The sequence below is a fragment of the Macaca nemestrina genome, chromosome 11 (assembly GCF_043159975.1).
Source record: "Macaca nemestrina isolate mMacNem1 chromosome 11, mMacNem.hap1, whole genome shotgun sequence".
Classification (NCBI taxonomy): Eukaryota; Metazoa; Chordata; class Mammalia; order Primates; family Cercopithecidae; genus Macaca; species Macaca nemestrina.
Window position 1 is genome coordinate 17,110,721 of NC_092135.1, and position 243,793 is coordinate 17,354,513.

At 40.7% G+C, this 243,793-nt stretch overlaps 1 protein-coding gene, 1 long non-coding RNA gene and 2 other non-coding genes across 4 annotated transcripts; 3 read left to right on the forward strand and 1 right to left on the reverse strand.

Annotated features, from left to right (window-relative positions):
* The first annotated feature begins 66,475 nt into the window (after nt 1-66,475).
* Nucleotides 66,476-66,691, forward strand: LOC112428601 (small nucleolar RNA U3). The gene has a single exon (XR_003020641.1). It is a non-coding gene; the product is annotated as a small nucleolar RNA U3 (small nucleolar RNA).
* Nucleotides 66,692-116,023: 49,332 nt separating this feature from the next.
* Nucleotides 116,024-188,851, reverse strand: LOC105492525 (actin related protein 3). Its single transcript, XM_011759715.3, has 12 exons — nt 188,616-188,851; nt 164,889-164,944; nt 160,781-160,905; nt 150,634-150,744; nt 146,703-146,798; nt 143,922-144,029; nt 138,580-138,723; nt 136,348-136,521; nt 123,092-123,184; nt 122,796-122,921; nt 118,940-119,023; nt 116,024-117,261 (listed from the first exon to the last, which is right to left on the reverse strand). Exons 1-12 carry the CDS (start codon nt 188,657-188,659, stop codon nt 117,166-117,168), a joined length of 1,257 nt encoding a protein of 418 aa, XP_011758017.1. The 5' UTR covers nt 188,660-188,851; the 3' UTR covers nt 116,024-117,165.
* On the forward strand, nt 188,721-243,130 carry LOC139357077 (uncharacterized). The gene is made up of 7 exons (XR_011609693.1): nt 188,721-188,858; nt 189,245-190,228; nt 213,204-213,486; nt 232,460-236,099; nt 238,787-238,880; nt 241,622-241,754; nt 242,325-243,130. It is a non-coding gene; the product is annotated as an uncharacterized lncRNA (long non-coding RNA).
* LOC112424957 (small nucleolar RNA U13) lies at nt 233,866-233,969 on the forward strand. The gene has a single exon (XR_003015919.1). It is a non-coding gene; the product is annotated as a small nucleolar RNA U13 (small nucleolar RNA).
* Nucleotides 243,131-243,793: the final 663 nt, after the last annotated feature.

The window sequence follows — 243,793 nt, forward strand, 5'->3', positions numbered from 1 at the left end:
TGAGCATGTGATACCTTTTGTGATGAGAAAACAATATTTATGGAGCCTATGCAAAGAAAGAGGATTTATTTTTTTTCTGGCTATGGCTAGAATACTACAGCTGTAAATGGAATGCTTACATTGAGAAGGCAGTGAAACCTGAAAGTACAGACCTGACCTACCTGCTAGAGCTGAGCTTACAGCAGCGAAGGAGCTCTCAAGGAAAAAAAGAAAAGAAAAGATAACACGAAGTGTTAAAGAGGGAACATTTCTAAGGGTCAGGGAGAGGTGTGTGAAGGAGAAAGAGTTTGTTTCAGCTCAGCAAATACCTATTTATCACCTGCTCTATACTAAGCATTGAGCTTCACAGCAAGATAGAGAATAAGAACATGCATGGACCTACCCCTGGATGAAAGGAGAGAGGAGAAATGAGAATGTTGATGCCGTGGGAGAAGCACATCATGAAGGTGGCACCAAACTAGTTTCCATGAAATCCCAGAGAGGCCTGCGAGGGAGGATGTGAGGGTGGGTTCCTCAGAAAGATGGGTATGGAAGGACAAGTAAAACTAAACAAGGGGAAAAAAAGAGAGAACCTTTGAGGCAGAGGGAATGACATTCACAAAGGCACAGTCAGTAAACAGCAAGGTATGTTTGCAGAGCAACACGGAGGGCTGGATATGAGGTATGTGAACATCGCCAGAGTGACAAGCAGAGCAGAGAATGCTGATGAGTTTGGGAAGTCAGACTCCTGGACATCAGACAAGGCAGGTTAGAATTTAACTTGTAGGGGTGGAAATCCATATATAGATTTATGGATTTATGTGGGTTGACAATGTTGAGCCCTGTGCTCCCAGAAAACAGTGATGGTTAAGAAAACCCCCATCATTTTGTGTTCCTGAAATGGCTTACCATAAAAAAAGCATCCTCTTCCATGTGACTTAAGCAAGACTTGCCATCTACTCTTTCTCAAGACTCTCAAAAGACTTGTGGGTGCCTCTTTTATTTACCTATGACAAGGCTGAACAGTCCTCTGCCCCTTTGCTTGACCCTGTTGCTAAGGCCAGAAACAGACTGTACTAGTTTCTTAGAGTTGCTGCAACAAAGCACCACGAATGGGTGGTTTTAAGTCAACTGAAGCTTATTATCTTCCAATTCTGAAGGCTTGAAGTCTGAAAGGACCACGTTTTTTTCCAGGGTCTAGGGGAGAATCTATTTCATGCTTTCCTCTGGCTTCTGGTGTCAACAGCAATCTTTGACATCCCTTGACTTGTAACTGTAACTCTAGTCTCTGCCTCTGTTATCACACGGCATTCTTCTCCCTGTGCAACTCTACCTTCTCCTTATCTTATATGGACCTATAGTATTGGATTTGTACCCATCCTAATGACCTCATCTTTTTCTTTTCTTTTATTTTTTTTTCTTTTTTGTTTTCTTTTTTTTTTTTTTTTTTTTTTTTTTTTTGTGGAGACGGAGTCTCACTCTGTCACTCAGGCTAGAATGCAGTGGCACAATCTTGGCTCACAACCTCTGCGTCCTGGATTCAAGCAATTCTCTTGCCTAAGCCTCCCTAGTAGCTAAGATTACAGGCATACGCCACCACACTGGGCTAATTTTTGTATTTTAGTAGAGAAGGGGTTTCACTATGTTGGCCAGGCTAATCTCAAATTCCTGACCTCGTGATCTACCCACCTCGGCCTCCCAAAGTGCTGGGATTACAGGCATGAGCCACCGCACCTGGCCCATGACCTCATCTTAACTTGATTACATCTACAAAGACCCTATTTCCAAATAAGGTCACATACACAGGTACTGGGAGTTAGAATTTCAACATATATATTGGGAAACACAATTGACTTATAACACAGAACCACCCAACTTCACATTCCTTATCTCATGAGTTATTAGCTGAGATTAGACCTGTTTGTGCCTCTGAGACTAGCCAACCGTAGGGGGGAAAAAAATCCTGCCCAGATAACTGAGACCTTTCCTGTTTGCAAAACAATCCCAGCTATAAACCATCCCTCTTGCAATATGCTTACCCCTCCTCATAAAAGTCTAAGGCAAAACACCTTGCTCAAACACTTTAATCTTTGGATCTCGGTGCTCTCCCTATTGCAATAACCTGAATAAAATCAGTCTCCTTGCTTGTTCAGTTACCTTCTTTGACAGGGTAGGGTGTCAAAGCCAGATGCTCCCATGTAGTTTGAGTAACAATCCAGAGGTGGGCAGTGAGGGCTAATAGTAGATGCTGGCTGGCATATGCTGTAGTAAATACCGAGGTGCTCAGTCCAGAACGCCCCAGAGGACCACCAAACTCACACCCTGCCAGTGCTGAGAATGTCAGCTGCTGATGGCTCACAGCTACATCCCTCAGGGGAAAGTGCCTCTGTTTACTCACTGTTAGTGCTCTAAGGACTAGACAGATGTGACAGAATGATATATGTGTGGCTTATCACTTTTAACTGTAGGTATTCCTCCCACCCCACCCCCACCCCCACCTTCAGAAATGCAAAAAGGAATTCAAGCCTGATGTCAACTTTTCTTGTGTGCTTTGGGTTGCAGGGATCAAAAGCTGATGTGCACTCAGGAGGTAACACTTCCCCCATGAAGGCTTCTGTAGCCAAGACCCACGGCTCCTGAAAGCAATGAGACTGAATGGTCCTAGAGCAATGGAGTTGGGTTAGGCAGTGCAAATGGAAGCAGCCACATCAGGAGCAGCTGTCATCTTTTTAAGAGAATCTGAAAAGCAGACTATGTTTTTGGCCCCTTAAAGTGCTAGAAGAGGTGCTAGAGTTAGCTCAGGGGTGCTGGGAGATTACACATCAAGAGAGGTGCCCTTGGGAACAGCAGCCAAAGATGCCACGCTAATGCTCGACGGGAAAGCAGTGAAACCAACCACCTCCAAATGGACCACATAAGTTTGAACCACGAGAATCTTAACCATCACAATGATGCCCTACAGACCAGAGGCCCTTCTGCCATTCCCACTCCCCTGATCCTTGTGTGCCTGCGTGGAAATGGAATGGTCTTCCAAAAAAAAGGCTGAGATCTAATTTCTCACCCACTGGAGAATTAAAGTCAGGACAAATTTGATTTATAAAACTAAGGCACTTCTTACCACCCCCCGCCCACCCCCCCAAGAGTGCAGATCAAATGTTTAACTTCTATAGAGGCAAACGCAAGCCAGGCATACAGAAGTACATAAACAAGACAGCTATTGATTGCTGATTTGAGCACTGTGTGTCTCCCCAAGCTCCAGCTTAGTGATCATAATTAACGCCCTCAGGAAATCCATTCATAAGGGAATTTAGGTGGATCATCCTTCTCAATGCCCTGCAAACAAGAATACCTCCCTGTCTCCTACTCGTTCTTCATTTGCTTTGTAAACTGAAAATTAAACTGCCACGTCTGGGTCCAAACTGATTTAAATCAATTTGGATACAAGCAGATACTTGGTACAAATCCCTGGAACGTGATACACAAAGGCAGGATCAGCAGGTCTTTCCCACCCTCATGGTGACTGGAAGAAAAAGGAATAGAGTGTCCCTCCTCCCAAAAATCCCCCTCATCTGGGTGTCTGTTTCCAAACAGCTGCTGGATAATATCATGAGAAGGCAGACTCTCAAACCCACCTGGCCCAACAAACCCAACCGGCACAGTCAGGGAGAGATGCTGGCTGGCTACAGGGAATGCTCAGGATAGGAGGAAGAAAAGCCGTAGGAATTGAAATGGAGTCACTTGTGCCAAGACTTTAAAAAAATGGAATCGGGAGGAAGGGTTATTGTGCAGAGAATGAGCCCCTCCCAGGGAATCTGCTTGAGTTGTAGAATGTTCCTTTGTGTTCATTTGCTTGAATCTCCTGTTGCTGCTCATTCCCTCAAGAATGTGGAGGTCCTAGCTCAAGTCCTCTGCAGTGGGACACAGTTTTCCTCTCAGCCTTGTTCCCCACCATCCTCTCCCCTTCCACCGGGTGGAGTCAGGGAGGTTCCTGAACACTTCGGGCCCACCCTATCCCGTTCTCCCTGCTGCTCCTCCCTCTCCCCAGACTCGCCTTCCTAGTCTCCTCGTGTGTCTGTAACTGTTTACTGGCCCTTGTTGGGTGCCAGGGAAACACCCTTTGGTGGAACTCTGCAGCCTCTCCCTTCCACGCCCCTTGACATCTTAGGACCACAGCTGTCCAGGGTCTCTCAGGCATAAGAAAAGTCCCATCTGAATCGTTCAGACTCACCTTTCAGGAACTGAAAAGTCCAGACCAGTATCAATTAAAATCAAACCTCACCTTCAATGCAAAGGCTTTCTCATTCCCCTAGTCCATGCCTGACTTATACAGAGGCAAAAGGCCTGGTCTGGCTCTTCACTCTTCCTCCACCTCCATCTCTCTCCACCTGCTTCCGCTTCCTCTCAAGATCAGGAGCCCAGGAGGAGGTGAGAGAAGGTCATGACACTTTGCCTAACTGGTGTCATTCTCCTTCACCCAGCAACCCCTTGGCGTGACAAGTATTCCACTTTGGGGCTACATGTGAATTTTTGGGGAGATCCTGGGGGACTCCATGCTACTGTCAACCTAAAACAACAACAGAGAGAGATTTGCCAAAGATAATGAGTTTATTCCAGAATGGAGAGAGGGATTGCAATCCAGGAATATGTGTGCCATGGCAGCCCATGGGGGACCATGGCTGCACCCAGAGAGGCAAGGGAAGGAAAGGATTTTTAAAGGCAAAATGAAGAAGGTTACATAAGTTGTTTTGAAATAATTATTCTTGGCTACAAGGATCAATAGCAAGGGTGGCACCAGGCCAAGATCGAACAGGCAGTTGCTGGGGCAGACGTCCTCTCAGAGGCATTTTCTGTGTAAGGCTGTGGTGGCCTTTCTTCAAGGTGATGGTTTTCAGAAAGTCCTTGTAATCGTTGTTACCATAGGCATGTGTGCATGAGAGCCCCTCCTTTATGGCTTCCCGACTCCATTTTTTTAAGGCTTGGCACAAGTGACTCCATTTAAATTCCTATGGCTTATACACAACACAATACCTGGACAAAGAGGAGAAACCCCTCATGACTTCCTGTCTTCTCCCTCCCCTCACCTCTCACCCCTTTATACATCCATAGCTTTTGGTGGCTGAGTCCTCGCCTGTCGGACCACCCTCTTCAGTCTGCCCCCATGACGGCCCAGGACGACCTGTGTGCCACATCATCCAGGTGGTCCCCAGGAAACTGACCAATCCCTGGCAGTTCAAGTGGTGGGAATGCAGGCAGTCTCATAGCCCTGACATCACAGGCTGCTCCCACTAGCACCCACCTTCAGAATTACCCCTGCAAGAAGCAGGCACCAGTCTTTATGCTCATAATGCCGTCTCACTTCCAGGGGTTTGTACAAAGTTCACACAAGAACCCTCTCATTATGTTCTCTTTGGGGGGCAACTTTGGACCAGGCCTACATTTCAATTGCTTAGCAAGCATCAGGCCCAGGAGGAGACTGTGGGGCTCTTCTCTGTCTTGTCTTGGGGGAGGAGCATGTCCCCTCCCTCTTTCAGATGGAAGGGAGAGGACGTGCCCCACCACTTTCACTAGGCAGACAGCATACTAAAACTCCCAGCAAGGGCCTCTTCTTGCAGCCTTCATGATCTTCTGCCTTTATAAAGAGGTGGGAGGACATAGGGAGTACAGAAGTGGGGAGTGGGCAGTGAGGATCACAGGATGTCCTGGCCACCTCTAAGGAAGCCCTGTCTATGTCTGACAGCTCCTTGGTGAGCCCTTTAGACTGCAGGAATAATTAGGTCATGTTGTTCTCAGCTTTAAGACTTCTGGAGAGAATCTGAAACAACAGAAAAGTTTTGCGTGTGATCTTGCTACATCTTCCAACGCTCCCAATCCTTCAAAGCCCCACATCAGCCCTGGCCTCTCCAAGAAACCTTTCTGTTCTGACAACTCAGGCTCTCACTGAGAACTCCTTTCTGGAACATCCAATGCACTTGATGTCAGCACAACACATTCTGATGAGTAAATATATTCTGTCTCATGTTGGTCTCTTGCTGTTTCTCCATGTTGGTCCCAATAGCACAGCAGACTTTTTGAAGCTGGAGACTGTGCTTTATGCTTATTTTGTATCCCCTATGGCTTTTACCACTTTACTGTCAACATAAAGGTGCTCAATACATTTTGAAGTGAGTTGAATGGAATTTTCAATCAGACACATGCTGGATGGAGAGAGAGCCTCGGTGTGGTTAGGGCTGGAATACATGAAGCAGAAAAGACAGATTGCACATGAAGTTTCTTTCCGAAATTTAGGCATTGCAAAATGGAACAGAGACTTTGTAAAGACAACATATGCTGCCATTCCTGGGAGTTGGATCATGTTGTTTACATATTTTCGGGAATAATAACCTGGCGTCAGGATCCAATGTGTTAGGTTCATTTGTGTAGACAGCCCCCGGGCACTAAGACAGAGAGGTGAAGGAAGGAGAGAACTAGGACGTGGGCTTCTTCCATATCCCAGCCCAAGCCCCTGGCCACCAAGAAGTTATAGTGATGAGACAGGAGTGGCCAACACTCAAATATGGTGGGAAATCCCTGTGGTGCTGTAGGTTTGATGGGCATGACCCCTTCTCCTCTCCTGTTCTCCCTCTCCTTTCTCACACCCAAGCACACAAGGACATGCACATACAATGCACCAGGAGAAAGTTTTTTGCCAAAATGCAAGTGAACAATACTGGCTGAGCCAGTTCTCTTCATTTACCTTTTCCCACCTTCTCCACCAGTGGAGAATTTTTTTCAGGAAAGACTGTAATACTGTTCAGTCCCATCAAGGTGCACTTTAATCTATTTAACTTTGAGATAATACTTTGGATAAATAAAAGAGGAGCCTGCAATCTAATGCGTTCAGAAATACTTCAATTAACATCAACACCCAAAGCAGTATAACTGCATCCCCATAAGCCAGAGCAAGAAATCCAGCCTTAATGCATTCCCCACCTCCCCCACCCCACATGGTTACCTATATAGTTATGGAAACCCTGAGGCATGTACTATCACTTCATTCCAAAGCTGATGGAGTTAGAGGTCCTCAGCCTCAGGCCCTGATAGATGTACAGATGTCCCACGTCTTCCTTTGAATCAGGGAGGCAGCACAAAGACCCTCATATGCTGTTACACCTGCTCCTCCTCCACTCTTCCACACTCTGCAAAGGGGCAGTGGCCATACTTTCCTGGACCCACTGGAACAGGAGGTCCCTCTTCTATGCCAATCAGGTGTTTTCTTTCCCTGAACACCCTCCCAAACTTCTCCCAGGGCTCAAAGGTTACTTTGGAATAACGATTATGGTCATAAGATATAATGATATAGGTCATAAGAGTGAAACTGATTTAGAAGCAGTTGTGGATCATTTATACTTGACCTGTCCTTCTTGGGCCACAGCCAAAAAACAAAAAGTAGGGCTAAAGAGAAGACACTGGGAGCTCTTCTCCTCACCCTCTGCATCCAGTTAGCATCCTCCAGTCCTGCAAAAAAAGGCTCTAAGGGTTAAATATTAACCTGAGGGAGTGGAAGCACCTGGGTCGCATGAGTTGTATCTCTGCTTGGTCCTATGGCTGATGGCATCATATTCTCCAATGTAATGATTCTTTTTATGTGACAGGGAGTTGAAGAAAGGGATGCTGAGCGAAGGAGTCCATATATTCTCCATAACTCGAATTACTACAATGAATTGCTCCATTACTCACCTTTGCACTGGACATTAATCACAAAAACAAAAAACTGCAGAGCCAGGAAGTTAGTGAGGATGTGCTATTTCAACCCTGCACCCTGTGCCAAGTGGATGCAGCTGCAATGAGGAATCTGCAGTGCTCCCCTTTCCCATCTGTTTTTTAAACCATTAGTGCAGAAGTTTGTGGGAGAAACTCACAGCCGTGACTGGGATAGAGCTGGACTCTTGGGAAAGGCTTGCTGAAATTCAAATCACTTGCGAGTCACCTGCCCACAAAGGACATACTAGGTCCACCTCTGGCTCCTAGTGTTTCCCATTCGCCCTGCCTGCACAGGCTCAGGCCTGATTATACCAAACTGCTTGAAAATCTGAAATATTAAAAACATCCATACTAAAGAATATTATGGAACCACCAAAAAAATAAATTAAAAGTATTTGATATCACATAAAGAGATAAATTATTAATGTAAAAAGCAAGTTACCAGAAACTATGTAAATGTAATCTCACTTGTCTGTATGTGTGTGTATATATATATTTTATTACATAAATGTTATACACATGTTATATATGTGTGTATATATATATTTTATATTTTATGTTAAGATATCTATATATCTTAACAAAATATATACCATTCTATTTCCCACAAACCTATGGGAGACAGGCTCAAATTTGAATCTAAGTATGCATACAGAAAATAAATACACAAATAATATGAAAGTTGATCTTTTTACTAAAAATGAAAAATATCTTCTTTCTCTGTCTATTGGAATATTCAGCCAAGTGAGTATTCTGTTATTTTTTCAAAGCTTGACTGAAGCATTGTTTAGGAATAAGTGACCAGGAGGAGTAAAACAAATCTACAGGCACAATAGAAAATCATAGAAGATTGTCTGAAAATTTTAAACCGAGAAAAAGTTTTCAGAAATTATAGCAATCTTTATATGTTTATTGCAGCCATGAAAGAATATGAATTTGAGGATGTTTTTTGTTTTGGGAGTTTCTTTCCTCAAACTTTGCTGTTTCAAAAGCACCAGGAGTAATGCCGATCACCACCGTCATTGCCCAGCAAACTCAGAGTTTGTCACACACCAGGCACTGTTCAAAGTCCTTAACATATTAGCTTAATCCCCCAAATAACATTAAGAGATAGTTATTTAAATTCGCATTATTTTAATGTTTAAACAATTATAATCACTGTCCTTTTCCAAGCAGATCTTGGTCTTCAGCACTGTCGGGGTGGACAGCACCCTCTTCCCTGTCGCTTTCTCTCCCACTACTTCCCCATCCTGGTATACATCTACCCCTTTGCAGTCAATTCCTGAAGTCCTCTGCCTGCCTCTACCCTGAAATCTGATTACTCTTTTCTAATTGGAAAGCAGAGAGAAGATGGAGAAGAAGAAGGAGACCAACGGGAGAGAGAAGACATGATACAGGGGTGAAGGTTGCCGGATAGCTGCCCCTACATGGCCTCTCTGACTGGGACTGAGGCTCTTTCTGTTGGAGGGTGAAGCCCAATTGCTGGAGAACCAATTTTGAAAGGAACCTTTCTGGGACTGTGACATCAACAGGATAGAAAATCCATAGCCCACCCTCAGGGGAAGCTTTTCTCTCACCATCTGCTCACACAGCCCAGTCCTGCCCCCAGACCACTAGAGACCACTGCTTCAGAAACATCAGGAAGAAGCACCCTTACCAGGGTCACCAGTGTTCTTAAAATAGGCACCATCAGCGGCATCTTTAGGTGAGCTGGTGGAGGAAATTGATCAGTAGGAATCAGGGTAAGAGAAAAAGAGCTCAGTGCCTGTGTCACCGAGGCTTCCAGATGTAGCGAATTGTGAATACATCAGTATATTCATACGGTACAAAAGAAACACCTTAAACATACAGAAAGGAAGATTCTGTTTGAATAGGAAGAGAATATTGTGGACATGGCTACCCTAAACCGGCCAGTAAAGATGCTGTTTGGACAACATTTACTGTCCTTGCCTTTAGTTCTACTTCATGTATTAAGCAGGATGTCGAAAGCCAAAGTATGTCCACGGAGTGGTGACCAAGCTGAGAGAATACCCCGGTAAGGAGTGATCAAAGTTCTCTACACCTTCAACCTTAAAAACGAGAAGACATGGTAACTCTGTTAATATTTAAAGGGCTGTCAGATGGAAAATTAATTGCACTTTTTCACCAGTACCCAGGGAAGAACTTGAGTCTGTGGAAGAGTTTATGGAGAGTTTTCAGCACAGGATGAAGAGGTTCTGATCATTCCCAGTCTGACAAAGGAGTGGGCTGTCCATTCCTGGAAGGGGAGAAACCATAAAAAATGGCTCTGTGTCTGTGATGGCTGGGATGTGATATGCACATTGCCTAGGAGATTGGATTGGATGACTTCTCAGGTGCTTCCAATGCTGAGATTTAAAACCCAAATATCTCAGAAACATTATTTCCAATTCTTAAGGAATCTGATTCAGGCTTTGGAGTTTTCCTATCTATAGAAGTCATTGATTACATTAAAATGCCTTCACATAAATTGAGCATAATGAATAGGGTGTTATCATGAAGACAGCACTGAAATAGGCAATTAACAAGCCTGGTTCTGCTCCAGAATGCTCTGCATAGTCACTTGAAAAAGAAATCACTTAGGGTCTCTGAGTATCAATTTCTTCATCTGTAAAATGGATACTATTGGTAAGAAGAAAAACTCACTGGCAATAGATCAAACGAATCCCCAGCCACTGGAGCATTCTGGGTGCTCCCCAAAAGTCAGCACTGGCCCATCACAAATCCAGGAGGCAGGCAAAAAGCCCCCTTGGTGCTTCCGCTTGTCCCTTTTCACAGGCATTTCCTCACTTCAACTACATCCTTCCCCTCAGAATCTTGCACCCACTGCTTCCAGTTCTCCCCTGTCACAGAGGAAAGGAATCTGGAAAATTATTTCAAATAAAGGCATTAGAGACTTTAATATGCTCAACCTTACAGACAAGTTGGTTTTTAAGAACAAGCATCCACCAGGCAGAGGCAACGCAGAACCCAGTGAGTGGGACTGCAAACTCCATGGCACCCAAAGGTGGGGCTTTACATTCAGAGAGAAATCTTCCTGCCATGCCTCCGAGAGGCAGGTGGCTTAAAAATTTCTTAAATGTGGACCCCAGAGAATTTTTTCTCCCTTACTAAAGGGACTCATCTTCGAATTGAAGAGTAATTGAATGGAGCAGCATCAAGCATCACCTCCTAATAAATGCAGCTTCAGAGACAGCTAAGCAATGTGAATTTCCAGCCTGTTTGGCCAAAGCTGTTATCATCTAAGATATCACTTAGGTGAAACACATTCTCTCTTAAAACAATAATCAATATTAGACACCTGCAGCCTTCTCATTCAAATCCTGTGTGATATGCAGAGATGTGCTAGTTGATGAAATCTGGAGAATAAGGCTTTCTGGGCTTGTTTCATCACCACATGGGCCAACTACAGGAGCCTGGGTCAAGAGCAAGGGAAAAGATGGTCACTAGTAAGGTCAGCTGTGAGGCAGGAAAGGGTTCATGCCCTTCTTTCCCTGCCACCTCCACCGTGTGTGTGTGTGTGTGTATGTGTGTGTGCGCACGTGCTTGTGTATGGCTATTAGCATAATAATTCCTCAAAATTATGCCGCATGGGACACATTATTAACACAATTAAGTGTTGTTATTGAGATGGTCCATCTGAGACATTTGAAAGACCAATATTGATCACAGAAGAACTGATCTCCACCCTCAACCACCTCTGGGGCAATGGACAATGGCCTTCAGCTTTGAGCACTTGGAGTAATTTGGCATAATAAAGTCAGTAAGAATGGAGGGTATAGAGGGAAGGAGGCAGAGAGCCCAAGGAAGAAGGAGTTCTGACACCCCTGTGAACCCCTCCTCTAACTGTGACTGCCTCCTGGTAAGACAGCGTTCACCTAGTCACTGGGAATATCTGCCCTACAGGCAGCGGGACTTAATACAGGGTCACCCTCCCTGCCAGGGAAAACAAGTCCTTGGACTCAGAACACTAAACTAGGTTTCAACATCAAGTGCACCATTTTCTCTAACAGCTCTATGACCCTTAGAAAGTTCCATCATTTGTGGGAACCTCTTTTTTTCTCATCTGTAAAACAGAAATAACATTTTCTCAGAGTTAAAACCCCAGGTCATTGGTTGAACACTTACCAAATTCAAGCAACAAATTTGTATTGCTTAGTGATCGTGGTTGGTATCTGGCATGCTTAATCTCTGCTCTATATTTGTGCCCAAAATGTGGTATTTTGTTGGTGAAATACCAAAAACTTTAATTTAAAAAATTTTGAAAATTGTAATGCAAAATTATCTGAAAAGTTTTATAGAGCGTTAACATTTTAATTTGAACGATTCAGAAAACATACTTCTCTTCCCCCCATAAGTGGAAAAAATGACAAGGAACAACACAAGAATTATTGTAAGAGTATTTCCCATTCCGGATCAAAGACTCTGTGTAAATAGAATATATACAGTGTGATGGTGTTAAAATTGATACGGGTCCTCTGAGGAGGAATCTCCATCTATACATAAGAAAACAAAGACAGACCAGAGTACCTTTCTTTGAAACAAAACTAGAGCTAAGTAAAAATAAAACACAATGCATTTCCTAAAAAAGAAAAGTTCAGAAAGATCTCAACATGTTTACAAAAAGGAAGAAATTGGCCGGGCGCGGTGGCTCAAGCCTGTAATCCCAGCACTTTGGGAGGCCGAGATGGGTGGATCACGAGGTCAGGAGATCGAGACCATCCTGGCTAACACGGTGAAACCCCGTCTCTATTAAAAAAATACAAAAAAATAGCCGGGCGAGGTGGTGGGCGCCTGTAGTCCCAGCTACTCGGGAGGCTGAGGCAGGAGAATGGCGTGAACCCGGGAGGCGGAGCTTGCAGTGAGCTGAGATCCGGCCACTGCACTCCAGCCTGGGCGACAGAGCGAGACTCCGTCTCAAAAAAAAAAAAAAAAAAAAAAAAGGAAGAAATTATTTGAAATTGAAGGAATCAGAAGAAAATATCTGAAGTTAACTTGTAACTGTCTCCTCTCCACATCTTTATCTAGTATGGGGTCCAAAAAGGGTCATTTCATCAGGTGGAAAATTTTGCACAAACCTCACTTGTCATTGACTCAGTGATGACCCTATTAATACACTTCGCTGATGTTTTTAAGTTGTTACTTTCTAAAAATATTTTAATCACCTAATTTTTTATTTTAAAATAAATTTTCTTGCATTTCGTGTAATTCATGTAATAATTCCTTTCTTATCCTACTTTATTGCATTAGTTTTGTCTGCTAATAATTTAAAGTAGAATGGACATATGTTTATCATTTACATTTTATTATATTTTTACTTTGTGTTTTATAATATATTTACACATTTTCATATTTGAAATTAGTTACGTGTTTGGTTTAAATGTTATTCTGTGTTTCTTAAATTCATTTTAATGTAACATGATGTTAAAGATACCTAAGAATTGCATTAAATAAACACTTAAGCACCATAATGCTGCTGTTGATGTTTTGCCTTGGTGTTGTAATCACTTTTATTAACTGCCTTTATGTGCCAGTCACCATATAAATGAGAGAACAATAATGAACAGGATTCTTAAAAAGCTTACAGTCAGTTTCTTCTATTCTTTCTTTTTTTTTTTTTTTTTTTTTCAGATGGAGTTTTTCTCTTTCCTCCCAGGCTGGAGTGCAATGGTGACATCTCAGCTCGCTGCAACCTCGCAAACTCCGCCTCCTGGATTCAAGCAATTCTGCTACCTCAGCCTCCCAAGTAGTTGGGATGACAGGTGCCCACCACCACACCGGGCTAATTTTTTTTTTTTTTTTTTTTTTTTTTTTGCATATTTACTAGAGTCGGGATTTTGTCATGTTGACCAGGGTAGTCTCAAACTCCTGACCTGAGATGATCCACCCACCTCGGCCTCCCAAAGTTCTGGGATTACAGGCGTGAGTCACAGCCCCCAGCCTCTCATACTTTCAAATATGTGTGTGTCAGTCTGTGTGTTTGTGTGTGTGTGTGTTTGTGTATAAATTACCGTCAGACTGAGACAAAAGAAACATAAAAATTATTTCAGTGGTTTTCAAACTATGCCACAGGCAGCATTTAGAGCATGTAGGTCCTTGGGTCCCCTTGTTCCCCATTGCAACATCCATATTCAATGTCTTTGGAGGGGTTGTTGGAAAAGCACGGGGTTCTTCCAAAGTTGTCTCTATTTTTGTTTTTAATTATGGATGTGTAGCTAGAATTGGACCAGTTAGAAAAATCTTAAGACATCTTAATATTTAAAAGATTTTCTTGATAAAGTTCATAGAAAAAGTCATGCTAGCAATAACATGATTAGCAATGGAGGGAGACATGCTGAATCACCTTGCAATCAGAATCAAGGGTGACCAGCAGGAAGGCTGTTTTCCAAGCATTTGAAATTGATTTTTTTCTCTCTTTCAAGTCTTATTTTTTATTTATTTATAAAACATAGAGATGAGATCCCACGGTGATGCCCAGGCTGGTCTTTGAACTCCTGGAATCAAGTGATTCTCCCACTTTGGCCTCCCATAGTGCTGGGACAACAGGCATTGTAAGAGGCCCTTGAACCAGGATGACTCCAAAGGGTAGGGTAAAATGAGGCTGAGCCCTGCTGGGCTGCATTCCCAAGAGGTCAGGCATTCTTAGTCACAGGATGAGATAAGAGATTGCAGGACCGGTATCATAAGATACAAGTCAGAAAGACCCTGCTAATAAAACAGGATATGATAAAGAAGCCAGCCAAAACCCACCAAATCCAAGACAGTGACGAAAGCAACATGGGCATCCTCATTGCTCATTATATGCTAATTATGACACATTCGCATGCTAAAAAGACACTCCCACCAGTACTATGACAGTTTACGAATGCCATGGCAATATCCAAAAGTTACCCTATACAGTCTAAAAGGAAGAGGAATCCTCAGTTCCAAGAAACGCCAGAAAACTCATGAATAATCCACCCCATATTTAGCGCGTAATCAAGAAACAACCATAAAAATAGCCAACCACCAGCCCTCAGTGCTGCTCTGTTTATGGAGTAGCCAATCTTTTGTTTCTTTACTTCTCTAGTAAACTTTCTTTCACTTTTCTCTATAGACTCATCCCAAACTCTTGTTCACAGGACATCCAAGAACCCTCCGTTGAGGTCCTGATGGGGACCCCTTTTAGGTATTAGAGTGAGCCACTGTGTCTGGCCAAACTGTATTTTTTCCCCCTGGAAAGAATGACTTGGGCATGGAGCAGAAGAGTCTGGGTCATTCTAGAGAAAGGAGAAAGGAGAAGGCAGCAGGAAGCAGTGAGTGTGGATGAAACGAGGGGAAGTTTGAAGGGGAAAACAATCAGGGCCAAGTTGAAAGGAATCTTGAAATTGTTTAACCAAAGCTCCTGATTATTTTTCCCTGTGTGTATCCAATGCAAAAATAAAAGAAAAAAAAACCAGTATTAACAAAAAGCATGCCACAGCCCACCATCAAATGCCTCAGCTCATCCCAACACTGCAGGCTGGCATCTCCCTGTCCCCATGCAACATTAAGGTCGGTGAAACAACAAGAAAACCAAGAACTAGTTATAGAATGATTTGTCTTGACTAAGAAAAAATGTAAATTAAAAAAATTTTAATACATTTCTCTTTCTTTCCAACATCAGCAAAAACATCCAAGAGGCCTACATAGTGCTTCCCAGGTTATTTACCAAAGACAGTTGCAAAATTTGCTTTAGTTAATAAAAGAGAATTATTTTTAATCAACACATCAAAGTGGAGATACAAGTAAGTGTCTCTAGAACATTTACTTTTCTTAACAGCTTGAACATTAATCTCTTTATAATGTATAATTCTACATTATTTATCTTAGACACTTGTTATTTTTAGGGGAAAAATATAAGCATCTCAAAATATCATCAATTCTAAATTTCCAGAGGTCCAAATTCGTGAAACCAATATGAGGAACACCCTTTACTAAATGTAGTACCATGTGACAAGCCCTTCTTGAGGTCTACATTCTACCTGGAGAAACAGAAAATTAAAAGTTAGAGCTTAAATATACAGTATATCAAATGGCAATAAATTCTAAGGAAAAAGTAAAAAAGGAAAGGGGTATTATGAATATGAGTGTTAGGGGACGGTCTTCATTTTTAGTAGGATGGTTGGGGGAGGGAGGTTTTATTCAAAAACAGCATTTAAGCAGAGGCCTGAGTTGATGAGGGAGCAAGACATATGAAAAGTACCTAGTGGAAGAACATTTCCGCAAGTGCAAAGGCCCTGGGGCAGAGTGACCTGGATTTGCTTGAGGAAGCCAACCACGCAGTGGGCATGGCCGTGCACTGCCCAGGATGGTCAGCTACAGTATCTACTGGTCAGGTCCTTCAAGGGATGTCTCAGCTGCAGAGAGCTGCCTCATGCCACTTCCCACTGTTTTCAGGACATCACTCATCCCATGGCTGACGAGAGGGTGAAAAGGTGTAACTTTGGGCCTGACGAATGACAACCCTGAGAGGCCATATATGCACCCATACTCGTTGCAGAGCTGCCTCCAGATTTATTGGACTGACTTCACAGTTCACATCCCCTCTTCCCCATCCTGCCTTACCCCACTTCTGCAAACAGGTATTGATCTTCAATAAATACCCAGCGCAACGAACTGCCTCTCAGCGTGTGCCATACAAAGAGCAAGTGAGGGAGCAGTTGGAGATGAGTTCAGAAAGGCATGTGCACCCTTGACTTTGGCTCTCTTTTTTTTTTTTTTTTTTGAGAGTCTCACTCTCTGGGCCAGGCTTGAGTGCAGTGGTGCAATCTCGGCTCACTGCAACCTCCATCTCCTCCAAGCAATTCTCCTGCCTCAGCCTCCTGAGTAGCTGGGATTATAGGCACCCGCCACCACACCTGGCTAATTTTTGTATTTTTAGTAGAGACGGGGTTTCACCATGTTGGCCAGGATAGTCTCAAACTCCTGACCTCAGGTGATTCATCCACCTCAGCCTCCCAAAGTGCTGGGATTACAGGCATGAGCCACCTCACCCAGCCCTGACTTTGGCTTTGACTCTGACAGAGGGCTGTAGATGGTTAGGAGCAGAGAGCTGGCTTGATCTGATTTACACTTGAAAGGATTCTCCAGCTGCTCTATTGGGAATAGAAGGGAGGAGGACAAAGGTGAAAGCAGGCAGGGGACAGCACTAATCCAGGTAAGAGGATGGATCGGACCAAGCAGTGGTGATGGGGAGGGGGTGGTGAGAATTAGGGGGACTCTGGGGATATTTTGAAGGAATATATCAGCACTTGCTGATGAATTGGATGTAGAAGAAGAAGGAAGAGACATGTCAAGGATGACTTCTTGGTTTTAGACTCTGTGACAGGAGGAGCAGGGTGGCCCTTTCCTGAGGTGGAGAAGATGTGGAGGAAGTGAGTTTGCTGGAGAAGAGTGAGAGTTTGATTTCCGACTTGTGACAATTGAGATACCTTTTGGGCAGTCAAGTAGAGATGTCAAGACAGTAGAATATATGAGTCTAGACTTCTGCGAGAGGTCTGAGATTGAGATATAAATTTAAAGTCATCAGCATATGAATGAATAGTATATAAAGCCATGAGTTGCTGGGAAGAGTGAGTATAAAAAGAAGAGAAAAGATGTCCAAGGACAAAACCTTGGCGCTTTCATTGCAACAATGCGCTGTCCCCTTGTGGTCATGGTACCGCTTTCTTAATGATGACAACCATACTCTGTGATAAGCAGGGGTGTTATCAGAAGAGACAGGTGGGTTAGACGACCAGTGAGGACTTCACCTCAATTTGAGATGCTTGCTCTCAAAAAACCTCACATTCTCTTTCTCTTAGACTGTCAGCATTAAAAGTATATTATTTCTACTCGGAACCAGCCTTTACTAGACACCCTGGTCCTTTTGACGTCCAGGATTGACAGATCAACCCAATGCCCAAACTATGTTAACAAGCATGTTAGCTGGGGAAGGTAAAGAAGAAATATACCAAGACAGAAGGGACTGAGATCATCATCCTGTTTACTAAACAAGGCATTTCAGGTTTACAAAGCACTTCAGGCTACAACAGTACCTCATGCTGGGAAACAAAGAACAGCAATATTAATCAACCAAGCTTTGACCCTGGACCCAAGGTACTCTTCCTTAAAACATCATGCCCAGAATAGATCCCCTAATCTTCATTGAAACAACCTTTGTCAATCAAGTCACAGTTTAATTTTCGTTGTCACTAAAAAGAAACTTAAGCTGTAGATCACCTGAAAATGACATGGCTTCTACTTTCAATGAACAAACAATTCACATTAAGAAAAGTGACCGTAGAGCTCTGCAAATCCATTCCAGTTAAAATACAAAGGCAGGAATCACACATGTACATACGAGTTCTTAATAGAAATCTTTATTTTTCTGTGTATGCCTGCATTAGAAAAGAAAAACCAGATGCAAAGGCATGTGCAAAAATAGGAAAAGAGTTTTTTTAACTCAATGTTTCTCAAACTTAAGGTGTAGATGAATTTTATGAAATCTTGTTAAATGCAGATTCTGATTCAATAAGATCTGGAGTAGGATATGGATTTCTGAATTTTTATCAAGCTCCCAGGTGTGCTAATGTTGCTGGTTCACAACCTCCGGTAACAACACTTTAGTTAACATTATCTGATAAGAGAGTAAATTGACCATGTGACAGAGAAAAAAGCCCTGCAGACACTTAAGCTCACTGGAAGATCTTGAACATATGTGCACATTTACAGAGCAGGAAGATGTTTCACTATAAGCAGAAAGATTCTAAGTGTATAATACCTGTTCAAAACTGAGGAAATCAGAGAGAAAAAACACAAAATTTTAGAGAAGAAAAGGTCAAACAATAATTGAAAAACGTAGACCATTCCATTAAATTGGTACCTAATTATACAAAGGTCTTTCTATTTCTTTGAATTTTACAATCTTACCTAATTTATACATCCTATTTAAAGGTAATGCATATGCTGGGTTTTAATAGCTCACTTCAATGCTTTGGGGTTTTTTAAAAAAAGATTAATTCTGTGGGGATGGTTTTTATATTTTCTTTGATTTCATTGTCTAAATGGTTCACAATCCTGGCTGCACATTATAACCCGGAGAGTTTTAAAAGTACGGATTCCTAGTCCCACCCCTAGAGAATATGATTTTATTACTCTAATGATGGGTTCTGAGCCTCTGTAAAATTTAAGCCTCCCCAGGTGATTCTAATATGCAGCCCAGGGTGAGAACCGATGAACTTAACCAAACCTAAGAGATCTTGTGGGCTCCATGAGCCTATAACCCAGGAAACATCATCCACGTAGTGGTAGGGTAGCAGCAGGAAATGACTTGTGGAGACTAATCTTGTAAACCCAAACTTATAAAGTTATAGCAAACATCATAAAGGATTAACCAAATCCTTTGATCTCAAAACTTTCTAAAAACCTAGTCACTTATCTTTCCCCTTTCCACTTTTCTAAATCAAAGGTTTCAGACAGATTATCTGTAAGCAGGTTTCAAAAGACTCCCACTGAAATTGAAATGTTGGTCCCAACAGATATCAGAATGAAACTGATATCAAGAACTGATATGAAGTGTCAGAGTTACCTATTGATCCTATAGTGCTTTAAAATATACAGAAAGGAAGGAAGGGAAGAAGGAAGGGAAGGAAGGAAAGAAGGGAAGGAAGGAAGGAAGGAAGGAAGGAAGGAAGGAAGGAAGGAAGGAAGGAAGGAAGGAAGGAAGGAAGGAAGGGGAGGGAGGGAAGAAAGAAGGGAAAGAAGGAAGAAGGGAAGGAAGGAAGGAATGAAGGAAGGAAGGAAGGAAGGAAGGAAGGGAAAGGAAAGGAAGGAAAGGAAGGAAGGAAGGAAGGGAGGAAGGGAGGGAGGAAGGGAGGAAAGTGAAGGAAGGAAGGAAGGAAAGAAGGAAGGAAGGAAAGGAAGGAAAGAAGGAAGGAAGAAAGGAAGGAAGGAAACGAAGGAAGGAAGGAAACGAAGGGAAGGAAGGGAAGGAAGGAAAGGAAAGACAGGAAGGAAGGAAGGAAAGGAAGGAAATAAAGGAAGAAAAGGAAGGCAAGGAAAGAAGGAAGGAAAGAAGGAAGAAGGAAGGAAGGAAAGGAAAGAAGGAAGGAAGGAAGGAAGGAAGGAAGGAAGGAAGGAAGGAAGGAAAGAAAGAAAGGAAGGAAAGGAAGGAAGGAGAGGAAGGAAAGGAAAGGAAGGAGAGGAAGGAAAGGAAAGGAAAAAGGGGAGGGGGGAGGGAGGGATGAAGGAAGGAAGGAAGGAATGAAGGAGAAGGGAAGGGAAGGAAGGAAGGTAGGAAACAAGGGAAGGAAGGAAATAAGGAAGGGAGAAAGGGAGGAAGGAAGGAAAGAAGGAAGGAAGGGGAAAAGGGATGGAGGGAGGGAAGGAGGGAGGTAGGGAAGGAGGGAGGGAGGGAGGACAGTAAGCTCCTTTGAAATAATACTGTACTTTTTTTCTGTAAGCTGATTTTGAGCAGAAATAGTCCAAAAGAGTAGTTTTTATGCACACCAATGTCTAAATCTGTGTCTAAAGGTGAAAGGACAAATTAGTATAACATGAATTTTTTTTCCTTCAGATTTCACAGTCCACATGGAACAGGCACTATAAGGATAAGACACTAGGAGAAAGCCTTATGGGTTAGCCTAATTTACTGAAAGCTAACAACAATAAGATAAAGGTGAATAAGATCTCCATGTAACTCAGCTCATTTCCGTCTATTCTCCAGTCACAGACAGCACTCCTGAATCCAACCAGCCATTTAAGAAAATGTGCTCATCTAAACAACAGGGAAATTTAGCGAGAATCAGTAAATGGCTCAGGGCAGATCTATCCCACTAACCGAAAAAATGAATCACCTTTATATATGAAGAATGGCACAGTTCCATAGCATTATCTTTGGTTCTTCCATCTGTTAGTGAGAAAAACAAGAATTTGCCTTTCTACAATGGAAAGTCCAATGAGAATCTAAGATGCAACCCACTTCTTCTTTCTCTTTGACTTTGTTTGGGTTTTCACAGACAGTCAAAGTGTGGTATGACAAAGACTGTCCAAAAACAATCCTTGGAGTTCACATGGGGTTTCCCAGACAAGGAGCCAGTATACACCGAGGGCTCCTCCCTTCTCACAGTGGGGGACCTGCACCCACATTCAGCTTCCCACAACAATGGTGCCCCTGGCAGAAGGGGCAGCAAGCTCCCATGGGCCTGAGGTCACCAGGTGCTTGGCAGCCGACTTTCTAGAATAGTTCCTAAAAGAAAATCTGGCACCTATTTCTGGACTAGCTAGCATCCAAATAGACTACTTTTCCCTTCCCTGACAAAGTGATTATCCCAGTTACTTATAAAAAGAGGATAAAACGGGGGGCCAATGTCCCTCTCCTGTAACACAAACATGCGCCCAGCAAGCCTCTCTATGAAAGGAAAGAAGTATCCAAGGATCTCTGTCTTCTCTCACTGACGCCAGTTCATCTCAGCTAGGCTTCCTCAGATGTCTAAGGTCAGCTTGCAGCTGGGCGAGTTAGCATGACTCACCACGAGTCTGGCAGCTGGCTGGCTTTTGACTAGGGTACCTCAATTCTCTTCTACTGACATCTCATCCTCCACTAAGCTGGTGCCTCGGCCTGCTGCAGCTCTCACAAAAAAGTACCAGACACTGAGTGGCTTAAACAATAGAAATTGCATTCCTTACAGTTCTGAAGACTAGAAGTCCAAGATCCAGGTGTCATAAAGATTTTTCCTCTGAGGGCCTCTCTCCTCCACTTGCAGATGCCATCTTCTCCCTGTGTCCTCACAGGATCTTTCCTCAACATGTGTTTGTGTCCCAATCTACTCTTCTTATAAAGACACCATTCATATTGGCTTAGGACCCATCTTCGTGAGTTCACTTAACATGAATTACCCCTTTAAAGACCCTATCTCCAAATGCAGTCACATCCTAACATACTGGAGGTTAAGATTTAAATGTATGAATGTGTAGAGGACATGATTCATCCCATAGCAGTTTGCCATGGGCTCATTTACCTGTGTTCCAGGCACATCAAGAGAAAAAGTTCGAATACTTCTGCTTGTATTTCAGTTGCTTAATTTCCATTGGCCAAAGCTAGTCTCAAGGCCAGAGTCAATGTGGGGTAACACTACCAAGGGATGTGGATGGAAGGAGGGGGATAATTTGCAGCCTTTTTTGTAGTCTACTACATGTTGTGATAGAAATATATAAGAATTTACCTGTTCTTGCTCTTGAAGAATTTCTTCTGAGTAGAGGTTAAGTTCAGATACCTCTTGCCAGAAACAGAACTTCCCAGTATAATGCAGTTCATATTAATGGACTATGGCTTGTTACAATGTCAATATGAACAAGTCTTGCAATCTTCTTACAAAAAAGGAAAAGTAATCCTCATCCTTCCTTTTCTCACACAGACCTTATGAGATCAGAGTGAAAATTCTTTGGAAGAAATATGATCTCAGTCTTTCAGCGGCATATGTATTAGACTGGCCAAATTTGAGTTATCTGAGCTCAAATAATGTGAATATTTTGAATCAATGCAAAGTCATTTAATAGAGATATGCTGCCTTGGGTGTTGGCCTCTCTCTGAAGTTTCCCCAAACATTGCCTTTTAACAAGACATTTCAAGATGCAGCCTAAGCCTTTCAAGTGACATTCCTGACTCACTGCTAAGCCTCTGTCAAGCTTAGCTCCTATCCAGTGGTCAGTAAATAGCATAAGATTTGCACAGTTCATTTGCTCCATCTCAATTTGACTGGTGTCAGAATCTTCAGAGCTTCCAAGAACCAATGAGCACAGAAAATGAGTTTTTGTCATAAATACTTCATAGGAAAGAACAAGGTCAGACGTCTATCTGCGTCCAGCCCAGGCTTTTAAAACACAGCTCAAGCCCTTCCTAGTCCATGGTACTTTCTCTGATTATCCTCACTCACAAGTACTTGAACATTTTGGCTGGTTATTGTCCCTCCTCCTTTGAACTTCAATAATGCTTTATTGACTAAACCAGACTTAATTGGGAACAAGTGAAAACTAGCTTTATTTTTCATCACTTTTCCCCATAAGTTTGATCAACACAGTTATTCTTTACCACCTCTTTGATGAAATTTTGCTGTATATTCCCATTGCTTTGGTCACTTGCAGATATAAAAATGTCCAACGAAAAGTAATAAGAGCAGAATATGAGCCAGATCTAATTGTATAATCACACAAATTCAATATAGGTCCATACAATGTAGCAACTCTTATTTAACAAAGCCCTTTCCTCTCCCTCATCTGGCACCTTCCTCAAGCTTGGAAGCCTGCCATGGAGAAGAGGCAGTGGTTAACTCTACCTTTCCTCTTTTCTCTGCTCCACCTCCTCTTCTACTCACCAGCTGCTGTCATAGTTGAGATCTGGAGATAGTACCCTTCGGCCACTGCAGGTGTCTGAAGTGGACTCTTCCTTTCCTGATGTGCTTTGCTGTTTTCTAGAGATTTTCTTCTTTTGACTCCAGTTTTGTTGCCTCATGCAATGCCTTTCTGCTTTGAACTTCCACTTCTGCTTCCAGGGACTCATCTCTCAGTTAGGTCATATCAACCTTCCAGGTGACCTTCTTAGGTGACCAAAAGGATTCATCTAAGCCATCTCCCCCATAAGACTCACTTTCCCAGACAATGTATTTCTTTATCCCCCTATTGGCAGAATTTCAGCTCACTCTCACTTCAGCTGTCTCTTTCTAGATTTCGCTGAATCTGGACTGCTGACCAGACACAGCCCCAGCCACCTGCCTGTATTCATTTTGGATGAGAATAAGATGTCAATCTCTAAGTATACCAAATTAGAAGGAATGTGGCTGGCCTTTCTGAGTAATTTCCTTGAATCCCTTCTTCATTGGCTTAAAATCAGTGGAAAGTACTAATAAGGGTGGAAGAAATGCACAGAACCCTCTCAACTCTCTCCAAAGAAATTCTCTTTCCACTCTTCTTCCATCTCTGTCTCCTACAATTGCTGGAAGTGGGTGGTAGGTCAGTGAGCACAGAACCAACTTCACAGCCTCCTTGCACAATCTGCTCAGGTGGTCTCGTCTAGCACACTGTCTTATGAGTGTGCATACTTGGCAGTAGATGGTTTGTTCTCAGCCTTTGGAATCTTCACTGAAAATCTGAGATGAGGGTAAGAATAACATTTAACAACTTGTTACTCTTCTACATGTATCATCCTTAACAAAATTGCCTTATTTTGCAGAGTGCCACTATATGACCAGCCATATTTAGACCTTGGGAAGATGAGAGTTTAGAGAGAATTAAACAAATGAGAAAGAGAATACAGTTTGTATTCTTGAGGTTAAGACAACCTAGTGGAGACTATAGCAGAAACTTTTTAAAATTATCGATCTGTCCCAATTGTCTAATGCCCCATCTCTTCGGAAACTCACGCTCCACTTTTCAGAGGGTCCTCAACAGCTACCTTTGCATGATAATGCCACTCACTAGCCACAGCCCACTGGACCTATGCCTGACATATTCCTCAAGATAGGCCAGTTCTATTACTCTTCTGGGAATCAAGAATTGGACTGAAAATCCTATCAAATGCTGTAGCTGGAAAGGTGGGCATATTGAATAGAGGAGCAGAGAAAATCATTCTGCAGAGAAAGAGTGAGAATGGGGTAAATACAAAGACACGGACAGAGAGTGATTCTGTAAACTTTCTGCTTCCTGGTTATCTTCCAATTGACTGACTGCATCCCTGCCCTTGGGGCTTATGACATGCTCTATATCCATACACAAATTATCTGTTCCCTTAGATTAACTAAAGTTAGTTTCTGTTCTGCAATCCAAAATATCCTAAACAACACAGAAACAATACATAAAAGGGAGTTGAGAACACAGCAACAGCATATGGGCAAATATAGTTGATTACTGAAGGCATCACAGAGACTCATTATCTGGTGTAGGCCTCAGAAGATGAGTAGAATTTTTATGAAACAAAATTGAAAATATTCCAGCTAGAGAAAATAGTATAAGCAATAGCAAGGGGGTAGAGAACATTCAACCTTTAGCTGAGAGGCCTAATGTGTCAAGAGAAGTCACCGGAAAGAAAATTAGATAAATAGATAAAGGAAAAATTTTAGAGAATCATGAAAACCATTCAAAAGAAGTAAAGAAATTCTTAAATTTCAGCTGAGGGTAACAGGATAGAATCTGTGCTATAGATGCTAATTATTAAACTAGTACTTAGGACAAAAATCAAAGAGTAAGGGGACTGGAGACACGGGCAGCAGATAGAAAGCAACTGCAATAACCCAAGAAAGGAGTACTGAGGGATCCATCTAGGACAGTGGTAATTGGAATAGGAGGGGAAAAGGCCAGTTTGACATTTTGGTGCTGAAATCAGAGTAGGGAGTGAGTGATAGTCCCAGGGCAGAAATAATCTCAGATCTAAATGGTGCTAAACGTGGCCATGTCTGAGACGATTTAATGAGCTGCTTTCCTGGTAGGCTAGGCTACTGGACAAGTTGGATGGATGCTGTAGCAGACAGGTGCTGTTTCCCAACTAGCAGCATCTTTCCCCTTCTTTGGGTAGCATCACTGCAATTTATTTCGAGGAATTGGATAAGGAATATCTCCTAAACTTACAAGATCCATCTCACCTCAGAACTTTAGACATGACACAAATATCAGTATCTCTGTAATGTCTCTGTCATGGAAAGAGACAAGTGAAGCAGTATCAGACTCTGCAGCTCTCAACCCTAGAAGTAAAGAGTCAGGTTTACAAAAACCTCACCCTGAACTCACCTGTTGTGTGATTCCCACTCCAAGTCAGACATCCTTGGTGAGGAAGGTGCTCTGTGGGCATCAAACAACTGTCATACAATTAATCTTCCAAGGCCCCCTCTTGCTACATTTTGCACCGCAGAGTCTATAATGTTAGAATTTTGACTCTCCCATTTGCCAACTGTGCAACCTTGGCCAAGATAATTAACTTCGTTTTGATTCATCATCTTCATCCGTAAAATGGGAATGACAGTCATGACCTACCAGATAGGTATTATGAAGATTAACCTAAGACCCACAAGGTGCTTAGGACACTGCCTGGTACATGTAGAAGGCTCAAATAAGAAGCTAATAGTATCAGAAGTACTTGAACGTTTTGGCTGGTTATTGTCCAAAAAGCAGCTCAGCTTCTCATTGCGCAAGGGCTCAGGTAGTTGCATTTGGCACATTATATCCAATTTCTCATACACAAGCCTGCCCATAAAGTAATTTCATGGTCTACTTAAGAGTGCGCTTCATGGAAAACTCATCCTAGTGGGCCTATTCCAATGATGCAGCTAAATTTGAAGTCAGAAGTTTCACGGAGATTATTCTAATATCCTTCTTTGGTGAGTGAAGTGTTTGGATGGTAATGTGTGCCCTCCACTTTTTCAAAACAAATAATACAGACCTTGGAGTCTAAACCATATACCTTTGCCAATGATTTTTACATCTGCTGTATTTTTTCTTTTAACAGAAAGGTTTCTGTCTCTGGTTTGACTAATACATGGCCCACATGCCAGCACTGCTTTTCCCCAAGCATCTATCACCAAGCATCTCTGCCAAGTTCACGTGCAACCTCAGACCTATCTCAGCCCAGAGGAAGACAGCCTCCCTGGGCCTTTTAAAACTAGATGATGTAAGACCCATTTGCCATGTAGGGTAACTTTTGTCAGGGTGAGGACCGAAAACTTATGTTTTCAACAGAATGGTGAGCTTGTCTCTCCAATCACTTTTTAAATTTGTTTAATTATTTTATTTTATTTTTTGAGACAGAGTCTTGCTCTGTTACCCAGCTTGAAGAGCAGTGCTACAATCATAGCTCATCACAGCTTTGAACTCCTGGGCTCAAGGTATCCTCCTGCCTCAGCCTCCCAAGTAGCTGGGACTACAGGTCTGTGTCACCATGACTGGTTTTTTGTTTGTTTGTTTGTTTGGTAGAGACAAGGTCTCACTATGTTGCCAAGGCTGGTCTTTGAACTCCTGGTCCCAAGTGCTCCTCCCACCCTGGCCTCCCAGAGCACTGAGATTATAGGTGTGAGCCACCACACCTGGCCTCCCTAATCACTTTAATCAACACTGCAGAATTTTCATAATACTAAGAATCAGTGCTGTAGACATTTGCTAGATAATTTGATTGTCAATAGACTGAATATTGAGAGAGCCACTGTAATAGACAACCAACCACATGATTTCCTAGGACCTTTAGGCTGTCTTCTTATTAGGTCATCAGAAAGCCAGAGATTTGGACCTTACATACATAGGGCAAGGGGTTCAGGTTAGGAGCCCTGGCTCCAAGTCCCAGACCTACCACTTATTTGTCATGAGACATAAAGACATTAATACATGTGCTGTTGACCTCCAAAGGGTTCTTATCATGAACCAGGGTGATCACGTGTGTGTGCACATGCTAACACCCTCGCACGCTTGCTCTCCAACTTGTTACCATAACATAAACCTCCAAATATCTGTGGAAACATCTTTGGTAAGGTATGCCTCAGGGATAGGCCTGATGCAACGTGCTGTCATTCATATTTAAAGACATTGCTCACTAATGACTAAATGCTCCTTTTAAAGCAACTTGTGGGTAAATTCCACCTTGAGTTTAGTCCCAGGGAACATTTATTATTTATCAAAATTTTTGAAGGATTTCTTTTATCTGACAAGGAAAATTATGTAATTTTAGTTCACTTTTTGGTTTTGATGTAGAAAGCTTGAAGCCAAGATCAATGAAAAACTGTTAAATTAGCACATTCTAGGTGCCTGGGAACATCTATTCCTGTTGTTCCTTTTAAAGCATGAGTTCTACTGCTATTTTTAACCCAACTCTTCTACATTATATTGAATTTTATATGAAAGCTCACATTCTTTCACAAGGAGGAGTACAAATTAAGGCGAAATCAAAGATGAGTAACTGAGGAAAACTGCACCATCATTCACCGTGAAGATCTTCCAGAAGGAAACAGACACCTGCCCAGCAGGCCAGACAGTCATCTACCCGGAGGTACCTTCTAGGGGCCTCTTTCAACTCGGAGATTCCTTCACTCCATCTGCACCCATGGCATTGTGGCAACAGTAAGATTATTTAGGACAAAGACAATCAACTCAAGAAGCCTACCTTGATCCCCAGTCCACCAATAACCCTTCTCCAGGTCCCAGCAAGTTCCCCACTGGAACCTAGCGAGAAAGGCCCAAGGTGGCTCCTCTCCCAGTCCCTTGGGCTGAGGACAACAGAGGCAGAAAATCCCAGGGCATACACAAGCATCCTCTTTTTCTCTTGGTGTATTTCCAGAGAATTACTCTAACGTTACTTTGTGATAAAGTTAGCAAACATGTGCGTTTTACCCACTATGTGCCAGCAACACATCACAGGGAATAATATAAGAAGCAATTCCTAATCCCAGGGAGACCAAGTGTTGTGGTGGAAAAGAGGCCAGTGATGATACAACCACAGTAGAGGACAGAGTAGCTGCTACACAAAAAACATAAATCAGTTCTGAGACAGTGTGACAAGAAACAGAGAGGTGGAGCGATCAACAGCCTGGACTCCGAAGCCAGACACTATCTTGGCTCAAATTCCTCCACTGCTGTTCACCAAATCCGCGGCCATGAGCAAGTCATTTAATCTCTCTGTGCCTCAGTTTCCTCTAGGGTCAGGATAATAAGAGTGTCTACATCTTGGGTTGTTATGATGACTAAATGAGTTGATCTATGGAACACACTCAAAATAGTACTAGACATATAATACATGATGTATTGGGGAGAAGGAGTGACCCAAGGGAGGATCAAAGAGATGTAAAAGAAGGCAGTGACCAGTCCAATCTCCTCGTTAAACAGACCCCATGGTCAATAGTCTATGATCCTTGCCAAAAGGGAGACCCCTAGAGCCAGATTGCTCTTGCCTCCTGACAAACTGGCTCCTTTGATCATATTGTCTAAGATACTCCATGGTCACTGGGGCGATGACTCTGCATTAAATACTGAGTGTCAACAACACTTTCTTGTGCCATTAAAATAAATCTAAATAATTTTAAAGCATTAAATTAAATCACTGAGTGTCCCTTTCACTGATTTTGTTCAATAATGGTAAGTTTCTCTCCATTTACTGTTGGGATTCAGCTTCCATTTAAAACTTTTCACCTTTTAGTGATTAGTCTCACTTAGTAACCTTAATTTCATCTCAAATATAAGAAATAAAGGGCATCCTAGTGTCCCCAAATAGCACTTGGGGAAGAGAAGAGTTGGAAAGAGAGAGTAAATGCAACAAATGTTGCTCCTTCAAACTGCCCATAACCAGCCCCTTCCCTACGTGCAGGGAGGAGGGATCAGATTCCACAAGCGTAACGTAGAGCGTATGTTAGGAGTACTCTGCCCTCACCTTAAAAGAGACCTCAAGCTCCATAAATGTGTGAGCATAGCCAGCTAGTTATCATAAATAATAAAGTGAGATGAAGTTTGGATAGATAGATGGATGGTTGGATGGATGGACAGATATGTGTGTTTTTAAATATCAAGAAAGCTTTTACGTTCTCGAATATTTTCCCCAATCTAAGATTTACTGTGCCTGAAATTCCACTGTTAACTCGTTTTTCATTAAGCCTCGCTCTTTGCAGACATTATTTAATACATTCGAATAGTTTCAAAATGGGTAGCTCGCTATGTCTCCGATACCTTGGCATGAGCCGTCATCAGATTGCCCTCCGCCTAACTGGAAGAACAAGGATGGTGGGAGATGAAACCTGCAGAGAGTTCTTGAAAGGCCAGCAGCAGAGCAAAAAGGTAGTCAGTGCCCAAGACAAACTTTCTGCTCTCAGTGTTTTGCTGAGAGCTAGTCTTAGATCCCTGCCTTGTCCAATATCATTATCTAACTTAATAAAAAGGTCAGAAAAAGATTTGTCCTTCAGTCTTTGCTGTTGCCTTGTAACTGGAGCTTCAGGAAAGTGACGGTTGGACATGCCTCAGTTGGTATGTCAGTCGTGACTTGGTTAGCACACTTTTTAATTGCCAGATAAAATAAATAGTTGAATTATAATCAGTGATGACATTGCTCTGAACTGCTTGGGCTGCAAGAAGAGAAGTAAGTGGGAGTGAAGATGCTGAAAGAACAGCATCGTCATGGGTATTTCAAACCCAATCCAGTCAGCCAAATCAATCAGGGTAAAAAAAACTGGCTAAAGGCCACCCTCTAGTCAATCCAGGAAGAGAAAACTGTAGCAACATATGTTCCCTTAAAAATGGAAAATTGCAATTCATTTCCAAAGTAATCATTTCTAATGCCTGCCCCAACTTTTTATGCCTCTCTAAAGAGCCCAAAAACTTTCTTCCTGTGTGTGTGTTCACGCTGTGTTTTATTTGCATTGCAGAATATCACTGTAGCCCTCCCAGTCCTTATAAATTAAGTTTATTTTGAGATGAGAGAAATGGAACAGAAGTAGTCCCTGCTGTGACTTAATGTTGTAAGAGTTTATTTCTTTGTTTTCCTTGGGAAACAATATTGATGGGACAGGAGGGGAGAAAAAGATAAAATCCCCTTCCTCCTACTCCATGTCTGTTTTCATTCTCATTTTTAAAAAGCAAATGTATTCAAATAATCTCTTTCCAGATGTACTCAGATCAAATGGGGACACTGAATAATTGAGAAACAAGATTTCCATCTGCTCTATCCATTGAAAAGCAAAAAGTGGGAAGGCCAAAAAAAAATTGAATCAATTCATTCTTGCCCATGAGCACTATGAATTGATGGTTGATCCAAATGCTCGCGGGGCTGAGCCTCGCTGAGATCCCTGAGTGACTGACAACTGCAGCTCCTCCTCAACCATGCTGAGTGCCTGCATTCTCCAAGGCTTTGACTCAGAAACAGGCAATGCCCCCCCCGGCGTCCCATCCCTTTGGTTGTCATGTGTCTCATGCCTCACCCCCATTGGCTGCTACAGTTTCTTTCCCCATCCCCATTGGCTATCATACATGCATTTATTCACCTATTGAACCAATATTTTGGAGGCCCTTACCACCTCACTTTTCCTCACTAATTTAGGATTTCACCACCGCCCTACGAAATGCAGATGGACACCCACTTTGTTTTCCTAAAGTATTGTTAACTCCCACACTGTATTAATCTTTTCAGATATGTATATTTTGTTTTTCAAGCTATATTGGAAGCTTTCCAATAGCGGGAAGCTTGCTTTTCACACTTCACATTCTCCATATTTCCTTCTAGCAAAAAGCCTTGTAGATAACAACCAGAAGTACAATAAATCCAAATGGAAAAAAAAAAAAAAAAAAAGGTTGATTTTATTTCATCTCAAAAAAGGAAATGGTAACTATGTGAGGTGATGTATATGTTAACTAACTTGGTTCTGGTAATCATTTAACAATGTGTGCATATATCAAAACATCAAGGCCAGCCATGGTGACTCATGCCTGTAATCTAAGCACTTTGAGAGGCTGAGGCAGGAGGATTGCTTGAGGCCAGGAAGTCGAGGTCACAGTGAGGAGCTATGATCATTACACTGCACTCAGCTGGGTGATAGCGAGACCCTGTCCCAAAAAATTAGGTTTTACACCTTATATATATACAATTTATATTTGTCAATAATAGCTGGAGAAAAAATAGCCTCAATAAAACTGGAGAATAAAATAGACCAGGTGTGATGGCTCACGTCTATAATCCCAGCACTTTGGGAGGCCAAGGCAGGCAGATCACCTGAGGTCAAGAGTTTGAGACCAGCCTGGCCAACATGGTGAAACCCCATCTCTACTAAAAATACAAAAATTAGCCAGGCATGTGGTGGTCACCTGTAATCCCAGCTACTCGGGAGGCTGAGGCAGGAGAATCATTTGAACCTGGGACGCAGAGTTTGCAGTGAGCTGAGATTGTGCCACTGCACTCCAGTCTGGGCAACAGAGAGAGACGCCACCTCAAAAAAAAAAAAAAAAAAAAAGGAAAAGAAAAAGGAAAAAAAGAAAGAACTATAATGGTATGCCCAGCAAAGCAGAACTTCATCACATATGAATTTATGCTTTTAATTAGTAGTGAGGAACTGACTTTCTCGAGTCTCAGCCCTTCCTATCACAAGCAGCAAAAAAATCCATTTTGGAGCAGATCATTGTTTTGAGAAGAAGCATTTCAGTGGTCTCTCTAAATTATTCAGGTTAAGGCAAGGGCCCATTCATTCTGGAAGAAGAGTATAACTGGATGTTTTTGTCTTAGCAAGGAGCAGAACTTTGCTATGACAGGTAGAAGTCTGTCTGTGCCCTTTCCTGGTGTTTATATTTCCCTCTGCTAATTTAACCCAGGGCCCAGAAGTCTTCTGGTAGACAGGGGAGTAGGGCCCAGTCCCCTGCCTGTTGCATTTAAAGTTATTGAACATGTCCATGGACTACGGTAGCAGCTGTTGAGAAAGAACAATGGTAGCAGCTGTTGAGGCTTCCGAGGAGAAATGTGTCATCACTGGGGAACATTAATCAGCTTAGGTCCTGCCCCTCATTGAGGAGGGCTGGGGCTGGCCCTGGTGGATTCCCTCCAGATCTGCCTCCATCACTGAGAAAGACACTTGTGGAAAATGGCCACATGCATGTTGTCATGGACTGAATTATGCCCTCCCAAAATTTTTATGTTGAAGCCTTAACTCCACAGTGTGACTGTATAAGGAGACAGGGGCATTAAAAAGGTAACAAAGATTAAATGACATCATAGGATGGGGCCCTAACCTGGTAGGAGAGTTCTTTCCTTCTCTCTCTGCCATGTGAGGACACGGAAAGAAGGTGGTCATCTGCAAACCAGGAAGAGATCGTACCAGAAACGGACTCTGCTGGATCATGATCTGAGACTTCTAGCCTCCAGAACTGTGGGAAAATAGATCTCTGTTGTTTAAGCCACTCAGTCTATGGTATTTTATTATGGAAATATGAGCTGCCTAATACAACTATTATCATTCTTATTTGGTGGGTAAAAAAACTGGACTCAGGAAGATTAAACAACTTGCTCAAGATCATACAGCCAGTACGCAGTAGAGTCACTCTTTTCATTTTGCCATTCTTGGAATTCTCATGGAAAGCCACATTCATGTTGATCGATGCTGTTACTTAAAGGGAGGTAGGCTGTTTATCACATAATAATGAGAAATGTATAAACCATTGTAATAGCTTCAGGTGGCCTGAAATAATAGAAAACAGCAAGGTCTACCAAAAACCCTTGCTGAGTGAGTTAATGGATGGATAAATGAAGTCTTCCAGGCTGGAGCTAGCAAGTCTTATGGAAGAGGTGACAATTAGGAAGCTGGCATTCTTTCTTCAACACCTTGGACCTTCCCTTAGTGAACATATTCCTCACTGTCACATTCTCTGAACATTGATCTGTCTCTAGTCACACACCACTGAGAGACCTGGGCTTTGCAGACCTAATCTTCTCTGCTTATCCCTACAACATCTTGCACGGAAATGACAATTAACAAATACATGCTGGTTGGTTGCTGGCAACCTCTTCTGCTCTCATTTTTCTGTGTTTGTACTTTTCCTGCCATCCAGGTAGAAGCTTCATATCTTGATATGAATTTTATGGTTTTGTCCCTATATCTGTGCACATGTCTTTTCTCCTGGCCTCCACTTTGCCTGAGATATACGGTTGTTGTATAGAGAGAATGAATGTCTATAAATTTTACTGCTAAAACAGCAGGAGATCTGAGATAAGAAGGCCTAAAACAAGTATATTGTGGTATTATGTACCACCACTGGATTGGACTGAGAATAGAGAGAAAAGAAGACCACCCTGCTCCAACTCATTCTATCCTCAAGGAGACAAGAAGAGGGTCACCAGGAGGGAGGGCCATAAGGTTTGACTTCAAAGACTCTCCGCCACTTGCATGAGTCTGGAAAGAAACAACATTTATACAACATGTCAGGCAAAGCAACAACACATCAGGCAAAGCAAATTTACTACTCACGGACAGGCACCAATGATAAACAAAAGCCTAGGATCCACGGAACCAGTACCCAAGAGCTCAGGAAAGCTGCCCGGGGTGGATAGGGTCTCTTCCATGCTCATCCACATTATATAGCAATTGAGGCACCCCAAAAGTGCTCCCCCCTGAATTTTATACTCTGGGAATAACTGGAATTGCTGAGCTCAAGCACCACAGGACATCCTGTTCTGGGAGGAATGAGGATATAGCCTGAGCTGTTTTCGACACTTCTTCCTTGTCTCAGGACATTGCATTCTAAGTGCATTCTACAGTTATTCTGAGAACTATAAGCAGGAGGTTGTGGGGAGCTGCAAAGGTCAGGGCCATTCAGGGATCCATCCTCTTACAGAAATCTTAAAAGAGATCAGGAGGAGATATACAGGTTCTAGTCTGGGAACCAGGGTGAGAGGAGGTGCAGCTCCAGAGTCAGGCCCCAGATGGCTGGTACCAGGGAGTGGCAGGGGAGCCTCGCCAGAGGGTAAAAGCCAAACCAGCAGCTAGAGTCGCGAATTACCACATAATGTGCCATGCTGTCCACATGAGAAGCCCCATTCGGTGTTTATCGCGTGGTGCTGTTGGAGCCTTCCACCCTCAGCAGCCTGTGCTCTGCCTGTGTTCAACACCAGCTGAACCCCACCCTCATTGTCTTGTGTGGATTTTGTTTGTATTCAACATTAAGATACTAGTTAACCATAGAGCTTACTGTGTTGTGTGTGTGCATGTATGTTTATATTAATTTATTTATTAAATCCTCAAAACAACCCTCAGCAGTAAGTGCAGTCATCCCTTGGTATCCTTGGAGGGTTGGTTCCAGGACCCCCACCCCATACCAAAATCCACAGATGCTCAAGTTTCTTATATCAAATGATGCAGTATTTGCATGTAACCTACGCCCACCTTCCCGTATACTTAAAAAAATCATCTCTAGATTACTTATAATACCTAATACAATGTAAATGTTATGTAAATAATTGTTTACTATATTTTTAAATTTGTATTTTTATTGTTTTATTGTTATTTTGTATTGCTTTTTTTCCCCAAATATTTTTGATCCATGCTTGGTTGAATCCATGGATAAGGAATACCACGGGTGTGAAGAGCCAGTTTTACTCTTGTATCATCTTCAGTGGGCCGATGAGGAAACCATGGCACAAAGACGTTAAATAACCTGTAAATAAATAAAGAACAGGAGCTGAGCTTCAAACTGAGGCAGTCTGGCTTCAGGTCCCTGGTTTCTACCACTGTATAACACTGCCTCTCATTACCCAGGATGCACCTAAGACTCCTAGAAATGGGGACAGGGGGACCAAAGCAGCAGTGGTAGGAAGTGGAAGGAGCAAGCCAGCAGGCTACTTCAGTGGCACTAGACAGTGGAGATGCCACCCCCATTACACGTGGGTCCACTCTCTACCTTGCATGGACTCTCTCTCTCATCATGGGCTTAAACTCTTCCAGAGCCAGAGCTCTGCCTTAGTTATCTTGATACATCCAAAGCCCAAGGATGATGTCTCGTGCATACAAAGAGCTGAGTGAACACTAGATATATTGACTTGCTAGAAATTACTAATAAAAGCTTTATGGTTGCGCATGGTTTTTGTCTTGAAGCACTGTGAAGGATGCATTTCTCAAAGAGGCACGTAATGACACCAGGAATGGAGCTGTTTAGGTCACAGTGCTCTTCCGCTGGGACCAACACCAGTCTCGTTCTCTCGACAGTCTAGAGAGAATAACTTGTTTTTAACAGTGCTTTGCACTTTTCACAATGTTTTTGAAAATACATCACCTAAGTTAATTTTCACCAACCCCAAATGAAAGGTAGTTAAAGATGATATTACACCTATTATACCTACTGCACGGGTTCATAAACTGAGGAGTTAGAGAGGCAGAATGATGGATCCAAGATTATGTAGCTAGTCAGTAGCAAAGCGAGGACAATACAATACCTGCTCCCCAGTGTCTGCCTTGGCATTCTTTCCTCTACATATAGATGTAGCCCTCAGTCAGTGAGTGTATTTCTCACCCTGAGATTCCATGAGCTTTATTCCACAAGTACCCTTTCACTGGGCTACAGACCTGCTGGGGAAGGTGTTATGTAGGGCAATTGGCATAGAGCCTTGCTAGTTAAACTACCCATTGCTCCTGCCACAGACAAGCTGCACAGCATCGCCTGGGAGCTTGCTAGAAATGCAAACTCTTGGACCCCTCTGGGACATATTGAATTGAATCCACATTTTTAACAAGATCCTCAGGTGATTTGTGTGCACATAGAGGTTCACAAACCACCCTTCCTGAAGATGTGCCCGTAAGGACTGTCATCAACAAATATAAAATAGTTGAATGCTCTCAGGTGTGTTCTGTGAAAGTTAAATGGGTATTTATATATTTGACTATGTTCCGATATTGACTTGGTAAGCATCACCTGGGACTCACACACGACCAGAATGAAAAGGGTATCAGTACGTGCCTTGGACTGGGACCAGGGAGAAGCTTCAGGCAGCATATGCCAGGGAATGCACAGATAAGTCTGTGTGCCTGGCAGTCTCTCCCACATTGGAAACCTGGGGGAGGGAACACCCGGCCTAAAGAGATCTATGTGTGGCTTTTCTGCTCATAAACAGAGTATTGGCAGCCACTATTGTCTTACTACATGCTCTCAGATGCCGCACTGGGGCACCGTGGGGCTCAGTGTTCTGAACACAAAGGCCCAGCTCTGTTTAGCATAAGCCAAAAAGGTGACTGTTTCCATTACAGAAGCTGCTGTGCCCTGAACTGATTGCTTGGAGGTCTGTCACCTTGTCAGCAGACAGGTGGCGGGCTGAATTGGAAGCCTCCTCTGCCCACCCCGCCGCTCCTTGCCAGCTCTCATGCGAGACAAAGTCTGAACCAAACACTGTTTTTGACTTTTTGTAAATTATCTCTACAGAATGGTGTTCAGGCTATCACAGGCAGAGTGTTTTACAGAACCAGCTTTTAAAGTGTGTCTAAAAAATTTAAACATCTTGGTAGGTTTTTCTTAACAGGAGAAGTAATTGCTGAATCAATATGAATTTGTTGATTAACCTTAATGGTGCTATAGGGGGTTGAATAACGTCCCCCTGGAATTCATGTCCACCCAGAACCTCAGAATATGACCTACTCAGAAATAGGCTCTTTACAGATATAATTATTTAAGATGAGATTGTACTGGACAAAGGATAGGCCCTCAGGCTAATAGCTGGGGTCCTTATAAGGGCAGGGAGGTCATGGAGCTACGCAGATACACACAGGTGAGAAAACCACGTGAAGATAGAGGTATAAGTGGGAGGGATGCAGCTACCAGTCAAGGGTTGCCAAGGATTGACAGTCACCAGCAGAGCTAGGAAGAGTCAGGAAGGAGCTTTCAGAGGGAGCGTGTCCCCACCAACACCTTGATGTTGAACTTTTAGCCTCCAGAACTATGAGAAAATAAATTTCTATTATTTTAAGCCTCCCAACTTGTGGTACAGTTTTAAGCAGCCCTAAGAAACTAAAACGGTATCTAAGAACTAATGCCACTACCATTATTTTGAGGACTTGCAATGTGGAAGGCTCTGCTCTGAGCACTTCACATGTATTTACCAAAAACAACTTCCGCAAAAGGTACAGTTATTCTCATCTTACATGAGGAAATTAGCGTGAAAAACAATACTGAGTCACTTGCCCACACGTTGTCCACTAGACAGGTGTCAGAGTAGGCTCTACCCCAGCTGTACAGGCCCCACACAGACTCTCCAACCTCGAGCTCTGAGAGTTGGGAGACGAACACATGGGCAAGAGATTGTGTGAACACACAGCATGCCCCATTGCTGCGCCCCCTCCATCCCACTGATGGAGCAGGAACGAGTCCCTGGGGACAGGCCCCACAGGAATCGGTAGGAAAATCAGGAAGCTTGGCCACCCAGCAGTAGGAATTAATGCCATTTGGTTTCTAGGAAATGGAGTCATTAGCTAGCGCTTTCAAAAAGGAAAGAAAGAAAAACCCTCTAGTGTAATAAGCTAAGCTTAAGAGAATTTAGGGCTCTGTAACCAACATGCCCAGGACTATCAGCAGGACGGAAGTTTCAAAGAATACTGAGAGTTCAACGAAGACTCATTTTCACTCCTAGACTCTACAGTGAGTGCACTTACAGCAGCAGTTGGGAGGGGGATTACTAAATAAAGAGCAACATTGCTGAGTTCAGATGTTAAATTCTTTGAATAAATTTTCCTTAAGTCTGTTACAGCGTGTACTAAAAAGTATTTCTAAAATTACCGTACTAACGTACAGATCGAGTTGGTTGAAAAGGTAGGCTGGTAGCTAGAGTCTTTCAAATACCCACTTTCAAAGAAGGCCCCACGGATGGACCACAGACTAGAAAGAGCTAGATGCCATGTGGTAGCAGACAGTTCTCACTGTAAACACAATGCCTGAAGCCTTAAAAAGGTGTGTGGAATGAGTGTATCCAACAAAGTCTAGAGCAGGGATTCTCAGCTTCGTCACTTGATATGCTAAGCTGGATGATTCTTTGTTTGGGGGCCATCCCCCACATGACAGGGTGTTCAGAATCATTCTTGGCCTCTACCCACTACATGCCAATAGCACCACTGCCCAATCTGTGAAAACCAAAAATGTATCATCCAGGGGGACAAAATCACACCTCCCCCCCAATAGAGAACCACTAGTCTATACAGAGAAACAGAAATATGACATCACCAACTTGGGAAAACTTTGTGTTTACAGACTAATTAAATGGTTCAAGGCAGGAATAGGACAGCACTCCCTGTATGTCAGCTCTATTCACACACTCTTAGCCCAGAATTGGCCACAGCCCCTAAAGTCTTATTTGCTGTATTTTTGTTTGCCTTCCATTGTTTCTCTAGCGTCTCTCTCTCCTTTGTTTCATTTCTGGCCCTTTCCATTCTCCTTTGTGACTGTTTTTCCTTTACTTGCTCCTAACTTTGGTGTTCTACAAAGCTTTACCCTTAACCCTCCATTCTGCCTTTCTAAGTTTAAATTTCACTTATCAGGCTGGGCATAGTGGCTCATGCCTGTAAACCTAGGACTTCGGGAAACCAACGTGGGAGGATCACTTGAGGCCAACAATTCAAGACCAGCCTGGGCAACATAGTGAGACCCCATCTCTACAAAATAAAATAAAAATAAAAATAAAAATAAAATAATTAGCTGAACATGGTAGCATGCACCTGTAGTCCCAGCTACTCAAGAAGCTAAGGCGAGGGAATTACTTGAGCTCAGTAGTTGGAGGTTACAGTGAGCTATTATTGCACCACTGCACTCCAGCCTGGGCAACGGAGCAAGACGCTGCCTCAAAAAAAGTTGTGCTTATCCTGTGACCTCATTTCTCACCTATATGTTGATGACTGATTTCTAAATCCATATCTTTAGCCCTGACCCCTGCACTAAGCTTTAATTAAAACGTATAATTAAGTAGAAAAAAAACTATTTAAGTATAAAAAAGTACTAAACTAGTATTCTATTATTCCCAACTAGATATCTGTATATATTTCACAGATATCTTAAAACAAAATATCTAAAACTATAAAAAAGTTGTTATAAAAATTTTAGGCAGCTTAGTCTCCTATCACCATCCATCTGTTCAAAATCTTATCAAAATTATGAGACACATCTCTCCTGCAAGGCCCCTCAGTCAACAGGTCACCAGGCCTTGTTGCAGATTCACAGGTCTGGGCTCTCCTCTCCACTTCTGCTGCTGTCACCAAGGCCCAGACACTTTTTGGAACTACAAAGCTGGCCTCCACATCTCCAGGCTTTCTCCCACTGCTGCCTGAGGCTCCTTCCAAAACACAGTTAGCATCCAATCCACCTCTCCTCCCTGTGCTTTTACCACAATGACAGACTCGGTGATCCAGCCAGCTACCCAAACCAGAAACCTGAACCCCACTATTGACTCCTCTCACCCACGAGGCAGCACAGTCAGGATCTACCCACCTGTGATCCATCCACTCCTCTCTTTCTACCTCTCCTACCTTAACTTAAGAAGCTGTTATTTCCCTTCTATTCAACACAGTACTGGAAGTTCTAGACAGAGTAATCAGACAAGAGAAATAAAGGGCATACAAATTAGTAAAGAGAAAGTCAAACTGTCTCTGTTTGCTGATGACATGATCGTACACCTAGGAAATCCTAAAGAGTCGTTCAAAAAGCTCCTAGAATTGATAAACGAATTCAGTAAAGTCTCAGGATGCAGAATCAATGTACACAAATCAGTAGCACTGCTACACACCAACAGCAACCAAGCTGAGAATCAAATCAAGAACTTAACCCCTTTTACAATAGCTGCAAAAAAATAAAAATAAAATACTTAGGAATATATCTAACAAAGGACATGAAAGCTTTTACAAGGAAAACTACAAAAACATTTCTGAAAGAAATCATAGATGACACAAACAAATGGAAACACATCCCATGCTCGTGGATGGATAGAATCAATATTGTAAAAGTGACCATACCACTAAAAGCAATCTAGAAATTCAGTGCAATTTCCATCAAAATACCATCATCATTCTTTACAGAACTAGAAAAAAATCCTAAAATTCATATGGAACGAAAAAAAGAGCCTACATAGCCAAAGCAAGACTAAGCAAAAAGAACAAATCTGGAGGCATTACATTACCCAGCTTCAAATTATACTATAAGGTCATAGCAAAACAGCATGGTACTGGTATAAAAACAGGCATATAGACCAATGGAACAGAATAGAGAAGCCAGAAATAAAACCAAACACTTACAGTCAACTGATCTCCAACAAAGCAAACAAAAACATAAAGTAGGAAAAGGAGACCCCATTCAACAAATGGTGCTGGGATAATTGGCAAGCCACATGTAGAAGAATGAAACTGGATCCTCATCTCTCACCTTATACAAAAATCAACTCAAGATGGATCAAAGATTTAAACCTAAGACCTGAAACCATAAAAATTCTAGAAATAACATTGGAAAAACCCTTCTAGGCATTGGCTTAGGCAAAGACTTTATGACCAAGAACCCAAAAGCAAATGCAAAACAAAACAAAACAAAACAAACAAAGATAAATAGATGGACTTAAACTAAAAAGTGTCTGCACAATGAAATAAATAATCAGCAGAGTAAGCAGGCAACCCTTTGTCTGTTTACTCAGAGTGGGAGAAAATCTTCTCCATCTATACATCCAACAAGGACTAATATCCAAGATCTATAAGGAACGCAAACAAACAATTCCATCAAAAAGTGGGCTAAGGACATGAATAGACAGTTCTCAAAAGAAGATATACAAATGGCCAACAAACATATGGACAAATGCTCAACATCACTAATGATCAGGGAAATGCAAATCAAAACCACAATGTGATACCATCTTACTCCTGCAAGAATGGCCATAATCAAAAAATTTTTTTTAAAAAGTAGATGTTGGTATGGACATGGTGAAAAGGGAACACTTTTACACTGTTGGTGGGAATGTAAACTAATACAACTACTATGGAAAATAGTGTGGAGATTCCTTAAAGAACTAAAAGTAGCCCAGATGTGGTGGCTCATGCCTGTAATCCCAGCACTTTGGGGGACCAAGGTGGGCGAATCACTTAAGGTCAGGAGTTCAAGACCAGCCTAGCCAACATGGTGAAACCCTATCTCTACTAAAAGTACAAAAATTAACCAGGCGTCGTGGCCCACGCCTGTAGTCCCAGCTACTGGGAAGGCTAAGGCAGGAGAATCACTTGAACCCGGGAAACAGAGGTTACAGTGAGCTGAGACTGTACCACTGCACTTCAGCCTGGGCAACAACAATAAAAAGAACTAAAAATAGATCTACCTTTTGATCCAGCAATCCCACTCCTGGGTATCTATCCAGGGGAAAAGAAGTCATTACACAAAAAGATACTTGCACGTGCATGTTTATAGCAGAACAATTCACAATTGCAAAAATATGAAACCAACCCAAATGCCCATCAATCAAAGAGTGGATAAAGAAAATGTGGTGTATATATATCCCATGGACTACTATTCAGCCATTAAAAGGAACAAAATAAAAGCATTTGCAGCAATCTGGATGGAACTGGAGACCATTATTCTAACTGAAGTAACGTAGGAATGGAAAACCAAATATCGTATGTTCTCACTCATAAGTGGGAGCTAAGCTATGAGGATGCAAAGGCATAAGAATGACACAATGGACTTTGGGGACTCGGGAGAAAGGGTGGGAGGGGGGTGAGGGATAAAAGACTATACACTGGGTACAGTGTATACTGTTCAGGTGATGGGTACACCAAAATCTCAGAAATCACCACTAAAGAACTTATTCATATAACCAAACACCACCTGTTCCCCAAAAACCTACTGAAGTAAAAAAAAATAAAATAAAAACAATAAAAAAGAAGCTGTTAATTTTTGCCTGAACTCTTCAATCAAGTCTCCCTACCTCCAACGTTTGCCCCATCCCATTTATTTTATACCCAGTCGCTAGAATGATCTTTAAAAATGAAAATCTGCCATATGATCTGGCAATTCTACTTCTGGGTATTTATCCAAAAGAATCAGAAGCAGGGTCTGAAAGAGATATTTGCAAACTCACATTCACTGCAGCATTATTCACAATAGCCAAGACATGGAAGCAACTCAAGTGTCCATTTATGGATGAATAAAGGAAATTAGGTGTACACATACAAAGGAATGTTATTCAGCCTTAAAAAGAAAGGAAATGCTGTCGCATGTTACAAGTTGGACACTATGTTAAGTGAAATGAGCTAATCGCAAAAAGACAACTGTGTGATTCCACTTATATGAGGTAACTTACATGAGGTAACTAGAGCAGTAAAACCCATAAACACTGAAAGCAGAATAGTGTTCCCAGGGGCTGGAGGGTTGAGCGAAGGAGAATTTGTTTTTCAATGAGTACAGAGTTTCAGTTTTGCGAAATGAAAAGGTTCTAGAGATCTGCTGTACCAACAGCTTGAATATACTTAAGACTACTGAACTGTGCACTTAAAATGGTAAAGATGGTAAATTTGATGTTACATAATGTTTACCACAATTTTTAAAAATTTAATTAAAATCTGTCTGTATAATTGCCTTGTGTAAACCCTTCCCCTCCCCTTTATCTCTTGCCTTTGCACAATCTGTCAGCTCTGCTTGGAACCAGCTTCAAAATACCTCCCTTCCCGCTTATGCTGCTCCAGGCAAATGCCTCCGGGTTCTAGGGGATGACTTCTCTGTCAATGCCTCCTGGCAGAGATGCTCACGTAGCCCCTCAATGTACCCCAGGGGGTACTCACACTAAGGAAGGGAAGCCCATTCTCCATGTATGCCTACCCTAAAAACCTATGACATCCTAACATAGCCACTTCAGCAATTTTTATCTGTGTCCCTGTGCTCCCGAACAAAACTGAGGGCCGGGCTGCTATTTCTTGTGGCCCAATAATAAGATGCAGATGAACTGGGGAGGAAGAGAGCTTTTTTACTTCTGTAACCAGTTACGAGGAGAAGGCCGGGAAAATATCGCCAGACCAACTCAAAATTACAAAGTTTTCCAGAGCTTATCTACCTTCTAAGCTACATGTCTACACGGAAGTGTGCATTCATCTAAAGACATAAGTGATAACTTCTTTTAATCTACTGTAACTAAGGTGTGAGTCTTGAAGACCTTCCCCTGGAGCCTCAGTAAATTTACTTAATCTAAATGGGTCCAGGTGCTGGGGTGATTGCCCTTATCCTAGAGGTTTAGGGAGTTCCTTCAGACCCCCGATAAACTTGTTTGTGGGGATCTGGGGAGTTTCTTCAGACCCCCCAGTAAAACTTGTTTAATCTTAAACAGGTCCTGTTAAGAATTTTTTCATTATCTTTTCATGCTTTAAGGCCCAGGAAAGGCCTGGGCAGAACTCTGGGTGGGCTTTTGTTCTATTCCAGCCTTTGTATAAGGGCACTAGCTCCTTCAACTTTTAATACTTAACTGTTCAGTCAGTACTAAAACAGTTGTTATGGAGGCCTGCGTTAGTGAGGCCTGGCCTGCCAGGGAACGAACCCATGGCCCAGCTCATTTGTCAAGGCATTCATCAGAACCCCGTGCTCTGCCTAAAAGGAATCTGTTGAATCATATATTTGCTCCACCTCATTCCACCTGCAACAAGTGCTTCTCTTTTTCCCCCAAGTGCCCCCTTCTGCGTAGTCTCTCTTCCCGTTGAACGTCCCATACTGCCTGGCCTGCCTTATCTTCCATCAGCCTTTTGGAGTTTATTTTCCTTATGCTTCTCTCCTGGAGCAGCTGGATTCCCAAGCTTTTCATCAATATATCCTTCTCCTCAGACAGCAGGCAGGATGACCCACTGAGCCATAAAAGTCTCATTTTAACCGAGACCAAATACGACACAGCAGTGGCCAGCTGGGATTATTTATATGCAGTTTAAGGGATAATCCTTCAATCCAATACTGTGAGCCATTGGAGAGCAGATTCGTGAAATCTTTTCCACCTCCCTGTTTTGAAACAACAGCTTTATTATTCCATTCTAGTGAGACAAAGAGATTAGGAGATGATTGCAATGGAAAAGATAATTTATTACTCACAGTTCCTAAGAGACAGTTTATTACTCGCAGTTCCTAAGACAAGGGGCATGCCACACCACAGGGGGTGAGGGCAACAGCGTATGCCCCAGTTCAGTCCAGAGGCTGGGGGGCAAGCAGAAAGTATGGGTGAGAGACTTAGGTTTTTGAGGGAAGGAATGGGCAAGGCAGGGTATCCAAGTTCCGAAGGTTTAGGACTGGCTAGTTTGCATAGTTTCAGTGGGCTCTGGGGCCTAGGGGCTGTCTTGAGTTGTCTGAGTTGTACCCGGCCCTGGGCTGATTGGGTCAGAGGGAAATTTGCCTCATAAAGGAGGTGTTCGGGGAATATGGGCTTTGGATTCATTGGTTTGCATATGGAAGTTGTTCTCACAGGGGAGTCATTTGCTATCTCTAGGAATTAGCTAGCCCCAGGAGGGCAGTCTCTCCCTAGTCAGCAAAGCCCCAAGATATCAAAGCATCATAAGATACATGGAATTAAAAGCATGATTAATACATTCTCCGACACCAGAATCAGAACATGGGGTATTCAGTATGGCTGCAGAGAGGACAAAGAAGGGGGAAAAAATAACGATAATTCCGCTAATAACATTGTGGGTACCCAGGCTACAGCAGCTGTTGACTCTTATCAATTTGATAAGAAAAATTCTCCCTGCTATAGATTAAAAATATCCATCCAATTTCTGAGAAGTCAGCTACTAAAACATTTGCTTTGGATTTCTTTTTATATGAAGTGATAAATACACATTTTCCCCCATGAAGAATATTTATGAAAACTTTTCTGGGAAACGTCTTTCTGCTATATATAGGGTCTCTAGAGACAGCTTGGGAAAGCAGCCTCCTGAATGTGCTGTCAGTTGTGACCTGCCAGTCTGAATTACCATATTTTTACATTGTAACTCACTTCCTTTAATGATATATATATTCTACTAATGGTGTGAAAGGGATGGAAACTGGCAGTTTTAATAGTGTGTGATGTATGTGCTCCCTCAGCGTTAAATGGGAGGTTTTGCCTGAAACAAGAATCGGCTTTGGTTGGTCTTCACTGGAGCACGGACTTGAGCGTGACACTCAGCAGAGGTGACTTTGGTGGTGACATGGAGTGTGAATCCCATTTCCTCAGTGCACAGTAATGATGATGGCCGGTTTGGCAACTTCTGAGCCTTTTACGCTCCCCTTTCTTCCTCCCTCCCTCCCACTTTGGTCCCTTTTTCCTGGCTCTCTCCTTTTTCTCTGTCTCTCTTTTCCTGGATAAGGCTTCTAGCCCTCTCAGCACTTACTGGAACTGATTGTGAATTCAAATGACTCCACCGTGGGGTCATCCTGCTGGAGGAGAGGTGTGACTGTTATGCATCTGCCTTTCAGAGATCGGGACATTTAAAAAGAACACAGGCTTATGCTGCAGGACCATCAGCCATTGCATGCCTTCATTACTGCCCACACATCTTTCCAGATGCCCCAGTTCCACAAACCCATCCAGTGAGGGCAAATACGTATCTAGAGCACTGGATGTACGTCCTCCCCGTGTTTCGCTCTGTTCCCCTTTGCCTGTCATCACAACCCTGACTTACCCAATCCCTCATCACACTTTGAACGCCCATCTGTTTGCAGATAGAAGAGGATGTCCTATTCACTGTTTACACTTCAATCTAAGGCTCCTCTCTCCCAGACATTTTACCCCTCATTTCTGACTGTGGAGTAAAATATGTAGGTTCTTCTCAAAAAAATTTCAGATGTGATCCAGTAGGGAGAAGTGGAATAATTTGACAGGCTAGGAAGCGGCCCTTTCCTGGAGCCCTGACATCCCATGATGTGAGCAGCCTACAGGCCCCTCCGCCCAATAGAGGGCATCAGTGCCTTCTCACTGTTTGGATGGCAGCAGGACAGGGCCCAGGCTTCCAAGCTTGTCAAGAATTTCCGGATGGGGCATGTCTGTTGCGATCATTTTCTATAACATACTTTGTTGACCCCAACAGAGATATGGATTGCACATGCGTCTTGAACCCCATGAGTATAATCTGAGACAACTGTTGTTGTTTCAGCTTCTACCAGCTCTGCTCCCTCCCTTCCTCTTTTTTTTGTTTGTTTGTTGGTTGGTTGTTTCAGACAGGATCTCGCTCTGTCACCCAGGGTGAGTGCAGTGGCACAATCATGGCTCACTGCAGCCTCAATCTCCCGGGCTCAAGCAATCCTCCCATCTCAGCCTCCTGAGTAGCTGGGACTACAGGCATGCACCACCACGCTCAGCTAATTTTTTATTTTTATTTTTATTTTCCTGTAGAGATAGGGGTTTCGCTTTTTTGCCCAGGGTGGTCTTGAACTCCTGGATGCAAGCAATCCTCCCATCTTGGCCTTCCAAAGTGCTGGGATTACAGGTGTAAGCCACCGCTCCTGGCCTCCTCTTCTTTCTTAAGAATGAAATCTGCAAACTCTCCTTCCCCAGCCCCATCAACTCTAACTGTTGTTTGGCTTCTGAACATCAAGTATATCAAAAAAATTTTAAGACAAAAATTTATACAGGTGTTTTGAATAAAATGCAAAAAAAAAAAGAAGGAAGGAAGTAATAAAGAAAGAACTGAAAGGATTATTCAAGAGAAACCTGACTGCATGAACATCAATCAAAAGACTATCATGCATAAGCCTAGTCCAGTATCTGTCTGTTACAGGTAGTAGTCCTTAAGAAGTGAAGAAACCTTGGTTTTTAAATCAAGCATGTAGACACAGGTAGAGAGTACTACATATTAAAGCATTCTTTACAAGCTTAAATAATTGAGGAGATACACAATGCATCTGTGTTTGCAAATTAAATCTTGCAAAGTCCTCGCAAGATGAATTTCAAGCTTTAAGACAATCTCCATCATATTCTCAAATTTTTTCTTCAAACATAGTATATATTAATTCTAAAGTTCACCTAAGAGAAAAAAAACAGGTAAGCATAGTAAAAAAAATAAAAAAATAAAAAACCTTAAAAAAGACTACTTAATTTATATAAAAGATACAGCCTAGAATTAGATTGTATTACAAAATAAGAATTTAACATAATACATATAAAAAGGCATAGACCAATAAACATAAAGGTAGAAATACTCAATAATATTCATTTTGCTGATTAGCATTAGGGGAAGAATGACTTTAGACACAATTAATATAACATATAAATTTTTCATGAATTAAGAAGTTCCATGTAAAGCTCCAATCATGAAAATACAAACACAGACACTCATATAATTGACAGTTTAGTACGTCTGGAAAGTTTGGAGGAGAAAAGACTTTCTAAGTACTATATATGTGATAAAATAAATTAGAAAGAACAATGAACAATTTGATAGAAAAATTAAAATGCCTACACTACAAGGAAAATTTTTAACAAAAGAAAAAATAGATCAGACAAATACAATATAGAAGTGATTGATATTTTTGAGGCATAAGGGTTAATGCTTTGATTGTTTTCAGAATTCTTGGTGAAAAAACAAGTTAATGCAATTTGGAATAAATGCTAAGACCTGAATAAATAAAGCAGAAGACAATAAGATAATAAAACTTATAAACACAAAAGAAAACATTGTCAATTATAAAAATAATGCAAATTAAACATTAAGGTACACGTTGTACCTATTAAATTAACAAAATAAAAGTCTAATGGTAATTTATATTGCCAGTAATTGTATATCAAAAATATTGTCATCTACATTGCTTGTAGCATTATAAATTGACATAATCCTTTTGGAAAATTATGTAGCAATATATTTCAGGAACCATATGAAAGATTATATCATTTGATTTACTAATTCTACTTTCATACAAAATGTGGGAAAAGCTATATACATGAAGATGTTTATCACATTATTTTTAATAGCAGAAAAAAAGTAAACAAATGCCCAATGAAAAGGGAACACCAAAACTAGTTATGGAACTGTGGCAATTTTAAAATATCTGCAAACTCTTCCTTCCTTCTACCACTGAGACATATTCCCTCCCTTTGTCAAGGCTGACCTTGATTACTAGTTAGCCAGTAGGGTACAGCCAAAATGGTGCTATGTGAAGGCCACAGAAGACAAAGTACCATCTGCCTGGCTTGCTAGAATATTTGTGCTGGAGCCCTGAGCCACCACATAAGATGTCCCAGCATCCTGAGGCTGCCGTGTTGTAAGGAAGCCCAAATTGGCCCATATGGAAGTACACACCGAGATGCTCTCAGACCACATAAAAAGACAGGAGGTCCCCCAGTCTCCAGCTGCCCAGGTCTAGTCACTCTATGACAGCAACTCTGTGAGCTCAAACCACCCAGCCAAGTTCTTCCTAATCCCCTGACACACACAAACCAAGAGAGATAATACAATGATTGGTGTGGCTTTAAATTGCTAAGTTCTGAGTGGCTTGTTGTATGTCAATAGATGCCTAGAACACAGATCTCTACTGAATAGAACAAAGTACAGCCGTTCACTCACTCAATTTAAAAGACTATGGAAAACCATAGGTTCTTTTTCATAATATTTAGTTTAAAAATACATAAAATGCTGTGTATATTATGATTGTAGCCATTAAAAATCAATATTAAAAAGGACTTGATTCATCACAGTGGTTCTTCCATGACCTGACAGTGACGTTAGTAACACTGATGTTACTAACAATGGTGTTAGGTCATGGAAGAACCATTGTGATGGCATTATTTTTGGTTATTATTGATGGCATTATCAATAATGCCATATTAATGGTACTATTTTTCTAATGTCTACACTTACTAAAATATAATTCTAATGATTGTATAATTAATTAATGAGAATTACCTGTCCCTCAAAGGAGAAAAAGTAAGAGTCAAGAAATTTTATCTTAAAATATTGCATGAGAAAAATGAAAAAATCTACAACTTTAGAAGCACAAAAGCAGTATGACCAAATTCACCTCTTTCCCAAGACTGATTATAGATTGAGAAGGAGCCCCTGAGGTTTGTGTGTTAAAATGTAAAAGTTGTATCCTCTGTGTTTCGAGAGTTTGAAGGGAGCCCATGAACATTGCCCACGGTCCAATATGCACTGCGTATTGGGGATCAGTTAATCTTATTGCTCTTATTTTCTTAAGACAAGTTAGACAGGTGTTGTGTATACAATGCACACAACATAGAAATGTTTGAAATGTCTGAAGAAACTGTGGATTTAGAGTCTTCTCTCTCAGGACTGGCTCACAGACATCCACTCACAGCATGTCTCCTCATGCCCGGGATCTCCAGAGATACTCAGTCCCTTCCATCAGGAACACATGTGGCTGCCCTTACTCAGTGGCCTATCAACTACAGGACACACACACATACACTCAATGTGCAATGATGGAATAAGACTCAATAACAGCAAATAAGACTATTGTCAGTAACAGAGAGGCTCGGGAAGCACATAGCAGTCACTGGCCATTGTAGTTCCTCAAATTCCACAGGGCATGGATTGAGAAGGCCCCTCCTAGCCTGTGGAATAAGTTGCTTGGTGGCCCACCAGTCACCATGTGTGTCACACTGGAAGAGTGGGGAAGGCCTTGGAGAGTGTACTTTCCTTGGAGGCTGCCAGCTTGCATAGCCTACTTTCTGCTGATGCAGGTTGGGGATCAGGGGCATTGCTGGAAGGATGGAACAATTACAGGCTTTTGCAGGGAAGATAGTGATTGCTTATAGCAATACAATTCCCTCAAACATTTGCTAAACTTCTTACTTATGTATTTGCCTACAGTCAGTCACTCTGTGTGCAAGATCCTATCTAGACCTAATATTTATGCCTAAGACCCTAGTCTAGAGGTTGGCAAATACTTCCTGTAAAGAACCAAACAGTAAATATTTTAGGCTTTCTGGGCCAAAAGGCAAAATCAAGGATATTATGGAAGTACTTATGTAATAAGAGAGAAAACAAATGTACATAGATTTTTTTTTCATCATTTGTTAACTCAGGGCCACACCAAAACAAGTGGCAAGCTAAATTTGCTCAGTAGATTTGCCTGGGTTGCCATCCCCACTCTGGTCTGTTACTCACCAGCCCCTGCATGCCATACCCTTCTCTTTCATCTTCATACTGGCCACCATGAGGCCATCTGAACTGTAGGCTGGAGAGGAAAGACAGCACCCAATCTCATCTGTGCTGCCTTTTGTCTTTTTTTTTTTTTTTTTTTTTTTTTTTTGAGACGGAGTCTCGCTCGTCACCCAGGCTAGAGTGCAGTGGCATGATCTCGGCTCACTGCAACCTCAGCCTCCCAGGTTCAAGCAATTCTTCTGCCTCAGCCTCCCAAATAGCTGGGAATACAGGCTCCTGCCACCACACCCAGCTAATTTCTTGTATTTTTAGTAGAGACGGGGTTTCGCCGTGTTAGCCAGGATGGTCTCGATCTCCTGACCTCGTGACCCCCTCGCCTCAGCCTCCCAAAGTCCTGGGATTACAGGTGTGAGCCACCGCGCCCAGCTGTCTTCTGCCTTTTTACTTTGCCGATGGTGGTGTTTGCCAGACAACTCTCAATAGAAGATGCTTGAGAAAAACCTGCAACCATAAACTTATCTCCTGGTCAAGCTGCCCCCTCAGTCATGAGCCACTGCTTCAGTTTGCACTACAAATGGAACGGGGGCTTTCCACTCTGCCAGGTCCCCAGTTATTAGACTCTCAGTTGACTTAGATTGTCAGACGTCGCCAGCTGTGGCCAGAGTTCATCTGTGTTATGTCAAGTGTCAAGATCCAGCCAACAAGCACGGCATGCCAACATTTCCCCACCAGTCTCCTAATGCTGTAGACCCAATCTGTCCTGGTCTGCTCCCCACACACTCAAGGAACAGTTTTTACCAAATGTTTTGCCACCACCTAGCAAGGTTCACCAGCTGGCTGGCCTGCAATATCTGTGGTTTTTTAACTTTTCTGTTAAGTTCAGAGGTACATGTGCAGGTTTGTTCCATAGGTAAATGTGTGTCATAGGGGTTCATCGCACAGATTATTTAATTGGCAAGGTATTAAGTCTAGTACCCACTAGTAATTGCTCCTAATCCTCTCCCTCCTCCCACCCTCTATCCTCTGACAGGCCCCAGTGTGTGTTGTTCCCTTCTATGTGTCCATGTGTTCTCATCATTTATTTAGGTTGGTCCAAAAGTAATTGAGGTTTTTTGCCATTACTTTTAATAGCAAAAAACACAATTACTTTTGCACCAACCTGTAGCTCCCACTTATACGTGAGAACATGCAGTAATTGGTTTTCTATTCCTGTGTTAGTTTACTAAAGCTAATGGCCTCCAGCTCCATCCATGTCCCTGCAAAGGACATGATCTTGTTCTTTTTTATTAGCCTGCAATGTCCGTATCTTCACACCCACTGCCTGGCCACTTCAACTAATCCTATGTCACAAGCTAAGGTTCTGTGACTTACAGCCTCCACTTCAGGGATCAGATTCTATTTTGTAGCTCTTGTATTCTTGGCCTTGATTTCATAATCTGAGATTATTGTATCCGCTTCCACAGAGGATAGAGGAAGAGACAAAGTCAAAAAGAAAAAAAAGGGCAAGTTCAAGATGCCTTTTAATGAAGGATCTTATGAGTTGCTAAATGTTGCTTTTGCTCACAGATCATCGGCCAGAAGGTATAGACATGGCCCCATATCTAACTAAAAGAGGGGCTAAGAAATGTAGTCTCCATCCCGAACAGCCATATGCCTAGTCAAAAAATGGGGTTCTATCAACTGTGTAAGTGAGAGCAGTAAGTAGGGCTGACCAGCAGTCTCTGCCATAGAAAGATACCAGTATAATTCCCATCTTGAAGATGACAACACTGAGGCTTAGAGAGGCTAAGTGCTGCTTGAGAGTATGTGATAAAGCCGATTCCCGCCGGTGCCACCTGAGAAGTCTGTTCTTAACAAAGGGCCAACTGGCTTGTATGTAGTCTTCACACAAACAGCTTGGGGGTGCTCTTCCAACCTACGGATAAGGCCGATGCTGGTAAAGGAAACAGCTGTGGGTTTCGTGTCTCATGGCTTTTGAAAGGTTGACACTCCTAGCAGAGTTCTCAGACTAAGTTTGAGAAAATAGGGGTGGGGGGAAGAAAGCTATGGTTCATCAATGGAAAAACAAAATATGCTATATCCATAAAATAGAGTATGATTTGGCCATAAACGGGAATTAAATATTGGTGAGTATTACAACACGGATGAACATGAATAATATGCTAAGTGAAAGAAGCCAGTGACAAAGAAACACATACAGTAAGATTTCATTTCTATGAAAGGTCCAGGGTAGGAAAAGCCAGACATGGAAGGTAGATCGGCGGTTGCTTGGGGTCAGGGAATGAGGAAAGGAGAGTGACTGCTAAGGGTTTTTTTGGGGGGAGATGAAAATATTCTAGAATTGATTGTGGTGATAGTTACAAAGCTCTGGGAATATACTAACAGCCATTGTATTATACCCTTCAAATGGGTGAGTTATGAGATATGTAAATTTTGTCTCAACACAGCTGTCACCAAAATTAAAAGTCCAGGGAGACACTGAAACAGTAAAGTTACCTCAATGTAGTAGCTTGATGTACATGTGAGTATTTCATGTCCTTACAGAAATATTTTGTAACAGTTCATGAAAAATTATGCAGTAGGGGAACATGTTACAGTAAAGCCAGCCCATGTTAGGAATCACAAGTTGTAGTTGCCATGAAAAAGATTAAACGAAAGGAGAAGGAAAGAAAGAAGGAAGAAAAGGAAGCTATGACAATGGCGAAGAGCAGGATGAATGAAATTTCCCTTAAAACTGTTAAAATGTTTTTTGCTTGTTATAGACTGATAAACCATCCTTAACATGTTTCATGACTCAATATAAGACCAAACATTCTGCATTTGCACTGAAAAATCATGTTAGAAAAAGGAACTTTCTTTAGCAGCATTGACTTGTTCTGGCAACACAGATGGTGTCAAGCACTCTCCTCCACTTAAGGCCTGGAAAGAATTACTCAAAATTTCACCTATTACCAAAACCAGACACCTCAGAGGTCACCTTCTCAGTAATTAGCCTCAGAAATTAATCCCTGCTTATTTTACAGGTTAAGCAACTAAATAATCTTTGTGTTCAGTGATTTTTCCAAGGTGATGAATCCAATAGGAGCGGATCTTCTGATCCCCCAACCCCTGGCCAATATATAATCCTTTAATCCATACCAAGCTCAATCCCAAAATAGCACTGAAGAAACTCAGTGAAAAGCTTCAAAGTTAAGAAACCTTTGTTTAGTGTAAGCATTCTCAATAACTGTAGCTCATAGGAATGAAAATATTACTGTAAAACAAGAACAACAAAGGAGCATGTGTAACCATTCACTGTGGCCTCTAAGAAGAAAGAATTCCTTCAAGCCAGGTCAGCTTCTGGGCTGTCCTGCAAGTTTAGAGATTCCGAATAGGACAAAAGGGAGAAGAGAGAGAAAAAATTACACTTTCAGGTGATAGTTTTTAGGGATAAGGAAGTGAGAGTAGAAGACAAAGGCTTTCCAAGAGACATCTGCTACCCTAGAAAAGGACATTAAAAAGAGAAATGATGGGGAAAGTATGTTCAAGATGGTGACTGTGTAATAAGAATGAACTAGCCTTGCCGGGCGCGGTGGCTCAAGCCTGTAATCCCAGCACTTTGGGACGCCGAGATGGGAAGATCACAAGGTCAGGAGATCAAGACCATCCTGGCTAACACGGTGAAACCCCGTCTCTACTAAAAAATACAAAAAACTAGCCGGGCGAGGTGGCGGGTGCCTGTAGTCCCAGCTACTCGGGAGGCTGAGGCAGGAGAATGGCATAAACCCGGGAGGCGGAGCTTGCAGTGAGCTGAGATCCGGCCACTGCACTCCAGCCTGGGAGACAGAGCGAGACTCCGCCTCAAAAAAAAAAAAAAAAAATGAACTAGCCTCACATATACACTATGTGAGGAATACTATGCAGTCATAAACAAGAGTAAGTCTGTGTCCTTTGCAGGGACACGGATGAAGCTGGAAACCATCATCCTCAGCAAACTAACATGGGAACAGAAAACCAAACACTGCATGTTCTCACTCACTAGTGGGAGCTGAAAAATGAGAACATATGGACACAGGGAGGGGAACATCACACACCAGGACCTGTTGAAGGATGGCAGAAAGGGGAGGGAGAGCATTAGGTCAAATACCTAATGCATACGGGGCTTAAAACCTAGATGATAGGTTGATGGGTGCAGCAAACCACCATGACACATGTATACCTATGTAAAAAACCTGCATGTTCAGCACATGTATCCCAGAACTTAAAATAAAATAAAATAAAGAACTAGCCTCTTTTCCATTTCAATAAAAAATCAAGTAAAAAAGTGAAATATTTATAATCACCTCTTGGCCACTTTATTAGATATGCCTAACATTCTGTAATGGAATTACCAATGTGAATATCCTACCTTGAGTTTTAATAATGTTGCAAGGCAGGGCAGTGGAAAGAGCTTTGGTTTTAGAGTCTGGGTTCCTAGGGGGATGTGGACCCTCTCAGCCTCTACTTGCTCGTCTGTTGGATGGAGGTCATCATTTCTGCCTGTATTAGTCAGGGCTCTCCAGAGAAACTGAGCCAATGGGATATATACACGGAGAACTATTTATGTTAAGGAATTGGCTCAAGGGGTTGTGGCCGCTGGCATGCCTGAAATTTGTAGGGCGGATCAGCAGGCTAGAAATTCAAGTCAAAGTTGATGTCTTGAGTACAAATTCTGCAGGGCAGCAGGTTGGAAGCTCAGGCAGGGTTACTATATTACAGTGGTAAGGAAAATTCCTTGTTAGTCTTTGGGAAACCTCAGTCTTTGTTTGGGCCTTCAACTGATTGGATGAGGCCCAGTCTCATGGTAATGGGTAATCTGCTTTGCTAAAGTCAGCTGATTGCAAATGTTAATCACATCTTTAAAAATATCTTCATATAACATCTAGACTAGCGTTTGACCAAACAATTGGTCATCATAGTTCGACCAAGTTGACACATAAAGTTAATCATCACACTGCCCTCCTGCCTCATGAGTCATTAGTAATGCATCATTCTTACACATTTTGTTTACTGATTTCTCTTAAGCACCTATTTAGTACCTGGCACACAATAGTCACAGCATAAATACTTAGTGGATATATGGTATGATAACACTTGGAAATTACGAACAAATATATATGCTAGGCTTGACCAGTGTGGTTTGGGGGAATATGTATATTTTTGAGCATACACACTGAAGTCTCACCCATTCATGCCTTAAATTCACCATTAAACTAATACACCAGCCCAGCTCTTCTACTTCCAGAAATTATTTCTACAGATATACTCACACAAATGTAAATTGGCTTAGAAACAAGATTATTTATTGCAACACGGTTTGTAAAACAAAGGTTCAAAATGACCTAAATGTCCATCAATGTGAAATTTGGCTAAATGAACTCAACAGAATTTGAAGGGCTGAAGAAGCTTTTTACATACTGCTGTGGAAACATCTATGAGATAGATATACTGTTATGCAAAAACAACATGGAGCATAACAACAAGGAGAGAATGATACTAGTTATATAAAAGAGTAAAGAAGGACTATATAAAAAATATAAATGTATCCTTTATGCATAATAGATATTCCTAAATGTACATAATAAATTAATCATATTGGAGAGAGGCACTGGGTATCTGGGAGAAGGGGGTGGGACTGAGACACTTTACTAAATGTCCACTTACATCTTTGTAATTTTGAACCACATGAGTATACTGCTGATTAAAAAATTAAATTTAAACAAGGAAAGAAAATGAGTTCATTTAGTACTTGATTTAAAAATAAACAAGCAAATAAATTGGTTATTTTTTTCCTAAGCTTACTTATACCTACTTTTGAACTTTATGCTATCTCTTCTGGGGTCTGAGAATGACTATCTCATGGGATGGGAGGTATTGAGAAGACTAACGTAGGCTCAATTTCAGTAGGGGGAAGACTTAAATTTTAGATTTGGTGATTGATGTTTGACTTGTAACAGATCCTCCTCTTGAGGAAGGAAAGAAAGAGAGAGAACAAAGAGTTAGCTCAGAGGAATATTCCAGGAAATCGATCTGAGTCAGAAGCAGCAAGAAAAGTTTTTTAAGAAAGCAGGTGAAGGCCGGGCGCGGTGGCTCAAGCCTGTAATCCCAGCACTTTGGGAGGCTGAGACGGGCGGATCACGAGCTCAGCAGATCGAGACCATCCTGGCTAACACGGTGAAACCCCGTCTCTACTAAAAAATACAAAAAACTAGCCGGGCGAGGTGGTGGGCGCCTGTAGTCCCAGCTACTCGGGAGGCTGAGGCAGGAGAATGGCGTAAACCCGGGAGGTGGAGCTTGCAGTGAGCTGAGATCCAGCCACTGCAGTCCAGCCTGGGGGACAGAGCGAGACTCTGTCTCAAAAAAAAAAAAAAAAAAAAAAAAAAAAAAAAAAAAAAAGAAAGCAGGTGAAACACATTGGCCCAAACATAGCAACAGTGTAAAAAGAAATCCTAAATTATTTAGTTTAAAGACAAGATTCCAATGTCTTTACTGCATGCAGCCCATCAGAACTAAAACAAGCAAATCAGGAGAAGACTTTAGAAGATATTGTAAAAGGTGTATCCTTAGAAAACTAAGCTTGCAAACTTGCAACTCTCAGTTGGCCAGAGGTCGGCAGTTCAATCTGTGAATCCAAACTGATTTTTCATCTCTTTCAGGTCCCTGCTCTCTGCTTTCTAACATTTCAGCAACTCTCTCAAGCCTGAGAGGGAGCAGATAAAGAAAATCTGAATAGTTTATCCAGGAATTTGGATTACGAGAGTTTTTTTCTAATTCCTCTTCCAGTAAACTGATACTTCTCTAGATCACAATCTCTACTATTTGTCAACTGTGTGGTCCATTTCTTGCTGTATCCATCAGGATATGCTGGGTTATACTGCAGTAACAAACATCCCCCAAGTCTCAGAAACTTTAAAAAAACAATGGTTTATTTCTCAGTCATGCAAAAGTATAACCTAAGTTTTTGCACCTTCCAGACACTGTCTTCACTGTAGCACTACCATATCACCATCTACTTGCACGGTCACTGCAGGAGGGAAGAGAACCACACACCAGGACCAGCTCTCAAATACTTCCAACTAGAAGAGACCTGCCCCTCCTCCACTCACATTCCACTGACCGGAAAAATCACATAGAATGTCCATCTTCAGAGGGGAGAAGTACAATCTTACTGTGGCTAAAGGAGGACAGGAGGAAACACTGTCTTTCTCACTCTCTGCTCCTAAATATAAGAAGCCTTGCTATTATTGGGGTTTTTGTTGTTGTTGTTGTTGTTGTTGTATTTTTTTGAGGTGGAGTCTCACTCTATCACCTAGGCTGGCATGTAGTGGCGTGATTTTGGCTCACTACAACCTCCACTTCCCAGGTTCAAGGGATTCTCCTGCCTCAGCCCCCCAAGAAGCTGGGATTACAGGCATGTACCACCACACCCAGCTAATTTTTGTATTTTAGTAAAGATGGGGTTTCATCAGGTTGGTCAGGCTGGTCTCGAACTCCTGACTTCAAGTGATCCACCTCCCTCGGCCTCTCAAAGTGCTAGGATTACCGGCATGAGCCACTTCACCTGGCCTTGGGTTTTATTTTAATTTTTGAAACTTGTGTTATAGAGTTTTTTCCTGATGCTTGAAGATAAGAGTGCCTGAATGAATTAACTTGTGAGACACAAGTTTGGCCACTCCTGGCCTGCTTCTTCCCTGACATAAACTACCATTTGAAAGTTCTTTTCATACACCAAGGCAACCCTAAAGGCTCTATTAGTAGTAGTTATTCCATAGGTTTCCATTTTTGTGAGCCATTCTCATTCCTTTTGTCACTCTTCCTTGTCATTAATGACAAAAATTTGTGAAATTAGAGAATTCTGTTATCTTGGAACCAAGTTTCAGAAAGTCTAAACTGACAAGGCCCTTAGGAAATGCTTCCAACTCACCAACTTCCCACTGCACACTACAGAGGGGAAACCTGAAGTCCAGAAATGGAAACGACTTGCCAGAAATTACAAAGCAAATACATGGGCATTGTTTGAAACCACTAAATACGTAGTAATTTGTAATAAAGCAATAGAAAACTCATGCAAAGTTGTGATCTTTCAAGAGTACTTTTATTTTAACTAGGCCCATATTAAGACCGAAAGCACCAATAGACACTAAAAGTTATCAAAAGATCTTGGCATTCCACAGTTGCTTCTGTGTGTAACTCAAAATATAATGTTATTTTTTTGAAATTAATAGCTTACACCGGCCGGGCGCGGTGGCTCACGCCTGTAATCCCAGCACTTTGGGAGGCCGAGACGGGCGGATCACGAGGTCAGGAGATCGAGACCATCCTGGCTAGCACGGTGAAACCCCATCTCTACTAAAAAATACAAAAAAAAAAAAACTAGCCGGGCGAGGTGGCGGGCGCCTGTAGTCCCAGCTACTCGGGAGGCTGAGGCAGGAGAATGGCATAAACCTGGGAGGCGGAGCTTGCAGTGAGCTGAGATCTGGCCACTGCACTCCAGCCTGGGCGACAGAGCGAGACTCCGTCTCAAAAAAAAAAAAAAAAAGAAATTAATAGCTTACATGTATGGTGTAAAATAAAAAGTTCCTTATAGATTTTCTGATTACAAAAGTCTGAATCTTCTCATTAAAATAAAACTTTTCTCCTTTCTTTCATTTCACTGGCTAATCCACCATTGATTTTTAAGACAAAGAGCCTTAAATGAAAATGTCCAATTATAACATTTCAAAAATCAGGATAGGAATGGATGGTAGGGAGAGAGACCCTCCTGGGGTCTGGAAGTCACATTAGTCTCAGTTATCCTCCCAGTCAACAGCCCGACTTCGTGGCAGCAGGGCATTGGCAAATGGTACTTGTACTCCCGACTGGGTTCTCTCGCTTCTGACGTGCTTCTGACAGATGCTTCTACTGCCATCCCCTCCAGCCATGCCAGTGAATTTAACAATCCACAATGAAATTACCGGATGCTATTCAAGCCACAGGCAAAGCTACTTTCAGGTTGCCACTGAGGGGAGAAAAATCAGTGAGGCTGATGGACTGTCCCAGGGACCAGGGCTGCCAAGGTCAGCTGAGCAGCCTGCCAGTGCTCCACTACAAGAGCGGGAGTCCCCCTCGTCTGCGGTTTCTGTTACCCACAGTCAACCAAAAACATTAAGTGAAAAATCCCAGGAATAAGCAGTTCGTAAGTTTAAAATTGCATGACCTTCTGAGTAGCACGACGAAATCTCAGGCTGTCTTCCCCCATCCTGCCAGGGATGGGAATCCTTTTTTGGCCCAGCATTTCCACACTGTCTGTGCCACCTGCTCCTTAGTCATTTAATAGCTGTCTTCAATTATCAAATTGACTGTCCAAGTATCACAGTGGTTGTGTTCAAGTGATCCTTATTTTACTTAATTATGGCCTTAAGCACAAGAATGGTGATGCTGGCTTATTATTATAATTGTTCTATTATGTTATTATTGTTGTTAATCTCTTACTGTGCCTAATTTATAAATTAATCTTTATCATAGACATGTATGTATAGGAAAAAAGAGGGTATATATAGGGTTCGGTGCTATCTGCAATTTCAGGCATCCACTGACAGTCTTGGGAAAGATCCCCTGTGAATAAAAGAAAGCTATTGTAAGCCAAAAGCTCCAAAAGCAACTTCCCCTTTCAGGGTAGCCATTGCTATTCCCTTTATTCGATTATAAAGGGGTGATTGAGGAAGAGGCAGGGAGAGAGAATGTAAAAGAGGAGGTGCTCACACCTGAGTAAAAGAGCAGATTTCAGGTCACTAAGAAATAGAAACTCAATTCTACACACCTTGAACATCTACAGAAGCCATGCTGGCAGCCCTTAAAGCAGTCCTGTACAGGCTGAGTGATGGCTTTGACTGCCTGCCTCCAAATCTTTCCACCCCCTTTGCTACCTGGTACCCTGGGCCGGGCACTTGACTTCTCTAAGCTTTCTTTTCCTCACCTGTAAAATGGGGCTAAGAGCAGATTCCTCATGATATTGCTTTATGCATTGAATGAATTAAAATATATAAAGTCATTGGCTCTGTTGTCTGGCAGATAGAAAGTGCTCAAAATTCTATTACCAAGGCACTCTGTTTCTGTTTTCTGTTTGTTTGTTTGTTTGTTTGTTTGTTTTTAGAGACAGATTTTCGCTGTGTCACCCAAGCTGGAGTGCAGTGGCATAATCATAGCTCACTACAGCCTAGATCTCCTGGGTTCAAGCAATCCTCCCAGCTCAGCCTTCTGAGTAGCTGGAACTACAAGTGCATAGCACCTCACCCAGCTATTTTTGTGGGTTTTTTTTTTTTTTTTTTTAAGACAGGATGTCACTCTGTTGCCTTCACTGGAGTGAGGTGGCATCATTTCAGCTCACCAGACCCTCAACCTCCCCAGGCTCAGGTGATCTTCCCACCTCAGCTTCCCAAGTAGCTGAGACTACAGGCACATGGCACGCCACCACACCTGGCTAATTTTTGTATTTTTAACAGAGACAGAGTTTCTCCATGTTGCCTAGGCTGGTCTCAAACTCCTGAGTTCAAGTGATCTGCCCATCTCAGCTTCCCAATGTGCTGGGGTTACATGCGTAAGCCACCATGCCTGGCCTAATCTTTTTATTTTTAGTAGAGATGAGATCTCACTATGTCGCCCAGGCTGGTCTCAAACTTCTGGCCTCAAGCAATCATCTCATCTCAGCCTTCTCTTTCTAATCATTAGTAGGCTTGCTGTCACCATGGAAGAAAAAAGACAACCGTTCTCCACTTCCCTTCCCACACCCAGCAAGAGCCTTGGTCTTGTTTAAGAGAATCCACTTCCCTTGCTTACAAGATAAAGGCTGGTAGCACAGCTGTAGTTTTCTCTGTGTTTGGAGGAAGCGGCCCTACTTCAACCATTAGTTATCATCTCGCCCCCACTGAGCTGCCTGCCTTCCATGCAGCAGGCCATTCATGTGGGCAATTTATTTATTTATTTATTTCTTCATTTGGGGCTAGAGGCAAGTAGCTTTCTCTAAGCAATGGAATCATGGCTCTGCTATTTCTCAGTTGAGAGGAGGTCTGGACTTAGCGTGAGGAGAAGCTGTGTCTCTTGCCCATTCCAAGTTTCCCAGAGAATGAATCACCTCTGCTTGAAGGTAAATACGGATGGCCAGCCCAATCCAGCACACATGTGCAGCCTCTGCATGCTGGTGCCCATCTGGAGAGGGGAAACCACAGATCATGCCTTGCCCAAGGCATTTAGCAGAATGCAGGCCAGCTCTCAGAGCAACAATAAAAACCAATGAGAAGAAACAGAAGCAAAAAAGATTATGGCTTTAAGCTATGTGGTCTTTATTTGAAGAGGAGTCAAGGAAGCAGCTTTGAACCCAATATGAAGGGGACAATGTAGGAGGCTGGTGGAGCCACAAACTCAACCAACGTTTGAAGCCAACTCGCAAAGCTGCATCATACTGGAAAGAAATTACCCGGAGGGCCTTTAAACTCACAGTTCAAAAATGACATTCCTTTGGTCAACTTTCCAGCTTAGCCTTTGGAGGGCCTTTCTCCTCTGAGCCCTGGTGCTCAGGATACGATGAAAACACAAATAAGGGCCGGGCGCGGTGGCTCAAGCCTGTAATCCCAGCACTTTGGGAGGCCGAGACGGGAGGATCACGAGGTCAGGAGATCGAGACCATCCTGGCTAACACGGTGAAACCCCGTCTCTATTAAGAAATACAAAAAAAAAAAAACTAGCTGGGTGAGGTGGCGGGCGCCTGTAGTCCCAGCTACTCGGGAGGCTGAGGCAGGAGAATGACGTAAACCCGGGAGGCGGAGCTTGCAGTGAGCTGAGATCCGGCCACTGCACTCCAGCCCGGGCGACAGAGCGAGACTCCGTCTCAAAAAAAAAAAAAAAAAAAAAAGAAAACACAAATAAGAGATTCCAGTGAAGTCTTTGGTCCCCACAGGGCTGGTCTACTTGGCCCACATGAGCTCCAACATCTCTGAGAAAAGTTGTCTGTCACTCAGATTCACAGCTGGAAAACTCAGATTCCAAAAGCCCCACGGAGGAGACACAACAGCAGATACATTATCAGAGCAACAGTGAAGGGATGTTTTCCTATTTTCCGTGTAGAATCATTATCTCATGGTCTAAACATCCTGGTTAGAACATGGGGAGTCATTTATTCTGAAATGTGCCTGTTTCATTTGTCCACGAAGTGGATTGTAATGGACTCTTTCCCAAAGGGAGCAAGAGCAAGAACGGAAATGTAATTTATTTTTTATTGCTGAGTTGGGCCTTTTCAAATGATTTTTGCAGACATATCTTTAATAGATTTTCAGACATATTTTATTTGTTGAAAAATTTCCATGCCCTTGCATAATTTCAATTATTCAATGGAAACCACAGTTTGGGGAATTGTTCCAGTCATTTATTCAGCCCTTGGAATAAGCCATATTTATTACTTAAATTGATTACTTTGTCCATTTGGAGATTAGCTCAGATGAATGGGGATTAAGAGAGAACGTGTTTGAGACCCCTTCCCCCTGCAGTCACCCAGGGGCCTTTTGCTTTTTGGAGTAGCTCATGAGCAGCTTCAAATCTGGCCTTTCTCATTGGTGTGGTCTTGGTGAAGGGGTTCAGGAGAGCGGGGAGTCTTTGAGGGCGTGGTTTCACTGAAGATGGTGCATTCAGCTGCAAGCCACAGAAAGCCTGACTGCAGAGCATTCCCAGGCAGGAGTCTGTTCATTCACAAAACAACAACTCTGCAGCTAGACAGTCACTGCCCTTTGTTCAGAGGTTCAGCTTTGAACCCAATATGAAGAGACGATGTCTCTACATGTGTTTTAGCCAAAAATGGCTGCTGCAAGTCAGAGCGTCATGGCCATGAAGAAGAGGAAAGGCAGAAGGGCCACTTCAGCATGGCCTGTCTCTTTTTATTAGGAAATCAAAACCTTTTCGAGAAGCCTCCAGCTGATGTCTGCTTACCTCCACTACCACCCTTGGTCCGAGGTGCCATCATATGACCCAGTGCCTAGGATGGCTCCCACCTTCTTCCCTTCCCCATTCTGTCTGTTCTCAATACAGCAACCACAGTGAGCACATTGAAGGAGAAGTGGGGCCGTGCCAGTCCTCCGCTCCAAACCCTCCAACAGCTTCCCAGCACACTCAAGAGTAAAGTCCAGGCTCCTCAGTGGGGCTTAGGAGGACTGTGTGATCTGGCCAGCCCATCTCTGCGCTGACTTCACCCCTACTGCACATTCCTGTCTCTTCCTACTGCACATTCCAGCCTGGGCTCCCACTGCTCTGTCACAGGCCAGGCACTCTCCCTGACTAGGCTTTTGCACTTGCTGTTCCCTCCGTCTGGCATGATGTCCGCCTCTAACCTCCCAGTTTACCCCCTCGCCTCCTTCAGCCTTTGCTCACATTTCAGCTTTGCAGTGAGACCTTCCCTGACCATCCTATTCATCATTCCAGCTTCCCTTCCCCCATCCTTTCCATGCTTTACTTTTCATAGCATTATCTAATGCATATATAGTCATGTGTCACTTAGCAGGGATACATTCTGAGAAATGTGTTGTTAGCCAATTTCATCATTATGTGGACACCTTACATTTTACTTACACTAACCTAGATGGTATAGCCTAGCATGCACACCCCTAGGCTATATGGTATGACCTATCGCTCCTGGGCTACAGACCTGTTCAGCAGGCTATTGTACTGAATACTATAGGCAACTGTAACACAATGATAAGTGTTTCTGTATCTAAACATATTCAAACATAGAAAATGTACAGTAAAAATATGGGCTTCTAATCTTATGGGATCACCATCATATATGCCAACTGTCATTGTCCAAAACATCTTCATGTGGAGCATGACTGTACCTATTTCTCTTTTCTGCCTGTCTCCTCTGTGACCAAAATGGTGCCTGGCACATATTGAATGTCCTCATACCCTCTGTTGAGCGCTGCATAGAAGCATGAGAGAATGGATGGGGCAGAACTGACTTGCATGGCCTTTACAAGCAAGTGTTTGGTGCTCTGGCCTCTGAGCAAGAGGCCCGGAGGGGAAAGGAGATTGGGAATGACTTTAAAGTTGTCAAGAAATAGTGTGTGCCTGAAGTCAGGAGATCGAGACCATCCTGGCTAACACGGTGAAACCCCGCCTCTACTGAAAATACAAAAAAAGTAGCCGGCCCAGGTGGCGGGCGCCTGTAGTCCTAGCTACGCGGGAGGCTGAGACAGGAGAATGGTGTGAACCCAGGAGGCGGAGGTTGCAGTGAGCCGACATGGCGCCACAGCACTCCAGCCTGTGACAGAGCCAGAACTCCGTCTCAAAAAAGAAAAGAAATGGTGTGTGCCATGTAGATCCACCCACACTTCTCCATGAAGGCGAATTCCCAAACTGAAACCACTTGCAAATGTTCATAGCAAAGCTGCTCAGATTAATTTTGCTTTTTCTCATTAAGTGAGACTCCAAAAGGTTAGTTAGAGTATTAGGTGTAGGGAAAGGATTAATAAAAAATAAGTGGGTCAGAAACATTGATAGACGCCTAGACCCCTCATGTGTTATTTTATTCTTTAAATGCAGAAGACAGCCCTGTGAGATGGGTTTAGCAATCTGCATGTCACAGAGGAGGAGCACGAGGTTCAGAGATGCTGAGTAATGTGCCCACAGACTCTCAGCTAGCATAGAAAGCTGGGGGTTTAGCCTCCAGGTTCTGTGTTCTCAACACTGTCCCAGGTGTTCTCCTGACAGATACACTGACGTCCTAATGTTTGTATCTGCAGCTGAAAACTTGTCTTCTAGAAACCCAGAGACCGTGGCATCCTCACTGCTGCCTGGAAAACAGTAAGATTGAAATCCTGGGCAAATTGTAAGTGTGAGTGCAGGAAGTCTAGGAAGACCCACTTGCCCTCAGCTCAAAATATGCCTCACCTATGTCCAAGCTGCTGCCTGACACTCCTCCAGCCAAGGATAAAGCTTTTATGAATTTAAATGCTAACTGATTGTATCTAGGCTCACTCACAAATTACTCCTGAAGCTATTTTGATTTTTGTTTGTTTGTTTGTTTGCTATTTCACTGCTTGTTCGCCTATCACAGGCTTTTGCATGTCATCCTAGAGCGTAAGCTGTTGAGGAGAGAACCATGTCCTGCACACCTGGCATAGCATTCTTCCCCACCTGTCAGTCTTAAACACTTGTTGACTGATTATTGTATAAAGTACAAGACACACATCTCTGGGATCTATGTGTTTGCAGAAGTGTACTGTGGAGAAAGCAGGGGCCTTGGGAAGCACAGTCACCTCAGCTTCCATCCTAATTTGGCTACTTATCACTTATTGGATCTTCCACCAGTGTCTTCATCTCCTGAGCCCCCATTTTCTTTTTTTATTATTATTATTTAAAATTTTTGATCTCCATAGGTTTTTGGGGGAACAGGTAGCATTTGGTTACATGAGTAAGTTCTTTGGTGGTGATATGTGAGATTTTGGTGCACCCATCACCCAAGCAATATACACTGAACCCAATTAGTAGTCTTTTATCTCTCACCCTCTGCCCACCCTTTCCCCCTGAGTCCCCAAAGTCCATTGTGTCATTCTTATTCTCATAGCTTAGCTCCCACTTATGAGTGAGAACATACGATATTTGGTTTTTCATTCCTAGGTTACTTCACTTAGAATAATAGTCTCCAATCCCATCCAGGTTGCTGCAAATGCCATTAATTCGTTCCTTTTTATGGCTGAGTAGTATTCCATTGGATGGATATATATACATATATATATATATCAGAGTTTCTTTATCCACTCGTTGATTGATGGGCATTTGTGTTGGTTCCACATTTTTGCAATTGCGTGCTGCTCTAAACATGTGTGATCAAGTATCTTTTTTGTACAATGACTTCTTTTCCTCTGGGTAGATACCAAGTAGTGGGATTGCTGGATCAAACGGTAGTTCTACTTTTAGTTCTTTAAGGAATCCCCACGGTCTTTTCCACAGTGGCTGTACTAGCTTACATTCCCACCAGCAGTGTAGACATGTTCCCCTTTTTACGGCATCCACACCAACAGCTATTAACTTTTTTAGTTTTTAATTATGGCCATTCTTGCAGGAGTAAGCTGGTATCACATTGTGGTTTTCACATCTGTAAAATGGGGCCACAATACCTGTCCACTGGTTTATTAAGAGGAATGAATTGCAAGACTGTACTTTCAGGGATTATTTCTATAGTTTGCTGCTAGAGAAGTTTCTCTGAACAGGTAGAGCCCCGGAAACCACCGGATGGAGGCGCAGGATCCTCTCCTAAGCTGAAGCCGGCTGTTGGTGTTGCTTCACTGCAACTACCTTTTGCCATGGATGATCGTCCTTCTCCTCCTCTGGCAGAGGGAGAGGGAGAGGATGTAAGTCTGAGTGGTAGCTCAAAAAAAAAAAGTGGGGAGATAAGTTGGGAATGTTTGTAAAAAGCCTGGCACAGTGTCTCACCTTTCTGGTCAGAGTCAGAATCAGAATGAGCGCCCCTTGATTATGGCCACTGCTCTATGGCCACTGCTTTAGCTGACTGGGACAGCCTATTGGAAAGAGCTCTCAAGAGCAGTTCCTTCTTTTCCTGAAGTGCCAGAGGCTCCACTGTGGCATCATCTCAGAGAAGCATTGGAGCTCTAGGAGCAAGAGAAAAACAGGCAGGAGGACAGGGTCACTCCAAGCCTGCCCCGAAGGAAGACAGAAGATAGTCACCCTTCAGCGAACAGAAGCCACAAGGCTTGGCTCCATCCTGGGCTCAGAACACATTCAGAATAGATTCACTGGGCTAGAACAAGAAGCCAGAAACACTGCGCCTCTGGACGCAACAGTCTCTCAGCCAATCACCGGTGAGAGGGAAGGTGAGTGATGCAGGATGAGAGAGCACCAAGGTTTCTCTCTGAGCCCATTTCTAAGCACCAAGCTTGCCCTCTCAACTGTTTCCAGGAGTGGCGACCCACCTTCCCACCACACCCATCTATTCCTTGGGACCGGTAGCAGAAGCTTCTCAAATCTCTTCTCTACCCCTCCAGATGTGACTCTCCCACCCTTCCCTGCAGTGCAGTAGATTACCTCTTTCCCTGACCCACCCCTCAGCTTCTACAGCAAACGCGGTTGTCACCCACTCCACTCCTCAGCTTCCATCCTGATTTGGCTACTTATCGCTTATTGGATCTTCCACCGGTGCCTTCATCTCCTGAGCCCCCATTTTCTTTTTTTTTTGTTATTATTATTTAAAATTTTTTATCTCCATAGGTTTTTGGGGAACAGGTGGCATTTGGTTACATGAGTAAGTCTTTGGTGCACTGTGGTTGACAACTGCAATCATCTCAGATGTGTGGCTCCTGAGTGTGTGAATCATGGCTAGTCCGAATTCAGATGTTCTCTAAGGGCAAAATGCACACCGGATTCTGATAACTTAGTGTATTCGTCCATTTTGCGTTGCTGTAAAGGAATACTGGATGCTGGGTTATTCACAAAAAAGGAGATTTACTTGGCTGTCACTTCTGAAGCCTATACAAGAAGCATTGTGCCAGCATCTGCTTCCGGTGAGGCCTCAGGAAGCTTCCAATCATGGTGGAAAGTGAAGGGGGAGCAGGTATGTTACATGGACAGACAAGGAGCAACAGAAAAGAGGAGGTTCCAGGCTCTTTCCACAGTCAGATCTGGTGGGAACTAATAAAGCAAGAACTCACTCATTAGCATGAGAAGGGCACGGTGCCATGCATGAGGGATCTGCCCCCATAACCCAAATACCTGCCGCCAGACCCCACCTCCAACAGTGGGGGTCACATTTCAGCGAGAGATTTGGAGGGGAATCTATCTATCACTTAGCATTTTTTAAAATGCAAAATATCTCACTAATGCCTTTTTAGATCGATTACGAATTGAAAGGATAATTTTGACTACAGTGGATTAAAATAAAATATACTGTTAAAATTAATTTCACATGGGGTTTGTTGCTGTTTTACATTTTTAAACATGGGAACTAGAAAATTCTAAATTACATTGGAGGCTAGAATCCATGGCTCACATAATGCTGCTGTACAATGCTGGTGTGAACTATCACGACACTGTTATACTATTATCATTTGTTTTATCTCTGCCTCACTCACTAGACAGGGAACTTAAGGAGAATAGGAAGAGTGTCTTCCACGGCTATGAGAGATGCTTAATACATGACAAATATTCCATAAATACTTGTTGAGGGAATGAAGCTATGATGAAAAAAAACTAAAAATATTCAATGATTCTGAAATATTTTAAAAATCACTCAAAATCATGTACTGTATTGACTTGCCCACAACACTTGTCTCCTTGGTGTAAAGATAGCATTCAATTCGTGTGCTTGGTATATGCTAGAGTTTGGTTTGTTTGACCCCTCCAAATCTCACTTTAAAATGTGATTCCCAATGTTGGAGGTGGGACCCGGTGGGAGATGTTTGGGTTATGAGAGAAGATTGATGAATGGCTTGCTGTCATCCTCAAGGTAATAAGTGAATTCTTATCCTATTCATTCCTGAAAAAAAAGCCTGGCACCTCCTTCCCCACCTCTCTCTCTCTCTCTCTCTCTCTCTCTCTCTCTCTCTCACACACACACACACACACACACACAAACACACACACACACACACACACACACACAATGTGATCTCTGCACATTGGCTCCCTTTGCCTTCCACCATGAGTGGAAGCAGCCTGAGGCCTCACCAGATGTAGGTGCTGGTGCCATGCTTCTTGTATAGTCTACATATCTGTGAGCCAAATAAGTCTTTTCTCTATTAAACTACCCAGCCTCAAGTATTTCTTCATAGCAACACAAACAGACGAAGACAGTATGCATGCTCATATATTTCCACAGGTGTAAAAGAAATGAATCTTCCAACACTACACTGGACCTCATGCACGTAAACTCAAGCGTGACTGTTGCCCTGGCTCAGAATTTGACTGACAGTTGGCTGCCCCATTTACTTCCTTGTGGCCCTATGGGCAGTCCTCGAAACAGTAGCATGAGCACCACCAGGGAGCTTGTTAGAAATGCAGAGCTTCCAACTACACTCCAGACCTATTGAATCAGATCAGAAGCTTCTCTATAACCAGATCTCTGGTTAATTGTAGGTTAATTGTAAGCCCTTAACATTTGAGAAGCCTGAACCATGTGTTTTTGTTTTTCAGCTCTAAGGAAGAGAGTCACCTGGAAACTTGGCTATTATTCCTTTTTATTCTCCACACATTTTTTGCTAAAAAACATCGTGAGCATTCACTTTGCGTAAGGTGTTATGAACCAGACACATGGCTCTTGGTTGTGTGACTTGTGTCACCCATTACTGATGAGCTCTTACTGTTCGTGGAGGCAGCTGGACACCCTGGATGCTGAATGCCAGACAGCTCTTCAGGAGGGCTCTGAAGAAGCCAGAAATGGTACAAAATGGCCCTATGCCTGCAGAGAATCTATACACAGCACTTTTATGAGTCTTGCATTCTGAGGGCGTCCAGAGGAAAGAAAGCAGCCAACACTGCCTTTCTCCCAAGAAGGAAATTTTGCCAGAATCTGTTCGTCTCCATGGAGACCCCAAGAATCTGCAAAGCCTCCATCAGCGTCCTGGTCCCCAGGCTCAAGTTCAAGCAAGCTTAATTCCCCTTTGTCTGGGTCTCTGGAGTAGCATGAATTTTGTTACTTTGGGGGAATGCAGATTTTTTTAGTCACATCTGTGTGTTCCTGGAGAGTAAAAGCAACTCAAACTGGACCTGCAGCAGTCTTCAGACACTCTGTGGCTGGGGAATTGCCGTGAAGCTTCAAGGAACTCTCACCTGAAAAATCAGAAGATGCAGTGACCAGAATTCTTTCCCTCCATTTCTATAGTTACAACTGCATTCACCTGGTCAGTTAAATGTATTGAACACCTGTGGTGTTTACCATAAAGCATACAGAGATCATCCTGTCCAAGCAAGAAAAACTGATGTGTCAACAAGCAACAGCTTGAAACACTGGCACAGCCAGGCACGGTGGCTCACCTTGTAATCCAGCACTTTGGGAGGCTGAGCCAAGCAGATCACTTGAGCTCAGGAGTTCAAGACCAGCCTGGACAACATGGTGAAACCCCATCTCTACCAAAAAATACAAAAATGAGCAGGGCATTGTGGTGCATGCCTGTAATCCCAGTTACTCAGGAGGCTGAGATGGGAGATTCACTTGAGCCTGGGAGGTCAAGGCTACAGTGAACCAAGATGGCACCACTGCAACCCAGCCCGGTGATGGAGCAAGACCCTGTCTCACCGAACACAAACAAAAACAAAACACAACAGAGGAAACAGCACTGTCTTCCCCACCAGCACCTGTCTGGCTTTCATTGCTTCACATCTGGTAAATAAGCCAACAAACTCTTGACCCACTAGGCTCTGGGTTCCAGACAGGCTCTGGTCCATCTCACCACCTCCCTGCTCTCTGCACTCCAGCACTACTGGCTGCTTCCTCCCTAACAGCCTTTATCTGGACACCTCCTTTCCCCCTCTTCTTACCTAGTTCAGCCTTTATCTCTCAGCTCTGGGATCGCTTCCTCTGGGAACCTTCCAGATGTCCAACAGCCTGTGTGAGCAAGGCCCCTGCCCTGTGCTCCTGGAACCCCTACCTTTCTCCTTCCTATGTTCTCTTCAGTCATTTCTGCAGAGATCCTGAGTGACAGCCTTCATTCCATAGGCTATGGAATCTGAAAATGTTTGAGCAAGGGAGAGATAAGATTAAAGTTTGGGAAAGATGAGTTTGGCAGCTGTCAAGAGAGTATGTTCAACAAGAGAAGAGACTGCAGGCTCAGAAAGGAAACTGGAATGATTATCTTTTAAATGCCAGACCTGGGGCTGTTTTTTGAAATATTTTCTTATTTGTTTTTCAAGATGTATCTGCGAGTAAGGCATTATTGTCCCCATTTTTTAGTTGAAGAAATTGAGACTGAGAGGGGTTTAGTGACTCGCTCAAGGCCACACAGCTGGAACTTCCGGGCCTGCCTGGTTTCCTAACTCTGCCTCCCAGAGAAGCTGTTGGAAAAATTCCTTATGGGAAATAATAGAAAGGAGAGGACTGACCTGGTAGATGTCATAGGGAAGAATCAACAGAACGCATAGAAGATGGTATGTGGGGCTGGAGCGTTGGAAGTCAGGAACTCATCCAAGATGACTGAAGTTCTCACCAGGCCACTTCCTTCCAGAACCTTCCCCAACAACTCTCCCACATGTTTCCTCAGCACTCTGTGTTTTCCCCATCAGAGCACTTTTCGAGGTGTTTTATAATTCCTGGTCTGTTTGGCTGTCTTCCCCACCAGCACCTGTCTGTGGTGTTTACTGTTGTAGCCCCACAGGGAAGCAGCGAGCCTCTAAGAGCTCAGTGAAGTCTTGCTAAATGAATGACGGAACCAAGGACTGGGTGATGGAGAGTGAGGACACCTGTGGTGGATTTATAGCGAGAAGTGCTTGGAGCCAAACACGGCATCAGCCAGCCAGAGCTAGTGGGGCAGCTCTCTGGGGTGCACCTGGAGCATTCACCTGTGAGGACCTCTGTGCCTTCTTTTCACTAAAGAACAGGATTCTTCCAGGTGAGAGTGAGGTGACTGGACAGGGCAGGGCTGCAGCATGCTGCCTCAGAGGAGACCCGGCTCAGTGCAGCCAAGGCTAGGTACAAAATCGATAATTCCACAATTGCAGATCTCAGAGAATCCTCTCAGTGATTTATTGGTCACTGCATTTGGCACTTGAAGAACAATTTATGTCATAACTTGTAAAACTTTAACAACATGAAGCACTGGTTTCCCTCGAGAGTTTGCAAGGATGCTCTGCAGAGAGGGAGAATCCTTGTCTTGGCACTTAAAATGGCATCTACCTCAAACTTTCTCTGTCCCACATCTGGGGAAGGCTCAAAGAGCCCTGCAGATCTGTGATCACCACTTTCTCCTCTCTGGAAGCTGTAAAAAGTCCTCCTCACGCTCTAGGGGTGTCTTAATATCTCCCCCACATCTCTCTGCCAGCTCTAATCAATGTATCATCATCACCTCCTGAACAAACTGTGCACTCACCTCCTTCTAGTCAGCTTCCAATATTTCTTCCATCCTCACCCGTGCCTCCATATTATTAGTAGATTAGTTTTTCTAAAAACTGGTCAGAACTAAGAGTTAAAAGCACAACTCCTTAAGCTGGCATGCATCACCCTCCATCCTCTGGGCTGTACTGTCTCTCTCTGGACTGACCTTCCACTGTGCTTCTGCACATTCACCATCCACAGCCAAGCTAACTCCCAACGCCTCCTATCGCTCATCCTCTGCCTTCCAGCCATGTTGGCACTCCCAGCCTAGCATGCCTTCTCTCCAAGTTCTCCTGTCTAAATCCCTACTGGCCTTCTGGAATGTGTTCAAATGCTATGTCCTCTCTAAAGTTGATCCCAGTTCCCTCAGTGAGAATTAACTTCTCTCTTTATATGTTCCCGCAGTGCCCTCTTTTTATCTGTCATAGAATTTTCCAGTAGATTGTCTGGTATTGGAGTTAACTCCATGAAAGTTTGCAAAGGCAGTCCCACTGCATTACAGTCTCATTTTGTATGTCACGGGTAAGTTCTGTTGATAAATAGCAACCCACCCATAATCAACACATCAGCAGGCTATTCCTATGTTCTTTGCAACCCAAGGGTTTCTGTATTTAATGACTCTAATTAAAACTCTTAGCATATCAAAGGAATTTTTTAGAAAAACAGCAATAATTAGCTTTGGAAATTTCCACAATTTGTTACTTTGTCAAGCTCAGTAAGCACTGGTTTTGTCGTTGGTGTTTTTTTGTTGTTTTTTTTTTTTTTCTGCTTGCAAATGTTCAAAAGAAAGCTTTGAAATCCTGAACCTTACCATCTAGCGAGAAGCAATAGCAAGGGAGACCATTTTGAAACCTTTCTTTCTTTATTTCCCTCTCCTCTCTCAAGTGAAAGAGACACTGTATATAGTTTTTAGGGAGAACCAACTCAAAGACTTATTAATTGTTTCCTGTCTTCTGGATGATTCTTATCAACTTTCAAAAATATACCAGAATCTTCATATTTAGAAACCTTTTCTTAACCTAGTTTCTCACTCCAGTAATGGCACCAGCAAAACTTCTTAGAAGAGATTGTCTCTACTCCCTACACTTACTGCCTCACTGCTTGTTCTCTAATTATTAATTTGTTTATATTTACATTGCATTAGAAATATAGATCCATTGTGCAAAATTAGAAAATACAAATAAGCTAAGTGGAAACTTAAAGTACCCGTGTGGCAAAACAGTTAAACCCATGGCAAATGATACTTCCCAGCTTCCCTTACCATTGGGGTGAACACTTGCATTTCACTGGTGAGTGAAACACATTATTTCTACCCCCTTGTAACATACAAGTGATAGTGATGTGTCCTACTTTCCGGCAAGGTCAATAAAATCCCCCATGGACACCCCTCTGTACTCTTTCTTCTTCCTGCAAAATCGAATAGTAAAGACTACAGCAAGCTTGGAAACCATGTTTTTAAAGTGGCATAGTCAATATTAGTCTTGGTCTGTAAATGACCTCTGGAAATGGACTTGAGTTTACCCTAAGCCAATGAAGAAACATCTACTCAAGAAAATATATAAAAATTCCATACAAAATGTGAAGGTCTGTGGTATTTGAATCAAGACTCCTTTTATCTCCCTCCCCACAGTTCAGCAACGTGGAAACTGCCCTCCAGACTACCATAGCCAAGAACATAGGGCAAGACTGTCACATTTCTTATTCTGCCCTTAGCACCTTGTTGCCAAGGCCAAGTCTTGGGTGACTGCAGTCAAGATGTAGGGTGCTCTCTGTTTTCTTCCAATTCCCAGCCATGAAATGAAGGCTTCATTTTAGATGTGGCACACTGAGAATACTGGGGCCTGATAGCCCTTGCCTTCATTCATGAGACAGTGGCTCCACACCAGGACTGGGAAGCTGAGAGAACCCTAGGCTGCAGCCCACCCGCTAAGCTTCTGGAGTACCAGTGTCACTCAAAAACAGGCTTGGCACTGTCCCTACCCCCAGCTCCAGAGTCCTGACTCAGAGATTTTTGCCTAGAAGGGAAAACTGGCCATAAAACAAATAGCTTCTAAACTCTTCCCAAAGGAACTGACTTTATTTGCAACAGAGTAAGCCTAAGAGCACTCTCAAGAACATTGGAGATTGTAGTGGGAAGAGATTCATGGATCTAATGAAGATATAGCCTAGACTGTAGACTGGCTAGTTTACAGGAGAGGAGTGGGGAATAAGCAGCTCGGGGGAGCCCTAATGTTAGAACAAATATTAAACACTGACCTCAGAAACTATTTCTACAAAGAGTGACATCAGCAAGGTGGTAGACTAGGAAGTCCCAACCCACATCCCACCACAAATGCAATGAATGATTTAACAACTAGCACACACAGAAATAATCCAGGAAATCTCCAAAGCACAGTGAAGAAGCTGCAGCAACCCAGTAGAGAAGAAAAACTGAGAGTGACCACGTAGAAAAACATAGGAAGCATTTTACCTGCATCACCCCATCACGCAATCTGGCACAGATCGGCAGTGCCACCACAATTTTTATCACCAGGGACCCCCACAGTCTTTGTCAAAGCTGCACTAGTGACAGAGCTGCCCAGAGTCCACACTGCTCCCCCTCCCCTGAGCAAAAGCTGCTACTGCACCATCCCTAGTGCCAGAGTTGCCACATCCCACATGCCAGCCCTGACACCACCTCACACACACCTACACTCTGGAACCCCAATGCTGTCATCACATACTACACTCTCACCCCCAAATCCTGTTGCCAAGGAGGATCCCCTCAGCCATCACTTCCCTTTGCAGGGGAAAAGGAGAACAGGAATTCACTTCACAGCCAAAGAAGTGTGACAATGGTTTCATGTTCATGAAATTCACTGGTCTTACCATGTTTCTCGTCATTTTGAAGCAGCTGGCTTGCTAAAATTGTGGAATGTCATTTTGAAGTCACAGATGCAGCACAGCTAGGTGACAATATTTTGTAGGGCTGGAACAGATTTCTCCAGACTGCTAAATATGCTCTGAATCAGTATCCAATATATGCTACTCTTTCTCTCATTTCAGCATTCATGGGTCCAGGAATCAAGGAGGGGAAATAGAAAGGCCACCACTCACCATTATCCCTAGTGACCCACTAGCAAACTTTTTGCTTCCTATTCCCACAACTTTATGCTCTGCCAGCCTAGAAGTTAGTTCCAGAAGGAAGAATGCTTCCATCAGGCGACACAACAATGACTCCATTCAACTGAAGGTTAAAATGCCACCCAGCCACATTGGGATTTTCATGTCTCTGAGTCAACAGGCTAAGAAGGGAATTACAGTGTTGGCTGGCATGATTGATCCAAACTACCACTGGGAAATTGGACTACTATTCCACAGTGGAGGAAGGAAGAGTATGTCTGGAATAGAGGAGGTCCCTTAGGGTATCTCTTCATATAACTATGCCCTGTGATTAAGGTCAGTAGAAAAATACAACAATCCAACCCATTAAGGACTACAAATGAAATGAAGGTTTGGGTCACTCCACTAGGTGAGAAAACCATCACCAGCTAAGGTGCTTGTTGAAGACAATGGGAATACAGAATGGATAGTACAAAAAGGTGATTATCAATACCAGCTATGACCATGTGACCAGTTATAGAAATAAAGACTGTAACTGTCATGAGTATTTTTCTCTATTTTGCTTAAAAATATGTTTGTGTGAACTGTCACAAGGACAGAAAATCAAACACCGCATGTTCTCACTCATAGGTGGGAATTGAACAATGAGAACACTTGGACACAGGGCGGGGAACATCCCACACCGGGGCCTGTCATGGGGTAAGGGGATGGGGGAGGGATAGCATTAGGAGAAATACCTAATGTAAATGATGAGTTGAGGGGTTCAGCAAACCAACATGGCACAAGTATACATATGTAACAAACCTGCACATTGTGCACATGTACCCTAGAACTTAAAGTATTAAAAAAAAGTTTATGTATATATATACATATATTAAGCAAATATCTTTGCTTTATTTCCTCTCCTATTCCTTTATCATGTAAGATAAGATGTATTAATTTTATATCAGTATTTAAGTATTGCTAATTTTATGTCATAGTATTTAAATTATGGACTATCAGGAGAAGAGTAAATATCCCTCAAGGACTTTACCTCCTCTTCTCAGGAAGGGTTTGGTGCATTTTCAGGTGTATCATGTTAGGTTGAACTATGACCTTGTTATTGTCTTCATCTGAAGATTAAGTATGGCTTAAGGAGATACATGTGGATGCCAAGTTGACAAACAGCGAACTTGTAATGGTTAATGTTAGGTGTCAACTTGACTGGGTTAAGGGATATCTAGATGGCTGACAAAGCATTATTTCTGAGTCTGTCTGTGAGGTTGTTTCCAGAATAGGTTAGTATTTGAACTAGTGGACTCAATAAGGAAGATCTACCCTCACCCAGATATGAGCAGGCACCATCCGATCAACTGAGGGCCCTAATAGAACAAAAATGCAAAGGAAAGAATTTGCTCACACCCTCTCTCTCTCTCTTCTAGAGCTGGGAAACCCATCTTCTCCTGCCCTTGGATATAAAAACTCCAGACTCTCTGGCCTTCAGGCTCTGTGACTTTCATCAGTGCTCCACAACTCAGTTCTCAGGCCATCTGCTTTGGACTAAGAGTTACACCATCAGCTCCCCTGGTTCTCAGGTCTTCAAAGTTGGATGGAGTCATGCTACTGACTTTCCTGTTCTCCAACTTGCATATAACACATTGTAGGACTTCTTACCCTCCATAATTACATGAGCCAGTTCTTCTGACAAATTTCCTTTCATATGCCTATATCAGACAGATAGATGATAGGTAGGTAGATAGATAGATAGATAGATAGATAGATAGATAGATAGATAGATAGATATGCATACATACATATTTATTCTATTGGTTCTGTTTCTCTGGAGAACCCTAATACCGATTACGGATGGTTAAAATAAAAAAGTCATATAACAAGTGTCGATGAGGATGTGAAAAAATCAGAATCCTCATATGCAGTGGAAATTTTGAATAATACAGCCACTTTGGAAAACAATCTGGCAATTCCCCACACTATCAAATATACAGTTACAATATGACCCTCCTAAGTACATGTATTCTACTCCTAGGTATACACCCAAGAGAAATGAAAACATATGTCTTCACAAAATCCTGCACATAAGGCTTCATAGCAGCATTGTAGAGCCAATAGGTGGGGGAAAAAACAATGTCCATCAACTGATGAATGGATAAACAAAATATGGTGTATTCATACAATGGAATATTACTCAGTCATAAAAAGTAATGAAGTCCTGATACACGCTGCAAAATTAATGAAATTGAAAATATTATGCTGAGTGAAAGAAGTCAGTCACAAAAGATCACTGCTATGGTTTTAATATCTCCTCTGAAACTCGTGCTGAAACTTGATTCTCAGTGTGGCAGAGTTGAGAGGTGGGGACTTTAAGAGGTGACTGGATGATGAAGGCTCTGCCCTCATCAATGGACCTACCCATTCATGGATTGACAGATTATATGGGTTATCATGGTTGGCCTTTTAAAAGAAGAAAGAGATATGTGAGCTAGCACATGAGAGCACCTTAACACAGTCAGCCCCTTGGCATGCCAGAGTTCCCAACAGCAAGAAGACTCTCACCAGATGTGGCCCCTTGAACTTGGACTTCTCAGCCTCCATATTTACAAGAAATAAATGACTTTTCTTTACAAATTACCCACTTTCAGGTATTCTGATAAGCAACAGAAATGGAACAAAGATAACCAGATATTATATGATTTCATATATGTAAAATATCCAGAATAGAGAAATCTGCAGAGACAGAAGTAGGTCCAGTGGTTGCTTAGGGTTGGGAGGGTGGTAATGCGGGGGTTAGAGGAATGATAACTAAAGGGTACAGAATTTCTTTTTGAGGAGGTCAAAATGTTCCAAAATTGACTATGGTGATTATTGTACATTTCTGTTAATTTACTGGAAAACACTGAATTGTACACTTTAAGTAGGGTAATTGTATGGCATATGAATTATATCTCAATAGAGTTGTTGGAAAACAGTTTGAACTCATTAAATATTGGGGTCTATTTGTTATAAGACTTCAGCCTACCCTAAATAATATAACCCATAATATCACAATCCAATGATAAGCTTATTTTGATGTATATATTCTATGGTTTGTTTTGCTTGGATATAACTTTTTAAAATTAGCAAACCAGCTAATATTCTGTAAACTGTACTTTTTAGCTTAAATGATTGTAACTACCTTTCTATGTCAATAAATATGCTTTTTTCATTTCATTTAATACCCAACACTAAAAATTTTCTATTTTATAGTAGCTTAACATTTTGATTTTGACAAACTACTAAACTTTATCTTTCATTTTTATTTTATCAAAGCAATGTCAATTTTTTAATTTTTCTTTTCTTTTTCCATCTCTTTTTGTTCTTGTTATGTTTTACATTCTGGAAGATTTCCTCAACTTTCTGTGCCAATTATTCTATCATATTTTAAAATTCCAATCCTCTATCTTTTTCTCTGGTCCTTTTTAATAGTACCCTCTTCTTTTCCTATGTATGTAAAATCCCCTCTTATGTCTCTGAAAATATTAATTATGGTGTTTTGAAGTGTTTGATCTCTACATTGTCTGTTTTCTCTGGGTTTTTTTCTCCTGTTTGTCAGGTTCAGTCTCTGTATTTCACAGTAGAGGATGCTTCAAATGTATGTTCTTCACTGGGTTTCGGTACATGTTTTAAAGTAAGACATGGGAATGCAACCAGAAGGCATGGGTGTGGGAGTGCAATATACTGACTGGTGTGCCTCATTGTACAGTCACGGGGTGGGTATCTGGCCCCTTTGTTTTGGTTCCTCAGATGTCAGTATCTGGAGTTCTTTTGTCTTCACTAGACAGTTGCTCCAGACAAAAGTCCCCCAGACTCCTGCCTTGCACACATAGGGATGGCTGCCAGTATCGTGACTGCTGAGAAAGCCGAGGGCGCTGGAGGTTGCCCTGCTCAGTACATCGAGTTTCCCTTGGTCTCTTTTTCACCTCCTTGCCTTGCTTCTCGTCTTAGCTGTGTGACTGACCCAGGCCCAGAGTTTCTTCATCTCAGTTTTCCCCCAGAGCGCTATTCTCTCCTCAGCCCACTGTACTCAGTTTTCCATCATGATTTCTGACATGAAGACCCTCTTGCCCAAGTCCTCAAAGGCTTCCACCCTGCTGAACCCAGAGGATGATTTTCTGCCCTCATCTTACTTGGCCTTTCAGAAGAATTCAGCATGGTTTTAGTGTTCTCATATTCTAAAAATTCCTTATTGATTTCATAACAGGCAATTTCCTGGCTAAACTTGGGATCCATTTCCCACAAACTTTTGTAAATGTAAAACAGTCATGTCACTCTCTGGCTTAAAACACACTAAAGCTTCTCATTGCCCTTTGAATGTATCCGGTTTTCCTTGCTGTGACCCACAGACTCCGCATCATCTTTCCCCACCTGCCTCCAGCTCATCTCCAACCTCCCTCTGTGTGATCAAAAAAAAAAAGTGTGATCAAAATGCCCCACTGGCCCTCTTTCTGTGGCTCAAACATACCCAACTTAGTCCTCTTCAGGGGTTCTGCATTTACAGTCTTCTCCACTAAGTAGCATTTCCTCAGATCTTCCCAAGGCTGGCTACTTCTTAATTATTATTCAATTCTCAACTCAAACATTAACTCCTCAACCAATCCAATGATATATCCTCCTACCACTTCCCTGGTCACACCTATTAGATCGATATGTTCTATTGCCACCATGACATTTACAATCGTGTAATACCATCTTGATTTCTTTTTTTTATTCTGAGCCCTCTACAAGAACGAAAGCCCCGCATGGACAGAGGTGCTGTCTGTTTTGCTCCCAAGTGTCATCAAACAGTGCCCAACACATAGCAGATCCTTGATAAGTGTTTACGGCATGGATGAATGAAGTGGGTAAGCAGTCATATGCTCAGCCCTGCATGGGAATCACCGCAATACTACTGAGTGAAGGATCCATTGTCAGCTCAGACTACCACCTAGATGGACCTCTTCCCACCAGAATAGATTTGAAGTACTCCTCAACCACCGTGGTACCCAAAAGTACTCATCACCTCAGGGAGCACAGAAGTTCTACCTAGAAAGGCAGAAGACAGACCTCACCGTGCCATTTTTCATCTGCAGAAAAGCAGGCGACTAGCAAGCAATAAAATCTTCCAACGAAAACACTTAAGAAAAATTCAGTACATTAAGACAGAACATTGAACAACTGAGCAACTAAATACTAAGAATTTAGCACAAATAAGTGCAGCATGTGGAAAACAGAAAAATATCTAAAATAGCCTTTACGAGAGATTATTCTCTTGGCCCCACCAGTTATGGATTCTAGTCACTTCTTTGATGTAAAATAACTAAAAGTTGCCATCAGAATTTGCTCTAAATATTTTAGTATTCATGTTACATAAATATGCATAGTGAGCTGCATACAGGTCTCAATAAAATGGTAATGGATTAGTCAATAACCTAATTCAACAATTACCTAAGTTAACAAAGTCTAATTTAAAGATTATCTCTCAGTATTGCATATATATAACATACAAACAAGTGAATACTAACGACGCTTTCTTAAAAATGTGAATACTTTTTGATTCTGCAATTCTACTTTAAAGAAGTTAACTTAAGCAACTAATTAAGAATACGAATTAATTTGTGGCTATAAAGATAGTCCTTACGATATTATTTATAATAGCAACCTAAATATCCAACAATAAGAGATTGGTTATAGCCATTTTAAAAATTATTCTATGGATATTTATTGGCATAGACTGTGTTCATTAGATTGAAAAAGCAGGTTACAGAGCAATGCAATCCCGTTTATTTATTATACACACGTGAATGTGTAAATATATGTGGGAATATGTAAATGTGGAAGAGACAGAATAAAAGAGCAAGGAAGGGCATACACGAAACAGATTTAGTTAGGTTGGTGCAAAAGTAATTGTGGTTTTTGCCATTGAAGGTGATAGCAAAAGCCACAATTACTTTTGCAACAACCTAATAAAAGCAGTTTCACTGAATAGTAGTATTAGGAAATATATTTCTTTTACATATTTTTGATTTTTCTTTATCCTAATCTAATATTTTTCTATAATAAATAGTTGTCACCACTGTAATATGAAAAAAACTAAATTTTTAATCAAAACTATGTTGGTGATCAGAATGGGTGTTTGTTAATTCATTTATTCCACCTGAAAGTGCCACATATAATACACACATGGACAACACCACAAAACTTTAAGCACAAAATAGACCTATGAGCCCAATGGACACCCAAAATCTGTATCTTTTATTCACACAGTTCAACTGTCATTTCTCTTTACACCAGCCTAATTACTTCACCTCCATGGAGCTATTATGCCCTGCTTCTCCCCTTAGCCTGCTTGTTACTTTTTTTTGTTTGTTTGTTTTTGAGACAGAGTTTTGCTCTTGTTGCCCAGGCTGGAGTGCAATGGCACAATCTTGGCTCACTGCAAACTCTGCCTCCAGAGTTCAAGCGATTCTCCTGCCTCAGCTTCCCGAGTAGCTGGGATTACAGGAACCCACCACCATGCTCAGCTAATTTTTTGTATTTTTAGTAGAGACGGGGTTTCACTATGTTGGCCAGGCTGGTCTCAAACTCCTGACCTCAGGCGATCCACCCACCTCAGCCTCCCAAAGTGCTGGGATTACAGGCATGAGCTACCGCCCCTGACCTTGTTAGTCTTTTTATTCTTTTTTACAGGCTTCTTGTTTCAGTCAATTTGGGCTACTATAATGAAACACCATAGACTGGGCAGATTAAACAGCAGAAATTGTTTCCCACAGTTCTGGAAGCTGAGAAGTCCAAGACCAAGGTGCCAGCTGGTTTGGTTCCTGGTGAGGGCTCTCTTGCTGGCTTGCAGACAGCTGCCTTCTTGCTATGTCCTCATATTCCTTTTCTCAGTTTATGCACATGAAGAGAGAATGAGACTTCTCCCTCTTCCTTCTTATAAGGCCACTAATCCCATCAGAAAGGCCCCATCCTCATGGCTTTATCTAACCCTAGTCACCTCTCAAATCCCCATCTCAAAATACCGTCAAACTAGAAGTTAGGGCTTGAACATATGGATTCGAGGGGAACACAAACCTTCAAAGTCCACAGCACTTCTCTTCCTCTGATTAAATATGAATGTTTCACAGGGCTCTGTCCTGATGTTCTACACATCCTCCACCCTTCACACACACTGATGGTTTTCACCACATCTTTTTAAAATCTCAAGTATGTACTACTATCCCAGGGAGACCCAAACTTCAACTCCAGACCTAAATCTCTCTGGGGTCCCACAAACAGCTCAAGCAAACACACCCTAAAGTTTCTTCCCTTATTGAATCCTATCTCTTCTTTGTGTTTACCATGGGGGTGAATGAATGGCACAACCATGTACACATTCACCTGAACCAGCAGCCTGGGAGACCACCTACACTCTTCCCTTTATGATACAAAGCTTTGTATCATAAGCTTTGGCCAGTCCTACCCAGAGAAAGATCACAAAATAGATAAGAAGTGTTCAGGTCCAGAATCATATGGAGAGAAAAGAGAAATTGCTCAATCCAGAACTTTAAGACCCAGAATTCAGACTTTAGTGTGAGGAGTGTGACCTGCCTTGCATGGAACTATCAGTGGTTCTAGGTGCTAATGTAACCAAGCTCATAAAACTCACAGTTCTTAGCCTCTCTGGCCTGGTGGACATGTCACTTACGTGGATTACCAACATCTGCAAAATATGGGAAACCTCTAGAAACAAGAAGGGCAGTGGGAGGCCTTTGTTCTGATCCCACAAATGGCATTAGTTTGCTGATTTGAGGTTTTGTAAGCAAACCAAAGTAAATGCAACCTTGAACAGAGGTGAAGTCGTACTTCTCACTAGATTTGGCTTGCCTCACATTGATCCTATAGATTTCTCAAATACATCTCAAATTTCCTTTTTCCATTTCCTTTATTAGCTCATGTTCTAGCCATTTCTCTCCAAGATGAGGGCTCAGCTCCTAGTTTTCGCCCTCACTGAAATCTTCTCCGACTCTTACCTATTCTCCACACTGCCCCAGGAGCCATCTTTCTAGCATGTTGCCCATTGAAAATCCTGGAATGGCTTCCCATCTCCCCCTGAAATAGAAGTCCTCTCCCGCAGGCTCCTGCTGGCCTGTCCACACCTTTGCACCTGCATCCTCCACACTGTGGCTGCACTTGCCATTCCCAAGCACTCTACTCTCTGTCTCCTCCACTCAGTGCAGGTGCCTTCACTCACCCTGGCTCTCCCCCTGCCCAACCTCCCAACTCCTCTCCCATTGAGAACTTCCCTGGGAACACTCCCCAACACCAACCCCCAGAGGTTTCAGAGCTCCTTCCTACTTGCTCCCATCATTCTTCCAGGGCATAGCCTCCAGGGTAGCCAGATCTCGCTATATTTTATAGCAGGTGTTTCTTGACCTCTCTCCACCACACTGAAGGCACTTAGATAGGCATGGAGGCTTTTCACCTTTCTTCTGACATGTAATTTGGGGCTTGGACATAAATATTCAAGAAGTATTTCTGAATAAATGGTTTAAATAAAATGAACAAACCAAAGAATGACTGAATGGCGCTGATGATAATAGGTATTCACCTCTAGGAATCCTTGCCTTTAGAACACTGAAATTGGATAGTGATGTTAGCCTTGTGAAGCTATTTGGGTTATGTGGAAATCAGGGGAGTCAGGATAATCCAAAGAGGAAAAGGCATAAGAGACCGGCCTGGAGAGATTTTCAAGTTTCTGCCATATTAGGGTTTTTCCAATAGCCGCAAGAAGATATTGCAGCGCAAATCCACCTTTTCTTAGCAAATAAGCTCCAAAAGATGATCCAGAGAAAACAAATTCCATTGAAAGCAATGTTCCATTAATCAGGGGCTCTGAGATGTGACCTGCCCAGGCAGCTGTTGGCCTCTTCTGCCATTTTATATTTCCTCTTTAATCAAATCCCTGGATGTTACAGTTCTCAACTTGCAGAGATTTAAAAGGCACTTTGATTAATGGACTTGATCAGTGTCCGCTCTTGTTTAACCATGGTGCTCTCCTCTGCGTTTCACACCCACATCACACCATCCCCTTTTATTACAGGAACTGAAGAATGTGATGGCCTGCCAGACAGCAGAGTAATTTATGAAAAATATATTTTTAAAGGGAGAGTGTATTAAAGCTTGAAAAGAACTCAGAGCCTGTTGCTATTTTAATTTTAAATAGGCTATGCAAATAATTAAATGTCAGGTCATATTGACACCATCAAATTTAGGAGAGTATAGATGGTATACAACCCCAGAGTCCTAGAGAATATTAAATCAGATCTGTCAGGGCACTGCATCATATCCTGCTTTTGACATGAAACAACAGTATCTATTGGGTTAAAAATGAGCCAATTTTCCAAAACCTCTACCTGCTACAAACGTTTTCACATATACCACAGCTCTTTAAAAAGAGATAAAGAGAAATTGAGACGAATTCATAAATATATTTAAGCACTAAATCCCTCTTTGGTTTTTTTATTTTTCTTAAGCCTCTCCTGCCTCACAAAAGCCTATTTCAAATATTGACTTCAAGGAGAAGATGGATAAGAACAGCCAATATTCAGGGCTAAGGTAATGGATGCTGCTCACCCTACTTTAGAACAGTTTAATTTGGATATTTACCTGAACTCTGCTCATGACTTTGTACACCTGAGTCTCAATCAGGCACACCAACGTGTACTGTGTACCGTGAGCTATATACTGTGTTCTGTGGTGCAGCTCTTTCAGATTAGCAGGAAAGTTTTTAAAAAATCCTCTTAAAATGACATTGAGAAAGCACAAATTGTCAGTGAACAAATATTTATTGTGCACCTACTATGTGCTAAGAATTCTGCAACATTGTAGAAGTGTCATGACGAATAAGACAATGAGGAGAAGAGATAGCAGAAAACATGCCTTTCTTCTTTTCAGTTGCCTAACTAGTGATTCTGGGAATTCTTCCTTCCAGAGTACCTAATAACTGGTTATCCCACAATGGCCCAGCATCAAATTGAATGTCAAAAGGAAACCAGTCTTGCATCTGGGATTGGTTGGTTGCCCAATAAACACCAGTGACAAAAGCTTTGCATTGACCCTGGTAATTTGTCTCTCCATTGCCCATGGCAGACATCACTAATCAATTACAGCATTTGGCCATCTACTCCACAATTATTTATTGAGTGATTCCTACATGTCAGCACTCTAACAAACACAGCAGATCCTGCAGTGGACAAGATAAACAAAGTCCTTGCCCTCTTGGAACTTACATTCTCGTGGGGAAAAAAGGCAATAGACAAGAAAAATAATTTTAGATAATGAGTGGTGATAGGATACAATTAGGCAAGGAAATACAATTAGGCAAGGAAAGGGGATAGTGTGTGCCTGAGGGAATGGGGGAGAGAGAACACTTTTTAGCTAGGGTGGTCAAAGTTATCTCAGTAGAGGTCACATTTGGAGAGAAACCATGAGATCTATTCCACTGGCTCCTCCTCAGGACAGCACTCCAGGCAGCCATTACCAGTCAACTGCTGATCAGACATTTATTTGCTATGAACAAGCCCTGAGTAAGGCATAGTAGGGGATGGAGAAGAATCCAAAGTAAAAAGCATTCAGTGTAGCTATGGGATACATATTTAACAAAATCAAACATTACAAGATTGAAAGAAGACTTGAAATACTTGGATTCTGGTCTTATTTTAACCTTTTAGACTCTCAGTTTCCTCATTAATGAAATAAGAAGGTTGGATGAAATAATCTATACAATTCCTTTCAGATCCTATGGTCAATAATTCTAAGAAGTAAAGTGGGGTTTTAGACAACTGGAGAGAGAGGGTAGATTAAGTAGAGAAGTATTTTTGTAAAAGAGGTCATTTGAACAGTCAGAGGAGAAATGAGACGTAGCTATGACTTCCTGGAGGCTTCTGGATGACCAGCAGAGCCACCGTCAGCTTCTGGTTTTGCAAACAGTGTCAACTACTACCATCCAAAGCAGTTTTCACCTTGAATTCTACATATAGGCCCATTGGTGTGGTCTTCTCAGCCAGATGCACATTCAAAATCTCCAGTATCCCAGTCGTCATCTGCTCATCTCCGAAAACAAAGATCTACACAAAGGCAAATCATCATGTTGTGAGACAAAGAAGAAAGGGTTATTAGAGATTCGTCGGAAAGAATCTGCCTTTCACTGCTGACTGCGACAGGGGAGTCAGCACTTCAGAAGTGCCACAGGAGAGAATTACAGGTTTGCACAGTCATGATGGGTCTGGATCAAGAATCAGGTATTTATTTTGTAAATTCTTGATTTTGCTCCACAATAGCATTAAAAACAGGACCCAAGTGCATAAAAATGTCCTCTTTTTATGCAGGTAGTACTTCAAGTTTGGGTCCTTAGCCATAACCCAGATACTTATATGTTACTACGATACTGTGAGTGTGGATGATAAATGACTCAAATTTATTTTGTGGGTACAAAGTGCTTCATAAATACTTAATCTCCACAGTGATTTCAACTTAGAATTTCTGACTCTATTTGGACTTCTCTTTATCCAAGTCACACCGGGTCCTTGTTCTATTTGTAAATATGCAATGTTCTGCACCACTCCCCCTGCTGCTGATGGATGCTGACTTGGGTCCTGCATCCAGGCAGCCTGAGAGATGCAAGAGAAGCCAGGAATGGCCTTTTGAGTAGCCTATGATCCCAGAACAGCCCCACTGATTTACTGTATCTCCCATTTTCCATGCTCTGGAGCAAAGACGGAACCATCTTTGTGACCTCTGCCAGACCACAGGGTTGGATATTTTCATGAGAGGATACTCTCTCCAGAGAAAAGCACATGATAGCAATCCAGTATTCTGGACCCACCAATTGTTCATCCATCAAATCACAGTCCCCACCCTTCTGCCAGGAGTGAAACAGAAAGGTGATGAGGGACTTGCTTTCTCTGGGAACATACTAGAAATGGCAGTACAGACATCATCTCTTCTATTTCCCTCCTAAAATAGCACTCCTGAAGACACTCGGCATGGCTTTGGCCTACACTCCAGAGACCCTTGAGGATCAGGCTGGAGTCTACTGGCCTGAAAATGCGTGGTTAGTTACAGAGCACAGCAGCAAAACGACTTAATCTCTCTGGTCTTCAGTCTTCCCATTTATAAAATGAATGTTTAGGTCTGTCTCTTAGGCATTAACCTCATGGTAGCCTATTTGATGAATTAGCCTGGTTTGAAATCCCATCTGGCACTTACTGCTTGTGCTGCCTGGCCTCAATTTACTTGTCTGTATAATGGAAATAATACTCACTTCAAAGAGTAACTGTAAGAAAGAGATTAGTTAAGCACATGACACAATTGTTAAACTGCAGTGAGCTGTCTCACCTTATTTCTGTAGGCAGAGTCCTCTTACCTTACCATCCAACGGAGTTCTCTTTCCCACGGAGGTGCTCACTAAACCTGAGCACCTCCAAATCCAATTTGACAACAAAATTGCAGTGCAGCCCAAACCCTGTTTGAATGAAGAGCTTATCTGGATCGTTTCTGTTGAAGATGAATATCCCAGGCTCATCACACCTCCCAACTTGCGAAATCGGTGAGAACAACCAGGCATGCAACACAAAATGGGGAAAGGAAAAGCAGGCCCCCAGGAGAGAGTGTTAAGGGCATATATATCTGCTCTATTATCTTAGTGACTTAGGACAACAACCATTTTAGCTTATCTCGTGATCTTGCGGGTCAGTTTCAGGGACAGTTTAGCTGGGTGATGGTATCAGCTGAGGTCAGTCTGTGGTATTTAGATGTTGAGTGGGCTGGACTGGAGGGTCCAAAACAGTTTCACCCATGGTTTGGGGGTGGGAATGGCTGGAGGGCTGGGCTCAGCTGGATCCGTCTACCGGAGCATCCACCCATAACTGTGCCAACATGGCGGTCTCAGGGCGTCAGACTTCTTACACGGTAAGCTGACACTTAGAGAGAGTGTTTCAGGAGACCAAGGCAGGAACTTCAAGGCTTCTTCTGATCTAACCTTGGAAGTCATGCACCATCACTTCTACCACATTGTAATAAGCAAGTCCTCAAGGCTGGTCCAGACCCTAGGAGGGGAATAAGACTTCACAGCTCAATGGGACAAGCAGCACAGAATTGGCAGCCATCTTTAATCAACCTCAATACCTGAGCCTCAGTTCTGCTCTGTAGAACGGGCTGTGGTTAGACGTCTCCCATCTTTGCATCCATTCCAGTGTCACTGCCAACGTCTTTAATACCTAATGAGGAAGCCAAACGCGAGAGGTCACAGGGCAACAAAAGACCTCCAACAAGTAGGACCTAGAGGCTCCCCTGACTTGCCACCATCTCAAAATGTCTGCTGTGTTCAGCTGCCTTTCATCAGCCTGGAACCCGGATAGCCAAAAACTCCTCACAATTTCTGCTTCACAGAGACCTGTACTGTGGATGGGAGGCTGTCTGGAGGCTGGCGCCCCCCGGAAGCTCTCTGTCAACTACTGTTTTCCTGATGTGAAGCCTGCTGACATGTGGAGGGGAACTCCATTTTCTCAGGAAGGACAGGGAAACTGAGTGCCTGAAATGGGCTGTGTGCTTTTGCAGCTGATAGCTATTGTGCAAGAAGAACTCAGGCCCTGTTAGGGTTCCCAGGGTCCCCAAGCCCTCCCCATGAATTGAGAGCATCCAAGGGCTCGCAACAACAAAAGGTTAATTTTTCATATGTTGCCTTCACCGTGAGTCAGTTATGGCTTTGTTCTGCATCATCTTTACTCCAGGACCAGGACTGAGAAAGCAGTTTCTGTCTGGGACAGTGCCAGTTGCTGTTACAGAGGGAAAGGTAAACACAGTGATTCTTAATCCTTCTGCTCAGAGGCTACACCTGTCACTTACATGCATGTGTCATTGGTTACACCTGTCACTTACATGCGTGTGTCATTGGTTACAGCAAGTCAAATGGTCACACTGCATTCAACAGAGCAAGGACGTAGAATCCTCCCGCTGCAGGGAGAAGCCCTGCAGAGGAGGGTGACACAGTATTTGGTGAACATTCGTATGATCCTCCACAGTCTGTTCTCTGGTTACCAAATACACAGTTCTCTCCCCTCTTCTCACAGTAGATCACACTTACTGCTCCCCAAGGGACACAACCCAAAGCTCCCCTCCAGGCACTGCTCAGAGCTGAAAGTCCAGGATCTGTGCCAAAGCACAAGCCTGTCTAGAGCAGGTTTGGACACGCCTCCTTTAGATGGGGACACCAAAGAAATAACAAGGCAAGTCACCTGCTCCCACACACAATCCCAGTATGCAGCTGGGGACAGGGACACAATAAACACTCTCATTTGGAAAGAGAAGCGTGGGAGGCACACAGGAGTCACTGACCCGTGTCATTTTAAAGTCCCCCCAGGGGACAATTGTGAGCAGCCCTTTTCCTAAAGGTGGGGAATATTCCTTGACCAGCCCCACTGATTGTTTTCCCTGGGAGAAACTTTCTGCCCCATTTTTCTCTCTGGCCCCAGGCTCTGCCCACTGGGAGGGCCTCTCAATTTCCTACCTGCCTGAGCTGTAGCTGAAAAGGACCTTAAAGAATGTGCACTCCCTGGGATGCCAAGCTGGCCTTCAGCCTGCTTCCTACCTACAGATGTTGGAGTCCACAGGCTGTTTTAAGCCTCAGACAGGCACAGTCTCTTCACTCCAGCCACTGGCTCCTTTGCCTGTGCAATTCTCTTACAACGTAAATTGGTTTCTTCTATGTTTGAGTGTAGTCTGTATCTAGAACCATGAAAGATAATAATAAAATGAGGCTGGGCGCCGTGGCTCACGCCTGTAATCCCAGCACTTTGGGAGGCTAAGGCGGCCAGATCACGAGACCATCCTGGCCAACATGGTGAAACCCCATTTCTACTAAAAATACAAAAATTAGCCGGGCATGGTGGCGCACGCCTGCAGTCCCGGCTACTCGGGAGGCTGAGGCAGGAGAATCGCTTGAATCCGGGAGGTGGAGGTTGCCCTGAGCCAAGATCTCGGCACTGCACTCCAGCCTGGGTGACAGAGCGAGACTCCGTCTCGAAAAAATAAATAAATAAAATGATTACTTTCGCTCCAAGACCCTTACTTTTAGGTTAGCTTGTTATGCAGCTCTAGATAACAGAAGAACATTGTTTAAAAAATACAGATACCCAGGCCCACTCAAGGCCGCTTCAATCAGAGTCCCTGGCAGAGAAGCCTCCGCAGCACTGATTCATTTCTCCAGGTGCTTCCATTGTGGTTGAGGGTTGAGAAGCTGCTGATCTTCCATAGGCGATGCCGGTGAAGAAACCCAGGGATCTAGGCAAAAAGTCATCTTTGGCTTCTCCTTACCAGAAACTACTTTTTAAATTTTTTCTCCCACTGCGTTCACTTAGTGAACACAGCCTGCTACAATTCGGTTAGTATATATTACCAATGGTAAGTAAAGTTCTGGAAACTACATCATATGAGGAAAGTGTGGTAAAAAAAAAAAATGGGGAGACACATAATCCTGAGAAGAAAAGATAAGGGAATGCAACATTTACTTATTTTCACATATTTAAGTAGTGTATGGAAAGCTTTTTTCTGCTCACTAGAAAGCAATGGTTAACCACTAGATAGAAATAACAAGGAAAAAGATTATGCTTAATATGAATTTCTTTTTTTTTTCTTTTGCCTTCACCCCCACCCTTACCTCTAATTTTTGTTTTTAATCAGATGGAGAAATCACTTTTTCCTAACAGCAGTTATGGAAATATCTCTAACCGTGGTGGTGATTTGGGCTGTTTACAGGTAACCTAGTGCTCACTCCTCCTGAGCACAGGTAGGACTTCATTTCCCCACCCCTTCCAGGTTAGGAATGGCCTCCTGGATAGCCTTGGTCAAAGACATGCGATGGGAAGTGCTGTGGATTCCTCCACCCGAAAAACTTCAAGAGCCGTTGTGCAAATTACCACATCCCCTTTCTCTCTTCTCGGATATTGACATGTGGAGGCACCGTTAGCCTGAGTCCTGAATGGAGGCACCGTTAGCCTGAGTCCTGAGTGAAGACATAGAGCAGACCTCTCAGCAAGATTGTCAGCTCAAACCCAGGATGTCCAGTTACATCTGACTAATTTTAGGAAAAAGTAATAATTTTTAGTATGCAATATTTGAGATATACCTATACTAAAAAATTCGCCAATCATCTGAAATTCAGATTTGAATGTCATGTATTTTTCTTTGCTAAATCTGGCAACCCTATCCTTAAGTGATTCACGGTCGTCGTGAAACCTCAGGAGGAAATAAACCTTGTTATTTTAAGCCACAGAGATTGGGGATTGTTACTGTCATCCGCGTCCATGTGAAGAGACCACCAAACAGGCTTTGTGTGAGCAATAAAGCTTTTTAATCACCTGGGTGCAGGCAGGCTGAGTCTGAAAATAGAGTCAGCGAAGGGAGATAGGAGTGGGGCCGTTTTATAGAATTTGGGTAGGTAAAGGAAAATTATAGTCAAAGGGGGTTATTCTCTGGCGGGCAGGGGTTGGGGGGGTCATAAGGTGCTCAATGGGGGAGGTTTTGAGCCAGGATGAGCCAGGAAAAGGAATTTCACAAGGTAACGTCATCGGTTAAGGCAGGAACAGGCTATTTTCACTTCTTTTGTGGTGGAATGTCATCAGTTAAGGCAGGAACCGGCCATCTGGATGTGTACGTGCAGGTCACAGGGGATATGATGGCTTAGCTTTGGCTCAGAGACCTGACAGTTACTGCCAAATAACTTAGCCTATCCTGACTTAACTACTTCCCATCTCTGATGAGGGAATATGTTGAAGAGGCCTAAATGTAGCCTCAATATTTGAAAGGAAGAAGACAGTTTCTGTACATAATAAAAGAGAAACTTGGGAGCTCTGGGACATAATTTGAGAAGGAAGGACGGGTATAAAATTGGTATAACACAGCCTCAGCCATCGGAGAACTTCATGGCTACCTGGAAAATAAAAATTAAAAAAAATAATAATAATAATGGTAGAGAAAATTCCTGAAAATAAAGAGGCCATGTGGGTTTGGAGCAGGCATGGAAGGACTTCATGGGGAAAGGAGGTTTGCCTGGCCAGGAGATAACCAAGTAAGTAGGACTGGGGTTGTAGAAGGGCTGAGAGCAGCCATTCCCCAGGGAAATGAGTAATCATGGTTTGTCTGTGAGATTATTGTCCAGAATTGCCAGAGTCTACAAGACCAGCTGTCCCTGCAGGGCTGGAGATACAGTGCGAGGTGGTGTGGAAGTTGTAAGAATCAAAACGGAGTTACTAACGTCTTTTCTTAAAAAAAAAGCAAAAACAAACAAAACCCAAAAAAACTCAACAGGCTGTGTGCAGTGGCTCACACCTGTAATCCCAGCACTTTGGGAGGCTGAGGTGGGCAGATCACCTGAGGTCAGGAGTTCGAGACCAGCCTGGCCAACATGGTGAAACCCCATCACTACTAAAAATATAAAAATTAGCTGGGCGTGGTGGTGGGCACCTGTAATCCCAGCTACTCAGGAGGCTGAGGAGGGAGAATCGCTTGAACCCGGGAGGTGAAGGTTGCAGTGAGCCAAGATCAGGCCACTGCACTCTAGCCTGGGGGACAGAGCAAGACTCTATCTGGGGGTGGGGGGAAACTTGACAAATAGAGCTAGGGAAGGCCAAGAAGAAAGGGCTCCTAAATTTGTATGCCAGATAACAAAAACCAACACAAAAGACTCTGCAAAACCACAACCTTGCACAAAGGCCATCACAGCCTTCCACATTAAAAAAAATAAAAATAAAAAACCTCCGCAAGGACATCCGCCCAGCAACTGCCCGTCTAACCTTGGACTGGCAACCCCTTTGTTATTGATCTTTGTAACCAAGGATAACCATTTCAAAACAAGTATGAAATCTTCCTCACTTTTTATGTGAAAACCTTTCTCTTCCTTTCTTCCTTTGCCTCCTTGAATATGCACATAGTTTACTGTGGCATGCATATTACCATTGCAATGCTCTGCTCCTGCATAAATGCCTTTCTTTACAGAGCCTCTCACTGTGTGGTTATGTAGGTTGACAGGGGCCAGCTGGACCCAAGTTTACTGCCTCTGGCAGGCAGTGGTGATAAGAGGGAGTAAAAGCACCTTGTTGGGGAGTTGAAGGGAAAGACCTTTCAACGCACAAACCCAGGAACTTTCACTACCTTTTGTTTGAAGCATCGGTGTTATAAGAAAATTCCTTGGCAGCAAGGGCCTGGCTCTCTTCTTCTCCATGTGTCCGCATGCCACATGGGTCCCATGCTTAGCCCACGGCGAGTGTTCAAAAAGCATAGAATGTATGGCGGGATAGGGCGCACTGTGTATACACTGTGACGCCCTTTTAGCCGCGACAGTAACTCCCCGTGGCCACCAGGGGGAAGCAAGGTGCCTCAAACTATAAACGGCTCCGGGCTTCAGAATCCGGGCGGGAACAGTTAGTGATTCGCAAAAGCCAGTTGGTGCCTGGATGCCAGTCTCTGCCAGCATTTTCATGGGATCACGGCTAAGGGGGGTAGAAAACAGCAAAACAGTCATTCTCTTCTTCCATAAAGCTATGTGCATCTAATGTAAAGGATTATCCTACTTGGAGATTGTCGTTTTCACTTTTCTGTCATTCAAACATCCTTTCTTTTGTGAATGGTGGTGACTATACGTGGTAGAGTTTGTTTATTGTTAATATTCTTATGTAAGTAAATAAATAGTGGGAACCTTTTTGCATTCCAGAATGTTTTTAGAAAACTACTTTTTAGTCTTGTAAAATCAAAACAGAGACCCATTAGCGTGGAATGTGGGGATCAGCTCAGCATCGCGGGGCTGGGGGCAGCGACCCCCACCCTGGCTCCCCAGCCTTCTCTCCTGCCACCCAGGCGTCCCTCCTTTCTGCTTACTCCTCTCCTGATCGACAGGTCAGCTCAGGGTCCTGCTTCCAACCTCCTCCTCCTAGTTGAAGCTGGTTCTCGGGAAAGAACCTGCCATCCGCAGCTTACACCTCGGGGAGAATTTAAATCACTCTTTTCCCGTCCCAGGAAACTTTGCCTTTCCAGTCTTATCTCTGATTCCAGAATGCAGGTCTGTGTGGCCGTTTCAAGGAATTTCAAGCATCAGCAGGCAGAGGAGAATACCAGAGTGGAAGGCAGCCCACAAGGTGTTGAAAGCACGCCACCCAGGGAGCCTGCAAATCCCACCCCTTCTGTTAGAGAGTTTGGTGGGGAGCACTTCCAATGCAGGGAACAGAGTCACTGCAACCTCCACCTCCTGGGTTCAAGTGATTCTCCTGCCGCAGCCTCCCAAGTAGTCGGGATTACAGGCGCGTGCCACCATGCCAGGCTAATTTTTGTATTTTTAGTGGAGAGGGAGTTTCACTATTCTCTTTTCTCTCCCCAAGCCGGGCAAGTTGTATCTATTTACCACATGTTCTCCCACATCTATTCGGTTTTACCTCTGTAATACCTGAACTCAAAAGCCAAGAAAAAACCTCTTTCTCTATAACTTTACCTTTTCTGACATATGCCTCCCTGGCAAAATGAAGCAGGGAGATCTGGTAAGCAAATGCCAAGAATAAAATGATTAATAATGTGAAGATATTCAAATTGCCCAGCTCACTGAACCTGCGTGAGGATCCAGCATTGTCCCTAGTGTGTACAGCTCAGTGCACCGAGATAACCAACCGCCTGGGTTTGCTTTACTGTCAGTGCTAAAGGCAGGAAGGCACCTGCCAAACCAGGACAAGGGGGTCACCCCATGGTGAACATCAGTTACCCTCCCCAGCCCACACAGGCAGACAACCTGGGGAGACGACGGCTCAGGGCTTAGAACCCAAAGGCCTGAACAAATGAGGAAGTTTCTCCAACAAAGGCCTTCTTTGACAGGGTAACCAGTCATCATTTCTGAGCATTCCAGGACTGCTGTGCAGACTCACAGGTACTTGGCAACCAGTGGGATAAAACAAAGATGCCATTGAGGATATTTACAACCAACCCCTCTCAGGAGATAACCTCAAGGTCTTTCCCTTGCACGCGGCCTTTCCATGACTCATCCACAGCAGCTCCCTCCCTCCACCACACAAAGACCCTGCAAATTCTCTTTCGTATTCCTGAGAATAAAAACACTGTGGGTCATCCCCTGGAATTGGTTCTCACCCATTTTCTTTCCTTTGACCGTAGCCAGGGCAGGCATCTGATTCTATAGCTTGTCCGTAGAGTGGAAAAACAATTTGGATTTTCACAACCTGAAACCTAATTTCTGGTAGGAAGGTACCATCTGGTGGATATTTGTGAAACTGCTCACGTCCTGTGTTTGAAAACGAGCATCTGGGGGCAGCGCGCCTCTCCGAATGTCAATGGGAACGTTGCTCCAAGAGGAGGAGAGTGCCACACTCAATGTGGCTGATCTTCTTAACTATGTGATGCTGTGTATGTGACGATGTGGGAAGCAGTGTCATCCCTGTTTACAGTTTGCCCAGTTCACAATGAATTCAAATAGCTACTCATTGTCTCTTCCTCTCAAGCATACTCCTTGCTCCTCTGTGACAGGCACATTGATCTATGAGAGTCGTCTCTTGAGAAATCTAGTCATATCGCATGCAAACATTGTCTAATTGGTGCACCTACCCCACTGTGGGCATGTTCACACCGTGTCATGGGCCCTTTGTGGAGGGCCGTCCCCTTTGTTCACCACAGTCTGCACCCCCTGTAGGAGGTCAGGGGATGTCTGCCACGTTTGTGGGACTAGCCCCCTAACAGCAGGGTGAGCAGGGTTGACCACTCGCTCAAGCTGGGCAGTCAGATTTTCACTCTCTTGAGATCTGGAAGCAGTATTCAGAAACCACGAACAAGTGCGGCTGGATCTGCGGTGGGGTGGATCCCGGCACTCAGGGGCCATGCTGCCGCTACCATGTGCACAAAGCAGCAGCCCTGCCTGGCCTGCAGCGTGAGTACCAGCCCAGAGCAGAGAGAGCTGGAGAGACCCTTCTGCCTATGCCCTGAGGCAGTCCACATCGCTGGGCTGCATTCTGGCCCTTGAACTTCATGGGTTATTCTATTAAAACAATGAATTCCCCTTGACTACCGAAGCAAGCTCTGGTGGTTACTTACATTTAGACACACACACACACACACACAGACACACACACACACACACACAACACACACCCCTGCTGACAAAGGTCTATCAGCAGATCCTGAAGCCTGACCCAGTGGGTCTCACAGAAATTTTTTTTAAAAAGCTTCAATCAAAAAAAAAGGTCAAAGGATTCCATGTTCCGTATACATCTGCAGTCAACGGGGAGATAAAGCAACCTGCCCCCAGCCTGTTTGAAGGCTTCAGCAAGGGGGGCCATTAAGCCTCTGCCCCAGCTGAAGAGCAGGCTGTCTCCACAGGAAAGATCATCGCCCGTGACGTAAACGGTTTGTGGAGGAAGCGCACGGTGCAGGAGGAAGGAGGCACTCCCTAACCAAAAGAAGGAAGTTGGAGTTTTGGTGTGGAGGGATGAGGCGGCCAGAGAGCGTCTCTGTGATGCTGCCTGGGCTCCCCGGAAGCCGACTCTGAGCAGAGTTCAGTGGCCAGGAGGTTTATTAAGGAGTGTTCTCGGATCCACACCTGTGGAAGGAAGGGAGACAAGGCAGGAGTGGGTAGAGGGAGGAGCTGAGCTGTGAGAGGGCACAGCAGCAGCCTCGGCCCACCCTACAGGGAGCTTTGGAGTTTTAATGGCCTGTCAGGCTTACCCATGTTGGGCTAAAATGGCCTGGCCTTGTCCTTCTGTGTCAGTCAGTCGCTGGATGTGGGTTGCTCCATGAAGGCTGCGACCTTGGACGAGGAGGGTCTCTACAGCCTATAGCTGTCTGCTATCTGCTAATGGGGTCCTATCAGTGTCTGCTGTATGCTGATGGGGTCCTAGCACTGGGGTGGCAAGTCCTTCCCTGTGGGAGTTCCTGATCTGTGGACCCCAGCTGGGTTCCTCATGAGAGCTCTACTACCTTGTTAAGGCCTCGTGCTCACTAGGAGATGGCATCGTTCCCGTTCTGTTCCTTCAATGAGAAATTGACAGAAATGGAGAGTTTAAACTATAGCCAAAAGGCCAGGGACTAGGTGAGGAAATACTGTGAAGTCATCATCAATCTTGTTCCATTTCTACTTTTGCTCCTTTGCCCCTTCCCTTTACATACTATTCCTCCTCTCCTTTTTGTTTTCTCCCCTCTCTCCATTCCTTCCTTCAGTTGTTTTTCTCTTCCCACAGGATAAGCAACAGGACGGGCTAGTTCATCCCGTGGAGTAAATGACTGCTGACTAACCATTCCAGTCCAGCGCCATCTTCTCCAGTCCTGCTGCAGTCCAGATGTGCATCATAACTGAATTTCATTCATGTCCTACCTGGTCTCCCTTCTCCATTTCTTCTCTAGTCTACCTTGACCACTGAAGCCATACGAAGCATCACTAAATGCCACCTTCATCGGGTCACTCCCTTGTTTAGGAGAGTACAGTGTCTCCCCAGTCCCTTCCAGGCCCGGTTCAAGGACAAGCAGCACTGGCCCAGGAATCAGAGGCCAAGGGGCCATGTACCCCAGAAGTTCGGAGCACAGGCCCTGGAGCCCAACCGCTGGGCAAGTCTCATTTCCAACATTTAGCAGCCCCATGACTTTGGGCAAGGTACTTACCCTCTTCTGTCTCAGTTTCTTCATCTGTCAAGCGAAAAGAAGCTGGTGTGAGGATGTGATTAATCTAGTGAGTACATCTAAAGCACTTAGAATAGGTGCTTCATCATCTTAGCCACTGGTTGTATTATTTGTACTATTAAATCACTGAGTATCAAGCACCTGAGTGACCCTGACCTCGGACAAGTCACTTCACCTTGCTGGGGAGGGATCTCAGTTTCCTCGTGCTTAAATTGAGGGGATTGCTTAGATCATCCCTAGGGTCCTGGCCAGCCCCAGGACTCAGTTTCTCTCATTCTTACCATGTCATTCAAGGCTCACCCATCCACACACATTTTCACACTATAGCTGTAATTTTGGGCTCACTCTTGTATCAGCCTTTGTTCCTACTCCTGTTCAGCCTAGCATTGTCACTGCTCCCTTCAGTGTGTTGTCAGTCTTACCAGATTATAGGACAGAATAGGTCTCTTTTATCTTTGTGTGCACACGCGGGGTCTGAATAGCTTCTTCTACATAGGTTTTCAGGCAATATTTATTAACCAAATTGATGCGGAGCACGGATTGCTTTTGGCCACTTTCCAGCTATTCATCTTGCCTGACTCTACCCCTCTGGAACCACTCCTCTAGCAGAAGCCCTGGAAACACTCTTTTTCAATTGCCAGTTTAATTTGCCACCATCTGTCACAGAGTATGAGTTCCTGGAGGCCTAGAGCACATCCTCTCCCAGAGGTTTAGCACAGTGCCCCATCCAACCCCAGGCAGAGGTAATTTATACGCAAAAAAAGGCCAGGGTCATTGTGGGAGAGGGGAAGGAAGGCTGAATTTGGAAGGAGACAAACCATTGCAGCCTTTAGTTTCTGAATTATTCCCACTCAGTTTGCATTGATAGAATTTTAGGAATTCATTTCTAAATGTTTAGAAAATGTTGTGTCTTTGAGTACAGTAATCTTCCAGAAAGAAGAGATCATCCCAGCTGTATTGTTTATTCTTTTGTATATTAACACCTGTGGCACCCACTGTAAGTTGTTTGGGGTTAGACCATGATAAGAGAAGAAACTGACAAAAATTCTTAAGATCCACAGGAGTGGGAAAAGGAGGTGGGAAGTGACACTTTCTTCCAGAGGTATCAGTGATAAAATCTGTAATACAGAATAAAGAAGCCACCACTACATGAGTGAGTGGGGCAGCTTTGGACCTGTGCCTTCTCCCTAGAAGGTCAACAAATACATTCCTATATGTTTAATAGATGTATATTTGGGCCTGTTGCACTGGGCGTACTGAGAACACTCACTAGAATTTCCAAGAACTGTAACATTCCTTTACAGAGTAGCCAGATTTCTAGCAACCACAGCCCTCCAGCACATAGCCAGGACTGTGGAGGTCAGGTAGAAAACACCACAGCATCACTGCTCCCCTGTACCACCAACGGATGTGCATTCAAGAAGCACAGAACAATTCAAGCCTGAGCAAACCGTGTGCTTGCAAGCATCATGTTAATTGTGAAGCCAATTCAATCTGCTGGGCGTCCCTTTTGTGCTGCAGATATAATTCTGAAAACGAGTGCAAACAAGTGCTTCTGAATCCAAGGTCTGGTATTTCCCACTTTCGCCTTGCCAACCTACCCAGCCAATGCTAATCTCCATTGTTAATGCTGTGTAGTTTGGCCTCTGATTAATCTGATCAAAGGACATGTGCCCAGTGTCTCTTATTAACGCTTCATAGTAAGGTTCCTAACCTTGGGCTTGCTGCCCTTTGCTATGAACACAATAGAGTGGTTACAGAATGACGTTTGGGGGATGATCTCTACTCTACCATCTTGCCTGTAACTGTTGGAAAAGGCCTCCTCTATATGTGCTGCTTCAAAATCCTGCCTCCTGGTCCTTAAAGGTCACATTTTATAAATCTCATGTATTCAGAGTAAATATAGCAAACAAAAAAAAAACCTCTTGAGGGGTTGTGGTCATGCTGGAGACAACCAGAGCTGGGACTGCTCCCTCCTCACCCTGGAATGTATCACCCATCCTCTTCTCCACTGCTTTCCAAGAAGAGGACTGACCCCTCACACTCTTTTCCAGGATTAACCTACTTTTCTCTCACTTTCCATCCCACCATCTCTTACCTCTTCTGGAAGCTTGAGTCAAACCCATCCCTTCTCACTTCTGCCTCCTTAGCCTCAGTGCACAGGTATGCTTGAGGCTTCCAGGTGAACGAACCCAAGCAACCTGTTTCCAACCTATCCTCCTGCCCTTTGAGCTTTTTAAGTGCATATTTCTTGAAAAAAAAAATAATAACAAAAGTTGTTTCCAATGATTGGAGCCGTCTCATTATTCTTACTCCGGGGCTCCTTGCAATCCTCGTCAATTCCCATTTCCCTTCTGAAGTTGATCCCTCAAAGTCCACCAGTGATCTTCCAATTGGGAAATGTAATGACCTTTTATTCAGTCTTTATCTTTGTCATCTCTCTGCAGGCTTTGGCGTTTCTGCCAGCTGTTTCTTTCATGTCCTTTGCTCTCCTGGTTCCCAGGACACCCTGCCCCCACGCACACTAACACTGTGGCTACCCCCTCCTTCCTTCTTTGACTCCTCTTTTTCCTTGGGTCTCCTGCATGTCATTCCCCAAAGCCCTGTTCTTATTTCCCTCCTTTACCTTTCCTTTCTCAAGGTTTCAGCATTCACCTCTTCATGCATTACCCTTCATCTTCACTTGCAGTTCTGAAGATGCTACTGAGCTGGCGGTCTGTTTCTAGATCATGGAAATTATCTCCCATATACCCCTCAAAATCAACAGGTACCAAACTGCACTCACCATTTTCCCTCCTAAATATGCTCCTCTTATTTTAGATACTGTACCAACCGCCATCCTTACCTCTATCCCAGGCACCTCGGTCACCTCCCAGGCTAAACAACTCAGCATTGGCCTTCCGCCACTGCCTTTCCCCAGGTCTAATTATGTCCTAAACCCCATCAATGCCACCACTGTACTAGCCTTCTCATAGCCCCCCTCCTCCCTGTTCCCATGCTCCACCCTAATCCAGGTCTTCACAGTCTCTTCTCTGGATAATTATGTGGCAGGCCAATTGCCTGAGATACTAACTTGTGTCTTTTGTGCTGCCTTTTCCCTTATCTATTCCACGAAAAAATGAGCACCCTGTGCATCCTTGTCTTTAGGTGAAGGCTTCCTGGCTTTTATTGAAGAAAGCACATTTAGTGTTTTTGAGGACAAGAGGAGAGGGAAAGACTTAAAGATAAAAGAAGTGGAATACTACTCAGCAACAAAAAAGAAATACTAAACAACAAAATGGTATGAACTATTGATTTCTACAATATGGGTAAGTCTCACACATACAATGTTGGGTAAAAGGAGCAGGACGCTACAGAGCGTATCCTGCATGATTCTATTTATATGAATTTCTAGAACAGGCAAATTAGTCTATGAGGATAAAATTTAGAAGAGTGACTGCTTTCAGGCGGGGAGAGGATGGACTGGAAGGAAGCGCAGGAGAATTTCTAGAGTGATAAGAATGTTCTGTATCTTGATTGGGGTGTGCTTACGTAAGTATTCATCAGAGCACATCAAACTATAAAATAAGGTCTATAAATTTCACTGAATATAGTTTACAAAGGTCAGAGACTGAGAGGGTGAAGGGAGCGACCTCCCAAGCCATACTGATGGCAGCACCCTGAAGAGGCAGCGCTACTTCAGAGGACATGGCTGTGTGGCCTGGTCCCTAGAGACCAAGCTCCTATGCCCCAAGCCACAGGAGGTCTCCCAGCTTCAAAGATGTCCGTGGCAACCACGATGGGATGGAAATTAGGAATCCTTCCCAGGACTCCCAGACTCCTAGTCATCTTTCCAGATTCGGGAACATACTTGGGAAAGCAGGGATACCAAATCATGATCCAGACTGAATTTTCTACAAGCCCAGCAGAATGGAACCTGAAACACAACCTGAAGAAAATAAGGAAATGGGCATTTCTTGCACAACAGACTCAGGTGACTGAGAGTCATACTCCCTACAAAAGTAAACACCTCAAATTTTTCTCTCAATTCTTCTCATCCACTTCTGACAAATTAATCTTCCTAATTATAGCTTGGGTGATGTCTTTCTCCGGATAACACTTTCAATGATTCCATATTCCTTAAGGAAGATAAAAATCTATATCCTTTAACCTAACATTCAAGGGCCTCTTCTCTCTCTCTACCTTTCCAACCTCATTAGCCACCACTCCCCAGTAGGGGAGAAAGAGAGGGGGACACTATGTTAAAAAGATTATTAATACCAGACAGAAGGAAATAAGTTTTAAATGCTTGTGGTCCTGTTATTAGAAAGCCACACTCTATAAGACCATAACTGGTTCCACACACCATTTGGCCCATGTTCAGAGAAAGTGAACAAATTTTAATATTTATCTAACCCAAATATAATCTTAAGTGTAAACTGCTCAAAATCTGGGGTTTATTACAACCACATTTTTCATAATAGCCAAACATAGTAAGCCCCCATATGCGTGTGACTTAGGGAACGAGAGACAAACGCAGGTTTGAGATGAGACACTGGGGTTTGAATCCCCACTCTACTGTGTTTGTAGCAGACAATGCTAGTGTGTATCCAACAATGAACATGTACATTCCCCATGTCTTCCAGAGAGAACTGGTTTTGTTCTAGTAGGACACACCCTTTCACTTGGTGTCTCACTAAGCCTGTCTTTGAAATCTATTCAACCTAGACACATGGTGCAGTTCCGACCATTAAGACATAAAGAACTCTTCTGGAAGACTTATAGGAAAATTTTCTTTCTCTTGCGAAGGGCCACCCAGGAAGAAATCTCTCTTCTTCACATGGATTTGATTATGTCCGGGCCTGAAACAGCAACCACCGTCTTGTCAACAAAGGGAGGAGGCAACCTAAGGACACAACCTCCACACTGAGAATGACAGAACAAAAGATGGGAAAATACTGGGTCCTTGATGATGCTGGTGGGCCACTAAATCAATCAGTCCTGGAGCCACCTACCTATAGACTGCTTTGAGGTGAGATGCCATTCTTATTTAATAATTGGAATTGGATTTTTCTGTTACTTGGATCCAAAAGGGTCTAGGCAATACTCTGTGTAACCTTGGTCAAGTCCTTTATCCTTATGAAGTGTCAATTTGCTCCTCTGTAAATGGAGTTAGCAATGCTAATTCATGAAATGGCTGCAGGATCAAATGCAAAACATCTAAAACATTGCCTGCCAGAGTAGGTGCTTGATAGTAATTTTATCTTTACCTACTTGGCAGCTTTGTTTTCCAGATGTACTTCTTTAGGTACTTTCTCTTATTAATCATTTTTTTTTTTTTTTTTGAGACGGAGTCTCGCTCTGTCACCCAGGCTGGAGTGCAGTGGCTGGATCTCAGCTCACTGCAAGCTCTGCCTCCCGGGTTCACGCCATTCTCCTGCCTCAGCCTCCTGAGTAGCTGGGACTACAGGCGCCCGCCACCTCACCTGGCTAGTTTTTTTTTTTTTGTATTTTTTAGTAGAGACGGGGTTTCACTGTGTTAGCCAGGATGGTCTCGATCTCCTGACCTCGTGATCCGCCCGTCTCGGCCTCCCAAAGTGCTGGGATTACAGGCTTGAGCCACCGTGCCCGGCCTATTAATCATTTCTAAACCCAATTTATCTTAAATAATTTAACTTAAATAATCTTTCATGGAAAAATGATCAAAACCAGACTTAAGATCATGACTGAGAAGCTTATTTTTAATTTAACACAGTGCATTCAGGGTTTGCTGACGCATGTAGACTGTTGCAGTCCAATGTGAGAAGAGGAGCTCGACACAGGCCTGACACTCTCTGGCAATGCATCTGGTCCTGAACACTAGACCCATCTCCCAGAGAAGGACTGGGGCAGGCAGGCCTTGGCAGAAGGTGGAGAAAGAGACCCAGTCAGGAAGAAAACCATCCTGGAGACCTGGAGACGTTCTGTTTGGCATCAGGAAACTCCATCAGCAGACACATAAGACAGTGATGTATAAAACAGTGGTTCCCAACTGGGGCAATAAAGACAGCTGCAGAGGGAGAGAGCGTTACCACCTCACAATAATTTTTTTCTCAAGAATGGTTCTCTCCCCTTCCCATGGTCCAAGGGAGAAATTCAGTTTGTCCCCCAACTCCCACCCACCCAAGAGAACATTTCCTGGTATTTGGAAATGTCTACGTTTTACCCACCAGTTGGAGGTCTGGCCAGCCTCAGAATTGAGAACCGAGGTTCACGGGTTTGCAGGCTTGTGGGGCTGCCACAGCGGAAGGGAGCTGTGTGTGCTTCAGCTGTGGCTGCCTCTCCTGGGAGGCTCATCACTGTCAGAGGAACTCGGGATGGCTCCGTTGTCCGGTCTTTCACCATCCAGCCTTAATAAATCTATAGCATTAGGAGTCAGATTGGCAGCAACAACTCATCACAGAGAAGAGAGCAAACTTCCCAACCTCTCACCCTTAATAGAACAGGAGTAGGGAACCGGGGAGAGAAGTCAGACCCTGGGCCTCAGCCTCGAGTTGCTGGAGCAGTCCCACCTAAGTCAGCTTGTAGTAAAGGATAGGAGCTCTGAAATGACTTCAGACTGCAATTGTAATATACTCATTAGAACACAAGAGTGGACTGCAATGGATTTAACAGAAGAGACTGGGGTTCACTCCCTCCTGTTTCCTTCAATGAGTTGGGCAGGGGAGGGGCAATAAAACTGTTACAGGCCGTTCTTGGCATGTATATATCTCTTGAGGTACTCTCGCTTCATTAAACCAGTTGGAGTCTAGAAGGATGTAGGAACAGGGACAAAGATAAGTCCCTTATCACTAGCTCAAAATATAATATAGTGGCACTTGTTAGGGAACAGATACCAGACAACAAAGCTTCAGAACTTCACATCAAGCAAGAACTGAGCAGACATACTATCTGGTAAGAGAACAGGCTAACTTAGAATGTTAACTTTATCAAATCCTTTTTGGCTACTCAAAAGCCTTTTTCTATTATTAATTCCCCACTTTTGCAGATTCTGAGTAGGTGAGGTCACTGCATACCCAAGTTTCAAGTAAGGAAAAGTGTCACTGTCAGTAGATCAATGACATAGATCCACTTCTAGCCATAGAGAGGCAGAGATTTCTGTTCTCCACTAATCCTCTACCTAAAGGGCATGGTCTGCCTTGAAGGCACATCCAGTAAACTGAAGCTGCTTTTTCTACGCTACTATATTCAGATCTATTGACTTCTTCAGTGGTATACTGAGCTACTTTTAATTTATGGTTTATTTTGCTATGCCATGACTAAGGTAGTGGGTGAACAAATGTAAACATGCAAAGCTTTGAAAAACAAATTAGATTGTGGTGAAGAACTGTCCATTTACTTCTGTACATTTTCAGGTGCAAATGACATTCTGTATTTCCTTACAGTAAAACCTGACAGCTTATGACCTCTTAGTTCCTATGCATCTATTTCATCTCTAACGACACTACTAACAAGGGTTATTTGCACTTATCACACATTATGACAAACACATCTATCCATTGACTTTTAGGTGACTGCAGACAAATGGAGCTATAAAAGGCTTCAATTGCACAGCGCCTCATTGCTTAAGAGTAATTTGTGCTTTATTAGGCAGAGGTGAAACTATGATGAAGAGGATGTCACTGATGATCTATTAGGTTTCAAACTTCGGGAAAGTTTCAAGGAAATTGCTAAGATGGGAAACTTCTTTGATTCAATGTGGAAAGCATTTACTAAATATTTACTGTGTATCCAATGCTGGCCAAGGCAATTTTAAAAATCAGGTGGAACTGGCTGAGCATGGTGGCTCATGCCTGTAATTCAGCACTTGGGAGACATAGTTGGGCAGAGCCCTTAAGGTCAGGAGTTCGAGACAAGCCTGGCCAATATGGTGAAACCCCGTCTCTAAAGTACAATTAGCTCGGTGTGGTGGTGCATGCCTGTAATTCCAGCTACTCAGGAGACTGAGGCACAAGAATCACTTGAACCCAGGAGGCAGAGGTTGCAGTGGGCTGAGATCGTGCCACTGCACTCAAGCCTGGGTGATAGAGCAAGACTCTGTCTCAAAAAAAGAAAAAAAAAAAAAAAAGAAAAATACACACAAAACCATTAAAAGTGGAAAACACAGGATAAAGGGATATATGTTACATATTATGTAAATACACATACATAATGCTAAATTGAGAATTACTGAAATAAAAAAAAATCAATACAGTTTTCTTGGTCTCATGTCTGCAGTATCAAATACTGTTAAAAACAGTGACAACAGCCAGGTGCAGTGGCTCTTACCTGTAATCCCAGCTTCTCAGGAGGCTGAGGTAAGAGGATCATTTGAGCCCAACAGTTCAAGATCAGATTGGGCAACAAAGCGAGACCCGGTCTCAAAAAAAAAAAAAAAAAAAAAAAAAGTGACAATAAATACTATGAATACAACTGCTTTCTTAAAGTGTTCCTGAACACTCAGTTAAAATCAATTTCTCTATCCTTTTATACTTTTCACTTGGAACGTACTTCTATCTAGCACCATCAGCCCAAAGCCTCTATGAACCAACTTATAGTCTGACAAACATGACCCATTATCATGAAGGAAACTATGCACAGAGTAACCACGGAAATTAAGGTTTAGGGGAGGGGTAAAATTCAAATGAATCAGCATTTCCATAGGCTCAGAACAAAGCAGGGCTGTGTCTAAAGGGATCAGGTGTGCAAGTGGGCCTAGCATCCTGTATCCGTGGAAACTGTAGTTTAGATGTAGAATGTGTATCCAAGAAGTCCTTATCTGGAGTTCTGCATTTCCTTTGGGAATGAAGGCTGCTTCTCTGTGTTAAAGTGAATTACATAAAAGTGGGATGTTTCATTCTTACTGAAAGAATTTTCAACAGTAAAATTTCTGATAGTCTATGATTTTAGAGAACAAAGTTTCTCAGTGAGTAAGAAGGCAATAGTCACTCGAAGGGAGTTAAGACAGGTTACAGCTGCAGCAGGTCCTTGGGAGAAATATTGTCTCCTGCCTTTATCTGTGTGTGATGAAGGACAAGGCAGATTTATACTTTCTCAGTCTGAGTTAATTTTTACTTACCCACTTCCATTACAACATTAAACACACACTGTCCTGCATTTTGTTAGTAATACTCAGGGCGTCTCCCTGGTAGGCTATAAATACAAAGTGCACTGTATTCCCACCAAGGTCTAGCACAGTGTCTCTCATATGGTACATACTTGGAAAAAAATTTTGGACTGAACCTGATTACCAAGAAGAGGCAGTATTTCAAGTTCATCAACCTAAAGAGGTTAGGTCAAGTGGCAGGTTAGGGAGCTCTTCTATAATTAGAAGAGCTTCCCACTTGCAAAACTGAAGGCAAGCCACTCCTCAGCTGGAAAAAAACATTATTTTAACAGTATTTCACTAGGAATCCATTCAACAAAGTTGATCCTACAAAGGGAACTTTTCAAAGGAAACAGCTATGCACACAGGACAGCCTGTGTAAATGCTGTTTACATAAATATACTTTCAAACCTGCACCTTTTAGATGTTGCTCTTTTTATGCATGATGACAACGAGCCTTTTCCGTCTTATCTTACCCTAGGCATACATTAACTGCTTAAAAAGGCATAGCCTATCGAGTTATTACTCAAATAATGTATGTTCAATCATCTCAGCTCAAATATATCGTTACTAAACAATCACACCCATTATAGAGAACATAATGACACCATTTGGAGTGGAAAGCTGTTCTCAACCCCGCGGTAAAGGGCTTTTGTGTCATAGGAACACTTTCCACTTCATCTCATCATGAAATGTTAATACACTGCAAGGAGTTGTTTGTAAATTAGTCTAGTGGGTGTAAACCAGAGAACAGACAGTACAAAAAGCTGTTGTTCAGAAGAGTGAAAGACATGAAACTAGAACTTCTCTGTGTTTAATAATTCTAGGGTAAACTCACTGGGATTTAGTGAACATGAGACGAAACTTCCCATCTGATAAAGCAGTTCAGCTCTGCACCAAAATATAATCAAGTTCATCAATGTTTAATTACTTAATTAAAACTAGACTAATACATGAAAACCATTCCTAAAGAGAAGTCCTTACCAAGTATTCAACCATGTCCTGTTGATCAGCAACCATGTCCTGTTGATCAGCCACATGTACTAGAACTGGCCCTTATCTCAGAGATGACACATAAGGTACACATTCAAAGGCAGCAGTGAGGACAAGTGTCAGGAAGGCCTCTCCATGTGAGACTGCTTTGTTTTTACTCTAAGTGTGGAGTCCCCTCTTGAGGTCAGGAGCGACATCACACATGCATTACTACAGCGGCTACTTAGAGTCAGATGTGTATGAGACATCTTAGAGCAGGAGTCCTACCTGGCACAATGAGATGCAGAGGGAAAGCTCCCCCACTCTAAAATAACTCAAGGCTACCTAAAAGACTTGTGTACTGTCAGAACACATATTTATTCTATTTTTCAAAATACTGACAAGCTTTCATTTGTATCTAACCTCAGGCAGCTTTTATCTCAATCTGAAGTGCTATCCCCAACATTCACAAACTGGGATGAGGATCTTCTTTATAAGTGTTAGCTTTAAGCTATCAATTTTGAGTCCATTTTGCAGGTTTGTAAGGATACTGTAAAAGAATCTGGCAGCACATGGAGGAAAGAAAGCTGCTTGCTTTCTTGATAAAGTATAGCTTCAGCTGGTTTACTACTTAAGCTAAAATGGCCTGCATCCACTTTCTTAAGGAACTTTACTTCCTTCTATAGTTGCTCATTTGTAAGTTTATAATAAGCCCAAAGAGGCCAGCTGCTTTGGAAAGGGTAATGATCTAGCCAAGGATAAAGTGACCCCGAGCACGTAATGCCTGGACCTCAGAACACCACACAATTTCAGTTAGTTCTTAACATAATTTTATAACTTTGAGCATTTTTAAGTTATTGAAATTTTCTGTGGAAAATAGCCAACTTAAATTGTTAGGATACAGAGGAGAGTATACCTTGAGTAAATATGTTTTGGGATATAAAATCAAAATCACAATCTTCTTTCATGGTAAAGTTCACCTTAGGAAAAAGTATCTTGGGAGTGGCATACCAATGTCAGTTCTGTGCTAAAATAATAAAGAGCAACTGGTTAAACCAATCCGTGCTATCACTTAGGATTCAGATTGAAACATGAAAAACACACCACTTATGCAGTTCTAGATCACATGTTGCAAATATGGAAATAGTTTCTCAACTTTCTTTTCCAGGGAAGAAACCTTCATGTATAGTACATACATTCTCAACGGACACATGTTGAGCCAGTTTATGAGCGCCTCAAATCTCCACGATGAATTAAAGCCAGTTATCATGTATGTGTAATGTAATATTAAGGGATAAAAATGTCTTACATGTTTCAGTAGACTATGCAATTAACTTCTCATCTTTTCAACTGCAGAAACTGTACAAAGTCTAACCTTAAAAGAAATGTAGAGAACACTAGCAAGTACTGTAATTTTAAGGGCAGAAAAAAACAAAAAAGAATCTTAGAATGTTACTCAATCCTTTACCTCTCCTGGATTTCATTAATGCAAGAATGTACACAATCTTATTTCTGATTTTGAAATTTTAACATTACTTTGTTGTAACCTGAATATACTTTTAAAGTTCCAGAATGCAAAACTCATGTGTTTCATTCACCACTACCCGCAGCACCTTGAAGAGTGCTTAGCACACAGAATGTTCCAAATCAATACTGCTGATAAATAAATCCCACTGCAAATTACTGTCACAGCCTAAAGAACATCTTTAGTTTTACTGAAGTCATGGGTATATGACTGAAAATGGCGTGCTTTAAATGGGAAAACGAAACGCATTATTTCTATGGTCCAGATTCAATTTGCTTTTAATAGTAAGCCTTACTGAAATATATTCACTTATAGATAAGGGCAGAAAAGAGAGACATCTAGTGGGTGGAGGGAAGGAGTAAGCTCAGAAGCCACATCTGCCATTCCTTCCATCTCTTGGCTAAATGTCTGAAAAAGCCATTTGTCAACTTTGTGAAACAGGTCAAAGGGATGTTGCTACTTCAATTTCAGAAAGAATACTAGAATACTAATGATTGAATGAAAAATCTTCCACTTGGGGTTTAAGAAGTCATTTCTCCTTGAGGGGAAAATACATAAAAGCATTTCATTCATTGTTCTAATACCCTGAGGAATATTGCCCCCAGAGTTGCAACCTTCCACTTTTTAAAGGTGTAGATAGATAAATAGAAAAAGATAGTACTGCCCAAACCAAATAATGCTATTTCTTTTGAGATATACCAGTGGCAGGGGACTCCAGAGACATTTAACTCAGATGTTATCTAAAGGCGATCACTAGCAGATCTTTGAGCTTGAGGTCATTAAAACATATATACACATATAAGGGCTGATCCATTTTTTCAGTGGACCATCTTAAAAGGAAGGTAACGGCCGGGCACGGTGGCTCAAGCCTGTAATCCCAGCACTTTGGGAGGCCGAGACGGGCGGATCACGAGGTCAGGAGATCGAGACCATCCTGGCTAACACGGTGAAACCCCGTCTCTACTAAAAAAAATACAAAAAACTAGCCGGGCGAGGTGGCGGGCGCCTGTAGTCCCAGCTACTCGAGAGGCTGAGGCAGGAGAATGGCCTGAACCCAGGAGGCAGAGCTTGCAGTGAGCTGAGATCCGGCCACTGTGCTCCAGCCTGGGCGACAGAGCGAGACTCTGTCTCAAAAAAAAAAAAAAAAAAAAAAAACAGGAAGATAACTTTATTCACCAAATGTTTAAGCATCTGCCACATGCCAAGCATTGTATTTTATAACATCATCACAAACTTCCCTTTTACTTGTAGCCTAAAAATGTTTTACTAGTCTTTGTAAGTCAAGTGAGGTACTATTTCATAAAAGATCCAGTTATGTCACTGGCAAGTTGAACTTTCAGTATTAGTGAGATCAGAAACGAGGTACACAAATTTAGCACCAACGTGGAGATACATAGCCAAAATGTGAAAGACCTCAAGTATGCTCCGTGGCAGAGCTAGATTAGGCGGTGTGAAATCCCCATGGTTTTTCTGTATATGGAATGTCATTTTTCTTTTAAGAGCTCATTGCCTATTCATAAAGTCCAATCCAATCTCAAATAGAGTGCTGAGTTTTAGGTTCCTGCATTAGTTCCGCACATTAGCCTGGTAACTGTAGTATCAAACATGACTTGGTCATCTGATACCTCCCTCTAGTAGTCTAGCACAGTAATGTTGCTATCAGCTTTCCCAATAGAATTAGTCAGAGAAAGTAAGAAATGTTGCCAAATTAATTTTGAAAAAACATTTAATAAACCATATGTTATTCAGTAAAATATCAAAAGAATTATAACCAATAAGTTCTATTCTGCCACTACTTGTGTGGTCTTTGCAGTCACTTTTTCCACAATGCTATTTATGTCAATCATGTCTGTGATTTCACCCTGAACTGCATCAACTTTTTCAGCCAATGTTTGTATTCAAGGGTGTGTTTGAAGGTGTCAGATATCCTTCAATCTTCCCTCCCACTCTTCTCCTAATTTAACTTCTCCTAATCACAATATTCTATTCCCTTCCCCAATTGCTGTAACTCAAGTTGCTTCTGCCATATCTAAAACATTGTCCCCACCTACTCTCCATCTACTAAAACATTCATCTTTCAAGGTCTGGGGTAAGAAAAATCAGTCTACTGCAGTAGAAACTACCCCACTAGTGCTTTAGTCATCTCATGAATATATACATTATTCCAACTAATCATTATGGCATTAAAAACAAGTCTCAGATTTTCTTGTTGTTCACGAATTTATTTGGGAAAGATCCCATGTACCCCCAATAAGAAAAAGACGTATGGTTCCAATTCCGGTATCAATTTTCTAAAATAATTCCAAATAAGATTAACAATCTACTGCAACCTTGAATCTTATTCATCAAAAATGGAGGAAGTTTAGAATTAAGCCATCTCTAAATCAAGTGGTTTAACATGGGCTCTGGACAATAAAAGAGAGTCAAAATTGATCAATAAAAGCCAGAGGTAGAAATTAGTCATGTTTCTACTGCTCATGTTGAATGTTACAAGACATTTCAGGACATTTCAATTATCCTTGTACAACGATCTGATTTAGAGCCCAAGATCATTTACACTACAGAGATTTGGAAATGACCGAAGACTTAGACAATTATTTAAGACCTACTTCAGAAAAGTTATGATCACTTAGTAATCCCCCACTATTTTACGCAGAATTTCACTTTTAAGGTAGAAACCAGTGAACAGAAAAAAAGTCGTAACTCGGTCATATTTGACAAATATGGGTATTATGAAGGAACAAAAGCTGTATACTCATGTAATTCAGTTTTAATTTTAACATGAAAAATAATTTTTATTCATTCATTCATCAAACACATCTACTGAGACAACTACTATATGCCAAGCAATACGTAACGCACTGAAAATATGAAATGAATAAAGAAGATGCTACTGTAGAATTACTTTCTTCATCTGTTGTTAGATGAAACATTTAGGTAAAAATTTTAGGAGCAAAGTACTCATTTTTAAACCATAGATCCACTTTTACAAGCCCCGCTTTCACCTTACACAGCTGGATTTCTCCCTCTAAACAACTATCACTACCATTTTTAGAAAGAGAAATTTCACACTTACTGTCTCTCAGATCTTATCTAGGCAAAATATTTGTCCCTCCTCTAAGAGTGCCTTTACTATTAGACTAGCCTCTAAGCCAAGGACAGAATATTAATTCATCTTTACACACAGTACTTGAACCACAGTAGACAGTCAATAAATGTTCTGGGATTGAAGGCCCAAAACTTGATGCAATATATAGGTAATATAAGTGAATGCTGGTGCTTGAATAAAAGGGAAACTTTAATTCAGCATCTTAGTTTTAATGTAATTATAAAGGTCACCAAAAATTGACAGAACACTAGAAAACAATTGCTAAATCAAAATAGACTATCATATACTTTTAATTTTTCATCTTTTTCTTTCATGTTTTTTAGTTGCCTTCTTTCCTAGATCATGTATTTCTATCGTTTCTTTTTTAATGTTCCTGTGACCACTGGAGCACTAGTAATAAATCCTTAACTCAAATAGGTTATATTTAATTTCAGCACCCAAGCTCCAAATGCATCAGCTAAAGTGGGTTATAGCATGGAGAATACCTCAGATGACCACATATTTTAATTTATTTTTGTTAAGAGTCTATCAAGACCAAGGCAAATTATAATAAAAGTTCTCATATAATAGAAAACAAATTATATGGAAAAGGATAAACATTTATACAGTATTGAAGCATTATCAACAATGAGTAGCAGAAATTCTTTTTCACTGAAGTCCAAAAGCCATGCCAGCCCTCCAGCAGATCCAAAGATTCTTGCTAAAGGTCAATTCAGGATATAGACCTAATATAGGAACCAAGCATTTACTGTCAAGATTTGCTATGAAAGTCCCACATAACTTGTAATAACTCTGTCTTTGGCCAACTATATATACAAGGTGCTGTCACAATGAAATATATTTTAAGGCACAGGATTCCAAACTGAGTAGAGCATTTTGCTCCCAGAGTTTGCATAGATTTTGGATTATTTATACCAGCTAATAGAATTAGTACCAATTAACCTGAGTTGGAAATCTGGGTGCTAACAGAGAGACTTCAGAGGGCTATCCAAGGTGCTCATGCCTAGTGACTATGAACTACGGAAGTTCAGAAAGAATGGGTCACAGGAATCAAGGTTGAGCTGGTAAGAGAAGGGGGAAAAGACTGGACTTCACTACTGACAGATTAGCCCAGAATGAAGGGAACAAAAACATTCTTTATGGTACAAATAAGTCTTTTACAACACAAATAATCTCCTCAATAATTTTATAAACATTCTAGTATCTGAAAGAAGTTTCTATAAATATATTCTCCAGTATTTTTCTGTAGAAATTAAGAATAAAGATCATAATTGGCCTATTATCCCTGTATTTCATATTATTTCTAAATATATTCCTAGAAATATCTGCAAGAATAGTTATTTTGATCTTTAAGTAGCTGTGAATATAAAGCAAAAAATTGTATTGGGGGGTCTGAATAACCACTTTATCTCTTACAGAAAAGAAGATAGGTAAGAGGGTGAGTACTTATAGTAGGTGCCATGAATTAATGTCTAAGGGTTAAGACGTGAAAATTGCTCACTTTTTGAAAAGCAGGCATCAAGTTAAGATAATGACCATTGATTTTATTTGTCCATTACTATTTCCCACTTGATCAAAGCACTGCCTATTAAAAAGGATAAATCAGATAACACCTTTAACTACTACAAATGAATCAACAGAAAAGGCTAGGTTTTGCAGTCAGAATCTACTGCACTACTAATATTGCTATTATTAAGCTACATTATATTCTAACAACTCAAAGAAATTGCAGGATAATCCAGCATAATGCCTTTACCTGATATATAAATGGAATTAAGGTCCAGAGAGTTCAAATACTTTGTCCAAAATAATAAAAATATATTTTCCAAGTTTTAACAAAAAACAAATTTCGAGGAGCTATATCATCAATTATCGGAAACAGAATTAAAAATTCAATCACTGGCTTCAGTTGGTGCTTTTCCAATGTACCGTGCTCATGTTGCTTGATATCTAATCAGTGTTACAGACTTTTTAGTTCACCTTGGTCAACCTCTACATATTTCCAACTGAAGTTGCTTTAAGTTGGAAAAACGATATACAATCACAGGAGAGAGATATAAAGAAACAAGAATGCTGTTACCATCCTATTAGGGTTCACTCCTCCAAAAGTAGAGCAAAAGGGGTATCAGGAAATACACAAGAAAGGCTGGAGTTTTGTCTCCCCAAATAAGTGTAAGCTTAAAGAAAGTTTTTGACCTTCACGTTTTTGTAGCAAACAGTTAAGAACATCTCTGTATTAATATGCCTGAGATTGTCATCAAACAGCTTTATACACATGTCTTCCTAGCTTATTCACTTACTACCCAACCATCGCCGGTGGAAAAGACATTTATGACGATGCTAACAATATTTTATTGGGCCAGCAGCAAGACATCTTTACTGCTTATCAATATAGTTCTTTATCAAAAGATCTTTAATAAAGCAAAGTGCAGAACAGTATATACAGTAAGTTCCTATTTGTGTAAAATAAGAAAGCTACATTTATTTCTATCTACACAGAAAATTACAATACAAGGACATCTAAGACATTCCAAATAGTCTGTGTAATGATGTAAAAATGAGACAGGCTAGGGAAAAAAAACTTACTTTTGCTAATCTACTCTTTGGTACTGTTTGAATAGTATTTTTATAATGTTTGTGGAATACTTTTTCCAGTTAAAAAAAAAAGGGGGACCTTTGATACTGACGATGATACTACTATAGGATATATAGTTTGTCTTTTACAATTCCATACTCAAAGAAGGAAGATTCACAAAAATGATTATAGGATTTTAAATATTCAGATCCACTCTAAACAAAAACTGAAGTTTACTCCCCAATTCTATCTTCATAGTAAAAACAAAAAACTAAACACTTTATATTATTTCACTTTTGAATAGAAGTATTCTAATCCTAACGTGTTATTTTCATGAATAATGGAGTTCAAGTGTTCACTGACAATTGCTAGTAAAAAGCCTATGAAACATTTCCCATTTTATCTTTCTATAAATAACTGGTAAAATTTTAAGGTCACAAGAAATTTTCCACCATACACATTACAGAGATTTCAATAACTCCCAAATCTCAACAGAAACAGATATCATATCACATACATAAAAACAAAGTAGAATTACATTACTTTAAAAAAAAAAAAAACATTAGAAAAGGTAATTCAGTTTTAATTTATTTTCATCACTTTTTCTTCATAATCCAGATATTTTAAAATGCAAAGAAAATTAATTTTCAATGGTATGTTCAGGGACTGGCACTAAAAAAAATTTTCAGACTGCAAATGAGTTATACAAATGAAAATATCAAATGGAGATCCAGTTATCAAAATGAAAGCACTCAACATATTAAAAGTTCACAAGTATTTGTATTGAGCACATTAAAAAAGTCAGCTTGCTAACAACTGTTGTGATTTTAAAGAACTATTGCAGAAGTTTGAAGAAAATAGATTTATTAGTTAACTTATAAAGAGATTAAAGAGCCTGAAACAAGTATTAAAAAGAAATTTGTGCCTTTATTAGAATGTTGTTAGGCTTTAAATATGCCAATTTTGATAAATTATTGTTGTTTTGTTTTTTATAAGAAACAACACTACAGAACTGCAATACTGGTCCAACACTCTTGTCTTTACTCTTCTTTTAAAGCAAGAAACAGAATGCAAGTAATCAGAAAGCACTAGCAGGCATCAGTTAATCCAAGATACTAGCTCTTAGTTCCAAAAGCACTTGCAAAGAAAACCTTTTTGGGGGAAGGGGTGGAGAGGGATGGAAGCACTCCATAATAACTGGAATCCCATGAGTGTGTATGCCAAGTCTCATGAGGCTATTTTTTGAATTTATCCTTTACTTGGTCATGGTTTTTTCCCTCAAATACAATTTTTCTTTGACTTTTTTTCCTCAAAGTATAAAAAGTATGAAATATAAACAAGCTCTTGCACTGCACACTTAGAAGTGTACAATTCAAGCATTATAGAGCTATCTACACACTGATAAATCCCATCAAATCTTGGATAATTCATTAATATACAAAATATCAGGGCACAGAAAGAACTAAAACCCACTTCTTTTTGTTACACATAAGATTCAAATATTCAATCTAAAGAAAAACACAATCACTTTCGCTCTCTTCTACATCTGCATGTTGATACACTTATTAAAATATTCCTGTATAATCATGTTTGGTGTTACTATTTCAAGTCAGGTTTAAAACCTCAAAACCAGCCATCCAGACAAAACAGGTAATCAGAAAGATTATCTCTTCCCCACCTCCCTAACCCCAATAACTATGAAGTCAATTTTACGACATGACTCCAAACACTGGATTGTGACGACAAATGCTAGGTCCAATTTCTTCATAGTCCTTTTTGGTGTGGCATACTTGGTAGAACTCAGGCTGAAAACAAAAAATGTGTATTTTTATAAAGGTCAAAAATCTACCATCTTCAAAGTATACTGAAATAAATTTTAAGAGTGATGCTTTAAAATAGATGTTAAGTCTAAAATGTTTATTATTAGTCCATTCATGGCATGAAAGCTTAGAAATTCTAGCAGCCATGACTTACAACCAGCTATAAATCTTTATCAGAACTCCAAAAGAGCAATTAACTCCTGTCCCCCTATCCTTGTCTCACACACCTGCCGCGAGGATTCTGAAATTTTGAAGAATGGAAGGTTCTCAAATGCCTAGTCTCTTCTGTTGAGACTTTCCCACACTTTCATTGCACCAATAATGTAAAGCAGCAGCATTCGCCTAACTACAGATAAACTACTCCTAGTCATGCTATGATCATTTTTCGTCTAGTTCTAAGAAACGTCTAGATCATTTGCCTTCCTCACTCAAGGTCTGGAAAAGATAGACTGTTCCATGCTGTGTTACCTCATTTCTCAAGGCAAAGTCACAAACTCAACTAGGTTATAAGGCCCAACTGAAGAAGACTAAAATTGAGGAAGAAAATAACTTTCACCTCCTATTTTGGAAATGGTTATAAATCCAAAGTTGTACAGTTATTCAATAATTCAGATAAAAGCTCCTTCATTTTAATATTCCATGCACTACCAGAACAAAACACCAATACTTCCTAGGTTAATGGTATTAGAACACTAGAATACCTTTTAAGGGGGCTTTAAAGACATTTTAATTTGGGGACAGGATTTAGAATAATTCCCTTTACTCAGTGGAGAACATCATACTTTCTATGCAATGAAACTTAACTTTTACCTTAATGTTTTTAAATACTTAAACAGAACAAACAAGGACCTTCTGATGACTAAATTACCAGCTTTAATAGAACTTTCCCTACAGATAAACTTTAAAACATAGTATAAAATGGTCACTCTAAAACAATGGCTAGCAAGCTTAAAAAAAAAAAAAAATTAAAATGACTTCCAATTAAATTTAAATTACTTCCAATTTTTAAAATACTACAAATACATATAGACAAAGTTTCCTATTATTTTTAGATAAAATTTAAAGGAATTTGCTTTGTTCTTCACTAAGTACAGATAGACTCTTCTATCTTAAAAAGTATTTATAAATTTAAACATAAGCTTCAGCCAGGCGCAGCAGCTCACACCTATAAACTCAGCGCTCTTTGGGAGGTTGAGGTGGGACGATCACTTGAGCCCAGGAGTTTGAGACCAGCCTGGGCACATAGTAAGACCTCATCTCAATAAAAAATAATAATAAAGGCCGGGAGCAGTGGCTCACGCCTGTAATCCCAATGATTTGGGAGGCCGAGATGGGTGGATCACCCAAGGTCAGGAGTTCGAGAGTAACCTAGCCAACATGGTGAAACCCAGTTTCTACTAAAAATGCAAAATTAGCCAGGTGTGGTGGCACACGCCTGTAGTCCCAGCTACTTGGGAGGCTGAGACAGGACAATCACTTGAACCCAGGAGGCGGAGGTTGCAGTGGGCCAAGATCATGCCATTGCACTCCAGCCTGGGTGACAAGAGCGAAACTCCATCTCAAAAATAAATAAATAAATAAATAAATAAATAAATAAATAAATAAATAAAATAAGAAAACAGTAATGATAAAATAAAATAAAAGTAAGCTTCATCACACTCACCGTGGAAGCCAACATTGATCCTCCAAACCAAACTGCGTATCGCTGCATGTGGTGTGTAATGACTTGTACATCAATAGGTTTTGGCTAAGAAAGACATAGTAAGATCATCTTCATAGTAAATTGAAATAACAATTTCTGTGTCATTTAACCTTAAATGTACATATACAAAAATACTATTTGTACTAAATTCGAGTGGTATCTTACAAACCAGAAACAACTGAGACTGGCTGTCTCAGAGAGAAGGGGTTGGGAACACTGTGGAAGAGACTGGGAGGGAACAGAGCAGAATAAATGGAAGGAAAACATCAATGAGTACACGTTTTATACAGTTCTGACTTGAAGAACCTAAACGTTAGTGTTTTACATATTTAAAAATAATATCTTAAAAGAAGGGGAGGCTGGGGCAAAACAAAGTACAGCAAAAGCAAATTACACTAATTGTACTTTTTTCAAACATAAGCATACTAAGGTGAGGAAAGGGACTAACTCAAGCAACTTGTGAACACAGTATTTTGCATCTTATAAGCCTTCAGGCTAAAGATAAAATATAAGCAAATACTGAACTCTAGTTTTGGGTCTATTTTTCACAGTATGGATTAACAATTCTGAAACTATTATATACATATTCTGGGATTAAGCAAAAACATAAATATACTATATAGATAACAGGAGCCAGGCTTCTCACTGTCACAGAAGGGCATTGCAATACTGAAGGGCAGAAAACTAGAGTGAACCCTCTACAACTGGAGACATCCGCAAAAATTCATGGTTTTTAATTTACGTAGAGAATTAGATGTAGAGACACACCCCTAACTCTAATCACTGAGAAGTCCTAGACTCCATGATACCCCAGTAGTAATGAGCACAAAGCTTGGTTTCTTAGCAATGTTCTCCACTAGAAGGAACAAGACAAAGATGTCTTGAAGAAAGAAAAGGGGGGAAAAAGGCTGATTCCAGGGCCAGAAAGAGAAAGTACAAGATCAGCCTGAAACACCTTGCTATGCCAGGAAGTACAGAGGTAGGCAAAAAAAGATGTGGCTACATCCAAAAAAAAAAAAAAAAATCTAAGAGCCATTTGAATAACTCCCACTGGTCAAATCTGGGGGAAAAAAAAAAAAAAGTGGCATTAAAATTAATGATGAGTGGTATTACTGGTATTATGATATCACAGTGATATTAAAGATACAGACCACAAAATGAGAAATCAGGAGTTCATATAGATATTACTAAAAGAATAAATGAATGTGGGAGAAGGGAAAACTCTTCCTTATAGTAAAACAAGACTTAAAAACATACAAGGAATGATGGAATTTGCAAAATGCCATTTAGCGACTACCACAGCAATAACTGTTTTAGGAAAGAATCACAATGGATGCTAAAAACTAGTGATTGAAACTTTAATGAGCAACAGGATAGTCTGAAGGTGTCTCCTCATAAGATTCTTATTAAATATAAAGGAAAACAAAATAACTTTATAGTGAAGAAATCTGGCAGACACAACTTCAAACAAATGCTCAAAATCCACACACAGGACAAATTCTATCATGTGTCTACTGATACAATGCACTAAAAATGATACAACTTCGATTCTGTGGCATCACTACCAAAACTACATAATCTGAACCTAGTCAAGAAGAAATATTAAACAAACCCAAGCTGAAGGATATGCTACAAAATAAATTACTGTACTCTTCAAAAATGTTACATTCATTCAAGAAAGACAAAAAACATTGAGTATGTAACAGACTGAAGCAACACAGTAAGTAAATGAAACATGCAATCCTTGACTGGATCCTGGATAAGGGGAAAAAAAAGGTATTTGGTTTTCCTTTTGTTATAAGGGACATTAGTGAAACAACTGGTAAAATTAGAATCAGTTCTGTAACTAGATAACACTGGATGATCAAGGTTATGTTCATGATTTTGACAACTGTAATATGTTCCTGATTTTAGAAATATACTAAAATGACTGGGGATAATGAACCATCATATCTACAATTCAGTGTGTTTGTGTGTGTGTGTGTGTGTGTGTGTGTGTGTGTACACACACATATTTATAGTAACAGAATGATATGGCTTTTTTCAAAGCTGTTTGGTTGCCATTAAAAATTACAGACTGAAGGAGAATGAAGCCAGAGATAGATAGATATATAAACACATGCTATTAAGACCTATAAAAGTTACTAGCAAGAAAAATTAAGGTGAAGAAGGCAGTCCTCCAGAACACAAGGTTTTTCATATACATGATGAGCATCCCAAATCTGAAAATCCAAAATGCTCCAAGATCCAAAAACTTTTTGAGCACCAATATGATGCTCAAAGGAAATGCTCCCGATTTCAGATTTTTGGATTAAGGATATGGAACCAGTATATAATGCAAATACTCCAAAATCCAGAAAAACTCAAAACCTGAAACACTTCTGGTACAAAGCAATTCAAAAAAGGGATACCCAACCTGTTTCTTTCGATATGTGGATACAGTACTGATCACTGGGTAAATTTATTTCTTATTTACAAGTGTAAAAAGAGTTTAAAAATGTTAAACGATCTTACTTTATTAAAATACTGTACTCAAAAACATACAGCATTGTTTTTTACTTATATATCTGTAATGAGTTATTAAAAGCTAAATGGCTACTTAATACATCCATAACCACACCATTAGGACAATCAATGTCAATCTCTTAAGCATTCTAACAAAAAAACCGGAATATGCACTACGTTCATTCACATAATCAATGTGATTAGTAGGATTCTCAGTACAGAGAATTTAAAATTATACTTGCAAAACCCAATGACTTCTTTTTTAGGTAGGAGGTAGGGTAGATAGGTATGTGGATAAGGAGAGTAGATGGATGGACAGATGAATGGATGAATGGGTGGGTGGGCTGGTGGTTTGGTTGGTTGGGAAGGGGATGCAAAAGCAAAGGCAACATTTTAAAAGTTTACTGAGTAGACTTCCTTAAGTATGAAGTCATGACGTTATAGAGACAGAGTTCAATATTTTGCCTTCTACCCAAAACACACACTTTTTACTGCATTCCTATGGCTAGGTTTACTCAAGATAATCAAAATATAGGTGCTGAAAAGAGTCAGCCATCATGCAATTTCTCAACAATCAGCAAACCCTACAGAGTTGTGCTTTACTTTTAAGTAATTCTGAATGATTGTGGAAGTCTCAGATAAAGTGCTCATTCTTGGTAATTTTCCAAGCAGAAGGTATTTTATTTAGCAACTTATCCTCTAAATCAATGTTCTGCTTCAATATTTAACAAGGATGAAAAAAAATGAAAAATCTATCTCTAAATATAGAAAGCAGACATCTGAGAATTTTAAATTAATTTTGATTTTTTTTACCTCAAGCCTAAAGGTCCAGGACATGTAATACAAAAGTTACTTTGCTAAACCACCAATTTGATTGCACACTTTGAGGTTGCTATGTGGTAGCTAAAGTCAGTTTTTGAGAGCAGGCTTGACTACTCAACAATGGTGTCAATCTCAACTCAGCTTCGTTGTCCTTCTATAGTACATAAAATTTTGTGGATCCAAAATTAATTTTATTGTTGGTGTATCCAAAGAAATCTACTATATTAATTATCTATGAGAGAGGTATAGAAAAAAAAGGTCTTTCCACAGATATTACTAAGAATTATTTTCCAGAAATACAGACAATATCCTAAAAGAATCAAATGATCCAGAATATCATAGACATAAATCTATAACATTAACCATTTCCATTAGAATACCTGACAGGTTCCTCTTATTTTCCTAAATCAGAGGGAATGTTGGCAAATATTTCTCATCCCAATCAAGGAAGGCACCCTCAACCTTCTCACCAATAATCAAAAAAACCAACCTTCAATCTACCGCCACTCAATTCCTCACTTAATTTCAGCCGGGCATCTACAGTTCTTTTTAAATCTCTTTGCAAGCGACGTCCAAAGTCCCTGAACATGGTTGAACCTCCAGAGAGGACAATATTCTAGTGGAGAGAAAATAAATATAAATATTTAAAAAGAAAAGTTTAAAGGTATACAGTACTGAAATGCTATTATATCCTTTTTATGAGAGGTGTTTAATATCAAAAAATGGACAGACTACATCAAAGTTTTTTTTAAGTTAGACCTTGAATAACAATTTTGCTATAAATACCTTGTAGAGAGGACGCCTGACATCAATAGGACAATTCTGAATTACTTCATCTACAACTTCTGAGATAGGCTGTGTAAAGTCTGGATTAGCAAACTGAAAAATAAGTTGGATATATAATAGAGATCATATCACTACTGACAAATATCACAATAAAAGGTTAAAGTCTTCAGTTCAAAAACAAAAGGCCTTTTAGAAACTATTAATACTAGTCTCTAACAGATTCAAATTGAAGACACTGAAATCAGAAAACTCAAAATTATGATGATAGATACCATTTTATAACTATCAGAATAGCAAACATGTAAAGTCATACATATACTATGAGCTGGCAAAAATCTGGGTAAATGGAAACTTTCATATAATGCTTGTGAGAGTATACACTGATGTAACCACTCTGGAGAATAATTTGGCAACAATAAAATAGTGACATGGTCTGGCTGTGTGTCCCCACCCAAATCTCATCTTTAATTGTACTCCCATAATTTCCATGTGTTGTGGGAGGGACCTGGTGGGAGATAACTGAATCTTGAGGGTGGTTTCCCCCATATTATTCTTGTGGAGTGAATAAGTTGCACAAGATATGATGGTTTCATCAGGGGCTTCTGCTTTTGCGTCTTCCTCATTCTCTCTTTGCCTGCTGCCATCATGTAAGACAGGACTTGCTCCTCCTTGCTTTCTGCCATGATTGTGCGGTTTACCCAGCCACTGGAACCGTAAGTCCAATTAAACCTCTTTCTTTTATAAATTGCCCAGTCTCAGGTATGTCTTTATCAGCAGTATGAAAACAGACTAATACAAATAGCTAACAAAATTATAAATGCACATACTAGTAACTCCACTTCTTAGGACAAACCCTGAAGAAACTCCTCAAACATGTATGCTGTCACATATGCATATTTACTATAGCCTTGTTTCTAAGAGGAAAAACCTGTAAGTCCATCAACAGGGGATGAAATAAATAAACGTAGTCTAAACTCATTATTCATGATTCCGTTTTTGTGAATTTACCTGCTCGCTAAAACATATTTATAACCCCCAAATCAAAATATGGTTATTCATGGACATGCACATGTGCAGAGCAACAAAAATTTGAGTCCACTGATGTGCACATTCCCAGTTGAGGTTGAACAAGATGATACTCTGCTTTCTAGTTTCAGCTCTCATACTATAAACAAGTATCCTTTTCACAGTTCTATTTAGTGACACAGTTTTCATATTTTTGTTAGTGGTTTCATTATTTAAAATGGCCCCCAAGCATACTGCTGAAGTGCTGGCTACTAAACACAAGGAAGCTGTGACGTGTCTTACAGAGAAAAAGCCAAGTTAGATAGCTTTGCTCAGACATGTGTTCTAGTGCTATTGAATATAAATGAATATACTAAAATAATATACTAAATGCAGTGCCTTTAAAAAGAAACATACATGAAACAAGGGTATACATTAATGGGATAACAAAAATGTTACCAGAGGCTCAAAGAAACCTAACACTGTATTTCCCCTAGGAGCAACAGCTTAGTGTTCACTAATTCAGTGCTCTCAAGAACTTTTTGGCACATCTACTTTGAATAACATCAGCTGTATATTCAAACGATGATATACCACAGTCAAAATAAACTTACTATTTCCAAACAGCTGGCACTAAAGAAAGACACACTTTTTTAAAAACTTAAAAAAAACAACAATAACTTGATGCTGGACATGGAGACTCACACCTATAATCCCAGTGCTTTGGGAGGTCAAGGTAGGACGATTGCTTGAGGCCCAGAGTTTGACACTAGCCTGGGCAACATAGTGAAACTGTCTCTACAAAAAAAATTAAAAACTAGCTAGGCACGGTGGCACACACCTGTAGTTCCAGCTACTTGAGAGGCTGAGGAAGGAGGACTGCTTGACCTACGAGTTCAAGGTTACACCGAGTTATCATCACACCACTGCACTCCAGCCTGGGGGACAGAGAGAGACTCTGTCTCTAAATAAATAATCAAAATCTAGCTCTAATTAGTCAAAAACAAACAAGTACTGTTTATCTCCTCAGCTACTCATTTTTATAATTAGGTTGTACTAATTGAGAGACAATATTCCTTTATTTATTAAACTGAGTCTGTAACTATTGATAATTAGTAGGCATGTGTCAATTTTTTTCCAGGTTTTTTTTTTTTGAAACTGAGTCTCGCTCTGTCACCCAGGCTGGAGAGCAGCGGCGCAATCTTTGCTCACTGCAACCTCTGCCTCCTGGGTTCAAGCAATTCTCCTACCTCAGCCTCCCAAATAGCTGGGATTACAGGCGCCCGCCACCATGCCCGGCTAATTTTTGTATTTTTAGTAGAGACAGAGTTTCGCCATGTTGGCCAGGCTGATCTTGAACTCCTGACCTCAACTGATCCGCCTGTCTCGGCCTCCCCAAGTTCTGGGATTATAGGTGTGAGCCACCATGCCCAGCCTTTTTCCAGTTTTTAAGATTAGTTTTAAATTATTTACAGGTTGTGCATACAATGAAAAGAGATTTAATGTTATCGAAGTGACACATACTAATACAAAATCTTTTAATTTAGATCATGTAAAACATCACTAAGAAAGATTCTACTGACCTTTATTATAATAAAAGAAAAGAACCTGGCAGTCAAAATCTATCTTTTTGAAGCATGCTGAGGAGTGTACATAAGGAACTCTAAGAGGAATACACACTGGGTATGAAAATGTGGCTCATATTGAGCCTTTAGAACCCAACCTACAGACTAGGGTAAACTTTATCTGTCAAGGAAAACAGAATAGAGCTCAACTCAGCTGGCTCTATAAGTAATTTAAAGACAAGCTCATGTGCTGGCAGAAAATGACTTAGTTACTGATTAAGTATAGTGAGCAGCAGAATCAGAATCCTAAAAATTTTATTTTCCATGAACACGTCCATGATCTTCAACAACCATTTTCAGTTTCAGACTGTGAAATCTTCTAAAGAGCCTTCAGTTCTCAAAACACTGTATTTTTATGATCCCAAAGTGACACTTTAACCTGAGAACCTATCATTTGCTCTAACTATAAAGAAAAGATTTACTTCTCCAAAATCTGTACAGAGAATATTAACGACCTGACAAAAATGTGTTCCATAATACTCATTTTTAAAAGTGTTATCAAATTGCTAACACAGAACTTGTAAATTTTTACATCGTCCTTTGTCGGCTGTACTCTTCAGTATTTGCCTAAAACAGTAACACACACACACGTTAACCTTCCCATAGTCCTTTTCCTACCTGTAAGATAGTTTATCTGCTATACCATGCTCAATTAAAAGGAAAAAATAAGATTATTCAGTACTGTGCTATATCTCTGTGCCCCCCTCCCTTTTTTTTTCTTTTTTTTGTTTAAGATGGAGTCTCGCTCTGTCACCCAGGTTGGAGAGCAGTGGCACCATCTCGGCTCACTGCAACCTCCGCCTCCCATGTTCAAGCGATTCTCCTGCCTCAGTTTCCTGACTACCTGGGATTATAGGTGCCCGCCATCATGTCCAACTAATTTTTGTATTTTTAGTAGAGATGGGATTTTACCATTTTGGCCAGGCTGATCTCGATCTCCTGACCTCGTGATCCACCCACCTCAGCCTCCCAAAGTGCTGGGATTACAGGCGTGAGCCGCCGCGCCAGGCCCTGTGCCCTTTTTATAGTAGTTTTTAATCAAGAACGCACAGAAGAGGCCAGGCGCAGTAATCCCAGCTACTTGGGACGCTTAGGCAGGAGAATCACTTGAACCCAGGAGGCGGAGGTTGCAGTGAGCCAAGATCGCGCCACTCCACTCCAGCTGGGTAACAGAGCAAGACTCCATCTCAAACAAACAAAAAAAGAATGCACAGAAGAAAAATACAGAACCTTTAAATATTAACATACCCTAGATCCACATACAGAAATGCTAATTTATTTTTTTAAAAAATGAAGTCTGACTTGAGTATATATTTGAAAAAAGTATAGGAACTACTGGACAACAGAACCCCAAGTGAGAACTGGTAAAATATAGAGTAAAGTAGTAAGCGATGACTATTTAGTACATAAATGAAGAAGAAAAAGAATTAACAAATTTAAAAAGTGATAATAAATTGTTAAGAGTATTCAATGCTTTAATACTAACAGATTCAACCTAGGGTCTCTCATACTATTTTTCAGGCCTTTTCTTTTACTGTCAGCAAAATAGTCAGTTCTGCCTCTAACTGCTCCCTGGTCAAGTCTTAAGACTACTGATGCTGAGAAAATTAGAAGAGACTATCAAGGAAAGAATATCTTTACCCTTCTCCAAAAAATACAGGAAGTAGCAAATATACCCAAATAAACACAGTAGTCCAAATATTTCCTATACCTGGAAACTTATTACACAAGTTTTAAAACCTTAGGATGATTTTCTTAAAAAAAAAAACAAAAAATTTCCTTTTAAAAACAAAATCCAAATGCCAAACCCACTTCTTCTAAAAACAGCTATTTCTAGTATTTGTGATGAACTTACAGAACTACAAAAATAAATTTCCGTATTCTTTCATACATTTTATCCTCAGCGCTGAAGTACTGGACAGTTCAGATGCCTACACTTTCATCTAGTTGAAACAAAAAACCAAGTGAATCCTTCAAATGACAGAGGAACTAGGACACAGAAGTATCCATCTAAAATCACCAAAAAAAAAAAAAAAAGTATGTATGACACACTTTATAAAATACAAAAATCAGGTCTATTTTGAGAAAACATGGTGAATAAACATATGTATCTAATTTTGTTCTCTTCCAAAACACTACTCTACACTATCAGTAAAGAGAATTTTTTTCTTTTTCTTTTTTTGAGACGGAGTCTCACTCTGTCACCAGGCTGGAGTTCAGCGGCACCATCTCCGCTCACTGCAATCACCGCCTCCTGGATTCAAGCGATTCTCCTGCCTCAGCCTCCTGAGCAGCTGGGAATACAGGCACATGCCACCACGCCCGGCTAATTTTTTTTTTTTTTTTTTTTTGTATTTTTAGTAGAGACAGGGTTTCACCATGTTGGTCAGGCTGGTCTTGAACTCCTGAGCTCATGATTCACCCGTCTCGGCCTCCCAAACTGCTGGGATTACAGGCGTGAGCCACCGCACCTGGCCTGAGAATTTTTTAAAGGAAAAATAAAAGTATTGAGAGCAAAGCAAAACCAGCAACAAATTTGGTAAGCTGGAAAGCAGATGGACAAGACGTTGCAAACACTCCAAAACAATAAGTCATCAGTAAAAAACAAGAACCAAGCTATTTTATACCAAAAATTCCCTCTCCACATTCCCCAAAGAACTGGCTGACCTGGGTAGCTTTGAATTGAGGTGGAAGGAGGCCAGGAAGAAGGACGGGTTGAAAGTCTCTCTAAGAAGCTGTTAAAGCTCTAGATCCTCTCCAAAGAAGCAACAAATGCCGCCTCCTCATCCAAAGAAAAAAGTGATGAATCCTATTCTTTACACTGAAGAAAAGAGTTTCCAGGACTGTAATACACAGCAGAAAGTACTAAAAGGGGAGTTTTACGTGAAGGTAGGCAACCTGCAAAGTCTCTTCCCACTTGGCTGCCAGCCGTTACCAGCAGCCAGGAGTCTTCTCCGGAAAGTAGCTAAAAAGACCTAAAGTAACACATATGTGGCATTCCCCCAAAGAAAAGGCCACAGTCAACAAGCCCTTTTTTTTCTGAAGTGGAGTTTCGTTCTTGTTGCCCAGGCTGGAGAGCAATGGCGCGATCCAGGTTCAAGCGATTCTTCTGCCTCAGCCTCCTGAGTAGCTGGAATTACAAGCGTCCACCACCACGCCCAACTAATTTTTTGTATTTTTAGTAGAGACGGCATTTTGCCATATTGGCCAGGCTGGTCTCTAACTGGCCAGGCTGGTCTCTAACTCCTGACCTCAAGTGATTCACCCACCCAAAGTGCTGGGATTACAGGCGTGAGCCACTGCGCACAGCCTAGTGTCCCCTTCTTAAATGACTAGTCTGCAAAAGTCTCTAGCAGGAAAAACATAGCAATCGAAACAGAGAAAAACCAACTCGAAACAGACTAAGCAACTTGGAAGAGACTATAGAAAGAAGAAAACTAAAAAACAAAAACAAAACAAAAAATAACCCTATGATTAATATCCTTAAAGAGTTAGAAGATAGACAACAATGAAATAGGAAAACGGTAGCATTTAAAAAAGAATATTCAAAAGTAGGGGTGGGGGAAGCTCTTGAGAATTAAAAATGTTGCCAGAAATTTTAAAACTCCAATAGAAAACTCAGTAGGTAAAGTTGAAGAAATAACCTACAGATTAAAACAAAAAGACAAAAACAAACAAACAAACAAAAAACCAGAAATGCTAGGGAACAAAGGGAAGATCCTATAAGCATCTGTACAGGATGAAAAAACAAAAAAACAGGTCCTATACATATAAATCAGCTTTTATTAACTTCATGTTATAATGGAAAGCAATTAAGCAACGGCTTCAAAATGCTGAAGGAAAATTATTTCCAATCTAGAATTCTAGAACCAAACTATCAACAAGCATGAAGATAAAATGAATACACTTCAGACACATAAGGTCTCGACATTTTCCTCTCTCATATACCCTAAAAGGGACTGTATTGGCAGATGATCACCAAAATAAAGAACTGGACAGTAGGAGTGAAAAAGACATAGGATACAGGAAAAAGAGATCCAACACGGGAGAGGGAAAGGGAATCTCTAGAATGATATTAAAGGAATACAGCCACTCTATACTGAGTACAGAAAGAAGCAAGTTCAGACTGGGATGTAACAGACACTTCAGAAAATTAAACTGATGAATAAACTCTATACATCTGAATATCCTGAGAAGAGATTTATATAACTAATGAAGAGGATCTGGAGGTGAATGAATGGTATTATTTTAGCACTAAGCAAACAGTTTATTAATAACTTCATGGAAAACAGTTACTTATAGGAAGGGAAAAGATTTCATGGTTAACTACATGGCTCAGATATGAACAAAATTTGTGGTCACAAAAACATAAGCACTGAATTTCAACCTACTTGAAATTATAATGTAACAAATGAGATGAAAAGGGAATAGAAAGGTTCTGTCTGTGATGATAGAAGGAGGATTAAAAAAAAAAATCTTCCTCTTCCATAGCTGGAATTAGACAGACAACGCCTAACACAGGGCTGGGCACAGTGACTCCTTCCTAAAATCCCAGCGCTTCGGGAGGCCAAGGTGGTGAATTGCTCCAGCCCAGGAGTTCCAGACCAGCCTGGGCAACATGGTAAAACCCTGTTTTTACGAAAAACACAAAAATTAGCTGGAAGTGGTGGCACATAGCTGTAGTCCCAGCTACTTGGGAGTCTAAGGTGGGAGGATCACCTGAGCCTGCGGAGGCTGCAGTGAGCCATGACTGAGCCACTGCACTGAGTGACAGAGCAAGACCCTGTTCCCAAAAGAAAACAAAAAAAGCGCCTAACACTGAAAAAAAATTTGAAGTTGCAATATAACCAAGCAATACATAGCTAAGGAGGCAACCAGCAAAAGAAGCAACTAAGAAGAGTTTGAAGTTGTTATCTCTAGAAATAGAAAACGGGGAAAGAAACATGCAGGGTACTCCTAGTTTTTGTTAGGATCTGTAGACCAAGACTTTTAAACCATGTGCATATATATAACTGAATTTTAAAAACAGCCTTTAAAAAAAGAGAAAACAAAACAGGTTTTTTAAAAAGAAACAGGTTTCTCATAGGAAGAAATTACTTATAAGGAACATAAAGCTATACACAATAGAAAATGTTTTAAAGTTAAAAAATTAACAAAAATTGGTGTATCAAACAATAAAGGTTATTCAAATTAATAGAAAAAATGATACATGAAACATTAGCAGCAAGACACATTTTCATCCAGCCAACTATATCTTTCCTAAGCAATATGAAACACATTTCATTTACATATCTAAAGCTTCAGGGTTACGTATTTATGAGACAGGGTCTTGCTCTGTTGCCCAGACTGGAGTACAATGGTACAATGCCAGCTCATTGCAGCCTCAACCTCCTGGGCTCAAGCAATACTCTCATCTCAGCCTCCCAAGTAGCTGGGACTACAGGCACACACCACATGCCTGGCTAATTTTTTGTGTTTTTTGGTAGAGATGGGCTCTTGCCATGTTGCCCAAGCTGGTCTTAAACTCCTGGGCTTGAGTGATTCGCCCACCTTGGCTTCCCAGAGTGCTGGGATTACAGGCGTGAGCCACCACAACCAGCCTACTTCAAGGTTTTTAAGAAACCAAGGCATCAGCTAAGCTCATTTGTCAAGCACATTCCATTCAAATGCTCATCTCCTATATCCCATGCTATTATCCATCTTGTGGTCATAATCCTATTTATGCAGGATATTTGTTCAGGATCTTCTGCAATTTTCTAATTCCTGTCCTCAACTTGGAGCTTTAATATTTTTCTCTAAGATTTCAATTTCATATTAATTGACGTGCCTTAACTGAAATGAGGTCTCACACACTTCTATTAATCTACTCACATATAAACAGTCCATACAAATATCTGTCCTAACTTCCAGCTATGTGTGGTTATCTCTCCAGTCTCTTGGAGAGACTAAACTGTCTCCACTAAAATGACAGCAAGAGAATTAAAAGGAAAGGTAAATGACCAAGGATGAAACGGGGGCAAAAAAACAATGAATAAAAGATTTCAATCCTGTTTGGAGGGCAAAAAGAGATACTAAAAGGGCATATTGGTAAGAAGTCAATCAAGAACCTTCTAAAGTCCCAGGAATTGAAGGTGTAACAAACCATATAAGTAAAGGTGAAACAAGGCTTGAAAAAAAAGAAAGAAACTGCTAAAATCCTCTAAATAGAATGAGACCCACCCTCCTCGGTTCCCTTCCAGACCTTGTATAACAAGAAAGTTAATTCGAACCCCAATAAATAAATGAAGGAATGAATGAACAAAATGAAGTAAATTATACCATTCTGGACATGGGTACAGGCAAAGATTCCATGATCAAGATGGCAAAAGCAAAAAATGACAAATGGGATCTAATTAAACTAAACAGCTTCTGCACAGCAAAAGAAACTATCAGCAGAGTAAACAGACAACCTACAGAATGGGAGAACATTTTTGCAAATTACACACCTGACAAAGGTCTAATATACAGCATCTATAATGAACTTAAATAAATTTACAAGGAAAAAAACAACCCCATTAAAAAGTGGGCAGAGGACCCGAACAATTTTCAAAAGACGACATACATGTGGCCAATAATCATATGAAAAAACTCTCAACATCACTGATCATTAGAAAAATGCAAATCAAAACCACAATGAGATACCATCTCATACCGGTCAGAATGGCTATTAAAAAGTCAAAAAATATTCTCACAACATCCCTCCTAAAAAATGAAGGAAAGAGAAAATATTTTTTAAAAATAAATAAAATTTAAAAAAAAAAGGTGCTGGCAAGGTTGGAAAGAAAAAGAAACGCTTATACTCTGTTGGTGGAAGTGTAAATTAGTTCAACCATTGTGGAAAACAGTGTGGCAATTCCTCAAGAACCTAAAACATAAATATTCAACCCAGCAATCCCGCATACCCAAAGGAGTATACATTGTTCTATCATAAACACACATGCATACATATGTTCACTGCAGCACTTCACAAAAGTAAAGACATGGAATCAACCCAAATGCCCATCAATGGTAGACTGGATAAAGAAAATGTGGTACATATACACCATGAAATACCATTCAGCTAAAAAAAAGAATGAGGTCATGTTCTTTGCAGGAACATGGATGGAGCTGGTGGCCGTTAGCAAACCAATGCAAGAACAGAAAACCAATTACTGCATGTTCTCACTTTTAAATAGCTAACAGATACTAGACTTAATGCTTGGGGACAAAATAATCTGTACTACACCTCCATGACAAAAGTTTACCTATATAACAAACCTGTACCTGTACCCCTGAACTTAAAGTTAAAAAAAAAAAAAAAAGAAAGAAAATGAAGCAAATGAATAAACAAGGTGAAAGTTTTGGAAAAGCTGAATTTTAAGGGAAAAGAATCACATTACTTGCCTCAAAAGTGAACAACAGTCTCAGGTATAATACTATAAATATCACAATACTAATGATTTACCTAATACCAATAACCTCACACGTGGGCAGGCTGGAGAAATAACTAATCTAAAAGGGGGCTAGCACTGAAACCACTAACAGTGACATATCAAGAAACAGCTCCATCCATGTTCCTGTAATACCACCACAGTATTTAGAAACCTGGGGGTTAATACCAAAAGCAGTAACTAACAGCTAAAGGATGCTCTATAGAACACAATGGCAGCAGGAGGGTGAAGAGCTGCTAATTTTAAGTCTGTCCGTGTTTTCTGACCTTTAAAGCTGTGTGTATACATCCTTTTTATTTTTTGAAAAACTGCAAACAAAATGTACCACCAAAAACCTTCACATTCCAGTATACTAGTCTGACCACAATTCCTTATCCTTCTCATGCTCACTCCTCTGCTACCAATTCACAATTATTATGTGTCGATTTATCATGATCTCCAATCCCTGTGTCCCTCACTATCCCTAGGTAATTCGGCTTTCAGGATTTGCTCTCTCCTCTATGCTGCAATACTTTAATCTCTGCTTTGTCAAAACCTTTTGCTCCTTTCCCACACCTGTCTGGGGGAGGGGACACTATTGTACAACTAAAAGTTTTGGGTATCTAATCTGCTACCTTGAGTAGACCACTCACTAGTCACCCTCTCAATTCCCCTCAACAGTAAATATGAAGTCATTATGCTTCACAAGCCCTCAATTTTACATCCAATCCCTTCTCCTAGAACATAAGCTTAATTCTACCTCACAAAAAAATTAAAACTATGAACTATGACGATGAACTTCTTCAACTACCTACCTGTGCCTCTGCCCTTCCTAGTTCATTTTCCTGTACCTATTCTTAATTCCTTCCCTCCTGTCACGGGAGTAAGCCCTCTTAAAAATTCAAACTATCGCCGGGCGCGGTGGCTCAAGCCTGTAATCCCAGCACTTTGGGAGACCGAGACGGGCGGATCACGAGGTCAGGAGATCGAGACCATCCTGGCTAACACAGTGAAACCCCGTCTCTACTAAAAAATACAAAAAACTAGCCGGGCGAGGTGGCGGGCGTCTGTAGTCCCAGCTACTCGGGAGGCTGAGGCAGGAGAATGGCGTAAACCCGGGAGGCGGAGCTTGAAGTGAGCTGAGATCCGGCCACTGCACTCCAGCGCGGGCGACAGACCGAGACTCCGTCTCAAAAAAAAAAAAAAAAAAAATTGAAACTATCTTGAGCCTTATTCTCGTAACTGAATTCTTACTAGTCCACTGTCTTTTTCTTTCATAGCCATCTCTCAGAATGTCCACACTACTGATTTCCAAACCTTCACCTCTCATTGAGGCAACAAGCTGCTCTAATGTATCACTCCATTGAAACTGTTCCCCTATGATCACTGACAACCTAGATGCTGAAAAACTCCAAGTACTTCTAAGGTTTCCTCTAATGTTACTTCACTGCAGCAACTGGCACTATTTACCTTTCCTTCTTGAAACATTCACTTCTCTCAATTTTATGACCATAATCCTTTAGCTTGGCTTCTACCTCTCTGTCATCTTCAGGATTCTTTGCAGGTTCCACTTAATCAGCCATAATGTGTCTGTGTTGACGAATGCCCTATTCTTCATCTTTCTATTCCACAGTCTCTTCTCAGCCAACCTCTTCCTTTGTGCCCCACATATGGTGATGACTTTACAACACCCAAGTGTTTGTTTCTGAACCTTTTAAAAGATGCATATAATAAACTCATCTGTGTCTATTTCACCTACTCCTCCCCTTCAGTATTACAAATCTCAATGGATGGCACATTGGGCTGCCCAAGTTACAAACCTGGGAATTATCACAGATTCCTCATATTCTTACTCCCCTCATATCTAAGCAATTACTAATTATGTTGATCCTATTTTTCTCTCACCTCCTTCCTCATTCCCACTGACCCACAAATACTATTCATCCTTCATCTAAAATACTGTAGTAAAATCATCTGTTTCCAACACAATTCACACCTCTGTTCCAACCCGTCCAAACCAATGCTGTGAGAGTAACCTTTCTAATACGGTAAATAATATTTTCTATGCTTAAAATTTTTGCATGACTACAGAATCCAGCTAATTCCCTTGCATAGCATACCTACCCTTCAAGACTTTGTCCATGAATACCTATCTGGATCCCTCTCCTACTAATCTGTCCTTTATACTTTTCTTATGTAGCACTCTCATGTCTAAGACCTCTGCCTAGCTAACCTTCTGACAAAAATACATATGCTCCCCTACCACACAACTGACAAACACCCATTCATCCTTTAAGTCTCAGTTCAACCATTATCTCCTCTGAGATGTTCTCCCAAGCAGACTTAGATGCTCTTTGTTCCTGTGCCCTCACCAGATACATGCACTCATTAAAGCATCTGTAACCCTACCTGTTTATTCATCTCTTTTATTCTTTGAGCTCAATAAGAGCAAGATAAAATGATTTTTCATCTTTGAATACCCAGTGCTTAATTTAAGCTGGGATCATGAAAATCCAAACCATTTAACATTTGCTGAGTGAATAAACAAAATTTTAAAAATAACTATTATTAACATTAAATAAGCAAAGTTCATATTAGTAATTCTATTAACAAAGTTACAATTCTGATACTAAGTTACCAGAAGAATTTTCCATTATTAAAAGCATGTACTTCTTAATTTAATAAAGCCTTTATGTTGCTAAAACTTCACAGAGAGAAGACTATTTTGCTACTAGTTCTATGTTTTAATGGTCAATTGAAGGTTCCTTGTAAAATGGTCATTTTACACAAATGGGGAGGGGGGAGCTTTCTATAACCTTTCCCAAAATATTTTATTTAAATGATTACAAAACTTTACCTGAGTCCACGACTGAGGGAAGGAAAAAAAAGTTTAAGGGCTCCCCTCTTCCCATGACCCCCCACATAAGCCTCCATATTTAAAAAAAAAAAAAAAAAGCTTTTTCTAAATCTACAAAAAATAGCAACAATTTCACTTGTTTAAAGAAAAGCAAAATTTTTCTTTAAAAATTTCATAAAACTTTTAAATAAAACTTTTCATAAAAATTCAAACAGTTTTTAGTATACTAATAAAAGTTTTTGAGATCAATTCTCTCTGAATATCCATTAATTGATATTTGCTGCTGAATATTTTTAAACAATTCCGTTAAAAAAAACTTACCTCTGGATGAAAAAATATTTCAGGTCCCAAAAATCTCTCATAACCAACATCGATAGAAAATTCTTTCTTTGAGATAGCATTGATTCCAGTATACTGTTTAATCCATTTTGACCCATCTGTATCATACTTGTTAAATTCTTTTACTAAATCTGGGCAGACATAACTATAACGCTCCTGAAAAACAAATAAACAAAAGTAACTTTTTTTGCCTATTATAGGAACAGTAAAAAAGAACGGCATGTTTTCAGTAAACTAGAATCAAATAAAAAAAAAAAAACTTCTTCAGAAAATAAAATTAGGAAATTAAGCTGGGAGTAAAATTTATGTTAGGATGTTATCATATGTGTAGTACAAATAAACATACTCATCTCCTACACATATTTTCTGACTTTAAATATAAATAATATTTGAGAGATTTGAGAGCTGATTTCTACTACTTCAGTGTTATTTCCTGAAAATGTTCATTAATGTCATTCAACATTTTCTGTCTCAGTAATAATGAATCTCGTGCTCTACGTAAGGAGAATAAATAAAATATAGAACTGAAGAATAAGTAATAATTATGATAACCACACAAATTAATTAGATCCTTAATATCTGAAACAAAACTGATTACAGTCTGAGTAAATAAATGAGCAAAGAAAGAACGCTAAAAATATAAATTACTCCATTTTGTTGCATATTTGGTTATATGACACCTAAGTAAAAGTTTTATCAAAAACATTGAAAAATATATTATAGATTATAACATCATATTTGTAATTTATAAACTCCCAACTGCCAGCCTATATATATATATTTTTAAAAAGCCTTCCTTTTCCAGTATTTTTATACATCACAGGCTCCATCCGAGATAGTTGCAAAAATTACTAGTAATAATCAAAATACACAAAGAGAAAAAATACTGGAAACGAATGACATTTGATTCACTATTTGAGGTCTTCTCCAAACCTTGGAAGTGGGAATGACAAGAAATGATACTCCTTTAAAGACATTCAGACTGACCATCAATCTTCTCTGGAATAGATTTAAATCTCTGGTGTTTTCTCATTTTGCTTTAATTTTACAGATTTCCCAAAGATGTTGAATCAGTAGTATTCACATTAACTTTTTATATATTTAATTCTTATGCCACCAACTTGGGGTAACTTTTGGCAGTCCTTTACTAATTTACTACCTAGGAAGTAGTTGATAAATTTTCATTCTTAAGCTCTGACGAGCAAGGAAAATCCCATAAACATGCAAAGAGGCCCAGGCATGGTGGCTCACAGCCAGCACTTTGAGATTCTGAGGCAGGAGGATTGCTTAAGGTCAGGAGTTCACGAACAGCCTGGGCAACATAACAAGACCTCCATCTCTACAAAAACTTAGCCAGACATGGTGATATGCACCTGCAGTTCTAGCTACTCAGGAGGCTGAGGCAGGAGGATCACGTGAGCCCAGAAGTTTGAGGCTGCAGTGAGCCATGATTGTGCCACTGCACTCTAGCTTGGGTAGCAGAACAAGATCCCATCTCTATAAAAAAGAAATCAATAAAAATAAGAAATAAAAAATTTAAAAATGTATAAGTGAAAAAAAAAACCATGCAAAGAGAGACAAATAAGTAAAAGTTACTTTTGCCAGGGCAGTTTTACTTTTCAAAACATGTGAGACCCACTGAAATTTTTTGGTTATGTGGCAAATAGTAAGTTTGAAAGATGATGTTAAAGTATTTTGATAGTTTGCATGAAGCATTGATATAATACTTACATGGCAGAAAAAATTTAAAAAATACTTTAGATAGCCTTAATGTTTTTCTATGTGCCCTATCACTTGAGTTAACACTGCCTCTATACTATAGCACAATGAATCAATTATATCAAATAATTTTTATGACAAAAGCTTTTAAAATTAAAATAAAGAATTCAGTGAAGAAATTGAGATGCAAGCACTTTACAGTGAAATAATTATTTTTAATAAAGAGAATCACAAAAATTTATGGAGAGGTCATTTGGTAAAATGTTCTTATATATTACTCCTCTCAAATATAAAATATGAAGAAAATAGACAAACTGTTGTAATAATAATTTTCTTGCAAGAAATACAGAGAAAATGTAAATATACTTAAGAGTAATAATTTATAACTGGTTAAGATTATTTTAAGTACTGTTCTTCAATTAAAAATTTCTCATGTTAATGTTATAAATGTGATTTTAATTTTTAACTAAATTACACTTCTATCTCACTTTTTACCTTTACTGCCTTAGCAGTTTCCAAGGATTGTTCTGGAGGGATTCCTACTTCTCGGTCTCTCAGCAGTTGCTGAATAAAATATGTTATATCTCGTCCTGCGATTGGAATGTGTTTAATACAGCTGCCAATCACATACCCTTCAGCCTAGAGGGGGGAAAAAGATTTCAAATTTACTTTCAATGCTTTGAAAATTAATATAACCTAAAAATATGAACCATTAAAGACCAATTTATCAAGTTAGTGTATTCATATTCTCAAGTACTGTTTTATCCCAGAATTCACCTTTATTCATCAGAAACGATAACTAAGAATGGCCAGCAACTTGAGATTTATTTTCCCATTGACAATTTATAACTATGACTAAAATAACAACACAGAAACAGTAAATTTCAAAATAGAAATATCAAATGGTTTAGATAGCAGACTTTATATCAGATAGTACTATTTTAAAATCATTTATAATTTCAGTAATTATAATTTAGAATGTGTCATAAGAAATTTGACAAAGTGCCTATCATTTTTCTAATGAAGTATGTATCCATTTCACAAACCTGAAGCTTTCCACACACCACCATAATGTCAAATAACTAAATTCTGTAGAACTGATTCACAAATTCACTGATGTGTCAGAAGTATAACAAATAGTGTGGCAAAATTAAATTTCATTAGGAAAGAATATTAAGGATGCCTTCAGCAGCCATGACAGAATATTAGGGACTGAACTCACCCTCTCAACTTAAATAAAGGACACTTTATAAGAAATAAAGGTTTTCAGACATTTGACAATTGGCAGAGTAGGGCAGAGATACTTTCTAAGAAAAGGGAAACAAATAAAGTGAACGTTACAAACACTCTATCCTACTGCCTAGGGAAAGTTACTAGGCCACAACAACGGGAAAGAGAACTAAAACAGAACTGGTCTCATTAAGTTAGGGATATAGAATTTAAAGGTCAGAAAGGCAAAAGTGGCTAAAGTTTGTAGGCCAAATTATTGGAGGGGAAGGAGTTGCACCAACGGAGAGCTGGCAAGATGTGAAGAGAGTATCTCCTTAACTGAATACTGATCAGCACACTCCTGTGAGGAAACCATCAAGGTGAGAGAAAGAACCTCTAGAAAAAAGTAGACAGAACAACCAACAGAGCTCACACATGGCCAGAAATAGTTCCTGATCCCACTAGCCAAAGTTGAAAGATGTTTTCAAATACAAGACAACAAGTAGAGTCCTCAGAGAAATATTGCCTCAAGAATGGGGACAAACCAGTCCTGGACAAAAACCTGTTATGGACCTGCTTAATAACATTTAAAAGAGCCCCTGAGAGGATCAAACCAATTCCTGGTATCTTAACTATGTCCCAGGGAAAAAAATCCTAAATACTTACAAAGAACTTCAAAAATACAGCACACAACAGTGGATAGCATACCAAATCAAAAATTATAAGCATGCAAGGAAGCAGAAAAACACAACACTTGACAAGAAGAAAAATCAATACAGAGGAATGACAAGGACATTAAAACAGCAACCATATACTCCATATAATGAAGAAGGTCAACAATAAGCATGAGGAAGAGAGAAGTGGAAGACATAAAAAGACCCAAATGGAACTTCTAAAGAAAAAAACATAGTATCTGAAATTTAAAAATCTACCAGATGACAAAAAAACACTAGATGACATTACAGTAGACTACACAATGAAGAAAAAATAGTAAATTTGAAGAGTAATAAAAACTATCCAAAAAAATAAAGAAAAAGATTATTAAAAAAATAAATGAACAGAGCATCAGTGACCTTTGAGACACTGTGAAGCAGCCTAATACACATGTGATCAGAGTACCAAAAGGAGAGAAAGGGGAAGAGAAAAAATATGTAATCAATAACAGACAAAATCTTTCCAAATATGATGAAAATTACAAATCTACATATACAAGAAGCTCAATGAACCCTACGGAGAAGAGACAAAGAAAACTTTACTTAGGTACGTCACAATCAAATTGCTAAAAACTGATGAACCAGGAATAAAATCTAGAAGACAGCCACCCAAATAAATATTACATTCAAAGAAACACACACAGGAATAACAGCTGACTTATTTTCAGAAACAAGGTAAACCAGAAGACAGTGGAGTGCCATCTACAGGAGAAAATTGTCAACCTTCTATACCAAGCAAAAATCATCTTTCAAAACTAAAAGAAAATAAAGACTTTTTCAAAGGATGTACAAAAGTTGAAAGAATTCAGAGCCAATGGATCAGCACTACAAGACATGTTAAAGGATGTCATTTTGACAGAAGGAAAACGATACCAGGTGGAAATGTGGACCTTCACAAAGGAATAGAGAGCACTAGATATGGTATGTGAATTAAAGAACTCTATTTCAAGGCCGGGCACAGTGGCTCACACCTGTAATCCCAGGACTTTTGGGAGGCCAAGGCAGGTGGATGGCTTGAAGCCAGGAGTTTGAGACCAGCCTGGGCAACATGGTGAAACCCCATCTCTACTAAAAAAAACAAAAAAAATTAGCCAGGCCTGGTGACACACATCTATAATCCAGCTACTCGGGAGGCTGAGGCACAAGAATCGCTTAAACCCAGGAGGCAGAGGTTGAAGTGAGCTGAGATCGCACCACTGCACTCCAGCCTGGGCGACAGAGCAAGACTGTCTCCAAAAAGTTATCTTTTAAAGATAAGTTTTTGTTACTGGCTTAAAATTGTGTTTTTCCTCCCTACCAAATTCCCATGTTGAAGTCCTAACCTCTATCTCAGAATATGACTATTTTTTGGAGATAAGGTATTCAAAGTAGTATCTAGTTAAAATGAACTCATTAATCCAACGTAAGTGGTATCCTTAAGAGGAGATTCAGACACAGACATGTATGGGGAGGACTATGTGAAGACATATAAAGAAGATGGACAGCTAGAAGCCAAGAAGAGTCTTCAAAAGAAACCAACTCTGTCAAAATCCTGATCTTTGACATCTAACCTCCAGACCTGTGAGAAAATAAATTATTCTTTAGTTACCCAATCTGTAGTACTTTATTATGGCAGTTCTAGCAAACTAACACACCACTCAAAATGAAACAAGTTAATAATGTATTATTGAGTGCACAACATATAAAAGTAAAATGAATGACAATAAAGGAACAAAGACTACAAGGTCAAAGCTGTTGTATAATTAGTTATGAAGTAGCAGAATGTTATTTGTAATTAGACAGTGATAAGTTAAAGATGTTTACTACAACCCATACAACAACCACGACCAAAAACAAACAACAGATATAGCATAGCTAATAAGCCAATTAAGAAGAGAAAATGGAATAATAAAAAATACTCCACTAATTCTAAAGAAGGAAGGAAAAGTAAACAATAAACAGGAATACCCACCCACCCCCCACCACTTTTTTTTTTTTTTTTTTGGAGACAGGGTCTCACTCTGCTGCACAAGCTAGAGAAGCTAGAGTGCAGTGGTGAGATCATGGCTCACTGCAGCCTCAACCTCTCCGGGCTCAGGTTATCTTTCCTCCTCAGCTTTCAGAGTAGCTGGGACTACAGGCATGCACCACCATGTTCAACTAATTTTTGCATTTTTTTTAGAGACAGGGTTTCACCATGTTGCCCATGCTGGTCTTGAACTCCTAGGCTCAAGCGATCTGCCCACCTCGGCCTCCCAAAGTGCTGGGATTACAGGCATGAGCCACCATACCAGCCAGAATACCCATTCTTAATGTCCTTACTAAAACTCATTCTGTTCCATGTTGCTAACTTCTATTCTGAAAATTACCTATTCTAATTATCAAGATACTGATAGTACTGCTCAGACGTGTAGGTGTTAAGAAAAGACTGAAGAAAGGCAGAACCAGGTCAAATCCTAGCCTCACTACCTATTATTTGGTGACCTTAAGCAAGACAATTATTTGCATTTTTATTAATGAATAAACTAAGGTACTCAAAGAGAAATATAATATTCATCACAGACTGATTTTCATATTTAAATGAGAATTTTAAGATGAACAATTATTTTATGTACCACTAAGAAAGAACAATAAACTGCCAAGCAAACCAGAAAAAGCTATCAAATGCTGAACACGTCCTAATTTCCAAGCTTACTAAAATACCTCCCAAGGGCTACATAAAATCTCATATATCCACACAACGAAATATTATTTGGCAATAAAAAGAAATGAAATACTATACATGCTATAACATGGATGAATCTTGAAAATGTTCAAAGTGAAAGCACCCAGTCACAAAAGACCACAGTGTTTAACTCTATTTATATAAAATGGCCAGGACGGCAAATCTAACACAGACAAAAAGTAGATTCATGGTTGCCGGGGCTAAAGGTATCAAGGGGAAATGGGTGGTGACTGTGAATAGATACAGGGTTCCTTTTCAGGGTGATGAAAATGTTCTAAAATTGTAGAGATGGATGGACTTTGTGAATATACTAAAAATCAACGAACTGTACACTCTAAACAAGTGAATTGTATGGTATATAAATTTTATCTTAATAAAGTTATCATTAAACAATGGCAGTTATTACTAAAACTATTATGACACATCATGAGGGTGAAAGTGGAGGAGGACCAGGAGTCTAATCCAAAGGTAGTCACCCTGAGGATGTAATCTTCAACAGACATTGCCTCATGCATTAAACACTGGAGTGAGAATAATTAAAAAATAAAAGTTCAAAATAATGTAATTCCTTAAATGATATTATAATATAAAAATTACTTTAAAAGATAAACCTTTCTATATATACCCATTTAATAATAATCAGTATGAATTCTAGTAGTCATTTTGAATTCATTAGGCATAATTTTTTAAAAACCTGATTTATCATTAAGAATTGAAGCACAAAGGCCTTGGAAGAAAAATGTTATTTGTGGCAAAAAATCTAATTTGATGCATTTTTCTTAATATGCTTTATTAAATACAACCCATAAAGTATCTACTAAAGTTCATGTACTTACAACTAACTGTTACACAGTTACCCTGTATACCAGTCTGAAATCTGTTAATTATGAATAAAAGAGGTCATCAAATGGTTAGCACATATCCAACTGGAAAACAGAATGAAAGCCATTAATATACTTCCATTCCAGATACTGCAATTCATAATTTTCTTAATTGCAGTACAAACCTACAGTAAAAGAAACATTTTGAAATGTTTATAAAATTTTTAAAAGGTAAGCAAAATATAGCTATAACTGAACAAAAGACCAAATTATAGCAAAATTTTAAAGTGTCATATTTAAAGTTTTTTAAAACTAATATTAATTCATATAATTTAACTTTGCCAGATGTGTTATTTCATGTTCTGTTCAGTAACTGTAAAATAGCCTTACCACAGGAATGACATGAGTGACACCATCTCCACTGTCTATTACTGTACCGGTCAACGTCCGTTCTCCTACTTGTCTTGAGGTCCAAGATGCAGCTAAGGCAAGAACAGCCTTGAGCACAAAGAAAGAAGGCAAAAAAACAAAAAAACAAAAAAACAAAGAGTTAATCGAAAAAAAAAAAAACTAGTTTCCTGGAGTACTTTATTCAATTTTAAATGTAGTTATCTGTGGAAAGAAAATACATAAAATTAATTTTGTATTATGCAATAAAATAGCTCACTCCCTACATTTTACTAAGACAAACTTACAGGTTTGTATTTGCTTTTAGGAGCATGTTTTATAAGATTTACATATTTTATAAAGGCTATTTCTGTCCTAAAGCTAAAAATGTGGAAGATTGCATTAAATAGTATAGAACTAACTTGCCAGAACTATGTCCACGTGGGCTGGCCTGTTACAAACTGCAATGTAAGGCGAAAAGTACACAATCACCCAACCTCCAGTTATTCAATACATATATGGCTATGAACAACTATTACCAAAAGATTACCTTCAAATTTTTTTTATTTTTATTTTTTGAGACAGGGTTTCTTTCTGTCACCCAGGGCTGGAGTGCAGTGGAGCAATCTCGGCTCACTGCAACTTCCGCCTCTTGGGTTCAAGCAATTCTCTGCCTCAGCCTCCAGAGTAGCTGGGATTACAGGTGCCCACCACCATGCCCGGCTAATTTTTTTATTTTCAGTAGAGACGGGGTTTCATCATCTCGGCCAGGCTGATCTTGAACTCCTGACCTTGTGATCCACCCGCCTCAGCCTCCCAAAGTGCTGGGATTATAGGGCATGAGCCACTGTGCCAAGCCTAACTTCAAATTTTTTTAAGGCAACATGTGTTTAGGACTATATGACATAGAGAAAATGCCATCGCACACTTCCAAATACTACTCTAATTTAATTACAGAGCAAAGTTGACAAAATTTTTCCATGAAAAACCTTGGCACAGACAATACAACACAATTCTTTTAAGTGTGAGAATTAAGAAATTAACATAGCTCATTTTTTAAAAACTAAATTTCTTATAATCCAAGACTCAAACAAAGTATATGACTAATAATTAAAAACAACTAAACTTATACTGGCCTTATTTTACCTACCTGAACTATAATAGCTAAAAGGGACCTAGAAAGCTATCTAGGTCACCCTCCTATCTGAACACAAGATCATATTAACACAATCACCACAGAATCACCATAGGCTAACAGAACTAAACATTATTTTTTGACAACCTTACAATGAAAAATTCCATCCTAATACTAGTTGTGTGTATATATATATATATATATACACATATACACACACACACACACACACACACACACAGTGTTTAGACTTCATTATGAGATATCCCTCCTTTATAAGTAAATTCAAAACTATCTATAACCAAGAATTACCTCTGATCACTTTTACAAGTCTTTTGTAAACAGTTAAGGTCCCAAAGTAGAATAGATATGCATCGGCACATCATGTTACAGAAATGTTATCGACTACTGAACATCAATAAAACAGAACAGAGATTAAATAATGAAATTAAGAGCACTCAGAGGCCACTAAGGAAATCACTGAAATACCAAATTACAACTCCAGAGGAATGAAACAAAGCTCATGATGCCAGTGTTTTAAAGTAAGCTATACCTGACAATATGGTTAAACATAAGTTTATTATATTTAATATAACATGAGAAGCAAAAACTCCCAAGTGAAAGATGATTCCTCCCAACTCCTCACTTTATTCAGATTCTAAGAACTAAAAAAGGGCCTCCCACTCAAGACTGAATTCTTCTATAAAGATCATGACAGGTGTATGTGACTCCTTAAATATTTTTAGCAACAGAGAACTAAAAAGGCAGTTCACTAAATTTATGGATTGCATTAAACATTAAAAAGTTCTTTGCTATCCAAGTTAAAATATTCATCCATAATTATCATTTATTGATTCTGTGTACCCTGGAGTTACAAAAACCAGTGTGATCCCAACAAAGAGCAAAGTCAGACAGACCTCAGCTGCCTGGTATCACAGCTAACCATTTAACTCTGAATAAGGTGCCTTCCAACTTTAGTTTTCTTCCTCCACAAAAAAACAGAAACAAAAATATCTACATTTAATAGAAATAATGAATTAATACACATATAAAGCATTTGTGTTATGTCAGGTATTGCCTTTGCTACAAGGAAAAAAAAATGAGGTAAGCTCTGATCCTAAGGGATGGGAGAGAAGCTGTTCCATACAGATAAATGTACAAATTAAGAGAAGTGAAATATTAGGGTATCAAATATACCTAAAGATAAGTCAATCAAAAAGACTGTAACAAAGGAAAAAAAGATGCATAAGGATAAATGATAAAGGATTATTTACAAGGATAAATAAATATATATACAATGTTCCTGTCATGGAGTAAGCATTCAATAAATATTAGTTCCTTTATTTCTGTCCTATGAAAGTCCTTGAAATACCCAAACACCATTAACTTACTTTTTTTTTTTTTTTTTTTTTTTTTTTTTTTTTTTTTGAGACGGAGTCTCGCTCTGTCGCCCTTCTCTTTTCCTGACTAAATATCTCCACTTCCCATAATATTACTTCTAAATTAACAATTCAGGAGAGAAGTATAACATGCTTTGACATTACATTTAAACCTTTGTGGAAAAAAAAAAAAAAGTACGTAATTTAGGCAGCAAATTAAACTAGGTTAAAATTTAAGAATCAAACTTAGATAAATATGAACTTGCTTACCTGCACAGCAATGTACAAGCCTGGAACATTGAAAGACTCAAACATTATTTCAGCAGTATATTCCCTGTTTTCTGGAGTATTCAATGGAGGTTCAGTCTATTGAAATAAATAACATTTTAAATAGATAATATCAAGTTATTTTGATAACTTTCTTGACAATTTTAAAACGAGAAGTAATTTATTTCAAACATTTTATTTAAAATGCATTAAATTTACAAGTAGAAAGACACAGAGATCAAAGGAAAACTATAGAGAATTCAAACATATCCATAAATATCTGAAAACAATATGGTAATTCACATTAAAAAAAAAAAAGCCCTGAATGCCTGTATCATACCACTCATACAGATTAAACATTAAAAAGAAATGAAGCAGGGAGAGAGAGGGTTGAAGGTAGGGAAAAGGTGGTCCAGTCAAATCATCCTTTAAATACAGTAATGACAAACCTCCAGAAAAAACATCGATAGTATTTGCCACAGGAGAGCCCTCATCTAAGTAACACTTTTAGAAGAATGTCCCCGAACTATATAGGATTACAGTAAACAAGCCGAGATTCTACAGATCGAATGGTATAGCTTTCTGAAAAACGTTATATTAATTTACCTGTTAAGAGCATAGAATCAAGATGTTTGCAGAGCACTCTTCTGTTTAAGTTATGTGACTGCATACATCACTTAGAAATCTCATAGGTTAAGTCTGGGACAGAAGGCACTCTAAAGAGGCAAGAAAGGACTCAGAGATCTGGCAGCGTCGGACTTCATATTTCACCTATGCCTCATGATCACTTAAATCGTTTTAATTTTTAAAGATTGACACTGGGTAAGACCTCTGATTCTTGTGAGTCTGACTGACAATCTAATCCTCTGTGGTATCTCGAATATTTAAATGTAAAAGAAAAATTTTTTAATTTAAAAGATACAGAATTCTCTTTTTGACCTTAAAGAAAGAAATAATTCCTTAAATTTGTGAAGCACAAATCACAAAGGGAAAAAGTGATAAAACTTGAATCCATTAAAAATTATATCTTTTTAAAATTATTATTTCAAAAGAAATACAAAGTAAAACAACTAAGTACACTGTTACCTTACATAAAACCTTTATAAGCTAAACTCCCTGCGGCGTTTAAACTTATTTAGAAGAGTTCTGGAGCTATGTTTAAAAGTCTGGAGATAATTTACTGATGAATACATACAACATTAAGTAAACTAAAAACCAAGGCAGTTAAATTATAAACTCCAAGAAAAAAAAATCTACATAAAAGATAATCAGAGGATTCACAAAGGAAAATATACAAATAGCTAATAATAATAATCGTACATGAAAGACTGCTCAACATAATCAGTTATCAGAAAATGAAAATTAAAATTAAAAGCAAATGAAAAATCTTTACACACCCACCAGAATGGCTAAAATTTAAAAGACTGACAAGCCAGCAGCGCAGTGGCTCACACCTATAATTTCAGCACTCTGGGAGGCTGAGGTGGGCAGATTACTTGAGGCTAGGAGTTCAAGACCAGCCTGGCCAACATGGCAAAATCCTATCTCTATTAAAATTACAAAAGTTAGCCGGGTGTGGTGGTGCCTGCCTGTAATCCCAGCTACTGAGGAGGCTGAGGCACAAGAATAACTTCAACTTGGGAGGCAGGGAGGTTTCAGTAAGCCAAGGTCACACCACTGCACTCCAGCCTCGGTGACAGAGCAAGATGCTGTCTCAAAAAAAAAAAAGTATAAAACATTGACAAGCCAAATCTTGAATAGGGCAACCAGATTACTAATGCATCACTGGGGGGTGTGCAAAAAGGTTTAACACCTTGGGAAAAGTTCCCTCGAGTTTCCCTTAAAAAAAAAAAAAAATCATGTACCTACCCTATGACGCTGCAATTCCATACCTACGTTATTTAGACAAGAGAAATGAAAACGTATGTCCACAAAAAGTTTTGTAGAAGAAGGTTCACAATGGTCAAACTATTTTATTATAATCAAAAACAGAATTAAGCCAGGCATGGTGGCAGCACTTTAAGAGGCCATGGAGGGAGGATCCCTTGGAGCCCAGGAATTCAAGACCAGCCTGGGTGACAAAGTGAGACTCCATCTCTAAACCAGAACACATTACCCAGGTGTGGTGGCCCGGGCCTGTGTGTCCTAGATACTCAGGAATCTGAGCTGGGAGAACTGTTTGAGCTGGGAGGTCAACACTGCAGTGAGCCATGATTGGTCCACTGTATTCCAGCCTGAGCAACAGAGCAAAACCCTGTCTTAAAAAAAAAGGAAAAAAAAAAGAAAAACTAGAAATAGCCCAGGTGTTCGTCAACAGGAAAATGGATAAAGTGAGGCAAATTTATTCAATGGAATACTACCCAGCAACAAAAAGCAACAAATCACTAGTATATGCAATAACACGAATCAATCTCCAGATTATGCTAAGTAAAAGTGTTTCACCAAAACGCACATATTGCATGATTCCATTATTTGACACTCAAACATGGGCAAAACTAATCTCAGATGAAAAAGAAACAAAACAGTGGTTGTCACTAGGGCATGGGGGCAGAGAAAACTTTCCACGCTGATAGTAATTTTTCTTTATCTTGGTAAGAGTTTAGGTTACACAGATGTATGTAACTGACAAAGACTGGACAATCCACATCATGCATCCTGTAGGTCAAATATAGCCCACAACCTGTTTTGGTAAAAAAAAAAAAAAAACTTATTGGAACACAGACATACCTATGAATTTAAGTATTGTCTATGGCTGCTAACATGCTACAACAGCACAGCTGAGTAGCTGTGACAGGGACCATTGTATAAAAAATGAACTAAGTTTCCTCAGAGACTTTATCCCCTGCAAAGCCAAAAATATTTGCTATCTGCTCCTTTAGAAAGTTTGCCAATCCCTGGTCAAAATCTACTGAATGGTGCAGATCAGTGATTTTATGATATGTAAATTTTATATGAAAAGAATAACCATACACAAATGATAGCTCTAGTTGATGAAATACGTGCTAAAGTATTTAGGGGTCAAATGACTCCCATTTGCAACTCACTTTGAAGTGATTTAAAAACTAAAATGAAGTGACAGATGGATAGACGTCATGAAGCAATTATAGCCAAATGTTAAGGTTAATCATTGAATCTAGATTGTGGGTGTATGAGTGTCCATAGTACGGTTCTTTCAACTTTATAGTCCATCAAAATCACCATAAGACACAGAATATTGATTTAACCAAAAACTGTGATATAACTACAATGTGAGGAAAGGGAAAGGACAGTTATTTTGTGCAGAGGGAGAGAAAAGGAAAAAAGGGAAATTCTCATGTTTTCCTATTAGGAGGTTGATAAATCATGCATAATATTTTTAAAAACATAAGAAATAAAAGAAACACATTAAATTTATAAGATTACTACCAGGGCAAACTTTTTTAAAAACTGAAAATGTTTGCCTCCGGGGAATATGAATCAAAGGTTGGGAGATGTAAGAAAGGAAAGTGTTATTTTGTTGTTTTAAATCTTACAAAGGCATTTGATTTAAGTTATGAACATGCATTGCTTTAATAAAAAGACGTTTAAAAATTAAATCATATTGTATTTTTGTTATGAAGAAATACCAATGATATAATAATCAGACTATTTTTTTAAAAGAAAAAAGGAAGTGCCACAGGTTTCTAACATTGTTCTGAACCTTACTGTTCCTATCATAAAGATTAGATATTAATTACCAAAAGCACTTCTTAAGTGTTTAAAATGTGGTGCTTTGACATACTACTATTCTCCTGTAGCCATAACTAGATGGTCTTAAAGATGATACAGCTTTATTACAAAATCATTTAGACATATGACAATTTAATAACCAAAGTATACCAAAGAAGTGTGATGAAAATGTTCTCATTAAGTGTATTCAAAAATTTCCTCAGTGAAATTATAATTTGTAACTTACCAAAAGAAAATAATGGTCTTCAGGTTCTGCCCTTAAATACTTAAAGATCACTTGCTCCATAAACCTTTCCATTAAGTCCCAATCTTCAACTATACCATGGCGGATTGGCCACTATCAAAACAAAAAGGGAAATACAAATTAAATCTTATTAATATAAAAAATAAATAAAACTACAAAAAAGGAAATATTAGATCATTAGTGGATATTAGATGAGGATATATTTTCTTAGGTGCGATACTATAGACCATCCTTAAAACATGTGTACTTAAGGATTTAGAGATAAATTAGTTCAACAACGCATTGTCAGACAGATGGCTCAATAAAAACAAAGTAAATATGTCAAAATGTTAAAAACTGTTAAATCTAGATGGAAGGTCATTGTACTAGTCTTTCCAGATTTTAAAAGTTTTCTAATAAAAGGTAAGTTAGCCTACAAAAATTAAACCTAAAAACTAAACTTTATCACAATTTCCTTAATTTTTAATTCATTAGGTCATTAACAAGTATTTGTTGTATGCCAAATATAAAAAGTGCACCTGGTAAGTACATACCTAGAATAATCATAAGAATCAAGCATATAAAATTTTATAAGAAAAGTTTTATAAATGTGTAAGAGTCATGCTTCCAAAATTGTGTGCCAAGATACCTACTATGATTTGGATGTGGTGTGTTCCCACCAAAACTCATGTTAAAATTTAAAATTTAATTGCCAGTGTTCCAGTAACAAGAGGTGGTGGGGCCTTTAAGAGGTGACCAGGTCATTAGAGGAATTAATGCAGCTCTCAGCAGGACTGAGTTAATTCTCCAGAGAATTGAAGGCAGGCTGTTATAAAGTAAGGCTGTCCCTTGTATTTTGTCCCTTTCCTCTTCCATTTCCCAACATGTTATGAAGCAGCATAACGTCCTTACCAGAGGTCGATCAGATGTGGCCAACTCATCTTGGACTTCCTCAACTCCAGAACCACGAGCCAAAATAAACCCCTTTTCTTTATAAATTACTCCACCTCAAGTATTCATTATAGCAACAGAAAATGAACTAAGACAGCACCCCAGTGTAATACCATAAATTCACAAGGGCACCACAAAGTTATTTTAAATTTTCCAGGGAAATACAGTGTTACTCAACATCAGTTGGACACTGCATGATCTTACAAGTCACAGTAAGTCAGTTTCAACAATAAATCATACTATTATATAGTCCTTTCAATGACATTATTTCTTGGAGAAGTTGATTTGTCAGCAGTTGCTGGGATAAAAACCAAGTTATCACATAAAATAACATCAATGTAAAACAAGAAATCAGGGTGGCAATGTCCCATCTGATTCCAGGTTTGAGAAGTTGTTCAGTGCCTAAGCACCCTAACAGAAATGTGATTACTCAGCAGTGAAATAATATTTCCAATTTAAGTGTCCTATTTTATTTCACGTGGCTACTAAGTTGCCTAGACCTAGGTATTTAATAAGCAGAACTATTTGACATTTCTTTTGATCTAGGTGGCACAGTGAAAAATGTTACTGAGACCCTAATGGCACTGAGAAAGTTTGTGAACCTCTGCAACTGAATATAGTTCCATGAACATAAAACACATTCAAAACCTAAAGTTAAACAAATTAATGAACAAATAAACACCTTGCAGTATCAATTCCTAACATCTACTTCTTACTCTAGTTTCCACACTACTTTTTAAGGCATTATATTTATAAAATGACTTCTACTCCCCAGTTTGCTTTAAGGAAAGGAAAAATTGCAGTTTACTGTATCATTTGATTTTTAACATTATTGGAAGTTTACAAGTTTAACAAATTGGAACATTATTTTAAGTTTACAAATGTTTTAAGTATTATTTATTCACCAATTATTACTGTGTACCTACTATAAGCCATTGGCACAAATGGCAAGGACACAGACATCCTGCACACAAAAAACTCAGTCTAGTAAAAGAAATATATATGAACAAATATTACATTACAGGTTTTTTAAAAAATAAAGTTCTGACTGGGCGTGGTGGCTCATGCCTGTAATCCCAGCACTTTGGGAGGCCGAAGCAGGCAGATCACCTGAGGTCAGGAGTTTGAGATCAGCCTGGCCAACATGGTGAAACCCCATCTCCATTAAAAAATACAAAAATTAGCCAGGTATCGTGGTGCATGCTTATAATCCCAGCTACTCAGGAGGCTGAGGCAGGAGAATCACTTGAACCCGGGAGGCAGAGGTTGCAGTGAGCCAGGATCACTCCACTATACTCCAGCCTGGGTGACAGAGTGAGACTCTGTCTCCAAAAAAAAAAGTCAGCGTGATGGCTCACGCCTGTAATTCCAGCACTTTGGTGGCTGAGATGGGTGGATCATTTGAGGTCAGGAGTTCAAGACTAGCCTGGCCAATACAGTGAAACCCCATCTCCACTGAAAATACAAAAATCAGTCAGGCGTGGTGGCAGGCACCTATAATCCCAGCTACTGGGGAGGCTGAGGCAGGAGAATCTCTTGAATCCAGGAGTCAGAGGTTGCAGAGAGCCAAGATCACATCACTCCACTCCAGCCTGGGCAACAGAGTAACACTCTGTCAAATAAATAAATAAATAAATGGTTCCTTGAACAAGATGATCACCTTGTCTTGTGAGAGAAAAGGTTTCACTGAGGAGGTCATATCTAAGCTGAGTCTTAAAGAAGCAACATTCTCAGTTTTGCTTTCTGGGTTTTTTTTGGCAGGGGAATGAGAGGTATGGAGGAACTTGTGGAGAACAGAAAAAGATGTATAGAAAGACAAACACTGCATGGTATACAAAAATGAAAGTGAAGATATCAATGAGAAATGCATGTGCCAAAAGGTTTGAAGAAAGGTATGTAGGGAGATACACCAGTTCTAGATCAAAGGGACTAGATTCTCAAAAATTTGCCTTGCATTTAGGTTTTATTCTATAAGAAATAAAACAGCATAGAAACTTTTAAGCAGGGGAATAAGAACAGCTTTAATAGTTAGGAAGACTATTATAGCAGCACTGGGAAAGCTCAAATGAAGCTTAACAGAACCAGAACCAAGTGAGAACAAGAGTACCAATAGTGGTATGGATGACACTGGGCCACACTGAAGATTTCTCAGTCAATAAGAATAAGAAAGGGCGGGGCATGGTGGCTCACACCTATAATCCCAGCACTTTGGGAGGCCAAGGTGAGAGGATGGCTTGAGCCCAGGAGTTTGAGACCAGCCTAGGCAACGTAGTGAGACCTTGCCTCTACAAAAAAAAAAAAATTAATTAGCCAGGTGTGGTGGCACACACCTGTAGCCCCCGCTACTCAAGAGGCTGAGGTGGAAGAATCACTTGAGCCCAGAGGGTCAAGGCTGCAGTGAGCCAAGATCTCACCACTGCATTCCAACATGGGCAACAGGGCAAGACATCTGTCTCGAAAAAAAGTCAGAAGATACCAATAGGTTTCTAGCTTTGAAGTTAGAATGGACAAGATTCATTAATCAAAACATAAAAATTGTGTTTTTTCTGATCTTGGAATAAACAAGAGTGGAGCACATATAATACATTTTGTTTTAGATATATTAAAACTCAAGAGCCATGAAATAGGTAGGTAAAGATGTAGTCAAGGAACTGAAGGTAGAGATCTAGTCTGTGGTTGCAGACAAAGGAATGGATGAGATCACCTAGAGAAAGTCTTTAATGAAAGAATAAAAGATTAAGTCACACCATTTTACAAGAGAAAAAAAAGAAAAGAGAACTGAAGGCAGTGCCTGGAGAAATCAACATTTCAGTAGTGGGTAAAGGAGAAATCAGTGACAATAGAAATAACAAATAAAAACAAACAAAACAAATATTCCATGTTAGGAAGAGAACCATCAGAGTAATCCTGCGAAACAAAGACAAATCAAAAAGGATGAAAACTGTTACATATAATGGGATTTAACAAAGAGCATATCAAATATCTTGAAACTCACTAAGAAGTGTCATTTTAAAAGGAAAGAGAAAGATAGCTAAATTGCTGAGGACAGAAGGTAGGAATAAAGATTGAGAGTAGTTTTGTTCTGGTTTGTTTGTAGCACTTGGAAGACTTGAAAATGTGTTTAAAATGAGTGGACAGAATCATTGGAAAGGAACTCTGGCCTCTTGACTGACTGACTTCTCAATGTATCTCTTTTGCATTTTGGCCAGTATAGATTTTATATCATCATCACTATCACCTCTCAATCCCTGAAATGCAGGTATACCCTTCTCTGATCACAACCTCTTATTATTCTAGCATACTCAACCACCTCAGGAAATCTCTTCTGAACACCAATTAAGACTTTCGGTCCAGTGATTGCTTTAATTATTCCCTAGCCATCAATATACACAGTCTAGATTCTGACCCATCACTTTTGTTTCACGTATCCTCTTTTCATCCCGTCTACCAAAATCCAACCCAGCATATGTCCCTGACATAAACTTGCCTATATCCAGAATACTGATTATACTGCAGAAACATTTGTAACTGGGGTGTAAAACTAAGAATTCATAATCATTATTCTCAAATGGACCTAACCTTGCCTGGCAAGACTTTGCTCCTCTACTCTGTCATCTTTACTCTCCACAATGATGATTTTCAATGCTGCCCCTGCCACTCAGATTTCACCTTCTCCCCGCATCCATTCCATGACCAGCAGATGATGTCACTACATATTTCGCAGAAGAAGCAGAATCCAACAGTCAAGAATTCAAATCTGTAAAATGGATTCCACAGTCTTTTTTCTCATTTACTTCCACTGTAATGTAAGATATTCCTCATGTCAATTCAGTCATCTGTGTTCTGGATCTCATCCCTCCAGCTTTTTCAGAGACTTTGATTATACCTTAACTTTCCTGTTACTTTAATCTCTTTCTAAAAGTTCTTTCATATTAGCACTCAGACATGTCTTCCATCTTAACTTTGAAATGTGTCTCTTCATCTCTCCCTCCCAATCACAACTGAAACTCAATGAACAGTACTCTTACTGTTACATTTTTCCTGGTCTATCACTCAAAAGACTACTTCCATCTAGCCCAACTACTCTTCTAAAACTATTCTCATTCAGGTTACAAATGACCACCTTGTAGCTAAAGACAGCAAATTACCTATGGGCTCTAGCTCATCTCAGCACCATTCTACAGTGTTTACCTCTGCATATCTACCCATGCATTCTCAGTCTCTTTCACAGACTTTTCCTCCTCTACTCAAACCTAACTGGTACACTGCTCAAGCTCTGTCTTAGTTCTCTTCCCCTGTGAAATGCTCCCCTAGGTAATCTCATCCCCTCTAAGGTAATTGACACCTTCTGAATCTCTGTCTCCAGCTCTGCCTTGTTTCTTAGCTCCAAAATCCACATATTTGACTCTAACAAAATCTCAGATGTATCACAGGTACCTCAAACAGAATGTGTTCAAAATTAAACTTATTTTCTCCTCTCTATACTACCACAGTCAAAAGTGTTTCTCATTATGAACCAAGACCTCTGGCTCTCACCTTATACAAAAATCAACTCAAAATGAATTAAAGATTTAAATCTAAGACCCAAAACTATAAAAGCACTAGAAGAAAACTTAAGGGAAACTTCTCACAACATTGCTATGGGGAAAGATTTTACAAATACAACTTCAGAAACACAGGCAACAAAAGCAAAAATAGACAAATGGGATTATATTAAACTAAAATGCTTCTGTGAAGAAAATCATCACAGAAGGAAAATACAAGTTATGAAATGGGTCAAAATGCCTGCCAACTGTACATCTGACAGGGCATTAATATCTAGAATATATAAGGAACTCAATTCAACAGCAAAAAAAAAAAAAAAAAAAAAAAAAACTGATTTTTTAAAAGGGCAAATAATCTAAATAGACATTTCTCAAAAGAAGTCACACAAACGGCCAATAAATACATGAAAAAAAAGTCCAACATGACTAATCATCAGGAAAATGCAAATCAAAACCACAAAGAGATATCATCTCACCACAGTTAGAAAGGCTATTATCCAAAAGACAAAAAAAAAAAAAAACAAATGCTGGCAAGGATGTGGAGAAAAGGGAACTCATATATACTGTGGAGGGAATGTTAACAGGTAAAGCCACTATAAAGCATAGTACAGAGGCTCCTCAAAAAACCACAAATAGAACTACCATATGATCCAGCCATCCTAATATTGGATATATACCCAAAGGAAAATAAATTACTATATCAGAGATACCTGCACCCTCATGTTTATTGCAGCACTCTTCACAATAGTCAAAATATGAAATCAATCTCAGTGTCCATATGTGCAGTATATATGCACAATACTATTCAGCCATAAAAAGAGAGTGAAATCCTGTCATTCCTGGCAACACAGATGAGCTAAGAAGACATTAAGTGAAATAAGCCAGGACCTAAAAGATAAATATTGCATGTTCTCATTCATGTGCAAAAGCTAAAAAAAACTGATTTCATGTAAGTAGAGAGTAGAAAAGTGGTTACTAGAGGCTGGAAAGGGGAGGGGAAAGAAGGGAATAGGGAGAGCTTGAATAAAGGATACAAAATTACAGCTGGATAGGAAGAATAAGTTCTAGTGTTCTATAGCACTATAGGACGACTACAGTTAATTTATTATATATTTTTAGATAGAACAGAGAATTCTGAGTATTCTCAACACAAAAAATAAATGTTTGAGGTAAATATGCTACTTAAATTGACTTGATCACCAAACATTGTACATATCAAAACATCAATACGTACTCCATAAATATGTACAATTATTGTATGACAAGTAAAAATTTTTCAAAAGCCAGGTGCAGTGGCTCATGCCTGTAATCCCACACTTTGGGAGGCCAACGTGGGAGGGTCACTTGAGCCCAGGAGTTTGAGACCAGCATGGGCAACAGAAGGCGACCCTGTTTCTACAAAAAATAAAATAAAAGGCTGGATGCAGTGGCTCACACCTGTAATCCCAGCACTTTGGGAGGCCAAGGTGGGCAGATCACCTAAAGTCAGGAGTTCAAGGCCAGCCTGGCCAAATGGTGAAACCCCATCTCTACTAAAAACACAAAAAATTAGTCGGGCGTGGTGGCACATGCCTGTAATCCCAGCTACTCAGGACGCCGAGGCAGGAGAATCGCTTGAACCCAGGAGGTGGAGGTTGCAGTGAGGTGAGATCATGCCACTGCACTCCAGCCTGGGAGATAGAGCAAGACTCCATCTCAAAAATAAAAATAAAATAAACTAGTGAGACATGATGGCACACGCCTGTGGTCCCAGCTACTCAGGAAGCTGAAGTGTGAAAATCTCTTGAGTCCAGAAGTTTGAGGCTGCAGTGAGCTGTGATTGTGCCACTGCACTGCAACCTGAGTAACAAAGTGAGACACTGTCTCAAAAAAATAAAATAATTTTTAGATGTTTCTCCTTTAAATTTCTCAATTTCAGCAGATAAGGGATAAAAAGACTATCTCAGAGCTGGGAATTACCCTCAATTGATACATCTAGCTTATCACCAATATCCCATTAATCACGCCCTGTTACTCTTTAATTATCCACTGTTTTCCCCTTGTCAAAACCAACAAAAATCTCCTATAAATCTAATCAGACTTTTATTTAACTACCATTTACAAGAACAAAAAGTAAATATAGGAAATAGGGTACCGTGTTACACGACCCAATGAGGACGTAATAATCAGAATCCCTACAATATAGGAAAGTTTACAAGACTTCCAGGTTTTTTTCCATAAATAAATGGCAAGAACAAAAAAGAAAAGAAACATAACACACGGGGAAAAGAACCTACAGATAAAAAGAGACTTAAGAGATTTATCAACTAAACCCAGTGAGTAGACCACATTTTAATGCTGATTCAAATAGAATAACCAATATAGAAAATAATCAAAGAAATTTAAGCAATAACTAGATATCACGTAAAGAAACTGCACACTAAATTAAGGTGTCACATTTTTCTTTTTTAGAAGTCTTCATATTTAAGAGTTAAATATTTGTAAGTGAAATAGTATGTACAATTTACTTCAAAATAATTGGAGGCTGGGGGTGGAAAGATTATAGACAAAATGAGATTGTCCAAAGATGATAACCGCCAAAGTTGTGTGTACGCACACAGGGGTTCATGATATTATTTTCTCTTCTTTGACATGTGAAGTTTTCTACAATAAAAGTTAAATGTCTGCGTGTGTGATTGCACATACACAATTTCCATTTCTTTCTATTCCTACTGCCGTCACTAATATCTCTTGCTTAGACTACAGCAATAGTCAATTATCTGGTTTCCCCAGAATCATGCTTATCTTACCCAAATAATTTCTCTTCATTGCTACGTGGCCTGAGTAATCTTTTATAAGTAAAAATAGCCAACATATACAGAGTAATCATTATGTTCAAAGCAGTAGAGTATAACAATTTCTTTATACACATCTCCTTAAGCCTTTTAACAATCCTGGGCCAGGCGTGGTGACTCACATTTATAATCCCAGCACTTTGGCAGGCCAAGGGGACAAATTGTTTGAGCCCAGGAGTTCAAGACCAGTCAACATGATGAAACCCCATCTCTACCAAAAATACAAAAAATTAGCCGGGCCTGGTGGCATGCATCTGTAGTCCAAGCTATTTGGGAGGCTGAGGTAGGAGGATCACTTGAGCCTGGGCTATCAAGGCTGCAGTGAGTCATGTTCACGCCATTGAACTCTATCCTGGGTAACAAAGTGAGGCTCTGTGTTAAAAAAAAAAAAAAAGAAAAGAAAAGAAAAAAGAAAAAAAATCCTGAAGTACTAATAACATCTCCATTTTACAGACGAAGAAATCAAAATTAAGAAAGATTAAGTCACTGAATGATATCACAAAGTTAGAAATTAGCATAGACAGGATTCAAGTTCAAACAGGTAGATTCCAATATTTGCACTTTAAGCGCAAAAATTATTCCTCTAGGTATATTCATTAATGTTACCTATAGGATAGGGTTCAAATTCTTTAGCATGGTCTCACAACACTTACAGTGCTCTTTCCTGGCCTACCTATCCAGCCTCCTCACTTCTTTCTACCTCATTCTCCATGCTTCAGGCATATTGGTCATGCATTTCTAGTCTCCCTCATATGGTAAAGCCTCTTCATATATTGGTTTCTCTACCTAAAACAACTCAGCCTGCCTACCTCAGCAGCTAACTCCTATTTTATTCTTCAAGCCTCAGCTTAAAGATTTACTCCTCGAGGACATTCCTGAATCCCCACACTAGGTTAGCTACTCCTGTAATACATGTCCAGAGCACTTTGTGTATGTTTCCCTTTTTCTAATCCCCAACACACTTGTAATTATTTCTTCAATGTCTTCCACCACATTATAATAGCCTTGAAGTCCACCACATTATAATAGCCTTGAACTCAGGGGAATTATTTTTCTTATACACCATTTTACTCATGATACTTGGCAAAGTATTTTACAAAGTATTTATTAGTTGTTCATTAATAAATAAATTATGAGAAGGGAAGAAGTACAAAGGAGGATATTTACAAACCAGACAAAGTCAGTGTCAAAAAATAAGATGATAAAGGTCAGAATAGCATTTATTTATTTGCGGGATTGGAGTAGTGACTGTGTGAACAAGTACAAGGAAAGCTTCAGGGTTACTAGATTTGTTCTGTATCTCTACCTGTTATGATTACAGTCATAAAAATTCTTCAAACTATATAATTAACACTTACATACTTACACTTCAAATAAAAGAGGGAAGGAAAAGGGTAAAAAAGAAAAAGGGAAAAAGAAAAAGAGGGAGAAACAGAACAGCACTTACAGATGGCATAAGCTTCAAAAAAGAGAAAAATGGTATAGGTTTGAATAAAGACGTGGAAAAAATGTTTGCAGAAGTAGCAATGTGGAAGTAAAGCTAATTTTATTGAGAGCCCTGAGATCCAGTGGGTGTGGAAAAATAATAACTGCTCATTTGAAAGGGCTAAATTTTTCCTTCTAGGGGTTATTAAAAAAAGAAAAAGAAAAAAAAAGCAAAGTCAAAGCAACAGGGAAGGATGCCACAGGGAAAAAGAAATTTCTACTGAGAAGAGGTTTGAGGATATTAATAAGATCTATTATAGAGTGTATTCCAGAGGGCACAAGCATTGAACAAACTAATTTTTGAAAATGTTATTTATAGAAATCATGAAAACATACCTTTGTTGCATATGTAGGTTTTTCTATTGCTTCATCACCAATGAAGAAGTCTAGGTCATCAACACCTTTCATCACCCTCCTCTGAGCTTGATCACCCACTTTTGCTGACTCCTTAATAGCAATACCTTTAAAATAAGTAAGACATGTCCAATAATTCATCTTCTTCAAATGAGACAAACTTTTACCTTACACTTCTTCCATTACAAAGTGCTACAAAGTAAAACATGACCTAGCATATTTAAATTGTCAAACTAATTCACAAAAACCATAAGAAACTAGTGACAAAATTCATTTTACACAATGAAACCTCAACTCCCACTCAGAGACAAGGACTCAAATGCAAAAAGCCAAAAAAAAAAAAAAAAATCTGTGTGAATGTTTCAAATATATATTTCTTAAATTATAAAAATCCTCTTTAGATTCTGAGTAAAACTGTAATCCCACCAAGTCCACATATGCTTGATGAACAACTGGAAAGAAAAAACTGAAAAACACAAATGAGAAAAAAACTTCAAGGATAATTTTTTCAACTTTCTTTATATCTCTACCCTATCACTATTGGGTCTAGTAATACTGATTGGGTCTAGTAATAGTAATTACTATTGTGGTCTAGTAATTTAAATGTAATACAGATCTGTTAAACTACATACACAAAAGGAAATCTGAATTCATTTAGGTAAAACCCACAACAATATCCTTAAATAATTTCAGAAATCCAGCATACAGTTTCAAAGCTAAAACTTGTTATGTATTTTTAGATTAAGTTATAAATGTATGCATCCTTCAAGTTCAGTTCTTCATTCAAAATAATTGTCTGAATGCACTTAAACTGATCTGGCATGCAACTGTTACTTTCATTTAGTAACAGCTATATCCTTAAGAAAGTGGGCAGAAAATAACTGGAAGAAAAAACATTTTAAATCCACTATCTAGGCCGGGCCCGGTGGCTCAAGCCTGTAATCCCAGCACTTTGGGAGGCCGAGACGGGCGGATCACGAGGTCAGGAGATCGAGACCATCCTGGCTAACACGGTGAAACCCCGTCTCTACTAAAAAAATACAAAAAACTAGCCGGGCGAGGTGACGGGCGCCTGTAGTCCCAGCTACTTGGGAGGCTGAGGCAGGAGAATGGCGTAAACCCGGGAGGCGCAGCTTGCAGTGAGCTGAGATCCGGCCACTGTACTCCAGCCCCGGCGACAGAGCAAGACTCCGTCTCAAAAAAAAAAAAAAAAAAAAAAAAATCCACTATCTAGTCCTTCTAAATGCCAGAAATTCTTTCTAGCAATTTACTTATAATGTACATAGACATCCGGGTGGCTCACTATAAATTTCCTAAAAGTAAATATACATGTATATAAAAAAAAAGCCTGGAACCAGTCGCATAGGCTTTCCAGATCAAATATCAATACTCATCAGTAAAAGATAGTGGCAATGTCTTTATCTGCTAATTATAAACACTGTACCTGCAGCATTAAAACTGGGTAAGAAAAAACACTCAAGAATCAAAAACTTTCTTATACCAGGCAAACGAATTTTTAACATACTGCAACAAGTCATAGCAAAGACTTCATATTTTGGCAGAGAGATAAAATAAAAAATGAATTCAACAGCGATGAAATCCAATGGTTCAAACAATCAAGATTATGTAGGCCTCCAATAAAAAGTTAACACAGTCATTTAAGAATATAACCAAAACCAATTTTGCTAAGATGGCAGAAATAACTTTAGTAGTCTCCTGAAACAATCATAACAAAAGATTATACACAAAAGGTTAAAAGCCATCAGCATTGTTACAGGTTGAATTGTGCACCCCCAAAAAGATATGTTGAAGTCCTAACCCCCAGTACCTCAGAATGTAACTATGTTTGGAAACAGAGTCTTCTCAGTTAAAACGAGATTATCAAGGTGGCCCCTAATCCAATATGACTAGTATCCTCATAGAAAGGGAAAATTTGAACACAGACACACAGAAGGATGATGATCTAAAGATACACAGCAAGAGGACAGCCACGTGACTGGAGTGATGCCTCTACCAGCCAAGGATCCTGAGGAAACCTCAGAAGCTAGAAGACACCAGCAAGACCACGATCCTGCTGCCGCATTGATTTTGTACTTCTGGACTCCAGAATTGTAAGTTTCTGTTGTTTTCAGCCAACTAGGTTTTGGTACTTTGTTACGGTAGCTTAAAGAAACCAGTAAGTACATACACAATGGTCTAACACTAAACTGAAATACAACTAAAGTCAAGTACTAGCCCAAAGAAGTACCTCTATATTAGTCAGCAATAAAGCCAACATGTATCACTGAATTCTTAAAACAGACAAAAAAAAAAATCAATGTATTGACATATAAATGTGGGAAAAACTATGAAGAAAAGCAAACCTGTTCTTCATGTTCAGCAGACAACAAACATGCATGAATAAAATATTTAAAAGGTAATAATAAAGGTCACTAGACTCACATGAATGAGCTGTTTCATCAGTATCACCTAAAATCTATTCTGGGTTTTAAAAAAGTGTTAGATTTAAGTAGTAGCCTAAGTTCTTACATCATTGATTTCTAGAAAAGTGTATCAAAATATGAGAAACGCAAAAGTCAAATAAGTTTGTTTCTAGAAAGTAAGGAGTGGATAAAAACCCTAAAAACATTTCCCCTTTTAGGTGCAATTTTGACAGTGTATTTCTATTTCTATTTTTTATTTTTTATTTTATTTTTTATTTTTTTTGAGACTGAGTCTTGCTCTGTCACCCAGCCTGGAATGCAGTGGCGTGGTCTCAGCTCACTGCAACCTCCACCTCCCGGGTTCAAGTGATTCTCCTGCCTCAGCCTCCTGAGCAGCTGGGATTACATGTGCGCACCACTATGCATGGCTAATTTTTGTATTTTTAGTAGACACGGGTTTCAACATGTTGGTCAGGCTGGTCTCGAACTCCTGACCTCGTGATTCGCCTGCCTCGGCCTCCCAAAGTGCTGGGATTACAGGCATTGAGCCACCGCACCCGGCCAGTGTTATTTCTTTAATGTTACACATTTAATTTTGTTCTTACTACACAAATGACACAACAGTTGACCTCTTGTGTCCAATGAATACTCAAGCGATACTAAAGATCCAGTTTTTGGCAAAGCATAACAATACCTATCTTATTCTCAACCTCATTGATTCTGAAACATACACTGCTTTCATTACTCTCTACATATTCATTTCTCCATTTTCTTATTTTCATAAATGAGTAACAATGAAATACAAAAAATTCAGTCACATAAATAAGACTGTGAAAAATTAGTGACACTCTCAAAATTAAAATATCTAGGAGTGAGAATCATCAAGCAATGGCTCAAAAGGTTTGTCATTTGGTATGCAAAAGTTTTAATTTGGATGTAAGACAAATAGATCAGAAGTGTTACTATATTATGTACAAAAAACGTGAACTGTTTGCAAGTCAAAAGTGTAAAACTACGTTCATCGAGGAACAGATCTATGCTAACAAACAAGAGCACTAACAAACCAATGTCAGAATATTTTTTAAAAACTACTGAAAGTTAATGGTCAGCTTAAGCAAGATTAACAAAAACAGGATAAAACAAAAATACTCTAAAGACATAATATACAACAGTATGGTTATAGGATATTAGAAAATAGCTGAGGTCAACATCTCTAAAGGTGAGATACTGTCCTTCCATCCTTATTTTGAAACATGGACACTCAGTGAGGATGTCAACAGATATAGGCCTTGCAAAAAGTAGTCATATCCACAAACCAAAGGACAGTCTTCATAGGTATATGATGAGGAACAGACTACTTGATAATTAGTTATACCCACATACTATTAACTACAGTATCACCCTAAAAATGGGGGTACTGTTTTATTATCAGTTCATTTCTTTTTTTCTTTAAAAAGAGATATTTGGTAGACAATGGGGAGCTAAACAGAAAGCTGAAATGAATGGTCAGAGGTACAATAATGAGGCTACACTTAAGAACTTAGCAAATCATGTTTTTAAAGGACTAAATCTTACAGGACTTCAGAACTGATTACTTCTTTTACTTAAATTATAAGGGAAGGAGATATTTTAAATCAGCTCATTTGTGGCTTAAAAGAAATACTTACAGGAAGGGATGATAAACTGTGGTTCTGTATTTCCAGCATATCCTAGTTTTGTATACCTGCAAAACAAAATAATTTATAAGATTTCACTAATATTTTAGCAATTACACATTTATTTCTTGGAATTTCATTTGTTATGAAGTGAGATTCCATCGTAGGTAAATAATATACCAAACTCCATAGTTTCACTTCATTTAACCACACTTTCACAATTGTATCAAAATTATAAATGCCTAGAGCTTTTGAAAAGAAATTCCACTTCAAGAAATTGATCCTTCAGGAATATATGTGAAATAATATACAACCAAGGTCATTAGCTACAATCTTGCTTCTAACAGCAAAAGACTGGAAATAACAATCAAACTGGAAACTATTGAAATATGCTAAGTTTATACTATGGAACATTATGCAGCTACAAAACACAGACTGAGGAAGCTCTTAGTACAGCGATATGAAACAATTTCCAAAATGTATTACTAATTGAACAAAGACACAGAATAATGTATCAAGTATGGTATATCTGTATAAAAGTAATGGGGAGGAGTAAAAACATATAAAATATTTTGTATAGGCACAAGATATCTCTAGAAGACTATACAAGAATAATTTTGGTTGTCTCCAAAAAAGGGAACTGGGGAGGTGATGAACAGAAATGAGAGGGAGATTTTTTTCACTGTACATCATTTCATACCAAACTAAATATTTAATGTTTTGTCACAGCAGATTTGGCCTATATTCTTCTAACAAAATAACAACAACATAAATAAGGATCAGATATTATAAAAGCTGAGCTCTGACAAGCAGTATGTGGGGGCTACTTAGGAGATAGCTGGACACTTTCTAGCTATGTGGGAAAAGCTATTAACTGTAAGCAGGCTTTAAAGAGAATATAACATTTTATTTTATTCCATATTCAAACTCACTGCTAAATAGCAGACAGGTAATTGCTGTGACATTCTTGGACTCTTAATATCTGTAGAATCTTTTTTTCTAAGATAAAATGGGAAAAAAAAAAAAAAAAAAAAAACTTACTGGGCTACAGAGGTTTGAGACCAGCCTGGCCAACATGGTGAAACACCCTCGCTACTAAAACTATAGAAATTAGGCTGTGAGCAGCGGCTCGTGCCTGTAATCCCAGCACTTTGGGAGGCTGAGGCAGGTGGATTACTTGAGGACATGAGTTCAAGACCAGCCTGACCAACATGAGTAAACCCCCAACTCTACTAAAAATACAAAATTAGCCAGGCGTGGCGGTGGACACCTGTAATCCCAGCTACTTGGGAGGCTGAGGGAAGAGAATCGCTTGAACTTAGGAAGTGGAGGTCGCAGTGAGCCAAGATCACACCACTGCACTCCAGCCTGGGAGACAGAATGAGACTCTGTCTCACAAAATAAACAAATAAATAAATAATACCTTTGGGGAATATTTTAGCCTCTAAATTAAGTTCAAGAACTGAGTGTGCCAAGGCCGAGGAGAGACGATCACTTAAGGTAAAGAGTTCGAGACCAGCTTGACCAACATGGGAAACCCCATCTCTATTAAAATACAAGAATTAGCAGGGCGTAGTGGCAGGCGCCTGTAATCCCAGCTACTCAGGAAGGTGAGGCAGGAGAATTGCTTGAACCCATGAGACGGAGGTTTCGGTGAGCCAAGATCATGCCACTGTATTCCAGCCTGGGTGACTGAGCAAGACTTTGTCTAAAAAAAAAAAAAAAAAAAAAAAGGGTGTGCCAAATAGAGTAAATCATCAAAAATAAGGGGAAACCGTAATCTGTTTAAAAAAAAAAAAAAAAAAGTGATATTGGTCTACTGACTAACCTCTTCAACAGTTCCCCCCTGTCCATGTTTTTTAAAACAAAACAAAACAAAACAAAAATTTCCTTGTAAGGTACACAAAAAAGTCCATTTATTATTTGGCCTCTGACCTCTCCCAGCTGCCCTGACACCACATTAAACTCCTTAACCATAAAAACAGCCGACAATTTCTCAACACTCCAACCCATTTCATGCCACCAAGCCACTATTAACACTGCTCCTACTATGTTAGGTGCTCTCCTTCCCATCCAGTATAGTTTAATACCTTACCAGTGGACAAATGGAACTGACTAGTATACTATATGAAAATAAAAACTTGTTAAATACAAGGCAGTCTAAAACTGTTGAACTAAAACACTCTATCTAAAAGCCTACTACTATCTGACAAATACTTAGTGAATTATTAACACCTAACTATTCCTTGGTCTGATCCCATATATTAATCTCTCTACTTTTACTCTTATTTGTCACCACTGCAATTCAAGTTGCTATATCCAACAATACCCTAAAACAGGACAAAACAGTATTTTCAACTCTAGAACTCCTACAAAGGACAAGAGAATAATATACCTAAAAACCAATGCTCAAATTGTTTTTTCCTCTGCTTTCACACCACCACCACAACAATCAACACAGAAGACTTCCGTGACCGAATGTGTGGAGGGTTTCTCCCAACACCAAATGTGTGCAGGGTCTCTCCCAACAACAAAAAAGCAATCAGTTCTTCAGTGGACACCAGCTGGGTGTTCTGCAATTCAATTCCAGTGCTATCTACCTGGAGATAGCATCAGAATTCACAGGTTGAAGGTTCAGTCCCCAAGACTGCCCCTCTTCTTCAGACACCAGTCACAAGCCCCAGCCTCTGGAACTTCTGACTCACCAGCTTGAAGATGAACTCTTTGAGTTCAATTAATTTGCTAAAGTGGCTCACAAAACTCAGAGAAACACATTAGCTGGTTTACTATAAATAATATTACAAAGCATACAGATAAAGACACACACAGGGTGAGGTGTGTGGGAAGAGACGTGGACGTTCCACACCCTCTCGAGCGTACCACCCTCCCAGAACTTCCACGTGTTCGGCTATCTGAAAGCTCTCCAAATCCTGTCCTTTGGGGTTTTTATAAAGGCTTCAGTGCAGACAGGATTGATTAAACCATTGTTCATCAACTTAACCTTCAGCCCCAGTGGTTGGAGGGTGGGGCTGGAAGTCCCAATTCACTAATCATGCCTCAGTCTTTCAAGTGACCAGCCCCATCTTGAAGTTACCTAGAGGCTGCCAGCCAACAGTCATCCCATTAGCACTCAAACAGACATCACTTTGGAGTTTCTAAGAATTTTAGGAGTTGTATGTCTGAAAACAGGGTTGAAGACCAAATATGTATTTCCCAATTTCAAACGGCCTAACTCAAAAATCTTCAAATGATGCTCTATTGCCTACAAGATTAAGTACAAGCTTGTTTCCATTTCTGTAAAATTATTCACTGTAAAATTGTTCCTAAAGGTCCATCCACATGAACAATTATATCATTCTCTGATTCCTGCAGCTGAATATTAAAGTTCTCCATAATCATTTCCAATTTTTATAAGCATCTGCTATCACTTGCTTACATAAACCCAGTTCTAAGCTTAACTACACCTGCTACTCTTTTTTCCCCTGTATCTTGTCCATTCCCCTTCCCCCACATTATCTACGCTCACACTGCACCCGCTTTAAAAAAAAAAAAAAAGAAAAGAAAAGCTTTTATCACAACTTAAAACTTCTCCAGGAAGTCTTTCTTGATCATTTTAACTATCAGGCATCCTTTCTTTCAATTACTCTTCATTTCAACTACAAGTCACACATATTTTTATGTGTGTAAATACCATCTCCTAAATACAACAGTCATATTTGAAGTACAGACCACACTGCAGTAGAAATTCCCTTAAGAAACATTCATTTAACTAGCTTACCAGACTGATCAAGACCCCATTCCTGGCCAAAATCGAATTTCCTAGGCTGAGTATATTCATCAATGAATTACTTTCATAATAAACACCAAAAGGATCGAATGAACCTAATACAAAACAGTCAATACATAAAACAAATATGCTATTCCCAAAACACAAAAATAAATGCATATGGTATCCAACTGTATGGATATACCGTAATTTACTTAATTACCTCTAATGCATTTTAAATGCCACAGCAAAATAATCCACTACATTTTGGGGAGCAGCAACTAATGTTCTACTACCTTAGATTTAAATTTTTAATATCCCAAGAGAACTAAATCATGTAAAGTCTGTCTACATTAGTTCTGCAGACTGCTAAATTACAGCATTTGATAATAATCAAAGACAACAGTATTTTCACCAATTCTTAAAAAATATGAGGGGAAGGCCGGGCGCGGTGGCTCAAGCCTGTAATCCCAGCACTTTGGGAGGCCGAGATGGGCGGATCACGAGGTCAGGAGATCGAGAGACGATCCCGGCTAACACAGTGAAACCCCGTCTCTACTAAAAAATACAAAAAAATAGCCGGGCGAGGTGGCGGGCGCCTGTAGTCCCAGCTACTCGGGAGGCTGAGGCAGGAGAATGGCGTAAACCCGGGAGGCGGAGCTTGCAGTGAGCTGAGATCCGGCCACTGCACTCCAGCCTGGGTGACAGAGCAAGACTCCGTCTCAAAAAAAAAAAAAAAAATATGAGGGGAAATATCACAGTTTACTTAACTTTATAAATTGCTTAGACTCTAAAAACTAATTTGGTTCCCGGCTCAAAAAAAAAAATGTGGTACAGGATACAATCTAAAAAAATAAAGTTATCTCCTAAACTTTTAAAAAAGGTTTGAAGGCTCAACCTTCAAAACTCACATTTTCTCCATCAGGGAGGAAAGTGCTGAATGACCAAAAAACATCACTCTTTAAAACCACTTGTCTTATATTATTAGCAAACTTTAAAAATTAAGATTTGAAACTAAAAAAAAAAAACCACAAGTCAAAGTTCAGAGAACAAGCATACAGAAAATACACTGCAATAATTTTAAAAATAAGAATAGAACCGTAGAAATCTGAGACTAAAAAAAATACTTTTTAACACTCATATAAAAATATTTTAACGCTCATATAGGAGATACAAAACATTTAAGGACAAGAAGAGATTTAAAAGTTGAGTCCAGAAAGACCTGAAGGAAATGCTGAACTGAGTTAAAAGGATACAATGGGACAAAGTATATCCCCAACCATTTTCAAATTAACACAAGTAAAATACAGTAGTATTAGAGAAGCACAGTCAAGTAAACTGGAGGGGATTTAGATACAGCTATATAAGTTTTGCTTACAAACTTCATTTGAATTTTCTTTATAATAATAAGAAAAAAGAAAAAAAATGAGAAAGTATATTAAATACTAAATTTGTTTAAAACTTCAAAATAAAAGCTTTTCAAATGTAAACTAGCCTCCATTAACCTACCAATTCTATTGAGTTTTACACATGAAATAACTACGTATTATTAAGATATTTTTATGAACTCTAAAAATTAGATAGTCACCATAAAGAAGAAATTTTGTACAAGCAGATGGTAGAAGAGTTTTTCTCGCTTTTTCTTTGACTAAAAAAAAAAACTGTTGCCTAACAATTAATTGGCACTTGACATATGAACTTTTAAAATTATAATTTAAGGATGTAATCACTATGTTTAAATTCAAGGCTCTTGTTTTTTGTTTTGTTTTCTTTTTTTTGAGACAGTTTTGCTCTTGTTGCCCAGGCTGGAGTGCAATGGCAAGATCTCGGCTCAGCGCAACCTCCACCTCCCAGGTTCAAGCGATTTTCCTGCCTTAGCCTCCCAAGTAGCTGGGATTACAGGCATGAGCCACCATGCCTGGTCAATTTTGTACTTTCAGTAGAGATAGGGTTTCTCCATGTTGGTCAGGCTGGTCTCCAACTCCCGACCTCAGGTGAGCGGCCGGCCTCAGCCTCCCAAAGTGCTGGGATTACAGGTGTCAGCCACCACGCGTGGCCACAACCCGGTTTTAACCTTACTTTTCCAAAATAAATTTTTGCTTTGAATTTATAAATCCTACCAGTGTAATTTATTTTTCCATAGCCCTTGCAATTTTCTGTAAAGTTTTCCTGGATATTCATAAAGGTCATTTATGAGTTGGGTGTGATGGCTCACGCCTGTAGTCCCAGCACTTTGTGAGGCCAAAGCAGGAAGGTCACTTGAGGACAACAGGTGAACACCAGCCTGGGCAACAAGTCGAGATCTCCATCTCCACAAAAAATTTAAAAATCAGCTGGACATAGCAGCTCACACCTGTAGTCCTAGCTACTTGGGAGGCTGGGAGGATCACTTGAGCCATGGAGGAGCTATGACTGCCCCACTGCACTCCAGTTGGGCAACAGAGCAAGACCACGTCTTTAAAAAAATTATTATAAAATTACAATAAAAAATAAACAAAAAAGTAATTCATAAAAGCAGCTTCTCCCCTGCTCTAAGTTACTTTTGGCAAAAACTCTTTTTTGGACAGCTAGTAAGCAATCTGATCTCATTCCCTCCTAATAAGCTTTAAAAATAGGTTTAAATGGCTTCATTTTTTTCTTAACTTTGCCATCTGGACAACTGCATTTAGTATAGCATTCAGACTTGGGACAAACTTGCATATCTGAAAGCTATTTACCCAAATCGATCCACAGATTCAGGCAATTACCATCAAAATCCTCATAACATTTTTGCAGAAATAGAAAAATCCATCCTAAAATTCATATGACTCCCAAAGCATCCTGAATAGGCAAAATAATCTTGAAAAAGAACAAAGTTGGAGATCTCACACTTTCTCATTTTAAAAGTTACTACAAAGCTATAGTGACCAAAACAGTATGGTACTGGCATAAGGACTAACAGAATAAGGAGCCCAGAAATAAACTCTCACATATATAATTAAATGATTTTTAATAAGGATGCCATAACTACTAAGATGAAAAAAGGGCAGTCTTTTGAACAAATGGTGCTGGAAAACTGGATATCCATATGCAAAAGAATGAAGTTGTACCTTTACCTTATACCATACACAAAAGTTAACTCCAAGTGGATCAGAGACCTAAACACAAGAGCTAAAACTATAAAACTCTTAGAAAAAAACATAACGTGAAAAGCTTCATGATACTAAATTTGGCTATAATCTCTTGACTATGACACCAAAAGCACAAGTAACAAAAGAAAAAAAGAGAAAAACTTCATTAAAAGTAAAAACCTTCGTGTATCAAAGGACACAGTCAACACAGTGCAAAGGCAATCTACAGAATGGGAGAAAATATTTGCAAATCACTATCTGTAAGGGATTAATATCCCGAATAAAGAACAACACAACAATCGAAAAAAGCCCAACTGAAAAATGAGCAAAGAACTTGTACAGACATTTCTCCAAAGAAAATATACAAATGGCCAATAAACACATGAAAAGATGTTCAACCTCACTAATAATAAAGAAAATGCAAATCAAAACCAGAATGAAATACCACATCACACCCATTAGGATGGCTACTATCAAAAAAAAAAACAGAAAATAACAAATGTTGGGGAAATGTAAAGAAATTGAAACCCTTGTGCAATGCTGGTGAGAGTTTAAAATGGTGCAGTGCTGTGGAAAACTATAAAATAGTTCCTCCAAAAATTAAATATACAACCCAACAATTCCACTTCTGGGTATATACCCAAAAGAACTGAAAGCAGGAACTTGAACAGGTATTTGTACATGCATGTTCATAGCAGCAATATCCGCAATAACCAAAAGGTGGAAGCAACCCAAGCATCCATCAACATGTGAATGGATAAACCAAATATGATATATACTTCCAGTGGAGTATTATTCAGCCTTAAAAAGGAAACACATGATACGTGCTTACAACATGGATGAACCTTGAATACAGTAGAAGTAAAATAAACCAATCACAAAAGGACAACTATTGTACAATTGCACTTACAGGAGGTACCTAGAAAAGTCAAATTCGGCCGGGCGCAGTGGCTCAAGCCTGTAATCCCAGCACTTTGGGAGGCCGAGACGGATGGATCACGAGGTCAGGAGATCGAGACCATCCTGGCTAACATGGTGAAACCTCGTCTCTACTAAAAAAAATACAAAAAAAACTAGCCGGGCGTGGTGGTGGGCGCCTGTAGTCCCAGCTACTCGGGAGGCTGAGGCAGGAGAATGGCGCAAACCCAGGAGGCGGAGCTTGCAGTGAGCTGAGATCCAGCCACTGCACTCCAGCCCGAGCGACAGAGTGACACTCCACCTCAAAAAAAAAAAAAAAAAAAAAAAAGAAAAGTCAAATTCATAAAGACAGAAAGCGGAATGGTATTTGCCTGGGACTTTGCATGTGGGGAGAGAATAGGAAGTTACTGTTTAATGGGTAGAGTTTCAGTTTGAGAAGATAAAAAAGTTCTGGATCATGGAGGATGGTGATGGCTAGACAATAATGTGAATGTACTTTATGCCACTAAACTGCACAATTAGAAATGGTTAAACAGTAAACTTTATGAGTATTCTACCACACACTTTTTTTTTTTTTTTTGAGATGGAGTCTTGCTCTGTCGCCTAGGCTGGAGTCCCGTGGCGCCACCTTGGCTCACTACAACCTCTGCCTCCTGGGTTCAAGTGATTCTCCTACCTCAGCCTCCCAAGTAGCTACGACTATAGGCATCCGCCACCATGCCCAGCTAATTTTTGTATTTTTAGTAGAGACGAGGTTTCACCATGTTGGTCAGGCTGGTCTTGAATGCCTGACCTCGTGACCTGCCAGCCTCAGCAGTTATGAGAAAGAAAATAATACTGGATACCTACTGCACATGTTAAAGCAGGATAAATCTAAATATATCAAATATAAGGTTTAAAAGAAAACGTGATATAGTTTATAACCCTGGAGGGCAGGAGACTTTCTAACTTAAAATCCATACACTGAAAAAGTTTATTTCAATTATGTAAAGATTAAAAACTTCTTTACAAAAACACACCTAAAGTAGCCAAAAGAAAAAATGAGTAATAGAGAAAAATTATCTACACTGAGAGACAGAGATAATCTCTTCAACATATAAAGGGTACCTAGATGTTCATGACAAGGGAGGGATGGAGAAGGAAGAGAGGAAACAAAAAAAGGAAAGGCAAAAGACACTAACCATTCCCAGAAAAAGAAAAATGGTTATTAAACAAAAGGATACTCAACTCCATGGGATTTTTTAAATGCAAATGAAAAGTGCACTGAGGTGCTTTCAAACATTACTTGTTAGAGGGAGGGCTGTATAACAACAACAACAAAAGTAAAAACATTACTAGTTAGAATGCAAAATGATACAGCCACTTAGGAAAACAATTTAGCAATCACTTACCATCTGACCCAGGAATTCTACCTCTAGTTAGAATCCACACAAGAAAAACAAAAACAGTTGTCCACATGATTGTGTACATGTATGTTCACAACAGAATAGTTCATAAAGACCCAAAACTGGAAGCAAAACAAATGTTTAACAAGAGAATGAATAAACAAGAGTGTTACATTCTGACAAACCAAAATTACTTCACGTAGGAAGAATCAGGAAAACGTAACCCATTCTCCCAGAAGACACTCAACAGAAGGCAATTCTAAGATGACCCAAATGCTGGAATTATCAGATAAAGACTTCGAATCAACAATGAGTATTAACATAGACTTGCAATTGATAATAAAGGAAATATCACCAGATAAACAAAAATAAAGGCCGAGCAGTAGAAATTATTCATTCTGAAAACAGGGTGGGCAAAAAAACAAAGAAAGAGAAAATAACAGAGCTTCAGGGACTTATCAAGGACAATATCAAAAAGGTGACACACACAGCCAGGCGCAGTGGCTCACACCTATAATCTCAGCACTTTGGGAGGCCCAGGCAGACAGATCATGAGGTCAGGAGATCGAGACCATCCTGGCTAACAAAGAAACCCCGTCTCTACTAAAAATAAAGTAACAAAATTGAATGGGTGCGGTAGCAGGCGCTTGTGGTCCCAGCTACTTGGGAGGCTGAGGTGGGAGACTGGCGTGAACCCAGGAGGCAAAACTTGCAGTGAGCTGAGATTGAGCCACTGCACTCCAGTCTGGGCAACAGAACAAGACTCCGTCTCAAAAAAAAAAAAAAAAAAAGAAAAGAAAAGAAAAAGTGACACACTGAAGTCCCAGAAGGAGAAGAGAGTGTAGTAAAAATATTTTTTAAAAGACATAGCGGCGGGCTAGACGGGTTGGCTCATGCCTGTAATCCCAGCACTTAGGGAGGCCGAAGCAGGCGGATCACTTGAGGCCAGGAGTTCAGGACCAGCATGGCCAACACGGTGAAACCCCACCTCTACTAAAAATAAATTACGGGAGGCTGAGGCAGGAGAATCGCTTGAATCCGGGAGGTGAAGGTTTCAGTGAGCCGAGATCGCACTACTACTGCACTCCAGCCTGGCAACAGAGCGAGACTCCATCTCAAAAATAAACAAACAAAAAAATTAGCCGAGCATGGTGGTGCGAGCCCGTAATCCCAGCTACTCAGGAAGTTGAGGCACAAGAATCACTGAACCTCGGAGACAGAGGTTGCAGTGGGACAAGACTGCGCCACTGCACTCCAGCCTGGGCGACACAGACTCAGTCTTAGAAACAAACAAATAAAAAGAAATAGTAGCCAAAAATTTTCCCAATTTAGTGAAAGAAATTTAGAGATTTAAGAGGCTCAAGAACATCCAAGCAGAATAAATATAAAGAAAACCGCACTTAGGCACAAAGTCAAACTACTGAAAATCAAAGATAAGGAAAACAATGTATTCATATATGGGGATCTAAAATAGAACCTGAGAAATAAGTAGAATGGCAGTTGCCAGGTATTGAGAGATGGAGGAATTGGAGAGATGTTGATCAACGTGTACAAGTTTCCAGTTATAAGATGAATAAGTACTAGAGATCTAAGCTATAGCATAGTAACTATAGTTAATAATATACAGTATTTTACAGTTAAAATTTGCCTAAAGGAGATCTTAAGTGTTATCACACAAAAAAGGTAACAAATACATTAATTAGCTTGACTGTAAGACTCATGACACAAGATTTCCTTATATCAAAACATCACGTTGTGGCCAGGAGCAGTGGCTCATGCCTGTAATCCCAGCACTGTGGGAGGTCCAGGCGGGTGATCACCTGAGGTCAGGAGTTTGAGGCCACCCTGGCCAACATGGCAAAACTCCATCTCTACTAAAAATATAAAAACTAGCCAGGCGTGGTGATGAGCACCTGTAATTTCAGCTACTCAGGAGGCTGAGGCTGGAGAATCGCTTGAACCCAGGAGAAAGAAGTTGCAGTGAGCCAAGATCACGTCACTGCACTTCAGCCTGGGTGACAGAGAGAGACTCTGTCTCCAAAAAGAAAAAAAAAACTAAACCAAAAATGTTTCTTTGTGCCTTAGAGAAGCAAGTTAAATACAAAGAAAAGCTCTTACTAAGGCAGCAATGAAAAAAATCTACAATGCTGATTTTGGCTGGGAAAGGGAAGTTTTAAGGGACTTGAAAAATGACTTGCTTAGAGAAAGGAATATAGAGAAAAGAATTCAAAAGCACTTTTGAAGCTATCAAAGCCTTGGTGACTAGAAGAATAACAGTAGAAATATAAGAAGGCTAGGTGAGAGAGGAGGCTGGACTGGCAGAAATCAACAGCAAAAGAAAGATGAGTTTTATACAAAAAAAAAAAAAAAAGGTGAGTCTGTCACAACAGTAATTGCCTCTGAGGAAAGGGGAAGTGGATTCCGGGACAGTCACCAATAACGCTGTTTTGTTCCTTAAAACAATGAATTCAGGTATCTGTTATATTATTGACTGTACTTATCTAAAAGAAAAGAAATCCATTAAAAGAAAGAACCTTTTTCAGTAGTAAAACAATTTATGCCTGTACTGTAAGAGCATTAACATCCCTTGCCTTGGATATTATTTTTAATTTTACAAACTTCAAATGCTTGTACATTAAAAACATGTACAATTATACTCTCTTGTTAGGGGTTAATATAGTGGTGACTTTGAAGCCAATGTTCCATTATAATTCTGAAAATTATAGGGCCCTTAAGAATGATGCTAAATCTACTCTGCCTGTGCCTCTATATATGGAACAAGTTTTAACTTTCAATAGTTCAACAAACGAAATGATGTAACAAAATAAATACAAGACCCCAGAACTTAAGGATAGAAGAGACTTTAAGGATCTAGCACAACTCTTTCCAAAACGTTAATACTGACAACCACTAAAGTTCAAATAATTCTATCCTAGTATGAATGACTTGCTTATACCCTTACCATATCATAAAAATAAAGCACATCTTACATAATTTTATGTAAGATATGATTACCAAATAAATCCCAAATGAAAATAGAGCTTTACAAATTGATCCCAATGCCTACTCCCATAATATCTCAATTCTCAACTTAGTTTTCGTCATACAATACCAAAACTCAAAAAGGTAATCTGGTGTTAGAAACTTTGTCGTTGCTGTTGTTGTTGTGACGGAGTTTCGCTCTTATCGCCCAGGCCGAAGTACAATGACACGATCTTGGCCAACCACAACCTCTGCCTCCCGGGTTCAAGCGATTCTCCTGCCTCAGCCTCCTAAGTAGCTGGGATTACAGGCATGTGCCACCACGCCCAGCTAATTTTGTGTTTTTAGTAAAGATGGGGTTTCTCCATGTTGGTCAGGCTGGTCTCAAACTCCTGACCTCAGGTGATCCGCCGGCCTCGGCCTCCCAAAGTGCTGGGATTAAGGCATGAGCCACTGTGCCCAGCCAGACACTTTTAAAGTAAGAATGTAGTGGCTAATTCACAGGGAAATTTGTCAAGTAGAGTAAGACAATATTAGCTATAAAGATAAACAGCAATGGTTTAAAAAACTTTTCCAATTCCTTCCAATATTTTTCTCACTACATGCAAGTCAATGTTTAACCTGACACAAAAATACTGATGGACTGTTGAGAGCAAGAACCTGGACGCCTACTCTGTGTCAACAGAAACATTCTCCTGGTCCCTTCAAGCCTAAACCTTAAAATCTTAACTTGCTTTTCACTAGTGGGGAGAAAAGAACATGAACGTTGAAATTAAAAAGACACTAGTGAATGCTTGTTCCACCATTTACTAGCCTGTGATCCTGTGATCATTGACTATTCCTAATGCATAGGGAATAAAACTAAATTCAGAGGTTGTCATAAGTATTAAACGACCTAATAGTGAATAGAAATCACTAAGTATTCGGTAAACATTTCCCTCCCAAGATGATTTTCCTTTATCCATAGGCCTCCCTTTATCCCTCTACCCATTCCTTTAATTTTGCTTTCAAAGATTCTCAACCATGTCTTCCCGATGCCTTTGCTACACGTCCAACTATCCCCACTGAAGACAACTACAGCAGTCAGCAGTTGCCCCATGAAAGAAATCAGTCACAAAAAGCCACAGATTCTATGATTCCATTTACATGAAATGGCCAAACTAGGCAAATCCATAAAGACAGAAAGTAAATTAGTGTTTGCCAAGGGTTGAGGGTAGAGGTAATGAGAATGACTGCCACTGGGTGTGGGGTTTTTTGGGGTCATGAAAATGTTCTAAATTGACTAGATTCCAATAAGTAGCATCCAGGCATTAAAAAATAAAATAAAATTGACTGGAAATGGCTGCACAACCTTGTGACTATACTAAAAATTACTCAATTACACACTTTAAAAGAATAAACTTTATGGTATGTGAATTATAACTCAATAAAGCTGTTAAAAATAGAATAAAATGGCCAGGCGCGGTGGCTCACGCCTGTAATCCAGCACTTTGGGAGGCCGAGGTGGGCGGATCACGAGGTCAGGAGATCGAGACCATCCTGGCTAACACGGTGAAACCCTATCTCTACTTAAAAAAAACAAAAAAAAAAAATACAAAAAAATTAGCTGGGCGTGGTGGCAGGCACCTGTAGTCCCAGTTGCTGGGGAGGCTGAGGCAGGAGAATGGCGTGAACCCGGGAGGCAGAGCTTGCAGTGAGCCAAGATTGCGCCACTGCACTCCAGCCTGGGAAACAGAGTGAGACTCCGTCTCAATAAATAAATAAATAAATAAATAAATAAATAAATAAATAAAATACTAGACCCAGACTAATACTGCATAAATTTACCTTTTATTATTCTTTTGCTTAATGATCTACACAATCTACTACTGCCTATCAAATAAATTGCAAACCATTCTGCCCCATTTAAAATCCTTCTGAAATAAGGCAAGATGAGTAAATAAACTACTTGCTGTCCCACAGCTCCCAATAGAAATATCTGAATTCCAGGTAGGGCAATTTCCTAACTGACCCATCCCCCAAATACTTTGAAACTCCTTCATGTCTTCCCTTCATCAGTAAAATATTTACTGGGAATTATTTAATACCATGCAGGAGGCTATCACTTGAATAGAGAATGAATGAAAAAGAAATAAACCCTGTCATTATGGAGCTTTCAGTTTAGCTCACATCCTAGATTGTTGAAGTCCTCCTTCCCATGTATCGATCACATCCTATTCACGCTCTTCCAAGATCTGATCAAGTTTGGCTTCTTCATAAATCATCCTCCAAATACTACAGCCCTTATTAATCTCCCCAAATAACTAAATGCTAATAAGCCATCCATAACTATTTCACACATATTAGTTTCATCTTTGAAACTAAACTGTAAACCTCAAGTATAAAATCATGCCTTAGTTTTCTTGTATATACCATGGCGTTCAGCATAGAACTGAGATTGAAATAAATACTTGATTACTTTCTTAAGTTCTTCTATTTTTTTTTACTTTCATTTGTGTTTTGTGCAGTCATTAATGAGCACAAAATACACAATGAGTAAAATATAGTTCAGTGGAGATTATTCATTTTCAAATTGCAGCTTCAGAAATATGTATGCCTTCCTTTTGAAGATATATGTAATTAGGCATCATTTCCTTGAGCTGTCCGAATTTATCAGCAATTACCAGTCCTTGCAATATGCAAATAAGCAGTAAGTAAATCCATATTTCACTTTAATGTGTTATAGGTTAATCACATCAGTGAATTGGTCACTAAGACCTCCCTATATGTTTCATATTTGTACTAAAAATTAGTAGCTCTGGATTTAAGTATGTATAAAATGAACACTCTTAAAAACTGGACTAATAATTGGACTACTCTCCTTGGATGTATCTCAATTAGGGAACAGTAGAGTTGTGAGCTCTGGAATGAGACTATGCCAGGGCTAAAATTCTAAATCTACCACTTAACTATCAGTTTACTTATCTTTGAAATGGGATTTAGATAACAGTAACTACGGCTTCTGAAAAAGTAATAACATAAAAAACAAAACGTGTAAAGGGCCTTGAAATGGCTGCTGGTACACATCCCATTTAACACATCTTTAATAACTAAAATCCAAAGATATAAATCTCTGAAACCATAAAGAAAAAGTTTTTTAAAAACAGCATTCATTTTATGAATGTCATCTGTCCTGGCACCTACAGAGTACAACTTAAAAAAAGTCTCTAAACTTGGTTTAAAACATTATTATTGGGAAACATAAAATTAGTTTCTCATGTGTGCCACACAGTATGCCTCTGCATTACAACGAAACACTGAAGAATTCTGATGCAGGCCTCAACTAAAACTACTTTAACTATAAATAAAATACATTCTGTTATTCCAACTACTTCATTTCAACTACTGTAACTCATAAATGTGAACTCACAAGAAAATTTAAAAGAATTCAACAATACTATCAATTAATAATTAGGAACACTCCCAAAAGACATTTCTCAACTCTGAGCCTCTGTTTCATTTGTAAATGAAGAGTGGATTAAATTATCTCTCAAAATCCCTTTTCAGCTCTATAATTCTGCGTGAGTCATTAGGCATTTCCCTTAATTTACTAAAGCAAGTTTCACAAATACACATAAAATGCTATATTCGTACCCCTGAGTAACTGAATTTTAAAAATGCTTATAGCAGAAGAAAAACACACTAGATTTAATTAAAATAATCTCTATAACTAGGCAAACACTTGTGTCCTGTTATACACTAATACTAAAAACATGGTTTACACATTTACAGTAGATTAAGCCAACCCTAAACTACAAGGTCTTTTGCACCCTAATTCTCTTTCTAGGACTTTTATCCTCCTCATTGTAACCTCTCCTTTACACTAAATACTGAAAAGCATCAAAACCCTTCCCAAGAGTATCGCAGTTTCACAAATGACATGAAGTCCCAAAGCAAGGACAAAATGTTTAAAAACAAAATGTTTAGGTAGTGTCCTTGGGCAGAAGGAAAAGATGGCATATTGAGTATCCGAACAGATGAATATTTTTCTCAGGTGTATTAGGGTTGGGGCGCAGAAGGAAAGCTAAAAGAATACATCTGGCCAAGGCGGGCAGATCACTTGAGCTCAGGAGTTCACGATCAGCCTGGCCAATATGGTGAAACCCCATCTCTACTAAAAATACAAAAATTAGCCAGGCATCGTGGCAGGTGCCTGTAATTCCAGCTCCTCGGGACGCTGAGGCAAAAGAATAGCTTGAACCCAGGAGACGGAGGTTTCAGTGAGCCAAGATCACGCCACCACACTCTAGCCTGGGCAACAGAGTGACACTCTGCCTCAATTAAAAAAAAAAAAAAAAAAAGAATACATCTGGCTAAACAAATTCATGCTATTCCTTTCCTGGTTTCAAGGAGTATGCAAAAATGACTTGAGTTTAAATCAACAGTTTGGAAAGAATCTTGAAAATTCTGAAACAAAATTATTATTAAAATTCTGCAAAATCATCTTAAAAAAACTAGATTTTTTTTTTGCTCTGCTATTAGTCAATTATGTAAGTTATGTTGTTTCCTGATATAAAGGCCCACATAGTTATAAAATCAGCACACAAACTAATATTAGTAACTATCCTAAAGAACTAAATTTAAAACAATCCAATAACATCGCCTTATCTCCTATCTAATAATTCATAAATGTTGTGTTTGGTAAGCTACAGCACACATTTTTGTAGCGCTATTATTACTTAATCGCTTTGCACTTGCTTCTTTATGCTACTGCCTATCACTGATTATGGCTGTGTCATTAAAAAGGCTACATGTCTAATAGAATTACAAGGGAGCATTCAAATGCTTTTTTATTATGGTGGAATTTTGTTTCAGGAAACACATGTTGCTACATTTTAACCATTCCAAACTTCTGCTCCTAGTCCAATCCTTTAACTGTTTCCACAAGTTGGGGGAGGAGGAGCATGCTGGACAAGGGAAACTTAGCTAGAGCTGAACTCTCCTCCTGATGAAGGATTTTGCCTCTTAGAAAACGGAATGAGATAGGTAGAGAATGACTGTCAGCACAGTGATCAATCACCACGAGCCGATCAGTCACTGTGATGCTCAAGAAGCTAGATCACATATCCACAGTTTTTTAAAGGGAAACTGATAATCTTTCCGTTCTTTTCTCTCTGAATGCTCTCATTTGATTAACTTCAGTTAACAAATTATGATTCCCAAATATCCACCTTCATTCCCAAAGCTCCTGTATTTTTAATTTCCTCTAGAATGTTTCCGATTATAAATCATCATTCCAAATTCAACAACAAATTCCAATTTTACTCAGCTTCTTAAAACTAACTCCCTTATTGTCCCAACCACTCAGGCTTACAATCTTGAAATATTCATTGATGCCTATTTACAATCCACTGGAATCAACTGCCAAGTCCTAGCTATACATCCTTCAATCTCTCAAATCAGCAAAAACATTTTGACTGTGCAGAGAACTGTGTGTGGTAGGTAGGCCAAAGCCTGCAGGAGATAAGAAAATAAGCATAGCATACTGTATTCCTTTCTTTAAGAACTTAAACTCAAAAAAAAAAAAAAAAAAACTGATGAGTATAATATACTGTGCTCTTACTGTGTGTCAGGCACTGTACCGAACCATTTTCATGCATTATCAAAAAAAAAAAAAAAACCACTGGGCGTGGTGGCTCCCTCCTATAATCTCAACACTTTGAGAAGCCAAGGCAAGAGGATTACTTGTGCCTAGAAGTTTGAGACCAGCCTGAGGCAACACAGTGAGACCCCATCTCAACAAAAAATTTTTAAAAGTAGCCGCACACGGTGGCACGTGCCTGTAGTCCCAGCTACTCGGGGTACTGAGGTAGGAAGACAGCTTGAACGTAGCAGTTTAAGGATGCAGTGAGCCATGATCTTGCCACTGAACTCCAGTTTGGGCAAGAGACCCCGTCTCAAAATCAAACAAAAAAAACCTATATGGTATACACTATCATCTTCAAATTACAGATGGGAAGAAATATGACCTGCAGAGGTTGAAGTGTATAAAGTCATATAGCTATTAAGTGATAGAGCTTGAACTCAAAAACAGACGACTACAAAGCCTTTGCTATCCATAAATAAAATAACCCAAAATATAACTGCCAGAAGAAACGTAAAAAGAAAAGAAAAAAACAATCTTTTTCTAACTTATCTCTTCCGCTCCATCTCCACTGCCAATACTAGGTTTCAGAATTTCTGCAAAGTTGGCCCTTGAATGGGCTGCTGAAGAATCATCTAGGAAGCCTATGTAAATGAATATTCACAGCCCAACCCTTGAGATTCTGAGTCACTGGGTATGGAGTGTTTCTGATGTGTAGTTCTTTTAAAAAACCATACTCCTAATTCTTCATTCATCCACACAACAAAGATTTGAATTCCTACTATCCACCAAGCCATGTCAAAGGTTTATCTTCTACAGAAGGAAGATCTAGTGTAGAGGCTCAGACACACTTACTTGCTACAGTATCTTGGGTAAGTAGCTTAACCTCTCTTAAGTCTAAATTTTCTAGCCTATAAAACAAAGACAATACTTTCCAGGTTATCTTTTGTGAAAGTTAAGATAATATAAAGTTGAGATAATATAAAGCATTTAGCACAGGGCCTGACATACAATTATTGATAAATGCTAGCTATTATTATTTCCTGAGAAACACAACCTAGAGAGTAATTTTTTTCTAGAGATTAAATTTAAGCAAAGTAACAAGGAAATAGTCTAGGCATTCACACATCCGGGTGGGGCGGGGGGGGGAATCTAAACCAGGTAAGAATGATTACACAGAGGGGTTTCTCTAATTAGGTGAATCAAATTCATAAGGCTGAGATTTTTTTTTTTTTTTGTAAGAGTTCTTTAAACAGAAATAGAGTTAACTTCACTAACAAAAATGAAGCAACACATAAAGTTCTGAAAAGGCAGTCAGGAGTCCCCAAAGTGTTAACAGAGAGAACACAGGACTTAAATACAGAAGAACTCAGGTCCAAATAGCAGATTGAACCACCTGCCAGCTAGACAGCATCAAAAAAGTAATTTAAATTCTCTAATTCTGTTTTCTCACTTACAAAATTAGGTTAAAAAATAGGTGTCACAGAAAGCATGGCCAGCAGGTCCTCTATCAGACCTTTCCCTTCTGTGCCTAAAATTCTGAACTGTGTTTTACAATGAGCCTGAAAGTTCATTCACCGCCATATAGTATTTGCAATCCAAAGTCAATATCTCAACACGAAACTGGCAGGCAGGAAAGGAGGGTGAGTTTTTCGCTAAGTCTAAGTAAGAATCTGACTTCTCACCAGGAGCATGTCTGTTGTACTTACTTCAAACAGCATGCAAAACATGACTCATCAAGGAGTAAGAATTTCAATGAGTGCTTTTTGGTTAAGATATTGTGAGTATTTCTGCCTTTGGAGATGGCTAAAGAAATAGCATTATTCGGCCAGGTGCAGTGGCTCATGCCTGTAATCCCCGCACTCTGGGAGGATGAGGTGGGTGGATCACTTGAGGTTAGGAGTTCAACACCAGCCTGGCCTACATGGTGAAACTCCGTCTCTACTAACAATACAAAATTTAGCCGGGCATGGTGGCAGGCGCCTGTAATCCCAGCTACTTCAGAGGCTGAGGCAGGAAAATCACTTGAACCCAGGAGGCAGAGGGAGGTTGCAGTGAGCCGAGATCATGCCATTGCACTCCAGCCTGGGAGACGAGAGCAAAACTCCATCTCAAAAAAAAAAAAAAAAAAAAAAAGAAACAGCATTATTATTAAACAATATGCACAGAATTTATGGAAGAAACATGAACTTCCCACATACATTTCCCTCATTTACCCAGCTTTTCCCTACTGCTCTTCAAACAAGATCATTCTTATCTGCACTAATTGCTAGGATGTGGCCACAAGATGAACAGCTCCTCTTTCACTGACTCCTACAAAATATTTATGCTTACATTATAAGATTGCTAAGAAGTTGAAGTCAATTAGCAAAATTCCTTAATCCACTCCAGATATGAATATATCCAAGACTTTGACCATAAGGCTATATTAACCTCTGCTATCATAATCAATGAAACTAATTTACCAATATTGTATTTACCACAGGGGAAAAAAAAAAAGACATAAAAGGGAAAAGGAAATTCACAATGCAGTTCTGTAACCAAGCTACAATTTAACAAAAGTATATAAGGAGTCCCCTCATTTGGTTTGAATGATGGAGAAACTTGAGTAAAAACATGCATTTTAAAAAATCATTTAAGGTCGGGCATGGTGGCTCAGTTCCGTAATCCCAACACTTTGGGAAGCCGAGGCGGGCGGATCACAAGGTCAGGAGATCGAGACCATCCTGGTCATCATGGTGAAACCCCATCTCTACTAAAAACACAAAAAATAACTGGGCGTGGCGGCATGCGTCTGTAGTCCCAGCTGCTCAGGAGGCTGAGGAGGCTGAGGCAGGAGAATTGCTCTAACCTGGGAGGTGGAGGTTGCAGTGAGCCAAGATCGTGCCACTGCACTCCAGCCTGGCGACAGAGCAAGACTCCATCTCAGGAAAAAAAAAAAAAAAAAACGAAAAAGCAAAAAACACATTTAAAAAAATGATCCCCTCCACTGCCCAGAAAAAAAAAAAAAAAAAAAAAGCCTTAGGATGATCGTACAAGTGTTACAATGGTTTTTTTTTTAAATGTTTATGAATGCCTTTTAAAAAAAATGCTTTCTTCACCACTAATAGCAAGTTTGAGTTCTGTTGTTTAGTTTTTAAGCCATCAATGGGAATCTATGTGCCCAAATTGTATTTTACAATACTTTCCAATACAAACCAAAAAAGTGTGTAGATAAGGGTATCAATGTGAATGAAGTATTTCTTTTCAAATTCTTTTCAAAATAAGCATTCTCTTTTATGACCTGAATCTAGGTGATTCATATGTTGAGTTCTGCTGGACGATCCCGACAAGTTTTGGGATTAAGTTTCAAGTTTCCTAACTCTTAAAAGCTTTCTTATCTAAGACGATCAAGTTTTACAGATGGCCACTTTTTTCCAGCCACCTTTTCCCTAATTTATATAACGAATGAAATGAGCAACCTGATTCAGGTTACAACTTTTTACTTAAACTAAGTGGGTAATTGTAATTTAGAGACCTAAGAACTGAATGCATTCTCTAAAGCATAAAGAAATAGACAAATTATAGGTGCACAATTTGCATTCGGGGCCCACAGAATTTTGAAATGTAAAAGCTCCCTGTTAAGGCCATACTTAGAGATGCTTATCTCAGGGTCCTCGACCTCAAGGACTTATCCTCCATGTGCTAATAAAGCTGAAAGTGTAACTTCCCAGGAGGCACCACTGGCAACTTGCAAGACCAAAAAGCCTTTTGAGGACCAAAATAACTGAAACTCTAAAGGGGGAATTTCAGATTGTGACAAATGGTAAAGAGAGGGAGGTGGCAAGGGGACTCCTAATCAGTTCCATTCAAATCATCAAAGTGCAGTTAACAACCTCTCCTTATCAGAGAAACCAGTGTAATAACTTAAAAATATACTATTGTAATAATTGTAATTTTAAAACAGAAATACTCTAGGTTAAATTGAACCCCTCTCCCCGATCCTACTGGTCATTCAGCATGTTTTAAATTCAAGGTTGCCCTTTAGGAAAGGAGGTCACTTAAGGACAGTTGACCTCAATGAGACATCTTGTATACTAATTCGAAACTATTTCAAAGAGGGAAAAATGGAGATTAGAAAAGTAACATACTACTTGAGATGTTACCATATTATTTCTTAGGGCCACAGTTATTTACACTATTTTTCTGACAACTCAGTAATTTCTAAAGCATTAATTATGTAGCAATATTCGTCACTTTAACAAAACACATTTAAAAAGTTCTATCCTACTGACTCAGGCCAAATCTAATTTTAAAACTGAACTTAGACATAAAACTACTCATCAATTAGACTAAGAAGGGGGAAATAAAAAAAACTATTGGTTCCGAGAAATGAGAACCAATTAAGAAAAAACTTTATAATAAAGTGTTCATGAAAAACTTTATAATAAAGTGTTCATCAATAAAATACATGGAAGTTCCAAGGCTAATCTAGGCTAGTGCTTTCCTAGGGAGAATATTAAGAAGTTGGTTGTTTCTCTCTACCTAACTGGGATTTTAGAAACTGCCACACTAGCTAGTTATGAGAATGAAGATTAAAGAAATTTCACATAAAGAGTGAAGGACACACAATCTTTTAAGTAACAATAATGAAATTAATAATTATAATTAATAAAAAAACAAGCCTCTCACTGCCTTCCCCCTCAAAAAAAAAAAAAAAAAAAAATTGGGAGTGTTTTGGGAATTGGAGAGATGTAATCAGAACAGAAAAAAAAAACCCTTTCCTATAAGTCATCGTGAAGCAGTGATTCTACATTAAAATAAGAGTAGTCTATTCTCTATGTAGTTACGAGTGTGGTACAACTCTCTAAAATGTCTATTAATACAAAATGAAAGATCACTTTTAAGCCATTCTACATTTTAGCAAACTACCCTACAGATCTAGGAGTAACTACTTGCAACTTAAACACATTCCTATATACCTCTATACCTTTCTGCTTCCTTCAAGATACCTTTACAGAATGAAAGAATACAACTTAAATTAGTTTATTTCCCAGGGTGCTTCCTTTCTCCCCTCTCCATGAAACATAAGCACATTTTTTAAGTCATATAAATGGATACCAAGCACCTGTAATTCAGTCTCTTTAAAATCTGCTTAATTTTAAAAGTTCTAATAAGATGTGTTCAGGTTGGAAACTAAAAACTACCTTATAAGGGTATAAAAGACTGAAAGCAGGAAGCGGCTTTGACAAAACTAAGGAAGTTACAGCGCGCTTGCTCACTGGGGGACTTTTTGGAGGCTACAGAAGTAACACATGACATCTTTCTCCCTCGAATTAAAATGTGACTCGGTTCACCGGTTGAAACGCAGAGGGAGATGGCAATGACCGGGAGTCGAAAGGAGAAGGTGGGTGGTCAAATGAAAACCCCACTGTAGGTTCCCATTTTCAGAGTCCGATTCTTCCCTTTCCCCACCCACACCCTGGGCAGAATGTTGTCACAGCGATCTTGCAAAACCTACCAGGAGCGCTTCTCTTTTCTAGCTCCTCTACCAGGCCAGTCCCCGAGCTCGGCCCCTGGGTCCCCACACCGACTGGCAAAAAGGGACACGGAGGGAAAGCAAAGCCGGATGGGTCGGGCCCGGGGACCACCCCTAAGACGACCGTCCCTAGCACTCTCTGGGCGGCACTGCCCACCGCAGTGGGGGAAGGGCCGGGAGGGGTCGCGCGGAGGAAGCTGCAGGGAGGGTTGGAGGTTGAATCTGGGGCCCGCGCCCCCGCCCCAGTCCTAGGAGGGAGAAACGAGGGGACCGGCGAGGCCCTGGCTCCGGGCCCCACCCCTCGCTGGCCGGCGAGTCTAGGACTGACAGCCGGCGGCAGCACCTCGCCGCACCATTCATTTCCCGGCCTCCTCCCTCCCCCGCCATTTTCCTTCCTCCGCCTCAGTTTCCCCACCCCCGCCCGTAAGCCCCCTTACCCCGTGCCACAGTCCACCACACAGGCCGGCAGCCGTCCCGCCATCTTCCTCCTCGCCTGCTGCTGCTGCTGCCGCCGTCTGCTCCGTGCTGCTAGGGGCCAGAGATTGGCGGCGGGAGACAGGCGCTATCTGACCATCCACAGCCGGGCCGCCTTCACCGTCCGGGGGGTAGCCGGGAAGCCGAAGCAGTAGCAAGAAAGCAGCAGGCTCGGTCAGCGGCTATCACTTCCGCAACCCAAGCAGGCAGGCAGTCCCCGCCCTGCCCCGCCGCGGCCTCCTCCCCCTCTCTCTTCTCTCCTCCCCACTCCTGCCCCCACCCTACAACTTCTTCCCCTCACGCCGCCTTTCCCCGGGAAGCCAAGATGGCCGCCGGTGCCGACGCCCCGGCCAGGCCAGGCCCAGGCCCCGAGCACTCCCCCTTCCGCTCCGAGCGGGAGGGGCTAGCGAGCATGCGCAATAAGGTGCGTTAGCCTGCCGGGGCTCCGATCCTGAAGTTAGTGAAATCCACTGCGGGTTTTCCAGGAGGGTAGAGACGGAGTAGTCTAGCCGAGCTTCTAGTTCTGCTTCTGAAGCTGGAAGGGGCTTTTCGGTGGTAGCCCTTGGGTTAGTTTCAGTTACTTCTCTGCTAGGTTGAGGAAAGAGTGGAAGCGCCTCCTGCAGCCACGAATATCCTCCAGTGCCTGGGAGAAAACGGCCTAATCGAAAACGTCCGCGGCATGCATCCATTCTTAAAACTTGAGTGGCTGCTTTTCTGGGTGGAAAAGAGCGATATCACACAGGGTGAGCAGTCGGGGAACGGATGAACAAAGGCTTGCACCGTGGCCCTGATGTCTTTGTTCCGAGTTTTATTCAGTTGTACTTGTGCGTTGTTACAGGACTTCAGAATGTAGCCCTGCCCCCCAACCCCCACCTCCCAAGGCCTGAGCTCCTGAGGAAGGCAAACCGCCCAGGAATATATTCTGCAAAACTACAAACAGCCTTTATTCAAGGCTTTTGGACTATGACAAAGATTACCCTCAGGAGTAGTAAGATTCTACTAGCGGGATAATAGAAGGGATTTAGCCCCCCCCAAAAAAAATTTTTTTTAAGTTAAAGACGGAGGCGGGCCGCAGTGGGTCAGGCCTGTAATTTCAATGCTTTGGAAAGCCGAGGTGGGAGGAGAGGATAGCTTGAGGCTAGGAGTTCGAGATCAGTCTGGGCACATAGGGAGACCCCCCCCCCACCACCATCCCTCCAAAAAAAGAAAAGAAAACTGGAAAGCCTTAAAGAAACCTTTCAAACTTTAGTGTGTGTCAGAATCACCCGAAAGGTTTGTTAAAACAGATTGCTGGGCCACACCCCCAGAATTCTCTGACTGGGCTGTCTGAAATAATGCCTGAAAATCTGCGTATCTAATCAGTTCCTAGTTCCACTTTAGGACCCTAGAAGGTTAATAGCTTTCCTCTCTACCAGGCTGATCTTAACAATAAACCATTCTGAGTTTGCTAATGTGAAGCTAAAATAAAAATATTCTTTAAAAGGAAGGATGTCTTATTCAGTCCGTGAGATCATCTAATGTGGTATTAAGCTGGCCTGGGGGATGGAATCGGGTGTTTCATTTATTCACTTGGCAGGTAAGTATTGCTTACCTACTCTGTTATGGCAGGGACTGTGCTGACTCTGAGTATTCGGTGGGACAAAATAGTTGAGGTCTCTTGTAGAGTTTGCAGATTAGCGGAAAACAGACAAATTGTGTTAAGAGCAGTAGAAAGGAGAGCTGAGGACTCTGAGAAATGAGGGCAAAGAGTGGGAGAATGGGAGAAAGGTGGAAGGCAGGGAAGGAGTCTGACCAGCTGGTATTTAAAAGCTGAGATGGGAGGAAGAGCCTCCCAGGAGAGTGAACAGCAAGTATCAAGGACCTGAGGCAGGAGCAAGCTTGGCATCTTCTACAAGATGAAAGAAGATCCATATGGTCAAAACGAAAGAGTCAGAGAAGATGCAATGGGAGAGGAAGCCTGAGAGATAAGGAAGAGTCAAACAGTGCAAGAATTTGTAGACTGCTCTAAGCATTTTAAAGTTTATCTTGAAAGCAGCTTGATAAAGTAGATTTATGGTAATGGTTTAAAAATAAAAATTAAGCAACTTGACAGGATTTAGGCAAGAAAAAGTTGTGGCTGCTTTGTAGAGAATGGCTCCAGCAGAGTCCAGATTAAATCATACATTGTATGATACGCTGTGTTCCAGAGTTCAGGGATAGAAGTATGTGAGGGTCAGCATCCAGATGGAATCAGGTATGTGCAGAGGAGACTCACTAAAGGGCATCATCATTAATTAGTGTCCAGCATGTCTACAGCTATTCACAAGAGAAGGCTTTTCTTAGAGGTTGTTTTCAAAGAAGTCAAACAACTGGTTTTCTCAGATTTGTTGTCGTTGGTTTCTCCACTACCTTTTAGAAGGTGCTAGATGGGGATTCTTTGCTCCCACTTCTACTATCTGGTAATTAAAGTCCTTTGAGGAAGCATATGCTTGAAGATTGGCTCTGACAGAAAAGACAGATGTGGCTTAGTAGGGGTAGAATAAATGATTGTTTCCAGCAGTTACAAGTAGTAAGTCAGGAGTGAAGAGATCCTACTAAAGAAGTTCCAAGAGCAGAGGTTAATACCTTCGGTCACTTGGGCAGCCCATGCCAGTAACCCTCAAGATGGCTGCCCACACTCTGGCCTTGCACCGTTGTCATGGAAGTCGTTAACTCAAGCAGGGTTGGAAACTAGTGCTTCGAGGTCTAGGCAGGTACTGTTATGAGTGAAGGGGGCCATAAGGAGGGATGGCAATGTGAAGAGCCCACAACCCAACAGAAGGCAGCAGACAACTGTTGCCATGTGGAAATACAGGCCTGGTATTGCCAGAGCCTTTTTTTTTCCCCAAGAGAAGTCTGAAATCTGCATTTTTATCCTTGGTTACTGTAACGGTTTGAATGTGTTCCCCCAAAGTTCATGTGTAAGAGATACAATTTCCAATGCAACAGTGCTGAGAGGTGGGAGCTTTAAGAAGTGATTAGGCCAGGAGGACACTGTCTTCATAAATGGATCACAGGACTGGGTGCCTGATAAAAAGGAGTTTGCCCTCCTTCCCTCTCTCTTGCCCATGTGATGCCTTCCACAGTGTTTTGACACAGCAGGGATGCCTTCACCAGATGATGGCCCTTTGATCTTGGACTTCCCAGCCTCTACGACTATGAAAAATAATTTCTGTTCTTTATAAATTACCCAGTCTCTGATATTCTATAAGCAGCACAAACTAGACTAAGACAGTAACTCATTTTTTTCTGCGTGTCATATCTGACCTGTGGCCTGCCAGTTTGCATCTTTTGATTTCAGAAGCTACATGTGGTTCAGAAGTTTGTTGCCTTCAAATATGAAGCTCATGTCAGTGCTAAGTACTATCTGTCATTTCATAGGCATGAGGAGACTGTCACAGTCTCACATAGTCAAGACTGTCCTGTGTTTGTAAAGGCAGCAACTGTTAGAAGCATTTGGAAGCTTTCAATGCTTGTTGAAAACGTCATTGGCGCTTATTCCTCATAATCTTGTCTACCCACTCTGCTTGCTTCAGATCACTTCTACTTCCTGTTTGCTGCATGCCAAATTGGCCAGCCTCTCTGCTCCTGTGGTGGCCCAGCCTTCCTCAGCTGCACATAGCCTTCAGATACACATCCGGCCAAAGCATTTCTGACCACCCCGTTTGCATATGCACCCCCTCCCTGCTTACTCATCTCCAAACACAGAAGCAAAGGATGTCAGACACATTTCATCCTTCATTTCATATTTCTCCCTGATAGCACCTCAGTTTCCTTTCAGTTCAGGTCAACCTGGTGCTTGGTTCTTACCCATTTCCAAACCTGTTCCCAACCTTTCAAGCATTTGTGACTCTTGCAGTATCTTTCTCCTGTGGCTCAAGTAAGCCATAGCAAGTTCCCATTACTTGCATCAAATTTGAGAAGCCTAAGTGGTACAGAAGCCCGTAGAGTTTAAGTGATTTTTCCCAATGTCTTTTTTTTTTTTTTTTGAGACGGAGCCTCGCTCTGTCACCCAGGCTGGAGTGCAGTGGTGCGATCTCGGCTCACTGCAAGCTCCACCTCCTGGGTTCATGCGATTCTCCTGCCTCAGCCTCCTGAGTAGCTGGGACTACAGGCGCCTGCCACCACGCCCGGCTTTTGTGTGTGTGTATGTGTGTGTGTGTCTGTATATTTTTAGTAGAGACGGGGTTTCACCTTGTTAGCCAGGATGGTCTTGATTTCCTGACCTTGTGATCTGCCCGTCTCGGCCTCCCAAAGTGCTGGGATTACAGGCGTGAGCCACCACTCCCGGACTCCAAAATCTTAAAGAAACTAAGGAACAGAGTCTAAACCAAAATCTAGTTCTTACGCCTTTTAGGGGCTCTTTAATTGTAACGACAAATTAGCAAATTGTCTTTCGATCTTAAAAAGTATCCAGGAAATTCATACCACTCAATTTCCATTATTTTAAGATGAAGAATAGTATTTTAAAAATCAACTTAGGTGCGTCCTACAGGGATGACTTTGCAAATTGGCAGATGAACCAGATTCACAGAGAGCATCAATTCAAAGCAGATAAGTGGTCGAGGTACCCCATGCAGCCTAGTGGTCAGAGGGGAGGGACTGATCTTAGCAACTAACTTACTGTGTAGGGAGAGCACCGATTTTATAATCAAAAGACTTGAAGTGAGTATGAACTCTTTGACTTACTCTGTTTCTTCATCTATAAAATTGACAGGAATATTTATCCTATAGGGTTGTCATAAAGCTTGAATTTTGTAAGAAACCTATTGTAAATTACAGAGTGATTTTATTATGGACAGATCAAGAGGAAAATGGTTTAGTTATAAAGTCATGACTGACTTATTACTTAAACATACAAAATGAAACACACAAAAGCTTGTCCTCTTCCCAGGTGTTATCTTGGGGCCTGTGTGCCTACACTTTTGATGCTACCATTGTGCAAAATATTTTTAGAAGCTCTTCTCTAGACTTGCCTTCAAAGCCTACAGCACATTGTTTTAAATGTCTTCACTGGTGGCAGATCTTGCCCTTTGTGAGTAGATTTCATTTTCAGGATTGGCCAAAAGTCATTTCTTCAGAGCCAAGTCCAGTAAATACATGGCTTATCAACTAGGGTTGTGTTTTATCAGAAGTTTTATGTGACTATAAGTAAAACTGGTTTTCTTATTTGACTTATAAACTGCCTCTACCCTGGTTTTAAAATGCAGTTCTAGAATATTTTATTCAGTGGCCACATCCCTGGGGACTATAGACTGAATGTCTGTGTTCTCTCATCCCCCCACCAATTCATATGTTGAAATTCTTGCGGCCGGGCACAGTGGCTCAAGCCTGTAATCCCAGCACTTTGGGAGGCTGAGACGGGCGGATCACGAGGTCAGGAGATCGAGACCATCCTGGCTAACACGGTGAAACCCCGTCTCTACTAAAAAATACAAAAAACTAGCCGGGCGTGGTGGCGGGCACCTGTAGTCCCAGCTACTCAGGAGGCTGAGGCAGGAGAATGGCGTAAACCCAGAAGGTGGAGCTTGCAATGAGCTGAGATCCGGCCACTGCACTCCAGCCTGGGTGACAGAGCGAGACTCCGTCTCAAAAAAAAAAAAAAGAAGTTCTAACCCCCAGGGTGATGGTATTAGGAAGTGGGGCCTTTGAGAAGTGATTAGGTCATGAGGGCTGACCCCTCATGAATAGGATTAGTTCCCTTTTAAAAGAGACCCCAAAGAACTGCCTTACCCTTTCCACCGTGTGAGGACACAAGAAGACAGCCATCTATGAACTGGAAAGCAGCCCTTCACCAAAGGTGCATCTGCTCACATCTGGATCTTGGACATCTCAGCTTGCAGAGCTATGAGAAATTTCTACGATATGTGTTTGTTTGAACTGGAGTCTCACTCTGTCGCCCAGGCTGGAGTGCAATGGCTCAATGTTGGCTCACTACAACCTCTGCTTCCCGGGTTCAAGCAGTTCTCCTGCCTCAGCCTCCCGAGTAGCTGGGACAACAGATGCACGCCACGAAGGCCTGCTAATTTTTGTAATTTTGGTAGAGATGGGGTTTCACCATGTTGACTAGGCTGGTCTCAAACTCCTGAGCTCAAGTGATCCACCTGCATTGGCCTCCCAAAGTGCTGGGATTACAAGTGTGAACCACCACACCCGGCCAAATTTCTATTTTTTACAAAGCCTAAATTTTTATTATTTATAAATAAATTGTTTTTGTATAAGGGATTGAATATCCCTTATCCAAAATGCTTGGGACTACAAATATTTAAGATTTTGGATTTTTTCAGATTTGGGAATATGCACATATACAAAATGAAATATCTTGGGGGTGAGACCCAAGCATAAACACAAAATTCATTTATATTTCATATATGCCTTATACACATAGCCTGAAGGTAATTTTATACAGTATTTTTAATATGTGTATGAAACAAAATTTGTATATAAGTATTTACGTGTAGCATTTTCCATTTGTGGTGTCATGTCAGTGCTCAGAAGATTTCAGATTTTGAAACAGTTTGGATTTTGGATTTTCAGATTGGTGATGCTCCACTAGGGATACTTTGTTATAGCAGTCTGAACAAGCCAAGATGCTGGGATAAAAATAGTCATTATATGCTTGATTTCATTGAAAAAATATATATATGTATATGTATGTATGTATACATATACATATATATTTTGAGACGGAGTCTTGCTCTGTCACTCAGGCTGGAGTGCAGTGGCGTGATCTAGACTCATTGCAACCTCCGCCTCCTGGGTTCAAGCAGTTCTCCTGTCTCAGCCTCCCAAGTAGCTGGGATTACAGACATGTACCACCACGCCTGGCTAATTTTTGTATTTTTAGTGGAGACGGGGTTTCACCATGTTGGCCGGGCTGATCCCGAACTCCTGACCTCAAATGATCCACCCGCCTCGTCTTCCCAAAGTGCTGAGATTACAGACGTGAGCCTCCACACCCAGCCTGAAAATATATTTCACAGAGCGATAATGTCTGTACAACGTTTGAAATGAGGTGAGATTCTGTGGGATAGAATCCTAATCCCCTCACTGCCTATAAAGAATGAATAGTTTCAATTTTGACTCTCAGTTTGAAAGAAAAGTTATGCCCTATCTCCCTTGTCTCACACACACACACACACACACACACACACACACACACTTGCGCAAACATATACACTTCCTGTTATATATAAAAATGGATGACAAATTTCTAGTATCCAATAAAATCCATACCCCTTTTTTGGGACCTACAAAGCCCCCCATGTTCTGGTGCCCACCTCAGTGTTCAGCTTGTCTCATCTTCACCCACGTTCCATTAAACTGCATTAACCTTCTTGTTGCTGTTCACACCCACCAGGCTCTTCCCACCTGCGTTCACTACCCGCACTTCTCCACCAGTCATCAATTAATCCAGAATCACTTGCCTCCTCAGAGAAGCCTTTCCTGACCACCCAATGTAGAGTAGCCTGTCTCACTGTCTCCCCCGTCACCAAGTGTTAATTCTCTGGGGGAAATGTCTTATTTACTTATTGGTTTGTTTGTTTCTTATCAACTAGGGTTGTCTCTCCCAGTTAGAAAATACTCCCACTGAAGTTTGAAGAGAGTCTGGCATGTAATAAGTGCTCAATAAATATCTGTTGAGAGAATAAATGAATCAAATAACAAAAATAAAACTGTAAATTATAAGAAATTAGAAGGGAATTTAGAAAAAAAAAGTTTATATAATCTCAAGGTTATATAAGGGGAGGACTTTCTTAAGTAAAAGAAGAAACCCATAGCCATTAGTGGGAAGATTTGGTTACGTGAGCAATTAAATTCCCACTAACTTAGATACATTTTTAAATTACAGATTAAAAGAGAATATTTTAAAATAGAAAAACTATCCAGAGCTGTATGGAAAATAAACATGCTGATCACTGGTGGAGATGTGAATTGCCACACCCTTCTGGAAAGTTATCTAGCAGTGTCTACTAAAACTTAACATTCACATATATTAGACTTAGAAATTTCATTTTGTTGAATTCTAAAGATATACAAATACGGATGTTGGAGAGATCGTGATTATGAAAGATTTTAAAATCAGAGTATTTAGAAATATATTGTTTGTTCCCAGTGCCACTGTGGCCAGGTAAATCTCAGGGGCTTTCTTATCCCAGAAGGCAAGGCTGGATCTTGAGGGGCAACTAGCAATCTCTTCCATCTGTCTGTATTAACCTAGAGAGATATGGAGCAGAGATTGACACTTACTCCTTCTTCCTTAGTAGCAACACCTGGATTTTATTCAGATGCAGTGCACCCAGCCAAAAGACTACATTTCTCAATCTCCATTGTAGCTGGATGTGGCTGTGTGATCAAGTTATGACCAATGAGATATAAGTAGAAGTAGCTGGGCCAGGCACAGTGGCTCACACCTGTAATCCCAGCACTTTGGGAGGCCAAGGCAGGAGGATCACTTGCACTCAGGAGTTGGAAACTGCAGACCAGCCAGGAGAACATAGTGAGACCTTGTCTCTACACAAAATGAAAAGATTAGCTGGGTATGGTGGCTTGTGCCTGTGGTTCCAGCTACTTCCAGCTACTTGGGAGGCAGAGATGGAAGGATCACTTGAGCCCGGGAGATTGAGGCCTCAGCGAGCCATAATCATGCCACTGTACTCCAGGCTGGGTGACAAGAGCAAGACCCTGTCTCTCAAAAAAAAAAAAAAAAAAAAAAGCTGGGTGGAACATCTGGCAAACATCTTTAAAGAAGGCTGACTCAATTAGGAGGGGCACCATTTTGTTTCTTGCCCTCCACCCTTCTTCCTGCCTGAAACAGGTAAGGTAACTACAGCTCTTTGGCCATTATGGATGACAAGCTGACCTTGAGATTGGAAGCCATGTCCTATGAAAGATAACGAGAAGGAGCCCAGGTACCTTGTGACACTGGAGTGTCATATTAGCCCTGGACTACCCACCTCCAGACTTATTTTGTATGACAGAAAAATAAACCCTTAGTGTTTAAGCCATTATAATTTGTCATTTTTGGTTATACGCAACTGAATCAAATACTAATTGATAATACCATGTTATAATGTTAAATATAAAAAGTAAGTTGCTAAGTAATGCCAGAAGAATATAAACTCAAATGTGTATAGGTAATAGGCCAGTAATACAGAAAGGTGGATGAGTGACAGTATAAATAGTAGGGATACAGAGGACATATTGAATTGGAAAGCCCCTGCAACATTAATAATATTATTACCATGTGGCCATGTGGATTGAGATCTTCCAGTTTTTCATGTTAAATTTCCCCGATGTTCTGCAAACAAAACATTTTCCCAGCTGTATCTACACTGCAGCCTATCAGTTTGTGACTTTTGATTTGTAGTATGGTCTAATATTTAGAAAATGAAATAAAAGGGAGAAGGATAGAAGGGAGAAAAGAAGGAGGGGTGGACCAGCACTTTGGGAGGCCGAGATGGATGGATTACGAGGTCAGGAGTTCGAGAGCAGCCTGGACAACGTGGTGAAACCCCATCTCTACTAAAAATACAAAAATTAGCTGGGCGTGGTGGCCTATGCCTGTAATCTCAGCTACTCGAGAGGTTGAGGCAGGAGAATCGCTTGAACTTGGGAAGCGGAGGTTGCCGTCAGCCAAGATGGTGCCATTGCACTCCAGCCTGGGTGACAGAGCGAGACTCATCTCAAAAAAAAAAAAAAAGTTATTGTCTGCTGTATGTTAAACTGGGAGTCTAATATATAAACATGTGACCTTGCCAGTTAGGAGAAAATCCAGGAAATGGTACAAACGGTACCTTGATTTTTTTTCTTCCTCATCTCAATCTAAAACTGCAGTTTATTCCAGTGTGATGAGAAGAAATTGGACTGAGATTCCTTTTTTTTTAATGAGGCATCCATTTTCATCCTTCGATGAAATTGACAACTTGTGACAATTCTCACTTTTTGGAACAAGTCTCCTAATTATAGAAGAAGCTAATGATGATAATATAATAAATTATAAATTATTTGACTGTTTTCAGTTTATCCAAAGGAAGTTTATCAAACTTTCTCCTCCTACTTTCTGCTCCACCCCACCCCCCCAGCCCCTGATGCACACGCTGTGCCCTCACAGCACTTATGCCTAGAGAATTATGATCCTTAAATAGCAACCAATTGTTCTTAAATAGCAGTCAGTTCTAGCAGTGTATCAGTTAGATATTCCAGAATATTTCACAAAATAATAATTTTGCAGATGGAACATTATAGCTCCGTAGTCTAGCAAATGAGGGAACTAAGATACAGAGAAATTAAGTGACTTAAGATCTCACAACAAGCTAGTGGAATACTTCTACATAAATATATCTCTAGATACTCATAGAAGGTAAAAGCTACATTGAAAATTCACACAACTCTTCTGGAAAATAGCAAATTCAATGATGCTATAAAGTCTGGCCTAATATTCTAGTGGTCAAGACACTTTGGGTAGTAAATGAGAGAAGCCAAATTCAAATCAGGCTAAGAATAAAAAGAAATTTTTTTCTTTCAAGTGGTTGGAGCTCAAGTAAGTGTAAATTCCAGGGGATAAATTGGATTCAGGCATAGCTGGATGCAAAGACTCAAAAATGGCATCAGAATCTGCCTCTCTTTCTCTCTTGGTGTTGCTTGCCACTGTGTTGTCTTCATTCTCAGGTAGCTTTACTCACACAGTGGCAACAATGGCTTATGTCCTAATGGTTCATCAACCACAGGGCAGAGTACACTTTTCCTCAGCGGTCCAAGCAAAACTCCTGGGACTGACTCTCACTGGCTTACTTGGATCAGGTGTCCTGCCGGAGCACAACACTGTAACTCCAGGTGGCCAAACTTGAATCTCATACCGCCTCCCTACCACCAGCTCCACTAAAGAACCACATGGACAGAAGGGGAGGAGTGGTTACAAAAGGAAAAAATAAATGTTTATTACCCAGAGAGGGATAATGAATGTAAGGCAAGCAAAAACAAGGGGAAAAAGTCCATTAAAAAATTCTTATTTACACTCACATTGAACTGTAAACTAATGCAATTAAGAGTCTCATTTCTTGCTTAGTGGTTAGGGATTTATATTTCTTTAAAAAAATACTACCAACACTAAGTAAGGGGATACTGTAAAAGACGACAACAAATAATATGCAATGAAAAAAACTGGGCTTTGAAAAAAAAAAAAAAGATGTACTGTGTGTGTGTGTTTATCATATTGTTAGCCCATAAATGAACACAAAGGCAAATGAAAAATAAAAACACTGGACATCTGCCAAACATTACATTAATCTCAATGTTTGATGATTCCATCAATCCTGCACTGGGGAAAGCAGTCATTATGTTTTTGTGGTAGCATTTGTTTATTTTGGTTTCCATATCATCTCAAATGCTGATGAGCTTGTGCTAGCTACACGTGGATAGTATTTTATTAAAAGGCATATATTTAGTTCATAAAGAGAAGTCGTCTCATACACAGCCAGTTCCTTATCATAACTAGCATTCTCTTCATTCATTTCTCCTTTCATTCATTCGTTTATATTATGTGCCAGTTAGGAACTAGGAACAAGGCTAGACTCTAAGGAGATGACTAATTTGCAGCCCCACCCTTTGAAGTCAAAGTACAGTAAAGGGAAACAGACAAGTAAAAATTCAAGTACACCATGACAAGTGATTAACACAGGGTTTGAGAAGCAGAGGAGGACCCTAACTTAGAGATCAGAGAAAGCTTCAAAGTTGGCTTAGGGAATGCTCTCCAGGGTGGAAAGGAGGTTAAAGGCAATTCTAGAGAAAATAACATGCAATGACACAGAGACTTAAAAGAACCCTGGGTGTTTAAGAAATGGGTTACAACTCTGGCTATGACATAGGGTGTGTACAGGGGAAGAGTTGATGTGAATGACTTTGTGTGCTAAGTTTGGACTTTGCCTTGTAATTCTAAAACTCCCTCAGCTAGAACCAGACTGACAGTAAAGAACCATCTGGATAACTTGTTAAAAATACAGATTGCTCAGACCTCACTTCTAGAAATTTTGATTCACAGGAATCTGTGTTTAAAAAAAAAAAAAAAATTCCAGCTGGGCTCAGTGGCATGCATCGATAATCTCAGCTACTTGGGAGACTGAGTCCAGAGGATCACACGAGGTCAGGAGTTTGAAACCAACCTGAGAAATACAGCAAGACGTCGTCTAAAAAAATGAAAAATTTCCTATGTAATTCTGGAGCACATCCAAGTTTGAGAACCACGGTATGTAGGAAATGAGGAACTGTCAAAGGGTCTTGGGAAAAATAATGACATACTTTGGAAAGAGAGGCCAGGCACGATGGCTCACTCCTAGAATCCCAGCACTTTGGGAGGCCAAGGCGGGTGGATCACCTGAGATCAGGAGTTCGAGACCAACTTGGCCAATATGGTGAAACCCCGCCTCTACTAAAAATACAAAAACTAGCTGGACTTGGTAGTGTGCACCTGTAATCCCAGCCTTTAGGGAGGCTGAGGCAGGAGAATCACTTGAACATGGGAGACAGAGGTTGCAGTGAGCCAAGATCATGCCATTGCACTCCAGCCTGGGCAACAGAGCAAGACTCCGTCTCAAAAAAAGAGAGAGAGAGCCCTTTTTTCCAGTGGCGAATTGCTTTACAGCATGTCAAAACAGGAGACGGGGAGACCTGATAAGTGAGTATGTGATAGAACAAGTCAGAAATGGTGAGCACCTGTACTGTTGCAGAGGCAGTGGGGGTGGAGAGCAGGCAAATGTTCAGAGGTATTTCTGAGAAATGTAATCCACAGGACCAGATGATCTGTTTGATGTGAAAAAGTGAAAAGGGGTGGCTTTTAGTTTGCAAAGGGTGCCCTTGAGAACTGGAAGTGACAGGTAAGCAGGAAGCGTGGCTACGTGTACAACAGCTGAATGTTAGCTCAAGGTGGGAGACCAGGCTGCAGCTTGCCATGGCAGAAGGCCAAGGCTTGGGGTTTGGCTAGCCAAGAGCCAGAGGCTCAGATCTGGGAACCCTGAGGTTGCAGGCTTGCTGACTACCCTTTGCCTGGGGACACATCCCCTTTGTTGTACCTGTGGCTTCATGCCAGTAGTCATCTCTCATAACCCTGTAGTTAGGTTTGGTTTTTTTCTTTGTTTTGTTTTGTTTTGTTTTTTGAGACAGGGTCTCACTCTCTCACCCAGACTGGAATGCAGTGTCGTGATCTCGGCTCACCACAACCTCCGCCCCAGGCTCAAGAGATGCCTCAGCCTCAGCCTCCTGAGTAGCCGGGATTACAGGTGCACACACTACCACCCGGCTAATTTTTGTATTTTTAGTAGAGACGGGGTTTTACCATGTTGGCCAGGCTGGTCTCGAACTCCTTGACCTCAGGTGATCTACCCGCCTCTGCCTCCCAAAGTGGTGGGATTACAGGTGTGAGCCACCGTGCCCAGCCCCTGTAGTTAGGTTTTATCTCTAGTCTATATAACTCCCTGAAGCCAGAACTATGGTTTATCTGTATGTTCTCAGACCCCAGCCTAGTGCTGACACATATTTGATACTCACTAATAATTTCTAGGTGAATGAATTTTATTAATTTCCTAGATAATTACAGCTACCACAGCCTCATTATATCCGAATAGTCCTTTGGCCTCATTTTTTTGTGATAATTATATACATTTGTATTTCTGTAATTCTACATGCTTCCATTATTACTTTCCAAAATTCACATTTTTGTGATGAATAAGAGAGTAAGCAAAAGACATTCCTTTCTCCCAAACATTAATTACTGCAAGATGCCTGTATAATTAGTGAAACAGGCATCTCCTACACGTGCTAATTTAGATTCCACCAAAAAGTGCTTGATTAGCAACAAAAAAAATTTTTAAATGTTTCAATTGAATTAATTTAAAACAAGGAATAATTTTCAATTTAGTTACCCAGACAAGTTGTATGGATCCAGAGAGATTATTTTTAAATAAGGTGTTATGGACCAGGCACGGTGGCTCACACCTATAATCCCAGCACTTTGGGAGACCGAAGCGGGTGGATCACCTGAGGTCAGGAGTTTGAGGCCGGCCGGGCCAACATGGTGAAACCCTGCCTCTACTAAAATTACAAAAAATTAGCTGGGCGTGGTGATGCGTGCCTGTAATCCCAGCTACTCAGGAGGCTGAGTCAGGAGAATCGCTTGAACCCAGGAGGCAGAGGTTGCAGTGAGCTGAGATCACACCACTGCACTCCGACCTGGGCAACAAGAGCAAAGCTCTGTCTCTAAATAAATAAATAAATAAATAAATGATAAAGTGTTATGATCATGTCTAAAGTATCTGTGTGTCTTTTTCACATGTGACGTTACATTGAATAAATTAGAGAAGCTTTACTCAAGCCCCAAAGTAGTCACTACCATGAATGATAAGTCATACAAGGAAGAAAATGTAAGACAAGTAAGTTTCTTCACTGTGTATATGGTTTTGTTCTGTTCATGGATTGGATGATTCCTTTTTCATTAACTTTTCCGTTTTCTTTGCCTTTCTTGCAGATAAGTGCCCTCTGAGTACCAAACAGGAATGTACTGTTTATATAGAAATTTCAAATCAGCAGAAAATTCAAATAGTTATAACTTTTCTTTATAGTCCATCATGAGAAAGAGTAACAACAAGTAAGCAAGCTAATTATCAGCTATTTCAGTAGTTTCGTTTCTTTTTTTTTTTTTTTTTTTTTTTTTGAGACAGAGTCTCAATAGGCTGGACAGCAGTGGCCCAATGTCAGCTCTCTGCCACCTCTGCCTCCTGGGTTCAAGCAATTCTTCTGCCTCAGCCTCCTGAATAGCTGGGACTACAGGTGCACGCCACCACGTCCAGCTAATTTTTGTATTTTTAGTAGAGACCGGGTTTCACCATGTTGGCCAGGATGGTCTCCATCTCTTGACCTTGTGATCCACCCGCCTCGACCTCCCAAAGTGCTGGGATTATGGGCGTGAGCCACCGTGCCTGACTTTTTTTTTTTTTTTTAGTAGGATTTTGTTCTGTCACCTCCTGCCTCAGCCACCCCAAGTGCTGGGATTACAGGCATGAGCCACTGCACCCTGGCAGCTGTTCCTAAATACAATTTCCAAGCAGACGTGAGTGTTAACTTGCTTTGGAGAACAACAACAACAACAAAAAAGCGTAGCTAAGATATTGGCAAAAACTAAGAAAATGTCTTTTTTGGATTCTCATGTCTACATTTCAGCCTATTATTTGGAATGAATTCCTACAAGTGCATAATGAATTGTACCACTCTAAGCCTATTGACTGTTTGTTACTTCCCTGTGTGTGTTGATGTTCTGTTTCCTGGATATGGCTGAATTATCCTGAAAAATCTATAACTTCCTGTTTCCTTGATCTCCAGGAGACTGTTTTATGCTTCTCTACTCATATATATGATGTTTATATACTAGTCTCCTGTATTATTGATTCCACTCCTGTTTATGACCCGCTTCCTGTATGCAATACCCGTCATACCTCATTGGCTTTGCCCACCCCCTGGTTCTGGCTTCTCTGACCTGCCTTCGTCTTTTGCTATCCAAAACCACGTATAACATATTGTGTGCTAGGCTTAATGTGCTGGTCATTTGCCTGCTTGCTCTCAGATTCATTCATTTTTGTCCTTCTCTTACTCTGTCTATATCACAGGAAGCTGATTCCTGCCAACTGCATTTCCTGGGCTCATTTAACCATGCCCAGAATGAATTAGGACAATGAAAGATAAGGAGATAAAGTGGGAGCACTGGTAGAATAAGAGGAGGAGCCAACATATCCTCTCCCCTCTGATTCAGACAATTTCTCCACCATCACCTTCTTCACAATGGCCACTTTTCCTCTGCAATTGCAGTTCTTCTTCCCTGGCAGTGGGTCCAGGGCTTTGTTAACTCAGCTCCTCCCCAGTCCTAGAGGTAGATGGTAGAGGCTTCCTGCTATTACTACTCTCTGGGGTTCCCCTTCTTCTCCAGTTTGTCTTTCCAGCCATTCCAACTCCTTTGTAACTAGTTCCTAGTATTAAAGTCACTGAACTACCTGACTTGGGCCCTGATGTTTGAGTGGACCCCACCTGACACACTGAGGCTGACAATACTTGGCAAGTTGTTAGGCAAAGAGCAGAACAATTATCATAATCTTAGAAGCATTCATGTAGGTATTACAAGGCTCACATCTCCAGAACTTCCAGTGGAGACATGAAATAATTAATGAATATGTTACTGAAAATACACAGTACATAGTGAGAGTCATTTTAAATTTTTTAAAAGCCACTTCCCTTTCGTTCATTCTTTAGTAATCCCCCATCAATAGAAAAATCATGGGGGAAAGGAGCAGAGTGTACAAAGAATGCTGCCCACACTGAGCCCAAAATAGCTCCAAGTGGATTTCCCTGCACAAAAGAAAGATGTAATCAGCACCCAGAGTAGGTAGCAAAGCACAGTCAACACTGCTGTTCCTCTCAAGACCCCTGCTGCTCTCCCTCCAGAAACATACTCGCTGTCTGCATTCATTTGATCTTCCCATGACGTGAAAGCATCAATTATAAGTCGTATAATAAGCTTAATATATATAAAAGAGTCCAGGGCAGTTGTCAGTGGCCTAAATGACTAAGGAGTGACCCATCTTTTGAGACAAGCTTTGAAAAATCAGACTTCTGTGCTCTGTAAAGGGTTTTGTGGTTTTATGACCTTGGGCAAGATCCAGTTCATCATGTCTAGCTTCTAAATAAATCTTCCTTTGGTTTTTTTGAAATGGAACAGAACTACGAGTCACAAGAGGGATTCGTTTTATTATTTAAACAAAATAAACGCATGGCAATGCATGGTTTAAGGAACCAGGCGTTTGCTAAGACTGCTATAACAAAGTACCACACACTGGATGATGGCTTAATGAGAGAAACTCATTGTCCCCAGCTCTGGAGGCTAGAAGTCTGAAATCCAGGTGTCAGGAGAGTTGGTTCTTTCAGAGGACTGAAGGAGAATCTGTTCTACGCGACTCTCCCAGCTTCTAGTGGTTTGCTGGCAATGCTACATCATTCCAATCTCTGACTTCATCTTCACTAGCACTCTCCCTATGTGTGTGTCTGTATTTGTGGTTAAATATCCCCTTTTTTATAAAGATACCAGTCGTATTGAATTAGGACCCACTCTAGTGATTTTATTTTAACTTACCTCTGTAAATATCCCATCTCCAAATAAGGCCACATTCTGAGGTACTGGGGGTTACGACTCCAACGTATCTTTTTGCGGAGAAGAGAACACAGTTCAACCGATAATGAGCCATTTATAGAGATCAGCTCTCTATCTGTTTCTGACTCTTCTTTCCATACCTGCCCACCCATTTCTCTCCACATTGTCTCTTAACAGAACCTGTGGTTCTGGAAAACATCTGGTCAACTTATTCACACTGAGGAGTAAGTGGCCAAAACTGCCTTTGTCTGTCCGTAGTATACAGTGGTTCAAAAGGATAAAAATAATGATAGGAAACTGTTATGTTTTATATGTTCTCTCTCCTGGAAATATCTGCATTTTAACAAATTACAAAGAGTTATACCCATTTCTCATTATAAGTCACAAAACTTGGAGTTATGAGTAAAAGCTTGCTAAGCAACCATTGATTTTCATTGTAATTAACAGAAAAACTGCATTGGCTATTAACGGAAAGATAAAAGTGAGTCCCAGTTTGGTGATACAATGGTATGCACTCATAAGTCTCTACTTAAGATTACCAGAAACCAGGTGCAGTGGCTCATGCCTGTAATTTCAGCACTTTGGGAGACCAAAGTAGGAGGATTGCTTGAGCCCAGAAGTTCGAGACCAGCCTGGAAAACATAGTAAGACACTCTCTCTACAAAACATAAAAAAATTAGCTGGGTGTGGTGATGCATGTGTGGGGGCCCTAGTTACTGGGGAGGCTACAGTGGGAGAGCCTGGGAGATCGAGGCTGCAGTAAACCGTGATCAAGCCACTGCTCTCCAGCCTAGGCGACAGAGTGAGACTCTATCTCAAAAAAAAAAAAAATATGTTACTATAAATTTCTTCTTTACCAGTAGTAAAAGATATAAGCATTCCTGAAGGAGCTGCAAACACAGCTGCTGACATATCATCAGTATTATTTCATAAGTGGTTCAGAGGCTATGAAATTAGCAATACATTTAAACCACTTGAGGCCGGGCGCAGTGGCTCAAGCCTGTAATCCCAGCACTTTGGGAGGCCGAGGCGGGCGGATCACAAGGTCAGGAGATCGAGACCACAGTGAAACCCCGTCTCTACTAAAAATACAAAAAATTAGCCGGGCGCGGTGGCAGGCGCCTGTAGTCCTAGCTACTCAGGAGGCTGAGGCAGGAGAATGGCGTGAACCCAGGAGGCGGAGCTTGCAGTGAGCCGAGATCGCGCCACTGCACTCCAGTCTGGGCAACAGCGTGAGACTCCGTCTCAAAAAAAAAAATAAATAAATAAACCACTTGAGCCAACCATGGCTTCCTCAGAGGTCCGGCCCCTCCAAAAATGCATGCAGGAGCCATTTCTGTACCCAATAAAATATTTTTTTTACCTCAAGAATGTGGGATATGAGAGCACAGTTATCATATTTTTTAAAAACTTAATCCGAGGCACTCTAAGAACTAAAAACCATGATGGAAAAGTTCACTTCAGGTATTATGATCTAAAATACAGTCAATTCTCATTATTCATGGTAGTTATAGTTTATAAAGTTGCTGTAAACATTGAATTAGTGAATAATGAACCATTGCTCTTAAAGGAATACAGGTTTAGGTTTCTGCAAGCTTCTGGTCACGACGTTTTTGCCAACCAAACATATAACCTTGTTTTATGTGTGTTTCTGTTTAAAAACACTTTAGCATACATTGTTGATTTGTTAACATTGAACTCACAACTAATAGCACCATAACTCATGCCTGAGTGAAACTGATCCAACACATATTTTCTCTGTAAGGTACATCATAGCCTTCTCGTGCTTAAGAATCCTAGGCAGCACTTAGCACTATACTTGTTGGCCATTTTAAACAGCAAAATAATCACCAAAAAGAACAAAAGTGTGAAAAACATGGTACTAAATAAACAGAAAAAGGACACACATATAGTAAGAAAGCTGAAGTGGGAAGGCAGAGTGTTGCTTTGTTGAAATTCAGATGGGAATGTGTACAATCAACAACTCAATTTTTTTTTTATTTTCTGCGCATGTCTGCCAATGATCACAAAAGTGCTGTGGGTATTTATTCGGGGGTTACAAATAAATTTTAATGAGTAGGAGAATTTGCAGATATGAAAGCCATGAGAAATGAGGTTTGACTGTACGTCACCCTGGCTTCTATTGCCTATAAACCAAAAAAAAAAAAAAATTAAAAAAAAAAAGAAGGCTTTATTTGCCTAGCAGAGTGGGTTACATTTACACTCCATATTTGTAATTTGTCATGTGAGACCTCAAAGGATGTTGGATAAGTGTAGTTAATGTCCAAGTCCTGCTGCTGATTATCTGAGTGAACTTGGTCAAAGGGACTGGTTTTCCGTGGGTCTCCTCTTACTATTCATAAACTGATCGTCTTGGACTACTATACACACACACACACACACACACATCCACACATAAATATATACAAATTATCATCAAACTTTTCAAATCCAACACTCATATCCAACACTCACATGTTAAAATACTCAAAAATCAGGAAAATATATAAGAAATAGTACTCTAGACAGCGATATGATAGGACTTTTTTGCTGTATTTTTATACCTTTTGGTTTTTGAACTGTGAGAATGTATTACCTTTTTAGAAATTATTATTATTATTATTATTAATTATTTTGAGATAGAGTCTCACTCTGTCACCCAGGCTGGAGTGCAGTGGCATAATCTTGGCTCACTGCAACCTCTGCCTCCCGGGTTCAAGCGATTCTCCTGCCTCAGCCTCCTGGGTAGTTGGGATTACAGGTGCCTGCCACCATGCCTGGGTAATTTTTGTATTTTTAGTAGGGATGGGGTTTTGCCGTGTTGACCAGGCTGGTTTCAAACTCCTGACCTCAGGTGATCTGCCCACCTCAGCCTCCCAGAGTGCTGGGATTTCAGGCATGAGCCACCGTGCTCAGCCCCTTTTTAGACATTAAACTTTAAGGGGAAGAAGAAAGAGGAGGATGATGAGGAGTCAAGAGGAGGAGGAAAAAGAAGGAGAGGGAGAAGAAAGAAAACCCCTAATAGGCATTTTGCCTTCTGTATGGTAGGGAGCAGGGATTTTAAGCTCAGGTTATTCTATGATGATTAGACAACAAGGGTGTACATATTTACATATCTTTTTATAAATCATGTACTTAACAAATATCTTTCACGTATCTTCTTTATAAATCATGTATTTGTTAAGTACTTACTCCAGGGACAGTTGTTTGTATGTTATTCTATTTTTTTTCCTTATGCCTGTGAAGTAAGTATTAGTTTGAATCATATGAAAATGCAAATATTCAACCATTTTTGACCTGCAGAAATGTCCATTTCTTATACTCAACCCAACGTTAATGTTCCCATTTTAATAATGAAGAACCCAGGATTCACAAAAGCTGAGCAGTTGCTCAGTGGTGCCACAGTTGACAAAAGAGACTTTTGACCTGAATCCACAGCTCCTGTTTCTACCAAATAGTGGGATGAATTTCACAGAAAATGCATAACTTTCTTTACCTATGTGTGAACTTAAATGCCACCATGTGGCATTTCTTTAATCTTGACATAAATTAAGTCAAGATTTTCTCCCATCACCACTTACCCTCCATTCCCTAGAATTGTGTCTGGGAGGTGGCACAGGCCTGGCTGCCCTGTTCTCCCCCACACCTTCCTTCTGCTGCTGCTGCGGCTGGCAGGCCTCTAGAACTCTGGTGTCTTTCTCCCTACCTCAGCTTTGGAGGCATACATCCTGACTGCTCCTTTTCTTTTCTTTTTTTTTTTTTTTTTGAGACGGAGTTTCACTCTTGTCGCCCAGGCTGGAGTGCATGTGCCACCATGCCTGACTAATTTTTTGTATTTTTAGTAGAGACGAGGTTTCTCCACGTTGGTCAGGCTTGTCTGAACTCCCGACCTCAGGTCATCTGCCCACCTCGGCCTCCTAAAGTGCTGGGATTACAGGTGTGAGCCACGGTGCCCGGCCTCCTGACTACTCTTAAGCAGAAGGTCTACTTCAGAGACCACTTGACCACTTCCTCTGAAATCGTGAAGACTGTCTTGGATTCAGACAATCATCTAGTCTCAGGAAGGAGAAAAGTCCGGCTCTGACATACTGTACACACTCCAAGCCTCGAGTCTCTTCAAGGCAGTGACTTCGAAATTTCAAAACCTTCATGTTTGACTTTGGAAAGACTCTTAAACACCTCTTTGCTTATGATTTCAAAGTCCATTTTAAAATGGAAAAAAAAAATCAGAAAGCAATTCTGTTTTCTTTTGTTCCTTTCTTGAGGAAATAAAGGCAAAATCACTGTTGCCTGAATAATGAGACTGAGTGGAGTGGTAGGGATAATGGAAGAGAACAGATGGGAGAAGAGGAAAAGGGAAGTTAATGTTCAACATTCTGTCCTGCCACATTCATTGGTGGTTCTTTTCTCCAACACAGCTTTTCAAGTAGCTCTCAAGTTTGAGAATGCCCATGAAATTGTTCAGGGGAGTTGCTTCAAATGCACAGACCCTGCTTTATTTGGAGAATACTCTGGACCAATGAAAACAGGCTAATCTGTAAGACTATGTTAATGTCCACTTGTGATCAAGTCCAGCTTGAAGTGAGAGCATACAATCCTACAAAATAGAAGGAAGTATTTTAGGTGAATGAAATTGAAATTTATTTTTCAACCAAGCATTGAATAGCAATCCGGTGCTGTTTGAATAGCAACACCCATTGTGACTTCGGATCCATGGGTTTTTTGATTTGCCTGTGAAGCAGTTCTTTTAAACACAGGTGGGTGCTGGGCCATTATTTAACCAAGACTCTTGGACCATAGAACCGCATCAAAACAGCGTGACAGTTCAGAGGACAGTCAAGCAAAATGTACTTCTGTGCTATATCTAAATTGCAAAGGAGAGGAAGGACTCGGGAAAACAGTGTAATTAGAGGCAATTTAAGCTCCCTCGTAGGAGGAAAAGCAACATAGTCTATATTTAAAATTGTAGTGGGAACTTGAAGTTCTGAGGTCGTAAAGGTAAGGCTCAGGGAACAAGGAGAAGGGAGGGCTAAAAGGAAGAAGGCACAGTGTGTACTCAGATACCTTAAAGAACCAGAGAAACAGTTCTGGGAGAAAAGAATAGTAACATAACATTTCTCTTAAGCAGTACAATGAGAGACATCAGGCTGGTGAGAAAAAGAATAGGAAATGTGGGGAGAGGTTTGATAAGGTAGGGAGAACTGAGATGAAAGCAGATTGAATATCTATAAGAGAAAATAAAATTTGATTTTTTGGGTAGAAATATTTTTCTAGGTACAACGTCTCCAGGCATGCTATTCACGTTTAATTTAAATTATACAGCTTTATTGTGCTCACTATATATTTTTCTTTTTTTCTCTCTCTCTTTTTTTCGTTTTGGGATGGAGTCCCGCTCTGCCACCCAGGCTGGAGTGCAGTGACACAATCTCGGCTCACTGCAACCAACGCCTCCCAGGTTCAAGCAATTCTCCTGTCTCAGCCTCCTGAGTAGCTGGGACTACAGGCACCTGCCGCCACACCTGGCTAAGTTTTGTAATTTTAGTAGAGATGGGGTTTCACCATATTGATCAGGCTGGTCTTGAACTCCTGACCTCAGGTGATCCACTCGCCTCGGCCTCCCAAAGTGCTGGGATTACAGACATGAGCCACCATGCACCGCCTATTTTTCTTAAACTACCTTAAAAAGTGCTATCCAATCTTTTTGGCCATAGTTCAGAGGAGGGTAATGGAGTCTTATAGAGTCTCAGAGAATTTCCTCTCCTGAGCGCTAATTTTGCTTTCCTACATGGTCCTGCCATACTGGGAAAATAAACATGGGTTGTTTCTTTGAGAAGAAACAACTCCCAAAACGACTCTAGTTGTTAAAAAGGAGGCAAAAATACCAATGTTTCAAGTTTTTCCTGTAAAAGCTTTCTTCTTGCACAAATAATCCTTGGTTGCGTAATACTTTATACTTTTAAAAATAATGCACTTGGCTGAGTGCAGTGGCTCATGCCTGTAATCCCAGCACTTTGGGAGACCGAAGCAGGTGGATCATCTGAGGTCAGGAGTTCGAGACCAGCCTGGCCAACATGGTGAAACCTCGTCTGTGCTAAAAATACAAAAACTTAGCTGGGTGTGGTAGTAGGCGCCTGTAATTCCAGCTACTGGGGAAGCTGAGACAGGAGAATCGCTTGAACCCAGGAGGCAGAGGTTGCAGTGAGCCGAGATTGTGCCATCGCACTCCAGCCTGAACAAGAGAGTGAGACTCCGTCTCAAAAAAAAAAAAAAAAAAAGTAATGCGCTTTCAGATGCATTACCTCATTTAAATTTCAGTACAGTCTAGCATAAAAGGCATTTTCTATACCATGTGTTTTTTACATACTGCTTTTTTCACTATCAAAACCAATATAAGGTTAGCATAGTTAATTAGTTTCTTGTAACCTCAATCCTTCAACCTTTCACAGTTTTCTCTTTATTGTTTCCTTTGTCTTTCCTCCTGACTAGAGAGCATTTTATGCTGCTGAGCAGTTCTCTTGACTGGCAAATTGCTAGTCCTTCACTTAGTGAACTAACCAGGACTTGTAAGACCTAGAAGTCTGGGTTGGGATACATATCTGGCCTCCTATGTCATAGCCAGCTGCTCGGTCACTCATTGGTAGTGGGAGAGTCACTGTGGCCTATTGAGGCTGTTGAAGGACATCCAGGGCTATCACCCAAAGTTTGAAAGCCAAACTAGACTTGGCTTTGAACCCTAAATTTACCATTTAATAGCTTTGTGGTGTCCTCTGTAAATGATGATAACCACTTAATGTTGTTTGTAAGTTTCTGAGTGCGGTAGAGTTCCTGCCATATAGTAGGCATTGAAGGAGTTTCATTCTTCTCCCTTGTCTCATAGAAGGAGCACTGCCCAAGAGAGGAGTCACTCACCGCTTAGGAGACAAGGGTTACATATGATCTCCATAGAAATAGAGAAGTGAGACCCAGTGCGCTGGCTCGTGCCTATAATCCCAGCATTTTCGGAAGCTGAGGGAGGAAGATCGCCTGAGGTCCACCTGGATACCATTATCCCAAGATGGCCCCAACAGTGCACAGTGACCAGCCCAATGAGCCCCAGAATTATGTAACAACAAACGCAGACCTTGTCAGCCAATCAACATCACCCAGACATTTTACTTTCATAATGTGGGACAGAGATAGTTTTAGTGTTTCTGTTTTAAAGGACCTACCTCCTTTCTCTTCTAAATCTCATCCCTGAGGGTCTCCTAGACTGTTGCCTCTGTTTGTGCCAGGTTCCCCACTTGGCAGTAAAACTTTTCCTTTCTGTCTCAATCTTAGGTCCTTAATAGTCTTTTTTGTTTTTTAACAGCACATTGGAAGAATTTGTATATTAGCCTTGGAGGAAGAGGGATGGCAGTTATTTCCCCATGGGAGAAAATACAAGAAAGCCCCTGTGAATTACATACGATAGCTGTTGATTGTCTGCCTAAAGAAGAGAACAAAGCTGCAAGGGCTGCACGAGATGGTAGGAAGAAGTTGCTTCAACAGCACAACCCATCTCTCTGTGACTGGCAGTGGATGTGCTGACTCACTGAGGATGTGCTGAGTACATACATTGGCCAAATAACACATCAGGTGCCAGAGATGGGAAGGTAAGAACATGGTTCTTATCCTAAAGACTTCAAAGCCTAGTGGGAAAGGACAAATGAAATAATGTAACACGTTATGATGGTGGTTCATGCTGAAATATGAGCCAAGATGAAAATTATCTGTGGTTATCAGAAGGGGTATGGTCAGTTCTAGCTAGGGGGTAAATAGGAGGTGTCACACCATGGGGAATACAGATGCTAATTAGGGTCTTCATGTTGAATCTAGCCAGCAGTTATTATGTGAAAATGAAATAAGTTATGGAGTTTATTGAAAGCTCGGGTTTGTCCTTATTCTTCTATTTTCTTTTGAGGCAGGGTCTCACTCTGTCACCCAGGCTGGGGTACAGTGGCATGATCTCGCCTCACTGCAACTTCTGCCTCCTAGGCTCAAGTGATCCTCCCATCTCAGCCTCCCGAATAGCTGGGACTACAAGCACATGCCACCATGTCTGGCTAATTTTTTTGTATTTTTTGTAGAGATGGGGTTTTGTCATGTTGCCCTGGCTGGTCTTGAACTGAGATTAAGCTGTTTGCTTGCCTCGGCCTCTCAAAGTGTTGAGATTACAGGCGTGAGCCACCGTGCCTGGCTGATCTTTTCAATTATACATAAATGTTTATTTCACAAATGTGTGTATATATATGTATACATATGTGTATGTATGTGTGTGAGTGTATGCATACATATATATATGTATGCATATGTGTGTCTATCGGGGATATGTATATATTAGAAATACTGAGCTTTCTTTTGTGACTATTTGTCTTGCTTCTCTAGCTTAAATGTTCAAGGGCTTGAAGCCATGCTTCTTCTGTTATACATTGTAGATATAATTGGTGATTTCCCTTGAATAAGCTGAAACTGGGGTCACCTTACTGTACAGTTATTATTATTATATATACGTATATATATGCATGCACACACACACACCTTTGACATTAATTTCAAAAATATCTTTCTCTCTTCTTTTTTAAGACTTCTGTCTTTACTTTTCACCATGTATTTTCTTCTCCATGCTTGTCTTATAGTTTGCCAGCATCAACCAGCCTGGGACCCAGCAATGTGCACCTGGATCCCTGGAAAAGTGGAGCAAGCCCAGTATTATCGTATTATATGTAGCCCCTGTTTCTATTTTCAAAGCTCCATTCGATTCAGCAACTTTCAAATCAGCTTGAGCTTTAGAAAGTGCTGCTTTCTTTATTTGGAGGAGATGTTCCATGCCCAGCATTGCTCTCTTGTTAATCCTTAGAAATCTTTTCTCCTAATATTACGTATGCTGAGGCCAGGCGGGTGGCTCATGCCTGTAATCCCAGCACTTTGGGAGGCCGAGGCGGGCAGATCACGAGGTCAGGAGATCGAGACCATCCTGGCTAACACGGTGAAACCCTGTCTCTACTAAAAATACGAGAAAATTAGCTAAGCGTGGTGGCGGGCGCCTATAGTCCCAGCTACTCAGGAGGCTGAGGCAGGAGAATGGCATGAACCCAGGAGGTGGAGCTTGCAGTGAGCCAAGATCGCACCATTGCACTCCAGTCTGGGCGATAGAGCGAGACTCCATCTCAAAAAAAAAAAAAAAAAGTACATATGCTGGAGCTCTCTGTTTCAACCTGCCTAAAACTGTCTCTCTTCCAGCTGTTTCAGAGTCACACTGATCCAAGGAACAGGGATTTATTCCTCTCACATTTAACAGGAGGAAAGCTTGAAGTAGCATAACCTGATAAAGATTCCCCAACTGGGCCAAAGACTCTGTTTTCTGTGCTGTTCCAGTAAGTGCCCCTCCCCAGCTAAGAAACTAAGAGGCAGAAATTCACCTATTCATCATTGTGTATCCTCTCTTGGGTAGTGGGGCAGCTGTGGTTGAAGCTTACCTCACAACCCCTCTATTATGGAGGCCACAAAAGCACGTTGAAAACTATAATGCATTATAGCAACATAGGGTACTACTGCAATTATGTTAGAAACAGCAACCCGTTAAAGAGAAAAGGTTTTTTGCATAGATCACACCCACCCCTCATTCCTCTATCACCATTTATGTGAGCTACTTTGGGACTAACTTGTTCCTTGGTGTCATTAAGAGGCTACTCATGTTATCACAAAGGGGTACAAAGAAGACTTCAGCGTTTCAGGAGTATTCCTTTATTTTTAAAAACATGTCTGTCTCGGCACCGTGACTCATGCCTGTACTTCCAGCACTTTGGGAGGCCAACGCAGGAGGAGCTCTTGAGCCCAAGAGTTTAAGACTAGACTGGGCAGTACAGCAAGACTTCATCTCTACTAAAAAATTTAAAAAATAGCCAGGTGTGGTGGCCTATATCTGTAGTCTCAGCGACTCGGAAGGCTCAGGCAGGAGGATTGCTTGAGCCCGGGAGTTTGAGACCAGCCTGTGCAGGAATCCAGCCTGCAGACCCTGACCCAGTGATAGATGAGAGACGTACACTGACACAGGTATTTTGCCTGTCAGTCTAGCTAAGGGGCTCTGCTGTTGGTCTGGAGCATCACCTCAATAAGCTAGCAAAGTTCACATTTATTTAGTACAGATTAAATGACAAAGGTCTCGAGTAAACACCACTAGAGGGTAATTAACATTGCTCAACCCCCAAATAGAAAGCAATTATACACCTGAGGTTGATCAAAGTTTGGTTTTAGGACTACATGAGTAAACAAGCTATTCAGATAAACTTCCACATATTCCCTTATTATTTGCTTTTTTGCTGTCAGCTAAAGGTAGAGAGGATTAGGCTGTCTTCAGCCAAATCTGTTACTGAAGCGATGTAAACCCCCACAGACTTCCAAGAAGGTTTGCTCTATTTCTTATAACTATCTTTAAAATTTTTTCCACCAGCCTGACTGAACTCCCACAAGCCTGGTCAACATAGCAAGACTTCATCTCTACAAAAAAAAATTAAGAATTAGCCAGGTGTGGTGGCCCATATCTGTAGTCTCAGCTACTCAGAAGGCTCAGGCAGGAGGGTTGCCAGAGCCCAGGAGCTCAAGGCTGCAATGAGCCATGATCATGATCATACCACTGCACTCCAGCCTGGGTGACAGAACAAGACCCTGCCTCTAAAAAAAAAAAAAATATTGTGCTGAACATTGATTAATTGTAGGAGATACATGTATATTTTTTATTATCATCTATGCTTTTTCTCATTTATAAATGTCTCCAGATTTTTTTTTAATTCTGTGAGCAGAACTTCATAGCTACTAGGTTAGGCTAAAACATAATTAATGTATAAGAAACAGGACCCAGTTCCATTGAATCCAAAGGTAAATTCTAAATCTCCCACATTTATCTTTTTTCTTTTAAAAATTTATTTGCTAATTTTTCTTAGCATTCCTTTCCCCCATTTATGCTAAGAATACCCAAAGTACTTATAGCAGCATCATTTATAATAGTAAGCAATTAGGATGTTAAGCACACTATCAAATGATATTCAGAATGGTAAGTCTAATGAATGAAATTGTGTCAATAAAAATGTTAAATTTTAAGTATGACATACAAAATTGTATATTATACTTTTTTTTTTTTTTTTTTTGAGACAGAGTCTTGCTCTGTCACCCAGGCTGTAGTGCAGTGGCACAATCTCAGCTCACTGCAACCTCCACTTCCCAAGTTCAAGTGATTCTCCTGCCTCAGCCTCCCGAATAGCTGGGATTACAGGTGTGCACCACCACACCTGGATAATTTTTGTATTTTTGGTAGAGACGAGGTCTCACCATGTTGCCCAGGCTAGTCTCAAACTCCTGAGCGCAAGCTATCCACTCGCCTCAGCCTCCCAAAATGCTAGGATTACAGGCGTGAGCCATCATGCCCAGCCTAATATATAATGTTTATGGATGCCAAAGTATGTGTCAAAAGTATAAAATCAAGTGGTAGAATGGTAAATGCTGAGTGAATAAGAGCGATTTTTATATAATGATGAACATTGAGGTAGGAGAGAAATACAATCAATAGTACATGGGGCCTCAGTGGATTGACAGTGTTTTCTCTTTTTAAAGGGAAGCAAATATGTGATAATGTTAAGATTTGAAGAAGCTGAAAGATGGATGGATGTGTGTTCCTTTATTAGTTTCTTGCTTATGCGCGTGAACAACTTCACAGTTTTTTGAATGCCATTGTTAAAACGTCATATTCCATTGTGCTGGTCATTTGAACTTTTTCACTTATTCTGTTGAAATCTTATAGAAAACAACATGCAGAGAGAATTTTGGAAGTAGAAGGGAAGAGGACCCACGCAAAGTGGGGACTTGAGAGATACAAGTTACAGTTAGCAGAACAGGAAGTGAATATTCATATATTAAGAAAATTACAAAGAGGAACTCAAGTAAATAAGTTACCTAAAATTACAATAGAGGAACTAAAAATAAGGAGACATCCATATCGGGAGGGAGGAGGGTGTAAGTGAACTGAGTTCTCATCTATCAGAATAGGAAGGAAGTCCACAGATAAAGCCTGTCTGTCTGATAAATAAAGAAGTGGCGATATGACTGTAGTATTTAGAGATAGGGAAGTAACCACCCAGGAGAATTTTTAAAACTGTAGCCGTTAAAAAGTCAGACTTGGTTCTAGGGTTTGAGTGGAAGGCAAAGGGGTGGGTTGGGGGCGGGATAGAGCAGCAAAGCTTTCTTACCTCTTACAATAAGCTCTTAAGCATTGTTGACATTTTTGTAAATATGTGCATGTACTGCTTTTGTTAAAAAAAAGTCTTTGAAGATAACACAATAGTAAAACCATCAGACCCAAGAAAATGTTCCTTTCTTCAATAATCTGACCTAGTGCCTTTTCACTTTTTTTTTTTTTTTTTTTTTGAGACGGAGTTTCGCTCTTGTTGCCCAGGCTGGAGTGCAATGGTGCGATCTCAGCTCACTGCAACCTCCACCTCCCGGGTTCAAGGGATTCTCCTGCCACAGCTTCCCAAGTAGCTGGGATTATAGGTGCCCGCCACCATGCCTGGCTAATTTTTTGTATTTTTAGTAGAGATGGGGTTTCACCATATTGTCCAGGCTGGTCTCGAGCTCCTTACCTCAGGTGATCCACCTGCCTTGGCTTCCCAAAGTGCTAGGATTACAGGTGTGAGCCACCGCACCTGAGCCACCACACCTGGCCCTATTTACTTCTTTTTTTTTTTTTTTTTTTTTTTTTTTTTTTTTTTTAGTGAAAGCAAGTTTACTAAGAAAGTGGAAGAATCAAAGAATCCCTATTCACTTCTTGACCTGTATTGTATACTTTTTAGTAAATTATGTATATTTTTAATTGGTATCCTGGAATGATCCTTTTTCTGTTTTTCTTCCTTTTATTTTTTGCCCTCTGCAAACATTTTAGAGTTGATTTTTCTATACAAAAGTTTGAAGACTATTCACTTATGGAAAGCTTGTTTCTGACAGACAGTTAAATGAAACAAGGGAGGCTTCTACAATTCAAATGGGTTTAAAATATGCCTATGATAAATAGAGACAGAAAGTAGATTTGGGCTGAGGGAGGGGGATGAACAGTAACTGCTAATGTGTTGTCATCATTTTTTCTGGGGTGGGGGATGAAAACATTTTGGAATTAAAGAGTCGTAATGCTTACACATCTTTGTGAATATACTAAAATCCACTAAATTGTACACTCTAAAGGAGTGGATTTTATGGCATGTGAAATATCTTAACAAAAAAATTCCTATGGAAAATATTGCAAGGGAATAAACAAAAATGATAGTCATTGTGTTATAATCAGGGGATTTTTTTCTATTTTCTATTTCCCTAAAGTTTTGAGAATGTGATAATAGTTTCATAATCTAAAATATATATTATTTATTTTATTTTTGAGACAGGGTCTCACTTGGTTGCCCATGCTGGAGTACAGTGGTGCCATCACTGCAGCCTCAACCTCCTGGGTTCAAGTGACCCTCCCACTTCAACCTTCTGAGCAGCTGGGACCACAGGTGCATGGCACCATGCCTGGCTAATTTTTTATTTTTCATAGAGACAGGTTCTCACTGTGTTGTTCAGGCTGGTCTTGAACACCTGGGCTCAAGCAATTCTCCCACCTCAACTTCCCAAAGTGCTGGGATTACAGGTGTGAGCCACTGTGACAGGCATAAGAAATATTTTAAAGTAACATAATTAGCTTGGATGTATGGTACCATCTTCATTTGTCCAAGTTTTCCTCTTCATTCCATAACACTTTTTATTTTCTCCTGCACTCTAATGCATTTTTGTTCATACATTAATCTGTTTTATTTATAGTTTTGGCTTTGGTGTTACTCTTCTTTAAAATACTGTTTTGAGACATAGTATCTTTCTGTCACCCAGGTTAGAGTGCAGTGGTGCAGTCATGGCTCACTGCAGCCTCTGCCTCCAGGACTCAAAGAGTCCTCCTACCTCAACCTCCCAAGTGGCTAGGACCATAGGTGTGTACCACCACACCCAGTTAATTTTTTTTGTTGTTTTTTCATAGAGACAGGGTCTTACTATTGTTGCCCAGGCTGGTCTCCAACTCCTAGGCTCAAGTGATCTACCTGCCTAAGCCTCCCAAAGTGCTGGGATTACAGGTGTGAGCCACTGTGCCTAGCCTGGCATTACTCTTATAAAGGGTACACCATGGTAAGGTTATAAAAACATTTCTATGAATTTGTGAATTTTGTTCCTAGTAGTTTTATACTTTGCTTTTTTTTTTTTTTTTTTTTTTTTGAGACAGAGTCTTGCTCTGTCACCCAGGCTATAGTGCAGTGGTGCGATCTCAGTTCACTGCAACCTCCACCTCCCGGGTTCAAGTGATTCTCATTCCTCAACCTCCTGAGTAGTAGCTGGGATTACAGGTGTGTACCACCATGCCTGGCTAATTTTTGTATTTTTAATAGAGATGGGGTTTTGCCGTGTTTGCCAGGCTGGTCTCGATCTCCTGGCCTCAAGAAATCCACCCACCTTGGCCTCCCAAGGTGCTAGGATTACAGACATGAGCCACCATGCCCGGCCATACTTTGCTTTTTTATTTAAAAATGTTCAAGTCCTTGATCTATCTGGAATGTGGCTTTGTATATGGCTTGAGAGGGAATTAATATGATTTGTCCTAATCAATGGCCAGATGTCATAAACCAATTCATTTTATATTATATATTGATGTTATTTAAAATACTAACTGTGTGTGTGTGTGTGTGTGTGTGTACAAAGTCTATCTCTAAATTTTCTAGTCTGTTCCTTTGACTTATTGCCTGTTCCTAAACCAGTACCATGCTGTTATATTGATGTTATTTAAAATACTAAGTGTGTGTGTATTCAAAGTCTCTCTCTAAATTTTCTAGTCTGTTCCTTTGACTTATTGCCTGTTCCTAAACCAGTACCATGCTGTTAGGTTTTATGTCTAGTGGAACAAATTCCATCTCCTTGCAGTATATTTTAGAAAACAAAAATCCCACAAATAAATAAATAAAACTTGCATCCAAATATGCTAAATGACTTGCTCATATATCATTTAGAGATACAATTCAGAGAATAATCTCAGTCTTCTGAGTTCAGTCATTTATTCGTTCTATTTAGCAGATTTTTATTGAGCATCTACTATATAACATAGTCTGTTCCAGCTTCTAAGGATCCAGCAGTGAAGGAAACACAAAAATCTATGCCCTCATGGAGCAAACACATATTCAACATTATTATTCATTTTTAAATAGCTACATCTCTGCTAAATTTTCCAGTTTTTGAGAAATAAATTTTAGTTATTAATGCAGCATAATTAGAAGAGTTGATATCTTACACTTCATATCTCACAGCTTATTTTTCTTACACATAACATTTTTTATTTTATTTATATATTTATTTATTTTGAGACTGAGTCTTGCTCTGTTGCTCAGGCTGGAGTGCAGTGGTACAGAGTCAGCTCACTGAAACCTCCACCTCCTGGGTTCAAGCAATTCTCCTGCCTCAGCCTCCTGAGTAGCTGAAACTACAAGTGCACACCACCACAGCCAGCTAATTTTTGTACGTTTAGTAGAGAAAGTGTTTCACCATGTTGTCCAGGCTAGTCTTGAACTCTTGACTTCAGATGATCCGCCTGTCTCAGCCTCCCAAAGTGCTGGGATTACAGGCGTGAGCCACCGTGCCTGGCCACATTTTTTTTTTCTTTTAACTCTACAGTTTCATTTCTCTTTTTTTTAATGCAAAGTAGTCTCTTCTCTACATCCATGGTTGATTTCAGAAAACCCCTTTGTAGGAGAATTCCCTGTCAAGAGCATAAGACTTTATGAAGCAAATTAGGAAAACTGAGGCCACTATTAAACTAGAAAGAATACATATTTTCCTTAACCATTTGTTCAAATAGGATAATACATCTGGCACATATTATGTATCTGAAATTAGTAATTATTCCCATTCACCATTTCTTGTTTGGGAGAACTGTCTAGAACTTCTCTTTTATGAAGTTTCAGCAAGACACATGATTATTTTATAACACATGATATTCATGATGAGTCTTTTTTTCCTGTTAGTTCTGGTTGCTACATTTCTGATTTTATGACTTAAATTACTTCCACTCTGTACATCCGAAATGATCCCAAGGGAACTGAGTAACTTGAGAGAAGTTAAATATAATTACATGTTTGAACTCCAGAGTTATACAGCTCTGCTTCAGACTTAGCTCCCCCACAGAAGATGTGACATGGACAAGCAAGGTAACCTCTCTAAGTTAGGTTTCTCCATCCATAAATTGATAAGAATAATATGTACCTGCCTTGTAGGATTGTTCAGAAAATTAAGTGAGGTACAATGTGTCAAATTAATATCTCAGTGCTTGGCACATAATACATGTTAAATAAGTGTTAGCCAATGTTATTATTGAGATGTTTGTTAAGACCATTTCGCTGCAAAGAACAGTGGTTCGTCTGGGTGATGGGAGCAGGGGTATCATGACGGTATTTATGGAAATAAGGACTTTAAGAATCTTCTGACGTATCAAGAAAACCTGTTGAGCTGGGCCTCTTGGACTCTGGAAGTCACTCAGGAACTAGAAGCATCCCGTGGAAGAGTCACTGATCTGAGTCATCTTCTTGCTGCCTTGGCAAGTTCAGGGATCCCATAGATGCAGTGACTCAGCATCCCTCCATCTGTACTGCTACCATTCCCATTTCTACTAATTTTTCAACTCTCCTATAAATACCTTTTGATTTTGGCTTACCTATAGCTTCTGCTTGTTCATAACTGCTCACTCATCCTTTCCGATAACTCAAAACTTCAACTTATTCACAATTTGTCAGTTCCACACGAATTTTCTAGGTAATAATGGCTGTTTGACTCAATAGTATCCTTATTAAAACAGAGGTTCTATGCTAAACCTCCTCGTGGGCCATAAACCCATAGAAAACTTGATGGCCTTTGGATCATGAGCACATTGCTGATTCTAGTCAGCTGAGCTGGGGAACTGGGGGCTGAGGGGTTCTAGAGGCTGGGTAGAGAACGTGGCATAGAACATGGCGACCTTCTTAGTAGGACCTGCAGGCTCCGCATTTCCCCCCAGAAATGGGCTGTGTGGTGACTGGCTTGTCTGTAAACTACACTTTAGGTAAATTATATCTCATCTATTCAATGTAGCCAAAAAGAGATGTCTCACTCCTCCTCCATTTATAGTTATTTTTTTACTTTGGTTGGTTTTGAAAGGCAGTAACCTAACTTGAACTAATTTAGACAAAAAGAGGAATTTATTGGCTCACAGGATCCAGGAAAGGTATAAAAAGTTGATGTCCAAGTCCAGTCTTCCCATATAACTTTGTTTCTTATTTTATTTTTACTTTTACTTTTTTTTTTTTTTGAGACGGAGTCTCACTCTGTTCCCCAGGCTGGAGTGCAATGGCACAATCTCAGCTCACTGCAAAATCCACCTCCCGGATTCAAGTGATTCTCCTGCCTCAGCCCTCTAAGTAGCTGTGATTACAGGCGCGTGCCACCATGCCCAGCTAATTTTTGTATTTTTAGTAAAGATGGGGTTTCACTATGTCGGTCGGTCTCGAACTCCTGACCTCATGATCCACCTACCTCAGCCTCCCAAAGTGCTGGGATTACAGGCATGAGCCACTGCGCCCAGCCTGTTTCTTATTTTAAAATTAAACCCTATTTCCTTTGTTTTCTGATCCCCATAAACTGTGACTCCGAGTTTGAATGATCTAATGCTCTCTCAGTGACCTGTTTCTCACTTACATAACACTTGGCCCATATGTGTATGGTTCGTTTTTAGCTCCTCCAGGTTTCCTTCGAACTCCTTTTACTCCCTCACATTCTTCATGTTTTACTTTCTTTAATCTTGGGATTCATGTTACTTCCCTTTCCTGTACTCTGTCTCCAGTAGCTGAGGTATCTCCATAGTGCTGCTCATTTCCTTTTAGTTTCATTCCATTCACTTCCCTAAAGTTCTCTCCTGCTTCTTCCTTGCCTCTTTCTCATTGAGCTCATGAAGTTTTCTCCACTGTCTCAAGACAAAGGCGTCCCTGTTGGAGTAAGTAATCTTGATTTTCTTTCCTCAGCAAAAGTTCATGTTGGGGATCCCTGGTGCTTTTTTTTTTTTTTTTTTTTTTTTTTTTTGGTCACCCAGGCTACAGTGCAGTGGTGTGATCTCGGCTCACTGCAAGCTCTGCCTCCCGGGTTCACACCATTCTCCTGCCTCAGCCTCCCGAGTAGCTGGGACTTACAGGCGCCCGCCACCACGCCCGGCTAATTTTTTGTATTTTTAGTAGAGACGGGGTTTCATTGTGTTAGCCAGGATGGTCTTGATCTCCTGACCTCGCTATCCGCCCACCTCAGCCTCCCAAAGTACTGGGATTACAGGCATGAGCCACCGTGCCCGGCCACTTTTTCTTATCCTCTTATTGCTATCTCCACTATTTCCTGAAATTCATCTTCTTGTTTTTATCCAATCTCTTCTATTGCTCCCTTTATCCCCTCTTTCTCTTATAGAATTAGTTAATTCCCTGTATTCAAAAGAGTAAATGTTACCAGGTATTTCTCGTATTGCTTTGGTAGGGCTGCTATAATGGAGTACCACAGACTGGGTGGCTTAAACAACAGAAGTTGTTCTCACAATTCTGAAGGCTATAATCCAAGGCCAATGTGTCCATAAGGTTCATCTCTTTTGAGGCCTCTCTTGGGGTTGTACATGGCCATCTTCACCCTGTATCCTCACAGGGTCTTTCCTCTCTGTGTGTCTGTCTTAATTTGTGCTTTTCATGAGGACAGCAGTCATATTAGATGGGGCCCACGCTAATGACTTCATTTTAACCTAATTGTCCCTTTATAGACCCTGTCTGTTTGTGCCACTTTAACAGAATACCACAGACTGGATAATTTGTTAAAAAAAAAAAAAAAAAAAAAGAAAGAAAAAAACAGAAACTTATTTTTAGCAGTCTGGAGACTGGGCCAAGGTCAAGATCAAGGCACAGGCAGGTTCATTTTCTGGTAAGGGTCCGATCTCTGCTTCCAAGATGGCGCCTTGACTGCCATGACCTCCAGAGGGGAGGAATGCTGTGTCCTCACGGGGCAGAAGGCAGAAGGACAAAAAGGGACGAACTCCCTTCATCAAGCCTTTTAATGAGGGCACCTCATTCCATTCATGAGGAAGGAGACCTCATGGCCTAATGACCTCTTAAAAGTCCCACCTCTTAATACATTGGCAACACTTAAATTTTGGAAAGGACACACTCAAACCATAGCAGATTTTATCTCAAAATATACAAAAGGCAGTCACATTTGGCATACTAGGGGTTAGGACTTCAACATCTAAATTTGGGGGTGGGAGCAATATTCAGCCCATTCCATTGCCGATGCTTTAAAATGCAGATCAAAATTTTACTTCTTACCAGGCACAAAGGCACACACCTACAATCCCAGGCTACTTAGGAGGCTGAGGCAGGAGGACTGCTTGAGCCTAGGAGTTCACCTCCCGTCTCAGCAACATAGTGAGACTGTGTCTCTTTAAAAAAATTTTTTTTTTTATTTCTTTTCTTCTTCTCCAGGAAGTTTCCTGATCCAAAGAGCTCACTGTGATTTGATCCTTATAGAACTTGTATCAAAGTTTTTATCCTTGTCATTCATTGGTAATCAGCCTCTTGTTTTGCCATATTAACTTATTATGTGTGATTTGTGTTGTTAATTTCCTTTTTTTTTTTTTTTGAGACAGAGTCTCGCTCTGTCGCCCAGGCTGGAGTGCAGTGGCGCAATCTCGGCTCACTGCAAGCTCCGCCTCCCGGGTTCCCGCCATTCTCCTGCCTCAGCCTCCCGAGTAGCTGGGACTACAGGCGCCCGCCACCGCGCCCGGCTAATTTTTTGTATTTTTAGTAGAGACGGGGTTTCACCATGGTCTCGATCTTCTGACCTTGTGATCCGCCCGCCTCGGCCTCCCAAAGTGCTGGGATTACAGGCGTGAGCCACCGCGCCCGGCCTGTGTTGTTAATTTCTTATGTTCTACTTTATCTACCAAATAAGATGAGATGAAAATAAACCACACCTTCCACTTTCCGAATCTCCATAGTATGTGATACAGCACTTTGCTTGTTGTATGTTCTCAATACACAATTTTAATAATTTAGTCAATGTTCTGCCACTTCAGATTATCCTAAATTCAAACCGTATGAAAGTTGTTCACCCGGCCGGGCGCGGTGGCTCACGCCTGTAATCCCAGCACTTTGGGAGGCCGAGGCGGGCGGATCACAAGGTCAGGAGATCGAGACCACGGTGAAACCCCGTCTCTACTAAAAATACAAAAAATTAGCCGGGCGCGGTTGTGGGCGCCTGTAGTCCCAGCTACTCGGGAGGCTGAGGCAGGAGAATGGCGTGAACCCGGGAGGCGGAGCTTGCAGTGAGCCGAGATCGCGCCACTGCACTCCAGCCTGGGCGACAGAGAGAGACTCCGTCTCAAAAAAAAAAAAAAAAAAAAAGAAAGTTGTTCACCCATTAATTGTTTTCAGTCAGTCAATTCCTAAAAAATGTGTTCTTTTTGAAAAGAGTCCTATTCAGTCAGATTAACAAGAATTCAGTTTGGTGAAATCAGAGCAGTTGTGGACCATGTTTGAGGTTGACCCTATTTAGGTCAAAACCAGCAGAAATTAGTGGTAAGGCTTCGATGAGGTCAGTTCAGGAAGAGGTTTTTAATAGGATAACGGTCAGAGGGAAGGTGATGGAGTTCATTCAGTTGGCAAGAGGAATTTTGAGTACAGGAGACTCCCGAGCTGCAAGTCAGGCAGAGGGACACTGCAGATCCTACTCAAGTCTGTGGCAGGGGAAGGAAGCATCTGCTCAGAGGACAGCGCCCCAGGTGAGTCTGATGGGGGAAGCATCCGCTGGGAGGACAGCGCCCTGGGTGAGTCTGATGCGGGAAGCATCCGCTCGGAGGACAGCGCCCTGGGTGAGTCTCATGGGGGAAGCGTCCGCTCGGAGGACAGCGCCCCGGGTGAGTCTGATGGGGGAAGCGTCTGATGGGGGAAGCGTCCGCTGGGAGGACAGCGCCCCAGGTGAGTCTGATGGGGGAAGCATCCGCTGGGAGGACAGCGCCCCGGGTGAGTCTGAGAGAGAAACGCTGCCTCATTACTCAGCGGGTGCAGGAGCCCTTTTTACTGACTGCTGCATTGTCAGGATCCGCAGCTGGTCTATGGACAAGATTTTATCTTCCTACCTGGAGAAAAACCCTCCTGACCCAACGAGTGTGGCCTTGCAGATGTCCTCAGTTTCCACTTCACCAGAGACTGCTTCCCCCACTGGTGCCTCAGTCCCCTACCAACTGGGTCTTGAAACATCTCTCCAATATTCCTAAGTGGTCCTCAAAGAACACCGGGCTTGAGGCCTTTCTCATGTAGCCACATGCGCATCACTAACCATGCCCTCTCACAAAGCAGCACATAACTTCCTCTTTCTCAACAGGACCCTTACCCCTCATCACCTTCCTTTCTCAAACATGGTCATCCAAAATTACATCCTCAGTCAAGGCTTATTAAATATTCACTGTTTGTGGGGCACAGTGGTAACTAACTTCAGAAATGTTTTTCTTTGACTGCAACGATTTGTTGACGTGTAGTACATTGCTTTTCTATTGCTGCATGACAGATTATTACACACGTAGTGGCTTAAAAAAAATGTGTTCTCTCACAGTGTCTGTGGGTCAGGTGTGCAGGTGTGGGTTACCTGGGTCCTCTGCTCTGGGTCTCACCAGCTCAGACATGGAGTTGGAAGCTGGAGCCATGACCTCATCTGAGGCTCAGGGTCCTCTTCCAGGTGCACTGGTAGTTGGCACAGTTCATTTCCTTGCAGTACGTTGATTGCTATTGTCTAAATGTATGCATTCCCCCCTCCCAAATGTATATGTTGAAACTCTAACTCCCAAAGCGATGTTATTAAAAGGCGGGACCTTTGGGACGTGAGTAGGTCATGAGGGCGGAATTAGTGCCCTTATAAAAGAGTCCATGGAGAGCTTGTTTGCCCTTTTTGCCCTTTTGCAAAGAGAAGGGGCCTGTCTATGAAGAGTGGGCTCTCACCAGACACTGAGTCAGCAGGCACCTTGATGTTCGCTGTCACAACCTCCGGAACTGTGAGAAATAAATTTCTGTTGTTTCTAGATTGACCAGACTAAGGTGTTTTGTCATAGCAGCACAGTCACACTAAGACAGTGACCAAGGTCATTGCTAACTCTTGCTAACTCTCAGTCAGGGACTGCTTTCAGCTCTAAGAGGTCACCCTCAGCTTCTTACCAAGTGGCTCCTGTAGCTACTCTTACCTCTTCTCAAGGACTGTTTGATTTCTTCTATGCCAGCAGAGTCTCTCTGAGTCTTCACCTTCAAGAAAGTTACCTTCTTCTTATTTTTATTTTTATTTTTTGAGACAGAGTTTCACTCTGTTGCCCAGGCTGGAGTACAGTAGTACAATCACAGCTCACTGCTGCCTTGACCTCCTAGGCTCAAGCAATCCTCCCACCTCAGCCTCTTAGTAGCTGGGACTAGAGGCACACACTGCCACACCCTGCTAATTTTTAAATATTTTTCTGTAGAGATGGAGTCTCTCTATTTTGCCCAGGCTGGTCTTGAACTCCTGGGCTAAAGCAACTCCTGCCTTGGCCTCCTAAAGTGCTGGGATTACAGGTGTGAGCCATAATGCTTGGCCAAAAGTTATCTTCTAAAAGTTAGGCTCACCTAGGATTATCTCTCTTTTGATGAACTCCAGCATAACTAATTAATAACCTAATTGCATTACTTCCATCTATCAAAGTTCACCATAATTCTCACAGCCTTCATGAAGTCCTTTTGATTAACAACCCCTGATATTGACCAAAACTAACCCTCCTAGCTCCCAGGTATTCCAAACCATCTATCCGTTAAATATATACAAGACACACTGTGTATCAAAAACTAATATTCTGTGTTTATGCTAGAAATATATTGATTGCTTTGTGTGACTGGCCAATGGTGTCAAAAAACCTAAAGAATATTTTGTCCCCAGGAAAACCTAAACATGATTAGAAACAGAACACTGAAAGCTTCACTTGTTTCCACCCCATCCAAAGGCTACAATCAATATTATGCCCTTAGACCAAGAGGTAAACTACATTGGAAAACTCAAGTGTTTTGGGGGATTGAGTCAACAAGAGATGTAGTATCATTCCAGGCCAGGCTAAAAGTATCCAGACCAGTGGTCTGGGAGAAGCTTTGCTTTCTAATGCAGAGAGTCTCAAACTTAAGTCCATCAGATCCCTCGGGGGCTGTATCCCTAAGCATCTTCCCTAGAGTTTCTCTTCAGTAGGTCTAGGGTGGAGCCTGAGAACTGCATTCCTAACAAGTTGCCAGGTGAAGCTGTTGCTGCTGGGGCCGAACCACACTGAGAACCACTGTTCAGGAGGGAAGAACCAGTGAACAGAAGGTACAGAAAAGCTAGGTTTAGCTCAAGATCTGGTGGAATCTTTCTTTAAAGCAGCTACTATTCGTCAACAGTAGAACAGGTTCTTTCCTAAAACGAGTTTTCTATTATTGGAGATAAGCAGACATTGAATAATTGCTCACTGGGGGATATTATAAAAATGATTGCTGCAATAGACAGTAGTGTCCTGAGAACAAGAAGCTGGGATTAATCTGGGAAGATTCATGCAGCAGAGGCACATGGAGTCCTACTAGGACACACCATCAGGAAAAGAAGTGGAGATGCCACATGAAATATCCTTGGTATTTATTACCTGGGAGGGAATTTAAAATTTCACCAATGATAGATGTGAAGTTAAAGTGGTAATTAGGAAGCAATGATTAGAGCAGGGCCAGGAATAACCTGTATCATTCTAGAAAGGATTATGTGGTTCATAACTGAAGGGTGAGTAGAAATAAAAAATCAGAGCAGAAGGAAGGAAACCAAGGCATTCTGGGACGGTAATCCACAAGAGCTGGGCGTTCCACACAGTGTCCCTACGGCACAAGTCTGATCGGTTGTTTCTAGATTGAAAGAACAGGTGGAGGATGGGGTGGCAAAGCAGGATCCCTAAAGGAGAGGAATTAAGCAAAACAACAAGTTGCACTAGAATCGCTTCTCAAATCTGGCTGATCATCAGAGTCACCAAAAGGTAGCTTTTAACAACTGCTGATCTCTGAATCCTATTGAATTCAAAATTAGCAATGGAGGTAATTCCCAGGCACTGCCCAGTTTGTAATTCATTAGCGCTGATGATCTCTACCAATGATGCCTAGTAGTTACACCTAAAGCTGTTTGGCAATAGAAGACTTGGGCCTTTGGGGTATTTCATATAAGCAATCCCTTCCAGTCCTCTTAATAAAAACAAAATCATCTTTCTGAGTAGGCCACTTCAAATGAAACAGAGCACATCCACTTTTACATTTGTTTTCTCTACATTGAACTACAATATAGTAATTTTATCATATTTTCATTAAAAATTTTAAAAAGACTTCTGCTTTTATAACAAATGGTTTAAAAACCATCAGATAGTTTTAGAAGGAGAGCCAGGCTTTGAAGACAGTTGTAGAAGGAGGGCCAGAATTTGAATCCCAGCACTACCACTTAACTTGCAGTAACCTTGGGTGAGTTGTGTAATTTTTCTGAGTCTCACTTTCCTTATCAGCATATTGTGGGAAATGATGCCAGCCTTGGAAGTGGTTATGCTCTCCTTGAGGTCATTGTTGTATTCCCAGTTCCTGGTACTTCGTAGTTGCTCACAGCACATTTGCTGAATGAGCTAATAGCTTATCTCTAACTAACACAGCCTCTGCTTAAGAAAAGGGTGTTAGCGTTAGGATTACTGCAAGCTTTCCTTTTCCTGTTTTTTTTTTATAATTTTTTTTTTTATTTTGTTCATCATGCTGAAATAGTACATATGCTTGTACTCCAGATTTCCCAAAAAGATACACTGGGGAGGGTGTTGGGATTTAGCAGGGTAAAGTTGAGAGATGGTCAAAGGGGACTTCATTTTGACCTATAAATTTTGTAACTATTTCAAGGAAAATTTATTTGTGTATTATATATTCAATTAGAAAAAAATAGAAAAATTGTAAAAGTAAACTACAAAACCTCCCTTATATCACCCCATGAAAGCTCTGCTTAGGAGTTCATCTTTGATTTTTCACTTATAATTCTGCCCCCCAAGACACACACACCCATAATAGACAGCCCACTTTCCATCTAATTAACATATTTTCCTTCCATTGTACAAGCTGCCCTGGATTGCATAACCTGTTTCTGCTGGAGAAATATGTACATCTCTTCTTTTTTAGCAGCTGCCTCACCCTCTTTCATCTAAACCCTACATCTTATCATGTTCAGAACCATTTCGATTAATTTATTTAAGCCTCTTATCTTATCTCATTGTGAAAGCCTCTGTTTACCACATCTCTTTTTCTCAGTAGTACACACGCTGAGTTTAATGCGGCCTGGGCACAGAGTGGCCTCTTAACCCTTTGCTGCCCCAAGCTCCCTTTTTGACAGCTGTCAGTCCAAAATTCTCTGCCTGGCTGTCAGGACCCTTTGGAATAGCGCCTCATTTGACCTAGTACTTTCTTGCACCCAGAGGTAGACTCCTCCGCTCCTCTGGTGAATGATAAACTTCCTGTGAGTGGGGCCTGAGGCTTTAAACTGTTTATGTCTCTTTTGTCCAACGGTACCCCTTGGTCATATTGGAAAGCCTCCTACTGCATGAGTGAAACTGGAGTTTTGATCTTGTATTAAAAGCCTGTAATCCCAGCCCTTTGGGAGGCCGAGGCGGGCGGATCACGAGGTCAGGAGATCAAGACCATCCTGGCGAACACGGTGAAACCCTGTCTCTACTAAAAAATACAAAAAACTAGCCGGGCGAGGTGGCGGGCGCCTGTAGTCCCAGCTACTCGGGAGGCTGAGGCAGGAGAATGGCGTAAACCCGGGAGGCGGAGCTTGCAGTGAGCTGAGATCCGGCCATTCCACTCCAGGCTGGGCGACAGAGCGAGACTCCGTCTCAAAAAAAAAAAAAAAAAAAAAAAAAAAAAAAAAAAAAAATTCATTTAGTCTGTACTTTTTGTCTCTGGTGAATAGAAGTTGCAACCAAGAAGCAATCTGTCATTTTTGAAACAAGTAAATGGTCTATTATTTTTCAAGGTTATCTCTAACCTCCGATAAAAATGTTTAAATGTTAAGGTTTTAGCTTTTTTTGGCCGTGTACTTAAACCTGTACTGAATTCTGCCCTGGGGCACCCTTTGGAGTTTTCCCTCTATTAATGTGGCTGGAGACATCTTTAACTTCTCCATTGGCTGTAGTAGAATATATTGATTTTATAGTTTCTTTTCACTGACAACGAAATCATTGGTTGGAAATATATTATTGGAGAAATTTCAATCTTATCAAGAGATCTTGTTTTGGTTTTTGGAATGCGGGGGGTATTAGTTAGTAAAGACCATTGCCTTTGGAATTAAACCTGGGTTTGAATCTTGGATTTGTCATTTAGTAGTTGTGACTTTGGAATACTAATTTCACTTTTCTGGTTTTTTTTTTTTTTTTTTTTTTTTTAGATGGAGTCTCACTCTGTCGCCCAGGCTGGAGTGCAATGCAACGATCTCGGCTCACTGCAACCTCCGCTTCCCGGGTTCAAGCGGTTCTCCTGCCTCAGTCTCCTGAGTAGCTGGGACTACAGGACCGCGCCACCACGCCTGGCTAATTTTTGTATTTTTCAGTAGAAACGGATATTGGCCAGGCTGGTCTCGAACTCCTGACTTCGTGATCCACCCACCTCAGCCTCCCAAAGTGCTGGGATTACAGACGTGAGCCCCCGCACCCGGTCCTTATTTCACTTTTCTAAGCTTCATTTTCTCATCTCTAAAATTAAGATAAAAAGAAAAAACTGCCCATGTATGACTATTATAAGGATTGAATGAAAAAATGATCTTAAGGACAGACCACAAAACAAAAATGAGATATTCTCTTCCTGCTTTTACTATATGTACATATATCTGTGTGTGTGTGTGTGTGTGTGTGTGTGTGTGTATTCCTTTACCATCTCTATATTTCACTATGCAAACCATGGTGATCGATGTGATAAAGCAGTACCTGCAAGAAGTTCCTAGGAATCTATGGTTACATATGTAGCAAAGGAGGACTACACATAATTAGAATATCAAGATACAAAACTGTCGACTGAAGATCAATGGTTGTCAGCCTGCTTTCAGCCAGGACACACCTGAGGAATGGTGATTCACAAGGACACACTCCCCTGTTAAGCCCGGTTTCTGGTGTGTCAACACCTGCCCTGTTATTCTTACTCACCAGGACTGAATGTGAGTAAGCGTAGTGTTAGGGTAGCAGTAGCTCTCAAATCAGTCTTTAAAAAGAAAATTATATTATTAGCAAATCTCATCATTTTCACTGCTAGCAGGCACAAATGATTTGACTGATGTTAAGAAACTGTCAGAAAAGGGCAATAAACTAAAATGTCTGCAAGGCCAGGCTGATAAATTAGTGAAGTGAACTGAATATGAGAACCCAAAGGAAGCCATTAGGAAGACCTTGGTGCACAAGAGCACACGTACACACACAAACACACACACACCCACACACCTCTAAACGTGCACATGCTCTCCAGCTCCAGCAAATCACAGGACCAGCAATGCCAGCTCCTCTAGCATCCCCAAAACAGCCAGAACTGTGGAATTTTATGTGAAATCTCTGGATTTTATTTAAACCATTTTAAAACAGTACAAGACAAGTCAAACATGTTCACCATTTACAAGACCTATGGGCTATTAGTCTGTAAGTAAACTTCTTCAGACCAAATGTCTTTGATTCCGTACTCTTGTCAATAAAATCACTGAGCATGCATTAGAATATAATTTATAAATTATAAGCATGGACTCAAAATCTATAAATTAAATATTAATAATGCCTTTTTTCTCTTAGGAAGAAACCAAACATAAATATTTTGATGCTTTTGCAGTTCATAAGCATGATGATTTGGTGTTCACATTCAAGTGTGGGATGTGCCATCCTCAAACCTTGCCACAATGTCAGCACCTTGCCCATCTGACATGAAAAGAAATCATAGATAGATAGTTCTCACATTTCCCTTCTACACTCTCATGGATCCCTGTGGGTGTGCAATGCTGTGGAGACCACCACTTGGACCCTGAAAGCTGTAGGGATTGGAAGACGGGGGCCTTAATAAGTAACAGTTAGTTCATTTCTCCTGCTCTTCCACTCCTGACAAGTTCTCAATTCCTCTGCCAAAGCAGCCACTATAAAGAGTTGCTTTTTTTTTTCCTTTCGCTGTGTATTTTTTGTTTTTATTAATTTATTCTAAAGAAACAGATTAGTAGTTCCTGTGCACCAGACCCTGTTTTCGGTACTTGGGGACAAATATGACAAATAAGGCTGCCCACATGGGACTTTACATTCTGTTAGGGGAAACGACTAATAAAAAACTAAATATTAAATAAGGCCAGGCATGGTGGTGCACATCTGTAATCCCAACATTTTGGGAGGCCATAGTGGGTGAATCACTTGAGCCCAGGAGTTTTAGACCAGCCTGGGCATAAAAACAAGACCTCATCCTTACTTTAAAAAAAAAAAAAAAAAAAAAAAGGAAGGCCAGCAACAGCAACAATAGCAGTGATTCCCTTTCTTGTGTTTGTGTTCCTTTGCTCTGTGACTCTGAGTGTACTTTCTACTTTGGCTCTGACCTTGACCATGTGACTTGCTTTGACCAATGAAATATGACACAGTAGAGACTTGAAGAGTCCTTGTGGTTTGGGCTCTTGGACCTCTGCTGTCATGTGATGAACTAGGCTCACCTTCTTGATGAGGAGAGAAGCATAGTCCAGTCATCCCATCACCGCAGCCAACACCGAGACACGTGTCAGGCATTTGACTGAGGCCATCTGGAACCAGTCAGCCCCAGCTAAACTGCCAACTGACCACAGATGCATGAGTGAGCCTAGCTAAGATCAGCCAGAAGAACCGCCTAGCAAAATTATGAACTAAATAGATGGTTGTTTTAAGCCATTGCGTTTTGAGTTGGTTTGTTATGCGGCACAAAATAATTGATACAAGCTGCAGCATGAACCAGATACCATGCTGGGATGTCTCTTTACCATCATCCTGGGGCTGTCCTCTGCTTTTTTCCTGTATTGGATCTCATATTTCTAGTAATCCATGTCTTCCTCTTGCTTGGTTTCCTTCAGTGACTTCCCAAGAAAGAGTACATGAGCAGTAAATTAATTGTATGAAATCTTGCATGTCTGAAAATGTCTTTTTAAAAAATTTTTTCCCATTCTTACGTTTAAGTGCCAGTTTGGTTGGGAGTAGAATTCTAGGTCATTAACTATTTTCTCTTAACATTTTGAAAACCTTTCTCCATTGCTTTGTAGCCAGTACTCCTGTTCACAAGTTAAAAGTCTATGCCAAAAGATGATGAGATCACCACTTAGTATCTGAAATAAAAGGACAAAGCTGAATTTACTCCTTGCTCCAGTGAGAGCTATGATGCTCAGAAACAGTCTTTCCATGCAGAGCAGACTACTAGAGTTTTGAGGAAGCATGATGAGTTCAGGGAGTTCAGAGACTGCAGTAGGATGTTATCATTTGCAGAATCACAATTCCTTAGGGGAAACTTCGTTGATTGTTCACCACTCAAAGGTGTTTTTACAGGAGTGAGTTCATCTACCACTGGCTGTTTTTCAGAAACAAAGACCTGATCTGATGAGTTGGCTTGTAAAAGTGTGTACATTGAGGGGAATTGTGTTTATTGATTACATGGGTTTAAAACCAGTGTTTGATAGCTACTTCTTATTATGACTACAGAACAATTGCCTTTCCCTAAGTTTTGGGGAACATTTTTATTCTCATAAATTGCTGATCCTGTGTATATGACCTGTATATTTTTCCCCTTTCTACAATCTTGCAGGATCTTCTCTTTGCCTTCAATGCTTGAAATTTCACAATGTGTGCATTAGCCTAAGACTGTATTCACTTAATACATTTTTCTGTCTGGAAATTCAGATTATTAACTTCTCTTCATTTTTTTTTCTTTTGGGTGCTCTATTAGTCCATTTTCCTGCTGCTGATAAAGACGTACTCAAGACTGGGCAATTCACAAAAGACAGAGGTTTAATTGGACTTACAGTCCACATGGCTGAGGAGGCCTCACAATCATGGCTGAAGGTGAGGAGGAGCAAGTCACATCTTACATGGATGGCAGCAGGCAAAAAAAAAGAGCTTGTGCAGAGAAACTCCCATTTTTTAAAACCATCAGATCTCGTGAGATCCATTCACTATCACAAGAACAGCATGAGAAAGACCCATCCCCATGATTCAGCGTCTCCCACTGGCTCCCTCCCACAACACATGGGAATTATGGGAGCTACAAGATGAGATTTGGGTGTGGACACAGAGCCAGACCATGTCAGACGCTAACACCCTTGACCAATTTCCTAATTGTCTTACATTTGTATCTCCTATTTTCCATCCCCTTTTCTTTTTGCTGGAAAAATTCTCCACTTTATATTCTGACCTTTCTATTGAAAATATTAATTTCTAGTCAGGTGGATTGGCTCACATCTATTATCCCAGCACTTTGGGAGGCTGTGGCTGTAGGATCACTTGAGCTCATGAGTTTGACACCAACTAAGGCAACATAGTGAGACTCATTTCTACAAAACATAAAAAAAATTAGGCGGGCATAGTGGCATGTACTTGTAGTCCCAGCTACTCAGAGAGCTTAGCTGGGAGGATTGCTTAAATCCAGGAGGTCCAGGCTGCAGTGAGCTTATGATCATGCCATTGCACTCCAGCCTGTGTAACTGAGAAGGATCCTGTCTCAAAAAAAGAAACAAAGAAAGAAAATAAAATACTCCTTTCTGCTATATATTTAATTTTCAAGATCTTCTGTATGCGTTTTGTTCCATTTATTTATTTGCTTATTTATTTTTGCATAGAATTATTTTCTTGTTTTGTGGTTATAGTAGCTTCTCTTTGTGAGATGTTTGACTTTTATTTTATCTTTATTTCCTTGACATTACTTTTTTTTCTTTATTCATTTTCTGTCTTCCAAGTTAAAGGCTTTCCTCACGTATCTTATCATCGTTGTATCTGATAATATTTAAGGGTGAGATGCTGAAACACTGGCTGGAAGCCCTGAGAATATGAGAGCTGGTCTGGTCTGATGTGGGTTTCACTGTAAGAGCATCAGGGTGGGCTGGGTCTACTGAGGGAACTTCTGATGTCAATATCTTTCCAAGGTCAGGTCTTTCATTATGGACCAAGCATATTTCCCAGAGAAGACTCCATGTCCTGCCTGGAGGGTGAAGGTCTAACTTTCAGTGTTCTTGGCCCAGAGAAGGAAAAGATGGATATGGTATGGGGTATCCCAGAAGCTAATATGCATAAATTCACTTAATCCTCTATTTTTAGTACAGTTCTCTCACACTCAACTGCACTGGTGTTCTTCTAGTGTAGAACCATCTATTTTACTCCATTCTGAAAATAAGCTATCACTCTTTTGCCAGTTAAGGAAGGTGCAGTCTCTGGGATGCTGCACAGATCTGGGGAGAAGGCTAGGGATCCAATCCAATTCCTCCTAAAGAATACTTCCAAACAATCCTCCTTATTTAGTCCATATCCCTTTTACCCTCACTTCTTCAGGGACCTGCTGCCATTAGTTTCCAAGTCTTCAGATATGCTATAAATCAGATTAGTTTTTAGTTTTCTCTTCTGCCTGATGGGATTTAAACTTCTCAAATCTGCTCATTCTATCACTATGTATTCATCTGTTTTCCAGCTTCCAAAACTGTGCCTTCTTCAGCTCTCACCATCTATTGGGTTTAAGCCTTAAAATATCTATTTACTGGTAGTTTAACTGGGATTCCTGGAAGTCAACAACATAAAAGTGTATGTTAATCTCCTACCTTTACACAAAGCTTGCTTTTCATTTTCCATTTATGGGAAGTGTGTTAATGGCTTCATAATTGAATCTAGCTTATAATTTATTTGTGATAGATCTAAAACTGGTTAATGAAAGGTGGCTTCAATTATAGTAGGCTTAACGCAATGTCTTTCTCCTTAAAAATATAGAAAAGAAAAAGCAACTCAGCACTAACCTAGTGAAGGGGGATACAGATAAGTCAAGATTGGTGTATGGGGGATGGGCACGGTGAATCATGCCTGTAATCCTAGGACTTTGGGATGCCAACGTGGGTGGATCAACTGAGGTCAGGATTTCAAGACCAGCCTAGCCAACGTGGTGAAACTCTGTCTCTACTAAAAATACAAAAATTAGCCGGGTATGGTGGCACATGCCTGTAATCCCAGCTACTCAGGAGACTGAGGCATGAGAATCACTTGAACCTGGGGGCGGAGGTGGCAGTAAGCCGAGATCACACCACTGTACTCCAGCCTGGGCGATAGAGCGAGACTCTGTCTCAGAAACAAAAACAAAAGTTAAACAAAAGATTTGTGTATGGGAATATTCTTTCCATGCGTTTGTATGCCCTTGCTAAAATGCAGGTTGCATAACAGCCTTAATAAGAAAATTCCTAAGCCTGTGTAAACTTGTGGGAGGGGTGTAGTCACGCATAATCTCACACTGAAATCTGCCAAGGCAGTGAATACTGTAGAATTCACAACTTCAGTTTTCATTCTGCCCCAAAACTCAGAGCTGGAAACATATGTGCTTATGAATCTTTGTCAAGTTAATCACTTTTTCCTTTTGCACCAAAAATTTAAAACAGACTTCTTAACAACTGTCGCTAGCGTAATCTGTTTACTAATCATATGATAAATCACACTTGAGGTAAGTTACTGTTGTTCTGCAAGTTCCTGCTACTCTGTTAATTGCCGTCATTTTTTTCCAGAGTTGTGCTCTCCTGCAGCCTTTTGGGGATGGCTGGCTTCCATACCCAGAATCAATCACACCGCGACACTGAAAACACAAAAATAAACAGGAAAGTAAGTAGAATCAGGTATTTCATCTCTTTGTGAAACGTCTTCTCATTCTCGGCCTGAAACCATTATTTACCTTCCCAACCTTAAGAAAATCTTTCCTGCATTCTGCCACTTGTTGAAAGTTACCTTTGACCTTCCGGTGGTCTTCTCTCACTTCCATTCTCTTTCAGCCCTGGCGGCATTTGTGAAGATGGCTCAGACCCTCTTTACTGACAGATAACTTATAAAACAACTTACCCATCATGAGCCCCCATAGACAAACTTCATTTCGCACCTCGAACAAACCCAAAGCTTTCCTCCTTTAACTATATCCTAATTGGTAATAACAAAAGCATATATTGAACAATGACTTAAATATTGTGCTAAGAACTTTACATATATTAACTCTTTTCACCATCACAGTGACACTATGAAATACAATCTATTGTTATACCCATTTTTATAAATAAAAAAATAGAATCCAGAGAGTTTATGTAATCTGCTCAAGGAAAAACATTGGTCAGTGGCATGCCGTTTGGTAACTGGTACCACCAACCATGAAGTCAGTTGTCCACACCAGAAACCTAATAATCAGGATTAATTGTTTTCTTTCCCTTTCTCTCCACATTCTTACCATCTCAGGACAAGCTACCACCATGTCTCACCCAGACCACCGCACCATCCTTCCAACTATTTCCATTAATGTTCCTTTATAGACTATTCTCCATATAAATGACATATGAATTTGATAAATCCATAATCATAATGAGATATTTTTTTAAATCTCTTTTTTTTTTTTTTTTTTTTGAGATGGAGTTTCACTCTTGTTGCCCAGACTGGAGTGCAATGGTGCTATCTGGGCTGACTGCAACCTCCGCCTCCCAGGTGCAAGCGATTCTCCTGCCTCAGCCTCCTGAGTAGCTGGGATTACAGGCATGCCCCACCACACCCGACTAATGTTGTATTTTTAATAGAGACGGGGTTTCTCCATGTTGGTCAGGCTGGTCTCAAACTCCCAACCTCAGGTGATCTGCCCGCCTCGGACCCCCAAAGTGCTGGGATTATAAGCATGAGCCACTGAGCCCGGTTGGTAAAAACCTCTTTCAAAAACTGACTTCATGCAGACAAAATATTCATATGACTCAAAAAGATTTATTTTTATTGTGCAAATAACACAATTAATGATCCAAATCTTATGGAAATATGTGGAACACTACACACACACACACACACACAAATAAAGAATACACAACAACACTTAAAACATTTACAAAAATTGGCTGGGCATGGTGGCTCACACCTGTAATCCCAGCACTTTGGGAGGCCGAGGCAGGCGGACCACTTGAGGTCAGGCGTTTGAGACCAGCCTGGCCAACATGGTGAAACCCCATCTCGACTAAAAATAAAAAATTAGCCAGGAGTGGTGTCACATGCCTGTAGTCCCAGCTACTCAGGAGGCTGAGGCAGGAGAATAGCTTAACCTGGGAGGTGGAGGTCGCAGTGAGCCGAGATTGCGCCATTGCATTCCAGCCTGGGTGACAGAGCAAGACTCCATCTCGAAAAAAAAAAAAAAAAAAAAAAATTTGCAAAAATTGACTATGTCTTATGTCTTAAAGTGAGTCAACAAACACCACAGTCATTATTATATAGATCACATTCCCTGATCACAATATAATAGAGTTACAAATCAGGAACAAAAAGATAGTTAACCCCTCTGTGCGTTAACTCTTCTTTACTCTTCCCTCTATAAAAAGGAACTAGCATTTTCCAGCTCCCTTGGTCGCTGGCAACCTGGTAGGCTCTGCAATGGGAAGCACTGACTGCAACCTGGGGTGGCACAGGGGGAAAAGGCAAAATGTTCTCCACTTCCTGTGGATTGCTATGGGGGCATAGGGAGAGGATTCCTTACAGAGAAATTCATATCCCAAAAGGCAAGTTCTGGTTTTGAGCCTCCTCCTCGTTTTGCTGACTTCTTTGCACTTTGTTCACCAATCTAACTTTTTTCCTTTCTTTCACCATTTCTGTATAATTCCTTGATGGATGGATGGATGGATTGATTGATTGATTTTTTGAGATGGAGTTTCGCTCTTGTCACCCAGGTTGGAGTGCAATGGCACGATCTCGGCTCACTGCAACCTCCACCTCCCGGGTTCAAGTGATGTTCCTGCCTCAGCCTCCCGAGTAGCTGGGATTACAGGCATGCGCCACCACGCCCGACTAATTTTTGTATTTCTAGCAGAGACAGGGTTTCACCATGTTGGCCAGTCTAGTCTTGAACTCCTGACCTCAGTTGATCCACCTGCCTCAGCCTCCCAAAGTGCTGGGATTACAGGCATGAGCCACTCCGCCTGGCCCCAATTCCTTGATGTTTGAAGAATCTGTAGCTCTGTTAGGAGCCTCCACTTGTCCTACCATCACCCCTGGTCTATATAATAATGACTGTGGTGTTTGTTGACTCACTTTGAGACATAAGACATAGTCAATTTTTGTAAACTGTTTTTTGAGATGGGGTCTTGCTCTGTCACCCAGGCTGGAATGCAGTGGCGCCATCTCGGCTCACTGCAACCTCCGCCTCCTTCATGTCTGCCTCATAAACTTTATGATAACAGATAGACTCTAAAACGTCTGTCTCTTACCTTGACTTTTCTCTTGATCTTCTTTCTCATGTTTATAACTATGTACAGGACATCTCCACTTTACATTTTCAGAATGCCAAATTTTACATGGATAAAACTAAATTTACCATCTGCCTCCCCACTCTCTAGAATATGTTCCTAATGCGGCACTTGACCCCAGCACTTTCCCACAAACACCCATCCTGGAAATCTCAGATACCCTCAGGGTACTGACTGCATCTCTGTCATTAATGGCTTTTGTTCCAAGCCCAGAGCCTGACAGGTATGTAAAGATTTTTCAAATGATTGTTAGACTCCTTTCTCTTTCTCATTTCCAGTCCCTTTCTTATTTATTTATTTATTTATTTATTTATTTATTTATTTATTGAGACAGAGTTTAGCTCTTGTTGCCCAGGCTGGAGTGCAGTGGAACAATCTCAGCTTACTGCAACCTCCACCTCCCAGGTTCAAGTGATTCTCCTGTCTCAGCCTCCTGAGGAGTTGGGATTACAGGCGCGGTATTTTTAGTAATAACGGAGTTTCACCATGTTAACCAAGCTGGTTTCAAACGCCTGACCTCAGCTGATCCGCCCACCTCGGCCTCCCAAAGTGCTGAGATTACAGGCATGAGCCACCACTCCCGGCCTCCAATTTTTATACCTCTGTAATGCCCTCTCAAATCCCTTCTCCTCTTTCTATTTCGTTGTGACTAGTCCTCTGGCTGCTCACCTGGAAAGGCAGTGGAGAGGGTTGTAACTCTGGGAGTTGAATTATAACTAATTTAATGACGGTGTTTAACAAAAGCCGTGTTAAAGGCAAAGTGCTTCTGTTTCAAAAATTCTCTCAAACCCAGTTTCCTCTTGGCAACAATCAGCAACCACAGCAACAATCAGCAACAGAGAAGAAGACTTCTTTGACTAAATATGTGGGGAATTTCCTGACTCACGTAGCAGCAGACACCAGCTGGATGTCCTCCAGTTCAATTCTGACACCATCTACCTGGAGATAGCATCAGATTCTATTGGTTTGGGGCTTAGTCCCCAGAACTGCCCATTCCACAGACACCCGTTGCAAATCTGGGCCTCTGGAACTTCCGACCAACCAGCTTCAAGTTGGGGTTCCCACACCTTCTCTTTGTGTTGGGTTAATTTGCTAGAGCAGCTCACAGAACTCAGGAAAACACTTAAGTTTACTGGTTTGTTATAAAGGAATTTACAAAGGACACAGATGGAGAGATGCATAGGGTGAGGTATGGGGAAAGAGGCGTGGAACTCCCATCCCCTCCCTGGGTCGCCACTGCCTAGGAACCTCCATGTGTTCAACTATCTGGAAGCTCCCTGAATCCAGTCCTCTTGGGTTTTTATGGAAGCTTCATGATGCCAGCATTCCTTCCCCCGGCTTATAGGGCAGTACCATCTCCGGAGAGGATCTTAAGACCCATAGTCAGAAATGTGGGGTAAGATTAGAGTCCTGTCTTGGGGAAGGTGAAAGAAGGGCAGGAAAAGATCAGAGAGATTCTGTTTTCTCAATCTGCTCCTGAGGCCTAACACACCCAACCTTATAATGAAAGATTGTAACGAGGGCTCTGGGAGATACGGTCCAGGAACTGTGGACAGAAATGTGTATATATGTGTGTGTGTGTGTGTGTGTGTATATATATATATACACAAAATAACACCATAGCTTCCTAGCCAGCAAGGAATGTAATGTCTTAATGCTGTTAACACAACTGAGAAAAAAATGTTTCAATCAGATGGGGCATTGGCAATTGGAAAACAACAGCAAAGGCTAAGGCCAGCGGGTCTGGTCAGGTTAGTTCAGGATGCCTCTCTGTAGTGATTATTTTGTTGGATTTAACTTCTCTAGAACCAGTGTAACCAGTCTCTACATTTCTGGCAATCCCACACCGTTCCTTCAGTGATCCAGGCTCAAAATGTATAAATGACGGCTGACTCTTCTTCCCCTGTAGTCCTCATTGTCTACTTGACTGAACCTTTTTGATGCTTACGCATTTTTTTTCTCTTCCCTCCTCCCAGCCAACCATAATTTCAGGTGCTTATTAAAACACACCCAGATTAATCCTCCAATTAGACCTCTGTGCCTCTTCCTGACCCTCCCAAGAGTCCTGCCCTACTATTACGTAATGATGTAATAAGACCCAAGAGCAAGTATAAGGATTCCCAGTGGTCTTTCCATCCTGGTATTTAAAACAGGCACCAACAGGCACGGTGCTCGCACCTGTAATCCCAGTACTTTGGGAGGCCAAGGCTGGAGAACTGCTTGAGTCCAGGAGTTCAAGACCAGCATGGGCAACATAGGGAG

Coding starts and splice junctions, on each gene's coding strand:
- LOC105492525 (XM_011759715.3), bottom strand. CDS start 188,659: ATGGCGGGACGGCTGCCGGCCTGTGTGGTGGACTGTGGCACGGG. Junction 146,799..150,633: donor AAGACCATTATTTTCTTTTG/GTAAGTTACAAA, acceptor TTATTTCAATAG/ACTGAACCTCCATTGAATAC. Junction 122,922..123,091: donor TCAGGCGTCCTCTCTACAAG/GTATTTATAGCA, acceptor TCTCTCCACTAG/AATATTGTCCTCTCTGGAGG.